This window comes from Prionailurus viverrinus, chromosome B2 (genome assembly GCF_022837055.1).
Source record: "Prionailurus viverrinus isolate Anna chromosome B2, UM_Priviv_1.0, whole genome shotgun sequence".
Classification (NCBI taxonomy): Eukaryota; Metazoa; Chordata; class Mammalia; order Carnivora; family Felidae; genus Prionailurus; species Prionailurus viverrinus.
In genome coordinates, this window is record NC_062565.1 from 25374048 (window position 1) to 25662405 (window position 288358).

The 288358-nt window shown below is 40.9% G+C and overlaps 5 protein-coding genes and 5 long non-coding RNA genes across 16 annotated transcripts in view; 5 read left to right on the forward strand and 5 right to left on the reverse strand.

Annotated features, from left to right (window-relative positions):
- Positions 1 to 1012: 1012 nt before the first annotated feature.
- On the forward strand, positions 1013 to 48062 carry SERPINB6 (serpin family B member 6). Of its 5 annotated transcripts, none has more exons than XM_047860077.1 (7): positions 1013 to 1242; positions 35257 to 35431; positions 38508 to 38654; positions 41988 to 42105; positions 43136 to 43278; positions 47182 to 47337; positions 47521 to 48062. In XM_047860077.1, the coding sequence occupies exons 1-7, from the start codon at positions 1196 to 1198 to the stop codon at positions 47923 to 47925; spliced, it is 1191 nt and encodes a 396-aa protein (XP_047716033.1). In that variant the 5' UTR covers positions 1013 to 1195; the 3' UTR covers positions 47926 to 48062. The 5 variants fall into 5 exon arrangements, with proteins under 5 accessions (XP_047716033.1, XP_047716036.1, XP_047716037.1 ...); XM_047860080.1 differs by lacking the exon at positions 1013 to 1242 and adding an exon at positions 13881 to 14012; XM_047860081.1 differs by lacking the exon at positions 1013 to 1242 and adding an exon at positions 14005 to 14091.
- A 2853-nt stretch (positions 48063 to 50915) lies between these two features.
- Positions 50916 to 92483, forward strand: LOC125165994 (uncharacterized). The gene is made up of 3 exons (XR_007152302.1): positions 50916 to 51036; positions 90271 to 90377; positions 91218 to 92483. It is a non-coding gene; the product is annotated as an uncharacterized LOC125165994 (long non-coding RNA).
- A 5074-nt stretch (positions 92484 to 97557) lies between these two features.
- SERPINB9 (serpin family B member 9) lies at positions 97558 to 110526 on the forward strand. Its single transcript, XM_047859569.1, is given in 8 exon segments — positions 97558 to 97776; positions 101071 to 101248; positions 103466 to 103603; positions 103949 to 104066; positions 105591 to 105733; positions 107884 to 108039; positions 109408 to 109537; positions 109540 to 110526. Coding segments are annotated over 7 exon segments (1125 nt in total). The 5' UTR covers positions 97558 to 97776; positions 101071 to 101080; the 3' UTR covers positions 109812 to 110526.
- Positions 105302 to 121953, reverse strand: LOC125165996 (uncharacterized). Its single transcript, XR_007152303.1, has 3 exons — positions 121942 to 121953; positions 118370 to 118373; positions 105302 to 105434 (listed from the first exon to the last, which is right to left on the reverse strand). It is a non-coding gene; the product is annotated as an uncharacterized LOC125165996 (long non-coding RNA).
- LOC125165993 (uncharacterized) lies at positions 110663 to 112877 on the reverse strand. The gene is made up of 3 exons (XR_007152301.1): positions 112571 to 112877; positions 112088 to 112247; positions 110663 to 110761 (listed from the first exon to the last, which is right to left on the reverse strand). It is a non-coding gene; the product is annotated as an uncharacterized LOC125165993 (long non-coding RNA).
- Positions 121954 to 141655: 19702 nt separating the features above from the next.
- Positions 141656 to 147769, reverse strand: LOC125166651 (uncharacterized). The gene is made up of 3 exons (XR_007152483.1): positions 147710 to 147769; positions 144693 to 144840; positions 141656 to 142477 (listed from the first exon to the last, which is right to left on the reverse strand). It is a non-coding gene; the product is annotated as an uncharacterized LOC125166651 (long non-coding RNA).
- Positions 147770 to 147790: 21 nt separating this feature from the next.
- SERPINB1 (serpin family B member 1) lies at positions 147791 to 156534 on the forward strand. Of its 2 annotated transcripts, none has more exons than XM_047860598.1 (7): positions 147791 to 147878; positions 149064 to 149239; positions 151018 to 151155; positions 152158 to 152275; positions 153316 to 153458; positions 153543 to 153710; positions 155451 to 156534. In XM_047860598.1, the coding sequence occupies exons 2-7, from the start codon at positions 149072 to 149074 to the stop codon at positions 155853 to 155855; spliced, it is 1140 nt and encodes a 379-aa protein (XP_047716554.1). In that variant the 5' UTR covers positions 147791 to 147878; positions 149064 to 149071; the 3' UTR covers positions 155856 to 156534. The 2 variants fall into 2 exon arrangements, with proteins under 2 accessions (XP_047716554.1, XP_047716555.1); XM_047860599.1 differs by lacking the exon at positions 147791 to 147878 and adding an exon at positions 148115 to 148136.
- Positions 156535 to 196133: 39599 nt separating this feature from the next.
- Positions 196134 to 221265, reverse strand: WRNIP1 (WRN helicase interacting protein 1). Of its 2 annotated transcripts, XM_047859233.1 has the most exons (7): positions 220094 to 221261; positions 217718 to 217909; positions 216237 to 216478; positions 202883 to 203112; positions 198225 to 198380; positions 197450 to 197529; positions 196134 to 196868 (listed from the first exon to the last, which is right to left on the reverse strand). In XM_047859233.1, exons 1-7 carry the CDS (start codon positions 220907 to 220909, stop codon positions 196593 to 196595), a joined length of 1992 nt encoding a protein of 663 aa, XP_047715189.1. In that variant the 5' UTR covers positions 220910 to 221261; the 3' UTR covers positions 196134 to 196592. The 2 variants fall into 2 exon arrangements, with proteins under 2 accessions (XP_047715189.1, XP_047715190.1); XM_047859234.1 differs by lacking the exon at positions 197450 to 197529 and having other exon boundaries at positions 196667 to 196868; positions 220094 to 221265.
- On the forward strand, positions 220908 to 224841 carry LOC125166407 (uncharacterized). Its single transcript, XM_047860342.1, is given in 3 exon segments — positions 220908 to 221274; positions 222675 to 222796; positions 222798 to 224841. Coding segments are annotated over 3 exon segments (843 nt in total). The 3' UTR covers positions 223152 to 224841.
- Positions 224842 to 270871: 46030 nt separating this feature from the next.
- The window catches only part of LOC125166115 (uncharacterized), a 22117-nt gene continuing 4630 nt past the window's right edge, over positions 270872 to 288358 (reverse strand). Inside the window, exon 3 of the long non-coding RNA XR_007152351.1 lies at positions 270872 to 271135. This is a non-coding gene — a long non-coding RNA (uncharacterized LOC125166115). The remainder of the gene's footprint in view (positions 271136 to 288358) is intronic.

Sequence of the window (288358 nt, forward strand, 5' to 3'; positions counted from 1 at the left end):
AGTCCCAGTCGCCCTGAGACTTGGGAGAGGACCTGATGGTCTATGGGCTGTTAACTTAGAAAAGAAGTCAAACTAAAACAGAACAAGGTCTTTATTTAGGGTCTCAGAATTGCAGTTTGGGGAGAACCGATTCTGGAGTAATCAGAAAAGTGTCCTGCTCCTGTGGGAAAGCAAGGGGTTTTTATGAGAAAGAAAGAAGGGGTCATTTTATGATTTAGAGAAAAAGAAGACAAACCTCCCAATTCGGTGCTAATTTTGATTATTATCTAATCGATTATTTTATTGGTGCTATCAAAAGAACTATACCTGGTATGCGTTAGTTAACTTTTATGTCTTCATAAAGTTCATGTTAACAGTTTTATGGCCCGAATGCCAGTTATTCTGTTGGATTTTATGAGCAACTGCTTGTAAAACAATCACCGCTTCTGGTACAGTTCAAGAATTCATTAGTTAGAAAGGAAATAGAGCTTCAAGGGCGCCTGGGTGGCGCAGTCGGTTAAGCGTCCGACTTCAGCCAGGTCACGATCTCGCGGTCCGTGAGTTCGAGCCCCACGTCGGGCTCTGGGCTGATGGCTCAGAGCCTGGAGCCTGTTTCCGACTCTGTGTCTCCCTCTCTCTCTGCCCCTCCCCCGTTCATGCTCTGTCTCTCTCTGTCCCAAAAATAAATAGACGTTGAAAAAAAAAAATTTAAAAAAAAAAAAAAAAAAAAAAAAAAAAAAAAAAGAAATAGAGCTTCAAAACGGAGTCGTTCCTGTCCAGGAACGAAATTTTATGCAATCACACAGGACGTGACCTTGGCAGAGGTCTGAAAGGCATCAAGGTCGACCCGCGAGTCCTCTGGCGTAATGTGTGGAAGTCTTCCCCTTAGGCTGGACGGCGGACACAGTCAATGTCAGCACCCCATGCCGCCCTTGGTCAGGGCAGGTGCCAGCTCAGCTCACTCTGAACGCCAGTCTCCTCCTCTTCTCCGGGTACTCCAGCTTCCCCGGCCTGACCACACTCCCCTCCCCCCTGGCCGAGGCACCTCTGGCGTGGTTGCAGCCGCGGAGAACTCGAGGAGAACTGGCTGCCTCTCCTGGAAATTACCTTCTAATAGAAACCAAGAACGAGCGAATACAACTAATTACAGACGGTGGCTAGTACCGTGTAGGAAATACACAGGGAGCTGTGGTAGAAACTAACAGGCCTCCTCAGGATGTATGACGTGTCACTTGACCCTCCTCTACTTGGCCTGGGCCCCAGGTGAGTCACCCCATGTGATCCTCCTTCCAGGCCCTGCTGCAGCGGCGCCCAAGTGCCTCCCCCTGGTCCCAGGTCCTCCCCTCCAACCCTTGGCCCTAGCCGGGTTCCGCCTGGGATCCCGCGGCCCCTCCAAGGCGCGGTGAGCGGGACCTCTGGGAGCTCGGCTTGCAACTGGGCGCAGGGCGGCGGAGACCCCGCGATGTGCTCTCCCGGGCGCGAACCCGGGAGGGTCGGCCGGAAGGGCTCGGCCGGTGCAGGGGGTGCCAGGGGCGTGGCGAGGAGGAAGGGGCGCGTCGGGAGTGGGGGGCAGGCAAGTGATCCCGGCGTCTCAGCCTCGCAGCCTCGCTCGCTCTGCTCTCGGGCGAGAGAGCCGGGGGGGGGGGGGGGTTAGGAAGCGGGCCGGGGTCGCCAAGGGGGCTGGGCGGTTGCCTGACAGCTTTCGGAACTCCGTGCTCCGTTATCGCCCAGTCAGCTCAGCTCCCAGGCCGACTCGAGCCCTTCCCAGCCTGCCTCTCCTCTTTTTCCGGGAGCATCGTGATCTGCCCTCGATGACTCAACCCCGAGTTCCGCCCGCTAACTCACCCTTGTCGCCTTCTCGTTTACCCATAACCGAGGCGTCCCAACCCCCTCCCGCCTGGCCTTCCCTGCAGCCTTTCCTGCAGACGCTGCAGGTTCTGATCCCTCCAGCCAAGGCTGGGAAAGAACGGATGGGGCCCCTCCCAAGCCACCAAGTGTTACCAACCTACCCCCTCCTTTCAGCCCCCACATCCCCACAGGCTGAGCATTTCAGCATTTGACTCACCTTCTTCACGACCCATCCCTCTGGGATCACAAGTTCACACTTCTGCAGACTTTAGGGTCTGCATCAGACCCTATACTTATTCTGTTCTTTTTTTTTTTTTTTTTTTTTTTTTAATTTACATCCAAGTTAGTTAGCATATAGTGCAACAATGATTTCAGGGGTAGATTCCTTAATACCCCTTACCCATTTAGCCCATGCCCCCTCCCACAACCCCTCCAGTAACCGTCTGTTTGTTCTCCATATTTAGGAGTCTCTTATGTTCTGTCCCCCTCCCTGTTTTTATATTATTTTTGCTTCCCTTCCCTTGTGTTCATCTGTACACCTACTCAGTTCTAACGACGACATTGCCACTCAACCACAGACCGTTAGCCTCCTTTAAAACTCTCTCTTTTGTTTGTTTGTAATTCTCTTTGTTTCTCTTTGTTCTCTTTGTTCTCTTTGTTCTCTTTGTTTCTCTTTGTTTGTTTTTAATTCTCTTTGTTTGTTTGTAATTCTCTTTCCAGATTCATTTCATGCCTCTGGCTTCTCTTTGTCTTTTTTTGGCTCTTCTTTTCCTCTGTTCATCCTTATGTATTGGTATTCCTGAGGGTTGGATGCTGTCCCCGGCAAATCTCTCCAGCCCGTAACTTCACTGACATCCATTTGCTGATGACCCCTACATTGACCTCTGGCGCCTAGACCTCTCACCTGAGCCTTCCATGGAAACTCAACCTACCCTAACCAAAGCAAAATTCATTCCCTTCTCCAAAGTAATTTGCCTTCCTGTTTCCAAACTTCCAATCTTGTTCACTGATGTTGCCATTCACTAGCTCTTCCTAGTGTAATCTGAAAATTGGCGAAGATTCCTCCTTCATCCACTCATCCAACAATTTCCAGGTCCTGTCCTACCTTCTTCCTGAACAGCTTTTCTTTCTGTTAAAAAGAAAACCATAGGCCCAAAATGGTGTTACTTAGGCCAGGCCAGTTTACTGAAACACAGCTTAATACAGTTGCAGTTTCAAACTCCCCCAGAAATGTTGTCTTAACAGGTCAATCTGGAATTTTCTGATGGGTGTCAGTGAGTCTGTCACATGGCCCTCTCCATGACCCGCCCCTCCACTTCTGGGTAAATCTGATAAAACTCCCTGTGCTTCCCCCTAAGGGAGAGTGGCCTTGTCCAGATTGATCCCTTTCTTTTGCTTGTAATCTTCTGGCCCTACCCTCCTTGCCATAAAAACAACTCCTTTTTGAGAGTTTTCATTTTGTACAATTCCTCAGAGAGCCCCTCTGTTTGCTAGATGGGATGCTGCCTGATTCAGGAATCATTTAACACAGCCAATTAGATCTTCAGGTTTACTCACTTGAATTTTGTTTTTTAATACTTCCATCCCCTCTACCCCTCCTGCCACTGCCCTGATTGGGGTCTTTCATTTCAAGTATTGCAGCTCTGATACTTCTGTTTTTTCCCATCCCACTTGTCTGCATTCCTGCAGAGCAGTCTTCCCAGTACATTAACTGCTTATGTGACCCACAGTCCAGAATTCTTCAGAGAGTCTCTGCAGCCTATAAAATAGAATAAAAATTTACTGGTATGACATATAAAGCCCTTTATAGATGTCTAAACTGCCTCATATTTTATGATATTGCAATATTTGTTGTTTCCTCCAACAGGCATACTTTTGCAAAGTTCTCTGACTCCTGGTTTGGAATACTGTTCCTCTGATTAGCTCAGCATCATTCTTCAGATCTCTGCTCAAGTGTTATGGAGTGTGTGATGCCTTTTTTGATTTCCCCAGCCAGACTCCTTGTTGCTGCTTCTACTTTTTCTTACCCCTTATACTAAGGGCCATTAGAGCACATATCACTATTTCATTTGTTTGCATATCTGTATAAGGAAAAGCCACAGTTCAGTATTTCTCTTGAATAGAGAAAAACTCACTCCTTTCCTTCTCCTGTGTTTCTCTCCCGCGTGTCTCCTTTACTTCTCATGCAAAACACTTTACTTCTGACCCTTCTTGTCACCAAATGTATGTGGGGGACTTCTCACATCAAGCAGGTCTTCGCAGCACCAGCTAAAGTCCTATAATTCCACTAAATTCTAGCACATTCTACCTACAGATCATGTCAGGTCCCACAAGTTATGGGCTCAGTCCCACAAGGCTGCTCCCCACCCACCTTCAACTTCAGATGCCAGTTGCAAGTAATAGGATTCCCAGGTTACCCACAATTTCTGTCCAATTTGGCTATTAATGGGAGATTCCTATGCCCCCCCACCCCGGTTTTATTAATTTGTTAGAGTGACTCACAGAACTCAAGGAAACACATTTATCAGTTTATTAAAATATAAATAAAGGATGTAGATGAATAGATACATAGGGCGAGGTCTGGGAGGGTCCTGAGTGCAGGAGCTTCTGTCCTTTGGAGTTGGAGGTTCACCACCCTCCCAGGGTGGATGTGTTCGCCAATGGAGTAGCTCCCCGAATCCCATCTTCCTGGGATTTTGTGGAGGCTTCATAATATAGGCATAATCAGTCATTAATTCTACTTTCAGCCTTCTTCCATCTCAAGAGAATGGGGGAGGGGAAGGGCTGAAAATTCCAAGTTTCTAATCACAGCTTGGTCTTTCCAATACCAGCTCTCATCCAGGAGCCATCCAGGACCCCACGGAGAAAAAAAGACACTATTATTAACCAAGGAAATACAAGGGTTTCGGAAGTCCTATGCCAGTAGCTCAAGTCAACGACCAAATATTACAACAAAGGAAGTTCCTAGTGTTCTTATCACTTAGGAAATTACAAAGGTTTCAGGAGCCTTGCGTCAGGAGCCGGGGCAGAGACCAATATATATTTTTTCTATTATCTCTTAATATCTATTTGGTATCTTGAGGTCAGGGACCTGTCTTCTATCATTATATTGCCAGGCCCTAGTGTAGCTCCTGGCCTGTAGTAGGTGCTCAATAAAAGTTCGTGGCGTGAATGAAATAATTGGTCATACCACCAGTTAGGAGGTCACGTACCATTTCATGAATGCCAGGAGTTCATATAATAAAGTTATTAAGGCTGATGAACAAACATCAAGTTATCCAAGAATAACATTGCAAATGATCTGAAAGACTTTGCTCATCATATTGCTTAAATAACTCACAAGATAAGAGCTCCCTGTCTTTGTGAGGATCTTATATTGCCTTTGGAATCCATGATGGCCTGGGGAGAAAGTGTATATGCTGCATAGTAGTGGCCAGGTGATAGAGCCCCGCCCTCAGCCCTTGCTGTTTTCGGGGCTTAATGAATAGTTCCCTCCCTCATGAGGGACTGAGGCTCTCTACCTTAAGGTGGATGGACACCCAGAAAGTAGTTGAACTGCTTGCCTTTGTTTAAAAAGAATGAAAATGTTCTCACCAGCTTTCACTAAGTAGGAGTATTGAAAACGCACGTCGTGTGTCCCTGTTTGCTTTCACTCTACGATACCCAAGCCTGCATTTTGAAATTAAACCTCATGCCCTTTGTGCAAAATCTGGTGCATCATCAAGGGTTTTGCACTCCTTGAGCACTAAGCTTGGCCAAGAAGGCACCCTTCTGGGTTTTCAAGGTCACCACTCAGTGTTGTGAGTCCTAGCTTCAGCCCCTTGCCTCCCTTAGCACCTTCTGAGAGACAGAATGGTAGGGTCTGGAGGGACTTTTTACATTTCAGCACAAGCCATGGACGGACTGAAATTAGCCTCCTGATGGTTGAGCCCTTCTCTCAACAGTGTTTGTTTGTTTGCTTGCTTTTTTAAGTTTTAGGAGTTTCGTTACCACAGGGCCCTGGTCAGGACTGATCTGGTCAAGCACACTAAGTCTCTCTAACTTTGCATTTGGGGAAACAGTTTCCTTGGGCTTCTCATGTAAATTCATCCAGCTCGCTTCAGCAGTGCCCTGGACCTCAGGGTGACACGGCCCAGAGTTGGCGGCACCCTATCCCAGGAAGATGGGTTTCCATTCACGTTTCTTTTTATTTGCATTCTGAAATGGACCACCCACGTGATTCCAGATCAACTAAGACAAGCTTCTCTTGATGAGGGAAAAGAAAGAGAAAAAAAGCGAGAGAGGAACCTTTAGTGATTTAGCTATTTCTTAAAATCATATGATCATGAATATGAAAAAAATCTCCAGAGTAATAAGATTCTCTTAATTGAACTCAGATTTTAAATAAGAGAGCATGGTTTCAAAAGAAATAAGTGAATAAAAAAATGCATGAAGTAAAATAACAAACATAGATTCTGGAAAACACCTTCTGTGTTCACACGGAACCAGCTCTAAGCCTCTTCCTATGGACACCTGGCTTTCAGGTACTAGGTTAACCTGCTGGGCCAGAAAGTGCAAATTTCACCTGAGCCCCTGGATTACAGATGGCCTAAAATAACAAAGAATAACCATTAAGATAGACAGAAGCAGCATTGCTTTGCTTCACCATCATATTCTTGACAAAGATTAGATTTTCCTTTAAATCAGACAATTTCCTAGTATTTTCCTGGCTGCTTCTGACTGTGACTATGCAGAAAGCAAATGGCATGCTCAACTCTGTTCAGGCCTTAAAACACAGTCCTTCTAGCTGACCTCCAGTTCTACCTAGCCTTCTTATTCATCACAGTGAAGATTCTTCAAAGAGTTTCTTAGACACCTCCACATGTCTCTTTTCATCCTAAATCCCACTCACTTTGATGGTTGTCTTAACTGTCACCAAGGTAAGTGTTGATGTGGGAATGTCAAATGGACTCTCCCTGCTTTAACTCTCCACTTCCTCTAACTCGAGCTGCTCTCCATTGTCCAGCTTCTGCTCTTCTCCATCTGCTTTTGTGCTTTTTTCCCTAGCAACCTTTTAGAATGTTGGTTGCTATTGCCTGGGCTTCTGTCATCAGACGGATGCCTTCCTGATCAGGAAGCTCCACTGGGCTGAGTGCATCCCTCTTCTGGCTTCTAGCTCCTGTATCCCATAGCTTTGTCTTTTGTTTCTACTTGTGTCCTGGACATCTTCACCTAAATGTGTTACAAGCACTATAAAGTGCTTTTGACTCAAACTAATTCTTTATTTGACTCCGAACCTATCCTCTTCTCATATTCTCTGAGTTAATTATATCATCTTGTGTCTAATTATTTGAGTTAGAATACTGAAACATTGCTGGAACTCCATTCTTTTCCTTGTCCCTTCCCCCTAAATCCACTTGCACATTAGATCCTATGGTTTCTGCTTCCTGATTAGCTCCCTGCTTCACTGTTGCCACTACTTAGGCTTAGGCCCAAATGGCCTAAAGCCAACTCCTAACTAACCAACCCCTGGGCACTTTCTTCTGCATCCAAACCATCCTAAAGGCTGATGCTAAAGTCAGAAAAAAAGGGAAGGAGGAAGGGAGGGAGGAAGAGAGAGGAAGGGAAAGTAGGGAAAGGAGCGAATGAATGAATCAGGTTAATCCTCTAGTTAAAATCTTACAATGCTTCCCCATTGCCTGACCAATAAATCCCAAACTCCTTAGATTGGCGTAAGAACTCTTTCCAGGCCAGCCCTAACTTGCCCATTTAACTCTACTTATTCTGTTAGAGAGACATCACATTCACATAACTTTTATTACATATATTACCATAATTGTTCTATTTTATTATTAGTTAATATCTTACTGTGCCTCATTTATAAATTATGCCTTATCATAGGCATGTATGTACAGCAAAAGACATAATATGCATAGGGTTTGGTACTAGACAGATTCAGGCATCCACTGGGGATCTTGGAACAGATCTCCCCGCGATTGAATATTGCAAACACAATCTCTCTTTTGCATCCATCTGAACTGCTAAAAAAAAAAAAAAAAAGGAAGGGCCATGTTTTATTCAGTTTTATTTTTCCATTTCTTTGAGACCTGATCCTGTCCACTGAAAGAAAACCAACCTCAAAGTAGGTTAGTGAATGCTTTATTCATTGTCTTCCTGAGGACTATAGTTTGGGAGGTGGTCTTTCTGATTGCTCTGAAGAGCTGCTCCAAAGCTTGTTACAAGAGGAAAGGGGGACCTGCTTTCAATCAGTACTCCAAATACTTGCACATTACAAGGTATAATTTGCTATGGTTGTAAAAAGTAAGGTTTACTGATTTACATGTAGACCTGAGAAAGACCCTTAGGTCATCTAAATACATTATATTTGTTATATCTGATTTGACAATGTTGCTTGCCTGCCTCTGCTTGACTGGTTTTCCAGTTCTTTCCAGTTGTGATTTCTCATTGAGGTCAGTTAGTGGAGGCTGTAACCTCCTGTGACCAGTTACCTATTGCAGTTTTAGTGCACAGTCCCACACTCAGTAGAATAAATGTTTAATAAAAGAAGTTTGGGGCTTTCCAGCTCTTCTATCTAGTGTGGCTCTGAGGGTGTGAATTTGCCGGGGAAGATTTACAAAACCCAAGGATCTGAATGTGAAAATGGTTTGTGGTTAAAAAAAAAAAGTCACCTTTCTCATTTTTTTTTTTAAATTTTTTTTTCAACGTTTATTTATTTTTGGGACAGAGAGAGACAGAGCATGAATGGGGGAGGGGCAGAGAGAGAGGGAGACACAGAATTGGAAACAGGCTCCAGGCTCTGAGCCATCATCCCAGAGCCCGACGCGGGGCTCGAACTCCCGGACCGCGAGATCGTGACCTGGCTGAAGTCGGACGCTTAACCGACTGCACCACCCAGGCGCCCCATCATTTTTAAAAATGGTAAGATAAAAAGTGTAAAGTAGAGTAGGAGAGCCCTGCCAGGTTGCATCTCTCGGTGCCTTACCCTCATAAATGAGTTATTTTAATTGTGAGAGTAAAAGAGGAAAATCCATGCTGGATTTCCCCAAGAATTCCAGTAAGGGCAAAGAAAAGTCAGTGTTAGGTCTATATTGAATGACCATGGATTTACCTCGCATTTTAGGGAAGGAAAGCCAGTGTGATAAGGAATCTTCTCTAGCACGTGGTCCCTATGAGTCTGGAAGGAAATCTGGGGGTGATCACCCAGAAACATGTCCCAGTGTTGGCGCCCAAACCTCCACTAAGGTATTTGAAAAAAGAAGGCAGGTAGGCCCTTCCTTCCTCCCTCCCTCCCTTTCTTTTTCTTTTCTTTTTCTTTCTTTCTTTCTCTTTCTTTCTTTCTTTCTTTCTTTCTTTCTTTCTTTCTTTCTTTCTCTTTTCTTTTTCTTTCCTTCCTTCCTTTCCTTCCTCTTTCTTTCTTTCTCATTCCCTTCCTTCCTTCCTTCCTTCCTTCCTTCCTTCCTTCCTTCCCCTTTCTAAGACAGGTTCTTTGCCCCAGTCCCAGGTACCTGGAAAGCACTGGTAGGAGGCCCAGGTCTTTGCAGTGAGTGCAGGAACAGGGAGAATGGTGGGAGCACTGCTGGCCAGCCCTCACAAGCTGGATTGTGCAAGGTTCAGAGTCTTGGATACTCCCCAAACTTTCCTTAAAGAGAAAACCCAGAAAAGCCTTTCAGCTTTTTAGATATTGTGCCAGATTTTCTGGGGTAGAAAAAATCAAGACCTCAGTTTTCCAAATGGCTTCCTCCTGGGAGTGTCACCACCTCCCAGAGGGAGGGAGTATGCACCCTTTGTCCACCCACTACCTGCAGACTCATTGGATCTCTGCTTCTCACATTTTGCCCACTTTGAGCAGGGTCTTATCTTTTTTAAGTTTTTATTTTGATTCCAGTTAATTAACATACAGTGCTATATTAGTATCAGGTGTACAATATATTCAACAATTGTATACATCATTCAGTGCTCATCACAAGTGCACTCCTTAATTCCTATCACCTATTTCACCCATCCCCCAGCCAACCTCCTCCCCCCGCCCCCCCCTCCCCCGTAACCATTAGACTGTTCCCTATAGTTAAGAGTCTGTTTCTTGGTTTGTCTCTTCTTTTTCCTTTGTTTTGTTTCTTAAATTCCACAAATGAGTGAAATCATATGGTATTTGTCTTTCTGACTTATTTTGCTTAGTATTATACTGTAGCTTCATCCATGTCATTGCAAATGGCAAGATTTCATTCTTTTTTATGGTCAAATAATATTCCACTGTATATATATACCACATCTTCTTCATCCATTCATCAATCAATGGACACTTGGGCTGCTTCCATGTCTTGGCTATTATAAATAATGCTGCTGTAAACATAGGGGTGCATATATCCCTTTGAATTAGTGTTTTTGTATTCTTTGGAAAAGTACCCAGCAGTGTAATTACCAGATCATAGGGTAGTTCTATTCCTAACTTTTTGAGGAACCTGCTCAAACATACTGTTTTCCAGAGTGGCTGCACCAGTTTTCATACCCACCAACAGTGTACGAGAGTTCCTTTTTCTCCACATCCTCGTCGACACCTGTTGTTTCTTGTGTTGTTGATTTTAGCCATTTTGACAGGTGTGAGGTTGTCTCGTTGTAGTTTTGATTTCAGTGTCTTATTTTAAGTCTATTTATTTGGGGGGGGGGAGGGGCAGAAAGAGAGGGACAGAGAATCCCAAGCAGGCTTGCACTCTCGGGGCTCAATCTCATGTATCGTGAGATCATGACCTGAGCTGAAATCAAGAGTCAGATGTTTAACCGACAGAGCCACCCAGGCACTGGGTGTCTTACCTACCTGGTCTGTCTTTCAGAAGTGACTCACGAACCCAACCTGTTTGTCCAGTGAATCTCTGGGAGAGGTGGCTACAATTTCTTTGAAAGAACATTAGATATGAAGAACCATTAAGTACTGTAATATTGCTAACAGGATTGCCATGTCATTTGAATAACTTTTATGTTGTTCACAGGAAACATTACAATGCTTACTATCTGTTAACGAAAACCAAATAGATGTTAGATAGTTGCCTGGGAACTTATTTTATGGCCTTTAATGGAAGGGCAGAGGTTCTAGTTCTGGGCTAGTCTCAGAATTTTGCATTGCAGATGTGTGGTAAATATCCCTTTAATTAAATTGAGTTTGCTAAGCAATTGACCTCATCCGGGATAGTTCCATCCATTAGGGTTCTTTTTTTTTTTTTTTTTTTTAATCACTTAAGTCTTCAGGTGTCTATTTAGACATTTGGCTCATTTAGTTAAATCAATGCGAATCCATCTCTACTGCTTAGATCAAGGTAGAAATGCTCTTCCAGTTTTATGGAAATTAGTTCCAGTTAGCCTACACAACATTGAGAATATACATAAAGAACAATAGAATTACATAACATAAATGTCACGGTGAAATGTTCCCAGTTAAAAGGGGAGCATCCTTTCTTCTCTTTTTGTGTTAGGGTTGAAACATCAGCAGAACAGAATGAATTTATTCAGGGTGATGTTTTAGTCACTGTTCGGGTCACGGGTGAGTTACTGTGCTGTACGCTAATGTCAAAACGAACTTGTGTTCAATGAGGTGAATACAGGTTGCCAAATGCTTTTTGAATGGGTTTTTGTCAATCTATTATTTCCAACATTTAAAAGGGGAATTATTTTCAAAAAGAAAACACAACCAAACAATATTTACCTGTGACAGTCCCAGATTCCTAAGTAAAATGAGCTGTGTTAGTATCATAATCAAGATTCTTGGTCAATCTTTATTTCCAATTTACTGATTGTAAATTCAGACTGCTTTATAAACACCTAAAAGGTTCTGTTTACTTTTATTTTACCTGGAGTACCAAAGTCCCAGTCCCCATCCAGGGAAGTCCTGGGAGATGAAAGGCCATACTGTTGCTGAGAGTCAGAGCTATATGGTTTCAGGCAGGGTTAACAACAGAGAGCAATTAAACTGGGATTGGAATGAAAAAGACATTCTCTGGAGCCAGATCTATTTGTTGACATCATTGCTGTATCTGAACTGAGTTTTCTAAACATTAGACACCAATGAATCACTGAGTACTACTGAGCAACTAGCCTTTGGCAAATGGTCTGGGATATTCTTGCCTTCCGCTCTACTGCTCTCTCTTCCTCCAGCCATCAGCTGGGACTGAATTGAAACTATACAAATACTGGAAGAAAACATTGGTGAACTGTATAATCTGGAGAACGAGTTTCTAACTATGAGTCAAAAATCTAGATGCAATAAAGGAAAAATAATTAAATTTGACTACATTAAAAACAAAAAATATGCCAAAATCACCAAAGCAATGTCAGAAAACAGATGAGAAGCTGGGAGAAAATATTTGCAACTTATACTACAAAGGACTAATGCTACTATATAAAGAGCATGTAAGAACTAAGAAGAAAAAGACCAAACAATTTTAAAAAATGAACAAAAGTCATGAACGGTTCATGGCGGGGTGGGGGGGGGGACAAAACAACAAAGAGGCAATGCTTTTAAACATATGAAAAGATGTTCAACCTCACTCATAATACAGGATATGGTAATTAAAACTATAGGAGATAAAACATCTCTCCCCTATCAGATTGGTAAAAATCCAAAGCTGTCCATGTATTACTGTTAGTAAGGCTGTGAAGAAGCACTCAGATATAGCTGGGGAGAGGACAAAATGATACAAGCCCTATAGAGAGAAATTTGACAATAGCTAACAAAAATATATGTGTATTTGTCCTTTGACCTAACAATCCCATTTCTAGGAATCTAGGAATCTGGATTGGTGGATATTTCTCCATCAATACAAAAGAGTATTTACACTAATATCTTGCTACTGAAAGCATGGTCTACGGAACAGCAGCCTCAGCTACCTGGGTGCTTGTTAGAAATGCTGAGTCTCAGGACCTACTGAATCAGAATCTGCATTTTAACAATACCCCAGATCATTTACATGTGCATTCAAGCTTGAGAAGCACTGCACTAGGTTATTCGTGGCATTATTTGTAATGACCCAAATGGAAACAACCCAAATGGCCACCAGTGACACACGAAATACGATCAGCCATGAAAAGGAATAAGGATGCTGTGTAGCAAATACAGAGATTTCCAAAATTTATTGTCAAGTGAAAAAAGCAAGTTGCAGAACTATCGACAGATAACAAATGGATAGGTAATAGAATGACACTCTTTTGATAAGCGTGCACACGCATACACACATACATGTTGGCAAAAAGGTCAGCTGGAAAGACAAGCCTGAAGCTAAACAAAACTGGGTTGATATCTCTGGGCATTACTTTATGTTTCACTACTCCAAAAATAAAATTTAAACCGTCACAACTGGGAGAGGGATGCTACAGGCATGCAGTGGGTAGAGGGGCCAGGGATGCTGTTAAACATTCTGTAGTGCCACAGCACAACAAAGAATTATCCAGCTCAGGTGTTAACAGTGTCCATGTTGAGAAACCCTGGCCTAGGGTAAGGATGGAGGAAACGCAAAAACAATTTGAGGTTTCCAAAATTAAACTCATTGTTAACACGTGGCTAGCGTTTTCCCCTTCTCCTCTCACCTTTCCGTTCTCCATGACTGCTCCAAGGTGGCAAACATGGACTTTGTACACATTTGTATAATTTGTTAGTACCCTGGAGTTTAATTCACATGGGCCAGAAGACTACTGCATTATGAACACACAAGATGATCGCGTAGGCTTTATTAAAAATTTCTGTCCCGCACTGTGCAACTTATGCCTACCTACCAAGAACTGGCACTTTTCTGGTCACTGACAACATTAATTCACGGTCTCTTTACCAAGTCACAGTAAAGCGCTGGTGTGTCCGCGTACTGTCGCTCTCTGACTGAAAACTCCAGAGGTTTTCGTTTGATTCACCTACCTGGTGGCCCAGTAGGCGAGGTCAACGCAACTAGACTAGAAAAGTACGCGCGGCCCATAGGCCGGCCCCAGGGTGGCGGTCAAAATGCAGTGGAGTACTTGGCGCACACCTGGTCACCTCCCTTCACCGCCCTCCTGCGAGCCCCAGGCTGCTGAAGGACAGCCGCCCCGGGATCTGGGGATGGGCGGTGCGCTGGCTCGCTTCCCCTGACTCCGCCCGCCCACCGGCCCCGAAGGTATTTGAGGCCCGGAGGTTCTCCCTTCTCTCCAGACCGCCGCGCTAACCCTCCGAGGTACCGTGTGGTGTGGGACCTGCCCCGGCCCGCGGGGACCTGTCCTCCACTCCAAGGCCAGGAAAGCGCCGGAGGCAGGGTGGGGCCGCGAGGGGCGCGTGGAGGGGCTGAGCTTGGTAGCTCAGGGACCAGGGTTTGCGGGGGACGGGGGCGTGGCCATGCGGGGCCCGGGGGCACGTAGGGAGGGCGTGGCCTCGCGGGGGTCGGGGACGCGCGTGGGGAGGGCGTGGCCTCCCGGGGTCGGGGCGCGCGTGGGTAGGGGCGTCGTCACGCGGGGCCGTGACCCTCGAAATCTTGACGGGGAGGGGGTGGGGTATGAGCGTTTGGGCTCGGGTTCCCTTGAGAAGCCCAGTGGTCTGGCGGACAGTGACACCATCTGGTGAGTAGTGTCTGGCCGCCCAGACCCGGACGCGCAGCCCCGCGTCCGCAGTGGAGGCAGCGGGAGCCGGCATGGGGGCTGCGCTGAGCGTCCAGAGCTGCTGCGCGGGGCCCCGCAGCCACAGGTGACCCCGCGAGGCCTCCGGCCACAGGTGACCTCGCCTGTTCTGTCCGCGAGGCGCCGGGCGTTGGGAACCCAGGGTAGGGGGCTTGGAGGCCTGAGAGAAGGCCAGGGGTCGGTGCCAAAGGCGGCCGAATTTGGGCTCCCCAGCGCCTATTCACTGAAACTGCTCCTTGGTGATCTTCCTGCCCACCCGGTGTGGCCTGCTGGCCTGTGTGGTCAGGTGCTTCGCAAATTCCGCAGCACCTTCCAGGTTACTCAGGCCTGCGAAGATAATCGTGAGCATCATTCCAGATATTGTTACCTCTGTTTTTTGTTTTTTTTTATTAAACTTACTGCAGACAAAATATTACAAGATGTGGTGTCTTCAGGGCTAAGAGGACAATGGGGAAAATTTTAATCATACTTAGGGTTTGTGTGCTAGATGAAATTGACACATGAATTACTTTCTTCCCCCTCTTCCCCACATAAAGCTCAAGTTTAGAAAAGAGAAGTATGGAAAATTAATGTTCATATGCTGCCAGGAATACCTAGATGCCAGGGTGGAACTGGGTCAGTGTTGGTACTTTTGCTGCCTGGGCCTGTACAACTGTACCTGGGGACAGGAATATGACCCGAGGCTACCTGCTTCCTCCTGGGTGTGGTTTAGGACTGGTGTGGTGAGATAGGATGAAATGAGAAAAATAACCTTGGATTCAACATTGTATTGCTGCATTGTATTTCTGGGGCTAAGAAATGTGCACTCTGACATGAATGAAACTGTTATCAGTATTACAGGGTGTGTTCCAGTATTGCATGATTACTTTTGAGTGATTGTATCCTTCGGTTTATACCATCACAGAGAAAGGGTGCAATTTTAGTCATACTTGGCCACATAAACTAAATATTTAAAATTATACAAGGCCAATTCCAATTCAAGGCATTTTATTACATTTTAGCATCTTATAGTTAGCTCCAACTGTAAGAGTAGAGTGAAATTAGAATGAATGGAGTCATCATTATTTTCTGTTCATACTAAGAGCACCCTCTATCACACCAAGTGTGTGTTGTAAGACCTGGGGAGGGGGTGGGGGAGGAACCACACACCTTATGTTTCCAAGCTTGCTGACCTGAGATCAGGCCTAGACAGAAGAAAGGAAATAGTGTATAATCCTACCCATTTGTTGAATACCCACTGTGTGCCAGACATTACTTTATTTAATCCTCACAGTAAACCTGCAAATAGAAGGAATCATCCAGGGACACCTGGGTGGCTCAGGTGGTTAAGCTTCTGACTTCGGCTCAGGTCACCATCTCATGGTTGGTGAGTTTGAGCTCTGAATGGGAATCTGTGCTGACAGCTCAGAGCCTGGAGCCTGCTTCAGATTGTGTCTGTCTCTCTCTGCCCCGCCCCCCCCCCCCCCTTGTGCTCTGTCTCTCTCAAAAATAAATAAACATGAAAAAAACCTAAAAAAATAGAAAGAACCATCCCCTGTTTACATACTAGAGAACTGTTGTTCAGAGAAGTAAATACACATATGCTTACACACAGTATACACACAAGTACACCAGAAAACAAAGGTAGGGATGAAGCGGAAGCCCACGTCTCCATTAAGCCAATCTTTAAATGGTTGGATTTTGTAGGAAATTAAGGCATCTTTAATCCAAGAAGCACAAATAGTGACACCTTAAAAAGTTAACAATCAGTTGAATCAAATCAATTGTGAACAATAATTGCTCAAAGATACTGATAGTGCTATGGGGAAAATAATAGTGCTAGGATAGATTTGATTTGTTAGTCTTGTTTTATACACACACTCATATGTGAAATAGAAAACCTGACTACCCAATTTTTATGTTTGTGATTAAGTATTGTTTTTATTTTTAAAAGGTACACTGTTATTAAAACCATAAATAACTTTGGAATATATAATGCATTTTGCACGTGTATGTGTGCATCTGTGTGTTGTGTATGAAGGACACTTTTGGCTGTCTTACTGAAACCAAAATAGTAGGGACTTGGAAAGCCAGTGATAGGTGTTGAGTTTCCAATGTGATCTGTGAGATATGCATCCTTATTACTGGCGTGTTCATTGAATGGATAAGAGAAATCTTGCACTTCCTTAAAAAAAAAAAAAAAAGAAATCCCACACTATAAAAATCTCACTAGATTGTTTATAATTTTCTTTGATATTTGAAATATTGTAGTGAGTGGTAAACTATTTAAATTTGAGTTTATTTTTGTTTCTCTTCTAGAACTAAGATCACTTTGATCTTTTATGATTATTAAGAATTTTTATGTTATTACAAAGTGATAATGAAAGTTGTTCTATGATTATGTACTAGTGGCCTATAATTAGTGGGATATTTTCAAATTCACATTTTATGGGGCACCTGGGTGGCTCAGTTGGTTAAGCGGCCGACTTCAGCTCAGGTCAGGTCATGATCTCGCGGTCCGTGAGTTCGAGCCCCGCGTCGGGCTCTGTGCTGACAGCTCAGAGCCTGGAGCCTGTTTCAGATTCTGTGTCTCCCTCTCTCTGACCCTCCCTTGTTCATGCTCTGTCTCTCTCTGTCTCAAAAATAAATAAAACGTTAAAAAAAATTTAAAAAAAAACCAAATTCACATTTTAGGACAAGATGGATTTTAATAAATAGCATTCAATGCTTGGGCATTTATTTCACCAGTAAAAGAGGAATTGGGTAATAGCCAAAGAAATGGCTTTTAAACATTATTGTTTAACTCTGCTCACAAAAGTAGTTGGTAAATTTGCGATCATATGTGTTCAGTTCCTTTCTCTCATAAAACTCTACTAAAAATGACATCAAGGAGCCCTTGAAAGCATTAAAAACAAAGGACAAAGAAAAGGAGAGGGGACAAACAGTGGCCAAGTGATGTCAGAATTTGGGAGGAAAGTGATGGAGGAGGAGTTCCATGACAGTGGTCAAGGTTGGAGGCTCCAGTACCTGCAAAGGCAGGAATGAAGTGCAGGGCTGCAAAATGGGGCCCTGTTAGAAAGCGTGTTGCCAGATCCATTAGACCCCATGGTATCCCTGCACCTGGCAACTAGGTAGCCACCTGCCAGAAGATCGGGTTTCAGCCATATGGGATCTGATGCTCAAACTCAGGGACCCCAAGCACTGGGTTGAATTGAGGAGATTACTGATCTGATAGAAATTCCCCAGCCCTACCCTGCTTGCTTCCAGAACACCACCAGCAGCTAGATCAGAAGGTTCCTCCCATTTGCTGTACAACAACAAAAAAATGCAGGGATCAGGTGATCACACTGCATGAAAGCCTCCAGCTGACTTCCTCTCCATGTAAACAGAATTTGCAACATTGTTTGTGTTTTCCTCTTAAATGTGACTGCTCCCCAAAGATTGTCCCCCATTTGTGGGAAGCCTGTGTATGAAATAGACTTAGATAAAGCAAACACCAACCACAGTAACAGCAACAACAAAAGCCTCAGAGAGAGACTGTGAGTGTAGGGAGCAGAAGACAGCTCAATAAACTGTAATGTTGTTCTCCAAGGAATTGGAATGGAGGGCTGTAAAGAAGGAACAGCAGACAATAAGGAGAAATCCTTCGAAATCAAAAATATAATGGCTCAAGTTAGAAAAAAATCAGTAGAAAACTTGGAAGATAAAGTCATGGACATCCTTCCGGAAATGGAACAAAAATGGCACTGTGATGGAAAATGCAAGAGAAGAAGAGAAGAAAGAGCAGAGCTTTCCACCTCTGAAGCAAGCAGCCTTGCCCATCTCACAGCACCCTACAAATACTGTTTTCAGTGTGTGCCGTGATGAAGGCGCTTAGTATCTGGTAGATCAGTCCACGAGTTCTAGTATCTGACTAATAGAGGATACAGAAAAAGAGAACAGAGTCAGTCTGAGGGAACTAACTCCTGACTTAATTTTTTTCCCAGAGAGGAAGGAAAATTTGAATTGCTAGATTGGAAGGGTCCCCCAAGTGCACAGCAAAATAAGTAAATGGGGCCCCTCTTAAGGACACACTGTGACATCTCAGAACATCAGGGATAAGGATAAGAATTTGTGAGCTTTTTAAGAATGAGGATGTGGGGAAGGGGGAATGGAACTGGGGTCAGAACGTCATCAGACTTCCCAACAGCAGAGCTGAAGGCTGGAAAGCAATAAAGCAATGTGTCAGAAATTTGGATGTAAAATAATGTGTAGTGCATTCCAGACCCTGAGAAACTGTCCGTCATATGGAATGGTAAAGACTTCTGGGCATGCAAGATCCCAAAATGTATGCATTCTGTTTTAGAAAACTATTGGACGATTTCCTTCATCAAAATGAGGTAAACAATGAAGCAGGAAGACATTGGGGTCTGACACAAAGGGTATTTTTAACAAAGAGATACCTCAGAGAAGATAGCAGTGTGGCAGGCTGAAGAGCAGTCCAAAATGTGGCTGATCAACACGTGTTGTTGTATCAACACGTAGGTATAGTGAAAGAGAAAAGTGATGCACTTGCAGCCCAGATGAACACCTCTAAGTGCAATTATGTTTTATTTTATTTTTAATTTTTTGTATTTAAAAAAATTTTTTTAATGTTTATTTATGTTTTGAGAGAGAGAGAGAGAGAGAGAGAGAGAGAGAGAGAGAGAGACAGAGTGTGAGCGGGGGAGGGGCAGAGAGCCAGAGGGAGACACAGAATCTGAAGCAGGCTCCAGGCTCTGAGCTGTCAGCACAGAACCTGATGCGGGGCTCGAACCCACAAGCTGTGAGATCATGACCTGAGCCAAAGTCAGATGCTTAACTGACTGAGCCACCCAGGTGCCCCTAAGTGCAATTATGTTTTAGAAAAATTAGGTGTATAAAAACTTTATGTGGCAGTCTCATTTACAGCATAGCATCTTAAGGACTTGCAAGGAAACCTCTATCCAGCTTTGTCCACGGGTGTGGCCCAAACAATAACACCAAAACTCACACTCCTTGAAGATTCAGATTTCGTATTTACAATTCTCCATTAAAAGAAACCAGGAGAAGGGCTGATACCTCATGTCTTTGGACTGGAAATAAAATAGATAGGTAAGTAGATAGATAGATAGATAGATAGATAGATAACCAGGGTTGTTGCCCTAGAGCAGGGATGTTTGAGATCAACATGTCAAGATAAAATAATCAATTTCAAGAGACCCCCCCACTAGCACAGTTAATGACAGTTTGAGCACCAACAAGAAAACCAAGATCAGCTAATTTAAATGCATTGTCAAAATACCTGAGTCCATTAATAAGTTCAGATGAGGCAGACAAAATGAGTTTTAAAAAGGCACAGAAGAATTTGAATAATGTTTTTCAGGAAATGCTGTGTGATGATCCATATGTGATTGTTATGTAAAAAGTTCTGTTATTCCAGGTTCCTAGGCTAACAAGCACAGTAGTTCTACAACCATAAAGGCCTAAAAATTCGACTAAAGTACTTATAGACAGAGTCTACAATGCAGGTAGAGAAAAATGCATAGCACTTCATTTTAAAGAAAGACATTGGGTTACCAGGAACTGAAATTTGGTGTTTGGATGAGGCCTTGTAAAATCCCAGCAAAGGGAGAAGTGAAGCTCAAAACTCCCCCACTTACTGGAATGTGCTGGTTACTCACTAGAGTGAGTGCTGGGTTCCAAGGAGCAGCTGGGATGGCATGGTGACCAAGAATCAGGCTCCCTGTGTTTGTGTGTGTGGGGAGGAGATGGTCCCGAAGCATTAATATCACCTTAGGAAATATATAAGAAGATATAACAAAGTTAAAATATGTTAAACCCGTGGTGTTAATACTTGAGCACAGGGGTAGAAAATGAGTTTGTAACTAATGTTTTGTGTCTTAAAAAAAAAATTTTTTTTTGTTTATTTTTGAGAGAGAGACAGAGCATGAGCTGGGGAGGGGCGGAGAGCAGGGAGGCATAGAATCTGAAGCAGGCTCCAGGCTCTGAGCTGTTAGCACAGAGCCGGATGCCGGGCTCGAGATCACGAGCTGCGAGATCATGACCTGAGCGGAAGTCTGATGCTTAACCAACTGAGCCACCCAGGTGCCCATTTTGTGTATTTTTATTTTTATTTATTTTTTTAATTTTATTTTTTATTTTTTAAAATTTACATCCAAATTAGTTAGCATATGGTGCAATAATGCTTTCAGGAGTAGATTCCTTAGTGCCCCTTACCCATTTAGCCCATCCCTCCTCCCACAACCCCTCCAGCAACCCTCAGTTTGTTCTCCATATTTATGAGTCTCTTCTGTTTTGTCCCCCTCCCTGTTTTTGTATTATTTTTGTTTCCCTTCCCTTATGTTCATCTGTTTTGTCTCTTAAAGTCCTCATATGAGTGAAGTAATATGATTTTTGTCTTTTCTCTGACTAATTTCACTTAGCATAATATCCTCCAGTTCCATCCCCATAGTTGCAAATGGCAAGACTTCATTCTTTTTGATTGCCGAATAATACTCCATTGTATATATATACCACATCTTCTTTATCCATTCATCCATTGATGGACATTTGGGCTCTTTCCATACTTTGGCTATTGTTTATAGTGCTGCTATAAACATGGGGGTGCACATGTCCCTTCGAAACAGCACACCTATATCCTGTGGATAAATGCCTAGTAGTGCAATTGCTGGGTGGTAGGGTAGTTCTGTTTTTAGTTTTTTGAGGAACCTCCATACTGTTTTCCAGAGTGACTGTACCAGCTTGCATTCCCATGTTTTGTATATTTTTAAACGTGTTTGAAAGTCTTAGGTTATCCTAGCTTATTGGATTTGTAAGTCTTGATTTATAAGGTTTATAGAAGTCTAAATGTTTACTAAGGTTTAAACATTTTTAAGTTTGCTTTAAATATTTATTTTTTTCATTTTTTTAATGTTTATTCCTGGGGCGCCTGGGTGGCGCAGTCGGTTAAGCGTCCGACTTCAGCCAGGTCACGATCTCGCGGTCCGGGAGTTCGAGCCCCGCGTCGGGCTCTGGGCTGATGGCTCAGAGCCTGGAGCTTGTTTCCGATTCTGTGTCTCCCTCTCTCTCTGCCCCTCCCCCGTTCATGCTCTGTCTCTCTCTGTCCCAAAAATAAAATAAAAAACATTGAAAAAAAAATTAAAAAAAAAATGTTTATTCTTGTGAGAGAGAGAGAGGGAGAGAGAGTTAGTCTGACAGGGGGCTGGAACTCATGAGCCGTGAGATCATGACCTTAGCAGAAGTTAGATGCTTAACCCCACCCAGGGACCATTAAGTTTGCTTTGAAAGATGTCAAAAGCATTAAAAAATCTGATATATTAAAATAAATAACCGATGCTTAAATATTTAAGCACAATAATTTCTTTGCAGCGTAAGCCGTATACTGCCAAACAATTGACAATTAATGAAAGTATTTTAGTAGGGAATGTTGTTCCCTGTCTATGAAAATTCCTTTTGGGCAGGAAGGCCCCTGTGCTCACCAGCAGGGCGATAGACTGGGAGAGGAGAAGGGGACCAGTGGATGACTCTGTGTATCTGAGCATATGAAACAGTTAGTGGAAAGGTCTAGTGACATGTAGAACATTTGGGGGAAGTTGCCATAGCTACATAGAAAACTAAAGAAATGTGGGGGGAAAGGCAATATTAACCTAAGGAAAAGCAGTGTTAAGTGATAGGAATTATGCCCCTAGGATACTACTTGGTTTAGCACTGATCACTACTAGCTCTAATAAAGCAAGCCATGGGTGGGGAAGGACAAGGGCAGCAGTGTAAGAGAACCTGTAGTTATTTGTGATATCTCTTTGAGCACTGTCTGACATTTAAACTAAGTGTGTGAATATTAATTTCACAAAAATAAAAATGAACCAAATCCTGGCCCCTAAAAATAATAGAGGCATGTTGTAGAAAATGTGAAAATGCAGAAAAATATAAAAAACATAAAAATGACCTGTAGCTGAGAAACATTGGGTGCACAATATTTCCTTCCATTCTGTCTTTAAAGTATGCTTACATGTACTTTTCTTCCTAGTTAACATGGAGAACATTTAAAAGTTGTATTTATAGTGTTGTTATATCCTCTTTTTCAGCTTAATTTTGTATAGCCTGGAACATTAGTATGATTTTTAAAAATTTAATACCTCCTTTACTATCCATCATGAATGTGACAGAATTTGTGGTTCTCTGTTGTTGGGCATTTAAAACTTTTCTATAGCATATGAAGTAGTTAGTAGTTGCTTTTGTCCGTAATATTTTTTTATATTAAATTTATTGTCAAATTGGTTTCCATACAACACCCAGTGCTCATTCCAACAGGTGCCCTCCTCAATGCCCATCACCCACTTTCCCCTCTTCCCCACCCCCATCAATCCTCAGTTTGTTCTCAGTATTTAAGAGTCTCTTATGGTTTGCCTCGCTCCCTCTCTGTAACTGTTTTTATTCCTCTCTTCCCCTCCCCCATGGTCTTCTGTTAAGTTTCTCAGGATCCACATATGAGTGAAAACATATGGTATCTGTCTTTCTCTGCCTTATTTCACTTAGCATAATACTCTCCAGTTCCATCCAATGTCCATAATATTTTTTACGGTTTTATTGAGAAATCATTGACGTATATCACTGTGTAAGTTTAAGATATACAGCATGATGGTTTGATATACATATTTTGTGGAATTATTACCACAATGGGTTCAGCTAACATTCATCTTCTCATACAGATGTGATAAAAAAAAAAGAGTAAAGGGAAAAAAATTCTCCTTGTGGTGGTAACTCTTAAGACTTACCCCTTTAACTGTCTTTTAACTACCTTCTGACATAGCTAATGGCAATATTAGTTTACAAGCATCATGTTGTACATTACATCCGTGATACTTACGTATCCTGTATTTGGAAGTTTCTACCTTTTGACCACCTTCCTCCAGTTTCCTCTCCCTTCAACTCCCACCTCTGGTAACAAGTCTAAACTCTTTCTTATGAGTTTGTTTTGTGTTATTCCACATATCAGTGACATCATACAGTATTTGTCTTTCGTCTGTCTGAGTTATTTCACATAGCATAATGCCTTCAAGGTCCATCCATGTTGTTGCAAATGGTAGGATTTCCTTGTTTTTTTTTAATGGCTGAATATTATTCCATTGCATAACTGTACTGTATATATATATATATATCTATATATATATATATATCTCACAACTTCTTTATCTGCTGATCCACAGATGGACACTTAGGTTGTTTCCACGTCTTGGTTATTTCAAATAATGCTGCAGTGGACATGGGAGTTCAGATTATCTTTTCCAGTTAGTATTTTTGTTTCCTTTGAATGTAGTCCCAGAAGTGGATTTGTTGGATCATATGGTAGATCTATTTTTAATTTTCTGAGGGTCCTCCATACTGTTTTCCATAGTAGCTATACCAATCTCAATAGCAGTGCACAAGAGTCTCGTTTTTCTCCACATGCATACTAGAATTTGTCATCTTTTGTCTTTTTTGATGATGGCCATTCTAACAGGCATGAGGTGATATCTTATTGTGATTTTAAATTGTATTGCCCTGATGATTAGTGATGTTGAGCATCTTTTCATGTACTTGTTAATCCTTCCTATATCTTCTTTGGGGAAATGTCTATTTTCAGGTCTGTTGGCCATTTTTTAATTGCTTTTTTTTTTTTTGCTGTTGAGTTGAATAAGTTCTTTATATGTTTGGCTATTAACCCCTTATCAGATAATACAATTTGCAAATATTTTTTCCCACTTCCTAGGTTCTCTTTTCACATTGTTGATGGTTTCTTCTGCTGTGCAGAAGCTTTTAGTTTGGGGGCGCCTGGGTGGTGCAGTCGGTTAAGCGTCCCACTTCAGCCAGGTCACGATCTCGCGGCCCGTGAGTTCGAGCCCCGCGTCAGGCTCTGGGCTGATGGCTCAGAGCCTGGAGCCTGTTTCCGATTCTGTGTCTCCCTCTCTCTGCCCCTCCCCCGTTCATGCTCTGTCTCTCTCTGTCCCAAAAATAAATAAATGTTGAAAAAAAAAATTAAAAAAAAAAAAGAAGCTTTTAGTTTGATGTATTCTCACTTGTTTATTTTTGATTATGTTGCCTGTGTTTTAGGTGTTATATCCAAAAACTCATTACCAAGACTCATGTCAAGGAGCTTTGTTTCTATGTTTTATTCTATGAGTTTCATGGTTTCTGGTCCTACATTTAAGTTTTTTTATCCATTTTGCATTAATTTTTGTGAGTGGTATAAGATATGAGTCCAATTTCCTTTTTTTTTTTTTTAAATATGTGACTATCCAATTATCCCAGCACTATTTATTGAAAAGACTGTCTTTCCTCCACTGAGTATTCTTGGCTCCCTTGTCAACTCTTAGGTGACTGTATATGCTTGGGTTTATTTCTGGGCTCTTGATTCTGTTCCATTGGTCTATTGCCAGTTTTTTTTGCCAGTACCATACTATTTTGCTGACTATAGCTTTATAGTATAGCTTGAAAGCAGGAAGTGTGATACCTCCTGCTTTGTTCTTCCTAAGGATCTCTTTGTCTATTCAGGATCTTCTGTGGTTCCATATAAATTTAGGAGTGTTTTTTATACCTCTATAAAAAATACTCTCAGGATCTTGATAGGGATTGCCTTGAATCTACAGATGGCATTTGGTAGCATTGACATTTTAACAATATTAATTCTTCCAATCCGTGAACATGGGATAGCTTTCCATTAATTTGTGTCTTTGTCAATTTTTTTCATCAACATCTTAATGATTTTCAGCCCAGATATCTTTCATCTCCTTAGTTAAATTTATTCCTAAGTATTTTATTACTTCTAATGCTATTATAAATGATACCTATTTGTTTTTTTCCAACAATTTTGTTGTTAGTGTATAGAAATGCTATTGATTTGTGCATGTTAATTTTGTGTTCTGCAACTTTATAGAATTCATTGATTAGATGTAACAGTTTTTGGTTGAGTCTATAACATTTTCTATATGTAGAATCATGCCTGCAAATAGAGACAGTTTTACTTTTTCCTTTTAAATTCTGATAACATTTTATTTCTTTTTCTTGCCTGATTGCTCTAGTTAGGACTTCCAGTACTATACTAAATAGGAGAGGTGAGAGTGGGCAGCCTTGTCTTGTTACTGATTTTAGGGAAGAGCTTTCATCCTTCCACTGTTTAGTATGATGTTAGCTGTGGGCTTGTCATACATGACCTTTGTTATGTTGTGATATGTTACTTCTATGCCTAATTTGTTAAGAGCTTTTATCATAAAAGATGATCTTATGGTTCTTTTCTTTCATTCTGTCAATGTGTTGTATCACATTGATTGATTTGTGTATGTTTAACCATCCTTGCATCCCAGGGATAAACCCAAGGGATCATGGTGAATTATCATTTTATTTATTCATTTATTTATTCATTTATTTATTTATTTATTTATTTATTTATTATTTTAAAAAATTTATTTATTTTTAATTTACATCCAAGTTAGCATATAGTACAACAATGATTTCAGGAGTAGATTCCTTAATGCCCCTTACTCATTTAGCCCATTCCCCCATCACAACTCCTCCAGCAACCTTCTGTTCTCTGTATTTAAGAGTTTCTTGTGTTTTGTCCCCCTCCCTGTTTTTATATTATTTTTGCTTCCCTTTCCTTATGTTTATCTGTTTTGTATCTTAAATTTCTCATATGAGAGAAGTCATATGACATTTGTCTTTCTCTGACTAATTTCACTTAGCATAATACCCTCTATTTCCATTCACATAGTTGCAAATGGCAAGATTTAGTTCTTTTTGATTGCCAAGTAATTCTCCATTGTGTGTGTGTGTGTGTGTGTGTGTGTGTGTGTGTGTGTGTGTGTGTATATTATATACATATATAATATATACACACTGCATCTTCTTTATCCATTCATCTGTCAATAGACATTTGGGCTCTTTCCTTACTTTGGCTATTGTCGATAGCACTGCTGTAAATATTGGAGTGCATGTGCCCCTTTGAAACAGCACACCTGTATCCCTTGGATAAATACCTAGTAATGAAATTTCTGGGCCGTAGGGTAGTTCTATTTTTTAATTTCTTGAGGAACCTCCATACTGTTTTCCAGAGTGGCTGCACCAGTTTGCATTCCCACCATCAATGCCAAAGAGATCCTCTTTCTCCGCATCCTTGCCAACACCTGTTGTTGCCTGAGTTGTTAATTTAGCCACTCTGACAGGTGTGAGGTGGTATGTCATTGTGGTTTTGATTTGTATTTCCCTGATGATGAGTGATGTTGAGCATTTTCTCATGTGTCGGTTGGCCATCTGGATGTCTTCTTTGGAGAAGTGTCTATTCATGTCTTTTGCCCATTTCTTCATTGGATTATTTGTTTTTTGGGTGTTGAGTTTGGTAAGTTCTTTATAGATTTTGGATTCTAACCCTTTATCTGATATGTCATTTGCAGATATCTTCTCCCCTTCCATTGGTTGCTGTTTAGTTTTACTGATTGTTTCCTTCGCTGTTCAGAAGCTTTTTATCTTGATGAGGTCCCAATAGTTCATTTTTGTTTTTGTTTCCCTTGCCTCTGGATATGTTTTGAGTAAGAAGTTGCTGCGGCCGAGGTCAAAGAGATTTTTGCCTGCTTTCTCCTCTAGGATTTTGATGGCTTCCTGCCTTATATTTAGGTCTTTTATCCATTTTGAATTTATTTTTGTGTATGGTGTAAGAAAGTGGTCCAGGTTCATTTTTCTGCATGTCGCTGTCCAGTTTTCCCAGCACCATTTGCTGAAGAGACTGTCTTTATTCCATTGGATATTCTTTCCTGCTTTGTCAAAGATTAGTTGGCCATTCATTTGTGGGTCCGTTTCTGGGTTTTCTATTCTGTTTCATTGATCTGAGTGTCAGTTTTTGTGCCAGTGCCATACTGACTTGATGACTACAGTTTTGTAATATAGCTTGAAGTCTGGGATTTTGATGCGTTCAGGTTTGGTTTTCTTTTTCAAGATTGCTTTGGCTATTCTGGGTCCTTTCTGGTTCCATAAAAATTGTAGGATTGTTTGTTCTAGCTCTGTGAAGAATGCTGGTGTTATTTTGATAGGGATTGCTGAATGATCATTTTAATATGCTGCTGAAATCAGTTTGCTAGTATTTTATTAATTTTTGCCTCTACATTTGTCAAAGATGTTGGCCTATAGTTGTCTTCCCTAATAGTAGGGAAAGCCTTTTCTGGTTTTGGTATCAGGATAATGCTGGCCTTATTAAATGAATTTAGGAGTGTTCTCTTCTCTTTGAGTTTGAGAAGGATTGGTATTAATTCTTTAAATGTTTGGTAAAATTCACCAGTGAAGCCTTATGGTTCTGGCCTTTTCTTTGTTGAGAGATTTTTGATTACTAATTCAATCTCCTTTCTAGTAATTGGTCTATTCAGGTTTTTCTATTTCTTCCTGATTCAGGTTTTGTAAGTTTTATGTTTCTAAGAATTTTTCCATTTCTGCTAGGTTGTCCAGTTTATTGGTATATAGTTATTCATAGTAACCTCTTATGATCCTTTGAATTTCCTTTTTAAATTAAAAAAAAATTTTTTTTAATTTATTTTTGAGAGAGAGAGAGATAGCATGAGCAGGGGAGGGACACAGAGAGAGGGAGGCACAGAATCCAAAGACAGGCTCTGAGCTTCGCTCAGAGCCTGACGCATTTAGCGTTTAGCCCTTTAGCATTTCTTGTAAGTCAGATCCGGTGTTAATGAAATGTCTCAGCTTTTATTTGTGTGAGAAAGTCTTTATAACTTCTTTGTTTCTGAAGGAGAGCTTCATTGGCCATAGAATTGTTGACAGGTTTTGTTTCTTTGTTTTTCAATACTTTAAATGTCATCCCATTTTCTCCTGGCCTGAAAAGTTTCTGTTGAGAAATCTGTTCATAGTCTTACAAGGGTTCCCTTAAGGATGTAACTTCTCTATTTTCTCTTGCTGCTCTTAAAAATTCTTTCTTTGTTGACTATTCAATTATGGTTGTTGGTGTAGCCCTTATTCAGGTTCAAGCTATTTGGGGTCCTTTGGGTCTCATGGATGTAGACATCCATTTCTCTCCCCAAGTTTGGGAAGTTTTCAGCCATTATTGCTTTAAATAAACTCCCTGTCGCTTTATTTCTCTTCTCCCTCTGGAATTCTCATAATGCAAATATTGTTTCTTTTTGTTGTGTCCTATAGTTCCTATGGACTTGCTTCACAGAAAATTTTTGTTTCTCCTAACTTTCAATGTCTAGTCCTCCAGATCACTGATTGTTTTGTCTGCATGAACAAGTCTACCCACTTACTTACTTACTTACTTACTTACTTATTTATTATTCGAGAGAGAGTGCACAAGTTTTGGGAGAGGGGCTGAGGGGGAGAGAGAGAGAATCTCAAGCAGGCTCCACACTCAGCATGGAGCCCAATGCAGGGCTCAGTCCCATGACCCCAGGATTGTGATCTGAGCTGAAATCCAAGAGTCAGACACTGACTGAGCCACCCAGGTGCCCCAGGTCAAGTCTACCTTTGAAACTCCTGAATTCTTCAGTTCAGTTGTTGTACTTTCAACTCTAGGATTTCAGTTTTCTGGGGTTTTATGGTGGTTGTTATTTCCTTTCAGACTTCTCATTTTGTTCATGCATTGTTTCCCTAATTTTGTTTAGTTGTGTGTCACCATTTTCTTTTTGTTCACTAAGCTTCCTTAAGAGGATTATTCTGATTTCTTTTTATGACAGTTTATAGATCTCTATTTATTTTAGGTCAGTTACTGGAGCTTTATTAGTTTCCTTTCATGGTCTCATATTTACCTGATTAATCATGATCTTGATTCCTTATGTTGGTATTTGTGCACTTGATGAATGGGGTTCCTCATCTAGACTTTATAGATTTGTTTTGGGAGAGACAGCTCTCCATCAGTAAGCCCAGCTGAGTTTCTGGCTACATCTGCTGCTAATGTTTTGGGGCATGTAGGGCTTATTATTATGGTCTCTTTTGGGGTGAGGCAACTGTTTGAGCTCTGAAGATGGAAATGGTGGGGTACCACTGGCTGAGAACAGTTGGATAGGACTACTGGCTTGGTTCCCTACCTAAGTGAGGCTATAGGATAGGCTCAGCAGTTGCTTGCATTTTCTGGTCTGGCTTTGTAGATGGTCAGGACTGGGTACTACATTCAGTAGTAGTTGGGGCTGTGAATTAATAACTTCCTGCCTTGGCAGGACAGCCAGCCAGAACCCAGGGACTATACAACTCATTGTTTGGGGGCTGAATCAGGCCAGAGCATGCACTGAGTTCCCTGCTCAGGGGAGGCCACTGGTTTCACTCTGCAGATGGTAGAAGGCACAGGCAGTGCTCTCTGTTCAAGTGCCTCTGTGTGTAGGGATGTTTTTCATGTGCTCTGGTTAGGTTCCCTGGTTGGACAGGCTGAAGGCTATATTCAACAAGTGGGGCTATGAATAAAAATCCCTGTTCCAAGGCAGTGGGAGAAGCAGGTCTAGAGTTAGTAAAACTCTTTGTTGTCTTTTTTTTTTTTTTTAAGAGATAGAAAAGGAACAAAGGAGAGAGGGAGAAGGAGGGAGAGAGGGAGAAGGAGAGAGAGAGAATCTTAAGCAGGCTCCACACCCAGTGTGGAGCCTGACACAAGGCAGGGCAGGATCTCATGACTCTGAGATCATGACCCGAGATGAAATCAGGAGTCAGACACTTAATCAGCTGAGCCACCCAGGGGCCCAAAACTCTTTGTTGTCTTAACTCAAGCTGATCCACACCCTAATTTCCCTGCTAAACAGGGCCACTGGCTTTACTCTGTAGATTCTCAGCTCTATCTGCCCTTGTCTTGGCTCAGCACCCCTGGGCTACACAGCTCCCAGGAGTTGTCTCCAGCCCTTTTATTCAGGTGGGGCCAGAAGATACTCTCCACAGGCAGGTGGGGCTGTGATTCAGCTACCTTGCCTGGGTGGGAGAGGGAAGGCTGCTCCAAGTTATCTTCAGTTTCCCAAACAGGCTGTCTGGTTGGGAGAGCCCTGGAGTTACCCTCAATCCTCTGTGAATTAATCCCACTGCCTCCGTACCTGGTACTGGCTTTGCTCTGGGGGCAGTCAGCTCTGCCTGCCCACTTCTCAGCTTGAGCACCACTGGGCAGCACAGCTTCCAGGAGTTGTCACCAGGCCTTCTGGTCAGATGGGGCTGGAACGCACTCTCAGCAGCTGCGAGTGGAGCTATGACTCAGCATCTTGCCCAGGCATGGGCAGACTGGGCTCTAGGGCTGGCAGAACTCCTCGTTTGATGATCTGAATCAGGCAGATCTCCACTCTGGTGTGTTCCCTGGTCAGAGTGCATCCCTGACTTAGTTCTACAGATGAGCAAAGCCTCCGGGTGGGATTACTATGTGGACACTGCAGGCATGAACTTGGTCTGCAAAGATCCATGTGCTGATTGTCGCAAGCCCCTCCCCTCTTCTCCATCATGGATTCCCAGTGGTTGAGCCATGCAGATTCCATTGCAGTCTCTGTAGAGTGAGAGACGCTGAGGCGACCTCTCCATGTGCTGCCGCCCTGTCCTTTATTTTTATTTTTTTAATTGCAAATTATGCTCTGGAAATATTGGCATAGCAATTTATAGGATCATTTACACAGTATAGGAAGGAATACCTATCTTAGTCATTGTTGGAAATTAATGGTTTTTTAACTTTCAAAAATTGTGTTTTAAAAAGGTATCTTGAATTTGCTCTCCACCTCTCCTTTTTTTTTTTTTTTTTTGGAAGTGTATATGCCTTAGTGATTGAACTCCAGTGCCATGCAGACCTGGTTTCTAGCCTTCACTCTACCATTTGTATAGCCTTGTGATAAAAGAGCAATGGCTCCATTTCTTTGCTTATCAAATGCTGATATTCTCAACCAGCTTTACAAGGTTATAAGAGTCATTTAGGAAAAGTACTAATATAGGTCCCAGTGTGTAGTATATAGTCAAAAATGGGTATTTATTTTTTCTGAAGTTAAAACTTTTTAATGTAATCACTAGTTATTGTTCCTGTTTGAGGCACAAGGGAACTGTTTCTAACATTTTATCATCGATGATGGCTGATACTCCTTGTCACATTAAGGAAGTATAGGAAGTACCATTTTCTTTTTGTTTTAAGGACATTTATTATGAGTGGGCAATTCAGTTATTTCATGATTAACTTATTTTCTGCTATAAGATTATCCTGCATATCTGGAATAAGCCTATAACCATCATTGATTTCATGTTTCTTTCTTATTTAACAATTTTCATAGGACGTGGATATAACTTTTTTAAATGTTTTATTTATTTTTGAGAGAGAGAGAGCACAAGCGAGCATGAGCAGGGGAAGGGCAGAGAGAGAGGGAGACACAGAATCTGAAGCAGGCTCCAGGCTCCGAGCTGTCAGCACAGAGCCCGATGTGGGGCTTGAACCCACGAATGGTGAGATCATGACCTGAGCTGAAGTCTGCCGCAACCAACTGAGCCACCCAGGCACCCTGAGTGTGAACATAATTTCACTTTTAACAGCTATCCGTCGTTGTCAGCTGAGAAATGGAATGCTGTTAGGCTTCACCTTGGGCTTTGAAGAGTAAACTCCTCTCTGGTTCTTCTTTCTGCATTCATGTTAACAATAGACATCGAAGACGGCAGGGCACACAGATTACCTGGCCTCCTCTTCCTCATGCAGGGAGCAGGAACCGAGTAACACATTCAGAGTCCCAGAGCCGGAACTGAAAAAAAAACCTCATCTCCCTCCTGACTTGTGCCTTTTCCTCTGAATGTCCTGGCTTGGTTTTTCCAGGGTCAGTGTTTAAAGCCAGAAGACTGAAGCTGCTTTATGTTGAGGAACTACTGCTCTTTGAGCTTTCTCAATTCGCTGAGGGGCTGGGTAGCCAGCATCAGTGGGGGCTGAGCCATCTTGGGGGCCAAGCCAGAGGTGTCCCTGTCCCCAGCTAAGAGGAAGATTTGTGTGGTGGGGGACCCACAGACACCTGCCTGAGTCTTGACATTGGATTGTGTCAGGAATGCTTGGGACTGTGCCTCTTGCCCTGTGGTACGTCCTCGTACCCAATTCTTCATTCTTAAACCTGTTTTCACAGTTGTTTCTCTTAAAATTGAGAAGCAGGCAGCACTTGCTGATGTAAAATCCAAGTAAACAATATAATTTTTGCATCAGTTCCATCGAATAGCTACTTTTGTTTCTATTGATGTTCCCAAGGGTCTGCAAAATCTTGAAGTTATTTCTGTATCAACAAAGAATCCATTATTTCAGAAGAATTTTAATAAGGTGTATGTTCTATGTACTTCTCTTAGAAATTAGTAATTTCAGGGGCGCCTGGGTGGCGCAGTCGGTTAAGCCTCCGACTTCAGCCAGGTCACGATCTCGCGGTCCGGGAGTTCGAGCCCCGCGTCAGGCTCTGGGCTGATGGCTCAGAGCCTGGAGCCTGTTTCCGATTCTGTGTCTCCCTCTCTCTCTGCCCTTCCCCCATTCATGCTCTGTCTCTCTCTGTTCCAAAAATAAATAAACGTTGAAAAAAAAAAAGAAATTAGTAATTTCAGATATGTATGGAAAGTCTGAGCAAACCAGGAGTGCTCAGCACCCCAGCTATTCTCTATAGTGAATAAATAGAGTTTGCAAACAAAATGTTTAAAACAAGGATAGTAAATAAAATTTATCAGGTATGTAAGTTGCAATATTAGTTTCCTGTGGCTTTTGTAGCAGATTCCCTCAAGCTCAGCGTATTTGTTCTCTCATGCTTCCGGAGGCCTCAAGGCTGACAGGCTTCACTGAACAACACCGGGGTTTTGACAGGGTTGTGCTCTCCCCAGAGGCTGTAGCGGGGAGTCTGTCACCACCCCTTTTCCAGCTTCTAGAGATGCAGTTTTTGCATTCCTTGTTTGTCCCCACTTCCTCCAGTTTTCAAGCCAGCATGGTAGCATTTTGCTTCAGTCCCCACATTGCTTTCTTCATTGCTCAAATTCCTCTCTGCCTGCCTCTCATAAGGATACGTGTGATTACATTTAGGGACCAGTTGAATAATTCACGATGATCTCCCCACGTCAAGATCTTTCATTTAGGGGTGCCTGGGTGGTTCAGTCAGTTAAGTGTCAGGCTCTTGATTTTGGCTCAGGTCATGTTCTCATGGTTCCTGAGACTGAGCCCTGCATCAGGCTCTGTGCTGACAGTGAGGAGCCTGCTTGGGATTCTCTCTCTCCCTCTCTCTCTCTGTCTGCCCCTCCTGTCTGCTGCTTGTTCTTTGTCTCTCTCTCTCTCTCTCAAAATAAACATGAAAAAAAAATCCTTTCTATAATCACATCTACAAAGTCTCTTTTGCTGTGTAAGGGAACCTTCTCATGTTCCAAGGGTTAGTATGGGCATATCTTTGCTGCCCATATGCAGCCAACCACTGTAGTCATAATCATAAAGCCATCCTCGGGGAAGAATGGTTAACTCCTCATTCTCTTCACGGGGTCTTTCTGTTAGATACCTCCTTCCCTTTCCCTTCTACACCATGAAGATGTCCCCTCTTGCCTCTCCCTTTCCTTGTTCTGTAGATTCCCCCCCATAGCTCAAATGAGTCATTTCCTCAATCTGGGGAAACGTAGTTTGTAAACTTCTGTAAGTGATATCAGAGCAGGCAGGTGCTGCTTTCCCTAGAATCTGCTCCCCACCAGCCTGTTCTGCTGCATCTACAGCTAACTGACTGCTCGGACCCCTTGCTGCCTCTTGCCTTCTCTCCTGACCCCTCTGTGCTGTACTTCAGGCTCTTCCTGAAGTGGGGATATCTAGAGGAGCAGTGGAAAGACAGTTTGCTGGCCCTGAGTTCAGCCTTAGCTATTCAGTTCCTTAGCCTGGAAACATCACTTCACTTCTGTGAACTTCAGATCCCCCATGGCAAAGGGGGAGTCAATAATAGGTCTTTCTAAAGACCTACTGTGCTTTAACCTGCTTGAAGACTCTCACATCCACCCTATCCCTGACTGCCCAGAACCATTCCTCCTCTGGACCCTGCCTAGGCCACCAGGGATGTGGCCACATGCCCTACATGCCCAATATGTGCTGTCTGACCCCTGACCTCTGAAGCCTGTAACCAGAGGCGGCCATGGGCAGGCACCTGCTATCCAGTGCCCTTGTCCAGAACAAAGGGCAAGAAGGCCTGGGCCTGTGGCAGTAACAGATCTGGGGAACGTGGCCCTGGGTTTGGGCTTTGACACAAGCACAGGTTTCATAGAAGGAGAATTGAAGGTCAAAAGTCCTTGTTTTTAAGGCATTTGTATGACTTCGTATGTGGTTTGATTTATCTCTTATCTTCAGGCCACAGGCTACCCTAAAATTGGGTTCCTCTTTCCCACATGATAAAAGCATTCAACCATATTTTTTTGTGTGTGTAACCTTGTGGTTGGATTTATCATTTGAATGGTTTTTAAATTATAAAACAACATATATAAGCCCCACATCATGCCAAACAATACAGAAATAGAAGCAAAAGCCAATTAAGTCCTTTCTTGGTCCCACCCCCAGGAAGTAACTCAGATAAGCTGTCAAGTGTGCAACCTTCCACGCTTTCTCTGTGCTCACAGATAAGTGCACGTAGCAGTCCCCTGCTCCCCCCCCCCCAAAACAGGATTGTATTATTAATATCATTGTTTGTTTGGTTTTTTTTTTTCATGTAATATTAGAAACATGCAAAATAATTTTGAGGGCCCCCAAAAGAAATAGAGTTTTGTGTAGGTACCCATTTGCCCACTGAACCAAAACGGTAACTATTAATAACAGAGTGAAATACAGTCAGCATGTAAGCCTGTACTTATGTGATACTGATTTTAAATCTGTTGTTTCAGGCTCACCATCATGGATACTCTTTCAGAAGCAAACGGCACCTTTGCCTTAAGTCTGCTGAAAAAGCTGGGTGAAGACAACTCGAAAAATGTGTTTTTCTCACCCATGAGCATCTCTTCTGCCCTGTCCATGGTCTTCATGGGCGCCAAGGGAAACACTGCAGCCCAGATGGCCCAGGTATGTACCTGAAGCTACTTCTGGGCAACCGTAAATGCCATTAATTTGTCAGTTGGGCTGGTCCTCCACTTTCACATCCAGGATTTGCTCTTGACAGATCCCTCTGCTGGTGTTGCAGGATGGGGACAGAGAGTTAGCCCTGTGCAAGTGGGCACCCCGGAATGGGCGTCTCAGATCTGTTGGGGAGGAAGTGGTGTGCTCCATTTAGAAGAATGAGTGATCTCACTACCCCTGATGATAGTTTATACATGAGTTTGAGTTTTTGAGTAGGGGTAAAGTCACAAGGTTCAAGTTGAGTTCTGTGATATATTTTGGATATTGTCACTTGCTTTTCAATTATGAGAAATTAAAAAAAAAATTTTAATGTTTATTTATTTTTGAGAGAGAGAGAGAGAGACAAAGTGTGAGTGGGGGAGGGGCAGAGAGAGAGGGAGACACAGAATCCAAAGCAGGCTCCAGGCTCTGAGCTTCCAGCACAGAGCCTGATGCAGGACTAGAACCTACAAACTGTGAGATCATGACCTGAGCTGAAGTCAGACACTTAACCGACTAAGCCACCCAGGCACCCCAATTATTAGAAATTTTTATTTTAATTTTCTCATTTAAGTGTAAAACCTTCTTAGAGTGGCACTTGTCAGCCAAAAATGTTTTCAGTAGTATTTCAGTTGTTTCTTATTGAGTAACAGCACCGTAAAACTTAGTGGCTTAAGTTGATAATTACTGTTATAGGATTCTGAATGTGTTGGGTGATGCCTCCGCTCCACTCGGTCCCAGCTGGGTCACTGGTGTGGGGTCTTGGGCCTCTTCCATGTGGCTTCCTCCATGTGCTGTCTCCTCCCTTCGGCTTCTACGTGGTGTCTCCTTGACAGGGTAGCCTGGGCATCCTTACAGGACAGTACCCAGCTTCCAAGAGGAACAGCTTAAATGTACAAATGCTTATCAAGCCTCTGGTACGTCATGTTTGCTAACATGCTGTTGGCTGACACCAGTCAGGTGGCCAAGTCCAAAGTCAGCCAAAGAGGGGCTGTATAACGATGTGAATACTGAAGGCGTTAACTCATTGGGTTACTGATGACTGCCGTGGTCTGCCCTTTGGCCCCTAGTGATTCCCAGTCCTCCACAGGTAAGGTACACTTACCCCCTTCCCAAGACCCCAGAGGGTCCAGTCTTGGGCTTGAAGTCCAGGAGGAACAGGGCTATGAGGTTGTTTAGTATGGTTCCTGGGTGCAGAGTTTTGTGACATTCTCTTCAAAAATGGCGGGGGGATGTCTGAGTCTGCTAGTGGTGCTATAACAAGGTACCACAGATCGAGGGGCCTAAAGAACAGAAGTGTATTTCCTCGCCATTTGGAGCCTGGAAGTGTGAGATCGAGATGTCGGCAGAGTTTTTCCTCTAAACAGTTGTGGGGTTTCTATGTGTCAATTTATAATTGACATAGTGATATAAATGATAATATGCACAAACCTGTTTGAGGCAGGACTCTGTGTTGGCCTGGGATGAGAGTACTGGCTGACAATGTCCTTAAGATGCTCAGAAGCCCCTTTGTCTAGCTGAGTGGGTCTGTGAGGCACTTAGTCTGCCTTCATCTTTCTCAGGTTTTAATAAAGTAGAACTTGATCCTGCCTTGAAGCCCATACCTTGGACTTGATCTTTGTTCTGAGGCCATTTCTCACATTTAGAATCATTTGCCAGCTGGAGAGGCTGGGAATAAGAAACCTTTTAATTTTCTACCCACCAAGTCTTAGGTTGGAAAAATTTCCTTTAAATTCTGCTTGAAAATGAAATAATTCCTAGGGGAGCCTAGGTGGCTCAGTTGGTTAAGCCTCTGACTTCAGCTCAGGTCATGATCTTGCATTTTGGGAGTTTGAGCCCCGTGTCGGGCTCTGTGCTAACAGGTCAGAGCCTGGAGTCTGCTTCGGATTCTGTGTCTCCTTTTCTCTCTGCCCCTCCCCTGCACACTCTCTGTCTCTCTCTCCCTCTCAAAAATAAAATAAACATTAAAAAAATAAAAAAAAAAAGAAAATGAAACAATTCCTTCTTTACCTCTTCTTTCCCTTCCTGTACTCTATCCTAGGCAGCTACAAGCCCCCTTCCTTCTGGACATCTACCTAGCCAGATACCTGGTTTGTTGGGGAAATGCCCAACCTTCCTTGCCACTGCAGGTTACAGTCTCTTCTGCTGGGACATGCCAGGAGCCCCTTTTCTCCAGCCACTGCTAGTGATTTCTTCAGTGGCTTTCTAGCCTCTGCTTACCATCTCCTCACTCTCCTTCCTCCTGGCCTTTGCCAGCTGCCTGGGCCCAAAGCTGCTGCCATGTTTTGGATGTTGTCAGGGCAGAAGTCCATGTCTGGATTGCTGCATGAACTTCTATGGCTACAAAACAAATTGTCCCAGACTTAGTGGTTGGAAATAGCAAAGGCTGATTATTTCTCAGATTCTGTGGTCTGACCCACATGGTGTCAGCTGGGATCACGCATGATCTAGGAAGGCCTCTATCATGTGTCTGGGGCCTCCATTCTCCTATAGGTAGTTCCCCCATGTGGTGTCAGCTCTCCAGGACTTTCCATGTGGCCTCTAGCGGGATACCCCGGGCTTCCTCACATCATGGTGGCTGGGGTATGAGAGATTAAATATGGAGCTGCCAGACCTTGTAAGGCCCCGGCCTGGAATAGTGTCCCTTCTGCATTCTGGTGGCCAGACCCCATCACAGCACCAGCCAGACCCAAGGATGGATGGGAGAGGCCAGACCTTTCAGTATGAGGAGTGGCCTGTGTTTGCAGAGATGGGAGGCCTGTTGGCAGCCTTATTTGCAGCCCTATAGAGCACATAGAACACGGTGTGTGAAGGGGCACTGCCACTCATGCCAGTGCGGCCAGTGCCCTGACTCCTTGCAGAAAGTTCTGGAGGATGGCAAACTGGGTGGCTTTCGGGCTGCTTTTTGTCTTCAACTGGATGCATCTTCTTTTAAGCTCTAGTTAGGATCTGTACAGTTCTTAGGCAGAGTTTGGTGTTGTATCCATTTCCTGCAGTCAAGGCACACTTAAGTTAGGTATTTGTATTCTGTTTTTCATTTCAGACACTTTCTTTAAGTAAGAGCAGCGGAGGAGGTGATGTCCACCAGGGGTTCCAGTCGCTTCTTACTGAAATCAACAGGACTGATGCACGGTACTTGCTTAGAACTGCCAACAGGCTCTTTGGAGAGAAGTCTTATGATTTCCTCTCAGTAAGTCATACTTGCTGTTTTTGACTAAGAAAGTAAAGATACCGGGGTAGTGGGGAGGAGGGGTCACGCAGTATAGCAGAAAGCCTGTGGGTTATGAATTCATACAGGTGCACATGAACTCAGGTCTCCACTTACTAACTTCATGCATTCCCTTGAACCCTGTTCAGTTTTAATCTTCTGTAAAATGAGCCTTATAACAAATAATGTCCAGATTTTTGTGAGGCTTCGATGAGACAATTACAAAAGAACTAACATGGAACAAACACAATTCAAAGTGAATTGGCTGAAACAAAGAAGTGATCAAAATGAGTATTTCTAATCATTGTTTTCTACATATCAATAATTTTTTATGCATTATGATACTTGTTCAACTTTTTACACATGTAAATATTTCTATTGTTTTTTCCAGTGCAGAATTTTTGTAAAGTTACTTGTCTAATTATACTGGTTCTGTTTATTTATAGTGTTTTAATGCTTTTTATCATTTTTCAAAAACTACTCAAGTAATATGTGAGTATGTGAGTATATGTTTGTGCATGATGACTATATTCTTGTTACATAAAAATGCAAATAAAGCACTCAAAGCAAGAGTCCTCACACCCACTTCCACACCTCATCATTCCCCTCCCCGGTGTAAGCTTTCATAGATCTGGTGTGTATCCCCCGTACATATACAAATCTGTTGTGTGGGTTTTTTCTCTACGTCATGTCATTATACCAAAGTATTATTTTGTACTTGTTTCTTTTCACCCAACACTGTGTCTTAAATTCTTTGCATATATGAGGATCTACCTCACTCTGTTTAACTGTTATCTGCTATTCTTAAGTATGGATGTACTGAAACATACTTAATACGCCATTCCCCCACTGATGGGCATTCAGACAGTGAATGTTAGTGTACGTGACTCCTGTGCCCTATGTACGTGTGTTACTCTAAGATGGATTTGTAGCAGGGAGGAAGGGAGTGAAGCTTTGAAGCCATAGCAAATATGAAATTGTCCAGAGTACTGTAGCCATTTACATTCTCTCTAGGGGTACCAGCGGAGTGCTCATTTCAACTCTTCATCATCAACACTGCATGTTGTTAACCTCTTAAATTTTTATTATTAAGAGATTGATCATCTTTCCTTATGTTTATTGGAAATTTGTATCTTTTCTGAGAATTTTCTTTACATACTTTTTATTGGGCTGTCTTTTTCTTACTGATTTATTCTTTTTCTATGTTTGGGATATCAATCTTATTCTATTACATGATTTTTTTTCAGTTTTTAAACTTGCTTCAGACTCACTGTTTTAAAATATTCGGAGTAAAGTAAATGTAGTCAAGCACGAGGTCAAATAATGCTAAGATTTGTTCACTATGGTGTGAATTTTTTTACAGCCTGATTTACTTATTTTTATCAGTGTTAGCTACTTCCTAGGCTGTTGCCTCATCTTTTTATAAGCCTTTGGTATAAAGAAGAAACAAAACTTCCAATAAACACAAAGAATTGGCTGATTTTCTTTAATTTACTTTCTTTTCTGATGGATATTTTTAAGAAATCATTGATGTTTCAAATCTTATTTTGATATTGAAATATAAGATAGAGGGTTTAGGAGTGTTCCTCAATAATTTCTTATCAATTTAGTGTTCCAAGAATCCAATACCAATCACAACTAATAATTAGATATTCCCTCAGTTTGACTAGTCATTGCTTATAAAGTAGTAATTTAAATAGCAAACAATTATTTTCAAGTGTGTTTAAAAGTTATAGAAATTGAAACAAACATATGAACACAGGGGAAAGGAAGGAAAAATAAGATACAAACATAGAGGGAGACAAACCATAACAGACTCTTAAATACAGAGAACAAACTGAGGGTTGCTGGAGGGGTGTGGGAGGGCGATGGGCTAAATGGGTGATGGGCATTAAGGAGAGCACTTGTTGGGAGGGGCACTGGATGTTATATATAAGTGATGAATCTCTCAATTCTATTCCTGAAATCATGATTACGCCATATGTTAACTAACTTGGATTTAAATAAATAAAAAGTTGTAGAAATCACCCAAGGATCAATACACGAGTGCCCAGTTTGCCTCCAGACTATTTTCTTAGATTGAGAGACTGAAAACATTTTCAAAGGCATTGAGCAACAGCAGAGCAGCAAAGTGAGGGGAGAACAAAGTATCTGAGGACTAAGTAAAACGATATACCTAGATCACCTAGTGCAGTGTCTGCGACATGCTGAGATTTCGTAAAACAGCATTGATGATAAGAATTCATCTGGTCCTCGGATGGATGCCGAATCCTCATTTACAGGGAAAGGCAAGGAAGCTTAGAGAAACAAAGTGACTTTTTAAAGGCCACGCACCTAATAAGTTGCAGGACTTGTGTTTGTAGCTACATTACTGTGCCACGTGACCTCTCTGACACTACATCAAAGGAGCAATGTGAAATCCTGTAATAGAAAAACAGTCCTGAAAAGGGAAAGTAAATATTTAGCTGTAAACTGGTCAAAAGAAGGATTGGGAAACCATTCCATAGCATGCTTTCCACACATTAGTTATTTCACTCCATTTACTCTCTATCAGATTTTCTGCTTTTATATGGCATAAAGTATGTGTTCACTAATGTCATCATCATTTAATAGACTTTGTTAACATGATACAGTTTATACTTTTTTTTGAGAGCTGCTCATTCTCTAAAACTGAGCCATACAAAATGGTAGCCACTAGACACATGTAGCTATTTAAATTTCAGTGTAAATAATTAAAATTACAGTTCAGTATTCAGTTCCTCAGTGGCACTGCCAATATTCCAAGCATTCAATAGCAGCACGTGGCACTGTTTTGGGCAGTGCAGATTTGGAACATTGCCATCATCACAGAACGTTGTAGTGGGAGGGGTGGTGTAGAATCATACACTTTCCACCATTGTATGGAACAGCAGGCCCTTGTTTCCAGTCCATCGTTCTGAAATGCACAGGCAGCTGTGGCTCTTGCTGTGGGCAGGACTCACAGAGCAAACGCAGTGGCTTGTCAGGAACGACACTCTGTAGTAGCTGCGTCTCCGTGTCTTTGTACTTACCTCACTGATGTGCAGTTAATCCCTCAAAGAATCTGGTAGTTATTGATATTTGATGTTCAGACAACTGTTTTACTTGGTTTAGAAGCTAAGTTTAAACATAGCTGAAAAACGAGAAATTGGATTTTCAGTTAATTCCTCGTATTTATTTGTACGTTACGTATGTAAATCAAAATTACCTACATTCTGATTTGGTGCAGTGAAGAAGTAAGCTGTAAGTGTTGATTATTTCTGCAGCCATGTGATGATGTTGCTCTGTTTCTCCTAGTCTTTCAAAGACTCCTGCCGTAAATTCTACCAGGCAGAGATGGAAGAGCTCGACTTTATCAACGCTACAGAAGAGTCCAGGGAACACATCAACACCTGGGTAGCCGAAAAGACGGAAGGTGAAAATACACCGTTGCTCTATCTTAATAGTAGCTTAGTTGGTCTCACTGTCCTCTTTCACAAGACCATCAAAATGTAAAGAGGAATGATGCTTTTCTCTAAATAGCTGTAAATTTTTAAAATCTGCTTCTGAAATACTGTCAGTGTATGCTTATTTTCTCTAGCTCTTCCCTGTTTTTGTCAATGTGTTTGTGATGTCTCTCAGTACTCGGTACAGCTGTTCCAGAATGATCCACTTTGTTGCCATTGTTGTTGTTAATGTTAATGTACAGTAAAGAAAAAGCCAGATACAGGTCTCATCCTGTATAGTTACCGTGCGTTATTGCAGGATCCTTGGTTAGGCCCTTATTCACCTGCAGCTCTTAAACTCTTCTGTGCACTCCTAGCCTCTCACCTTTCTGACTGTCCATTAAATCTCTTTCTTCAAGGGACCAAGCATTCCCTTCTGTCCAACTTGTGAATTCAGCCTGCACATACTTCTTTGTTCATCTTATGTTTTCTTCAAGGCATGGTATTTTTCTTACCAGGGCTTTTTAAGTTTTTGTTGCTACTGTTGTTATAAGGACCAGAATCCCCTTATGTGGTTATATTTGGGGGACTGTGAACTCCTTTATCTGTGTACCTCACAAGGGGATTGCCCAATCTAAATATTATCCCTGATGAATGCATCAGGAAACTCTTTTTTTTTTCAAATTTAAATTCGAGTTAGTTAACATACAGCATAATATTAGTTTCAGGTGTACAGTATACTGATTCGACACTTCTGTGCATTCCTCAGTGCTCATCGAGATAAGTGTTCTTTTAATCCCCTTTACCTGTTTCAACTTGTCCCCTGCCCACATCCCACTGGTAACCATCAGTTTGTTCTCTATAGTTAAGAGTATGTTGTTTTGGTTTGTCTCTCCCTCTCTTTTTTCCCCTTTGTTCCTTTCTTTTGTTTCTTGGATTCCACATATCAGTGAGATCACATGGTATTTGTCTTTCTCTGACCATCGGGAAATTCATTGATTCTTTAATTCTTCTTTTCAGGTAAAATTACACAGTTGTTATCTCCAGGTTCAGTTGACCCAGTGACGAACCTGATTCTCGTGAATGCCATCTATTTCAAAGGAAACTGGGATAGTCAGTTTAACAAAAGCCAGACCACAGAAAGACCGTTTAAAGTCAGCAAGGTAAATATTTCACATTAACAAAGGAGATTCTTGGAAACAGTCCCTGTGTTCACCCTGGTTTTTAAAACATTCAAGAAAGCTCATCTCAAGTAGCTTGTGGCCTGTATGGCCTTCAGCAGTCCAGCATAAGAGCTCCCCATCACGCCTTCCCTTTCTCCTTTGCTGTGTCATCAAAAGTAGCTCTGAACTCAGAGGCTTCCGGTCTGGCTCCCCATGTCACCTGCCATACTGTTGCCAGGTGTTCTGTTTACAGTCACAAATCTGATGTCAGTTGTCAGTCTTAAGGTCTTTTTGGCTTTCTAGAACTTTTGAGATAAAGTTTGGACCAAAATATGGTATATAAGGTTCTTTGCAGACCTGGATCCTACCCATTTATCTCCATTTCTCTGTCTTCATTGCCATGAGTACCTATATATTCCTTCCTTTCCAGGAGCATCTGGAAACCTTCCCTAACAGTCCTCCTTCCCCGTGGGGATTTCTGTCCCACTCCTCTCAGTGGCCACAGTGCCCCCTGTGGGTCCTCAGGGTAGCACTGCAGAGGTTGGATACCCAGCACCACCTGAGGAGGGCAGATAGATGGCTGTCTCACAAGTGCCGGGCATGTGGTTGGTACTCAATAAATACTGAACAGATGTCCCATCTGCAGTCTTGTTTGGATGATAAGGATAACAAACACTAATTTTTGTTTAAAAACAAGCAAACAAAAGGACATGTATATAGGATAGACATCATGTTGAGCTATCCCCACATTTGAAGAGGTTATTTGTGGTGGCCTTATATCTTTTCTGTCACCTAATCTAGTATATTCTTTCTTTTTAAATTATCTTTAACTGTAGAGATTTTTGCACATACACCTTAAGTAGACAGAATAGATCAATTACAGCCTGTTCTGGATCACTGACCATGAGTTAGATCTTCTAAGCAGACATGAGCCTGAACTTTCAGTTTCTCAAGAAATGTATTTTCCTTTGAGCTTTATTCTTTAAAGAAAAAAACTTTTTTTTTACATTTATTTTTGAGAGACAAAGAGAGCACAATCAGGGGAGGGGCAGAGAGAGAAGGAAACACAGAATCCGAAGCAGGCTCCAAGCTCTGAGCGAGCTCTTAGCACAGAGCCTGATTTGGGGCTTGAACCCATGAACCATGAGATCATGACCTGAGCCAAAGTTGGATGCTCAACCGACTGAGCCATGCAGGTGCTCCTATTCTTTTTTTTTTTTTTTTAATTTTTTAATGTTTATTTTTGAAGGAGGGAGGCAGAATACGAGTGGGGGAGGGACAGAGAGAGAAGGAGACACAGAATCCCAAGCAGGCTCCAGGTTCCAGGCACCAAGCTGTCAGCACAGAGCCCGACACAGGGCTCGAACCCATGAGCTGTGACATCAGGATCTGAGCTGAAGTCAGATGCTTAACTGACTGAGTCACCCAGCTGCCCCCCTTTGAGCTTTATTCTGAAATGAGTTGCCCTGTTTTCACCTGGGGAAATTATTTCTTTCCTTGAAATTAATCTTTAATAAGATGTATATTAGGACTTGATTCATGGAAAGTTCATGTCCCCTAGCAGAGACCTGCAGGTGGGCAGGGAGTAGGGCTGCCGGGGTACCGGGGTGGCAGGCGCTCCCAGGGAACCAACTGTCTCTCTTCCTGCTCTGCTATGCTTAGCACGTGGCCCTTTTTCAGGGTCACCGTCATGGTATCTGTCATCCAGGCAGGAGGTAGGGAAAGGACAAAAGGCAGAGCAAAGCCTCCTTCAGGGTTCTGACATTCAGAAAGTGAATCCTGTCTTCTGTATCTCATGGGCCAGAGTTAGGTCTTCTGTCAGGTGTGGCTTCTGCCATAGCTGGGGGGAGGTGAAGACTTCTGTCTTGCTTCCTCATCTCCCCAGTGGAGAAAGACAGAAGGAGGATAGTAGGTGTTGAGTGCACAGGCCTTTGGGGGGTGGAGGTCGTTGTGCCTGAAAGTGAACAGATTTTAGTTCATCTGGATTTTTAAAATGCCTTTATTTCTAAATAAGATTAAATTTATATACACAGTTGTGTATTTAATGAATCATTCCCTTTCTGAGATTGGATCCTTTTATATTCTAAGACTAGGGGCTTTGAGCCCTGGATGGGTAGAAGGAGAAATTGCCTCAGGCAAGGCTTGGCAAACCGCATGCACCCTGAGGTCAAAGCCAGCCCACCACTTTTTTTTTTTTTTTAAATAAAGTTTTAATGGAACACAGGCACATCTATTTGTTTAGGTATTTCATGCTACAACTGTAGAGTTGAGCAGTTGGGACAGAAACTGTATGGTCCATAAAGCTGAAAATATTTACTACCTGGCCTGTTATAGAACAAGAGTGCTGATAACTGGCCGAGGACTGAATGAGGAACGAGGAACGAGGGGGCAGGTGTGGCTGAGGCCAGTTCAGGCGAGCCTTTGAGAGGCACCAATGGAAGGCGGTAACAGAAGTTTCTTCCATCTAATACAGAATAATGTGCTGCCCCAGAGAACTGGGGACTGCAGCTTGGGGCCAGACAGATTCACAGCAGCTGTAGGTCTTACACTGCACATGAATCAGGAGCGGAGGAGGGCTGTTGGCTGAGATGTGGTTGCTGTCCTTGGGTCTTTCTTACTGCCTGGCTGGGGATGCACTGGTGGCAAATGCATTTTTCTCCTAGTAAGATGTGTTCATTTTGCCTGGTCCTTTCAGTTTTCCTGTCCTTTAGTTGTTTATCCATTTATTCAGCAGATGTTGGTTTGAGACCAGGCTTTGTGCAAGGTACTATCACAGTGTGTACAAAACCAGCGACTCATCCCTCCCACGAAGATTAGGTCTTTCTGGGGGTGAGACAGCGTAAATAAGAAAAGAAGAGTGTATGAGATAGTGGTAGTGATCCAGAGACAGACACAGAGGAGGGACACAGGTTGTGGATGGGGGTACAGTTTCAGGTGGGCTCTCCAGGTTTTGGGGTCGAACTTGTTGGGATTAACCATGGAACCATCAAGGGGCAAAGGGAGATGGGAGCACAGGGCATGTGGGACAAGCTCTTGTCAGAATTACAGGTCTTTTTAAGGACTTGAGCTTTTTTACTCCCTGGGAGTAGAGGGGGAGCTGCAGAAAGGTGTGATCTCATTTATGTTAATATTTTAAAAGCAGAGCCAATGTGATTTGCTAATGAGTCCATTGTGTGGTGAAAGACAGGAGTCAGGGGTACTCCTTAGTTTTTGACAATGGGATAAGTGGCATTGCCATCACTTGAGATGAAGAAAATTGTAGGTATAGCAGACCTGGAAGGGAATATGAAGAGCCCAGTGTGACATATGACATTGGAGGTTTCTTTAATGTACAAATGCAGGTCCCAAGTAAGCAGTAAGATGTTTGGGAGTGTAATATATGTGGAGTACATGGGAGAAGTCCCAGCTAGAAATCTAAGTTGGGGGATTCTGTTTAAAGTCACAGGATTGGGGCGCCTGGGTGGCTCAGTCGGTTAAGCGGCCGACTTCGGCTCAGGTCACGATCTCACGGTCCGTGAGTTCGAGCCCCGCGTCGGGCTCTGGGCTGACGGCTCAGAGCCTGGAGCCTGCTTCCGATTCTGTGTCTCCCTCTCTCTCTGCCCCTCCCCCATTCATGCTCTGTCTCTCTCTGTCTCAAAAATAAATAAAAAACATTAAAAAAAATTATAAAGTCACAGGATTGAGGTCACCAGGAGACAAGCAGTGTAAGGACTGAGCCCTGAGTACCCCAGGGTTTGGAGGCTGAGGCAATGAATATGGGCTGGCAAAAGAGGGGGCTGAGGTGGTATTCTGGAAACCAAGGAAGTAAGTGTTTGTAGAACCCAGGCTGGCCAGTTCTGTCGATTTGTCCAATGTGTCCACTGGGTCTTATTTCAACCTAACATTTATCTGTTTCCATTTTAGAATGAGGAGAAACCTGTGCAAATGATGTTTAAAAAATCCACCTTTAAAATAACCTATATTGGAGAAATATTCACCCAAATTCTGGTGCTTCCCTATGTGGGTAAAGAGCTGAATATGATCATCATGCTTCCAGATGAAAACATCGATTTGAAAACGGTAACAAATGCTGAGCAATAATCACGCTATGATCGCAAGAGGATCGTGTGAACAGTTTCTAAAGCTATTGTCACTTCCTGTTACTGTTGTCTCGCCCCGCAAAGTCCAGAGCATTCACATCCCAGCAGATAGCTCTGTTGGGCAGCACGGGTCTGGATCTAAAAATCTTCTACTCTCTTCTAGGTGGAGAAAGAAATCACTTATGAGAAATTCACAGAATGGACGAGGCCAGACATGCTGGATGAAGAAGAGGTGGAAGTGTTCCTCCCTAGATTCAAACTGGAGGAGAATTACAACATGGAGAACGTCCTTTGCACGCTGGGCATGACCGATGCCTTCGATCAGGCCAAGGCAGACTTTTCTGGAATGTCGTCCAGGAAAGACCTGTATCTGTCCAGGGTGGTGCACAAGTCCTTTGTGGAGGTCAACGAGGAAGGCACGGAGGCCGCGGCCGCCACTGCGGCCATCATGATGTTGCGATGTGCAAGAATCATGCCCAGGTTCTGTGCCGACCACCCCTTCCTTTTCTTCATCCAGCACAGCAAAACCAACAGTATCCTGTTCTGTGGCCGATTCTCCTCCCCATAAGGAGATGGTTGGCACTGTTCGTGGTCCTTCTCCTCTCTCCTGCTGACCCACTTTTCCTCTGACACTTTACAATGTGCCTATAATGCAAAGTGACCTTTGGTGACAATCCAAAAATAAAAGGCCCCGTTTTGAAATCCCATGTTCTGGACTCGTGTATGTTCGTGTGTTCACATGTCTGATGTTCTCTAGGATCCAAAACTGCCATTCAGGAAGGTCGGTGCTCATGTCGGCCAGGCCAGCACTAGCTGCTTAGCAAATCCCCCTGCTCTGAGAGGTCCCATCCATGCTCGTAGCCGCGAGGCCCTCAGGTCTTCACTTGGGCAGAGTGTGGCTCTTTTCCAGGCACAAGAGGGTACCTAGTGCCTCTCTCTTCTGTATTCGGTGGCACTGTTAGTAACACACCCTGTGAGGAGCTGCAGGCCTTGGAAACCCCCTGTGGTGAGCTCTATCCCAAAACTTGTTGCAAGCAAGTGTCCCAGAAGTCTGCAGAGAAGCAGGGAGAGCAGTTAACTTAGGAGAGAAAGCAGTCCCATTGGCCACCTGTGTTTCTGCTTTTTTTCTGTGATTGTAGCTTGCAATCCTAGAGATCTGTGGTCACACACCTGTTCAGATGGCCAACAGCCAGTTTCCCTGAACTTTTTTTTTTAATTTTTAAATTGTTTTTATTATTTATTTTGAGGGAGAGTTACAGAGTGTGAGAGGGGGAGGGGTAGTGAGAGAAGGAGATGCAGAATCCAAAGCAGGCTCCAGGTTCCCAGCCCTCAGCACAGAGCCCAATGCGGGGCTGGAACCCATGAACCATGAGATCATGACCTGAGCCGAAGTCAGACACTCAACCATGTGAGCCACCCAGGCACCTCTCCCTGAACATTTTAAATTGCCACCAGGGGCCGGAGATGATTAGGCAGGTTCTGTTCACAGTGGTGCAGTCTAAGTCCACATCCTGAGTTGTAAATACCAGACAATTTTGTTTTACTGCAAGTATTAGAGACAAGGTGGCTAAGGTTTCTGTGGCCACTTGTGTTCCTTGCTAGAAACATGATCACCGTGCTCAGTGACACTGGAACCTATCGACAGGTGAGGTTCAGGTTCAAGTGGGAGGGCTGTGCTGTGTTTCGGAGACACCCTCCAGGACCTATCCTGATGCAATCAGAACTTCACTGATGCGATTCGTATTTCCCTTCTGTTGCTGGTCCGCTTTCTCCATTGTACCCAAGCCAACAGCTTAGCTGTGGGGAGAGGCTGGTGATAAGGGAAACAAAGGCAAGAGAAATGTAGCTTAAAATTAAATCTCCTTGCAGCTTGCAGCCGGCTGGTAAACACCTGAAACATACAGAGTGTGACCTTCCTAAAGAAATTCATGCTGGCTTAGTGCCTTAATGTTTATGTTTTATTAAAGTGAAAAGCAACCTTATCTTAGCAGCTAGCCCCTCAAGGTCCTAAAAGCCTTGCTTCAAAATTCCTTAAAAACTTATCTCTATCCCCTCCCCCTACAAACTTAGAAGTATATAATCAATCACTCCTCACAATCCCAGGGCAGCTCTTTCTGCCCACTGGTCCTCCCTATATGCTATAATAAAAATCACCTTTTTGCACCAAAAACGTCTCAAGAATTTTTAACCATTTGCTCACAAACCACGCTTCATAATTTCATCAGCTGGGTCTGAACGAAACAATGTTATGAGTGGTTTGAGAAGACAAAAGAGGGGCTATGTGGGGTTGCTGGTTGGGTCACTGTCATACCCCTATCCCCACCCCCCCACCTGCCGTGCCCCAGCACTGTGTGTGTTTGCTGCTCTCTGGAGAACTGTCAGGCTGTGTCAGTAGTAAGTTACAAACGTGAACATTGGCCGTCAGACCACTAGACCTATAGACCTATAATACAGTAAGACCTTAACCATGTGAAAAGTCACAACACACACAGAATAAACAACATGCATGCTGCTCTAAGAGCTCCCACAGAATTGTCTCTAAAACTGTAGCTATCAAATTGCCTTTGAATGGTCACTCAATATCTAATTTTAGTAAGAGGCACAGTCACCTGAATAATGTTTCCACATCTTTTATGAAACTGCACCAGAAGACATTTCCATTATGTTCTGCAGTATCCTGTAAGGATCTACAACATAAAATCCTCCCAGAATTTAATTCTAGGAAGAAGTTGGTCCCACCCATTCACAAAGGTTTACCAAGCACCTGATTTGCATTCGGTGTTTTACATAGATTATTTTATTTGATCCTCAGCAATGAATAAACCCAGGAGGAATCTGAGGCCCAGCAAGTTAAGTAACGTGAACAATTTCTTGCAACCAGCAAAGGGACAGAACTCCAAACTTCTCCTTCTGGTGGGCTGAGTGGAGACCGAAGCTCCCGCCAGGACAATCAGCAAAGCTGCGCCAGAGAGACGGAAATGTTCCAGCCTCCAACGGGAAGTCTCGCCTCTTGGCTTCTGTTTTACCATCTGGAAAAGCGGGGCTGGGACAATTCTAGCCCCGAAAACACATGAAACTGGATCCTGAACAAGGGCCCTGAGTGTGAAACTAGAGTCGGGCTCCAGGCAACCCGCTAGGGCCCACACCCCTCCAGGACGGCTGGAGGGAAGGTGCTGCGAGGCCCCGCCTCCTTCGATTCAGCCTCAGTTCTCAGAGGAGGGGCCTCAGGGCCGTGGCCTCGCTGAGCTTGTAAGCGTCGGAAGCTTGGAGGCCCTGCGCACCGGGTAGTGGCGGCCAGCGGCCCCCTCTGCGCGTTGACCGCAGGGAGGCGGCGGCCGGGCCGCACAGCCTGGGTGGAAATGGATGGACTGCGGATCTCGCGCACCAGCTGATCCTGATCGTACATGCCCGCTGGTGGGCAGCACGGAGCCGGGCGTTCCTGGCAGGTGGAGGCAGGGACCAGGGCACGGGGGATGAAGAATCCCAGGAGGGGCGGCCATTGGAGCAGGGATTGGGTGCACCTAGGAATGTCTCCCGAGTCGTGGGGTCGCGCGCTGCTGAGCTCCCTTCCATGCTGGGATTTCACTGCCGTTTCTTAAGATCTGTTCCATAGTGGGCATGACCCAGAATCTGGCTGTTAGGATCATCTTGAGCAGATCCAAAATCCCGTTGGCTTCAGGTGAGTAGAACTGCAAGAAATTTACACGCTAACATGTTTAAAATAGGTTCCAGGATTGTAGATCTATATCTATATCTATATCATCTCTATCTATCATCTATCTATAGATATAGATATACATCCAAAAAATAATAAGCAAAATATGTGTTTATATACATATATATGTATATATATACATATATATTTAAATTTTTTCTACAACGAATGTGTGTTCTTACATAATCAGGAAAAATTATTTAAAAACTGTGTACAGGAAAGAAATGCTTTGTTACATTTAAATATTGTGGAATTGAGTTTGTAGGGTGTGCGGGGTCTCTTCTTTCCTTTTAAAAAGAATATAGTCACCATGCTGTGCATTCTATGCCCAAGATTTATTTCATATACCTGGAAGTTTATGCCTGGAAGTCTGACCATCTTTACCCATTTCACTCACCTTTGCCCCAGCCCTCACCTCTGGCAACCACCAATCTGTTCTCTGTGTCTATGAATTTGGGGGTTTTACCCCTTGTTTTAGATTCTCTATGTAAGTGAGATCATATAGTATTTGTCTTTCTCTTATTTCATTAGCATAATGCCCTAAAGGTCCATCCATGTTGTCACAAATGGCAGGATTTCCTTCTTTTTTTATGGCTGAATAATATTCATGTGTGTGTGTGTGTGTGTGTGTGTGTGTGTGTGTGTGTGTGTTTACCACATTTTCTTTATCCATTTATCCATCATTGGGCACTTAGGTTGTTTCCATGTCTTGGCTATTTTATATAATGCCACAGTGGACATGGGGGGTGCAGATATCTCTTTGAGATAGTGATTCATTTCCTTTGGGTATGTATCCAGAAGTGTAATTGCTGAAGCATATGGTTTCACCAATTTACAATTCCACTAACAGTGCAGAGGGGTTCCCTTTTCTGTACATACTTGCCAACACTTGGGATTTCTCATCTTTTTGATATAATCTTTCTAATAGTTATGAGTTGATTATCTCATGTGGTTCTGATTTGCATTTCCCTGATGATGAGTGATGCTGAGCATCTTTTCAGTTGTCTGTTGGCCATCTGGATGTCTTCTTTGGCAAAATGTCTATTCAGTTACTCTCCCCAGTTTTGAATTGGGTTGTTTGTTTTGCTGTTGAGATATATATACCTATATCTATCTACCTATCTACCTATCTATCTATCTATATAAAACATATCTATATGTAGATAGAGGTAGATAGATATATAGATATGAGTTCTTCTTAGATGTATGATTTGCAAATATTTTCTCCCATTTTATAGGTTACCTTGTCGTACCTTTTCATACCATTCCATAGGAGACCATTTTTGGTGATGGTTTCCTTTACCATCATGGTATGGAAACTTTTTAGTTTGAAGTAGTACCACTTGTTTCTGCTTTTGTTGTCTTTGCTTTTGATGTCATATACAAAAAAACCATTGCCAAGACCAATGTCAAGGAGCTCACCCCCCCCCCCATGTTTTCGTTTAGGAGTTTTATGGTTTCAGATCTTACGTTTAAATCTTTAACTTATTTTGAGTTAATTTTTGTGTATAGTGTAAGATAGCGGTCCAGAATCATTCATTGCATGTGGCTGTATTTTCCCAACACTATTGAAGAGACTGTTCTTTCCCTGTTGTGTAGTCTGGGATTCTTTGTTGTGAATTAATTGACCATACATATGTGGGTTTGTTTCTGTTAATATCCATGTTAATCTTCTGTTAATCTATCTTTAATCTGTGTCTGGTTTTGTTTTCAGACCCAATACCATACAGTTTGATTACTATAGCTTTGTAATATAGTTTGAAATTAGGACGTGTGATGCCTCCAGCTCCGTTCTTTCTCAAAATAGCTTCGACTCTTTGGGGTCTTCTGTGGTTCCACACACATCATAGGATTGTTTGTTCTATTTCTCCAAAACATTTCCCCAGGATTTTGATAGGGGTTACATTGAATCTGTATATTGCTTTGAGTAGCATGGCTATTTTAACAGTATTAATTCTTCCAATCCATGAGCACAGAATGTCATTTTATTTATGTGTCTTCAATTTATTTCATCAATGGCTTATAGATTTCAGTGTACAGGTCTTTCACCTCCTTGGCTAAATTTATACCTAAGTATTTTATTCTTTTTGGTGCAATTGTAATAGGATTGTTTTCTTAATTTCTCTTTCTGATCATTTGTTATTAGTGTATAGAAACAGAACTGATTTTTGTATATTGATTTTACATCCTGCAACTTTGCTGAATCTGTTTGCCATTTGTAACAGTTCTTTGTGTGTGTGTGTGTAGAATCCTCAGGGTTATATATGTATGTGTGTGTGTATGTGTGTATATATATATATATGTATATATATATATATATATATATGATATCATATCATCTGTAAATAGAGACAATTTTACCTGCCTAGTTGCTTTGGCTGGAACTTCCAGTACTATGTTGAATACAAGTGCTGACAGTTGACATCTGATGTTAGAGAAAAATCTTTCAGTTTGTCACCAATGAGTATGATTTTAGCTGTGGGCTTGTCATATATGGCCTTTATTATGTTGAGATGTGTTCCCATCACACCTGCTTTGTTGAGGAACACTTGTCATGAATGGATTTTGAATTTTGTCAAATGCTTTTTCTGCATCTATTGGGTTGAGTATATGATTTTTATCCTTCGTTTTGTTAATGTGATGTATCACATTGATTGATTTCTGGATGTTGCATTCCTGGAATAAACCCCGCATGATTGTGGTGTATGATCCTTTTAATGTACTGTTGAATTCATTCTGCTAATATTTTGTTGGGGATGTTCTTTCCTTTGAAGTCGTCATAAATACCTGCAAGGATGTTCTCTCACATTTCTCCTATCTTATTCTCTTTCCTCCTCAAGTTCTTATATCAGTTCATTCTTTCAAACTACTCAGTGTTAAAGTATCAGTGCAGGCACAGTTGTGGTTGGAATAGTCCTGTCTGAATTTGGCCAGTTGGCCTACAGTGGCCATGCAGATGGGGCCAGAGCCAGGAGAGATGCCTGCCCTTGGATGCATTTCAGTATCTTTATTTCAATAAAATACTTCGACTTCATATTAATCTTTCTGAAGCTTTCATACATGGTCTGAGGAAAGGAGAATGGAATCATCAGTTAAGGCCCAACTATTTTGTGAATGTACTGAGGCCATGTTTTTATTCACTCCCTTGCTGCGACAGTTTGGATCTTGGTAGACAGGGCAAGCCTTGCAGTTAGATGGAACCTGCGAAACTATATGTAGCAATCAAGACACAAATCAGTCTTAGCCAAAATATGCTGAGAATGAAACAAAACAAAATAGAACAAAATGAAAAAATGACTCATTGCACATGGCTAGCACAGCCTTGATAATATAAGGATAGTATGGAAAAGTTGAATTTATCCCAGGAATCCAGTCAATGCAACATGATAAAATTAACATCATCTGTGTCTCATTCTTAGAACAAAGGAGAAAAATTTTAATAGCAGATGCAGAAATAGCTATCTAACCTTACAGGAGAAGACAGTGGAAGACAGTGGCTAATTGATACAATAATAGACCCGTTTATTGATAGTTGTTTTTTGATAAGCTAGAGCAAATGCAGAGCCCTTTACATACACCAACTTAATTTCCATTGCTCTCTTTTGAGATAAATGCCACTTATATATTGCTGTTATTATTTTAATATGTAGATAAAACTTTAGATAAGTTTTCTTCTCAAGGTTAGAAAAGTGTTCCAAATCTCATTAAAAACCCTTTCTTTTTACAGTCATTTAGATACTTTCTTAGAATGCCAAGGGCAATTATATTACAGTTTTCTTGAAATTCACAGGCATACATGTAACTCTCCTAAAAAGTAGTGGGCTGCAAAGGGAAATGAATGCTGAAAGTAGGTGTCAGAACTTCTCTGTGAGCTTGTAGCTAACTTAAAAATATTCTTTTTTAGAAGTAACATTTCCTTTTCCTCTCCTATTCTTTTTTTTTTTAATTTTTTTTTCAACATTTTTTATTTATTTTTGGGACAGAGAGAGACAGAGCATGAACGGGGGAGGGGCAGAGAGAGAGGGAGACACAGAATCGGAAACAGGCTCCAGGCTCTGAGCCATCAGCCCAGAGCCTGACGCGGAGCTCGAACTCACGGACAGCGAGATCGTGACCTGGCTGATGTCAGACGCTTAACCGACTGCGCCACCCAGGCGCCCCATCCTCCCCTATTCTTAGAAGAAATAGATCAACACACAGCTGAAATCAAATTAGAGAACCATTCACATATTTTTCTGAAAACCTAGAATTATTCTTTTAGTATCTAAAGCCTATGTAACATATATACACATCTGTATAACGTGAAATATCAAAGTGTGAAATCATGGGCGCCTGGGTGGCTTAGTCAGTTGAGCATGCGACTCTTGGTTTCTGCTCAGGTCATGATCTTAGGGTTCATGAGTTCAAGTCCCACATCGGGTGAGCCCCACTTCTCTCTCTCTCTCTCTCTCTCTCTCCCCCTCCACCCCCTCTTGCCTCTTGCTCACTTGTGCATCTCTCCCTCTCTCTAAAAAAAAAAAAAAAAAGAAAGAATGAATGAAAGAAGGAAAGAAAGGAAAGAATCAGGCTCTGTGCTGACAGACAGATTTTGTGTCTCCCTCTCTCTCTGCTTTGGATTTGTGTGCCCCTCTCTCTCTCTGCCCTCCCCTGCTCATGTTCTGTTTCTCTCTCTCTCTCTGTCAAAAATAAAATAAACATTAAAAAATAGAAATATATTTTTTTCAAAAGATTATAAATTAAGTAGCATAAATTAAAAAACATAAAGCAAAATTTTAAAAATATACTGATTATCTAAATGTTTAAAAAATAGAGTATTCTTGCTACCTATATTTTGCTTCTTAGTCGAATCTGCTGAAATGTCACTGGTATATTTCTCAAACATTTATTTTTCAATATGATCTTATTAGAAATTTTTGACAATTTTTCATCCATTGTATTATTAGCAAATTTGAAATTACTGTCATCGTCAATCGACTCTGGTCTGTTGACGGCCTCTTGGCTTCATAGGCACGTGGCCTTTACAGCCACTCTGAGCCCTTGTCAGAAGGGCCACACTTGGTTTAATGCTTTCTTACTATCATCTTGAATCTCCAAGTTTTGATCAGAGCGTCCTTCATTTTCATTTTGCACTGGATCCTGCAAATTATGTAACCAGAACTGCTGTAGATTACAGCATTTTTTTTTTTTAACTGAGAAAACACTCTTTTTTCAGGTGCTGAGGGACCTAGGTAAGTTTAGAGCAAATTGTGAAAAATAAGGATCTTCGCAGTTCTATTTTTTTCATATTAAAATTGATAAAGCAAATTTTAAACCTTTAATAAGTTTGTGGGCCCTGCTCCTGGGCTCCCAGGGAAGCTCTACTTGAACTTTTACCAAGGTCAGAATGACTTCACCAAACCAGAACATGAGCTCTCTTTCTGCCCCAGCACACATTGTACATCTGCTTCCTTAGCAAAGAACCTAGAAGAAACATTTCAAACTAAAGGTAAGAGCAAAAGTCTCCCTAAATTCCCATCTATACCTGGAAGCCTGAACCTTGCACATGCTAAAAGCATAAGAGAAAGTTTGTTATTTTCTGTAACGTCTTCTGTTATGATGATTTGTAACTCTTGATCCAACAAAAAACATACATAACTCTGTATTGCACATGGCCTCCCTGCAGCACTCTCTTCGTGAAGATCGAGTATCCCCAATAGTCGTCCTCCCTTGAGCTGAAATAAAGCTCTCATCCTTTTCTTTTTTTAGAAATTCTAAAAGATTTGTTCATTTTGCATTGACAATATGTGTAAATGTGTAAATATTTCAGTGGGAATATTTCCATATGTACGGTCGTTTTGCCTGCACACAACATGTATTTCTTTTCCGAATATTTTTATAGGACAAAACTTATCAAATGATTTGTCTATATAATTCTTTTCAAGTTTTTAACAAATTTATATGCTACAAACTTTTGGACCCAGTTTCATTGGATTCTTATATAGAGTATACATTTATCCAATTAAAAATAGAAACTCTATCTAGAGATTCTTCCTTCCCCCCCCTGCAGCCAGGATATTCCAAAATTCAGTTATAGACTTTCAGAATTCAGTCCTGTATACAGTTGAGCTCAGGTTATTTTGTCACTTTCTGCATGTTCTTGTAGGTACAACTTTGAATTTTGTGTTTGACGATTTCCAAATCATCAAAATTTTATTTTAAAGACTCCACTCTGAATACTTTGATTAAACATTTCTAATTGATTTTGAACAAAATGCACGTGACCTTTAGGAGACTCACTTCAAAGGTTAATATCATCATGGGACATTTAGGCTAATTTAAGACGATTCTTCCATAAAACACATGTAACTATATTCCATCTGCTGATAGACGCCAAAGAGGAAAAGCATGTACTAGATGCCAAAGAGGAAAAGCATGTACTTCAACGTTGACGTTGACGTGTGTATTGTCTTCATCAGCAGCTTCATCACAAATAGTTTGTGGTTGTGATGATATAAAAAATATTTTTAAGTTTGCACAACTACATACTATGTTTCTTGGAAGAATATTGCAACTTGTTATCGCAATAACAGTCTGATCGGTGTGTATATTATAACCAGCTCCAAGTCATTTCTTCTCCACAGGTTTTTAATTTAGTAAGAATATTGTTTTTGCACAGGGTATGTTCCATCAAAATTTGATTCATATTGCCATTACAAAAATCTTCACTGATACACATTTTAACTAAGTTAATAACAGCATTTATTCACAGAGTATTACATATTTCACCTCTGGGAGACACAACTCCCAAAAGCTTAACTTTGATTCTATCGATGAATGAAATGAAAAACTAAAACTGCTTTTTTATTTGAAGCCTTGATGAAACTGGCTTTCAAAATATGTAATTTGTCTTCTGGTACTGGAGCTAACACTTTCACATATTGGTTTACCTTTTGAAAATGGCAGAAACTAATTTAGAATAATAGTCATTTGATCAAATGAAAAGTCTGCTTAACAAAGTCACATGTACAATCACCCCCCCCCCCCCAGAGCTCCACTTATTAGATCGTCATCTGTGGGTAGAATTTTCTTAAATTAACTACTGCCTTTTGAAGGAAATGCTGGTATTTTCTTTGAGTGAGAGAGAGAGAGAGTGCACGCGCAAGAGAGAACATGCGCACAGGTGGGGGAGGGGGAGAGAGAAAGGAACAGAGAATCCCGAGCAGGCGTGTGGAGCCTGATGTGGGGCTTCAACTTATGAACTGTAAGATGATGACCTGAGCTAAAACCAAGAGTTGGATGCTTAACCAGCTGAGCCACCCAGCGCTGGTATTTTCTTTTGGATAGTATCTTGGTCTTCACATGGTTGGAGATCTCGCTGTGCTGCCCACTATGGTGGGTGGTAAACACCAATCTGTGCACATTACACACTCTGTTTCTTGAGATAAGAAAACACAGTACTTAATTTTTGAGCCCACCACTTGCTGAAATGATTTATTGCAAAATAAAGAAGTATGGGGTGCCTGGGTGGCTCAGTCGGTTAAGTGTCCGACTTCGTTTCAGGTGTGATCTCACCATTTATGGGTTCGAGCCCTGTGTTGGGCTCTGTGCTGACATCTTAGCGCCTGGAGCTGATTTCAGATTCTGTGCCTCCCTCTCTCTCTGCCCCTCCCCCACTTGCACTCTGTGTCACTCTCTCTCAAAAATAAATAAATATTTTAAAAAATTAAAAAAAAAAAAAGAAGTACAACCACACAAAAAATGTCTGTAGGTTTTCACTCAATAATGAATGATAAAGTCACTGTTGCCAGAGAGCTTAGACTTTTTTTTCTATAATCTCTATAACCAGATTTTCTATAATACATCATAACTGGATTGGTCAGCCTCTATTTCCCTGTACATATTTTACATATGTCTACACTATAATTTTCCATGTTTCCAACTGACTTGCCATATGGTGGCCTCTCATATGCCTTGTATGAACCATGGCACAACCAAGTGGCAGATGAGGAAAGAAGTACCAAATACTTCTCCCACCGACGCTGGAGACCAGAAGGACTTACCTGTACCTAGCTGCTATGACCAAGCATACCACCTTGCCAACAGATATGCTGTGGTTTTATCAGTACGGTAGTTCCTTATATAGGCATACCTCGGAGATCTTGAGGTTTGGGTTCCAGACCACCACACTAAAGCAAATATTGCAATAAAGCAAGTCAAATGAATTTTTAATTTCCCAGTGCATATAAAAGATATGTTTATACTATAGTCTATTAAGTGTGTAGTAATAGCATTATATCTAAAAAACGTACATAATTTAAAAATACTTTGTTGCTAAAAATGCTAACCATCATCTGAGCTTTTAGTGAGTAATCTTTTTTTTTAATTTTTTAAGTTTATTTATTTATGAGAGATAGAGACAACATGAGTGGGGGAGGGGCAGAGAGAGAGGGAGACAACCCGAAAGAGGCTCCAGGCTCTGAGCCGTCAACACAGAGCCAGATGCGGGGCTTGAACTCAGAAACCATGAGATCATGACCCGAGCCAAAATCGGATGCTTAACTGACTGAGCCACCGAGGTGCCCCTAGTGAGTAATCTTTTTGCTGATGGAGGGTCTCGCCTCCTTGTTCATGACAGTTGATGGATCAGGGTGGTGGTTGCTGAAGGTTGGGGTGCTGTGGCTATAACTTAACAATGAAGTTTGCTGCATTGATTGACTCTTCTTGTCCTGAGCAATTTCTTTGTAGCATACAATGCTCTTTGATAGCATTTTACTCATAGAAGAACTTTCAGAATTGGAGACCATCTTCTCAAATTCTGCCGCTGCTTTATCACCTAAGTTATGTAATATTCTAAATCTTGTGCTGTCACGTCAACAATCTTCACAGCATCATCACCAGGAGAAGCTTCCATCTCAGGAAACTACTTTCTTTGCTTCTCTGTAAGAAGCAGCTTCTCATCCGTTCAAGTTTGATCATGAGATGGCAGCAGTTCAGTCACATCCTCAGGCTCCACTTCTAGTTCTCTCGCAGTTTCTGCCCCCCTGCAGTTACGTCCTCCACTGAAGTCCTGAACCCCTCAAAGTCATCCATGAGGGTGGGAATCAACTTCTTCCAAACTCCTGCTCATGTTGATATTTTGACCTTTTCCCATAAATCGGGAATGTTTTGAATGCCGTTTGGTGAATCCATTCCAGAAGTTTTTCAGTTGACTTTGCCCAGATTCATCAGAGCAGTCATGCTCTATGGCACCTCTAGCCTTACAAAATGTGTTTCTTAGATAATAAGACTTGAAAGTTGAAACGACACCTTGATCCATAGGCTTCAGAATAGACGTTGTATTAGCCAGTGTGAAAACAATATTCATCTTGTACATTTCTGTTGGAGCTCTTGGTTGACCAGGTGCATTGTCAACGAGCAGGAATATTTTGAATCCTTTCTTTTGAGCAGTGGGTCTCAACAGTGGCCTTTAAATATTCAGTAAACCACATTATCAACAGATATGCTGTCATCCAGGCTTTGTTGTTCTAGAGCACAGGCAGAGTAGACTTAACATAATTTTTAAGGGCCCTAGGATTTCTGGATGGCAAATGAATATTGGCTTCAACTTCAAGTCACAAACTGCAAAGCCCGTAACAAGAATGTTAGCTGACCTTTGAAGCTTTGAGGGCTGGCATTAACTTTTCTTCTCTAGCTATGCAAGTTTTAGATGGCACCTTCTTCCAACAGAAGTCTGTTTTGTTTACATTGAAAATACGTTGTGCAGCTGCCTTCCTTAATGACCTTAGCTAGATCTTCTGGATAGTTTGCAGCACTTGCTGCTTTGCCTTGCACTTTGATGTTATGGAGATGGCTTCTTGCCGAAAACCTCATGAACCAGCCCCTTCTAGCTTCAGACTTTTCTTCTGCAGCTTCCTCACCTCTCTCAACCTTCATAGAACTGAAGAGAGTCAGGGCCTTGCTCTGGATTAGGCTTTGGCTTTAGGGAAGGTTGTGGATGGTTTCATCTTCTATCCAGACCACTGAAACTTTCCCCATATCAGCAGTAGGGGAGTTTCACTTTTTTTTATCATTCATGTGCTCCCTGCTTTGGCACTTTTAATTTCCTTCAAGAGTTTTCCCTTTGTGTGTACAGCTTGGCTGTTTGCCACAAAAGGCCTGTCGTGGTTTTTGACATGCTTTGCTCATTCTTGTAATCATTTCTAGATTTGATTTAAAGTCAGACATGTGTAACTCTTCCTTTCCGTTGAACAGTGATTAATTTCAATATTTTCAATATTGTTGTGTCTCAAGGAGTAGGAAGTCCCGAGAAGGGAGAGACATGGAGGAATGGCCAGTCAGTGAAGCAGTCAGAGCACAACAATATTTATCAGTTAAGCTCTCCATCTTATATGGGCATGGCTGGTGGCACCCCCAAGAATTACAATATAACATCAAAGATCATTGGTCCTAGGGGCGCCTGTGTGGCTCAGTCGGTTAAGTGTCCAACTTTGGCTCAGGTCATGATCTCACAGTTCAGGAGTTCGAGTCCCATGTCGGGCTCTGTGCTGACAGCTTGGAGCCTGGAGCCTGCTTTGGATTCTGTGTCTCCCTTTCTCTCTGCCCCTCCCCCGCTCACACTCTGTCTCTGTCCCTCTCAAAACTAAATAAACATCAAAAAAAGTTTTAAAAAAAGATCACTGGGCATAGGTCATCATTACCAATGTAATGACAAAGTTTGAAATATTGCAAGGGTTACCAAAATGTGAGACACAGACACGAAGTAAGCAAATTCTGTTGGAAAAATGGTATCAATAGACTTGCTTGATGCAGGGTTGCCACAGGCCTTCAATCTGTTTAAAACAAAAACAGTATCTGCAAAGCTCAATAAAGCACAGTGTGATAAAATGAAGCACAGTAAAATGAGGTCTGCCTGAATGATGTGCTTGAGAAAAGGGAGGGCCTGGAAAGGGTCAAGAAAAAAGAAATTCACTAGTTGCCTTTTAGATTTAACCTCAGGTTGGGGCGCCTGGGTGGCGCAGTCGGTTAAGCATCCGACTTCAGCCAGGTCACGATCTCGCGGTCCGTGGGTTCGAGCCCCGCATCGGGCTCTGGGCTGATGGCTCGGAGCCTGGAGCCTGTTTCCGATTCTGTGTCTCCCTCTCTCTCTGCCCCTCCCCCGTTCATGCTCTGTCTCTCTCTGTCCCAAAAATAAAAACGTTGGAAAAAAAAATTTTAGATTTAACCTCAGGTTATAGTGAGTAGTGCGAACTCTATGAATTGCTGCGTCAGTTACCAATTTACTGTCTCTCTGCTCTATCTCCACTGTTCACTGAATCAGTATTACTTCACCAGCAGGTACAATGTTGGATTCGTCAGTAGGGAGCGCTGGAGAGACAGTTTGAGGAGACAGCAGTGGAAAGGCCCTGATTTCCCTCCCAGATGCTGGTCCTCCTATGGTTATTCAGTGCAGGGGCCAGCAACCCAAAGTGACCGTTTCTACCTGCATTCCCATGCTTTCCCTGTGCAGTGGCCTTTCTGCAGTCACAAAGCCCACAACCCCATTCTGCAGTCACTAAACCTGCAACCCAGGCAACTGTATCCTGTCCTGGCATTTTGCTTCTACAGACCAGCTTCTCCCACCAGCAACAGCCAACAGTGTCTCTGGGCCAGCTCTGACCCATGCCCTCTGGCCGGTGGCTGGCTTTGTGTTCCTGTGGCAGTCACCCCCTCTTCAAAGAGCTCTGGACCTCAGTAGGTTTCTCCCAGGTCGTTGGTCCTTTCGTTGTGTTCCATTGTCCACTCTTCTCAGCCCCGAGGTAGCAGCTGGCCCTTTGCACTGCCTGCTTCTGCTCTCCTGGATCCCATTTCACTCCTTTGCTTAATGAGCAATTCTGTATACTGATTCCCCTGTTCAAATAATGGAGGTAGCTCTGTCTCCTAAGTGGGCCTTGACTGATATTGCACATGAGCGTCACACACTGTCAGCCAAGACCATGGCAGAATCTTTACATACTAAACAAAGGTCTACCAAGCCTCTCCTGGTTTAGTTTAATGTAACTATTAGCAGAAATCCATTAAAAATGAAAAAGCTAGGACAGATGCTGAACAGATGGTCTGAAGTCAGGACAATAGGTATTAATGGGACTGTCCCAGGCAAACCAAGGTGTATGAATTATACTATACCACATTCCTAGAGGATATGAGGGTTATGTTTCTATTTAACTTACTACCTGCAGTGCTAGTCAAAGCCCCCCCGAAAAGGAATGAACATATTTAGGAGACAAACAGACTGCTCTAATTATTTGTCACACAACTCCTTATCATTTAATAAAGTCGACCTTTTTTTTTTTTCCAGACAAAATGAGCTCAGGATCTTTCTAACAATGGTAGTAGTAGGTCTCTTGGTAATGACAGTACTCAAAATTTGGTTTGATTCATCCTTATGCAATCAAGACTAACTGCTTGGTACACAGGAGTCATTCTGAGTCTTTAACTTTGTGTGTGTGTGCGTGTGTGTGTGTGTGTGCGTGCGTGCACGTGTGTGCATATCATCTCCTGGGCCCTCAATTCCACTTTTACTGTGTGCATCATTGCTGTGCTAGAGCATATCCTGTGGGAGCTTTCTGCAAAATTGTCTCATGGGAGGTATGTTTTTGGAGACCTCTTTGTATAATTGTTTTTTGTTTTTTTTTTTTTTTGAAGGAGAGAGAGACAGATCATGAGCGGGGGAGGAGCAGAGAGAGAGGGAGACACAGAATTTGAAGCAGAGACCTCTTTGTATAAAAAGGTCTTGATTTTACCATTATTTTGGCTACTATTTTGAATGGGAATATAATTTTGGTTTGGAAACTTTTTTTCCTCAAATTCTTAAAGATGTTGCGCTCTAGAATTCTCTCTTCTAATGTTGCTGTTAAGAAGTCTAAAGACATTCTGATATTCGGTCCTGTGCACCTGTGTATGGGAGTTTGTTTTCCTCTTGAGATGTACAATCTTTGCTTTATCTGTTGTTCTGTATTCTTATGATGATGTGTAGGGATGAATGTGTGCAAGGGGACTTGGTAAACCCTTTAAGTCTAGAAGGCAGGTCCTTAATTTCTGGGAAAACATTTTAAAAAATGTTCTCACATTTTTAACACTTTCTTCTTCTCTGGCTTCACTTTCTGGATAATACAGTCGACCTTTGAACAGCATGGGTTTGAACAGCATGGGTCCATTTATATGCAGATCTTTTTCAGTAACTGCTGTACAGAACTATAAATATACTTTCCTTATGATTTTCTTCATACCATTTTCTTTTCTCTAGCTTAGTTTACTGTAAGAATACAGTATATAATACAAAATAACATACACAATTTGTGTTAATTGACTATGTCATCAATAAGTCTTTTAGTCAACGTAGGCTATTAGTAGTTAAGTTTTGGGGGAGTCAAAAGTTATACACAGATTTTTGGCTGTGTGGTTGGGGGGGGTGCCCCTAATCCCGTGCTGTTCAGAGCTTGACTGGACTTCCAAATAACACCTTAAAATTAAGGGAGGGAATTACAGTGCCCTAACCAGGCACTACTGGCAGTTAGCAGTTGCTATTATGTCACAAACGCTTGTTTCTTTCACAAGTTGATTGAAATACAAAACCTGGCAAACTAATTAATGTGATGCTTTTGAAATTGAGGTACCGGGTTGTTTCTGCACATTCCTAGGTCCATATGTATCCACAACATTTCTTTCTAATAGCATGCTTTCATTTTGGTAGTCCTCTAAACATTTGAATATGAGCATGCTTTCGATTATCTGCATGATCATTTGAGAGTGGAGTATTCTGGATTTAGGATCATGCTGATACGAAGCAGTACAAGTCGCATTGTGGCAAGGTAGTGAAATAGGACAGAAATAGATCTTACATAGTGATTCATGAACTCTGTGGACTGGCCAAATAGCCAGTTTTAGGTCAGTTTGAATGGAGAGCAGTGGTGGGGACACTGGGGAGAAGAGACTTCGGCAAGTCAAACCCATGCATTGGTGTAGATGGGTACACTGAACTCAACAGAAAGGGCAAAACACAGTATCGTTTTCAAGTTGAAATGGAAGTTTTGTTCCAGCAAAGCAGTGTCACAGGTAATGAGAAGATGACTGCATAGAACCCTTCAGTCTGTTCTCAGGAAGTGAAAACTCCGTGCCCTAAGCGTTCACACAACCACACCCTAATCCTTAGTGACACTCGTTCACCATAATTAAACTCCTCCTCCCTCACTGATGGGTGGGGCACTCTTTTTTGTTATTATTTTAGAGAGAGCCTGAGAGCAAGCTGAGGAGAGGGGCAGTGGAGAGAGAGAGAATCTCAAGCAGGCTCCACACTCAGCATGGAGCATGATCCTGTGATGCTGGGATGGTGACCTGAGCTGAATCGAGAGTTGGACACTCAACTGACTGAGCCACCCAGGCACCCCGGCACTCTTTAATATTGTCTTGTGACAATATTGTTACTATAGGGTATGGTAGAAAGAGCTTGCTAAGGAAAAGAGGCCTATGGACCACAGCCTTATTTCTTGCATGAACTGTCTGTGGGACCCACAGTGAGCCACACAAATGACATCTCTTTCCCTCTCCTCCGCTGGAAAACATGAGGAGTAGAGTCAGCAGTCTATGTGCTTTCTAGCTCTGACAGTTCATGATGCTATCTCTGTTCTTCTGGGATGAATTAACAGAGGCAAATGCATTGTTTTCACTCCACATCTTCTCGAAACCATGAAAACCTGTTGGGAATGTTGCCGGGAGAGTGGGAGGGGAGTCAGGGGAAGTGCAGGTGGTTGTTGCTGAAGTCTATGGCTGATCACTGAATGTGGACATTCCAACTCCCAGTAAAGGCTAAGAAGGCCTCCTCACAATTAGTTCCCAGCAAACTTTTCAATGTGAAATAGTACCACATCTAACGATACGGACTACAGGATCTCAACCTGTAGGAACTCTGGCTGTGCCTGGACTCCCCAGCCCTCCCAGACAAGCAGAAGTCTGAGATGGAGGGCCTGGAGTTCAGCCAGAAAGTGAGCTTGGGGTATATCTTTCCTGGGGTCTCCAAAGTTCTGAGCCAAGGCAATCAGAAAAACCACATCAAGGAGTTGGGGCTTGGGAACCACACATAATACAAGTGTTAGTTGAAGAGGTGTGAAAAATGAGGTATGGGTTAAGAAGGGCAGAATGTGAAACTGAGAATAGTGTCTCTGAATCATGACTGGAAACTTCCCATCAGGCACCTTTGGCCACACTGATGGGGAAGGCCTCTGTATCCCCTGCCTCAACCCCGTGACACACTTCCTCATCTCTCACCTTCACTGTGCTTGCCTAACATCATGCCTCACTGCTCGTGGTGGTGGCCTCCCACAATATACTCTTCATAATGCAGCCAGAGGAATTATTCTAAAGTGTAGCCAGAAATGGCTACACGTCTCCCCACTTAAGATCCTTTGGTGATTCCCCATAACCCACGAGACAAAGAGGAAAGTCAGTGTGATGATTAAGTTTATGTGTCACCTATAGGTGTGCCATAGTACCGAAATATTTGGTCAATACCAGTCTGAGTATTGCTGTGAAGGTATTTTTAAATATGAAATTAACATTTAAATCAGCAGACTTTGAGTAAGGTAGATTACTCACAGTAATATGGGTGGGCCTTATCCAGTCAGTTTCCCTTGAGAGAAAATGACTGAGGTTACCTGAGGAAGAGGGAATTCTGCCTTCCAGCTTGAGCTGCAGCATCAACTCTTCCCTGCCCTAGAGATTTTGAACTGTCAGCCTCCATAATTGCATGGGGAAAGATCGAGAGAACTCTCCCTCAATGGTCCATGGTCCTCAACCTTTGCCCCACTCTAGAATCCATCCCACTGCCTGGATTTCCACTCAAGTGATCCTCCCTTAATTGATTTGGGGTTCAGAATGGCCATAGGAGTTTTTTGAAATAGGAGAGGCAAATGCTACTTGGAGGTATCTGGGAAAGCTTCCTGGAGGAGGCACTGTTTGAACTGAATTGTGACAGAGCAACTAGGGTGCCAGGCACCCTGTGTGTACATGTAGAGGAATATGCATGTAGGATATGGAGGCATGACAAAAAGTTTACCACAGCTGGAAAGGAAAGAAGACAGAGTCAAGATCTTAAGAGACTTATGCTCTTTGATTGACAATTTGGACTTGATCTTTGAGATAAGAGGGTTTTATGAAGGATGATCAGATTTGGAATGATTATTTGGGATCCAGTGTGGAGGGCAGGTTGGCATGGATCAGGTGAAGGAGAGAAAGGAGGAGAGCCTCATCCAAGCAGTGGAGGTGACAAGGAGAGGGTGGATGGGAGGGATGCTAGGATGATAGAAGTGACAGGGCCTTTGATCATTTAGCTGTGGGGTGAGGCAGAGGGCTCCCTCCAGGTTTCTGAGAGATGTCTAGTAGTACAGAGACTGGAAAAGCCTGCATACAGCTCAAGATATAGGCTAGAGATTTGGACATAATCAGTAAGAGTCAAAACTTGAACCTGTACATATAGCTGAAGTCATCCAAGAAGAGCATATTACAGAATGAAAGGAAGAGAGCTTAGAATGGAATAATGGAACATTTCAGGTTGAAGTAAAGGAATCTGGAGAGAAAGGAAAGGGACTAGGAGAGTCCTCTGGAGATCCCAGCAAGGCAGCAACAGCAAAAGAGCAGAACATTGCCAACATAAAATGAAATAAGAGCCAGGGTATGTTTTTTTTTTTTTTTTTTGGTTGTGACAATTAGAAGGTCATTGGTGACCTATGGGGGCAGTTTTGGGGAATTTTGGGGTTAAAGTCAAACTTCAGTGGGTGAGGAATAAATCAGAAGATCAGAAAAAGGCAACAGTTAATGTAAACTTTAAAAAATTTTTATTTATTTATTATTGTTTAAAAACATAATTTATTGTTAGGTTAGCTAACATACGGTGTATACAGTGTGCTCTTGGTTTTGGGGGTAGATTCCCATGATTCATACAACACCCAGTGCTCATGCAACAGGTGCCCATCACCTTTTTTCCCCTCTCCCACCCTCTGCATCAACCCTCAGTTTGTTCTCGTTATTTAAGAGTCGATTACGGTTTACCTCCCTCTCTGTTTGAAACTATTTTTCCCCCTCCCTTTCCCTATGGTCTTCTGTTAAGTTTCTCAAGTTCCACATATGAGTGAAAACATATAATATGTTTTCTTTCTCTGACTGACTTGTTTCACTTAGCATAATACCCTCCAGTTCCATCCACTTGTTGCAAATGGCAGGATTTCATTCTTTCTCATTGACAAATAGTATTGCATTGTATATATTAACCACATCTTCTTTATCCATTTATCAGTTGATGGACATTTGGGCTCTTTATATAATTTGGCTATTGTTGAAAGTGCTGCTGTAAACATTGGGGTACATGTGTCTTTATGAATCAGCACTCCTGTATCCTTTGGGTAAATTTCTAGTAGTGCTATTGCTGGGTCATTTTTTGAGGAACCTCCAGCTAATCTTTGACAAAGCAGGAAAGAGTATTCAATGGAAAAAAGACAATCTCTTTAGCAAATGGTGCTGGGAGAACTGGACAGCAGCATGCAGAAGAATGAAACTGGACCACTTTCTTAAACCATACACAAAAAATAACTCAAAATGGATGAAAGACCTAATGTGAGACAGGAAACCATCAAAACCCTAGAGAAGAAAACAGGCAACAACCTCTTTGACCTCAGCCACAGCAATTTCTTCCTTGACACGCCTCCGAAGGCAAGGGAAATAAAAGCAAAAATGAACTATTGGGACCTCATTAAAATAAAAAGCTTCTGCACTGCAAAGGAAACAATCAACAAAACTAAGAACTTGCGGAATGGGAGAAGCTATTTGCAAATGACATCAGATAAATGTTAGTATCCAAAATCTATAAAGATCTTACCAAACTCTACACCTGAAAAACAAATAATCCAGTGAAGAAATGGGCAGAAGACATGAATAGATACTTTTCCAAAGAAGACATCCAGACGGCCAAAGACACATGAAAAGATGCTCAACATCACTCATCATCAGGGAAATACAAATTAAAACCACATTGAGATACCACCTCACACCGGTCAGAATGGGTAAGATGAACAACTCAGGAAACAACAGATGTTGGTGAGAATGTGGGGAAATGGGGACCTCCTTGCACTGTTGGTGGGAATGCAAACTGGTACAGCTGCAATGTATACTTTTTAAAGAAACTTAACTGTCAGTGGAAGAATGAGAAATAGAATGGTAGCTACAGGCATGAGAAATAAGAGAAGTGTGGTTAATTGGTTTTTAACATAGGAGGGACTGGGCATATTTATGAGATGTGAATAACATGACTCCAAAGGACTACAAGAGATTAAAGATAGAGGAGAGAAGGCAATTAATGGAACCATGACCTGGGGAACGAGGAGGGGGTCTGCTTTCCTTGAAACAGAAGGGGTAGAGACATGGTAGGTCAGATAAGGAGAGTTGGCCACTCCTCCAAGAGCTGGAATAAAGAGGCACCTGTCACCAGGACAGGTGCTGGGACCTCATTCAGTCAGAAGCCCCTGGCTAAAACCCTCCCCCGGAGTGCCAGGTGAGCAGGGGGAGAGGTGGGGGAGGGAGAACCCACACAGGCAACCCGAGGAAGAGATAGGAGGGTGACAACAGGACATAGGGAAAGAGGAGAGTGGGACAGGTGCGGAGGCCAGGGCTCCTCATGCGTGCCCACTGTGTTGTGGGGTGTGCTGGGGGGTCATCACGCACGCCCTGCTGCCTTGTGGGGATGGGGGCATCACGTGGGGCCCCCAAGGCCAGGCGCTAGAGTTGCAGTTTCTTAGCCTTGGAACAGAAGTCCTGTGGGCCGGTGGTTCAGAAGTGGGAGCAGGGGTGTCTTTGCTCAGACTCGTGGGTGGTGGGGGGCCAGTGGTGACATTGCTTTGGATTTGGTGGCCTGGAGTTGCCATGGCCTCCCTGGGGTCAGTCCCTGCCACCCATCTGCCTGGTCCCTCTGCTAGTGACTTACTGGCAACCTCATGTTCTGCTTTTTCTCTGATTAAACAGAAGTAAACAATTTGAGCTTATCGCCTTCATCCACCACTTCCCCTCAACTTGGAAAAAATGCTTCTTCACTTGGCTGCCCTTTGTGGTGCCTCGCAGGAGCTCCCTTAACCCACTTCCTCACCCCAGATACTCCTCGGCCCCCACCGCTGGTCCCACCCACTCCAGAAACACCTGCCCCCCAGCCACCTCCCCTGCCTCATGCCCTCCCTGCCTCCTAATACAAACCTCCCAGATCAACCATTTCCCACAGAGGCGTCACAGGTACCTCCTCTTCCTTCTTCTTAGTACCTTCAAATATTGGAAAGTACCCAGAACTAGTTGAATTTCTTTCCTTGTGTCTTCACTATACATTCTTAGTAATTTCATCCATTCGCATGGAACTGCCTGGAATAGGGATGCTTATGGCTCCTTATGTCTCATTCTAGAATTAACTGCTAATTCTGAGGCTCCTGCCTGTTTTCACGACATCCTTGGTGTCCTTGGTGACACATTCATTTGGGAGGTCCCACTAACCTCAGAAGGAACATATCGTCTTCCCTGTTCTGAGGCGGCTTCCTTGTGAAACTGGCCCTGTGGCTCTTGGCTGACCCTAAGTATAAATTTAGCTACAAACTAGAATAGTCCTTGACTTCTCCTCCTCCTCCCTAAGCCTATGTGGCCAGTCACCTGGCCTGGCACTTTTCTCTCCTACTTCTCCACCAAAATTCTTTCCTCTGCATTCCAGCCATTGCTAGTCTGTTGTAGTGGCCTACCCACAGGCTCCCCAGGGGCTTTCACCAGTGGATGATGGGCCACATTATTTTGCTAAAATTCCAAACTACTCCTGTCCAACATTTGTTTAAAACTATGCATGACTTTCTAAACCATAGATCAAGTTTAGACTCCACAACCTGCTACGAGGGGCCTCCCCCTGGGTCTCCAACCACATCTCTGACAGGGCACCCTGCAGACCCACTCACGTAGGCCCTGCGTGGACTTGGTCTTCCCGCTGTTGTTACAGAGCTCATGGCTAACTGGCCAGCAGTGCATTCATGTATCTCCTCTCCCCTGGGGCCCGAAATCCAGGTGAGGACTTCGAGCACCTAGTTTGCATTTTTCATCCCCCAAAACACGTAAGGAAAGGTCTGCATATTTGCACTTTAAATAAACTCACGACAGTTTGTAGAGAAGCGGGGAATTCACAGGCATACAAGGGTCTCAGGAAGCTCCTACATACTGGAGAGAAGAAGCCTTGCTTTTGAGATGTGGCATTCTTTCTGTGAGACCTGAGGACAGTAATTTCATTGTCACAGGTCTTATTTGTTCATCTGTAAAAGGAAAACTAGTTTGATGCTAATTCATTTTAATGGCTGGAAGTCAAACCTTTCCACAGTTCAGTATTTATGACACTGTAGCACTGTGGCCCTGGCATTCATAGGTATTATTTGTGTTAGTCATATTGAAATGAATTCCTATTTAGACTTTTTGGGGGAGGTCCACATTGTTTGAAGTTCCAGCCCTCTCAAAAACTTTACTGTGAGAGTGGACTGGACCACCAAGAAGAAGTGGGAGAAGGAGTTATTCTGTTACCTCCCTCCCACCCTACTGACACTGGTGTGAGCTGAGACACACCCCAGAGGCACACTGTGTGTGAATGTGTGTGCATGCCTGTGTATCATAGCTATGGAATAGATAATGATGGGAGATATCATGCCACTGACCAGTGCCTGGATGCTGAAAAGGATTGGAAATGAGGAATGGAGATGAAAGAAGAGAAAAGACAGGAGAAACTAGAAGTAGGCAAAAACAAGGCATTAAAAGTAGTTAACATCTAAAAGTGAGGTTGATGGGATATTTGAGTTCATTTTCACCAATTCGGACAGGACAGTGAAACACACACACAGACACACGCTCACCAGCCTAGGTTTATGCCTGCCTCATCTAGATAGCAAAACTCTCAAGCTCAAATAAGGTCAAATTCAAATTTTATTTGTGTCTCTGCTCTTTGCTTCACCTAGTTCTCTCCTTCTTTGGTCCTCTCTAGTTGGTGGACCCCAGTGCTCTGAAGTTTGAATAGCTCTTTCTGGCTCTCAGCTCTTTCTTTATTTCCTGAAATGTCTTTAGGTGTGAGGTGAGGTCGTGTGGACTGGAAGAGGCCTGGAAGAGGCTGGCCTCTGCTCCGCCGAGGGCTTGCCCATGGCCAACACACCAGCCTTCTAGAAACTACAGCCTTCAAGTATAATCAGTGCAGCTGAAGGATCCCGAAGGGCTTTGTGATTTGAGGACAGTTGAGGAACTTTAACATTTAACATGATCTATGTCACTATTATGCTTTCTTGGTTGACATTTTCACACATCCTTTGAGACTTAAAACAACTTATGTTGGTTTTGGCTGTTCTTTATTTAGAGAATGGCCTTTGCACATTTTTTTTTTAATGTTAGACACTCCCTCTTAAACTATTTTTGGAGGAAGCTTACCACAAAACATCCAACTGTAGAGATGCTCATATTGAAACAGAGTTCCCTTAGTCTCATCCACCCGGCTCTGCTTTCCTCCCACTGTGCCCTAATAAACTCAAAGGACTGTTCTTAAGGCTTAATGGAGCACAGTTTCAAAACTGCATCACTTTGTAGCCCCCCCTGGGAAACAGGAAGATGAAAGATCAGATGATGACCCATCTGTGAAAATGAGTCTGTAACAGTATGGTGGTTCCCCAAAAATTAATCATAGAGGTACCATATGATCCAGCAATTTCACTTCTGGGTATTTACCCAGGAGAATTAATAGCAGGAAGCAGATATTTATATATCATTGTTCATAGCAGCACTATTCATAATAGCCAAAAGGTGGACACAACCCAAGTGTTCATAGATGGTTGAATGGATAAACCAAAGGTGCTGTATACATACAAGGGGATATTATTCAGTCTCTAAAAAAGAAGGAAATTCTGGCACATGCTGAAATATGGATGAACCTTGAGGACATTATGCTCAGTGAAATAAGCCAGTCACAAAAGGACAAATATATGATTCTCCTTTTGTGAGTTATCTAGAATAGTCAAATTCAGAGACAGAAAGTAGAATGGTGGCTGTCAGGGGCAAGGGTGGGAATGGGGAGTTAATGGGTTTTCAGTTTCAGTTTTGCAAAATGAAAAGAGCTCTATGGACGGATGGTAGCACAACAGTGTGAATGTACTTAATGTGACAGTGCCTTAAACTGAACATTTAAAAATGGTTACGGCAGTAAGTTTTGTTATGTGTATTTTACCATAATTAAAAAAGAATTAAAAACCTCAAATCTGTGCATGATGAACCTTATATCTGGATAGAGTTTTCAGTAACCTTGTTTTGCTTAGTTTTGAATTTCTTAAACTAGGCACTATCTTTCATATATGTATGTTTATTTTTGAGCGACAGAGAGAAAGAGAGAGAGAGGGTGTGCATGAGAAGAGGAGGGACACAGAGAGAGCAAGACACAGAATCTAAAGCAGGCTCCGGGCTCTGAGCTGTCAGCGCAGAGCCTGATGCGGGGCTTGAACCCACGAACAGTGAGATCATGACCTGAGCTGAAGTTGGATGCTTAACCGACGGAGCCACCCAGGCGCCCCTGGACACTATCTTTCTTTTTTTTTTTTTAATTTTTTTTTTCAATGTTTATTTATTTTTGGGACAGAGAGAGACAGAGCATGAATGGGGGAGGGGCAGAGAGAGAGGGAGACACAGAAGCGGAAACAGGCTCCAGGCTCCGAGCCATCAGCCCAGAGCCCGACGCGGGGCTCGAACTCACGGACCGCGAGATCGTGACCTGGCTGAAGTCGGACGCTTAACCGACTGCGCCACCCAGGCGCCCCGACACTATCTTTCTTATGTGGCTTTAAAATTTTTTGAGCTAAGAACCAACAGTCCTAATATTTATATGGAACCAAAAAAGACCCCAAGTAGCCAAAGAAATGTTGAAAAAGAAAACCAAAGCTGGAGGCATCAGAATTCCAGACTTTAAGCTGTATTACAAGGCTGTAATCATCAAGACCATATGGTATTGGCACAAAAACAGACACATAAATCAATGGAATAAAATAGAGAACCCAGAAATGGACCCACAAATATATGGCCAACTAATCTTTGACAAAGCAGGAAAGAGTATTCAGTGGAAAAAAGTCTCTTTGGCAAATGGTGCCGGGAGAACTGGACAGCAGAAGAATGAAACTGGGCTATTTTCTTACACCATACACAAAAATAAATTTAAAACATAAAGACCTAAATTTGAGGCAGGAAACCATCAAAATCCTACAGGAGAAAATAGGCAGCAACCTCTTTGACCTCAGCCACAGCAGCTTCTAATTGGCATATCTCCAGAAGCAAGGGAAATAAAAGCAAAAATGAACTATTGGGACCTCATCAAGATAAAAAAGCTTCTGTACAGTAAAGGAAACAATCAACAAAACTAAAAGGCAACCAACAGAATGGGAGAAGGTATTTGCAAATGACATATCAGATAAAGGCTTAAGATCCAAAATCTATAAAGAACTTACCAAACTCATATTCAAAAAACAAATACTCCAGTGAGAAATGGGCAGAAAACCTAAATAGACACTTTTCCAAAGAAGACATCCAGATGGCTAACAGACATGAAAAGATGCTCAACATCACTCATCCCCAGGGAAATACAAATCAAAACCATAATGAGATACCACCTCACACCTGTCAAATGGCTAAAATTAACAACAGATGTTGGTGAGGATGTGGAGAAAGGAGAACCCTCTTGCACTGTTGGTGGGAATTCAAACTGGTACAGCCACTCTGGAAAACAGTGTGGAGGTTTCTCAAAAAATTAAAAATAGAACTACCCTATGACCCAGCAATAGCACTAGTAGGAATTTATCCAAAGGATACAGGAGTTCTGTTTCAAAGGGGGCAGATGCACCCTGTTGTTTACAGCAGTGGTATCAACAATAGCCAAGTATGGGAAGAGCCCAAATTTCCATTGACTGATGAATGGATAAAGAAGTTGTGGTATTTATATACCTTGGCAATGAAAAAGAATGAAATCTTGCCATTTGCAACAATGTGGATGGAAATAGAGGGTATTATGCTAAGCAAAATAAGTCAGAGAAAGACAGATATGATTTCACTCATATGTGGAATTTGAGAAACACAACAGATGAACATAGGGGAAGGGAAGGAAAAATAAGATAAAAACAGAGAAGGAGGAAAACCATAAGAGACTCTTAAATACAGAGAACAAACTGAGGGTTGCTGGAGGGGTGGTGGAGGGGGAAGGGGTAATAAATGGGTGATGGGCATTGAGGAGGGTACTTTTTGGGATGAGCACTGGGTGATATACAGTATGTTAACTGACTTGAATTTAAAAAAAACATAAATAAATAAAATTCCAACTCTGCCTTCAAAATGAAATAAAATGAAATAAAATGAAACAAAGCTTTTCAGGTAAAAATATACATGCCTGTAAAAAACAAATAAAATAATAGAGAAAAGCAGATTGCAGAGCTGTGGTACTGTAGATGATTTGTCCCTTTATTCCCCAAAATGTTTTCAATTATAATGGCAAAGCAACTCAGGGAGGCATGGATGAACTTCAATATTATATTGAATAGTAGTCCAGTCAAAAATCAATACTTCTTGTTAAATAAGGTTTGTTGAGACCTTATAATAATTTGCTAAACTTCTTTTAACGAATAGTAAACTGTAATAACTTTTTTTTAAGTTTATTTATTTTGAAAGGGAGAAAGAGAGAATGGGGGAGGGGCAGAGAGAGAGAGAGAGAGAGAGAGAGGGAGGCAGAGCATCTTAAGTGGGCTCTGTGCTGACAGCAGAGATCCCAGTGGGGGACTCACTTGTGAACTGTGAGATCATGACCTGAACTGAAGTTGGACACTTTTAACCGACTGAGCCACCCAGGCCCTTCTCTTGGAGGGCATCTTTTAATACTTTCCATGTGCATGATGGATGAATCCTGCTACTCCTTCTGTGGGAGTGTGTGTCATACAGATGCCATGAGACGTAGCAGCTGGGCCCACATGAACGTCTCAGTAACAAAAGCAGACAAAAGCATCGGTATATTAGAGCAAAATTGCATCTTTGATAAGTAAAATAAAACTATAATTCTTTCACAAAAAGGCAAAGGATTTCAATTTTATTTTAAACTTTTGTGAAAAACCTATTTAAAATTGGAGAATGCAGTTATCTAAATGAACTCGTAAGTGGGTATTGTTAGTATGTGGTTATGTGTAGTGGAAGAATGCCACACAAAGTTGAACTTCCATCTTCTGGAGTTATTTAGAAGGGATATAGAATCTGCTCCAAAGAGGGTTATGTGTGACCTTCTGTACAAATGAGGTAATGGGTCATGCTTTAGGGGAAAGTTCTTAGCCTCTTTGTGTTTTAGGTTTCTTTGATGATCTCATGAATGTGTCCCAGAGCATTTCCATTTGCATAACCCTTTACACATAATATCAGGAGTATTTGAACACCACCCCTGCAGCGCAACTGTGGAGCCCGGTTGTAGTTTCCCTGAGGTTCTGTTCTCCAGTTTACTGAAGGACGGAGGCTTTGGGTTGGGAGTAGGAGACATGGGAAAAACCTATGTTCTCATTCTGACTTGACATTTAAATTCCAATCTGGTCTGTAAAATTTGTAGTGAAACATTTTCATTTTTATTTCTACTTTTTCTCTTATTCCCTGAGGCCATGTTAGATTCAATCCCAAAAGACTTTTTTTCTTTTTTTTCTGCGTCCTGTTATCATGCCTTTTGGATATGAATAATTCCGCTCCACTGGTTTTCAGTGGGAGGAAACTGTGTCCCCTTGGGAGATATGTGGCAATACCTGGAGACACTTTGGATTGTCATAATTGAGAAAGTGCTACTGGCATCTAGTGGGTAGAGGTCATGGATATTGCTGCACATCCTAAAACACACAGAGAGCCCCCACAATGAAGGACCAATCATATGACCCCAAATGTCAGTAATGCTGTAGTTGAGAAAGCCTGTGCTAGACAATTAAATTCCTTTTCAAAAAGGAACCCACTTGATCTTTGGTACAGAGATTTGTTTGGAGGTCACTCTTTGGGGAATTAGAATGCAGTGTTCAAAGCAGTTGGTGGTGTTTTCTGTTAACAGACACTTTTGTTTAAACAAAGATGGACATATTCACCAAGGTTTCCACTCACTTCTCAATGAAGCTAATGAACATGGCACACAGTGTTTTCTCAGAACTACCGACAGCCTTTGGAGAAAAAGTGTGTAAAGGAAAATAACAGAGAAACTACAGAAGAGCAGAGAATGATGAACAGATATTCCTTGACTTGCAGTGGAGTTATGTTCCAATAAACCCATCATAAAGTGAAAATATCCCAAATTGAAAGTGCATTTAATATACCTAACCTACCAAGTGTTATATCTTAGTCTAGCCTACCTTAAAGGTGCTCCAAATACGCTGTGCTTAGTCCACAATTGTGCAAATCATCTAACACAAAGCCTATTTTAGTGTTAATGATCTCATGAAATTTATTAAATACTGTACTAGAAGTGAAAACCAGAATGGTTGTGTGGGCACAGAGTGGTTGTAAGCATACTGGTTGTTGACCCTGGTGACCGTGTGGCTGCCTGGGAGCTGTGGCTGCTGCCCAGTGTCATGAGAGAGGATAGTCCCGCATATTGCTAGCCTGGAAGGAGTTCAAAATTCCCAATATGGTTTCTACTGAATGCGTGTCACTTCTGCGCCAACGTAAAATAAAATCATAAGCCAACACGTCGTAAGTTGGGGGCTGTCTGTATAACTCCACTGCCTTAAAATTGTGCTTAGAAATACAGTTTTATAATTTTGAATTTTAATACTATTTCTGAATTATGTCTTTCTTTTTTATTGTTTTCTGACACATCTCTCTCTGGTGTCGCTCTCAGTATGTCCATCCTCCTGCACCCATACCTGCTTCTCCCCCTTGCCTCCTGATCCCCCACCCTGCTGTAGAAGTCAGAAGCTCAGCCATCCAGAGTCCTCCCTGGTCTTAACCTCTGGTGGGTGAACTGGTTCCCCTGCAAGATCTCTTTAATTTGCCCCCTCTCCTGAGTCACACTGCTGCTGCCTGAGTTCAGAGTCTCACTGTATCTTCTACACTATTATTTTAATTGCTACTTGACTGGTCCTCCAAGCACAGCCTGGTCCTTTCCTCTGTCTCACAAATCTGCACTACTGGCAAAAATAGTCTTTCTAAATAAAAATCTTATTGTGAAACTGAGACCTTTGAATCGGGCTGGCTTCTATAAAATTTCTTAGTCCATAAAAACCCTTCTCTAATGCAGTAAGTGAAGCAAAAAAACCAAAAAAATAAAACTACCATATAATATACAGGGTGATGTGATTATGAGATTAATGAATTGATGGAATGATCCTGGCCACCTGACTGGTTGGCAGTACCCAGAGTTGTTCTGTAAGTCACAAATACATCCTTGCCCTGGTGGTGCCATGCCATGGAGGTTGCCTGCTCTGGGCTTAAGTCTCCTTGGCGATAATCCTGTGTCCTTTGGCTGGCTGGGTCTTCCAGGATTAGCTGTGGTGATTCCAGGAAATGTCTGGTTAATGTTCATTTTTGAACATCAGCCTGATCTTTCAATATTGGAGAATATTAGGGGCACAGGGAATTACCTGCCACTTTTCATGGTTGCTTGGCTTCTCTTTCACCGTACTTCCTCTTTCTTCTATAAAAGCTGAAATATTTGAAAACACGTGATGAGCAGGAAGATGGGAGCCAATTGCCAAGCTCTTTATATCTGAAAACAAATAATTATGGGGAGTTCTCTGTAGATTTTATAGGTCTTTCCTCATTTGGCCTCAGAATTAATTTTCAATTATCATTCCCTGTGATTGCATTCTCCCTAACCCCTACCCTGAAAACACACACACACACACACACACACACACACACACACACACACATCCAGACCTATTCCAGTCCATTCCCAGAAGACCTTTCTTACTCTCTGTTCTCTTAAGTTACCATGACGATCCAGATTTAAAATGCTTTTTCCCTTTTTGTCCAGTTGGAGACCTATATTTTTAAATGATCACACCCCACTATGAAGCCTTTGAGTCATTCCACAAATATATTTCAGACACTGTGGTGGTTGATGCTGTTGACAGAAAATGAGTGTAGGAAAGTGAGGCCATCATAAGGCCTACAGTCTGGTGTGGAGGACAGAAGTTAATGGGGTCCATATGGAGTATAAGTGTGGGACAGGGAAATTCTTGGCATTGGGGGATCATAGCTGCCACCATCTATTTTCTCATAACACCCTGAATGTACCTCTCTGTACTTTCGGCCTCTGTCACCAGGCTCTGAGTCACCTCAAGTCAGATACTGTGTCTTGAACTTGATGCCAAGCACCTAGCACAGTGACAGATAGTAGATGGTTATACTTTTTTGTTAATTGAGTTAATGAATCTTGAAATGCAGCATAACCTATGCAAGTATTTATGGTAGAAACATGGTAAGAGGGGAAAAAAGTGTTTTCAAAGTTGTGGAAACTTTTACAGAATAGAGCCCCACTCAGTATTTGTGCTCTTTGTAAGGAATCCTCTCAGAGCTCCCTGAGGCAGATCTAGAGAGGCTGTCCTGTGCTAAGGATACAGAAGAGTCACAGAAAAGACAAGTAGCTAGGTCACACAGTGATGGTGTGAGATGCTAGCTTGGGGGGTCTCTGAGTCAGGAAGGAAAGAGGGACTATGCCTGGCTGGGGCATAGTATTTTCGGGTTTAGCCCTGTGACTCGGTTATCAGAGGGCTGTTTATGTGTGCTTGCTGGATCCCCAGGCCAGCAACACAATTCTGTTATTTGTCTTGGGTCTGTAAGGTCATGAAATAGTGATTTTCAAAAAATACTTAAACCTCCTCCCTTCTGGACAGCTCTGGGAAATCCCTGAAAAGTGCTTCCTTTTTGGGACCCTGTTTATCTTTTATCTGGGAGGACTCTTAAAGGTCAACCAGATATGGAAATATTTTTCAGATACTGCAACTTTCTTAAAGTAATAAGATGGGAAAGATTTTGATGGACAAAAATAATTAACTTATTTCAAAACATCTCAATTCTTAATCTTTTGCTGAATGGATTTCATGTCCCCTGTGTATCTTTTACTGGGGGGAAGAGAGAAAAAAAACCTAAAATCATTTTCATATTCAAAGTTCTGTTTTTTCATCCTTAGTCAAATCCATCTTCTGTCCTTGGCAGTGTGGTTTGGATTGGAGGTAAGTTTCCTCTCAGCCCTGGAGCACGGAGACAGACAGCATGTGTGTATCATGCTATCATGCTCTACATTTACTCACTTTCTTGCAATGTAGGTGACAATGATGCCTATTTGCCTTTTTTTCTCCACCTATATATGTACCATCTTTATTTAATTCAGTATGGATAAATGATTGGTACTTTCTAATTTTTATCAGTGTGTGAATCCCTGTGATGGATATCTTTATTTTTATTTTATTTTGTGTATTTATTTATTTATTTATTTATGAATTTACATCCAAGTTGTTAGCATATAGTGCAATAATGATTTCAAGAGTAGATTCCAGTAGTTCATTCCCTATGTATAACACCCAGTGCTCAACCCAACAAGTGGCTTCCTTAATGCCCCTTACCCATTTAGTGCATACCCCACCCACAATTCCTCCAGCATCCCTCAGTTTGTTCTTTGTATTTAAGAATCTCTTATGTTTTGTCCCCCTCCTTGTTTTTATATTACTTTTGCTTCTCTGCCCTTAAGTTCATCTGTTTTGTATCTTAAATATGAGTGAAGTCATATGATATTTGTCTTTCTCTAACTAATTTCGCTTACCATAATACCCTCTAGTTCCATCCACATAGTTGCAAGTGGCAAGATTTCATTCTTTTTGATTGCCGAGTAATACTCCATTGTGTGTGTGTGTGCGTGTGTGTGTGTGTGTGTGTGTGTGTGTATACATACATATCTCATATATATCTCATATATACGTACATACATATCTTATATCTTCTTTATCCATTCATCTGTCAATGGACATTTGGGCTCTTTCCTTACTTTGGCCATTGTCTATAGTAGTGCTATAAACATTGGGGTGCATGTGCCCCTTTGAAACAGCATACCTATATCCCTTGGATAAATACCTAGTAGTGCAATTGCTGGGTCATAGGGTAGTTCTATTTTTAATTTTTTGAGGAACCTTCGCACTGTTTTCCAGAGTGGCTCCACTAGTTTGCATTTCCACCAGCAGTGCAAGAGATCCTCTTTCTCTGCATCCTCATCAACATCTGTTGTTGCTTGAGTTGTTAATTTTAGCCATTCTGATCAGTGTGAAGTGGTATCTCATTGTGGTTTTGATTTGTATTTCCCTTATGATGAGTCATGTTGAGCATTTTTCATGTGTCTGTTAGTCATCTGGATGTCTTTTTTTTAATGCTTATTTATTTTTGAGAGAGAGAGAGATGGATAGAGCACGAGCAGGGGAGGGGCAGAGAGATAGGGAGACACAGAATCTGAAGCAACCTCCAGGCTCTGAACTGTCAGCACAGAACCTGATGTGGGGCTCGAACCCACAAGCAGTGAGATCATGATCTGAGCCAAAGTCAGACGCTTAACCAACTGAGCCACTCAGGTGTCCCACCTGTATGTCTTCTTTGGAAAAGTGTCTATTCCTGTCTTTTGCCCATTTCTTCACTGCATTATTTGTTTTTTGGGTGTTGAGTTTGATAAGTGCTTTATAGATTTTGGATACTAACCCTTTATCTGATATGTCATTTGCAAATATCTTCTCCCTTTCCATTGGTTGCCTTTTAGTTTTGCTGATTGTTTCCTTTGCTGTGCAGAAGCTTTTTATTTTGATGAGGTCCCAATAGTTAATTTTTGCTTTTGTTTCCCTTGCCTCTAGAGATGTTTTGATTAAGAAGTTGCTGTGGCCCAGGTCAAAGAGGTTTTTGCCTGCTTTCTCCTCAAGGATTTTGATGGCTTCCTGTCTTATGTTTAGGTCTTTCATCCATTTTGCATTTATTTTTGTGTATAGTGTAAGAAGTGGTACAGTTTCATTTTTCTGTATGTTGCTGTCCAGTTTTTTCACCACCATTTGCTGAAGAGACTGTCTTTATTCCATTGGATATTCTTTCCTGCTTTGTCAAACATTAGTTGACCATACATTTGTGGTCCATTTCTGGGTTCTCTATTCTGTTCCATTGATCTGAGGGTCTATTTTTGTGCCAGTACCAGACTGTCTTGATGATTACAGTTTTGTAATACATCTTGAAGTCTGGCATTGTGATGCCTCCAGCTTTGGTTTTCTTTTTCAGGATTGCTTTGGCTATTCGGGGTCTTTTCTGGTTCCATACAAATTTTAGGGTTATTTGTTATAGCTCTGTGAAAAATGCTGGTGTTATTTTGATAGGGATTGCATTGAATATGTAGATTGCTTTGGGTAGTATTGACATTTTAACAATGTTTGTCCTTTCAATCCATGAGCATGGAATATTGTTCAATTTTTTGTGTCTTCTTCAATTTCTTTCATAAGCTTTCTATAGTTTTCAGTGTATAGAGTTTTCACGTCTTTGGTTAGGTTTATTCCTAGATATTTTATGGTTTTTGGTGCAATTGTAAATGGGATCAATTCCTTTATTTCTCTTTCTGTTGCTTTATTATTGGTGTATAGAAATGAAAATGATTTCTGTGGGTTGATTTTATACCCTGTGACTTTGCTGAATTCATTGATCGGTTTTATCAGTTTTTTGGTGGAATCATTTGGGTTTTCTGTAGAGTGTCATGTCATCTGTGTAGAGTGAAAGTTTGACTTCCTCCTTGCTAATTTAGATGCCTTTTATTATTTGTGTTGCCTGATTGCTGAGGCTAGGGCTTCCAATACTATGTTGAATAACAGTTGCAAGAGTGGACATCCTTGTTGTGTTCCTGACCATAGGGGGAAAGCTCTGGTTTTCCCCATTGAGGATGATAATAGCAGTGGGTCTTTCATATATGGCTTTTATGATCTTGAGTTATGATCCTTTTATCCCTACTTTTTTGAGGGTTTTTATCAAGAAAGGATGCTATATTTTGTCAAATGCTTTCTCTACATCTGTTGAGAGGATCATGTGGTTGTTGTCCTTTCTTTTATTGGTGTGATTTATACCAATGATTGTGGATATTGAACCAGCTCTGCATCCCAGGTATAAATCCCACTTGGTCATGGTGAATAATTGTTTTAATGTACTGTTGGAACTGGTTGGCTAGTATCTTGTTGAGGATTTTTGCATCCATGTTCATCAGGGAAATTGGTCTGTAGTTATCCTTTTTAGTGGGGTCTTTGGTTTTTGGAATCAAGGCAATGCTGACTTCATAGAATGAGTTTGGAAGTTTTCCTTCCATTTATGTTTTTTGGAACAGCTTCAAAAGAATAGGTATTAACTCTCCTTTAAATGTTAGGTAGAATTCCCCTGGAAAGCCATCTGGCCCTGGGCTCTTGTTTTATTGGGAGATTTTTGATTACTAATTCTATTTACTTACTGGTTATGAGTCTGTTCAAATTTTCTATTTCTTCTTGTTTTAGTTTTGGTAGTTTATATGTTTCTAGGAATTTGTCCATTTCTTCCAGATTGCCCAATTTATTGGTGTATAATTGCTCATAATATTCTCTTATTGTTGTTTGTATTTCTGCAGTGTTAGTTGTGATCACTTCTATTTCAGTCTTGATTTTATTTATTTGGGTCCTTTCCTTTTTCTTTTTGATCAGACTGGCTAGGAGTTTTTCATTTTTGTTAATTCTTTCCAAGAACCAGCTCCTGGTTTCATTGATCTGTCATACTGTTGTTTGGTTTCTATAGTAATTAATTCTGCTCTAGTCTTTATTATTTCCTGTCTTCTGCTGTTTTGGGGTTTTATTTACTGTTCTTTTTCCAGTTCTTTAAGGTGTAAAGTTAGGTTGTGTATCTGAGATCTTTCTTCCTTCTTTAGGAAGGCCTGGATTGCTACAGACTTTCCTCTTATGACCACCTCTGCTGGGTCTCCGAGATTTTGGACTGTGGTATTATCATTTTCATTGGCTTCCATGTACTTTTTAATTTCCTCTCTAACTTTCTGGTTAGCTCATTCATTCTTTAGTAGGATGTTCTTTGGTCTCCAAGTATTTGTTGTCTTTCCAAATTTTTTCTTGTGGTTCATTTTGAGTTTCATAGCGTTTTGATCTGAAAATATGTATGGCATGATCTCCATCTTGTGTACTTGTTGAGGGCTAATTTGTGTACCATTATGTGATCTCTTCTGGAGAATGTTCCATGTGCAGTGGAGAAGAATGTGTATTCTGCTGCTTTAGGATGAAATGTTCTGAATATATCTGTTAAGTCAATCTGGTCCAGTGTGTCATTCAAAGCCATTGTTTCCTTGCTGATTTTCTTTTTAGATGATCTGTCCATCGTTGTAAGTGGGGTGTTGAAGTCCCCTACTATTATCGTATTGCTATCAATGAGTTTCTGTATGTTTGTGATTGATTTATACATCTGGGTGCCTCCATCTTTGGAGCATAAATGTTTGCAATTGTTATATCTTCTTGGTGGATAGACCACTTAATTATGATATAATGCCCTTTTCTTCATCTCTTGGTACAGTCTTTATTTTAAAATCTAGATTGTCTGATATAAGTATGGCTACTCAGGCTTTCTTTTGGTGACCATTAGCATGATAGATGGTTCTCCATCCACTTACTTTCAATCTGAAGGTGTCTTTTGGTCTAAAATGTGTCTCTTGTAAACAGCATATAGGTGGATCTTGATTTCTTTTCCATTTTTTGACTGGAACATTGAGTCCATTGACGTTTAGAGTGAATACTGAAAGATATGAATTTATTGCCATTATGTTGCTTGTAGAGTTGGAGCTTCTGGTGGTGTTCTCTGGTCCTTTCTAATCTTTGTTGCTTTTGGTATGTATGTATGTATGTATGTATTTATATTTTCATCTTTTCTCCCCTCAGAGAGTGGCCCTTAAAATTTCTTACAGTGCTGGTTTAGTGGTCACAAACTCCTTTAATTTTTGTTTGTCTGGGAAACTTTTTATCTCTCCTTCTATTTTGAATGACAGTCTTGCTGGATAAAGAATTCTTGGCTGCATGTTTTTCCAATTCAGCACATTAAATATGCCTTGCCACTCCTTTCTGGCCTGCCAAGTTTCTGTGGATAGATCTGCTATGAACCTGATCTGTCTTCTCTTATAGGTTAAGGACTTTTTTTTCCCTTGATGCTTTCATAATTCTTTCCTTGTCTAAGTATTTTGTGAATTTGACTATGATATGCCTTGTTGATAGTCAATTTTTGTTGAATCTAATGGTAGTTCTCTGTGTTTCATGGATTTTGATGTCTGTGTCTTTCCCCAGGCTAGGAAAGGTTTCCATTGTGATTTGCTCACATAAACCTTCTACCCCTTTTTCTCTGTCTTCATCGTCTGGGACTCCTTTGATTTGGATGTTATTCCTTTTTAATGCGTCAGAACTCATTGTAGTTCTCTAATTCTTATATTGTGCTCATTTGCCTTAGTTTCCCTCTTTGTCTCTGCTTCATTATTCTCCATAAGTTTGTCCTCTATATCGCTGATTCGCTGCTCTGCTTCATCCATCCTTGATGCCATGGCATCAATTTGAGATTACATCTCAGTTATAGCATTTTTAATTTTGTCCTCACTAGATTTTACTTTTCTTATCTCTGCAGAGGGGAATTCTATGCTTTTTTCAACCCCAGCTTAGTATTATTATTATTATTATTGTGATTCTAAATTCTGGTTCAGACATATTGCTTGTATCTGTGTTAAGTCACTGGCTGTCATTTCTTCCTGTTCTTTCTTTTGAGGTGAATTCCTTTGTTTTGTCATTTTCAAGGAAGAAAAAGAATTAATGAAATAAAAAATAAATGAAAATAAATAAATAAAATTTAAAAATTAACAACAACACAAAAAAATCAAATAAAGGATCCTAGATCTTAGGTGTGTTTTGGTCTGGTTGTTGAAAAAAGAAAGCTTGATAGAATAGAGAAAAAAGGGGAAAAAAGGGGAAAAAAAGAAAAGGAAAACGTTTGAAAATTAAAAAAAATGAATACAGTAAAATAGAACAAAATGAAATGAAAGTAAAATAGAATTTTAAAAAAATTTCCAAAAACGTAAAAAAATATATTAGGAAAAAAATTTAAAATCTTTTTTATAAAAACGGAAAATAAAAACATTTTTTTCTCTTTCTGTATTCAAGAATAAGAAAAAAAAAGAAAAAAATTGAATAGATGGACCAGTGAACAGAATGAAATATGATTGAAATTACATCCAGTTTCCCCTAGAAGTCAAACTATGATGCACTTTATAGTCCATAAACTAGACAGGTGGAGAGACTTGTGGTGTTCCTCTAGAGCATGGTTCGTGCTCCATTCTCCACGAGATGGTGCTGCTTAGTTTACTGGAGTGGAATGTGTGGCGTGTGTAGGCGTGTATGCACATGCGTGGGAGGGGTGAAAATGGCGTTACCCAGCTAGACAGTTTCTAGTATCAGAACTCTGTGCTCCCCCCACAGGTAATCAACCACCCCTTTTTGTTTCTGCTTCTGTCCATTACCAGACCATTAGCCTGTCAGGTGGCACTTCCCTCCTATTATCTCAGATGGAGCTGTGTTTCTAAACCCTTCACTTCTGAGGACCCTGTTGCTTTGACTTGCTCTGATCCTTTGGGGGAGGGTCTTGCTGATCAATGGCTGGGTACCAGCCAGTCCCCAGAAATGTTTGCACAACCGTGCTGCTGCACATGCCCAGAGACTGTGGCCAGGTGCCATCTAGCCCCAGAAAAAGTTCACGGGATCATGTAGGAGCAGCATTGCAAAGATTATGGTAAATCACAACACATATCTGGTGCCCAGCTTCACCCTTAATGGCCTTCTTCCAACACCAGCAAACGTGGCTGTTCTCTGGGGTTTGCTGGGACCTTTTCCTGTGGGGAGGCCGCACAGCCTCTACCAAATGCCCTCTCAGCAGAGGAACCGCCTCTTCCCGTGTGGCCTGAGGCCCCCTTAGACTTGGCTGTCTGCTCCTGGGGATTCACCCTTCCCACCAGAGCCCCTCCAGGTATCTGCAGAGTTTCAGATTCTGCGCTCTGCTGTTTATAGAGACTTAATGGAATTTAAACCCTCTCCTTTCTCCTTTCTCCCTTCTCCCTTTCTTATTAAGTCTCTTATGGCTGTTTCCACTCTTTATCTTTCTCTCCAGCTGCTTTCTGCGGGGGGGGGGGGGGGCGGGGAGTGCTTTTTCTGTACTCTCCACCTGTCTTCATCCTCTCACTGCAAGCAACTACCCTCACAGCTTCTCTCTCTCCCAGTTCTCCTCTCCGCACCCTATACCTGCTGAGTTCTGTGGTTCCAGTTGTGCAGATTGTTGTGTTAATCCTCAGATCAGTTTTTTAGGTGTGCAAGATGGTTTGGTGTTGATCTAGCTGCATTTCAAGGATGAGAGAGGCAAAAAAAACTTCCATGCTGCTCCGCCATCTTGGCCCTGAGTCCCAGTGATGCATATTTGTTGTCTTAAGATTGAGGACTCTACAATTCTGAGCTCAGGAAAAAAGTGTTACCGTTTTTAAGACTGTTAAGGATAACATTAAACCCTTTCCTACACTCCCTTTTGAATGTGATGATGGATGGGATCAATAGCTTGGATTTGGCCTCCATCAACTTAATATACATATTACTAAAATATATAAAAGTATAAAATATATTTGAAGACATTTTTAAGCTTTATAGTTATATAGTTATATTTATATGATATAACTTCAGGATGGAAGGATAACTCCCTTTGGCCAACAATACCTTTTCTCACCAGAACCTTTTCCCCAAAGGCTGGAATATTAGTTGATGATCCTCTTAACTTGGAGAAATACTTTTTTTTAAGTTTATTTTATTTGTTTTGAGAGAGAGCAAGTGAGTTCATGAGCAGGAAAGGGACAGAGAGACAGGGAGAGAGAGAATCCCAAGCAAGCTCCATGCACTGTCAGCACGGAACCCCATGGGGGGGCTGGATTTCAAGAGTCATGAGATCATGACCTGAGCTGAAATCAAAGGTCCCATGCTTAACCAACTGAGCCCTTGGAGAAAAAAAATGTTAAGTTTATTTATGCACCTTGACAGAGAAAGAGAGAGAGAGAGAGAGAGAGAGAGAGAGAGAGAGAGAATCTCAAGCAGATGCATTGTCAGCAAGGAACATGATACAGGCCTCGAACTCACGAGCCATGAGATCATGACCTGAGCTGAAGCTGGACGCTTATACAACTGAGCCAGCCAGGTACCCTGAGAAATACTTTTAAATTGGAAGATCCATGGGGGTATTTCTTTATGCAGGTTCTCAAAAGAGAAAAAAAACACAATTCCTTCCAAAACTAATATAGAAAGTTTATGTCTCTCTATATTTGCCACTCTATTCTCTCTATTTGATCTGTGGGAACAATAGCACTTTGTACTCAACACTAAGATGTACTGATGAATATTTTACATTTATCAGCATAAAAACACAGAGGTAAAAACTCTCTTATCTATCCCTGAGGGGTTCTTCCAGTTAGATGTGTTATTTTGGGGGGTAAACTATGCTCATTTTTCAGTAATCTAATTTTGATTTCCTGTTTTTGTTAGGAAAAAGAAACAGTATATATGATATTTAAGCCAGATAAATTAAAAACAGGGTATATAGGGGCTTCTGGGTGACTCAGTTGGTTAAGCATCCAACTTTAGCTCAGGTCATGATCTCACAATTTGTGGGTTTGAGCCCTGTGTTGGGCTCTGTTTTGACAGCTCAGAGGCTGGAGTCTGCTTAAGATTCTGTGTCTTCCTGTCTCTCTTCCCCTCCCCTGCTTGCACTTTGTCTCCCTCCCCTGCCTCTCAGAAATCAACATTAAAAAAAAAACTTTAAAACAGGGTTTATAGACAGATCCAAACACCAGACCTGGGGCTGCCCTATGCATAGGAAGACACAATATCATTCTGCCTCCTGACGGCAATACCCATCTGGCCATGGTAAGCCCTAAGCAGTGAGTCTGAGTGTGGATTCCAGCCTGAGCTCGTTTCTCTAATTCCATCCACAAGCCAGCATTCGGGGACTTTCCAACTTTGGGTTATTACAAATAGTGCTCGATGAATACCACTGCATGTCTTTTTGTGAACATGTATATGCATTTCTACTGGGTATTGAATTGCTGGTAAGGACATGTTTTGATGAAGCTAAGAAGAGAGTGTGCCAAAAATATAAGGACATTATTCTTTATTCTGAAGAGAGGGGCTTGTTGAAGACTCAGTAATCATTGAACAAGAGTATTAGAAAAGAGGGTAGGGATTGATCTAGGCAGTGTTTCTCAAATACTAATGTATCTAAAAATTGTTATAGGTTGAGTTGTGTTCTCTGAAGTTCATATGTTGAAGTCCTTACCCTCCTGTACTCAGAATGTGACTGTTATTTGGAGATGGGGTCTTTAAAGAAGTGGTTAAGTGAAAAGGAGGTCTTTAGGGTGGGCCTTAACCCCACACGGTTGATGTCCTTATAAGAAGAGGAGATTTGGACATAACACAGAGGAAGAACCATGTGAAGACCCAGAGAGAAGATGGCCATCTACAGGCCAAGGAGAGAGGCCTCAGAAGAAACCAACTTTGTTGACACCTTGATCTTAGATTTCTAACCTCCAGAATTGCAAGAAAATACAATTTCTGTTGTTCAAGCCACTCAATCTGTGCTACCTTGTTATGGCTATCCTCGCAATCTTGTTTAAATGCAGACTCTGTTCAGTAGGTGTGGGTGTGGACTCAAGGTTTTTATTTCTAACAAGATTGCACATAATACAGATGCTGCTGGCCCATGGACCACACTGTGGTAGCAAGGATCTAAACCACAAGTGAGGAACTTCTCTTAGGAGGAGAGACCTTTCTCTCTAACAGGAAAGGAAGAGAGTTCAGGACGGAAAAATAAACTTGTATGTGGGAGGTAGAGGATCAGTGGCAAACTGGCTCAGCGGATCCAAAAAGGATGTGTATGTGTTGGGGTGGGGGAGGGAGAGGCCCTGAATAATGATGTTTGCTGGTTCCTGTGGTATAAATGCTCTCTCCGTGGCTGACTTTAATTACCAAGATTTTAACAACTGGCTTGCAAAGTTCCTGGAAGTTTGACAATGGCCTCTTGCCACAGGTAGGGCCAGCTCCAGCTCATGGCTGTCCTGGATGCTGCGAGGGGCCTGCCTGATTTCCCTGCCTTCTCTCATGGGACCAGAATGTGCTTCTCTTGTGGGGACACAGGTGAGATCTGTCATGGCTACTTGAAGAAAATTAGAGACTGGAACTAGAGCTGATGTCCCATGAGTTGTCATTGAAGAGGAGCGCTCACTGGAGCTCTGGGTAAGGGGAGGAGCAGATACAAGTCGAAGCCCCTGTATCTCCTTTCCTCCTTCCCTGTGGACACTCAGAATGAGTGACAGCTCCTAGGGGCCAGGCTGACTCCAGGGCAGGCAGCTAGCTTGCAAGTGAGGGCAAATGGGAGAGGCCGGAAGTTATGCTTCTGTAATTCCCATTTCCGCTCTCAGCTCTCAGGAAGAGCCCACCCTTCCTGCACAGATAATCTTTGATTTTCTCCTCTTCCATAGTTAGAGAGAGCTGAGCTACGATCTTTGTCTCTCCTTTGTCAGACTGCCCTCTGATTCACAGTAATGTGAGTAAATGTAACAATTGATTATAAGAATTTTGAAATTAGGTATTTCAGATTAAATATTTTAAATGAGTTTAGGGAAAAACAGTTCTTTTTGAAAAACTCTGCTGGCCTTAGTTGTTTTGTAGCTGTTTTACTCTTGTGTCCCTAGGACAGGGAAAACATGAGAATTTGGGAAGAGTTTTGGTGTGTTTATAAGAAGAAAAAATCTGTGCATTGTCTTGGACCAGAACTTCCCACGTAGTTGCACTGGGGGTGTGGGTGCTGGGAGACAGGTGGGGGATAATACATGTGTGCGTGGGCACATTATGTTGTCTGGATTCTAGGATTTAACTCTGTTTTTCCAGGTGGAAAAAACACTAACATCTGAGAAGTTCAGATACTGGACAAATCCAAAAAAGCTGGCTAAAGAAAGTTCAATTTCTCCTCCACAGATTAAAGCTGGAGGAGACTTACAGCTTGGAGTCTTTTTTTTGAAGTTTAGGACTGGTGTGTTTAAGGAAGCCAAGGCCAACTTTCCTGGAATGCTAATAAGAAGTGTGTGTCCAAGATCATGCACAGAAACCTTGCAAGGGGACTAGTGAAGAAGGCACAGAGGCAGTGTCTGTGCTCAGGACTGCCTGGGCCACAGAACAGAACCCAGACTTCACGGACGGTCCTTTTCTTCTCTTCCTCCGGCACCACAAAACTGGTAGCATTTTGTTCTGTAGTGGGTTCTCTTCTCCATAAAAAGGCACAGTTGCTGGCCATGTCCTCCCTTCCCCTTCTGCCTACCTTGCCTTGATTTAAATCTTGAGTGACCAAATCAGTGTAGCAATTTGCATGGCAAAATAAAATGTGTGCACTTGGGTGGTTTGTGAATGTTTGTTGGGAGCATTCCACAGCTGCTTGAATAACTGAGGCTTTGGATGTGTGATGTTTGGGGCTGATGCTTGTTTTGCAATACTTGAGGTGTCCTTGAGTGGTTCTGCCCTCCCTCTATAATCTGGGATGGCTCCCCTCTCAGACTGTGCTTACTATTTGTGGGTGTTTTTGGAGCATCTCAGGAATCCATGGACCAGTCCTCTGCTCTTCTGTCCTGGGATCACATCAGAGCTCTGCTGCTCACTCCTGCCAACCTCCTCAGGAAATGCCAGTGCCCAGGCCCTGTGGCTCACAAAGCCAGAGATCTTGACATGTTAACCCTGCAGCCACCCAGGGTCTGTCTCTTCAACAATTGAGGCAGTATCCCTCAGTGTCTTCTTCAGTGCCACACACAGCCCTGCATGTTCCATATCTCAGAGAGTCCCTTGTAGAAATAACTCAGGTACACGTCCAGGCCTTAGCAATGAGCTTTGGGACTGGGCTACGAGGTGGTACTCTGAAGCAGAAGCCTGCAGCCCTCTCCATCTCTGTCCCTGGAAGCACACACCAAACTCTGCCTAGTTCTCCTGAAGCCCCCAAGGAAACCCTCACATACTCACCAGCTCCTGGGAACAATGGCCCGTGTTTATCACACATGCTCCGATGTGGCTCAGGCGTATCTCTTGCTAAAGAAAAGATCTCCCTACGTTAATGTATATTTTGATTACAAAAGAATATGTGTCGTGGCAGAAATTTGGACTATAGAAAATATGAATAAAATTTAAGTTGTCCACAGATCTGTGGCCACGCACTGAAGAAGTTCTCAGACAGACGTGAGTGGACATGCAGGGCTGACTCTGGGAGACAGCAGCAGCCACAGCAGCCTGCACACAGCCTTTATTTCCTATCTCATTAGATAGAAGTATCAAAGAAGATCACAGCATGGAAAGAGGGCACAGAGGATCTTTAGACATTAACCAGACATGCACCTGGTGGCTACGTGAAGGCAGGCAGGGAGCACATCTAGTTTCAAGGAGTGTCAGGGAGTTATAGCAGGTTTTGTATCTTAACTGTCCCCTGGGGGATCATGAGGCTCTGTATCTCATAATGCTATTGCCTTCAACAGCCTTTAGACCAGAACCTTGCTGACAGTTCAGCTATCCCCATTCACCCTCCAGGACATATAATACATTCTCTAGAAATAACTCCACACAAATCCACACCCAGCAATAACTACTGTTGATGGTGAGATGTGTATATTTTTATATATCCCCTTCCTTGGGGAAGGTCATTGAAAAGGCATGACTGCCAGTTGACCTGTGAGCTGGACCCAGGCCCTCAGAGGCTCCACACACTCTCTCCCCTGTCCTGGGTATGTGGGTTTCACTTAACCTTTCCCACTTGCAGAGACTGCTCCAAGGACACGGTTTTGAGACTGATGTGGCGTGGAAAATACCTGCATGGTGTATGTGACTGAACTCAGTTAAGGTTTCTTTAGAAACTTTTTAAGATTTGGTGGGTGGGTGCTGGGATCCATTCATCTTGCTGCCACCCAATACAAGCCAAGCTTAATAAAACTGCCACCTGTCTACCAACCTGGAGTGGCCTGCCTCTTTCTTCAGTCTCTCCCTGCCCTCCGAGCATGGAGCTGGTTTCATATTCTTCCAAGGAAGTTCCTAGGAGGGTTTCCAACCAACAATATGTATGGAAATAAAAACTTATAAACACAAGTTAAACTTTCACACAAGTTAATCATAGACTTCTATAGCACCTACTTACTATGAACCTTAATTGACTTGTATGATTTTCCATATTTCTTGTGATCTATTTACTTGTAGACAATTTGGGTAATTTAAATTATTTATATTACATGCTGCACTGTTATATTATGTACTGTACTATTGCTCATTCCTTAATGTTTTAAAGGAAGCCTTCCTAAACATAATACTGTTGAGATAAAAGTTGGGCATATTTTAAGGCTTCTTCTAAATTGGTCTCCAAAAAATAACTGATTTACACTCCCACCTACACCATCACTGACTGCTGCCTGGCTTATTTTTTAAGACTTGGATTGAATCATGGTTGCTCCTGCTTCTACTTTGGATTCACGGCTCATTGGTCTGTTACCTGAGCCATTTACATTACAGCTCTTATTAAAATCTACCAAGCTAGACTATGTTCCTGGTTAGACCACATCCATTTCAGGGACCGTGCTTTCTAAACTGGATTTGGGGAAAAAATTAATCCACAGGACTGGAAAACAGGCACTACAAATTTTAATTTTTTTTGTCCTCTAAAAAATTACTTTAAAATTTTATTAAGGTATAATGAATATAATGGACTTCGCATAGTTGACATGTACAATTGGATAAGTTGTGATATTGTAGGCACTGGTCAAACCATCACCATGATCAAGATAATTAGCATATCCATCACACCCTAAAGGCTCTTCTTATACCTTTCAGTCCTTCTCTCCCATCCCTCCTTGCCCCATCTTACCCACATACCCTCAGTCTCAGGCACCCACTACTCTGCTTTCTGCCACTATAGGTTAATTTGCATTTTATAGAGCATTACGTAAATGGAATCATACAGCATGTACTTTCTGGGTATGGCTCCTTTCACTCAGTACAATTATTTTGAGATTCATCCATACAGTGTGCATCAATAGTTCATTTTTTAATTACTAAGTTATATCCCATTGTATGGATACATTACAGTTTGCTTCCATTCATCTGCTGCTGGATATTTGGGTTGTTGCAAAGATTTTAACTATTACAAATAAAATTGCAATGATCGTTCATTTGCAAAGTCTTTGTATGAACGTATGTGTTCATTTCCCTGTGTGAATACATAGTGTGAATAGCTGAGTCATATGGCAGGTTTAAATTTTTAAGAAAATGCAAAATTGTTTTCCAAGATAGTTGTATCCAGTAGATCAAATGAGAATTCCAGATGCTCTGTATCCTCACCCACACTTGGTATGATCAGTGTTGGTAATTTTAACCATTCTAATTGGTGTATAATGTTATCTCATTGAGGTTTTAGTTTGCATTCTCTAATTCTCTAATGTTCAGAATTTTTTCATGTGTCTATTTGCAATCCATATATGTTCTCTGGTGAGATACCTTTTTAAATCTCTCACCCATATTTTATTATTTTGTTGGGGAGAGGTTTGTTTATTGAATTTTGAGCATTATTACAAATACCAAGTTCTCTATCAGACACACGACTTGCAAATACTTTCACAAATCTTGTGACTTGAGTTTTCATTTTAATAACAGCATCTTTCAAAGAGGAGTTCTTAAGTTTAACGAAGTCCAATTTATTAAACTTTTTTGTTTATGTATTGTGCTTTATCTAAGAACTCTTTGCCTAAGTCAGAGTCAGAGAGAATGTCTCTTAAGTTTATACTATAACATTTTATGTTTTGGCCTATGATCCATTTTGAGCTCATTTTGCATATGTTGAAAAGAGCATTCCTCCTCCACTGAACTGCATTTGCACCTTTTTCAAAAATCAACTGATCATATATACACGGCTCTATTTCTGGACTATATTTGATTTTGTTGATCTAATGTGTATCTTGGTGCCAATACCACAATACTTGATTATTGTAGCTTAATAGTAAGTTTTGAGGTAATGTAAGTCCTCCAATTTTATTCTTTTTAAAACATTTTTTAATGTTTATTTATTTTTGAGAGAGAGAGAGAGAGAGAGAGAGAGAGAGCGCATGTGTGCATGAGCAGGGGAGGGGCAGAGAGAGAGGGAGACAGAGGATCCCAAGTGGGCTCTGTGCTGACACCAGAGAGCCCAATATGGGTCTTGAACTCAGAAACCGTGAGATCATGACCTGACCTGAGCCGAAGTCAGTTGCTTAACAGACTGAGACACCCAGGCACCCCTCCAATTTTATTCCCATTTTTCAAAATTGTTTTGGCTATGTTGGGTACTTTGCTTTTTCCTATAAATTTGAGAATTAGATTCTGCTGACCTTTGGGCTGTTGTTTTCATGTGTGTTATGAACCCCACAATACATTGTTATTATTTTAAAGACACTTAAAATACTATTTAGGGGAGCCTGGGTGGCTCAGTCAGTTAAGTGTCTGACTTCGGCTCATGTCATGATCTCACGGTTCATGGGTTTGAGCCCCACGTCGGGCTGTGTGCTGACAGCTCGGAGCCTGGAGCCTGCTTCTGATTCTGTGTCTCCCTCTCTCTCTGCCCCTCCCCTGCTCATGCTCTGTCTCTCTCTGTCTCTCAAAAAATAAATAAATGTAAAAAAAATAGTATTTAAAATATTATCTTTTAAAGACATTTAAGAAATAAGAAAGATAGCCTTATGTATTTATCTGATACTTATTAACAGTGCTCTTCTTCCTTTGGGTACATCCTTGTTCCTTTATTATTTTTATTCTGCCTGCCTGAAGGAATTACTTTCACACATCTTGACATGCAAGGTTGGCTGGTGGTGAAAACTTTCAGGTTTCGTATGTGTGAAAAAGTCTTTATGTCACCTTCATTTTCAAAAGGTATTTTTGAAACATACAGAGTTTTAGATTGATGGTTTCTCTTTTTTCTCCCAGTATTTTAAAAATGTTTCTGCACTGTATTCTTGCTTGCATTTTTTCCCCAAGAAAACTCGGATATCATTTTCATCTCTGTTTTTCTGTATCTTTTTTCTTGGATCGCTTTTAAGATTTTCTTTTTGTCTTTTAAGCAGTTTGATCATGCAGTATGATGATGAAGTGAATAAAAACCTACAGTGTTAAAACTCAACAATAAAAAGACAAATAATCTAATTTGAAAATGAGCAAAGATTTGAATGGATTTTTCCCTGAAGGAGATTTACAAAGAGCCAGTAACCACATGGGGAGGTAAAAGATGCTCAACATCATTAGTCATCAAGGAAATACAACTCTAAAACATCATGCAATGCCATTTTCACACCCTCTAAAGTTAAAAAAAAAAAAAAGAGACCATAGATTTTGAGAAACTGAAACCCATGTACACAGATGGTAATAAAATTTTGTAGCTGCTTTGAAAAATAGTTTGGCAGTTTTTCATAAAGTTAAATACAGAGTTACTATATGACCTAACAATTCCACTCCAGGTATAGACCCAACAGAAATGAAAACATACATCTAAACAAAATCTTATATGTGAATGTTCATAGTAGCATTATTCATAACAAACAAAAGAGAGAAAAAACCCAAATGTCTACCAATTGATGAATGAATAAATAAAATGGACACACAAACACACACACACAATATTATGTCATCAGTCATTAAAAGAAATGAAATATAGATCACTGTTACCTTGAACCAGCAAAGATCAACCTGAGAACACTGTGCTAAGTGAAAGAAGGCAGTCACAAAAGACTATATTATATATGATTCTATCTATAATATCCCACAATAGACAAATCTAGGCAAAATGGATTAGTGGTTGCCAGGGGCTGTGGGAAGAGGGAATGGAGAAAATCATGAATGGGCATGGTGTTTCTTTTTGAGGTGATACAATGTTCTGGAGTTAGATAGTGGTTACAGTTGTACAACTTTGTGAACAGACTAAGAACCACTGAATTGTATGCTTTTAAAGAGTGAATATTATGGTCTGTTAACAGGTCTCAATAATGCTGTTAGTTTTTGAAAAGGGAGGCACCCAGGGTGTGAAATTTAAGGAGGCACTCACTGTCAGGGTCACATTAAGCACAGGGGTTAACCCCTAAGAGTGTGTGCCTCTTTACATTTAGTTACCTGGCTTGCCTCTCTCCCTAATTCAGACCCTCAGGAGAATGCACTAATTCAAGGTTTGAATTTGAAATAGGAAGAGAAATCTGCTTCAGAAAGTCATTTAATCTGTTCTCTTCCTCTGGACATCATCACATCGACAAGAAAGGCTTCTAGTTGCTGGGGTCCCTGGTCACTGGCCACGAGGGACGGGAAGAGTGTGGGTATCTGATGACCTTTCGAACAACCGAATCAACCATCCGCAAGCTCGCCCTGCGTCAGCACCCCCATGTGCTGAGGCAGTCCGGCTCAGTCTGTCTGTTCCCATCACTTTGGAGATAAATGGTAGCGATTGCATACACAGCAGCACCAGAGCCCAAACACCAGCAGGGGAAAAGGGCTCAGGTCCTAGAAGGTAGGCCGCCTGGCTTCTGTGTCTGGGTTCAGAACAGCTAATTAGTGTGGGATCTTGAGCAGATACTTTATTCTAGCTGACTCTTTCATCTGTGTAGGATGAGCGGTGTGGAATAAGACCCACAGGCCTGTCCCTCCACCTTTGCTTCTGGAAGTAGACAAGCCCAGGCTAAGTTCTGTCGCCTCTCGCTCGCGTCCCCGGCGTGTTCTCCACTTGTGAGCCAGCGCGGCGGTACCAGCCTGACTCACCAATCCGTTTGAAAGTGCTTTTCCTTTCACAATCGGTTTGGGAGGCAGTCAGCCCTTCCAGTGACCCCCGCAGGGCCTCACACGCGAGACGGGGCCGCGGAGGGTGGGGGTGGGGGTGGGGGCGGGGGCGGGGGCGGGGGGCGGCCGCAAAGCCGGCCTGGGACCAGACCCTGGCCGCGCCCAGCCGGCGGTTACAAGGGGGCGCAGCTCACGCACCGCCCCCAGCGGAGGGCAGGAAGCGTGGAGGTCGCCGGGGCGAGCATAAAATTTTGCGGCCGCTCCCTCCCGACGCGAGCTGGACCCGGGGAGCGGCTCTTCCCGGAGAGGTCGGCATAGGCCCGGACGACAGCCACGGGAGGAGCGCCGCGGTGCCGAAGGTGGCAAGTGGGGGCGCCCCGGGGCAGGGCGGGGACGGCGGAGGACGTGAGCCCCCAGCGCTAGCGCTCAGACACTGGACGCGAGGGCCATCTCTGTAGAAGCGAACCGCATCAGGTGGTGCCTCGCCCTGTTCACAGAAACAGAGCCTCTTTGGATCGCAGCCGCACAGTGGTGCAGCTGCGGCCGGTCCCAGAGCCCAGGCCACCTGATTCCCTCCTCCACTGTCTCGTCTCTGCGCTTCCCAGGTCTCTTCCTCTCCAGCCGCCTCCCTCCACCCCCCCACCCCGCCGCCCTACTTCTTCACCCCATCTCTGTCCTAGGGATCCGCGTACTGACCTCTCCGTACCTCTCCTCTTTCCTGCTGAAATCACCATTCTGCAGCTGTAAATCCGAGCACTACTTACCCATCCTAATTCTTCCAGTCATTCCACACAAACTTCTGGAGCCCTTCCTTTTCCCTGAGCGCTCTTCCAGGCCCGCAGGACCCGCGGTGCCTGCCACTCCGCCCCTGCCGCGGGAGCTTGCAGCCTAGTGGGACCACAAGCAATGAGAGACGGAATTGCAGAGAAGAGTGAGCCAGCCGCCAGGGTGGGTGGAGCTCGTGAAGGGAAACCTTCTGAGACCGGGGTGTTTGGGTGGAGAGGGAAGCTGAGTGCCATTAGCCAGTGCAGGGGTCGGGGTGGTGGATAAACGGTGTTTTCCTTGGCCCAGGGGTGCCTTGGAGGGAGTGAAAGGCGGTCAGGATGGCTAGAGGCTGATGCTGGAGCAAGGCGAGGGGGTCAGGTGGAGGATAAGCCCTTTAAATGAAGTGAGCTTTGAGCTTATCCTAAGGGCCAGGGGAATTTTTTTTTTTTAAGTTTATTTCTTTATTTTGAGAGAGAGAAAGAGCGAGCAGGGGAGGAAGGCATATAGAGAGACAGAATCCCAAGCAGGCTCCTGCTGTCAGCGCAGAGCTGGAGTGGGGCTGGATCTCACCGTGAGATCATGACCTGAGCTGAAGCCAATCCACTGAGCCACCCAGGCACCCTGAGCCATGGGAAATTTAAGAGGAGGGCTGTCCAAATGGAGTGAACTGGGTGGGGGGGGGGGGTGTCGTTCTGTTCCGAGGAGGCAGCAGGGAGAGGGAGCAGGTGGTCTAGACTAGGTGCAGGCTCACAAGTATACGGGTTCCAGAGCCATTTGGGCAGCAGAAGGCAGGACTTGGTGATGGGTGTGAGGGGATGAGGAGCCGCAGGAAGGAGTCAGGGGGATGGCAGTTGGGTGAGTGAGGGTCTTATTTCCACCCTTACCTAATTGCCTGGTGGGCTGGGGGATGGTGGTGGCCATGTGTTCAGGTTCAGCTGTGTGGTCAGCAAACCTGCCCACTAACATTTACACTTCTGACCTCCGTGGCTTCATAGATCCTGGCCTCCCTGTTCTTGGTAGTTTTGCTCTTTCTTGTACCCTTCTCCGTTCCTCCTCGCCTCTCTATTCTGGTGTTCCGCAGGGGCTGGTCTTCGTCCTCTGGTGCACAGTCTCCATTAGTGGCTTTTGCTCTATTGAGTAAAACTCCCAAATCTTGGGAGTAAAACTCTCAAATCTTGCTAAGTTAGCAAACTATTATAAAACAAAACAAAAGCAAAGTTTTCTCAGCCTCTTTTCCAGTGTTTGAAGGTCACGTGATGTCTAGAGGCTAGGGATCATTGGGCACTCTGAGTTGGGTTATGGGCTATCGGGAGTTAATTGGCCATCTAGGGGGTAGGGCTGCTCAGCTGGAGAGCACACTGGCTCTCCCTAGCTGGTTGATGACCAGTCACTGTAGATGAAAGGTCCTTGCCTCACAGTCAATTTAAACCCACCTGCAGCCTATCTGTCATCTCTTACCAGAATCTCAAACATTTCTCAAGTATCAGCTGACAGATAGGGAGACTGTGGCCTTTTGCATAGCTGAAACTCTCAAAAGTGCTCTTCATAAATGTATGAAAGAAGAAACAGTATTGGGGCACCTGGGTGACTCAGTCATGTGAGCCTCCAGCTTTGGCTCAGGTCATGATCTCAGGGTTTTTAAGTTCAAGCCCCTGCATCCAGCTGGTTGCTGACAGCACACGGAGCCTGCTTCAGATCCTCTGTCTTTGTCTCTCTCTGCCCCTCCCCTGCTAATGCACTCTCTCTCTCTCAAAAATGAATAAACATTTAAAAAAAAAAAAAACAAGCAGAAGAAGGAGAAACAGTATTATGGAGACCAGGCTAGAGAACAGGCTAGAGAAACTAGAATTTTTTTCAGTGGGAGTTTACCCCTCCTCCCCCTCCCCTGCTTCCCTGACACCATCCTCCTTCTCCCTGATGTCCTTCTCGTCAGGTGGGAAGAGCTGGTCCTTATGGGAAAGGATTGGACTTCACTGCTCCTGGGAGACTGAGTGCTGTGTGTTTGTGCCAGTGAATTAGTGCTGTTAATTCCTGAGGCTCTCAAGCTGGTTTGATCTCTACCAGTACCATACTTCTCTATTTACCTTAAAATGGGGACTCACTTTTCAGATGGGGAGCAACAAGAAATCGGTTTTCCTCTAACTTAAAATGTTTATGAGCTTTATTATTTTAAAACAAGTACAATTCCAAGATTGCCAGATATTTGATCAATAGCCTTCAGACGTGTATTAAGGCAGCCTTTCTCTTTATTCTCTGGTTCCAGAACCTGTATCATGGATGCCCTTTCTGAAGCAAATGGCACCTTTGCCTTTCACCTTTTAAAGATGCTGTGTCAGGACAGCCCTTCATGCAACGTGTTTTATTCTCCTGTGAGCATCTCTTCTGCCCTGGCCATGGTCTTCCTGGGGGCAAAAGGAAACACTGCTGCCCAGATGGCCCAGGTAAACCTACCTGTCACTCAGGAGAAGGGACTGCCCTTTCAGTTGTTATGTTCCATCACCCAGCTTCATACCTCATACTCCAGAATTGCCACGAAGCAGGATGGGGAGGGGTCCTCGTGCATACACACGTACATGCTTATATCAGGCAGGTGGGGCTGCCTGGGGAACAAGACGCAAAGGGCAGGGCTGGGAGTCTCTTTTGCTGAGACTTTTTTTGGGAAAAGTCCTCTAATAATTTGGTTAAGACTATCAAAATCTTGTCCTAGCATCTTATCTTTTTTTAGAAAATGATACTGAAATTATTTGAAATCTAAGCAGTTAAGATCTCTCATTTTTGAAGTAAAGACTTCATAACTGTAATTATTCTTTGGTAACAAAGGGTAGGTTAATATCTCTTTCAAGTCATTAATACACCAACATGCCTTCCTGGTAAGGGGATGGACAAAAATAGGCAAATGTGGATGAAAAGGCATGTCTTTATTACATATACAGACTGTGTGTGGACTAGTTTAACAAACATTCAGCAAACATCTGAAAATGATTAAGAATCAATCCCTGTCCTGAAGGGGTTTTATAGAGCAGGCAGAGGACATGTGCCTAAGATAAAACCTACAAGCTTATCTCATGCTCCCTGTGCACACCTTCACTACAGGAGGGTTGGTGTGGCTCTTTGTTTCAATACCACTTTCTTTTCTCTTGACAACCCTTTCTGGGGTAATTGCTTATCTGAATCATTTTTCAGCTTGTGACCTGAGAAGTGAAGGTTAATGTGTAGAGAGGGGCTTCTTTGGGCTTACCGAACTTTTCTGTGTTTTAAGCTAGCTGATGAATCCTTCTGGGAGGTTTTTTTTGTTTTTTTTGTTTTTTTTTTGTTCTTTTGGTTTTTTTTTGAGAGCCTCAAGATTGTTCAGTTACATTGTATTCAGAGACATCAAAAGTTCCTTATCCTTCTGTGCTCAACTAGACAGTAATGGCACTCAATATGCTGAATATGCATTGCTACTTATAGCATTAAGGGAAGTTCTTTTAAAGAACTAGTGTTTGGATTCTGTATAAACTGACAAAGATTGCCTTGCCCACTGATTGTATTTATGCCCATTTCTTCTTGAACTTCTCATGCTTTTAACTGTGTTGTTGTTTTTTTTTAATCTTAGAAGCAAATTTTCCTCTATTAGGCATATTTCATACTTATGTTTTTCTTGGGATGCAAGATTTTATAATAGCCCCTTTTCTGAATCCTTCTTCTCCTTGTCATTCTTCCTATTACTTATTTTTTTAATGTTTTTATTTATTTTTGAGACAGAGAGAGAGCATGAGCAGGGGAAGGGCAGAGAGAGAGAGAGAGAGGGAGGCACAGAATCCAAAGCAGGCTCCAGGCTCTGAGCTGTCAGCACAGAGCCCGACGCAGGGCTTGAACTCACGGACTTGAGATCATGACCTGAGTTGAAGTTGGATGCTTAACTGGCTGAGCCATCCAGGTGCCCCCCTATTACTTATTTTTAAACAAGACAGATCTATTTAGGCAGAAAAGCCAACTCTTACTCCTCTGTTTTCTGTCCTCTCTCTCTCTCTCTCTCTTTTTCTCTCTGTATCTTCTCCCCACCTCCACATAGTATTGCTCTAGTATGTATTAAATCTGCAATTTAATTTTTTTTTAACGTTTATTTATTTTTGGGACAGAGAGAGACAGAGCATGAACGGGGGAGGGGCAGAGAGAGAGGGAGACAGAATCGGAAACAGGCTCCAGGCTCTGAGCCATCAGCCCAGAGCCTGACGCGGGGCTCGAACTCACAGACCGCGAGATCGTGACCTGGCTGAAGTCGGACGCTTAACCGCCTGCGCCACCCAGGCGCCCCTAAATCTGCAATTTAAATGAAAACAGTGTTCTTTTAAAGGAAAATTTTGTAGAGTATTTGAGAAAGAATTTTCTCTATAAAACTCTATAAAGAGTTTTTGAGATCAAAGAACAATCTTGATTTTTGTTTTAAAGTTTATTTATTTTGAGAGAGAGAGAAAGTGTGAGTTGGGGAGAGCAGAGGGAGAGGGGAAAAGAGAGAGAGAATCCCAAGAAAGCTCCATGCTGTGAGTGTAGCACCCAATGTGGGGCTTGAACTCATGAACTGTGGGGTCATGACCTGAACCGAAGTCAGACATTTAACCGACTGAGCCACCCAGGCACCCCATTTTGATAATTTTTTAAATTATTTTTCTCAACAGGTGCTTTCTTTAAACACAGAGAAAGATATTCATCAGAGTTTCCAGTTACTTCTTACTGAAGTGAACAAACCTGGCACCCAGTACTTGCTCAGAACAGCCAACAGGCTCTTTGGAGAAAAGACGTGTGAATTCCTCTCAGTGAGTTGAGTCAGCAGAACAATAAAAGTTGTATTTAAAATATAGAGTCTGAAAGAAAGATCCTGGAGAACCAAAATTAATGGTGGACACTTTTAAAACTCATAATTCTACGACTGTGCCTTGAATTATTTAAAATTTGACTACTTGTAAAATTCATTTTTCCATTTCTGGTTGGTTATGGCTTAGGACTTATTTATAAACTCTGATAGTTTAGTACCTATTAGGCTAAGATATCACTTTTAAGAGATGTATACTTATTTTAATAAAAAGTATATAATATTCAAATTTTTGGAAACTAAACTTTATTTAGGAATATAGCCACATTGAACACTTTTCTCTCCAAAGACCTTTAAGGAATCCTGTCTTCAGTTCTACCATGCTGAACTCGAGCAGCTTTCCTTTGCCAAAGCTGCAGAGCAGTCCAGGAAACACATCAACACTTGGGTCTCAAAAAAGACTGAAGGTCAGAATTACATGTTACTGTTTTGTTTTTTTTTTGCCTTCTCCCCCTTCTCCGTTTCCTGCTCCCTCCACCTTCCCCTACTTCCCCTCCTTTTCCTCCCTTTCCTCTTCCTCCCCTTGCTTTTCCTGCTGTTCTGATTTTACTAGTGTTTTGGATGGTCAGAGTCATGCTGACAGGCTGGGCCTCATGGCATATTTGGACCTTAATGGACTCACAGTGGTTCTGATCAGAAGCTCAGGTTTTCAACAACGGAGACTTAATTTTTTCTATTCTCCGGGAACCAGAATGACTGATACAAATGTCAAAAGAAATTCATAGACCATATTTCCAGTTTAGTAACTTACACTGAAGTGTACTTTCATGTGGCCTGTGATGTTCACATGTTGGGTGGGTTCATCACCTTCATAGGAAGGAGACTACTGGTCAGATCTCCCCTGAGTCATACACTTGGGCTTCCTCTTTCTAAATTCTATGTGGACCTACCACCAGCTTTATCCTACACATTAAGCTTACTTATTCTGCTTCTTTCATGTTTTCCACTTCCACTCCCTTAATTAGATTTGGTAAGCTTAGATTTGATAGGTCAACTGCAGACTGTCTCTCAGGGCTGATCAATCCTGCAGACCGAAATCATCCTTTGTTTGGCATTGAGCCTTATTCTTTTGTTTTATGGAGTGCCACGTTCTGATCTTGGCCGCCATGATCAATGATGTATGATGTTTGAACCATTCAGGACCCTCTGTACCATTTCTACTTAGTACCACTAGGAGCAGTCCTATTTCTGTCAATAAATCAGACAATCGAGAACAGACATTGTCTTTCTTTAAAGAGTTAGCAGTTATTGCCACCATTTCTTGGAATATTTGCCACTTATGCTATCTGGAGGCAGCAAATTAACAGGGATGCTCTTAGTTCATCAGAAAGGCAGTTTGATATCCAGGGGAAGAAGGGAGTATCTTTCACTTGCCCACCTTACCTTTTCCAGGAATGTCTGCTGTTTTGTTTAGAGGATCAAAATAGTAAAATCTCTTCTAGTTGCTTCCAGGAGCTCCTCAGTGCACCCAGACTGCCCATTATCAGCTCTTTTCCCATTGAGCCGTTCATTCTGGCTGCCTCTGACATGTGGATGTAGTTGTGGAATGTTAGCACTGGTTACAACTTTGCTGCACTAAACCAAACAATCCCATTTCACCTCTTGAGATAACCCAGGTCCCTCCAGACCAGCCCTCCAGACCTGCTTGCCTCGTTGTCTGACCGTGTGTAGTGTTTTTCTTTGAGTGATTTAGAAATCATTTGCCGTCTTCAACTTTCTGGAAAGGCCTTAGTGACCTGACCATGAACACCACTTGTATGTGTTGTGTTTGATTTCTGTACATAACAATCCAAACTGAGCAAATTTGAAAAATGAAAAGAATGTTTGGTTCTTGACTAGTAACCAAGGATCTGCCAATAAACCTTATCATGATTTATTCATCCCATGTTCTATAAAAATCACCTGAATGTGTTCTCTACCTTTCCTGGAAGGTAAAATTCAAGACCTGTTGCCGGATAGCTCGATTGATGCACAGACCAGGCTGGTTCTTGTCAATGCCATCTACTTCAAAGGAAGGTGGAATGAACAGTTCAACAAAATGTACACAAGTGAAATGCCTTTTAAAATAAACCAGGTGAGAGAAGCTTTCAGAAATCCTGCTAGTGTTTCAAGAAGAAATTGAATGGAAAAAACTAAGTTTGTAAAAGCATAAATGATTGGTTAAAAATAATTTTGAAGGGCACCTAGGTGGCTAAGTTGGTTAAGCATCTGACTCCAGCTCAGGTCATGATCTCACGATTCATGGTTTCAAGCCTTGCGATAGGCTCTGGGCTGATAGTTCAGCGCCTGGAGCCTGCTTCAGATTCTGTGCCTCCCTCTCTCTCTTCCCCTCCTCCACTCTGCTCTGTTTTTCTTTCTCTCAAAAAAAGAACAAACATAAATTAAAAAAATTTGAAACAACATATTTATAAATGGAATTTTAAACTCAGTAGAAAAGAACAGAGGAATAAAAATTATTTGCTGTCTATAATTTTTTTGCATTTTATTACTGCTCCTTCTGCCTCTGATAATCTCTCCTATCTTCATTGCTGCCACCTAGTTCTGGAAACTCTCATAGAAGACTTTCTTCTATTCCCAAGTTGCTAAACAGAAAGCAAAAAACAAGTGTTAAGGAAAGAAAGTGTGATATGTGTGTGTGTTGGGGGAGTGGGTAGAGGGAGTGAATATATTTTTTTTTTTTTAAAGAGAGAAAGTGCTTAATGATTTATTTATTTATTTTTTCAATATATGAAATTTATTGTCAAATTGGTTTCCATACAACACCCAGTGCTCATCCCAAAAGGTGCCCTCCTCAATACCCATCACCCACCCTCCCCTCCCTCCCACCCCCCATCAACCCTGGGAGTGAATATTTCTTTAATCAGATATTTAAAACTTAAAATGAGTATTGACTTGAATTAATATTAATCATTATTAATTTAGTATTTATAAGTTTCTAATATTAAAACTGACAAAAATCTTAGTCTTGATATTGAGGTGTAACTTCAGCCAGGTATTAAAATAGCTTGCCAAATCCCCAGCAAACCACCCACCCCCCCCGCAAAAATACCATTTTAATGTAATCTGGAAACACACTGTATAGGTGTTTTGGGGGGCTTAAGGTGTACTTTACATAATCAGCCCTTGAGGTACAAAGGTGGGAGGGGCAGAACTTTTCTAGCATTGATTTTAGAAACTTTTCTAATTTGTATAATAGCTGATCTGTATCAATTTGAAAAATAAGTATAAAAAAAAGAAAAATAAGTATAATACTCTAACTTCTGCATGCATATACCTCTTCTGTATTCTATTTGAGAGAGAGAGTGGGGGAGGGGCAGAGGGCGAGAGAAAACCTTAAGCAGTTCCATCCACGCTCAGTGCCAAGCCTGACATGGGGCTCGATCCTGTGACCATGAGATCCTGACCTGAGCCAAAATCAAGAACCCGACACTTAACTGACTGAGCCACCTAGGTGCCCCACCGCTTCTACATTTTTAAAAAGTTATTTCCTTGGATTAGAGTATCAGAATCAGAACAACTGGATTTAAATACATGAAGAGATATTAGTTCTTTCTACTTGCGGGCAAGATTGCTTTCTGAGAGGGTGTGTCCATACACTACCTGTCACATTCCTGTGAAACTCTTAAATTTCTTCCCACCTTATCACAAAACCTTTCTCTAGTTAAAATGAAATAATTTTCTGTTTAATTTTATGTATCATTTCCTTAGATATATTTTATTTTTGTATACATATATTTTTAAAGTTTATTTATTTTGAGAGAGAAAGAGTGCACACAGTGCGAGCAGGGTTGGGGCAGAAAAAGAGGGAGAGAGAGAATCCCAAGTAGGCTCCATACTGTCAGTGCAGAGCCAGGCACAGGTCTCGAATTCACAAACCGTGAGATCATGACCTGAGCTGAAATCAAGAGTCGGACGCTTAACTGACTGAGCCACCCAGACACCCCTCCTTAGATATAGTTTAAATGAGGACAATCTGATTTCCTGCTCCGGAAAATGCAGAATATCACATTTATTTTGCTGAGTAGAACATCTTTCTTAGGATACCTGTTTACAAGAGATGCCTTGTAATGGTGACAGGAAAGAGTCAGAATTAGCATATGAATATTGTTCCCATCACGGGTGCTGAAAACACTCCTGGAGTCAACTCTACCTCTTTTGGAAACTTTTATCGCCTCTTTCAATAATCTGTTTTTAATTCCATGCTCCTCTGTTTATTCCCATCAGAAGGAGCAGAGGCCAGTGCAGATGATGTTTCAGGAAGCTACATTTAAGCTTGCCTATATTGAAGAGGTGCAGGCCCAGGTCCTGGAGGTGCCCTATGTGGGTGAGGAGCTGAGCATGCTCATTCTGCTCCCGGATGACAACGTGGATCTAAGTTCGGTGAGATGAATCCAGTGACAACCTTCACATCCTTCCTGATAGGATAGAACTCAAGCACCATTTCCAACATTTGTGTTACCTTTTAAGTTGATGATATGGGCAACCAGGCAGCAGAGCACAGTATTCAGGTACTCGGGCTTTGGAACCAAACTGTTATTCAGGACCTACTTCTCCCGTTATTACCTATGTGACCTTGCCAAATTACTCTGTTTTCTAAGATGGGGATGGTGATAATATCTCCTGATAGAGTTAGTATTAGGATAAAATGGGCATAGTTCAGGGAACAAGCTTAGCACATTGTCTGGTGCATCATCAGCCCTGAATAAATGTGATTCATTATTATTATCATAGTCATTGTTGTTAGCATTATATTTTAAATACTAAGAACCTGAAACTCAGGAGGGCAGAGCCAGAAACAGCTGGAAATGCCACTCCCCACTCACTCTGCTTCCTTTCAGCATGGATCCCTACCTACTATGAGAGTCAGCCACAGCCCAGGAGCTCCTAGGGACAGGCACTAAGTGGCACATGGTGCTCCCATGACCTAAGGGGCCTGTGTGAGCAGAGCTGCAGCCATTGGCTGTGTCTCTGTCCATCCCCGCCCCCCCCCCCGCCCCCCCCCCCCCCCCCCCCCCCCCCCCCCGCCACCGTGTCTCTTCTTCAGAATGTGTGCAGGATTGCAGGATTGCGCCTCTGGCAAATTGTTCTTCTGGGTGGACTCCACCAGGAGCTTTTTCCCATTTTTCTTTTTTTTTTAAGGTGTTTTTTTTTTTTTAATTTTGTTTATTTTGAGAAAGAGTGAGTGTGTGCACGCGCACACGAGCTGGGAAGGGGCAGAGAGAGGGAGAGAGAGAGAATCCCAAGCAGGCTCCATTCTGTCAGCACATGGAGCCCAAGGCAGGGCTCAATCTCACAAACCATGAGATCTTGACCTGAGCTGAAACCAAGAGTTGGATGCTTAACCAACTGAGCCATCCAGGGGCCCCTCCCAATCATTTTTCTTACCAGCAATGCCTCATCTTCAAAAAATAAGCACAGTTTATAAAAAAATAAAAAAGAAAATCACAGTCAGCTGGGCATTGATGATTGTCAGGATAAAAGATGTCTCCTAGACGTTGTTGGGCAACAAGAGGAACAGCCACTGTCTTTGTGCCTCTGGGCTGTTTGAAGTCTTCCCTGCTTGGCAAGGAAGCCACCCATGTATTTAATAGCACAAGTATGAGATCTCACAGATTTCCTGGCAGATAACGGTGCCTGCTGGTCTTGCGTGACAATCAATACCCATCTATGCGAGGAGGAAGAGTATGTGGGTGTGTATGTAAATATGTACTAAAGTATGAATTTCAAAATCGAATTCTGGTCTTTCAGGTGGAAAAACATCTCACTTATGAGAAATTTAGAGCCTGGACCAAGCCAGACTGTATGAAGAGTACCGAAGTGGAAGTTTTCCTTCCGAGATTTAAACTGGAAGAGGATTATGACATGGAATCTGTGCTTCAGCGTTTGGAATGGTTGATGCCTTCCAGGGGGACAAGGCTGACTTTTCAGCAATGTCAGCTGAGAGAGATCTGTGTCTGTCCAAGTTTGTGCACAAGAGTGTCGTGGAGGTGAATGAGGAAGGCACAGAGGCCGCGGCTGCCTCAGCCGTAGTGGTCGTGGAGTGTTGCATGGTATCTGGACCAAGGTTCTGTGCTGACCATCCCTTCCTTTTCTTCATTAGGCACAATGCAGCCAACAGCATTCTGTTCTGCGGCAGGTTTTCTGCTCCCTAAGGGTGAGCGTTTCCTGTGTCCTCCTGTCTTACACCACAGCCCTGTGAACATGGGTCTTTAAAGCCAAGTGCCTAGGTGATGAGGGCAGATTCCTCATCCATCTGAATCTCATGCTTGTCCACACTCAGCTCTCTCCATACTGACCACTCATTTGCCCTACTTAGTCGAGATCATGGGACAATAGAACTTAATGATTCCCTGTTGTATTTAAAATGTAGTCCAAATCCCATAGGATGGCATACAAAATTTTCCTAGATGGCTCCAGACTTCTTCCCCACTCATTCCACATGTAACTCATTTTAGTTACACCATGTTCTGCCTTGTACCTCAAAACTTGTTGCATACTTGTCTTAGCCTATTTCAGTAGTAGTACATGCTTCTAGCTAAGACAACTGTTTTATAGTTTTCCTGGTACATGTGCTTCTTAGAGTTTCTTTAATGCACATTTTTATTTTATCTTTGACATTCATGCATCACCAAGTATGTGGAAAACAGGGCATCAGGCATTGGAGACAAAGGGGCAGAGTCATGGTCTTTTGACATCTGGTCTTTAATACTCATGCTGGAATGATGTAGCTTTTATGACAGCCAGATTGGACTAGGTAACATCCTTAAATGTATCATGTGACCCCCTTGTAGGGATCAGACATTCTTCCTGTTAATTATATTTCTCCACCTCCAACTCTAACAGTAAAAATTTCATTCAACTCTTAAAGCTCATTTCCAGTGTCATCTCCAAGAAATTTTTCCTTTTCTGCATTAGCAGAGGTGCGTCTCCGAACTCTCAATTGCACACAGAGGAAGGGCATTGCTCTTATGGAAGTTGTTTGATGTATTAGTCATCTCTGTTCTCCAGCTAGGTCTTAAACTCCTCCGGGGTTGGGAATGTATTTTACATGTGTGTGTGCCACATACAATGCAGTTAGAAGTAATTTGATCACACATGAACTCTGTAATTTTTAAAAAAGTGATTAGATGTCAGTGATATCATTTTTGTTTTTTTACTGAAGTTTATTTTGAGAGAGAGAGAGAGAGAGAGAGAGAGAGAGAGAGAGGGGAAGGGGCAGAGAGAGAGGGAGAGAGTGAGAATCTCAAGCAGGCTCCGCACTGTCAGAACATAGCCTGATGTGGGGCTTGAACTCACAAATCATTGAGATCATGACCTGAGCTAAAATCAAGAGTTGGTTGCTTAATCTACTGAGCCACCCAGGTGCCCCATTATTGTTTTTTTTTCAAAGAAATTTTTTTATTAAAGTGAAATTCACATATCATAAAATTAACCATTTTAAAGTGAACAATGCAGTGCAACATGTGCAATCATCACTTTTATCTAGTTCCAAAAAATTGTCATCGCCCTAAAGGAAAACCTTGTGCCCACTCAGCAGTTCCTCCCCATTCTCTTCTCCCTAGAGTTCAGAGACGGTCACTTAAGATTTCAAGGACCCTTATCAGCCTCACTGGCCAGGGCACTGTGATGAGCTGTGATGAATTATAAGAGGAGGTACAGGCAAGCTGCAGAAAGGGGGAAATTTCTTTCATGTGGAATGTGTGACTGATGTCTCTCCCCCAGGGAAATCACCCAGATCTCTAGACCTCTCCCAGAAAAGAGGGATTAGCGAGAAGCTTTTAAAAGGGTATTTGGGAGAAAATTTTCCTAAGACAGCTGTGGTAGTGCTAGTACCCACTCCCCCAACCCCTGTGCAGGGGGGAAGCAGGGGGAGACAGAGTCTGTTAAGTGAGCTTGGCTCATACAGAGACATCAAGAGAGCAAGACACAGAGAGGGACAGAGATGGACAGAGATAGATATAGAGACTCTATAAGTGAGCTGACTCGTGTCCCCTGGATATACCAGGCATTTGGATACTGCTCAGGAGAAATGTCCAGGAAATGCAAATATTGATCCCAACAAACCAAAATGGGCCAAACTAGAGTTTCCTGGCCACTCTGGGCTCAGCTTCTGGCCTGTAAAAAGAACAGTTTGTGACCTGAGGGTGCAGAAGGTTCACAGAGCTGGGCCACTTAACAGTGAAGGGCAAAAGCACTTGGAAATATTGCCAAGCTTCTAAAAGGGAGTGCTGACTGCTGGGACCAACAGCCTTTCTTCTTTGTTATCGGGGGTTTGGACTGCTTCTCTGACTTCCCAGGACCTAAGGTTGTTTGCACAATGTAGACAGGACAAGGTGAAGTTTCCAGTCCCAGACCCATGATGTTAACCCTGAAAGCTGACTCCTAATACTTCCCTCCCCACTCTCTGCTGTGGGAGCTGGGTACTCACCTTCCAGGGTTGTTAAATAAGTAAGTTCAGTTGGACAAGACTTCCAGCTTCAACATTCCACAAGCCTATATTTCTGGATCTCTTTTTGACAACCAGGCAAAGATGGCATCAGCACAGCCTAAGCCACCTACTCCAAAGAAAGGCAGGCTCCATTGAAAAACTGAGGTAGAGAAAAGAAGATCTAGTAATCCCTTCCTCGTTTTGGGGAAGGGGGAAATAGCATCTGTTAAATCCTATGTGCCAGAGACTGCGAGGCACTGCACGATACATTATTTTACTTGATCCTCCTATTAACCTGGGAAGATTGATAAGGAAACTGAGGTTCAGAGAAGTTAGGCAACTCGTTCAAATTCATTCAGCTAGTAGGAGACTGGCAGAGGAAATGAAGCCAGAGCTTTCAGACCCCAAAGCCAGAGGCCAGAGGGGGAGAGCCTCTGTGAAACACACGCCCTCTACTCCAAGATGCACAGGCTCACTGCTCACCCCGCCTTGCCCAGACGCCATCCCAGCAGCTTAGCTGTTCCACAGTGGAAACGTTATGCTGCCAGTGTTTTGTCCCTGTTTTCTTTGAACGTCAAAGGAGTCTCTATTGCCGGAAGTTTCAAGCGAGGCGGGCTGGAGGGCGAGAGTAGCTGGGATCCCAAACCAGATCTCTCCAAGGAAGGATGGCTCATTGGTGCCCCAGGCCCCGTGCCACCATTCTGGGAGCCCCTGGATGGATAGCATGAAGCGGTATACGGTCTAGCAAAATCCCTGGAGTGAGGCCAAGTTGGTCCGGACCTCGGGTGCTGTGATGGGGGAGAGGGGACAACAGCTTTGTGACGTGGACGAGCATTCTGGGGTGTCCAGCGCGACCCCGCCCCCAGCTCCTAGCCCCCACCCGCCGAGTCGGGGCAGTCTCTGTCTCGGCCCCGCCCTCGCCCCGCCCCCTCAACGTACCGGCAGCCCCCCCCCCCCCCCCCCCCCCCCCCCCCCCCCCGCCCTTGGGACTGGACTGAAGAGGAGGGGAAGGAGCTGCTGGAAGCTTTAGGAGAAAGGCAAAGTTGGGCGTCTGATTTCACTTTTCAGCCGCCAGCTGGCTCCTGTCTCCCTGAGAACCTGGGGCCCGAGGGGAGTCATTTTGGCTTTGGGAAGGGACAAAGAAGGAACACCAGAATCTAAGCATCTGGTGTGTGCTTGGATAGAAAACAGCGGGCTGCGTTGTTTAGTAACTGCAGGTGCACTAGCAGGGACAAGCCCTCACTGTCCACTTTCTTGAGAAGGCCAGGGCTCTTGATTCCTATTCAGGGAGAACTTCAGAGTAGAAGTTGGGAGGGTCAGCAGGGCAGGCTCTGAGAGCCAGGACGTTATGTCCTTATATGAGCACTGATTTTAGATAGTGAGGAATTAGTCACTGATTTGGGGAGAGAAGCCTGATGAGACTATTTAACAAATATGCACCAGTGTGGTCTCATTGGTTGTGTTTGGCCAGCATTTATTTGGACTGGCCACTGCCCAGAATACTCTCACCACTGCCTGGCACCTGCCGTCTGTAAGGTCAGCTCTATGACCCCCTCCCCCCACTTCCTAGGAAGCACCCTCTCCTTGGTCAGTGGGGCTTCCCAGAGGTAAGCTGAAGATGGCAACCCAGTCCAGATTTGGGTTCCAAGGAGAGAGCTCTGTGCTCCTCTCAATCCAGAGCCTGAGGAAGCAGAGCTCACAGGCAGGCATTCAAGTCCATCTTGGTTCTCTTGGCAAGGTCTGGGAGGGACTCAAGTCCTGCAGGGACAAGAATTGGGACAGGGTTCTGGACTTACCCAGGGCAAGGAGAGGAGGGGCCTTGGCATAGCAGGAGGACCCAGTGGGGTCCACAAGAAGACCCTGGTCTAGGAGTGCTCTGGGTGGGGGCCAAACATAAATCTGCCCCCGAGTAGCCTGAAATTCCAAACTCAAGATCCTCTGAGACTGTTTTGATCAGTCTTACATAGTAGCAGAGCCCAACGGCAGCATAGTGGTTAGGTGCCTGAGTTTTGTATCCATCTTTTAAAGAAACTACGGGAAGAAAACCCCTCACACCATGTGTTTTTTTCCTTCCCTGAATGTCTCCTCTGCTTTGGCCATGATCTTCCTGGGGGCAAAAGGAAATACCACTGCCCAAATTGCAGACGGAGGAGGAATTGTGTGTTGTCATTAGAATCATTTACCAAAAGTGTCTGGGTTTCCTCCGTTCTAGCACATGGCAGGATTGTTTTCTTCTGGCTCCCTTGTGGGGCCAAATGGCCAGTTCTTGCCTCTGGGTTATGTGTAGAAGGGACACACACAGGAATATTAACCAACAGTTTGAGGTCCTCTAGAATATATATAGTTAATGTTATCTAGGCCTGGATATTTTCCTTTTTTTCAGAGTACTCCTTTGTAGTGTTTGACTTTTTATCATAAATGTAGTTTTAACAATAAACATAATTAAATCAGTAAAAAGATAATAATGATGTGCACATTGAAGTTTGTACATAAAATTAGTTCTCCTTGGCTTCCTGGATAAGGAGTGAGGATGGATGGGACAGGTTAAAGACAGGTCTACTATTAAAACAAACAAAAAAACAAACAAAAAACCCACAAAAAACAAACAAAAAAACAAAACACAAAAACATCCCATGCCTAGCTTCCGCTGGGAATTTTCATTTAATTCTTTTAGGTTGGTACCTCATGGTATTTAAAAAAACCTCTATGTACTACCAGGGTTGAAACACATAGATCTAGTCCAGTGGTTCCCTGGAGTGTGGTCTCTGTATAAGCAACATCGCAATCACCTGGGAATTTGTTAGAAATGCAAATTCTTATGCATCCCCACCCCAGACCTCATCAATTCTGAGGATAAGACCCTCCAGGTGGTTCTGATGCATACTAAAGTTTGAGAATCGTTGATCTAGCCCAACTCCTCATGCCACAGGTATGGATGAACCTGAAGCTCAGAGGTTAATAGGCAAGTTGACGTCACTTCTGGTTCTAAGGCAAGATGGAGTAACAAGTATTGGATCTGCCCCTCCTACTGTAGTTAACCATAAAACTGGACAATATATATGAACTAGCTGCTTTCAGGTATTGGGTAGATGGTACAAGGCTGTGATCTTTGAAAGAAGGGCAACATTTAATATGAGATCTATATTCTGCCTGAGTGCACTTTCCAAACTGTAGCACAGGAAGAGGAGCCCAAACTCCTTTGGGCGGGACAAAGATCAGAGTCCATGGTTGCTGGTGCAAGTTGCATTTGCAGAACATGGTGCCACGGAAGGGGAAGAAACACAAAGTCTCTCCTAAAGCATACACAGGAGTTTCCTTGAGTCTATGAATACTAAGCTGCAAGCACAAGATTCTGTGAGATTTGGCAGAGCCAGACTGGGTTATGAGGGATGAACCAAGATTCCAGATTGCATGGTGCTGCAATGCAATCAGATTGCATTGTTAGATTTCTGACCTTACAGAGTTAAGAACCCCCTGCGAAACAACTTGGGTATCTAGTTCAGAGTCCAGGAAGCCCAGGCCTTAGTACTGTGGCTAACGTAGCCCAAGAACAAGGGTTAATGTAGACCCTTCCTTAGAAACCTAACCTCTGAAACATCAAGCTGAGCCACCAAATAAGAACAAAACTCAATTGGGGTGTCTGGTGGCTCAGTCGGTAAAGCGTTTGACTTTGGCTCAGGTTATGATTTCGTGGTTTGTGAGTTCAAGCCCCATGCTGGGCTCTGTGCTAACAGCTCAGAGCCTGGAGCCTGCTTTGGATTCTGTGTCTCCCTCTCTCTCTGCTCCTCCTCCACTCACTCTCTGTCTCAAAAATAAACATTAAAAAATTTTTTTTAAATATTAAAAAAATGAAAAAGAACAAAACTCAACTGTATTTGAAAGAAGGCAACGTAATAAAAAATGTCTAGAATGAGTAAAAAATTACTAATTATATGAAAGTGTAAGTAAATATGACTTATAACCACGAGGGGGGAGGGAAGCAGTCAACAGAACAGACACAAAAATGATACAAATGTTGAAATTAACAGTCAAAGAGTATAACTGTTATAAATATGTTAAAAAATTTGAGGAATACATGGCATAATGAATGAACAGATGTGAAAACCCAATAGAGAAACAGAAACTAAATACACACACACACACACACAAAGAACATTTTAGAATTGAAAAACCTGAAATAAAAAACTTGGTAGATGGTCTTAACAGTGGATTAGACATTTCCACAAAAAATATCAATGAATACATTACGACTTTTACCCCTACTTCAGTATGCATTTATTTTTTAAAAAGATATTCTCCTACATAATTATAATACCACATTCACACTTAACCAAATGAACAGTTATTTCCTCACATCCAATCCCTATTCAACTTTCTCTATGGTCTTGAAAATATCTTTTATAGCTCTTTTCTTCTCATGAGAATTTATTATTCCAGAAGACTTATAAAAACAAGCTTTATGGCAATAGTCATCAGAAAATAATTTATCTTTTAGTTATCTCTGCATTTCCCATTTAATGAGCAGCAGTGTGTCTCATAGCTCAGTAATGTGCTCGTGGCAGCCAAAATATCTGAGGTATTTGAGGCAGCTTCCTTTGATTCAGCTCAGTTTAAGGAAAATAAGAATGTTGTTGACTTTGGCCCAGAAGATGAGGATACAAAAAAACAAAACAAAACAAAACAAGACAAAAAACATAACAACAACAACCCAAACTTCACCTTGGCTGTGGTATTTGACTGACATTACAAGTGGAAAGTCCTCCATTTGTCAGCTCAAGCCTGCCTTCCAGCAGGCAGCTCTGAGAAGCTCCATTACTCTTAGCATCCTGTGGTGGGGGTTCTGAATAATTCATGATAGCCACTCTTTCGGTTTCATAGAGGAAAACTTTAATCATAAGGGAAAAGGAAATAAGGAATCAAACAACTAGAGTAAACATAAAGAGGGAAAGAAGTGTAGAGAATAAAGAAGGCTTAATTTATCAAATCGGGTACTCACAACATCCAACCTTCTGGCTGAGGAAGCCCCACAGTGAACAGTCCTGACTGAGGGTCCTGGACAGAGTGTCCTCCCCTCAGGTGAGACTTCCAACTAACTATTCCGCTCCCTCACATCAATGGAGATCAAAACGCTGTGAATCATTGCTCATTGTTGCGTGCTCAGTGTTGCCCGAGCACCAGTTCTTGGGAGAAAGAGATGGTTTAAAAATTAAATGCAACTTAGGTTGTGGCAGAGCAAGGACAACTCATTTTCTGAGACATTAGGCTCCTCTCCTGGGGGAGGAGAGGGCCTCATTTGTCTGCAAAACTCCAGAGCAAGCCATCCACATTGAATGTGCCAGCCGTGCCCTCCCCAGACCTGGGAACCCTGTGGCCCTGGCCCTCTGGCTGAGACCTGAGGCATTGCTGAAATGTGTGAGGGACTGTAAGAAACATGAAGACAGTTCAGACATGGTCCTGTTCTGCAAGGAGTTAACCATGGATGAAAGAAAAACAAGTTTATGTTTAATACAAGGGAGAATGTGATAATGGAATATGTGCATGGAATAATTTTACAATTTAGAAAACACTTTTAATCCATTTGGGTGTTTGGTTTTTATAACAGCTCTAGGCTGCAGGCAAAGCCGGAACTATTATCTTCATTTTACAAATGAGGAACTTAGGACAAAAAGGTTTAGAAATTTGTCTAAGATGGCATAGACAGTGAGTGGTAGCACTGGGAGTAAAATGTAGGTGTGGGGCACCTGGGTGGCTCAGTGTTAAGCTCCCGACTCTTGATTTCAGCTCAGGTCATGATCCCAGGGTCATGGGATTGAGTCCCATGTCGGGCTCCACTTGCGGTGTAGAGCCTGCTTGGGATTCTCTCTCTCTCTCTCTCTCTCTCTCTCTATCTCCCCCCACCCCCCCTACTGCATGGTCTCTTTCTCAAAATAAATAAATAAACATTTAAAAATAAATAAATAAAATGTAGGTGTAATCAAAGAGACAAACAAGAGAGGAGGATGGACCTTGTTAAAAAGAAAACCACAAGCCCCAAATGGCATTACTCAGGCTGAGTCCCCAAACTGGGGCTTAATCATATATTTTTCAATGTTTGTTTATTTTTGAGAGAGACAGAGAGAGCATGAGTGGGGGACGGACAGAGAGAGGGGGGAACAGAGGATCTAAGGTGGGCTCTGTGCTGATGGTAATGAGCCCAATGTGGGGCTTGAACTCACAAAACCATGAGATCATCACATGAGCTGAAGTCAGGTGCTTAACTGAGCCACCAAGGTGTCCCAGTACCTGACTTAACTGCAGTTTCATTTCTCCCCAGAAATACTGTCTTAACTGGCCAGTCAGAAAATTTTCCATCACAGGGGCCTTCTCCATCCCCAAAGGAAGATGAGGTCATATGCATGATAAGACTCCTTAGTTTTCCTTTAAGGAAAAGGGCCCTTGCCCAGAACAATCTTTACCTTTGGCCAGCAACTTTCTTGCCCCACCCTCTTTCTTGAAAAACCTTCCATTTTGTAGAACCTTCCATTTTGTAGGAAGGTAGAAGGAGGGAAGGCAGGTAAAATTCTTAAGGCCTGTTCTCTATCCTGGCCTTTTTGACTATAAACAGCTGAGCCCCACTAAGGTGAAGTTTTCCTGTCCGTTTCCCCCCTCCACAGTAGGGATTTCCCCTCCTACTTCAGGAATTTAATTCCAGACTATTTTCAGGTCACCCCTCATGCAGATAAGAAACTAGTTGATAGCCACTTGTTTTGATTTGCTGTTCCAAGTCTCAACTCCCCTTTTCTCAGGAAGGCACACCCTGGCTGGACTGGGACCCCACCGTGTGTTCCCATAACCCCTGGCCCTCCTCAATTCTCAAATGGCTCTGTTCTACCCACAGTTTTAAATTCCCACCCACTTGCTCTGTGAGGGTTCAGAGACCATCTTATCCAACACCAAAGTGGAGCTTAACACAAAAGGTTTTTATCAATACTTAGTGAATTAACACTTCCCCTCTTACCTAAAATGATGCCTAGGCACTTACAGTTTCCATTTTCTATATTTATGTAAGGAAAGGTGCTTTCCTATCCATGAGCACCTGGGCCACAAAATTTCCTGCCACTAAATGTGGTGGAAGGGACAGCCCTTAGTGATTGGGGCATGGGGAGCGTGGTTTGAGTGGCCCCACAGCCACATCAGGCACTTTGACTTGTCCCCCATCCAGCCTTGCCCTTCACAGAGGACCCAGGTGAGAACAGTTAGAAGCAAAGACACAAAGTGCGGTCAGCTTGCCCACCCATCTATGTGTTAAATAACATTTTTTAGGAAAAGCAAGAAAGGTGTGCTTTAGCTGATACTGCTGAGGCCACATCTTGGGAACTCTTTTATTAATCTTTTTTTTTTTATTGTGGTAAAACACACCCAACGTAAAATTTACCATCTCAACCATTTTAAGTGTACAGTTCAGGGTCGAATATATCCATGCTGTTGTGCATCCATCATCACCGTCCACACACAGAACTTTATCATCTTCCCCAACTGAAGCTCTGCCCCCATTAATCACAGTCCCCCCCCCCCACTCCCCCAGGCCCAGCACCCACCCTTCCACTTTGATGACTCTGGGGACTTCATGTAAGTGGGATCATACAGTATTTTTCCTTTTGTGACTCTCTCTGTTCACTTAGCACAATGTCCTCAGGGTTTATCCACATTGTAGTCTGTGTCAGAACTTCCTTCCTGGTTAAGGCTCTATAATATTCTATGGTATAAACACACACCACATTTTGTCCACTCATCCTCTGAAGGACACGTGGGTTGCTTCCAGTCTTTGGCTGTTGTGAATAATACTGCTGTGAACGCGGGTGTGCAAGTATCTCTTCAAGTCTCTGCTTTCAATTCTTTGGGTGTATACGTGGAAGTGGAATCCCTGGGTCATGCGGTAATTCTATATTTAATTTTTTGAGGAACCTCCGTATTCTTTCCCACAGTGGCTGCACCAGTTTACGTTCCCACCCATAGAGCACAGGATTCCAGTTTCTCCACATCCTCACTCAGGAACCCTGTTTGAAAAAAAGGTATTTGGGCTTCTTTGCTCAGTTTTCCAGGGATCAGGGATCATTCCAGGCTGGTTCAGGCTGTCTGTTAGCAGACCCACTCCCCACACCATCTCCCATTCTCTGCTTCCACCAAGGCGGTTCCTCTCTGCTCCCTCTCCAAACTTACCCCAGAGCCTTTACCTCCTGTGCCCTGGCCAAAACATCGAGACAGCACAACCAGTGCCCTTTTCAATGACATCCTGGGACCTGCTGTCTGTCCCTGGCCTGTCTTCCTCTGGCCCCAGTGTCTGTCAGAGTTCCTTGAGGTATCTCTGTACCCCAAGGGGATTTCTTGTCACAGACTGTTCAAGAACACAACAGCTGGCCTCCTTATGAAGACTCTTTCAGGTAAGTCAAGTGAAAATAAGGCTTCTTACCCCTACCTTCCATGGAAGTGCCTTATGGGTTTAACTCATAAAAGCTAGTTGTTCTTTTTCTGAAAATCTAATAGTACACAGTTAACTCCCTCCTTGTGTACATTATTTGACTATTTTATCATAGCACAAACTTCCTGGATCAAGTTTCATTTTCATTTGAATGAAAGAAAATATACTAAGAACAAAACATCCTAGCACTTCAAAATTACTCAAATGTCAGATGCAAAACTGCATAAAGGTCCAAAGGAATATATGCACCCTTATGTTTATTGTAGCATTATTTACAATAGTCTGACTATGGAAGCAACCCGTGTCCATCCATAGATGAATAGACAAAAAAGATGCAGTATGTAAGCATATACAATGATGCATTACTCATCCATAAAAACAATGAAATCTTTTGAAGCTACAGAATATAATGCTGAGTGAAATAAACCAGAGAAAGACTGATACCATATGATTTTATTCACATATGGAATTTAGGAAATAAAACGAATGAACAAAGGGGGAAAAAAGACAAACCAAAAAACAGACTCTTTTTAAAAAAAATTTTTAATGTTTATTTATTTTTGAGAGAAAGGGAGACAGCAAGCAGGGGAAGGGAAGAAAGAGAGGGAGACACAGAATTTGAAGCAGGCTACAGGCTCTGAGCTGTTAGCACAGAGCCCAACGTGGGGCTCAAACTCATGAACTGCTAGATCATGACCTGAGCTGAAGTTGGATGCTTAACCCACTGAGCCACCCAGGTGCCCCCAAAAAACAGACTAAAAAAATTTTTTTTTTGAGAGAGAGAGTGTGAGTGGGGCAGAGAGGGAGACACAGAATCCAAAGCAGGGTCCAGGCTCTGAGCTGTCAGCACAGAGCCTGACATGCGGCTCAAACTCATGAACCACAAGATCATGACCTGAGCCGAAGTCAGATGCTTAACCGACTGAGCCGCCCAGATACCCCATCAGACTCTTAACTCTAGAGAACAGATGGTTACCAGAGGGGAAGGGTGGGAGGATGGGTAAAATAGGTGAAGAGGATTAAGAGTACACTTATCATGATGAACCCTGAGTAATACATGGAATTGTTGAATCACTATGTTGTACACCTGAAACTACTATAACACTGTATGTTAACTACCCTGGAATTAAAAAAAAAAAACCACAAAACAACCAAAAAACCAAAAAACTCCAGACATGCACAAAGATGTAGGCTAAACTCTTTGCAATGGGATGAGAAATTCTTGACTGTCAGTTCTACAGCAATTCATGAATAGATTCAGAGTAGCCAATAAAATATAAAAATGCAAGCAAGTACAAGCAAAATACAGTAATTTGAAATCAACTTGACCATCATCTTAAACCAGCTGTCGGGGATGGGAAATTCAAATATTCTTGAATTTTAACTCCATTTTGACCTGTCGCTTATAAGTAAACACCTCCCTACAGGGCCCAGGTGATGGGTGGGAGCTAACATCAGGGTACTTGGGGACCTGGTTCAGTTTCCAGGCCTTGGGATGCCAGGAGCAGAGCCTGGGATGGGGGGCCACTTACCTCAAAGCCGAACTGTTAAAATTATTTTCTAATGTCATTATATGTAGAGTCACAGAGATACACTGAAAAGATAGATGGAGAATACTTTAATCATAAAATTTAAGCTCATGTCCCATAAAATAAACCATATAACTATGTTTTTTTAAATGTTTTTGTTTATTTTTGAGACAGAGACAGAGCATGAGCGGGGGCAGGGGGCAGAGAGAGAGAGGGAGACACAGAATCCAAAGCAGGCTCCAGGCTTTGAGCTGACAGCACAGAGCCTGATGTGGGGCTCGAAATCACAGACTGTGAGATCATAACCTGAGCGGAAGTTGGACGCTTAACTGACTGAGCCAGGTGCTCCATAAAAATGTTTTATAAATCCTATAATTAACTTGGGGATAGCACAACAATTTTACATTGCATTTTTAAAAGCATCCATTTGTTAAATATAAAATTTAAAAATATACCATAATGCTTGGTATTTCTTAATTAAAAAAATTCTTTTTATTAAACCAGGAGACTCAAAAAGTGATATTGGCCTGGGCATTGTCTAAACCTCTATGAGGCCTTACCTCATGGACAGAAGAATATATGATGCCATGGTCCTGAGTAATTACACGGGACGGGGGTGGGTGGCAGTGCAAACCTACCAAATGGACCCTTGGGCTGTCTCCTCTTATTTTCCAGGTGGAAAATGAGCTTACACATGAAAAGCTCAGCAAGTGGACAAAGTCAAGAGCAATGGACAACAAAGAAAACTGTGGTATAGGATTTGTTCTTGGCGGTTAGGGAATTAATGCTTTTGACAATAGCATGCCTGACTTTTCTGGCATGTTGTCCAAGACAGAACAGTCTGGGTCCAAGTCTGTGCACAGGTCTTTTGTGGAAGTCAATCAGGAAGGCACAGAAGTGGCTTATGTGGTCAAGGTGGCAAAATGCACAAACCCCAAAGTCTGAATACAGATCACCTGTTCCTTTTTCTCTGTCTAGCATCACAGAACAAAGAGGATTCTCTTCTGTGGAAGTTTCTCCTCTCCATAAGCCAAGTCCCTCTGGCTGCTGTTCTGTTATCCTTTTCTTTCCCTTTACAATATACCTGTGTTGACCTCAGCCCCACAGGAGGGAGAACACCTTAATAAAGAAACTTATTTGAAATTCTGAGCTCACAGTTGGTTAAGGTTAAGTGTCTGACTTCAGCTCAGGTCATGATCTCACAATTCATGGGTTCAATTCCTGCATCAGGCTCTGTGCTGACAGCTCAGAGCCTGGAGGCTGCTTCGGATTCTGTGTCTCCCTCTCTCTCTCTCCCCTCCCCAGATCACGCTTTGTCTCTCTCTTTCTCTCAAAACAAATAAACATTAAAAAAACTGAAATTCTGAGCTCAGAACTTAACGATATGTGCACTTACACTTTATGCTGTGATTTTCAACAACTTTAGGATGTTCTGAGGGTACACTGGAAATTAGAGCATTATTAGAGCAGAATGTTAATTTGGGTTCAGAAAGAAAATGCCTATTCTCAGGTTGGAGGAGCAAATGGCTATTCACAGTTTTCTCTACAAAGGTAGATCTCCAATGCCTAACTGTTGGCATTCAACCTTGACTCTTCCAAGGCCTTCCAAAGCTTCAAACTACCTACTGTTTCACCTCAGTAGTGACACTTTATGTCCTCTGCTTTCAGGATAAAGATCACAGATAAAGATACCTCTGTTGTTTGACCTCCCCCACACCTCCCTGTTTTTTTTTTTTTTAATTTTTTTTTCAACGTTTTTTATTTATTTTTGGGACAGAGAGAGACAGAGCATGAACGGGGGAGGGGCAGAGAGAGAGGGAGACACAGAATCGGAAACAGGCTCCAAGCTCCGAGCCATCAGCCCAGAGCCTGACGCGGGGCTCAAACTCACGGACTGCGAGATCGTGACCTGGCTGAAGTCGGACGCTTAACCGACTGCGCCACCCAGGCGCCCCAACACACCTCCCTGTTTTTTAAGTGGGGCTTGAACTCACAACACTGAGATAAAGACCTGAGCTGAGATCAAGAGTTGGACACTTAACTGACTGAGCCACCCAGGTGTCCCTGTTGTTTGACCCTTTTAAACAGCTTGAAAATGCACTTGAAACATCTCTCCTTCTGATATATGGAAAGATAAAAGGGCTGATCTACTTGTTTTTGAGAAGGTTCTTACCTAAGGGAACTGTAAAACCTAACAGAACTTCCTGACCCATTGGTTCACTTGGCTGGACTCTGATTCTTCTCTCAGGAGTAATTATAATTTGTCCCGTGGTTATGTCCTTATTTACCAGCCTGGCCTGCAATGTGGTCATACTGCGGTAAATTCTCAAGAGGGAAGCCACTGGCCAAGATTTCTGTTTGGCATTGGTTATCTGTTCTGGTTCTCTGTAAGGCACAGGATCTTCAAACACAGTTTTACACAGAATAAGAAACAACAGAATTTTAGACTGTTTGCACATCTACATAAGCACAATAGACTGTAAGTTATAAGAAGAAACTACAAAAGGTGATTTTACCCATGAAGGGAAGAAGTTTGATTTCTGTAGTGTAAGTTCTGTAGTGTAAGTTCAGATTGATCCTTATAACTGAACAGGAAATTGTGTGAATTTTTTGGAAATGTCAAAAAATTTGAACATTGACATCCACACAAACTTTCCAGTTTCAACATTAGCTGTATATATTCTCACTGCCGAGGTTACTAAGCAGCCTCAGATATTAGGTAGATTGAAGATAAAGAAATGAAACTATGGGAAAACCAAGGGGGTTTCACTTGAGGAATTGTGCCTAGACATTTCTTGCCTGGTTTCAGTATCAAGGAATCTGAGGGACTCTCTGCATGCTTCTCTCGATTAAAAGTAATATTACTAATAAACAATTAAGTACATAGATGGTGGATGGTGGGAACAGGTTTCTCATTGTTGGAGTGGGAGAGATACAGTGGAGAAACCTGATAAACACTACCTTGGTCAGGTGACCAGGGTCAACATCAACAGGGATAAGTCATGTTGATGACATGTGTCCTTGATATGATTTGATAAGAATAGCACTTTACATATTTACTTCTGTGATCTTCCTCCCCAAAGCCCATAACTCCTATCTAACCATATGAAGAATGTCAGACAGATCCCAATTGAGGAGGCATTCTACAAAATACCTGATCAGCACTCTTCCAAACTGGTAAGATCATCAAAACAAAGAAAGTCTGCAAATCTGTCAAAGCCAAGATGAGCCTGAGGACTAAATGTGAGGACTAAATATAATGTTGTGTCCTGTCTGGGATCCTGGAATAGGAAAAGAGAATTAGGTAAAAACTAAGAAAATATGAATCAATTATTGACTTTAATGATGAATTAGTATTGATTCATTAGTTGTGAGAAATGTACCACATTAATGTAAGATGTGAATAAGAGAAACTGTACTATCTTTACAACTTTTCAGATCTTTACAATGCTACAGAAATCAAACTGCTCCCTTCCCTGGGTAAAATCACCTCTGTAGTTTCTTTCTATAGTAGTTTTTGTAAATCTAAAACTATTCTAAAAAAAAGTTTTGTTTTGTTTTTTTAAAAGAGAGACTTAGGAGACATGTCAACTAAAAATAGTGATAGTAGTCCTAGCTAGTGTAATAAGGCAAGAAAAAATAAAAGGCATATATATTAGAAGTGAAAAATAGAACTGTTTTTTTCACAGATGATATGATTGTCTGTGTAATAACTATAAAGGAATCTAAGAAAGAAAGCCCTCCCTGAACTAATAAATGAATTCAGTCACTTTGAAGTCAGTTATAATCACTCCAAAGAAAATTAAATAGTTAGGTTGAAGTGTAGTAACACATGTGTAAGATTTGTATGTTGAAAATTACAAAATGCTGATGAAAGAAATCAAAAGTCTAAATAAATAGATAGACATACCATGTTCATTAATTGGAAGACTCAACTTAGTAAAGAGTCAATTCTCCTCTATGATCTATAGGTTTTGGAGACTTCCTATTAGAATCCCAGCAAGGTTTTTTTGTAGACATAAAAAGCTTATTTTAAAATTTGTATGGAAAGGCAAAGGACATGGAATAGCTAAAACAGCTTTTTAAAAAGAAGATTAACATGGGAGGAATTATTTTACCCAGTGTTAAGGCTTATTATCTAGCTACAGTAATCAAGATAGTGTGGTATCAGTGGAGGGTTAAATACATGAATCAATGGCACAGAATAAAGAACCCAGAAGTAGATGCATGCAAATGCACTCAGCTGGTTTCTGACAAATGTGCAAAAGCAATTTAATGGAGGAAGGATAACTTTTTTGATAAATGATGCTGGAACGCTGGGCATCCATAGGCAAAAAATAAAAATAAAAAGGAACTTAGACTTAACTCTCACATCTAATACAAAAATAAACTCAAAATGGATTATAGACTTACATGTAAAATGTAAAACTATAAAACTTTTAGAAAAAAGAGGAAAAATCTCCAAGACCTAGGGTTAGATGAAGAGTTCTTAGACTTGACACTAAAAGCATAATCCATAAAAGGAAAAATTGATAAATTGGACCTCACCAAAGTTAAAATTTTCTTCTCTGCCAAAGACTGTGAAGAGAATGAAAAGACAAGCTACAAACTGGGAGAAAATATTTGCAAACTATATGTCTGACAAATGACTTGTATTTAGAATGTATAAAGAGTCTCAAAATTTCACAACAAGACAAAAAAATCCAACTAGAAAATGGACAAAAGTCGGGGCGCCTGGGTGGCTTGGTCGGTTAAGCATCCAACTACAGCTCAGGTCATGATCTCATGGTTCATGAGTTTGACCCAGTGTCAGGCTCTGTGCTGACAGCTCAGAGCCTGGAGCCTGCTTCAGATTCTGTGTCTCCCTCTCTCTCTGCCCCTTTCCTACTGGCACTCTCTCTCTCAAAAATAAATAAATATTAAAAAAATTTTTTTAAATAAGAAAATGGGCAAAAGTCATGATCAGCATTAGAATAGAGAGGATTTACAGATGGCAGATAAACACATGAAAAGATGTTTAGTATCATTAGCCATTAGGGAAATGCAAACTAAAACCACAATGTGATATCACTCCACACCTATCAGAATGACTAAAATAACAAATAGTTGTAACACCAAATGCTGGCAAGGATTTGGAGAAACTGGATCACTGAGACATCATTGCTGGTAGGGATGCAAACTTCAAAAATTAAACCCATACTTAGTATATGACCCAACAACTGTAGCTTGGACATTTATTCCAAAGAAAAGAAAACTTTTGTTTGTAGATAAACCTGAACACAAATGTTTATAGTGACTGTATTCTAATTGCCCCAAACTAGAAATCACCTAAAATCTCAATAGATGAATTGTTTAAAAAGCCATGTACCCTGGAACACTTCTTAGCAATAAAAAGGAATGAATTATTGATACAGGCAACAACTTGGATGGATCTCAAGAAAAGTATGCTGAGTGAAAAAAAAATGCCAATCTCTAAGTGTTATATACTGTTTAATTCTATTTATATAATTTCCTTGAAATTATGAAATTATAGATACGGAGAATATATTGGTGGTTGCCAAGGGTTGGGAGAAGGGGACAGGGTGTTCTGGGTAGCTATAAAAGGACAGCAAGAGAGAGCTTTGTGGTAAAGGAATTGTTGACACAATTCCTTTATGTATGTATGGTAATTAAATAAATAAAATTGCACAAAACCATACATTATTGAGGAAATATAATTAAAAACAAAATCTCCTGCCAATCTAGAAAACATCGTTACAAAGGTAGATGAGAAAGAAAACAATTTATTACTGAACCAGAATGTGATATGCATCCCAGGTAATCCACTAAAAGACTGCAAAGATAGAAAGATAGCTTAGGCTTTTATATGTAAAAGTCATAACCTGGCAGGTACAATCCATTACACACAGGTTCTTGGATAAACAATAACTCAGTAGTCCTCAAATAAAAAGACCTAAAAGTACCATTTATTACACATAGTTCATTCTAAATTCACCTGGTAGGTGGGGTGGACATCTGTAATGGCTAAAAGGGAAAAAGAACTAGAGGTAGGTTTGCAACGTGGAAGGAGATGCCCACTGAAGGTAGGCTGCTGCTCTCCCATAGGAACTAGAAGACAGAAATGCTGTCTTCTTTGATGATTGCATTTCAAAGATATGGTTCCTAAGTCCTTGAGAGAAAGTCCTGGGTTATAGAGCTGGTGAGAAATTCATTCAGATTTTAAATAGGTTTACAAATGTCTCAAAGGAATAGTGAAAGAATGTATAATGACAATTTTTCTAAAAAAGTGCTCTGAAAGAGAAGGGGGTGAGGGAAGAGTCTCTTTTCTTTTTTGTATCATGCAAAATTAATCCTTTGATTTTATTTGCATCTACCCTCACAACAATAATAACAACAAATGCATAGGCACGTGCATGAGCACATGTGTATAAAATGTGTGAAATATGAATAAATCCTGAGGATTGTACCAATGTCAATTTCCTGGCTTTGCTATTGTACTCAGTTATGCAAGATGGTACCACTGTACCAGGAAGAAGACTGGTGAAGGGTGTACAGGATATTTCTGTACATTTTTTATAACTTCCTATAAATCTGTAATCATTTCAAATAAAAGGCTTTTCAAAAACATGGTATGAAACTGGTGCTGGGGAAACTGATGGCTACATGCAAAAGAATGAAATTGAACCACTGGATTATACCATACACAAAGATAAGTTCAAAATGGATTAAGGACCTAAATGTGAGACCTGACACTATAAAAATCCAATAAGAGAGCACAGGCACTAATTCCTCTGACACTGGACACAGCAACTTCTATCTAGATATGTCTCTTGAGGCAAGGGAAACAAAAGCAAAAATAAACTATTGGGATGTCATCAAAATAAAAAGCTTTTGCACAATGAAAGAAACAAAAAAACTAAAAGACAACTTGGGGCACCTGAGTGGCTCAGTAGATTAATGTTAGTATTAACAGTAGTATTAATGTTGTTAAAAGGTATGTATTACCCAAAGAAATCTACAGATTCAATGCAGTCCCCATCAAAATTCCAATGGTATTTTTTACAAAAATAGAATAAACAATCCAAAAATTTTTATGGAATCACAAAAGATCTTGAATAGCCGAAGCAATCTTGAGAAACAACAAAGCTGGAGGCATCACACTTCTTGATTCCAAACTCTATTACAAAGCCATAACAGTCAAGGACTGGCACAAAAATAGACATATAGATCAATGAAACAGAATAGAGAACCCAGAAGTAAACCCACACATATATGCTCAGTTAATTTATGACCAAGTAGCCAAGGATATACAATAGGGAAAGGACAGTCTGCAGTAAATAGTACTATGAAAACTGGACAGCCATATGCAAAAGAATGAAAGTGAACAACTATCTTATACCATACATAAAAGTTAACTCAAAGTAGGTTAAAGACTTGAATGGGAGACCCCAAACCATGAAACTCCTAGAAGAAAACAGGTGATAAATTCCTTGACATTGGTCATAGCAATGATTTTTTGGATTCAACACCAAAAGCAAAGGTAACAAAAGCAAAAATAGGTCTACATCAAATTGAAAACCTTCTGCACAGCAGAGGAAATCATCAACAAAATTTTAAAAAATTACTTACCGAATGGGAGAAGACATTTGCAAATATGTCTGATAAGGGGTTAATATCCAAAATGTATAAAGAACTCAAATGGCTCTATAAAAAAAAATCTAGTTTAAAATGGGCAGAGGATTTGAATAGACATTTCTCCAAAGAAGACATACAGATGGACAGACAACAGGTACATGAAACTCAACATCACTCATCATCAGGGGTATGCAAATCCAAACCATGAGATATCACCTCACACCTGTTAGAATGAAAAGACATGAAATAACAGGTGTTGGCAAGGATGTCGAGAAAAGGGAATCCTGTGCACTGTTGGTGGGAATGTAAATTGAATAACCATGGTGGTTCCTCCAAAAATTAAAAATAGCATACAATCCAGTAATTCCACTTCTGGGTATTTATGTGAAGAAAATGAACATACCACCTTGAAAAGATACACGTGCCCCCATGTTCACTGCAGCATTATTTACAATAGCCAATATGTGGAAGCAGCCTGAGTGTCCATCAATGGGTGCACTGGTAAAGAAATGTGGTGTATATATATGATGAATTATTATTCAACCACAAAAAGAATGAAATCTTGCTATTTGGAATAACATGGATGGACCTAGAGGGCACTCTATGTTAAGTGAAGTAAGTCAGAGAAAGACAAATACCGCATCTCACTTATATGTGAAGTCTAAAAACAACAACAACAACACAAAAAATACACAAACAAACAAAAAACAAGCAAACAAAAAACAACCAGGAAAACCCCAAGTCATAGATACAGAGAACAGACTGGTGATTGCCAGAGGCAGGGGTGAAGGTATATGGGTATAAATAGTGAAGGAAGTCAAAAGGTACAAACTTCCAGTCATAAAATAAATAAGCCATGGGATGTAACATACAACATTGTGACTATAGTTAATAATACTGTATTGTATTTTTGAAAGTTGCTAAGAGAGCAGGTCTTAAAAGTTCTCATCATGGGCGCCTGGCTGGCTCAGTCAGTGCAGCATGTGATTCTTGGATCTCAGGGTTGTGGGTTTGAGCCCCATGTTGGGTGTAGAGATTGCTTAAAAATAAAATCTTAAGAAAAATCATCACACAAAAAGCTTTAGTAACTGTACAAATATTGAATCACGATGTTGCACACTTGGAAATAATATGATATTATATGTCAATTATACCAGAAAGAAAGAAAGAAAGAAAGAGAGAAAGGGAGGAAGGAAGGAAGGAAGGAAGGAAGGAAGAAGGAGGGGGAGAGAGAGGGAAGGAAGGAAGGGAAGAAACAGAAAGAAAGAGAGAGAGAAAGAAAGAGAGGAAGGAAGGAGGAAAGAAATGAGGCTTGTTGCTAGTCAGCAGCTAAATGGAGGGAGATATCCATGTGCCTTGTTAAGAAGTTTCCATCTTGGGGCGCCTGGGTGGCGCAGTCGGTTAAGCGTCCGACTTCAGCCAGGTCACGATCTCGCGGTCCGTGAGTTTGAGACCCGCGTCGGGCTCTGGGCTGATGGCTCAGAGCCTGGAGCCTGTTTCCGATTCTGTGTCTCCCTCTCTCTCTGCCCTTCCCCCGTTCATGCTCTGTCTCTGTCCCAAAAATAAATAAACGTTGAAAAAAAAAAAATTAAAAAAAAAAAAGAAGTTTCTGTCTTATTGTAAGAGAGACACTAAAGTGTTGTTAAGTGTGTGTGTGTGTGTGGGGGGGGGAGAATCAAATAGAAAAAATATTGTTTTACAGAGTATCTTTGAAATATTTTGATCAGATATTAAAAAATGTCAAAATTGACATCCAGGAGAATAAGTTGGATATGGCTTTATTTCAGGAGTGAGAAAATGGCTTGAGATAGAGAAATGGTCACCAGAATCATGAAAAAAGGATGGATTGGAGAGTTTTTATGAAGAAAAAATCAATATGACACAATAACGTATGAAATGTTTTGAATAAGGGCAATGCAGTAATTAAGTCTTTGACAAATATTCCAAGGTTACTGACATCTGCAGAGATAGAAAACTCGTGAATTTTGTACATGATTTGTCTACATATATGCGGTGCCCTAAAATAAAAAAAAAAATGTCAGGAGTGTAGATGTAGATTTTTTAGAGCACAGCAATGGATCACCTAGGGAGGATATATAAAATGAGAAGATACAAATCTAGGACAGAACCAGGAAGGACAACATGTAAATATATTAACTATTGAAGACCTCTGATATCATTGGTTTAAACTACCCTACATTTAATCCATCTCAACACAAAACTACCACAGATATGATGAAATCTATCACCAGTAATTGATACATACACAAGATAAAAGAAAGTATTATGTCAACAAAGAGTTCCCCGAATTAAATGTGAAATGTAGATTTTAAGCCAAAATCAATAAAATCAATGCCATTCTAAGATATATTACAATTAATATTCATGTATCTGTGCTCATGATATCTACTCACTTAACATAATGTCATTCACACACATCTTTAGGGAAGATTACTCTTATGTTAAATGTGGTATGCTGCAATTTGTTTTGTTCTGTATAAATAAAATGTTTAGAAATAAACTATGAGGTTATATATTTTAAATACTTACTTTTTGCACCTTAATAATAATATGTACAAACAAAAAGCTATGCCAAGCCCACTGAAATATGCTCAGATGCTATAGGACATATAGCAATTCCACCATAATTAACCCAAACCTCTGTGTTAAAGTGTATGTGACCAGGGCACTCAGTTGGCTTAATTTGTTAAGTGTCTGACTTGATCACAGGGTCATGAGCTTAAGCCCCATGTTGGGCTCCAAAAAAAAAAAAAAAAAAGTGAATGTGACAGCACAAAAGCCTCAGGACAGAACTTCTGCCTGATCTGTGGGAGACAAAAGGGATAGTTTTATTCTGGAAAATGTGCTTATGCTCCAATATGTACAAGTTGATAGGTAATTCTAAATTCTTTGTAACCTGACTTCATTTGTAAAATAATTTCAAAGTCAATAGCATCACACATGCAGAGAACATTATCACAAACATATTTTTTAGGTGAATTACAGTCTTATTAATCTTTTGTTTGTAACTTATTTGAGGATATTTTACATCCATATATTTTCTTGTGGTTATCACTTACTTTGTATCCTTGGACTTTTTATTGAAATATAAATTACATGCAGAAAATAATACAATTCATAGAGTCCAATGAATTTTCACTCATTAAACTAACTCATATAAAAAATACTCAGACCAAGTAATAGGACATTAACTATACACACCAGAGAACTTCCCTTCCAATCATTGTTACTCTTCCCTCCAGGGTTATGCTGATTTTGAACATTGTTAGTTAGCTTAGCCTGTTTTTCAACTTTATTTAAATGTAATCCTACTGTTTTCACAAATTTGTGTGTGGCTTTTCCCCTAAATATGTTAGGCAAGAAATTCCTCTATAATTTTTAGTTCAGTTATAGTTTATTCTCATTGCAACATATAATGCCATTGTATGTCTATACCACATGGATTTGTCCATTCTACTGTTGATAGATATTTACATCATTTCCATTGGGGTCCATTATGAAACAGTGATGTTACAAGCATTCATTTAGTGAAGGTATGACAGGCTTTTTATTGGAGACAACACCCTTAAACATCCTATAATTACAAGGAATTTACAGTATCCCCTTTGTGGCACACAAGGATTTTTCTTACATTATCTTCAGGTAGATTAAGAACTTGAGAATCAAGAATAGTGACCAACGCAACAGGACACAGGGAAAGTACAGCAAGAAAGGAATAGGGTCATTACATATTCAAAAAAAAAAAAACCAAGGATTACAGATGTTAAGGATTCTTGGTACTTTGAGAAGACATAGAGGGATTGAAAATGGCAAGTGATACTTCAGCTGATGGGGGGGACAGAAGTCTAAGATGGCCCCCAACATTTCCAGACCTGATGAAATCCCTCCCCTTGAATGATGGTGGGACCAGCAACCATGAGGGCTGGGACACCCATGATTATGCTATTTTAAATGGCAAAGGAAAAGGGATATTTGAGACACATTAGTAAGAGCCCTAATAACTTTATGTTGAATTAGTCCAGCTGGAAGAGTCTTTTCAACAGAACTAATCAAATCAGCTCAGCCCTGGAAAACAGTGTCTAGGAGTCAGAGAGACACTTCTGCTCTTGGGAATTAAAACAAAAAACCCCCACTCGCACAAAAGATCAGTAGCAGCAGAGGTTTAAGAGAAAATGCAAGAGGGGGTCAGGGGAACAGGGAGGGGCTGTAGCAGAAGGTGGGGGAGGGGAGAGGATGGGACTGAGGGAGAGAGTTAAGAAAGTGGGAAAGGAGCTACAGGGAGGGGGGTAGGGCTGTACCCCTTACTTTTATTTTTCATTTTCTTTAAGTTTATTTTTATTTATTTTTGAGGGAGAGAGAGGGAGGGGTAAGGAGAGAGGAAAAGAGAGAGGACGGGAGAAAATATCCCACGCAGGCTCCATGTTGTCAGTGCTGACAGCACAGAGCCTAACGCAGGGCTGGATCTCAGGAACCATGAGATCATGACCTGAACTAAATCAAGAGTGAGTCGGAAGCTTAACTGACTGAGCCACGAGCCACCCAGGTGCCCCTACCCCTGACTTTTAAACCCCACCTTAGCCACACCCACAGAAGTGTTTTGGGTTTTTTTTCCCTCCCCCACCTGGTCAGGAGCCAGCCTCTTATCTCCTCTTCTCTCTTCTGTATTCTCCAGCTGCCCTTCCAGCTCTGAATTCCCTGCTGCTCTGACGGCAAGACAATTCAGCCCTTCTCACATATGACGTCCACACAAGGCATGCTCACCTCAACAGCAACAAAATCCTTTCCTGATAGGATCTGCCTCTTCTGAAAGCACCCCTCTGTGTTTCTTGACATTGCCCTTTGGGGATTTCACCCACTCCCACCTCCCATCCCAAGCAACTCAACGAGGTGTCTTACCTACCTCCCAGGTTATTTAACTGTCAATGACGCAGAGTGCACTCTCAGCTAAGGTAGGTTCCTGGGAATGGTGTCGTCAAGGAGGTTTTGCTTGGAGATTAAACATACCAGCTTCATTACAAAGGATGGGCACCAGATTGTGTGAGAACAATCTCTTCCGTGATGGCAGAGCTGTGAAACTATGACCTACTGCAGAGAAAGCTTGTATGTGATGTTATTATGCTTTGTTGTTAACCAACAGGGCAACTTTGGGCAAGAGTCTCTGAGCTTCTGTGTGTACCAGGTGTCTCAAAATGAGCTGAACTGCATGCTGGGTATGGACATCTGTAATTCTACCATGGATCTGCAAGTCTATACTTTCCTGGGTTCTCAGCCCCTTCCCCAACAGATCCAGTCTGACCCAGAAGGTCAATGCCTGTAAGAGCTGAGTTTTCTGTGGGTTTAGGCGTGATACAACAAAACATATTTGGCCTATGTCCTGCTCCTGGCAAAGAGCTTCAAAAACCTGTGGATTTCCTGAGTGTTAAGGAATGTCTTTGGTGATTCATAGTGTCTTTCAAACTTGCTTGAAGTTATGAAGCACTTCACTAATGAAGTGACTCATAATGGGCCTTTAGGGAGGGGAGAAGGACTAGAGATTGAGTTCAAACCATGTGACCAATGATTTAGTCAGTCATACCTTGATAAAAACCCTAAACAATGAAATTTGGAGAGTCTGGTGAACACACTGAGGTTCTGGGAGGGTAGTGTGCCCAGAGAGGGCATGGAAACTCCATGCTTCACCACCACCCCCAGACCCCATCCTACTGCTCTTCCATTTAGCTGGTCCTGGGTTGTAATAGTAAGCTAAGTGCTTTCCTGGATTCTGTGAGTCGTTTTAGCCCATGATTGAACCTGAAGACATGGCTGTGGGAACTCCTGAATATATAGATGGTTGGTCAGAAATATAGGTGGCCACTTGGAACTTGTGACTGGTGGGGGCAGTCTTGTGGGACTGAGGCATCTGCACTAAGTCCAGGTAGTTAGTGTCAGAAGGGGCTGAGTGGCAGGACACCAGCTGGTGTTGCAGAATTGCTGCATTGGAAAGTAAAGCTGGCGGAAGCTCCCTCTGTGTAGATGACTGTGGGGTGCAAACATCTTTAAAATGTCATCTTTCTGAGCCATGGTTGGCAATATGGAACTATGCTAAGAAGGGAGTGCTGAGGAAAATGAAAGAAGTTACATACTTTGTGCTACTTTTCCTGTGAAGGGAATGTCAGAAGAGGTGGGGGAAGGGTGCCAAGGGTGTCACCTGGCGGGAGCTCTGGTGTTGAGCTCAGGGGGAAGCCACCCCTCCAAGGCAGCTCTTACACAGCACCCCATGCGGTCACGACTGGGCCCCTGTCTGCTCTGAGAAGCAGACGCTTCCATCTCTACTTTGCTCCTTACCTCTACTTCTGTCAGAACCCAGAGTGGTGAGTAGTCCGTGGGTTCTTGACAAAAAAATGCAGCCCGAATTGCTGATTTCTCAGACACTTAGACTCAGAACAAAAATCAGAACTCTGATGTTAACTCACCAAACTCTGTTCAAAGTAGAAATTTCCTCTTCACTATCCCTGAGTAGATGACCACATTGGCTGCAGTGACAAAATGTGCATCACTTTTCCATGAGGGCTTTACATTTGTGGAGGAGAAAGTCCCTGATGTTGCACTGACAGTTACTTTTCTGTAACACCCAATCCACTAGTTTCCAGAGCTGAGAACGAGCCTATCTTCCCTGAGATCGTGCTTGCTGGAACAGCACTCACACTGTGGAAGGCTGGCTGGGTGTCCCCATCCCCACACTCCCACCTGGCAGAGCTGGAGTGAGCACTTCCAGTCTTCCTCACCCAGGATCCCAGAGGCTCATTGGTCTGACTGGTGAATGTCTGTCATTAATTGTACTAATGTCATTATGGGTGAAATTAGAGGTTGTGGTTCCTGGGACAGGCTCTCATCTGTGTTAAGCTTCCTGTCACCATACCCTAAACACACCTGCGCAGCCTTAGATGTCCTAACTTAAAAAAAATTTTTTTTTAAGCTTATTTATTTTGAGAGAGAGAGAGAGAGAGAAAGAGAGAGAGAGAGCGAGCAGGGTAGAGGCAGAGAGAGAGGGAGAGATAGAGAATCCCAAGCAGGCTCCACACCAGCAGCACCTAGCCCTACGTGGGGCTCAAACTCACGAACCATGAGACCATGACCTGAGCCAAGAGTCAGACGTCTAACCAACTGAGCCACCCAGGTTCCCCCTTAGATGTCCTAATTCTTAACTGTAATATCCAGTTATTGTGTGCATACAGGTGGCCCTGCTGTGGCCACCTTCTGTGCCTTATCTGAATCTATTCTAACATTTAGAGACATTTCAATAAATCCACGCAAAAACCCTAGGAGGTTGCAATTATGATTCTTCTTTTACAGATAATGTAGCTGGGGCCCCTGAAGGTATGAGATGTTTGCCTCAAGGACTCAGCCAGGAAGAGGCAGCACTGGTCCTCTTACCACCAGGCTTCTTTCAAAGATGTCATATTGAACTGCCTATATTACCCTCTAGTTTCCTTCTTGCCCATTTTCTCTTTGAATTGAACAAATCCAATTCCTTCCAAAATTCTTTTTTTTGTCTTTTTTTTTTAATTTTATTTTTTAATTTACATCCAAATTAGTTAGCATTTAGTGCAACAATGATTTCAGGAGTAGATTCCTTAATGCCCCTTACCCATTTAGCCCATCCCCCCTCCCACAACCCCACCAGTAACCCTCTGTTTGTTCTCCATATTTAAGAGTCTCTTACGTTTTGTCCCCCTCCCTGTTTTTATATTATTTTTGTTTCCCTTCCCTTATGTTCATCTGTTCTGTATCTTAAAGTCCTCATATGAGTAAAGTCATATGATATTTGTCTTTCTCTGACTAATTTTGCTTAGCATAATATCCTCTAGTTCCATCCACGTAGTTGCAAATGGCAAGATTTCATTCTTTTTGATTGCCAAGTAATACTCCATTGTATATATATCCCACCTCTTCTTTATCCATTCATCCATTGATGGACATTTGGGTTCTTTCCATACTTTGGCTATTGTTGATAGTGTTGCTATAAACATTGGAGTGCATGTGCCCCTTCGAAACAGCACACCTGTATCCCTTGGATAAATACCTAGTAGTGCAATTGCTGGGTCGTAGGGTAGTTCTATTTTTAATTTTTTGAGGAACCTCCATACTGTTTTCCAGAGTGGCTGCACCAGTTTGCATTGCCACCATCAATGCAAAAGAGATCTTCTTTCTCCACATCATTGCCAACATCTGTTGTTGCCTGAGTTGTTAATTTTAGCCATTCTGACAGGTGTGAGGTGGTATCTCATGTGGTTTTGATTTGTATTTTCCTGATGATGAGTGATGTTGAGCACTTTTTCATGTGTCAGTTGGCCATCTGGATGTCTTCTTTGGAGAAGTGTCTATTCATGTCTTTTGCCCATTTCTTCACTGGATTATTGTTTTTTGGGTGTTGAGTTTGATAAGTTCTTTATAGATTTTGGATACTAACCCTTTATCTGATATGTCGTTTACAAATATCTTCTCCCATTCTGTCGGTTGCCTTTTAGTTTTGCTGATTGTTTCTTTCTCTGTGCAGGAACTTTTTATTTTGATGAGGTCCCAATAGTTCATTTTTGTTTTTGTTTCCCTTGCCATCAGAGATGTATTGAGTAAGAAGTTGCTGCGGCCAAGATCAAAGAGGTTTTTGCCTGCTTTCTCCTTGAGGATTTTGAGGGCTTCCTGTCTTACATTTAGGTCTTTCATCCATTTTGAGTTTATTTTTGTGTATGGTGTAAGAAAATGGTCCATGTTCATTCTTCTGCATGTCACTGTCCAGTTTTCCCAGCACCACTTGCTGAAAAGACTATCTTTATTCCATTGGATATTCTTTCCTGCTTTGTCAAAGATTAGTTGGCCATACATTTGTGGGTCCATTTCTGGGTTCTCTATTCTGTTCCATTGATCTGTGTGTCTGTTCTTGTGCCACAATTCCTTCCAAAATTCTTAGCGGAGTGTTACCCTCATCTTCCTCTGGATATCTGTGGCATGCACATCTAAAGCCATTCTCTAAATAGATCAGGTCAGAGCATGGGACAGTGGGACTCTCTGTCACTGAATGAGGACTATGCGTCTACTGGGACCTTCACTGCTGAACACTGAGTTTGCAGTCAGTTACAATTTCAGATTTTTTTTTTTTCATGTAAACTGCTACTACAACAGGCCTCCTATCTCTGGTATTTGTGAAAAATTGATTTCTTAAAATCTAAATGTAAAACATCTATATTTTCTTTGTTATACTTTTTCATATTGGTTTGGGATGACATTTCAGTCATGGGAGTTCCTTTGAATAAACATTAGATTTGTGCTTTTTGTCAATGTATTCTTTGGCTCCTTTATGACTACTGAAGTTGTTTATGAGGGAGTAAGACAGGACCATACCAAAGGCAGAGCCCTGCAGCACACCTCCAGAGACCTCAGTCCTCAAGTGAGCCAGCTTTTAGGTCATTTCCATAAACATCTAACACTCCTTTGCTGTACATGACAATCACAGGCTTTGGTAAATGCCTCTTTCTCAGTACTAAGTTCCCAGGGCCAATTTCTTTACACCATCTTCTGCCATGTATATCGTTTCCTCTCTGTGCTCCAGTTGATTGTCCTGGGACTTATACCCCTCTTGTTTGGGCTCCATTTCCATTTAAATTAGAGTTAGCCTAACTTTTGCTTTGAAAAGGCTTTTTTCCACTCACCTTTCATCAAGAAACTTTACTGAATATCATGTCATCTGTCCACACAGCTTGATTTATTCTGGACTATAAACTTCAGTCATCTATCCAGGCTTTTTTCTACCATATTCGTTAAACATCTACTATATGTTTTGTGTTTTTCTGTATACTGGGGATAGGGCAGTGAAAAACAGGGTCAAAGCCCTGTTTCCACGTGACAATTTGTGAAAAAGACACAATGCATTCATAAACATGATGACTTGTGATGGCAACAGGGGCTGGAAAGCAAACAGAAAGTAACTTGGAACAAGGGCAGAGGCCTAGGGGCCAGGTTAGGTCCCAGCAAAGAGGTGGCACTGAGCAAAGACCAGACTTACAAGAAGTCAGCCATTCCAGGAAGAGGTAGTAGCAGCAACAAAGATCTGGAAGAAAGTGGGACATCTTTCAATATCTTTGAGATATTGAAAACAGATCCAGGAAATGGGGGGGGGGGGTGGTGAGGTCAAAAAAACACTGATTGACAGGTATATTTGTTTTTCAAAATTAATTAATTAATTAATTAATTAATTAATTTAGAGAGAGCAGGCGCAAGCAGGGGGAAGGGCAGAGGGACAGAGAGATGATCTTTTTTAAAAAAAAATTTTTGGGGGGGGGGGGGCACCTGGGTGGCTGAGTTGGTTAAGTGTCCAACTTTTGCTCAGGTCATGATCTCATGGTTTGAGAGTTCGAGCCCCATGTTGGGCTCTGTGCTGATGGTTTGGAGACTGGAGCCTGCTTCAGATTCTGAGTCTCCCTCTCTCTCTGTTCCTTCCCCGCTTGCACTCTGTCTGTCTCTCAAAAATAAAGATAAAAAAAATTTAAAAAAAAAATAAAAATTTTTTTGAACATTTATTCATACCTTTGAGAGACAGAACATTAGTGGGGGAAAGGCAGAGAGAAAGGGAGACAGAGAATCCAAAGCAGGCTCTAGGCTCTGAGCTGTCAGCACAGAGCCTGGCACAGTGCTCGAAACCCATGAACTGAGAGATCATGACCTGAGTCGAAGTTGGGCGCTTAACCGACTGAGCCACCCAGCCACCCCAGAGAAAGAGAATCTTAAGCAGGCTCCACACTCAGTGCAGAGCTTGACACAGGGGTTGATCCCAGGACCCCAGGATCATGACCTGAGCAGAAATCAAGAATTGGATGTTCAACCAACTAAGCCACCCAGGCGCCCTGACAGGTATACTTCTAAGAGAAAATTAATTTTATGAATATTTCTGCTATCCTGGTAAGGGGAACTGAACTTACATGAGGAAGAAGAACTACTGGAGTGTTCCTGGCATTAAACATCTTAGCAGATGACTGGTTTTTTAAATAATGATGACATTTGGCCCTCTAGTGGATAAAGTTATGTTACACAGCTGACATTTTAACACTAGGTTTGTGCCATTATTTGTCAGAAAATAAAAGGACTAGAAGAAATTTTCATAGGTTATTTTATCTGTGTCTCTAATCTCAATCGTTAAGCTGCCCAAGAGATGAAAAATGTAGCTAATGCAGAATTTCTCAGGAGCATCTAGACACCTGCAGCCACAGCCCAGGGGCCAAAATTATTCATTGTCATGAAATTGCTGTGTCTCACCTAAAGCTGTCACACCATTTATAGGAAAACATTATTTGCAGAGTGCTTTGAGTCATTTTGCTTGTTTTAACAAGTTAAAAATAAGTTATTGAAATAAGTTTAATAATTCCTTAGGTAGATAGTAATTGTCACATTTCTCTTTTAAAATAAATACAGCTCTTGGTATGCAAAAATTAACTTTTTAAGTTTAAAATGTTTCCATGCTCATGGAATACTGTAAATTTTGTTGATGTCTTTAAAGGTTGATTATCTAAAACAAAATATCCAGAGAGCACAATAACATGGAAATAATTTACTTGTAAGAACCACATTTAACATATTCACAAAACACTGTTGTGAGACTTATAACTCCATCAAGCTTCATGTTGATTAAAGGTATAACAGTTTGCTTTAATTACAGTTTCTTTTTATTTTTTGTAATGTTTATTTTTGAGAGACAGAGAGAGCACACACTTGGGGAAGGGGCAAATGGAGAAGACAGAGAGAGAGAGAGAGAGAGAGAGAGAGAGGGAGAGGGAGAGGGAGAGGGAGAGGGAGAGGGAGAGGGAGAGAGAGAGAACCCCAAGCAGGCTCCTCACTGTGATATCATGACCTGAGTGGAAATCAAGAGTCGGATGCTTAACCAACTGAGTCACCCAGTCACCCCACAGTTTTTTAAATTGAATAGCCGAACAAGCTAATTCAAAATTAGCTTTTTGAAAAGAGGGAGGGGGGAAAATCAAGATTTTTGTGGGAGTGCTGGATGATCAACGATCAGCTTGTTTGAAGGTCAAGTGTAAGAGTAACTCCCTTCTACTTTCAGGATGTGGGGCAGGAGGAATAATTCAAGTGCAGGTGAAGGGTCATGAGGAAAACCCCATGGAGGACTGATGCTCCTTACTGTTGTAGGTCAAGCTGGGGCAGGAAGACTCAGGGGGAAGTAATGCTGGCAGCACCCAAGATGAGAGGCATGAAGATGTCTTCTTGTTAGGAAGAGCCCCCTTTCGCCCACCAGCATTGAGACCTCAGATTGGGAGAAAGAAGCGTGCACACAGCATTGGAGAGATCTGTGTGAACACTTGGGGAAGCTCTCCTTTCAAACCCAAACCGAGGAAGGAGTCCCTTGCATTCTACATGGAGAGGGCACTTGTAGTCTGATGGACTTTGATTGACTTTCAATGACAGTGTCCTTCTTATAATGCCTTCTATCAGTCCATCTTGTTTTGAGCATCTGATTTTCACTTTTTTCAGTTCCTTTTCTAGGAAGTCTACTTTGCTTTGGAGCATAGATTTGGGAGCACTGAGCTTTTCATACAGTGACTTGGCATTTCAGATGACTTTACTCAAGTCTGGTGGTCTTTAAAGGTGAGTCTTCACACTCTTTCATAAGAATGCCAAATTTGTGGATTCGTTTATACTTATTCCAATGAATGCAGCACGTGTTTCCCCTCTCAAGCCCGGCTTTTATATGACCGGAAACTTCTGCACAAAATGAAAAAGACTGTAAAAATTTCAGCTACTACTGCATGGTACTACCAACTTGGGCAGACAGCTCAGAGCACAGGGACTGGCCTCGTCTTCAGGCAACCCCACCACAGCCTGGCAAAGCCCCTACAGGACTAGCCTCAATGTCTCCTCCAGCCCGCTGGGGACTGACTCCTTACAGTCGTTGCTGGGGCTGTGTCTATCAGAGAGTGCTCCAGCACGGGACCACTTGTCACATAGCACAAGGGACAAATCTCATGGGAGAAGAGTTGGCATGAAAACTAGCTCACCTGCCCCTGTCCCTGCCCAGGACTCCTTTATCTTTTGCTCATACGTTCTACTCCTTTCTCAATATAACTCTGTAATTATAAATACAGCGACTTGTCAGGCATTTGGAGGTACATTAGTCTGTTAGATCACTTGACATTATTTTGTCTATAGTAAAATATAATGCACAGATCATAAGGATAATTGAAAAGTTAATTATAAGGCATGTACCCAAGTAACCCAGGTCAAAAAATCAAATACTCTTCCCTCCAAGTGGCCCTTCCAGATAACAGCCCCCACTTCCCCTAATAGGTAACAACTCTTCTGACTTTTGAAATCATTTTCCTTGCTTTTCTCTAAAGCAGTACAATTTGCTTTAAGCTTGATTTTGAGATTTATATAAGTGAAATAATGTTGAAATGTAATCTTTTGAAACATTTTTTAATGTTTATATATTTGTAAGGCAGAGAGAGAGACAGAGCTCAAGCAGGGAAGAGGCAGAGAGAGAGAGGGAGACACAGAATCTGAAGCAGGCTCCAGGCTCTGAGCTGTCAGCACAGAGCCTGGCTTGGGGCTCAAACTCACAAACCATAAGATTGTGACCTGAATTGAAGTTGGATGATTAACTGACTGAGTCACTCAGGTGCCCCTTGAAATGTAGTCTTTTTGAATTGATCTTCTTTTGCTCAACTTATGTTTTGGAATTTTATCCCTGTTGTGAACCCAGTAATAATTTCACATCCCACTGGATGGACATATCAGTTCTTGTATCTATTCTTGTACTATTGATCTTTGTAGCTCACCAGTAAAGCTACCTTGAACACTCCTGTACATGTCTTTGATGTAAATGTGAACAAATTTCCCTAGGAGAAGGAAGAATTGCCAGGTCAACATTCTTAAATAACATTGAACTATTTTCCAAAGTACTTTTATCAGTTCATAATCCCCCAAGGAGTGAGAGGATTCCAGTGGCTCTATATACTTGCCCATACTTGGAATTGTTAGAATTAAAAATTTTTGTCAATATAAGGTATTTCACTAAAATTTGTATTTAACACCTTTTTATGCATTATAAACTATTTGGATTTTTCTCTTTGAAAGGGTTTATTCAAATTATTTGCCTTTTTAAAAGTTTTTATTGTGATCTGTATAAGTTATACACATGCACACACAAACACACAGACAACAGTCTTTGCTTGATTTAAAAATATTTTTTTAAATGTTTTATTTATTTTTGAGACAGAGAGAGAAAGAGAATGAGTGAGGGAGGATGAGAGAGAGAGGGAGACACAGAATCTGAAGCAGGCTCCAGGCTCTGAGCTGTCAGCACAGAGCCCAATGCAGGGCTCGAACTCACAAACTGTGAGATCATGACCTGAGCTGAAGTTGGACGCTTAACCAACTGAGCCACCCAGACACCCCTTTGCTTGATTTTTTGATGGTGCTTTAAGTGGTATTTTTCTTTTAGTTTCATTTCCTGTCTGTTGCTAGTCAATAGAAATACTGATATTTTAGTCATTGTCTTGCTAAATATGCTTGGTAAATCTAAGTATAGAGCTGAATAAAATGATTAGTGCACTTATCAGAATGGCCATATATAAAACACTGCCCCTAAAGGATTTAGGATATCTTTTCTTATAATCCACAGGAATATTTACAAAAATTGGCCATATCCTGGACTATGAAGCAAGTCTCAAAACACTTCTGAAGATTAAAATAATACAGGGATCATGTTCTCTAATCACACTACAATTAACCTAGGAGTCAATAACATAGACAATTAGTTCTCAAACATCTACTGGTGCTGCTTTGAGATTTTCTCATGGGTTTTATGAACGTGGCTGTGGATCTTTGAAAAATTTATATTGCATCTCGTTTATTGTGCACCTTGAACCAGTGGTTGATGTGTTCCCACATGACAGCATAGACGGGAAGGGCTTTTTACCTGGATTTGGAGAGTTGTGTGGTTGCTGGACGTGGGAGAACAGGAAGGGCATGCGGCTTACAGCTCATCCCTTGGGCACAAGCCACTGATCACAGTTAGGGGGTGGACACGCTGGATGACATGCCAGCCAGCTTCAAGCTGATTGATCCTGTGGTAGGGGAGAAAGGGGAGACAGGAAATAAGATAATCACTAACATCCAACATTTTTCATTGCTACTTTTTAATAATTTTTATTCAAGTATAACATACATGCAGAAAAGCACAAAAATTATGTGTACAACTCAATGTATTATCACAAAATGAATACATCTGTGTAACCACTACCCATGTCAAGAAATGACACATTATCAGCACCCCAGAACCCTCCCCACCTTGTGCTGCTCCCACTCACCACCCTTGTGTTAAACATGAAACTGGGATTTGTTTTTGTCAGTTATGGTAAGACCACTGGTATGGAAATGATAATCATGAAGGAAATTTATACTCACAGATTCCTAGAAATAAAAGGCAAACCAGGCTACACCACACCAGACCATGTAGGACCTGGGCCAGGAGGCAGAAGGCGAGAGGGCAGAGCACGGCCCAGAGCCTTTATTGGGGTTCTCACGGGAAGGAATGGGCAAGGCAAGGTAGGTACTCTAAGTAAACTTAAGGATTGGGTAATTTAAATCATTTTGCTGGGCTCTGGGCTATTTAGGTGGTTTCTAGCTATCTGGTACCTGGCCCTGCGGTGATTTAGGGTAGGGGGAGCCCTGGCTTGGGGTGTGGGAGTTTGATAAAAAAGATAGATGAGAGTATGGTCACCCAACTGGTTGGTTTGTATGCCAAAGTTTCACTCTCAGGGTAATCATTCACAATCTCTAGAAATTAGCTAGCCTTGCTGGGGGCAGTCTTTCCAGGATCAGGGCCTCAAATGCCAGAGCACCAAGAATACAGAAAATAAGAAAAATATAGTCAATATAATACTCCTTCCTCCCCAGAGAGAGCATCTTTCCTGACTTCAAACACCATGAGTTCGTTCTGCCTGTTTTTGAATTTTTCATAACTGGAACCATATAGCTTATACTCCTTTGTTCAACAGTGTATGGGGGAGATTCAGTCATGTTGTTGTGTATTGCTATAGTGTATTCATTTCCACATGTAGTGTATACATGTAGTGTATTATTCTGTCGTGTTAATTCATCTAGTTTTCTGGGGCACCTGGGTGGCTCAGTTGGTTGCAAGTCAACTTTGGCTCAGGTCATGATCTCAAGGGTTCATGAGTTTGAGTCCCGCATCGAGCCCCACATCAGGCTCTGTGCTGACAAGCAGAGCTTGCTTGGGATTCTCTCTTTCTCTCTCTCTTTCTCTCTCTCTCTCTCTCTTTCTGCCCCTTCCCCACTCGTGCTTTCTCTCAAAAAGAAATAAATAACTTAAAAAAATTACCTCCTCTTCTGTTGACGGGCATTTAGGTGGTTTCCAGTTTGGGTCTAACATAAATAATGTTGCTATAAACATTCTTGTACATATTTCCGGGTGCACGTGCTCACAGCACATTTTCACTGGGTATTCCTGGGGGTGAAATTGCTGGATCATAGTTAGGGTAAACATGTTTGAGGTTTAGTAGAAATGGCAAATATTGTCCAAACTGGCTATACCATCAGAGTGTATGAGAGTATCTCTGCATGAACTTTGGTAGTGGCCATACAGTTTAAAGCCACAGGTAGAACACTCCAGTGTTATTCAACAGAATACTTACTTTGTCTTGACCTTAGATAGTAAATGTATTGATTTAGGAATGGTTTCCTTTTATATTTGACCCAGATTACTAACTCCAGGTAAGTACAAATGCAAAATACCAGGAGAAAAAAAAATTCAGAACACTTTTTTTTGTTTGTTTATGTGTCTCTGATTGTCATTTAACACATTTTCAGTGAAGTTTTGCACTCTTGACTATCTCATATTGACCTCTGAGCAGAAGCTAATAAGTGGTTCTTTAAATCTGTATGAAATGATGGACAGGTTACCAGATATGATCAAATCATTTCAACTTAATTGTGACTGGTTTCAATAAACGTTGGTTTCTTTATTCTAATAAACTATAAAGCACTCTACAATCTTAGTTATTAAATTCTCGCTGCTTTTTTATTAATAGGGAGAGTATTTTTATTACTCATTACTGTAATACAGTGATTTCTTTGTTCCTTTTCATTATAAATAAGTTCTCACAGTTGAAAAAAAATCTACAAATCCACTCACACTATATTATCCATACTAAATAAAACAATAGGATTTTTCCTCTGCCCCCTTTTCATGTTGAGATTTGTCAAAAAAAAAAAAAACCACAAAAAACAAACAAAAAACAAACAAAAAAAAAAAACAGGGGAGAAGTTCCATGATGCAGAATTATTTCATACCCTCAATACTATAAATTTTGGTGAAACTACATACCCAGATCTTTAAAGGGAGAAACAAAAGCCCCACAGAAATAGTTATCGCCTTTACTATTCAACCATAGCCATCCATTCTGTTTTAACAGTCCAGGAAGAAAAATTGATGAGTCTACACTTTAGCATAGTGGCTAAGAAATACTTCATTCAAACAGATGTGAGTTGTCATTATGTGTGATATGTGAGCTGACTCAGTTGGTGTAGTCATCACCTGTGAGGAAGTATTGGGGCTGAGTTTTCACTTTGGTACTAGAAAGACAGTGACATCAAGGATGCTGTTTGGAGCTGTTTCTGTTTTCTCTTATCCCGGAGGCCCCCCTTTTCCCTTAGGCAAGAGGTCCCAAATTTGTTCTCCACACCAAAAAATAAATACAAACAAATAACCTCAGAGTTTGGAGTATATCATACATAGATGGGACTCAAAAATTTGCCCTCTAAGAGGTGACACATTATAATCATCTCAGTCATTCATATTTTAGTAAGAAATGGCCCATCAGATCCTTGCCAGGGATCTGAGATTGCCTAGAACTCAGAGAGATGCTGATTCCCTGGGGAGGACACTGCTCCTGGCGCGGAGCCCACACTCACCTCAGCCTCTATGGAAGCACACAGACTCTTAGGACGTCATCTGGGATAAGAGCCAACGCCCTGCCCACCCCGGCGGCACTCCCCTTCCGCAACTATAAAGGCCTTTGGCCGCGGCGCTTCTTCCTACACCTCGCGCGCCACTTCCCGGAGCCCGTCCAGTGCGGAGCCGGTAAGACCAGGACCAGGGGCACGCGCAATGGGGAGGTGGGCCGGGCGGGACAGGCCAGCCCGGGGCTCCGAAGGGCCCGGAACTCTGGATGGCTGGTGATCTCCGCAGGCTCCGCCCGTCCGCGCCGACCGCTGCCGGCGCGGCATTCCTGCGCCCCGGACGCCACCGCCCCCAGCCGTGCGCCCCGCCCCCGGGCTCCCCCGATCACCCTCCACGGCGGCTGGGCTTCCAGGCCAGGCGGGCCAGCTGGAGACTGAGGTCGGGCTTGTCGGCAAAACCGTAACCTGAGATCAGAATGTTTTCCTTCCTGTTCTTTTTCCCTGATCTGTTTGTGACAGTTTCCAGGCGGCCCGGGCTGGTGCTTGTTTCTGGCTTCTCCTTTCTGCGGATGGAGGAGGGGAAAGGAGACCAGTGCGATCCTAGAGATTCTTTATCAACAACAAAAATGTAGTTAATGACTTACACGCTAAGCAGCCGGCACAGCTAGTAGTCTTCCCTGCCTACATGCGGGGACATTGAGGCTCTGATAGAAGTCACGATGGTTAAGTGGGTGGCTGGTCCCAGAGGTCAGGTGCACCTACTTGTGCGCTGCCTCGCAGGAGTAGCCTGTCACCTTGTCCCTGTCGGGCTGCCTTGCCTAACCAGGACCCGCGTTGGGGTTTTCAACTCCCACATCCTACGCTAGCTATGAGACTTGGGATTCTTAACCTCTGGAAACGTTAGACTGAATCTCAATAATGAGGACAATTATATCTCCTTTAGTGGAATTTGCTATAGTGCATAGGTAGGTAGTTATGATTTTCTAATTAGAAACATTCTTATTTCAGGTAAATATGGGCGGTGGATTCATTGCCCAAAGGAATGAGAGGCTTGAACCAAAGGAGTATGGAAATGTGTGTGCTCCTAAACTTAGGAAAGGCCCGGAGTGGGCCCCTCCTCAGGCTCACCAGTCTGCAAGCTCAGAGCCTTCTAGGGTAGCCTGGGTCCCGATCCTGTGTCCCTGCTGAGTCCCTGGCTAGTCATCCCTACTCCTGCATTTGTGCACATGCTCTCCTGAAAATAGAGATAGAGAAAGTGCAAGTTTCATGGCGGTTGGCACAAGCTGAGGAGGACATGGGGAAATGCGGTTGCCTAATTTGCTGGTGTGGGCAGTGGGCAACTTGGGGCCTTTGTTTTGTGTTGCAGTCTTCACCATGGAGCAGCTGAGCACAGCAAACACCCAGTTCGCGGTGGACATGTTCCACGCTATGAATGAGGACAGTCCTACTGGGAATATATTCTTCTCTCCCTTCAGCATTTCATCAGCATTGGCCATGATCTTGCTGGGGACTCAAGGTGCTACTGCAGTACAGGTGTCCAAGGTCAGCAGAAACACCCAAAGACAACCTGCTTTTCCTTCCATCTCCCTGCTGATGGCTAGTCTCTACTGAAAAGTGCCTTTGAGTTCTTACAGTGTGTTTTTAAAACTGTACTTCTGTGTTCCACAACTATACATTGTGAGGTCAGAATATCAGAAGAATCCCCAAGAACAATCCATTTGTATGCAGGCTTTCATTCACAATCGGGTCCTTACAGAGCACCTGCTATGTGCCAGCCACCAGTTTTTGTTTGGCTGACGGAACAGCAGTGAAGAAAGCCAACAAAGCCCCTGCAGTGTGCCCCTTGTAGTCCAATGGGCTTTCCTGTAAGCCATTGCATCTCTTCCTGAACTAGGATTTACCAGTTTCTTCCTCGCATGTGATGCCCTGCTCCTCATAAGTAATGTCTATTATGTAACATTACTTTCCAGCATAATTACACATGGGAAACACACATAGTGAAGTTGGCAGTGGTCAGCTTTTAAGGGGACAAGGCAACTGTGTGATTCTGTATTCCCTCTGCCTAGCTCTGTGCCTGGCACCAAGTGTGGCTCACTGGGCTATGACGTGGCTGCGTGAGCGGGAGGGCCCTGCAGGGAGAGACAAGTGAAGCATAGCAGCTGTTAAGGGCAGGTCACTAGCACAGCAGGAGAAGCAGCTGCAGTGCCTCGCCCTCCTCCTGTCCTTAGTGGGTGGGGAGGGCACTTCTGTACTAGATAGTCTTTAATTCTGAGAGGGGAACTCTGGCTTTGTTTGGAATCTAGGGAAAAGGAATGCTGAAAGTGGTCTAACATACCAGTCACAAAGTGCACAGCACCTGCAGCTAGGGACAGTCCAGCCCTGGATTCAAGCTGACGGACCTGTTCCAGCTACAAAGCTTCTACTGCTGTACTTTATGGAGAACCAGTCATCTTTATCAGTGCAGATATGACAGCATTTAAAGATTTTCAAAAATCCACTTTTTTTTTTTTGACCCCCCTGGTACTAATTGTTAGTTGCTCTCGCAGGGTAATATCAGCTTCATTTTGAGGCTTTCCAGGGATTTTATGACTTCAGTAAATAATAGTTTTAAGCGCCACCCCCCCATTTCAATTGAAGCAGATTGAGCATAGCAACTATGCAAACATTCCATGTCTTGGTGATTGAATGGACTTTGTACACTGTATAGGTTTGTTCTTTGTGTCTTAAGAGCAAGGAGCCAGCCCAGGCCTCATAAAACCATAAAGGGACTTTTGATTTGTAACTGATACATGAGGGATTAAACTTTTGCCAAATGTTAAGTTTAAAGAAGTTATTTTTAAATAAGTGAGTTACTGATGCTAATGGTATAAGAAAAAAAAAATCCCTCTATCTGTAATATCTTTGTGTTCCTGCATAGGTAATGATTCTTATTTTTACTGTTTATTTCTGAGACATTTCAGTGAAATTATATTAGATTCAGAATAAGACATAAACATACCATTTAGAATTTTCTTTGGATAAAAAAGCAGACTTGTATAAATATTTAGGTTATTAACCCCTCATATTGCAGAGCTATAATTTTAACAAAAAGTGATGTAAAAGCAGTTTCTAGTGTTGTAATTATTGTGTCTCACAAAGCTATACATTTTGGATTCTCTATTATTTGTTCTCCAATGAGAAATTAATACAATATTGGGCTGGGGATCATGAATAATCAGTAATAAAAACCCATTAATTTAATATGATGGAAGCAAATGCCAAGGAATCACTTTATAATTTCAAACCAAATGGTTATAGAAAGAATGTTTTCTTTATTTTAGGCTCTTCATTTTGATACAGTTGAGGAGATTCATTCAAGATTTCAGAGTCTGAATGCCGATATCAACAAACGCGGAGCCTCCTATATTCTGAAACTTGCTAATAGGTTGTATGGAGACAAGAACTATAATTTCCTCCCTGTGAGTACTTTGCACTTCATGTTCAAATGCTTACTAGACAGGGGCACCTGGGTGGCTCAGTTGGTTGAGTGTCCAACTCTTGATTTCAGCTCAGGTCATGATCCCAGGGTTGTGGGATCCAGCCCCCTGTCCAGCTCTGTGCTGAGCTTGGAACCTGCTTAAGATTCTCCCCTGCCCCCACCTCTATCTCTGTCCTTCTCCCCCACTCTCCCCTGCTCATGCATGCTCTCTCTCATTTCTTTTTAATGTTTAGAGAGAGAGAGAGAGAGAGAGGGAGAGAGAGACAGCTCGAGCAGGGGAGGGGCAGAGAAAGGGAGACACAGAGTCCAAAGCAGGCTCCAGGCGCTGAGCTGTCAGCACAGAGCCCATTGTGGGGGTGGAACTCACAAGCCGTGAGATCAGGACCTAAGTTGAAGTTGGACGCTTAACTGACTGAGCCACCTAGGTGCCCCCCCTCTCTAAAATTAAAAAACAAAAACAAAAAAAACAATAAAACACTCACTAGACAATGCAGATTTTTTTCTAGCATAACCAAGTTCATAGAAATCAGTTTTAATTGTTATAAAAATCCAGAAAAATGGTACAGAATGAAAATACATGACAGTCAGAATTCTTATTAATCCATGTGGTTTCATTTTATAGTCTTCACAGTGAAAAGATTTACCCTGGCTGTTTTACTAAACCATGAATTCCACAATTCATTTCCAAGTGCAATCAGTATGTTCTTATTTATGAAAATGTTAGCCAAGGTTGGAAAAGAATTGGTAAATTTTATACAATACCGAAACTACTGAACAGCAGTACTACAGTAGTTAAAAACTATGGTACTTAAAAATAGTTAAGATGGTAAACTTAATGTTATGTGTTTTTTTACCATAATGAAAAAATATAAAGTTAGAATTTTTTTGTTACAATGAAATTTATACCTTTTGGGACCATTTCTGCTTTGAACTATTTTAGGAAACAAACATTTCCTGTTTTTGTTTTTGTTTTTTTAAACAGGAATTCTTAGCTTCAACTCAGAAAATGTATGGTGCTGAATTGGCCAGTGTAGATTTTCAGCAAGCCTCTGAAGAAGCAAGGAAAGTGATTAATGAGTGGGTCAAAGGGCAGACAGAAGGTGAGAGACCAGGCAGAACCTAATCATTCTCCTCCTGCCAGCTTCCCCACCTGCATCTGATTCCCCCTTCTTTTTTCCTGTTCCCTCATCCTGACTCTGGGAATCTAGGAGTTCATCCTGGGAATGAGCTCTGCACTGCCCAGTTGGACAGCGTTTGGGTGTAGAAATTCTTCCAAGAGGAAACTTCAACATGATTTAACTGCAATAGCTAAATACATTTCCCCCCATATGTTCCCAAAGCTACATTTTAAAATTAAAACTCACATTGTAGAATAAAAGGAATAAAAAAATTTGAGGAAAATCCAGCCTGGCCCCAATTAGTTAATATACATATGGAAAGAAATATCCTAATACTTGTGAATGAATATTTACAAGCTGCTGTGGTCATAAATAATTTTTGTGAACTTCTTGTCTAAGAAATCAGGGATGGTAGCTGGGACTGTCTGGTACAACTCTCTCTAGTCTAGTCATGGAAGGAGTCAGGGCACCGAACACTTGTCTTCCATATGAAGAACTGTTCATGGCCACGCTGTGGTCAAGGTGGATCCTGTGTTTCAGTGGAGTAGCTGTCCTACCTTTTGGATATTTATTAAAATCTTTTGTTTTGTTTTTTGTGTGTGTGTGTGTGTGTGTGTGTGTGTGTGTGTGAGAGAGAGAGAGAGAGAGAGAGAGAGAGAGAGAGAGAGAGAGAGTAGGCTTCTGCTTAGAGGATTTGAAAAAGTGATTTACTAGTGACTCAAAATATTTTCATCAAGGATTTTTTTTTTTCCTGAAAAAGACTGGCCATTCACAAAATCAGCCTCATTGTTTACCACAAACTCCAGAAAATGAGAATTTTCTTGTTTTGGCCCTTTACCCTTTTATTTGGCATATTTAAAGTGCAAACGTGCTAGTAGGGTTTTCCTAACTTAATACCATGTTAAAGGAAAGTTAAGTACAGAATATGCTTTTGAATTGCATTTCGGGGAGAATCAAATGTCAGTTCCAATTTGGAATTCGGATATGTGGATCTTTTTTAAAAGTTAACTTTATCATTTTAGGGAAAATCCTGGAACTATTGGCTCCAGGTGTGGTTGGCAGCATGACTAAGCTTGTGCTAGTGAATGCCATCTATTTCAAAGGGAACTGGGAGGAGGAGTTCATTAAGGAAGCCACTGACAATAAGCCCTTCCGCTTGAATAAGGTAAGATGATATAACTGGCTCAAATTCCTCTTTGCTCTAAGGATATGCAGATAAAAAGTGAGTGATTTTTTTTCAACTGTCCAGAAAGAGACAAAAATGGTGAAAATGATGTATCAAAAGAAGAGATTCCCATATGGCTACATCGAGGACCTTAAGTGCCGCGTGCTAGACCTGCCTTACCGAGGCAAGGAACTCAGCATGATTATCCTGCTGCCAGATGACATTGAGGATGAGTCCACAGGTCTCAAGAAGGTAACCATTCCCAGCTTCATGCTTCACGTGTCCTGATGTATCGATTCTGCCTTGTGTGGTCGTGGGTGCTCACGCTGGCAGTAGGTGCTTGTTATGTGTTTACTGATGTGACTTTTCTTTCCAATGCTCTGTCATTCCTTTGTAAAGTAGCTTATGGACGTTACTACTCAAGCCCTAAGTTTCAATTTTCAGCTACTGTCAGTGAACAGGTGTGGTGGAGAACATCTAAAGATTTATATTAAATGTAACATGGGCCAGTGGCAGCTCATGGCAACTCTCCTAAAAGAACTTTAGGGGAAAGGGCAATGTAATGAAAGTTGTTTTTTGAAACAAATTTTTGAAAATTAAAAACCCCAGGGGTGCCTGGGGCGGCTTAGTTGGGTAAGTATCTGACTTCGGCTCAGGTCATGATCTCGCAGTTCCTGAGTTTGAGCCCTGCGATGGGCTGGCTCTATGCTGACAGCTCAGAGCCTGGAGTCAGCTTAGGATTCTATGACTCTCTCTCTCTTTCTTCCCCTCCCCTGCTCATGCTTTGTCTCTGTCTCTCAAAAAATAAATAAATGTTAAAAATTTTTTTTTAATTTGAAAACCCCAAAACATTATACTACATAGTTTCATCATGTGCTATAAAACCCTATTACACTGCTCATTCTTGCTGCAATTCATATAGATTGTGAATTAAATTTCCAATAGCTACACAGAAGAAAAAAACTCATGTGACATGTTGGCTTGAGTACTAAGCCTGTGTTCTAATATGAGCTTTGTATGTGATTCCTATTCTGTGTCATTTAAAGGCTATGCCATCTTATGTCAGGACTCAGAATAGGCAAAACTGTTAAGAGTATGGTTTTCTTTAGCGTCTCTAGGCTGCTGTGTGGTTTTTCTCTACCCTGTCCCTGATCAAACTTGCTTTCAGGAAGAGATGTAATATTAGCCATTTCCAAGTACAGAGTATGTATTAGAATCAACATGTTCTTTTTTTCAGTTGTATCTCCATATTCGTCTCTTTCTCTGATTATATAAAAAAGAGTCTCTAGCCTCATGAAAGAAATAATCAGCATCATTAGAACAAGTGGGTAATGGTTCTGTTCTAGCCCAATAGTAGTAATTATAACAGTAATGAAAATAGCTGTCTTTTATACTATGTGCCAAGCACTTTATGTATATTAACTAATTTAATACTCACACAATGCTGTAGGTAGGTACTATTGTTACTCCTTTTTAAATGAGGAACTAGGTCTTTTTCTATTTTTACTTAGGAACGAAATCTATTAGAGATTACTTCAACTCTGTGAGGTTCACAGATAACCTCTGTGATCAATGGGATTCAGAATAAGTAGAAGAAAGCTTTAAAATCTTCCCTTATACCACTTGACTGATTAGGGTAACATAGCCATCATGGCCTATAACAGTAAGCTGGTGTGGTAGGAGCTTAGTAATTCCTGGGTGGATGGATGGGTGGGAAGGTGAGTGTATGGGTAGGTAGATAGACGGATACTTGATGGACCCAATGTCCATAGTTCCTGTACTTGGGCGCTTGATGGCCTGGAACACGGCTTTATTATATTATCACTAACCACTGGAAGAAATGAAATCTTTCAAATGGAATCTGTTTCAGCACAAGACATGGAGGAGACTGATGAGCAACTGATAAAATGGGTCCATTCATTTTAATAATGCTTTATTAGTTTACTTATCTAAAACTGTTTTCACCTCTTCTTTTTACTGTTCTCATTCCAGATTGAGGAACAATTGACTTTGGAAAAACTGCGTGTGTGGACCAAAGCTGAGAATCTGGATCGCATTGAAGTCAAAGTCTACTTGCCCAGGTTCAAGCTGGAAGAGAGCTACGACCTTAACTCCCACCTATCCCGCCTGGGTGTAAAGGATCTTTTTAGTAGCAGCAAGGCTGATCTGTCCGGCATGTCAGGAGCTAGAGATCTTTTCATATCAAAAATTGTCCATAAGTCCTTCGTGGAAGTCAATGAGGAGGGCACAGAGGCGGCAGCTGCCACAGCAGGCATTGCCAACTTTACCATGCTGATGCCCGAGGAGGAATTTGTTGCTGACCATCCATTCATTTTCTTTATTAAGCATAATCCCTCTGCTAACATCCTGTTCTTGGGCAGATTGTCTTCCCCTTAGAAACTGGAAATACAAGGTCATGCTTAGAGCTTTATTACCTGCACTTTCAATGGTGACAATTTTCATATATCTTTACCAATAAAACTACCATCTGAAAAAAGATCTTTAATTTCCTTTGTAAGTTCAGCTCTGTTGGCTGTTTACATACACCCATGAAATGTGTAGATTCTTGACAACATAGTAGTCTATGAACTTGCTATGCTCTCCTGATGGCCAAAGGAAACATGATAATACTATAATTTAGTTCACAGACAGAATTTTGGAAGCCGAAATAGACATTGATTGTAGAAGGGAGGCTAAAAACGGATATTCAATTGAAATATAGGAGGGCACCTCAATTAAGAGTCTGGGTTGTAAAGACAAACTTGCCTTGGCCAATATTTCTAATCCCTTGTCCTATAAGGTTAGTATTTTTTAATTGTTCTTATTCTTTCAAACTATTAAAGAGTCACTGGTGATAGCCTGTCTTCCCTTTTATTGTTGCCCTTTCTCCTCCCTAATATGGTGTTTGTGTGGGATCACATGGAGTCAAGGAGTGGGTGTCTTCTCATAAAAGATTCCAAGAAATGACAAAAAAGAATAATGTAGTGGCAGAGACTGTTAAGCAAAGAGGGGGTACAAAGATCTCACTTGTTAACCATCTTCTTGCATGTTTTCTGATAAAAGTTCTTGGTTTCCATCATGTGATACATGTTTTTATGGCAATGGGGTGGCTTTATGCAATGCTGTGGTGTGGAGTTTGGAGAGGGTCTGATCAATATACATGTACTCCTTGGGATAAGGCTTGAAATGATACATTTTCTTGCTCCCGCGAAACCAGTGGGCTGGTTAATAAACTTTCCTAAGATTCTGCAAGCCAGACTGATCTCAGTTCGCTTGTTCACTCTTATCTTAGACAAGCCAAGAATAAAACAGAATTCTTGGCCTGACAGTACTGATGTCCGTGATGGCAAGAAGTGAGAACACAGGATAAAAACAACATCTTAGCAAATCTGTTGTCAGCAAGCTTTCCCTCCTTCATTTCTTCTTACAGAAGAAAATAAGGTAAAAACTCCAAAGTCTGTGCACTGTCTGGGAAGAGAATAAATGTACAGTTACAGCTACAGTCTATTTTAATGAGTTTAGGGTGCATGATGTACAGTCTGAAGTGACTGCTGGAAGAATAGTAAAAGGGTTTATAACTTTCAAAATAAACCAAAGAGAAAAAGGGAATAACAAAAAATGATCAATCCAAAAAAGATGAAAGAAAGAAGAGAGAAAGGCATGCAAAGCACGCATGACAGATACCAAGATAGTATATTAAACTCCCAAGTATTTAAGTAATGACTTAAAATGCAAAATTGGCTAAAAATGTTCCAGTTACAAGACAAAGGTGGTCAGGCTAGACTGGAAAAATACCATATGGTGTTTACAGAAAATATGTTTATAACATAAAAATAGAGTTTGGGGCACCTGGATGGCTCAGTCGTTTAAGCATCTGACTCTTGATTTTGTCTCAGGTCATGATGTCACAGTCATGGTATCAAGCCCTGTGCTGGGCATGGAGCCTGCTTAAGATTCTCTCTCTCTCTCTCTCTCTCTCTCTCTCTCTCTCTCTCTTTCTCTCTTTCTCTCCCCACCCCCATCATGTTCTCTCTCTCAAAAAAATTGAGTTTGAAATAAAATGAATGGAAAAGATATATACGGTACAAATACCATAGAAGTAGATATAGCTATAAATATTTTTGGTGAAATATGGCAAGTGGTTCTCATATTTACCTGACAATGTAAGAGGCCAAGAATATCCAACACATTCTTGAAAACCAGGAGAGAGGATATACTTAATTGAATCAAGACTTATTCTAATCACTATCAATTCCCTCTTTTATTCTCAAAATTTAATCAATTTGGATACTAAGTCATATTGTCATTATATTTATGAAAAATGTAGCACCTCAAAGTTGGGAGTGAAGGGAGAAAATTTTCAAAAAATTGTTCCGGAATAGTAGGAAAAAATGGAAAACAATTCAAATTGATTCAAAAATTAACACCAGCGGGACTTCACTATGAAAGCAAAATAATAAAGCTTTTAATTTTTAAAAATGTCTTACTTATTTTTGAGAGAGAGAGAGTGCAAGCAGGTGATAGGAAGAGAGAGAGGGAGACACAGAATCCAAAGCAGGCTCCAGGCTCTGAGCTAACAGCACAGAGCCCGATGTGGGGCTTAAACCCACAAACTGTGAGATCATGACTTGAGCTGAAGTCGGACGCTCAACTGACTGAGCCACCCAGGCACCCCAACAATAAAGTTTTTAGAAGGTAATATACAAATATATTTTCATGAACTTGTGATTTCTTTGTAGGACACACACACTTTTTTGTTAAATTTATTTCCAGGCATTTGGACATTTTTTTTTTATGATAAATTGAGCCAAGTGAAAATTAAGAACTTTAGTTCTGTAACACACACCATTAAGAGAAAGAGAAGCTAAGCCTCGGGATAGTCAATATAGGCCAGTGCCCTAGGAGGGTAACATCTGAGTATTGGTCTGAGAGAATGTCCCCAAAGGCAGGGTTTCCAAGTCTGAAGGCTTTCCCTTCTTATCTCCCAGGCTAGAACTAAAAAAAATATATATGATTAGGGCAGCCAGACTCTGTGAAGGTACAGCTTTGGAGAACTGGCTCCCAAATATCTTCAGAGTTTTTTTTTTTTTTTTTTTTTAATTTTTGTTGTTTATTTTTCAGAGAGAGAGTGTGTGAGCAGGGGAGGGACACAGAGAGAGGGAGGCACAGAATCCAAAGCAGGGTCCAGGCTCCAAGCTGTCAACACAGAAGCCAACGTGTGGCTGGAACTCAAGAGCTATGAGATCATGACCTGAGGCGAATTCAGATGCTTAACCTACTGAGCCACTCAGGTGCCCCTCTTCAGAGCTTTTATGTATCAGAAACCCTGTCTGAGATTATCCAAAGAAAGTGGCAGCCTATCCCAAAGAGAAAAAGAAGGGGAATCTGTTGGGCATTACAAAATCAAGAGGGGTTTTAACATCATCAAAAGTCAAATCGCTTATGTTATTTCTGCATTGGTCTGTTTCTTTAAAAAGAATACTGCCATGTTCTTGCCATGCTAAATACTTGCTCACTCAGAAATAAATCATAAGATTGTAACCTAGAATTCTCTGACCATAACTATTCTTCCAGTTTAGATCAAGGAGAGACTCACTCAAAGTTCATGAGGAATGACACCGGGACACCCTGGTGCTTCATACATGACATTTGTACTAACACCAACCTCGTGAGGAGGATGTTACTGTCTTTATTCTACAGAAAAGAAGAGGAATAGTTATCATGGCTCAAAGCTCTGCAGTGCAGAGATCACCCTGATTCATCATGAGCTGAAAAGTCCCTGAGCGTCACCACTGAGTCCCATCCAGAAGAATGACAAATGCATTGTAAGTGAGTCTTAGAGACTCTGCCCTTCAATATTAATGTTACACTTCCACTCTCAGCTGCCAATCTCAGCCACTGAAAATGAAATCTTCAATAATTTTACAATCTCACATAAACTTGCCCTGGAAAAGGCAGAATATAACCCAGAATTGCTTGGAAATAGGAGGTAAAGAGCATTTCAGTAGGTCCTGAAGAGTTGCCATTTTTCCTGAAGAGTTGTGCAAATTCAGCTCCCTGTTCCCCTCCAATGTCACCTCCAAGAGCTGAGATCGCTGCAGAAAATGATACATCAGTTTGGGGATAAGAAATACACTGGAGGAAGAATTTGAGAGGACTAAAGAAGGATCTGTTACATTTCAACCTTGGAGAGGTGGATGGTCAGAAACACGCACAGATGATAAAGTATAAAAGCATTCCTTCATCCAAATGCTCAGGCTTCTAATTACATATAGAGAATTCGACACCAGATGCTCAGTGGCTGCTGTGACAGGGGCCCCATCCATAGAGTGTGAGTAGAGTGGTGTGGAATTAATGAATCAGTTCAAAATTATACAGCCGAAGAATGATTTGTAGTGCGAAAGCACACGTGTGCCCCGGAACAAAGGTGATTTTCTCGTACACTGGAGGGACAATTAAAAAAAAAAAGCAATGCCTAGCAAGAACGAGAGGATGTTACTGAAAGAGGTTTTCAAAGAGTTCTTGCACCAGTTCTTCCTTCATTTTGTAACTATGTTGTAACAAATCTTGATAATAAGACATTTTGCTTCCTGCAGATAAGTAAGGTTTCCCTGTAAATTAACAATTTAAATTGTTAGCATTGTAAAATATTTTAAAACGTCAGTTTCAAAGACTGAACATGCACTGCATAGATTCTATGCAAAATTTGGTACATTAGCTGAAATATTTAGGAAATTGATAAGATTTTTCACCTGGTTTTCTGGTTAATCCAGAAACCTTTTCCTTTCCTTTCCTTTCCTTTCCTTTCCTTTCCTTTCCTTTCCTTTCCTTTCCTTTTTTCTTTTCCTTTTAAGAGGTGGGAGGGACAGAGAGAGAGAGAGAGAGAGAGAGAGAGAGAGAGAGAATCTTAAGCTCCACACTCAGTGCAGAGCCTGACACAGGGCTCAATCCCATGACCCTGGGATCATGACTTGAGCCCAAATCAAGAGTTGGAGGCTCAATCGACTAGGCCACCCAGGTACCCCATCCCAGATGTTTTCTATCAAGGCAAAATAAGAGATATTTAAAATTTTCAATTGCTTTCACATGGCATAATATATTATGGTAAGGACTTATGTGTTTTTAAAACTCATTAATTTCTTGCTGTAAGTCATGTCCTACATTACTTGCTGAACTGCTTTGAAAAAAATTAATGTTTTTTGATCATTGTGGTTTTTTTAAAGTAAAAATATATTAATTCTAGAAAAATTGTTAGTCTAGAACAGGTAAGGTTCTTCATATTCAAGGCTCACAATCTTCCACTGAACCATGACAATAGCATGAAATATCTCTTAAGAGTGTTCAAATCAATTCTCTTTATTCAATTTCAAATTCACTTATTTTTCTAATTAAGTTTCTTTCTCCCTATATTATGTGCTAAGCTCTGGACTCGGCTCTAAGATTGCAACAATGGACAGTGATCCCTGCCCTAAGGTAGTTTATGTCTAGTTCATAAAATCGTTCTCCAGTAACTAATTTGGTTAACTGATCCATTGGATAGCAATGGTACCAAACTGGTTGCTGGCACCTTAATCCTGTGCTTTTGTTCATATCTTCCCCTTTATTGTAACGCAAGGGGTTGTCTTCAGTATCGAGTGCCAACATTCTGGGAAGCTTTTTCTTCTACATTATTTAGTAAACTGGCAATTAGCTGGCCTGTGCTTATCTTGTTATCAGTGTGTGTATTCTGGTATCTACTCCCCCTTCTGGATATACTCACCCCTGGGTGTACTGTTGAGTTGGGAGTCTCCAAGGCACAGCTAATCCAGAAGCAGGATTAGGTGTTTCCCTTGCAAAGGGAAGAATATGAACAAAGGCATAAGGGTAAGAAAGCAAAATAAGGATGGTGTGATTGGAGATTAATCAATAAAAGGAAGAGCAAGGAGGTTGTGGCTAGAGAGTGGAGGACCTGGGTCATGCAAAGCACTGAAGGCAAGGGGACCTGGGGATTTTTGTCTTTCGTTTTATTAAAAAATGTTTTTTTTTTTTTTTGAGAGAGAGAGACAGAGACAGAGACAGAGCACAAATGGGGGAAGGACAGAGAAAGAGGGAGACACAGAATCTGAAGCAGGCTCCAGGCTCTGAGCTGTCAGCACAGAGCCTGATGCAGGGCTTGAACTCACCAAGCGAACCGTGAGATCATGACCTGAACTGAAGTTGGGTGCTTAATCGACTGAGTTACCCAGGTGCCCCCCGGGGATTTTTATCTTAAGGACACTTACTCCATTCTCCCTACTATGTCACATACCCTGTTTTAGGCACTGAAGTGCAGACCCTAGTGTGGGGCTTGAACCCACAAAGCTGTGAGATCATGACCTGAGCTGAAACCAAGAGTTGGATGCTTAACCAACTGAGCCACCCAGGCATCCTTGTCATTGAGGTATTTTAAAGCAGATAGGCCACGAAAAACATTTTCTCTGTCTGGCATGTTGAGGACACATTGGGAGGTAGCCAGGAGTGGGAGTCTGAGAGTTACTTAGGGTCTCTTCCAGTAGTGAGGGATGAGAGTGGCTTCAACCAGGGGCCAGTGAGGATGGATATCAAGAGATGGATTTGAGGAAACAAATCGGAAGCAGCACTTAGCCAGAGGTAAATTGTGGAGGGTGAAAGAAAATGAATTATTAAAGTTTTCTCCCAGCTTTCTAGCAACTGGGTGAACGAACAGAGGTGGGAAGACAGAGGAAGAGGAGGTCTGGTGAGAAAGCTGGGAGACTAGTCATGGATGTCCAATCCACATTTGCCATAGATGAGGCTGCCTGGTGTGAAGTGAATGGAGAGGAGAGGGTCCAGGGGGGAAAATCCAGAGATACTGACATTCAGGTCCAGCCAGCAAGTGAAGACTAACAAAGGATGCCTTAAGAGAAGGAGCTTATGAGATTGGAAAGAACAGGAGAGGGAGTGGTCAGCAGGCCCACAGGATGGGAGAGTTTCAAGGAGGGGGAAGTGGGCAAACGGCATCAAATTCAGGGTAGGTCAGGTGAGGTAAGGACTCAACTGCCCTTTTGATTAGCAACATGGAAGTCACCGGGGACCTTAGCATGGGATGGCCTTACACAGTGGTGACAATGGAAGTCAAATGGAAGTGGGTCAAGGACTAAGCAGCACAATTTTGGCTGCAAGACTGTGGCTACAACATAGATTTTTTTCTTATTAATCAATCTTACTGAAGCATAATTTATATACAATTACCCATTAAAGCATAAGATTCAAGGAATTTTGACAAGTGTATATACACATGAAACCACCATCCCTATGAATAGATAGAACTCTCTGTCACCCCAGGCATCCACTGATTTTTTTTTATGTCACTATAGATTACTTTTGTCTGTTCTAGAATTTAATATAAATGGAATCATACAGGAGGTGTTTTGTGTGTTTGACTTTCCACCTGGCATGCTTTTGGGATTTAGCCATGTTGTTACATGTATCACTTCATTCCCTTTTAATGCCAACCAGTATTTCATTGTATAGATATACCACAATTTATTTGCCACCCATTTTTTCTTAATGGACATAACTAAGTTGCATCTATGCCCTGAAAGCAAGAACAATTCAGCATCAGATAACCCAGTAATACATGTCATAATGACTCAACTATTTATCACAAGAAGAAAAACAATATAATGAAAAATGAAATGAAAATAAGAATAAACAATATGAGAAAACCTACAGGAATCCCAAGAAGAAAAAATATATTATTTTGTAATTAGCAAAAAAGCATTTAGTAACATTTAACATCCTAACTTGATAAGAAATTTATACCAGAAACCTACAACATCATGCTTAGTGGTAAAATATTATAAGGAGTTCCATTAAATTCAAGACCAAAGCAAGGATACCTATCATTACCAATGTTATCACCCATTTTCCTAAATATTCCAGATGGTGCAATGGGTCAAGAAGGAGAACTAAAATATGAATATTAGAAAAAGAGAAAAAATATCTAGAAAACTAGAGACTCAATTAGCAAACCATTATAACTTATTAGTTATAATGAGGTTGACAGAGTAGCAAGATTCTGGGTAAATTTACAAAAATTAATACATTTCTTTTTAACCACAATAGCACGTTAGAAATTGTAATAAAAATCTTATTTACCATATCAACAAAATTACAAAATATCTAGAAATTCACAGAGGTGCAAGAGTAGAAAGGAAACTTGAGTGAAAGATGGGAAAATGATGACTTATAGCAACTATATTATGAGACAGGATCAATATGGGAAATGCACTAATATCCCCCAATTAATCCGTAATTCTTAGGTAATTCCAATCAAAACCCCAATTTGGTGAACTAATTTTAAGTGTTATCTGGAGGAGTAAATGAGTAAAACAAGAAAAATATTTTTGAAAAGAGGGAAAAGCAAGAAAAAAACCAGACCTACAGTAATGAAAACAGTGAGGCTCTGGCTCAGAAATAGACAAATAAACCAACAGAATGAAACAGTGTCTAATAATAAATCTGTGAGAATATGTGGGAGTTTGTTCTATGATTAACAGAAAACAGAGAATCAAGAGAAAGGATGAACTAAATGGGTGTTGGGGCAATTGGCTGACCTTTGGGAAAAAATACATCTCTACTTCATACGCTGAATGAATTTAAGATAGATTTAAGGGCTAAAATTAAGAAATAAAGCTATAAAATAAGAAGACAAAGTTATAGAAGTGCTGGAATAAAACATGAGAGAACATATTTAAAATCCTTGAGTGAGAAAAGACTTCTTAAGACAAAAGATCCAGAAGCCATAAAATAGGAATTTACAAATTTGATTTCATAATTTTTTTTCTTCCTGTAGAAAATATTTGCAACATATGTAACAAAGGCATAATATCTCTAAGATGTGTACCATGATAGGTAGCTACTGTGTCCGGGCATCAGGGACAGAGGCTGGGTGGATGACCTGTCAGGTACCATTGGCCCTGTTGTCTTATGATTCTATAGGGACTAGAAAGCTCCCTGACCAGGACTCAAATGGAAAGTCCTCTGTCCTCATGACCATTCAGCAGGTGAAAAATGAGCACCAAGTATGTGCCTTTTATTAGATATATAAGATAAAAAGATAAGTAAGACAAAATGCTTCTTTTGGAAGGTGACTGTCTATTTCAGAGGACAAGTACCAGAACCCAATTACCACAATAAAGCATGAGAGGTGCAGGAGAGAGAGGGAGGGGCATGGCATTTTCAAAGAAAGAAGTGACTCATTTTGCCCCAGGGCAGTGGTGAGAGGGTGAGGGGAGGCCAGTTAATCCTGGAACTGGGTGACTTATGCATACATTACCATTCAGTTCTCTTTTTGATAACATTTTTTTTGTATGTGTAATCATTGCAACCATCAAATTTCCTACCTAGGGATCACCTTTATTTGACTTTATAAAACTTATAAAACTCTTTGAAAAGTCTATATTTTGATAAATGACATTTGCTAAGAACTAACTAGTATTTTATATAGTACCCTCAATACCCCTTCCAGGTAACCTGTCCTCTGCTTTCTTAGAGGAGTTTTATCTATATATTGTCTGAACTTTATTAATGTTATAGTTTGCATGTACGTATGTGTGGATAAATCTATTTTGAATGACCAACTTATCTTGGGAAGAAAAAAACATCCCTTAGGACCAAAGCCCCGCGTTTGGCTTTATGTGTCTATGTGATAAAGAATTCTCAACCTATTTGGGTTTTCTTTCTCTAGTCTGCTCTTTTCTCCTAGATGTTAAGAAAGCCTTCTAAGCATGAGCAATCTTGTCACCAGTGAAGTAGGAAATCTTCCTCTTTCGGAGCAGTTCAACCAGTTCTGTTGCAACAATGAATAAAAGTCTTGGGAAACATCTTTGCTGGTTATTGTTTAGAAGAAATAAAAGTAAATCAAAATCAGTACTGACATGGAAAATCCAGCAAGAAAAAGCCAGATGATTGCTCAACGTGTATTGCTAAGAATCACCAACCCACGAATCAAATGGCTCATGTGAAAAACTAAAAACCCCAAAGAAAAGAAAAGGTGTTTGCCTTCCCACCACCACCTCTCTCAGCCCTGCACCCTGCCCATTGGCAATCGTTTTGAGCACAGCCCTTCTGAGTTCCAATCCATCACCCTGGGAAAATTTGCTTTGCAATGGTCAACGATGATATTGACATAAATGCAACTCTAAAAGGAAGATAATATCTTATCTTACATAATGCTTATGTGACAGGAACTTTTCTAAGCTTACTATAGCTTGTTTAATCCTCTCAACAATCTGATGAGTTTAGGTATAACCAATACCTTGTCTAACAGATGGCCAAACTGAGACACAGAGATACTAGGCAAGTTGTCAAGGGTCACAAAGAGCCGAGGTTCAACCTAGACAGACTAGCTCCAGAGTCTGTGCCGTTAGCACAGTATTGCATTCAGTAGAATATAGGGATGGGCATGTGTTCAAGAAGCCCTCTGGCTGACAATGATTAACTCCTTGTCTTGAAGATCATTGTTCAGGTTGATGTATTAATACTCCTGTGAAATGGTGTGCTAATGTGCAACACCAGTGCCAGTGACCAGGAAAGAGTATAGCAGAGTCCTCTGTCATGGAGTCCTTTAATGGAGGAGAATGACAGGATAAGCTCAGCTACAGAGGACTCCAAACATAAAGAGCAGGTTCTATTTGGAATGGTAGACTCAAAAAGCAAAAGGAGATGGGCATCAGTGTATTAGTCTTAGAAGCCGCATTCCTCATCTGGGAAAAATGAAGAGTGTGGGCCCAATGTCTTATAAGTTTCCTTTAAACCCTAACATCCTGCAGTCCTCATGCATGGTCATGCATGGTCTTTTTAATCAGTGGGGCTCAGTGGCCACATGTTGGTGATCAAACCAGCAAAGACTTTGCCAGGCTTGCAAAACAAGATATTGGGCACAATTTGGGTGCATTCTGTGACCTCGGTTAAATGTGCTAAGTAAAAACATTATATGCAGCTGTGAATACAACCATAGGAAAAAGCCACAAAAAGCTCCACTAGCAAGTACACTATACTCCTCAAATGGGCAGAACCCCAGGGCCTTGTATTTACAGCACGCTTCATACTATGGAATGGAACGGGATAGCTTGATGCTTTGGTTCTTTGGAAAAGGATTTGTCTTCACCCACTTACGACACAGACATTTTCTAGCTCAGAGATTTATGAGCTATTACCGAAGATTGCTCATGGGTTATTATTGAAGAATGCTCTATCTCTTTGACAACCAAGCATGTTGCCTGGCAACAATTTCCTTGTTGATTTCTTATCCTCTTATCATTGTTTCCTTTTTTCCCCCCTCTTATCATTGTTTCTATAACTTCAGCAAATCTATCCCTATTTTGTTCCCTCCAACACAGAATAAAGTCTCTTTATGTTCCCGAATTACCAGACAGCAAAAACAGAGTGATAGATCCATCAGGGTTTATTATAAGAGGCTGGATGTTTCATTGCTATCATTGCATCTCAACTTTGGTTTACATTTTAAGCTTTATGGGACAAATTCCTGTTGAATTTTAAAAATACAAACTGTGAGGCCTGTGGCAGACCATACAGTTACATTGGGAGAAAGCAAAGGTGAAAAACTTCAGATTCAGGTTCATATGCTGTACGAATTTGGTCAGAACTGGATTTTCCTAGAGAGCAGGAAAAGTGTGATACTTCGAACACAAAGCAACAAGGCATGTTTCCTTTTTTTAGTGGTAAGAATGGTGGAAGAGCTGTAATTCAAACTTGGAAAACACTAAGCACTTGCTGTACCTGAAACAGGCTGGTGTAAGCCAAGTAGAAATGCAATAGTCTACAGCTGTTCCTCGAGGCTTCCAGCTGCTCTGCCTCCAGAGATTTTGCTTATCCTCTGATTTATGCCTGAAATTCCACGACTAAGCTACATCCTGCTGCCTTGAAAATTTAAGCCCTCTTTAAAATAAAAATGCTTGGGGCGCCTGGGTGGCGCAGTCGGTTAGGCGTCCGACTTCAGCCAGGTCACAATCTCGCGGTCCGTGAGTTCGAGCCCCGCGTCAGGCTCTGAGCTGATGGCTCGGAGCCTGGAGCCTGTTTCCGATTCTGTGTCTCCCTCTCTCTTTCCCCCTCCCCTGTTCATGCTCTGTCTCTCTCTGTCCCAAAAATAAATAAATAAATAAATAAAATAAAAATGCTTACTACAGGAATAATAGTCTTTAGCTACCATTCACATCTTAGTGAAGATCAGTCATTTACATCTTTGTTGGACTGAGGAACTGAAAACAAGATAGGAGTTGGAGAGAGATCATGGGAAAACTGGGCTCTGAGTAAAATGAAAAGGTAATAGGCCTGGATCACAGTCAAAAAACATTGGCCTGTGGTTGGTCCTGACTAGTGTGCCCTTGTCCAGCGACATACATAAACACCTGTATGTACAGATACCAGACAAGTATACTGGCTTATTTGGATTCTTCCTTCTACTCAGCAGCATTCCTATCCTGAATAGCCACAGAGTTGTAAAGAATTATAGATTTCCCCTCAAAACCCATTTCTGTTTGTGCACATAACAGAGTATCAAAATACATTGAGCAATAGCAAACTATTACAGAGGTTGTAACATATATTGTTCCATAAATGATAGAACAAGTACACAGAGAATCAGTAGAGATATAGAAGACTTGAATAGCACTATGAACCAGATTGACCTAGTTGACATTTATAGAACACTCAATTCAGCAACAGCAGAATATACATTCTTTTTAAGACACAGGAAACATTGATCAAGACAGGCTATATTTGGGACCATGAAACAAGGCTCAGTATGTTTAAGATGATATAAATTTTACAAAGTTTTTTTTCCTGACCACAATAGAATTAAATTAGAAATCAATAACAAAAAGATATGTGGAAAAATATCTAAATATTTAGAAACTAAACAATGCACTTGAAAATAATCCATGGGTTAGAGCAGGAATTAAAAGAGAAATCAAAAAGTATGTTGAACTGAGTTTCATTTTGAAAATGAAAAAACGATTTTTAAAATTTACAATATGCCACTAACGTGGTGCTTAGAGGGAAATTAATAACATCAAATGCCTATATTAGAAAAGAAAGATATCAAATTGATGACCTAAGCTTTTATCCTAAGAAACAAGGAAAGGAAAAACAAAATAAGCCCAAAGTAAGTAGAAGAAAAGAAATCTAAGACCTGAAATCAATCAAATAGAAAATCGAAACAAAAATAGAGAAAATCAATACAGCCAAAAACTAATTCTCTGAGAATATAAATAAAATTGGCAAACCTTTAGCCAGGCTGATCAGAAAAAAAGAGAAAAGATGCAAATTATAAATAACAATAATAAGCAGAAGACATCACAAACTCTACAAGCAATAAATAAATATGAAAAATATTATATTAAAAGGTTCAAAAAATTTGAGGAGATAAAGAATTCATTTTAAAACTATCAAAGCTCACCAAAAACTGACAACTTGACTACACTTTGCTGATGAAAGGAATTTGTAGTTAAATACCTTCTCACTAAGAAATCTCTAGCCCCAGATGGCTTTCATTGTTGAATTCCATCAAACATTTATAGAATAAATAATACTAATTCTATACAAACTCTCTCAGAAAATTAAAAAGAATAAAACATTTCCCACTAATTATATGGGACTAGAATTACCCTGATACCAAAACTAGAAAAAAACATTGCAAGAAAAGAAAACTAGATAAAAAGATCCCTCATGGAATAGATGCAAAATTATTCATCAAATTTTAGCAAACCAAATCTAGCAATATATTAAAAAGATAATACATCATAGGGCACCTGGGTGGCTCAGTTGGTTGTATGTCTGACTCTTGGTTTTGACTCAGATCATGGTGTCATGGTTCATGACTTCAAACTCTGCATCTGGTTCTGTACTGGCAGCGTGGAGCTTGTATGGGATTCTCTCTCTCACTTTCTCTCTCTGACTCTCCCTTGTTGCATGCACGCTCTCTCAAAATAAATAAATGACCATTAAAAAAAAAGATAATACATCATAATCAAATAGTGTTTGTCCCAAAAATGTAAGGTTGGTTTAACATTCAAAAATTGATCAATGCACAATAAAAAAAGTCAATGTAATTCACCATATTATCAGATTAAAAACAAAATGTTATGTTCATGATCATCTCCATATGATCATCTCAATATATACAGAAAAAGCATTAAATAATGAAGCATTTATTCTTAATAACCTGCAACTCTCAGAAACCTAGACATAGAAGAAAATTTCAATCTGATAAAAACAAAACTGTACATCTAATATACTTAATGGTGAAAAACTGAATTCTTTCACTCTAACATTGGGAATAAGACAAAGATGCCTAATTTTAATCACTTCTATTCAACATTTTACTGAAGGTTTTATCCTATTCAATAAAACAAGAAAAAGAAATAAAGTCATCCAAATTGGGCATAAAGGATTAAAATTGTCTTTATAGACAATATAACCATCTATATAGAAAATCCAAAGGAGTATGCAAAAGCTACTTGGAACTAATACTTAGCAAAGTTTTAGGGTACAGGGCAATATGGAAAAATCAATGCTATATCTTTTTTTTTTTCTTTTAGAGAGAGAGAGTGTGAGTGGTGGAGAGGGGCAGAGGGAGAGAGAAAGAACCTTAAGCAGGCTCCATGCTAAGTGTAGACTCCCTGGGATCATGACCTGAGTGAAAATCAAGAGTAGGATGCTCAACTGACTGAGCCACCCAGACACCCCAATTGTATTTCTATATACTCACACTAAACAATCAGAAGTTGAAAATATTTTTAGATACCACTTATAATAACCAATATAAATTACTTATGGGTAAATTGGACAAAATATGTGTAAGCCATGAAAACTATAAAACATGGTTCAAAGAAATTAAAGAAAACCAAAATAAATGGGGAGACCTACCACACTTATAGATTGGAAGATTCAATGTTGTTAACATGTCAATCTCCCCATATTGATCTATTGATTCAACACAACCCAGCAGGTTACTTTGTAGAAATTGAAAGGCTAGCAAAAATTTATGTTGAGATTCAAAGGACCTAAAATAGCCAAAACAACTTTGAAAAGGAAGTACAAAGTTGGAGAATTTAAACTACCTTATTTTAAGGCATGTTATAAGTTCCAGAGAGTGTGGTATTAAGGTCAAGGAGGAAAAAAAAAAAAAAAAATATATATATATATATATATATATATATGATACATCAATATATCATGCATTCATGTATGTATGTATATATCTAATACAACTAAATAAATATCTTATGATATATGCTATATCATATCTCTATATCCTAGGAACATATGAGATAGACACACATACATATATGATCAATTGATTTTCAATGGATGTGCCAAGACAGGCCATGGGAAAAGTACAATCTCTTCAACAAATTGTGCTGGAACAATTTGAGAGCCATATTCAAAAATATTAATTTCAACACTTATTTCTTATATATACTCTTTCAGCCTTATTAAGATGTAATTGAACATAACATTGTGTAAGTTTAAAGTATACAGTGTGTTGATCTGATACACTTAGGATCTATTGAGATGATCATATTGTAAAATGATTACCATAGGAGGGTTAGTTACCATCTCCATCACATCACATAATTTACATTTCTTTTTTGAGGTGAAAACATTTAAGCTCTACTGTCTTAGCGATTTTCAAGTATCTCATACGATATTTTAACTCTATTCACCATGCTGTTAATTTGATCCCCAGAAATTATTTATAACTAGAAGTGTGTACCCTTTAACCAACATCTTCCATCCTGCCCCCCTCTCCCAGGCCCTGGTAACAACCACGCTACTCCCTGTTTCTATGAGTTGAGCTTTTTTAGATTCTACATACAAGTGATATACAGTATTTGTCTGTTTGACTTATTTCACTTAGCCTAATGCCTTCAAGTTCAAACCATGTTGTCTCAAATGGCAGGATGTCCTTCTTTCTCATGGCTGAGTAATATCCCATTGTATGTGTGTGTATACACGCGTGTGCGTGCGCACACACACACACACATCACATTTTCTTTATCCACTCATCTTTTGACTGACACTTAGGTTGTTTCCTTATATTAGCTTTTATGAATAATCTAAAAAAACATTGGAGTGCAGATATCTCTTTGAGATCCTGCTTTCACTTCCTTTGGATATATAACCAGAAGTGGGATTGCTGGATTGTAAGGCAGTTCTATTTTTAACTTTTTAAAGGAAACTCCATTCTGTTTTTCATAGTGGCACCAGTTTACATTCCCACTAACTATGCACAAGGGTTCCTTTTTCTCCACCTCCTTGCCAACACTTGTTATCTTTTGTCTTTTTGATGACAGCCACTCTAACAGGTGTGAGGTGATTATCTCATTGTGGTTTTGATTTGCGTTTCTCTGATGATTAAGAGATGTGGAGTATCTTTTCATGTATCTATTGGCCATTTATATGTCTTCTTTGTAAAAATGTCTATTTAGTTCCTCTGCCCATTTTTAAATCAGATTGTTTTTTGCTATTGAATTTTTTTTTAATTTTTGGAATTTTTTTTGTTAGAATGATCTTAAATGGGGTCATCATCTATTTTTTTATTTTTTAAAAAATATAATTTGTTGTCAAGTTGGCTAACATACAGTGTGTAAAGTGTGCTCTTGGTTTTGAGGGTAGATTCCTGTAGTTCATCGCTTACAATACAACACCCAGTGCTCATCCCAATAAGTGCTGTCCTCAATGCCCATCACCCATATTCCCCTCTTCCCCCACCCATCAACCCTCAGATTGTTCTCTGTGTTTAAGAGTCTCTTATGGTTTGCCTCCCTCCCTCTCTGTTTGTAACTCTTTTTCCACCTTCCCTTCCCCCATGGTCTTCTGTTAAGTCTCTCAAGATCCACATATGACTGAAAACATACGATATCTGTCTTTCTCTGACTGACTTATTTCATGCAGCATAATACTTTCCAGTTCCATCCATGTTGCCGCAAATGGCATGATTATATTCTTTCTAATTGCCAAGTAGTATTCCATTTATATATAAACTGCATCTTCTTTATCCATTCATCAGTTGATGGACATTTAGGCTCTTTCCATAATTTGGCTATTGTTGAAAGTGCTGCTATAAACATTGGGGTACATGTGCTCCTATGAATCAGCACTCCTGTATCCTTTGATAACTTCCTAGTAGTGATATTGCTGGGTCATAGGGTAGATCTATTTTTAATTTTTTGAGGAACCGCCACACTGCTTTCCAGAGTGGCTGCACCAATTTGTATTCCCATCAACAGTGCAAGAGGGTTCCCATTTCGCCACATCCTTGCCAGCATCTCTTGTTTCCCGAGTTGTTAATTTTAGCCATTCTGACCAGTGTGGGGTGATATCTCAGTGTGGTTTTGATTTGTATTTCCCTGATGATGAGTGATGTTGACCATCTTTTCATGTGTCTGTTAGCCTTCTGGATGTCTTCTTTGGAAAAGTGTGTATTGATGTCTTCTGTCCATTTCTTCACTGGATTATTTGTTTTTCAGGTGTTGAGTTTGTTAAGTTCTTTATAGATTTTGGATACTAACCCTTTATCTAATATGTTATTTGCAAATATCTTTTCACGTTCGTGGTTGCCTTTTAGTTTTGTTGATTGTTTCTTTTGCAGTACAGAAGCTTTTTATCTTGATGAGGTCCCAATAGTTCATTTTTGCTTTTAATTCCCTTGCTTTTGGAAATGTGTCGAGCAAGAAATTTCTGTGGCTGAGGTCAAAGAGGTTGTTGACTGCTTTCTCCTCTAGGATTTTGATGGTTTCCTGTCTCACATTTAGGTCTTTTATCCATTTTGAATTTATTTATGTATATGATGTAAAAAAGTGGTCTATTTTCATTCTTCTGCATGTTGCTGTCCCACTATCCCAGCACCATTTGCTAAAGAGACTGTCTTTTTCCATTGGATACTCTTTCCTGCGTTGTCAAAGATTAGTTGGCCATACATTTATGGGTCCAATTCTGGGTTCTTTATTATATTCCATTGGTCTATGTGTCTGTTTTTGTGCCAACCATGCTGTCTTGATGATTACAGCTTTGTAGTAGAGGCTAAAGTCTTGGATTGTGATGCCTCCAGCTTTGGCTTTCTTTTTCAATATTACTTTGGCTATTCAGGGTCTTTTGTGGTTCCATACAAATTTTAGGATTGTTTGTTCTAGCTTTGAAAAGAATGCTGGTGCAATTTTGATTGGGATTGCACTGAATGCGTAGATTGCTTTGGATAATATTGACATTTTAACAATATTTGTTCTTCCAATCCATGAGCATGGAATGTTTTTCCATTTCTTTGTGCCTTCTTCAATTTCCTTCATAAGTTTTCTATATTTTTTTAACATATAGATCTTTTATATCTTTGGTTAGGTTTATTGCTAGGTATTTTATGGTTCTCAGTGCAATTGTAAATGGGATAAGTTTCTTGATTTCTCTTTCTGTTGCTTCATTATTGGTGTATAGAAATGCAACCAATTTATGTACATTGATTCTGTACCCTGTGACCTTGCTGAATTCATGTATCAGTTCTAGCAGCCTTTTGGTGGAGTCTTTCAAGTTTCCATGTAGAGTGTCATGTTGTCTGCAAACAGTGAAAGTTTGACTTCTCCTTTGCCAATTTGGATGTATTTTATTTCATTTTGTTGTCTGATTGCTGAGGCTAGGACTTCCAACCCTATGTTAAACAACAGTGGTGAGAATGGACATCCCTGTCGTGTTCCTGATCTCTGGGGGAAAGGTCTCAGTTTTTCCCCATTGAGAATGATATTAGCTGTGGTCTTTTCATATTTGGCTTATGATGTTTAGGTATACTTCTTCTATCCTGACTTTCTTGAGGGTTTTTATTAAGAAAGGATGCTGTATTTTGTCAAATGCTTTTTCTGCATCTTTTGACAGGATCATATGGTTCTTATCTTTTCTTTTATTAATGTGATGTATCACATTGATTTGCGAATATTGAACCAGCCCTGCAGCTCAGGAAAGAATCCCATTTGATCATGGTGAATAATTCTTTTTAGTATCTTGTTGAGAATTTTTGCATCCATGATCAAGGGATCAATATCAGGGATATTTATCTGTAATTCTCCTTTTTTGTGAGATCTCTGTCTGAATCAAGGTAATGCTGGCTTCATAGAATGAGTCCAGAAGCTTTCCTTCCATTTCTATCTTTTGGAACACCTTGAGAATGATAGGTATTAACTCTGTTTTAAATGTGTGGTAGAATTTTTCCCATAGTTAATTTCAAGTTTCATAGCATTGTGATCTGAAAGTGTGCATGGAATGATCTCAATTCTTTTATATTTATCGAGGGCTGTTTTGTGACCCAGTATGTCTATCTTGGAGAATGTTCCATGTGCATTCAAAAAGAATGTGTATTCTGCTGCCTTAGGATGAAAAGATCTGAATATATCTGTCAAGTCCATCTGGTCCAGTGTATCATATTCAGGGCCATTGTTTCTTTATTGATTTTCTGTCTGGATGATCTGTCCATTGTTGTAAGTGGAGTGTTAAAGCCCCCTGCAATTACCACATTCTTACCAATAAGATTGCTTATGTTTGTGATTGTTTTATATAGTTGAGTTCCTCTGAATTTGGTGCATAAACATTTATAATTATTAGCCCTTCTTGATAGACCCCATAATTATGATATAATGCTCTTCTTCATCTCTTGTTACAACCTTTAGTTTAAAATCTAGTTTGTCTTATATAAGTATGGATACTCCAGCTTTCTTTTGACTCCTAGTGGCATGATAGATGGTTCTCCATCCCCTACTTTCGATCTGAAGGTGTCCTCTAAATGGGTTTCTTGTAGGGGCGCCTGGGTGGCGCAGTCGGTTAAGCGTCCGACTTCAGCCAGGTCACGATCTCGCGGTCTGTGAGTTCGAGCCCCGCGTCGGGCTCTGGGCTGATGGCTCGGAGCCTGGAGCTTGCTTCCGATTCTGTGTCTCCCTCTCTCTCTGCCCCTCCCCCGTTCATGCTCTGTCTCTCTCTGTCCCAAAAATAAATAAACGTTGAAAAAAAAAAATAAAAAAAAAATAAATGGGTTTCTTGTAGACAGCAATTTGATGGGTCTTGTTTTTCTTTTTTCTTTTTATCCATTCTGATACCCTATGTCTTTTGATTGGAGCATTTAGTCCATTTACATTCAGTGTTATTATTGAAAGATATGGATTTAGTGTCATTGTGTTCTTTGTAGGGATCATACTTACAGTGATGTCTTTGGTCCTTTGTGGTCTTTCCAACATTCCACTCATAGAGTCTCCCTTAGGATCTCTTGCAGATCTGGTTTAATGGTGATGAACTCCTTCAGTTTCTGTTTGTCTGGAGAAACCTTTATCTCTCCTTCTATTCTGAATGACAGCCGTGCTGGATAAAGGATTCCTGGCTGCATATTTTTCCTATTCCGCACATTGAAAATTTCCTGACACTCCTTTCTGGCCTGCCAAGTTTCAGTCGATAGGTCTGCTACTATCCTTATGTATCTACCCTTGTATGCTTTTTTTTTTTTCAAAGTTTATTTATTTTTGGGACAGAGAGAGACAGAGCATGAATGGGGGAGGGGGCAGAGAGAGGGAGACACAGAATTGGAAACAGGCTCCAGGCTCTGAGCCATCAGCCCAGAGCCTGACGCGGGGCTCGAACTCACGGATCGCGAGATCGTGACCTGGCTGAAGTCAGACGCTTAACCGACTGCGCCACCCAGGCGCCCCTACCCTTGTATGTTAAGGCCCGTTTATTCCTAGCTGCTTTCAGAATTCTCTCTTTATCTTTGTATTTTGCCAGTTTCATTGTGCTATGTCATGCAGAAGATCGATTCCTGTTACATCTGAAGGGAGCTCTCTGTGTCTCCTGGATTTCAATGTCTGTTTCCTTCCCCAGGTTGGAGAAGTTCTCAGCTATGATTTGTTCAAGTACCTTTCTGTACCTTTCTCTCTTCTTCTGGAACTCCTATGGTATGGATATTATTTACATTTCATTGAATCACTTAGTTCTCTAATTCTCCCCTTGTGGTCCAGATTTTTTTATTTCTCTTTTTCTCTGCTTCATAATTTCATCTTCTGTTTCACCTATTCTCTCTTCTGCCTCTTCAATCCTGGCTGTCATTGCCTCTAGTTTATTTTTCACCTTATTTACGAAATTTTTAAATTCATCATGACTATCTTTTAGTTCCTTGATCTCTGCAGCAATTGATTCTCTGCTGTCTTCTATGCTTTTTTCAAACCTAGTGATTAATATTATGTTTATTATCGTAAATTCTTGTTCAGTTATATTGTTTACATCTGTTTTGAGCTATTCTTTAGCTATAATTTCTTCCTGGAAATCCTTTTGAGGAGAATTCTTCTGTTTCATTATTTTGGCTAGTTTTCTGTCCCTTATGTGTTTTAAAGTTTGTTATGTGTCCTGTACCTGTGAGCACTATTAAAGAGGGTCATACACTGTCCAGGGCCTGGCCCTTTAGGAGTTTTTTTTTGGGGTTGTGTTACTTGTTCTCTGTTATTGTGACCCTGGTTGCTTTATCTCCTTACCTGTAGTGATGTTTTGGATCCTCACCAGGTGTGCTTTGATTTGTTCACTGAAGTAGTCCTAGGAAAGCAAGCAAGCAAACAAACAAACAAACAAGAAAACAGAAAAAAAATGCCAGCTACAGCAAAACAATGAGGTGGTGGCATTGTTGATGGAAGAGGCCTTATCCCATACAAGGTGATATATGACAAGGGCAAGGTAAAAAGAAAAGAAAAGAAAATTGACCAGGCCGAGAAACTCCATGGCTTAATCCAGAGACGGGAGTGGGGGGGGGGGGGGGTGGGGGTTGGGGGGGTGGGGAATAAAGAAGGAGATATAGAACATGTATCAAGAGAATAGATTAAATATGTCTGCTTAAACAAACCAACAGCCAGAGTAACCAGAATAGAGGAAGGAAGAGATAAGAAGGAAAGAAGGAAGGAAGAATATATCCATAAGAATTGTCCAGTAATTAAACCAGGCAATGCAACAACGCTGGTCTTGAGGACGGGCCCTCAGGTTCAGCAGCATCAATCCCGCTCCAGTAGATAATGCAGTTACCAGGCACAGAGGGTGTGGCTTGGTGTGGGCGGGTCCCACCTCCACTGTGGGCCCCACTGTCTGTTCCATGAATCCCCACCTTGTTGGTGATGGGGAGAAAAATGGCGACACCCCAGTCTCTCCTCTCTGGACTTGGTGTCCCAAACCACTCTGTTCAGGCCGTCCTCACAGTGCAGCAGGTGTGAACAAGGTGGTTTGTCCCACTCTGCTGACTCCGAGCCTCCCTGGTGCTTGGCTGGCACTTAAACCCCAATATCTTAACAGGTGCATTCTGTGCGCCCGAGTGCCCAGGGAAGTGCCACTCTGTGCCACAGATATATGGCCTCTGGCTAGCAGGCATAGGCAATCTTTGTCCTTTGAATGGCTATATACCTTCTTCCCACAGCACTCCAGGGAGGGGATTGCTTTCTCCCACTGCAGACTGTGCCTCTGAAGTAGTTATCGAGCCTGGGGCTGGCTCCCCTACTCGCCAGGTGAGCGATCCTGGCAGCCGGCTCCAGTCTGGAGAAAGCCCCACAGTTAGAGATCGGATCTTTGTCCATCCCAGTCCGTGGTTTTTCTTTCCTCCAGATACAGTCCTATGCTTTCCAAGCCTCTCTTTCTCTTCCGTTTGTCTCTCCACAGAAGGGGATCCCTCCCTTCCATGCCTACATGGACCATTTTATCTCTCCCAGTTTGCAGTCATGCACCTATGGCTTGCCAGGTTGTCCCTGTGGGTCCCTGGAGATGTCTTTGTCACTCTGCAGCCCGGACTCTTGGAATTCAAAGTCCTTTGGCCTCAACACTACTGTGTTTGAGGGATGAGGGAACTTCAGGTCCCCCTACTTCTCCGGCACGTTGGATCTCCTCTATATTTTTGGGTATTAACTGCTTATCAGATATATATGATTTTTCAAACATTTTCTCCCATTCTCTAGATTGTCTTTTCATTTATTGTTTCTTCTGCTGGGCAGAAGCTTTCTACTTGAGTGTAGTCCCACTTTTATTTTTCCTTTTGTTACTTGTGCTTTTGATACTATACTCAGGAAATTTCTGCAAAATCCAACGTCAAGGAGGTTTCCTCCTATGTTTTCTTCTAGGGGTTTTATGGTTTCAGGTTTTATGTTTAAGTGTTTAATCCATTTTGAGTTAATTTTTGTGAGTGGTGTTAAGATAATGGTCCAATTCTATTCTTCTGCATGTGGTTATCCAGTTTTCTCAACATCCTTTATTGAAGAGATGATCTTTTCCCTATTGAGTATTCTTATCAAATTTAGTTGACTGTATATGTGACAGTTTGTTTCTGGGCCCTTGATTCTGCTTGGTCTATGTTTCTATTTTTATGCCAATACCACACTGTTTTGATTATTACAGCTTTGTAGTATATTTTGAACTCAGGAAGTGTGATGTCTCCAGCTTTGTTCTTATTTGCCAGGATTGCTTTTGCTATTCAGAGTCTTTTGTGGTTCCATACAAATTTTTGTTTTTTCAATTTTTGTGAAATATGATGTTGAAATTTTGAATTTTGATTGATCTATCTATGGCGTTGGTTAATGTGACCATTTGCCAATATAAATTCTTCTTACCCATGAACATGGATATCTTTCCATTTGGTTTTGTCTTCTTCAGTTTTTTTGCATCAAAGTCCTATAGTTTTCAGTGTATAGATCTTTCACCTACTTGGTTAAATTTATTCCTAAGTATTTTATTGTTCTTGATGCTATTGTGAATGGGATTGTTTTCTATATTTCTTATTACATTTATTTCTTTATTTTCTTTATTTCTTATGTTTATTTCTTTATTTCTTATTACATTAATTTATTATGTTTCATTGAATCACTTTATTTTCTTTATTTCTTTTTCAATATTTTGTTGTTAGTGTACAGAAACATAACTGGTTTCTGTATGTTGATTTTTTTATCCTGTAACTTTACTGAATTCATTGATTAGTTCTAATAGTTTTTGTGTAAGATCATATCACTTGAAAACAAAGTCATTTTGTTTGCAATTTTACTTTTTCCTTTCTGATATGGATGACTTTTCTTTTCTTGTCTGATTGCTCTGTCTAGGACTTCCAGTAATATGTTGAATAGGAATACTGAGAGTGGGCACCCTTGTCTTGTTACTGATCTTAGAGGAAGATATTTCCACCTTTCACCATTGAGTGTGATGTTAGCTGTGGGCTTGTCATATGTGGTCTTTATTATGCTGAAGTATGTTTCTTCTATACCCAATTTATTGAGTGTCCTTATCTTGAAAGGATGTTGTAGTTTGTCAAATGCTTTTCTGCATCTATTGAGATAATTATATGACTTTTACCTTTAATTCTATTAATGTGGTGTATCATATTCATTGATTTGCATATATTGATCCCTCTTTTCATCCCAGAGATAAAACCCTCTTGATCATAGTGTAAAATCCTTTAAATATGCTATTAAATATTTTGTTGGGAATATTCACATCTATGTTCACCAGAGATATTGGTCTGTAGTTTTTTTTTTATAGTGTTCTTATTGGGCTTTGGTATTTTTTTTTTAAATTTTTTTTTTCAACGTTTATTTATTTTTGGGACAGAGAGAGACAGAGCATGAACGGGGGAGGGGCAGAGAGAGAGGGAGACACAGAATCGGAAACAGGCTCCAGGCTCTGAGCCATCAGCCCAGAGCCTGACGCGGGGCTCGAACTCACGGATCGCGAGATCGTGACCTGGCTGAAGTCGGACGCTTAACCGACTGCGCCACCCAGGCGCCCCTGGGCTTTGGTATTAAGGTAATACTTGCTTCATAAAATCAGTTTGGGAGTGTTTCCCTCCTCTTCAATTTTTTGGAAGAGTTTGAGATGGATAGACATTAATTTTTTAAATATTTGGTAGAATTCACCAGTGAAAACATCTGGTCTCATCTGTGGGTGATTGTCTAAGATAGTGTTTTCCAGGGGCTCCTGGACCATGGCCAAGAGGGGCTGGAGCTGTTTCATGGGCCACTTCAGGGTCCACAATAGAGACCAAGGTCTTGCTGCCTGTTACTTAACTAACAGGTGGGTGGGACTGTTCCTGGGTCCCTTGAGTGTGGCCCTGGATTCCAAAGCCACTTTTATTTGTGTATAAATGCTGACTTTTTTGTTGTTGAGAGTGGGACAAAATGAGGGTTGGCCTATGCTGCCATGATGCTGATGTCATTCTTCTCATATATACTTTTAATATGCAAAAATTAACTACAAAAATGCAGATCCAAATGTAAGAACTTAAAATAACATAACATTTAGAATAAAACATAAAAGAAAATCTTAGTGACATTGGGTTTGGTAAAGGTACCTTAAAAAAAAAACGTAAAAAGATCAAACTATAAAAAAAAAACACGGTATATTGGATCTAATCAAAACAAAACAGGAAACTTTGCCTTTTAAAAGCAAACCATAGATCAGGAGAAAATATTTGTAAGACACATGCTTGACACAAGGCATTATATAGAATATATAAAGAATACTTACAGGGCACCTAGGTGGCTCAGTCAGCTGAGCGTCTAACTCTGGTTTCAGTCCAGGTCATGATGTCACAGTTTTTGATAGCAAGCCCAATGTTGGGCTCTGCACTGACAGGGCAGAGCCTGTTTGGACTCTCTCTCTCCCTCTCTCTCTGCCCCTCCCTCATGCTCTCTTTCTCTCTTAAAAATAACTAAATAAACATTTAAAAAAAGAATACTTAAGATATAATAACAAGACAAAAAACTGAATTTTTAAAAATAAGCAAAAGATTTATATAGTTACTGTGCCAAGAAGATCTGTGGATGGTAAATAAGCACCTGAAAAGATGCTCAACATCATTGGTCATTAGTGAAATGCAAATTAAAGCCACAGTGAGATGCTTGCTCAGTAGAAGGGTTATGTAAACTACAACACCATTTTGGTTTTTTTTTGTTTTTTTTTTTAATTTTTTTTTCAACGTTTATTTATTTTTGGGACAGAGAGACAGAGCATGAACGGGGGAGGGGCAGAGAGAGAGGGAGACACAGAATCGGAAACAGTCTCCAGGCTCTGAGCCATCAGCCCAGAGCCCGACGCGGGCTCAAACTCACGGACCGCGAGATCGTGGCCTGGCTGAAGTCGGACGCTTAACCGACTGCGCCACCCAGGCGCCCCTACAACACCATTTTGGAAAACAATTTCTTTAATGGCTAAATGCGCACCTAACATAAGACCCAGTCACTCCACTTCTAGGTATTTACCAGAAAAGAGAGCTCATGTCCCCACAAAGACTTATATGCAAAAGTTCATAACAGTTTTGTTTGTAATAACTGAAAACAGCCCAAATGTAAATCAATAGGTGAAGGAATAAACAAGTTGTGGCGTATGGTGGAATATTACTCAGCAAAAAAATACCAAATTATTGATATACTCAAAACATGGATTAGTCTCAAAATGATTACATTGAATTAAAGTAGCCAGACCAAAATAAAAGTACATACTGCATGATTCCACTTATATAGCATTCTAGTAATTGTAAATTGACCTAAGGTGACAGAAAGCAGATCAGTGGTTGTGTGGGGACACAAGGATGAGACTGAGGGTAGGGAGAGAGAGATTGCAAAAGAGAATGAGGAAATTTGGGGGGCTAATGAATACATTCACTATCTGGATGGTGATAGGGATTTCCGGGTTTAATATGTATGTCAAACTCAGCAAATTATATGCTTTAAACATGTGCAGTTTATTGTATGTCAATATAGCTCAATAAAGCTGCTTAAAATCCCTCTCCCACAGCCATTCCTTCTTTTCCATCCCCACTGACACCATCTATGTTCAGGCCCTTTTAATATGTTGTCTGCTCTACAGTACACCTTTACACCTTTAGAGTTTTCCCTGCTTAATAGTTCCCAATCAACCCATTCTTTGATGCCAAAAGATTAAAAAGAATCCAGCTAAGAACACACCAATCCCTGCTCCAAAATCTTCAAGAAGTCCCAAGATCCACCAACCAAAGGAACAATAATAACTCTAAGTGCCAAAGACTTTACATACATTATTTAATGTCTACTATAATCTTTTAAGCATTATTACCTTCATTCCCACTTTCAGACAAGTTGAAGGACATGACCTAGTTCAAACAGCAGCACAGGACAAAAACTGTGTATGTATGTATGCATTTGTGTGTGTGTATATATTCTATACCAGGGTTCTCAACTGAGGCAATTTTGCCCCCGAATCCCAGGGATGTGTGGTAATATCTGGACACATTCTTGGTTGTGGTGACTGGGGGGAGGTGCTTCTGGCATCTAGTAGGTGGAGGCCAGGGAGGCTGCTAAACATCCCATAATGCCCAGGACACTCCCCACAATGAAGAGTTATCTGATCCCAAATGTCAATAGCAGTGCGGTTGAGAAATTCTTTTCTACACTAAAGCAGAACTGGGTGTGCCCTTTCCTCTTTGTGGGATGCTGATTTCTACCCTCTGTAACTGTCAAAATACTACTTAACCTTCAAGACCCCTGTCACCTCCACCTCTTCCACCTGAATCTCTTCCTGGTGTGGCAGTATTCTTGCTTGCATCCTTGGCCTTCTGTTGCTCTTTGTGTGACCTCCTTTAACACTTACCAGATACTTCTTTAAATGATCACTGGTGCCCGTCTTAAAGCTGCTAATAGACTGTAAACTCCTTGAGAGCAAAGACCCACATCTTATTTATTTTTTATACCTTCTTCATATCATAGTAATTTAAAAGAGGAAACAGACCATGGAAAGTACTATTGTATCAAAGATGCTGTACCAGTCTTGTTCGAGTGTAAAGAAGAGAAAGATGAATTCTGATTGAGAGGCTTTCAGGAGATGGCATCAAACCAAACCTTCCTGTTACTAGCAAATTTACTATCTGACACAAAGTACCAACTCTTTTACAATGATATTTGAAAGTAATTTAGTTGTGTGTATATTTATTCTGCCATCTTACCTTGGAAGTTCTCTTGCTGATTTTTATATTCCCAACATGGAATCTTCATCAAAGGAGCAAGAAAGGAAATGAATGAGTGAATGAATGAATGAATGCATGAATACAATTGGGTAACCATGTCTAATGACCAGATAGGGATTTAAATTGAGGGGCACCTGGGTGGCTCAGTAGGTTGAGTGTCTGACACTTGATTTCAACTCAGGTTGTGATCCCAGGGTCATGGGATCAAGTCCAGCATTGGGCTCCACATTGAGCATGAGCATAGAGCCTGCTTGGAATTCTCTCTCTCTCTCTCTCTCTCTCTCTCTCTCTCTCTTTCTCTTTCTCTCTCTCTTTCTCTCTCTCTCCCCACCTCTGTCCCTCCCCCCAGCTCACATGAACATGCTCTGTCTCTCTCTCAAAAAATAAAATAAAATAAATTGAGATGCTGTGCTGTCATGTCAGGTGGAGATGATTCTGAAATGGCATGCTGATCTCCTACTTCTTGCTTTTACATTCATTTTAAAGGAAACCTTTCTAGACCATTCTCCAGCACACCTGGAATATCCCCAGCCACTGAATGAACTACATTAGGTCATGGGCATTTGTTTAAGTGCACAGAGCCAGTAGGGGAGTTAACTTTGCTTGTTAATCATATACTCACTGAGAGGAGTCAGGTCTCAAGTAAAACCCTCTCAAGTAAAAGGTCTCTAGTAAAAGCCTACTCTTATTAGTTTTTTAATGTGCTATATTTTCTTTGCAGGTACGACTGTTATCAAGATGATTAATTATGGAATGGTGTTCACTAGGTCTACTAATGGAAAAGTTATGACTGAACAAATGATCTGTCAAAGTAACTGTGATTTTGATCTTTTCTTTTACTACCATAGTCAAATGTCTGTCACATGGGCAGTGGGTGATACTGTAGGGCCTGGATTAAATGACTCAGAAGTTCCTTTACAGTCCTATGATGCTATTTGAGGCAGCATTGATTATCTATAAGGAATTTATTCTTAAGGCTAAATCAAAGACCACGAGCCAGCTCTGTTTGTTTTAACAACACAAGGGAAAGGATCCTCAGAAGTAAATCACAGAAGGAATGTCCAGCACACCTGGCTTCACAAGTTGGAGGGAAAATCATATCTGGACAGTCCCAGCACACGGAAACAATATTGCCCACTTTTGAAAATACCCAGAATCAGAAAACAAATCTTTACTTTCGGAAAAGGTTATTACATAGGGGTCTTTCAAGATTGATAACAGAACACCTTCTATATGCTAAGCATTTTATAGTCATTATTTCCACTTCTCTCTGGCCCTGTAAGTAGGTGTCATTAGCTCAATTACACCAGTGAAGAGACCGAGGTCCAGAGTGTAGCTCTAATGAGCCATGAGTTGATCCACATTTGACTCCAAACCCCATGCTCTCCTCACCACTCCTCTGCACCTCTTGGCGAGCAACTGTGGTATCAGGGAATGTGCTAGGGACAGATGGATAGGCCTGGAGAGAAGAGGGACAGGTGTAAGAGGGAGAGAGGAGCAACAGATGACCCTGGCTGCTTTTGAACTCAAAAAATTATAGGGGAGAAAGATGCTTCTACTAGACTTTTGTAGTTCTCGGAGACAAAGACCTTCTCTTTTGTCCCCATTTCAAAACAAAATTGGAGCTTTTTAAATACCAAGTTACCAGTAAAACTGGGTGTGAGGTTTTGAGAGCCGCCCTCGACCTGTCGGTTATCCACTGCATTCTGACAGTGCCTGAGTCACAGCTGAGTAATGGCCTCCACTTCTTGCTACATCCTCTCCATCCCAGCTCTTGAGCTCATGCTGTTCATTAGTCAACAGGTTACAGAAGCCCAATATGATGAACTGGATTAAAAACAAAGGGGGAGATTACTGGAAACTTAAAGCTACCACAGAAATGGCAGGGGTGTGCCTGCCCTCAGAGCATCTTCACTGAGGCCTCCAATGCTCCCAGGCTTCTCTCTGCTTATGTCTTTCCCTGGGTCAGCCTTATTTCCTCATATGAGCTTTCTTCATAAAGCAGGAAACCCATTTTCGCATCCAAGTATCATGACCAAGGAAGATCTGGGGCTTGCCTCTCTGATCTGGGAAGAACTGGGGCCAAGGGATCAGGGCCTGAAGATCAGGTGCCCAACAAAGCCGAGTGCATGGAACTTGGCTCCCTGGGCTGGGGCCGGGGCTTGCTGGGCATACAGAGGGCACAATTTCCGTTCAAATTACCTGCTCAGAGCAGAGGAGCATAATGTCCTTGAAGAGAGGAATGGTTGGTCTGTGTTCACAAAATTCTAGGTGTCCACCATCACTGCCCAAGAAAATCTCTGTAAGTGCATTCTGGGCCACTGCCAGGGAGGGGGACACATGGAAATTCAGCCAGTAGCTATCCATATTGTGACACGTTATACTCAAGGATTAAAATCTAACAGAGGATTTTACATGAATTTTATGTTGAAAATAATATTTACTTATACACTGTCTCATAAATGTATCTTTAAATCTTAATAAATATTTTACTTAAAAGTATTTTGATGCTGAAGGAAGTTGACTGTGGCCTTTAAACAAATTCGGATGCAGAGGAGGGAAGCATTTAAGGAAAGTGGAACTCACAAGCTTGCAGTCACAGTGGAATCTGATTTTAAAGTGGAAAATGGCTCCCTCTCCGTCTGCTCCCAGAATTGCCTAAAGCAACTTGGGGAAGGACTAGAAGACAACATCCTACCTTTGATGAATCCAGGTGATGACTGAAACATGTGCCTTGCCTTCAGGTTGATGGCTTCTTTGTATAAATCTCAGTGAATCCACCCCTGCTCCCTCCAGTGGGTGTATTGTCCCCTGGAGACCTCCCATGCACACTGGGGACTGAGGGCAGAGGGGTTGCTCCTGGGAACCCTGCTCTGCCCCGGCCTGTGGGCTGCTTGGGGTGGGGTGGGCAGAGTGCAGAGGATGGAAGGGAAGAACCGAGGACACATTCCATTTTGGACCTAGCATAAGCTTGCAGGGACATGTTTTGGCTCATTCCTGTCACTGGGGGCCATTCCCTCTCTCCCACCCTAATCAGCATGGAGAGTCTCAGAGGCTTCTGTCACCTAGAGTCTGAACTCATGGATGAGGGGGCCAGGGTGAATTCTGCAGAGCTGCAGGAATGGGTTTAACTTTGGGCTTCTAGGCCTTAGAGCCTCAGAGTCCAACTTGGCTCACTTCCTTTCATCTCCTTTATTTTCTTCTGAGGGTCTGCTTTGTCAACTTGCAAATACCACTAATGGCTCAGACTCCACCCTGTGTGCTGGGTCCTACAGACACAACCAGCTCCATGTCAGTGCTGTGGGGCCCAGCATGGGGGCTGTCCCGCATAGTTCCTCCCATTCCCAGGGCCCCCTAGTATCTTTCCCCCAAATCCAGAAGGAATGGGTTATTATAGTAAGTAATAGCGTGGGCTGTGGACATACCAACATCTGAGTAAGAGTTTTCACTACTGAGGGACATCCAGCCTTGGTGTGACCTGGACATTTCTTTCTAGGAGGAGATTTGGAATTGAGGAAAAGAAGAGAGGAGATGGGCACCAGGTTTCTAGCTGGTGATTGGAGTTGGGTGATTGGGTGGGTGATGGAGCCGTCTGTTCTCTCCTCCTCCCTGTACTTTAGGACCTCCAGAGCTTCCCTGCAAACTTCCTGGGACTGTGGGAAGATGAGCAAGATCTCTGCATTCTAGGTAGATGGAAAGGGAAGTCCCAGTGAGACTCCTGAGAAGATCGAGAAGAATCTGGAGAACCTGATTGGCTATTTGATATTATGTGACTGTTACGGAGCCACAATCCCTTTCCCTAGTATTATGGGACCACTATGTCCTAGAAGAACTTAGAACATTGTTTCTTAAAATTTAGCAGGCACAGAAATCACTTGAGACTTTGTTAAAACAGACTCCTGGACCCTAGCCCTTAGCCTCACACCCTGCGTTCCTCACAGGCTTCAAGGCTACTGCTGGGCGGGCAGCCCCACTTTGAGTAATGTTGACCGAGAAGACAGAGCTGGCTGTGCTGCAGAATCTCACAAGATTTATTGTCCACACTGGAGTCAAATGACACTCCCAGTTCAAGCATGACTTGGGAAAACATTTGCAAAGACTTCCTAAACCTCAGTGTTGTAACATCTTCTCTGGTGTCTTCCCCGTTCTGTCCTCTGTGCCGCTGTGACACCCATATGACAATAGAAACTAGAAAAGAAGTTCCTGATGTGAACTGGCCTGAGGTCTCCTCTCCTTTGATCCTTCTTGATTTCCACACCATCACCAAGTTCCTATTCTGAGAATGGTAAGGTGGAGGCAAATAGGCAATGAAAGTTTCGGCTAACACCACCAAGGAGGGCAAAGAGCAGAAATTCATTCCAGTCTGTGGCTGCTCAGGGCCGTTAGTGGAGGAAGTGGTTAAGACCGCAGGGTGATGCAGAGACAGGGAGACAGGAGTGGAGGCCGTATTTATTAGTGTTCTGGAGTGTCTTCCATCCCTGTGTGACCATCAAGCAGGCTGATGAGAAAAATCTGACTTCCATGGTGTTAGAACTCTGATACTTGCTAATATTTCTTAACACCCTCACCTATAAAGGGCCAAAAAAAATTTAACAGTACCTTATTTTTAGATTATGCTGACAGTTGATAAAGTACCTGCTACCTGTGTTACCTTACTTGACTTTCGTAAGAAACTTCCAAAGTGAAAGTGAGCCCGGCAGCCACTGTTATCCTCGCTGTAAAGCTGAGAGGACTGAGGCCCAAGGAATTTATGTGACTTTCCAGAGATTGGATAATGGCTTTGTCTCAAAATCTTATTTTCCCAACACTGAAGAATGTTAGAAGGATCTACAATGTGCACTTTAATTGAATGACTCATCATTGAAAGGGGGACTTTCCTTTAAGAGGTTTTATGATGTGAATTACAAGCATGCATCTTCAAACTGCATGAGTTTTTAGGGATGATTATAATCTACCCTCCTTTAAGAGATAAGGAGGCGGAGGTTTAGAGGAGACTAATTAGTATTCTGTGATCCCAGAAGTTGTCTGAAGCTGTTTTATGACTTACCACCTTAATCATGTTAATTATATAGTTTTTATTGTACTCCATTAAAACAGCATGGAAAGGTAAAGAAACACTGACATTACAATCAAGTTATTTCTTAAATATATATATCACAAAAAGGAGGTGGATCCTGTGATTGATTGATTGTTTATTTATTTATTTATTTTAGTGCAGAAGTAGAAAATTCATGGCCTTATTCTAAACCACACTATTATTCTCAGTCATTCTACATGAGTCCAGCAAGCCAGACAGGGAAAACCAGCTCAGGATGTGACTGGCCCATTGACCTGAGTCAGGGAAGTCTCACACTTGCACCAACTGAGATAAGGAAGATATCTACTCTTGAATATCACTATCTTCTCTAGCAACTAATGTCAACTAAACACATGCTTGCTGAAAACCTAGTAAGAGACAGGACTTGTGAAGTTAATATGATTATTGCTATCACTGCCTTCGGATTATTGGTATCATCCGTATCCCAAAAGACACAATTGTATTCAAAGCTGGCTGCTCCGTGTGATGTAAGCAGAGGAAGGAATCAATTAATTCCAACTGGTTGGTTTAGGGAAGACTTCACATTTTTGTTGGATTTTGAGGCAAGATTTCAAAAAAATTGATAATGGAAGAAATACTTTCTGCTTCAGAAAATATGTGTGTGTCATAAGGCTGACAGTTATGTAACTCCCACTCATGGTAAAGAAATACCAGACCTATAATTTTGCAGATTGCCCAAGGAGATCGCTGTGTGGACTCTGGCTTCCTCAAAGCTGGTTTTAACCGGGGCACAGCTCCTCCTGAGGAACAAGGAACCTTCCTTGTGTGTGCACTTGTGATTCAAGCTTCCCATATCCGTGGTCAGGTCTGACTTTCTCCATGCTCTCGGCCCACTGAGAGAGACCCTCTGTGATCATGATACCTGTTTCTTCTCATTGTAATAGTGAGCAGGTGGCCAGTCAGACAGAGAATTCACTGGCTGCAAGATAAGGTCCATATATCTCATTCCTCAGTAAGGAGCCAAGTCAGGGAAAAGCTGTGTGTTCAGTAGAAGCTAAAAGTTCATCAGGATAGTCAAGACACACAGAAATCATCTTGCCCCCAAAACTATCTTCCCTCAGGGCCCACCAGCCCATGCAGTGCCTCCATGAGAATGGGAAACAGAGGCCCTTTCCTCTGGGTTTCAGCTGGCCTGCCCCTGGGCCCACCTGGCTGGTACATGCTTGGCAGTTCTGTGTCCCCACTCACTTACCAATTTCAAGTGCGGATGGCTTAAACCAGTTGCACTTGGGTAAAACTAGCAGCAACTATTTGAAGGGGCTGAGGGAAAAGTGGGGAGAGAAGGGAGACAGGCCCACTTGGCATGAAGACTATGGACAGGCCTCCTCATGGCTTCATAAGTCCCTGACTATAGCAATAAAGAAAAGATAAATGAGTATATGGGTTAGCATTTTTACCCTTGGTCTGAAAAGAGTCTGTTTGCCACTGAGAAACCTCTTTCTAGAGCACTGATGTCGGGTAGCATAGCATAGTGCAGTGATTCTCAAAGTGTGATCCGCATGGACCAGCAGTAACAGCATCACCTGGGAACTTACTAGAAACACAAATTCTTAGGGCCCATCACAGACTGACAGAAATTCTGGGGTTTATACAAGAACTTCAGGTGCTTCTGAGGCACATGAGAGTTGAGAATCCCTGGGAAAATGGCCGAGCAGGCCAGACCACATGGGTTTCAAGCCTGGTTCTGTCATCCTGGGACAGTCACTTAAACCTCCCTAAGACCCAAAGCCCTCTTCTATATTTAAAATAGACGTAATAACAATACTAGCTCAGATAGCTATTTTGGAAATTGAGATCAGAAATGTAAAACACTTTGAATAGTGCCCAACAGTACACATGTTTGCAACTATTGACACTAGCCAAAATTAAGTGTCAAGTGTCCCTGGGAAGACTGCAACCCTCTGCCTCCCCCGGCTGGCCTCCCCGGTTCAGTGTGGCCACTCAGGGAAGGAAATGAAAGAGGATGTGGTCAGGCACTAGCCTCTCATATTGCACAGTCCAGAGGAACAGAGCAATATCCAGCCAACACGCTGCAGCCCTGGAAAACCACAGGTGCTCACAGAGCTGCGAGCAAAAGCACCGTTGGCCTGATGGGTCTGAGAAGGCTTTCCTAAGAAAGTGATGTTTCAGCTGAGGTCAGAATGAGTGACAGTCATACCTAACTCTTGATGAACACTTACTATGTGCCCGGCATTACTTTCAACAATATGTATTTTAAATCAGGTAATCCCCGTTCTGATTAGACACTATTTTGATCCCTATCCTACAGATGAAGAAAGTGAAAAAGGTGATAACCTTGACCAAGGTCACATAGTACAGATGTGGCACGGATAGAATTTGAACCCAAGCAGACAGATCCCTGGGCCCATGCTCTTCACTCTACATTAATTGGTGGAGGAGCTGAAAGACCCAGGGGCTGGGGTGCTAGAGGGCAGGAGTGTGGGGTGAAGTGAGGCTGGGGAGGTGGTAGGAGTCAGATCGTGGGCTTGTTTTTTTACCAAGAGCAGAGAAACACCATGTAAGGATTTTAAGCAGCAGGTAGAAAGGGCTGATGGTAGGAGATCAGACAGGTCTCCTTCCTCCCCGGCTGTACTGTGCAGACTGGAGGGTGGGGGGAAGGAGTTTGCCAAGGTCAGGAAAGAAAAGAGGGCAGTAAGTCCAGACAGCAGGCAAAGGAGAAGGAAGTGGTTCAAGACCCATAGAATATTTCTTCTCTGTTTCTCTGATGGTTACCAAATCCAGTTCTTCAGTGCCCACAGTGTCATACCTTGTGTGGATGGCCCAGCTGGTATCGTGCAACACACAAAATGTGTGCCCCCCTGGTGGCTCTGTATGCAGCCATTAAATGTCATATTGCTAACAGACTAATTTCAGGATGTGAAAAATGTGGTGAGGTGAGAAAAAGCAAGCTATAAAGCAGATGACATATGCTTCCAATTTTCACACACACACACACACACACACACACATACACACACGCTCGTGTGCGCACACCCATTGGAAAAATACCCGAAGGACATATACTAAAATGTTAACAGTAGACATCATTGAGAAGAAATATCAAAGTTGATTTTTATTATTTTTCTGTGTGTGCATGTTTGTTTGCTGTACCCTCTCCTGTAAGTTTTTTGGCAATGATCACATGCTTTTGTAATCAAGTAAATTCTTTTAAAAACTGTTTATTCTTGTATGAGGCTAATCTCAAATAGTGAACCCAGTCTTGGCTGAGTGTGGCCACCTGTGTCAGGTGGGCACTCTGATGAGATACTTAAGCATTGCCTCATCGGTCACGGCTGAAGCCTGACTCCTGGTGGACAGAAGTATCAAAGACAGACTTCTGTTTGAAGACATCTATGGAAATAGCTTGTTGAAGTTTACTTATTCACTCATTTTATTATTCAACAAGTATGTACTGATCACATTTTAAACATGAAGCACGATGGGAATATAAAAACAAGTTTAAGTAATGTTTACAAGTTATGTTTATAATAAAATTATGTTAAGGAATATGACTTGCCTTTCCTTTAGTTGGAGTTTTATGTTGCGATAGTATGGCAGTTTCTTCACGCTGGTCCTGCTCCTCAGAGACTATGGTCTATTCCCCGGCTGTTACTGAGAATGGGATATTTTTCTTGGTATATTTTCTGTCTATAATTAGTAGTCCCGAACCTATTAATTTTCATGTATTAACATCCAACCATTTTCTTGGACTATTAGTTTTTCAGACTATTCTCTCTGGTTCTCAAGGTATACAGTAATGCAGAATTTTCTTCTAAAATACAGTACTTGTACCTCTACCTCAGAGACCTGTCTATTCTAGGTATTCACCACTTGTTCCTTTAAATCCACTTTCCACCCTTCTTATGCTCCTTTTCAATCAGGGAAGCTTTGGGTAGGTTCTGTCAATGGGAGGCAACAGCAAGAGATCAGAGGGCAGGAGACAGGTCAGGCTATTCATTTCCTTTCCCGAAATTTTGCTCCCCTATTTCATTTTTTAAAAAAATTCTTAAAAAAATGTTTTATTTTTGAAAGAGACAGAGCATGAGCAGGGAAGGGGCAGAGAGAGGGAGACACAGAATCCAAAGGAGGCTCCAGGCTCTGAGCCGTCAGCACAGAGCCGGATGCGGGGCTTGAAACCATGAACCATGAGATCATGACCTGAGCCAAAGTCGGACATTTCACCGAGCCACCCAGGCGCCCCTTAAATTTTTTTTTAATGTTTATTTATTTTTGAGAGAGAGAGAGAGAGAGAGAGAGAGAGAGAGAGAGTGTGTGTGTGTGTGTGTGTGTGTGAGCAGGGGAGGGACAGAGAAAGAGGGAGACACAAAATCTGAAGCAGGTTCCAGGCTCCGAGCTGTCAGCACAGAGCTTGATGCTGGGCTCAAATCTGCAAACTGTGAGATCATGGCCTGAGGTTAAGTTGGATGCTTAACTGACTGAACTACCCAGGTGACCCTTTGCTCCCTTGTATCTGCCAAGAGGTACAGTAGCTCCTGAGCTCTTCCACTTCTATTTACAGTCACAATCCTCGTCAGAAGGCAGTCTCAGGGTTTCCTCTCAGCTCCCTCCCCTTGCCTCCTCAGGTCTTGAGTTGGAATTGTTTCCTGTGGCTGGGAGCTGTAAATATTTTCATTAATTTTAAATTAAATATCCTAAATATCCATAAAGATGATGGACTGAACCCACACCTAATTTTTTTCTCTCAAGCACCCTCACCCCACAAAGAACCATGGAAAGGAATCTTTAAAAGCCATCAACCCTTGATATGGAGAGAACAAGTGATAATGGCGCCATAACATTAGAGGTTGGGAAGATGGCAAGCAAGTGGTAACTGACTTGGCAGATCTCAGTAGGGAAAGCCAAAAACCCACCTGATCTATGTGGCAGGTGTCTCAAAGGCTTGGGCAGTGGTGGGTATGCTCTCCTATTCCAGGCGACTGGAGAGTTCTGAACTAGACCCGGATTGAGTTGGAGCCCTGGCTACTGTTTCATATTCAGAGATCAAGGGGACATAGGCACACAGATTGCTGTGCAAGGACTGCCTACACGGCACTGAGAACACGGGGAGCCAGACCTTTACCTACTCAGCAGGAAAAAAGAAGAGTTTCTCGGGGGCCCTAAACAGTCCAAGAAGAGCTTAAGTACACAGACTTTCAGAATTTCCATGGCTCAGCAGGGATCAGAGTCCACTCCCACCACAGGCTCAGAGCTTCCAGTCTGAAATATCAAGACCAAAACAAACAGAAAAAAAAAAAAAAAATGGAAGGAGAGAATACATAGGGAGAAAATTAAAAACAAATTTAATATCCTTTAGAGAGAAAGCAGTCATCAAACAAATGAGTCAGCAAGTAAACACAGGGTACTCCAAACAAAAAGGGAACATTAAAAGTGAGCTCTTGGAAATTTAAAACATGATGATGGTAAAAATGAAGGGATGAAAATAGAGGAATTTCCCAGAAGGTAGAGCAAAAAGACAAAAGGATGGGGAATGAGGGAAGACAGAGACAGGGACCAGTTCAAGAGGGTGAAGTTCCCGACACACCAGAGAAAATGGAGGTGAGAAAAATGCAGACTCTCCCTTCACATATATTCCTTATCAAACCACTTACCATGTTCACCACCAGCAATCATCCACCATCATCTCCATTAGATTACTGCAAATTCTGATTTCCACTCTCCTCGCTTTGCCCTGCCTTTCCTCATCAATGCAGCAGAGGTGATCCTTACAAAATTTAAGTCCCATTGTAATACTCCTTTGCTAGAAACCTTGAGTAAAAGCCAGTCTTTCCCATGACCAAAAAGGTTCCACCTGTCCAAACCCACATCGTCTTTCTTTTCTCAACTTATCAACTACTTCCTTTCCTCTCCTCTAATCAGACTGACCTTCTTACTGGCACTGAGCCTCCTAGACATCTTTCTTCCTCAGGGCCTTTGAACAGCAAGTACAAAGAACAGCAAGTACAAAAAATACATGAATGGCATAATCACTTCCTCTCCTTATTTTTTATTTTGAGAGAGACAGAGACAGAGAGAGAGAGAGAGAGAGAGAGAGAGAGAGAGTGGGGGGACAGGCAGAGAGAGGGAGACAGAATTCAAAGCAGGCTCCAGGCTCTGGAGCTGTCAGCACAGAGCCCGACGCGGGGCTCAAACTCCTGAACCCATGAGATCACGACCTGAGCTAAAGTCAGACACTTACCTGAGCCACCCAGATGCTCCTCACTTCCTCTCATTTTTGACTCAAACATTTCCTTCTTGATGAGGTCTACCTTGGCTACTCCAAATAAAACCATGAGCACCTATCCCCACCTATTCCCTATTTTCTCCATAGTCCTTATCATTAAGTGACATTTTACAATGCCATTTTTCATACTTTTTGATGAACATGAAATTTTGACTTTCTTCACTAATGTGTTCCCAAAGAGTGCTTAGCATGGGGCACTCAATATTTATTAAATAAACTTTCCCAGAACTGAACTCAAAATGAGTTTCCAGATTGAAAGTGTCCACCAAACACCCAGTAAAACCACTGCAAACTTTCCAAGCACTAGGAATAAAGAGAAAAGATTCTGTCCACTTGCTGAGGACATAAATCAGAATTTCAAATTTCTCGATAGTAACATGGTAAAGAGCAAGACCATGCACAATTCCCAGCCTAAAATTTATTCCCCAACTGTTAGACAAGTCTGAAGGTGGAATAAGAGCATTTTCAGACTCTTAAGATCTAAGGATAATTTGCCTCCTATGCATCCTTGCTCCATAAAGCGACTAAAGCATGTGGATCACCTAAGCAGAAAAAGCATAGAATCCTGCAAACCAGAACATGTGAGGCATGCACAAAGATGTTCAGGGTCACAAGAGAGAGAGATTCTGGGATGACAACTGTGCACTAAAGCACAACCAGTCCAGTCTGAGGGATTTCACACAATGCAATCTCACGATCTCTGTAGCCTGGTAAAACTCCCAAAGGATGTGTTGTGCAGAAATGATGGAACAAACCAAGAAGGTAGGGAATACCATGGAGAAAACAGGAATTCTCATTTAGGAGAAAGGCAGAGGAAGTCCGAGGACATGAGCTGTGCAGCATTCCAGAGAGCAGTAGCATTGCCCTGGAGGGATCACACCAAGGGGGTAAACAGAACTGACAAACTGATTGATGGGCTCATCCTTGTGGATGGCTATGAAGTAGTTCGGAAAGAATTAGCAGTAGGTACAAAAGCAACTAAGCTGTGTGTGTGTGTGGTAAATTTAAGTTTAGGAAACACAAAAGTAAAACAGGAATGTATCATTTATAAACATGGAGCTGCAAGAAGAAACTGGAGGCATGAACAGACTACTGGATTCTTTTATAAGCCATTTAAAATTCTATGTATTCCTTTAAAAATTAAAATTGATTTTCAAAAAGATACACTGATTTCTCACTAAGCTTTCCAAACTTCTCACCTCTGGGAATTTTTCTTTCACAGTATTTACCTACCAAAATGTGATGGTAACCGATGTTGGTAGCTAGGATCCCAGGTGGCAAAGACATGAAAGAATTGAAGAGTACTTTGAAATAGTTTTATTGGCTCATAAGACCTTTGCATATAAAAAAAATACCCAAAACACTATGCAGTATTAAATCACAATTACATTTTTTTTTACCAATTCAAACTACCCTGAATATACATCTTTTAAAGGAAAAAAATCCTACAGAACTGAATTCTGAAATGACATTATGACTTAAATACTATGACAAAATAGATAATTCCTTATAACATTAATTCATTGCACAAAGCTGCCAGATATTTTCATAAGCATAACCATTGCACAGAGTGCAAATGAACACAATTTCAATGTTACACATTTAGTTGAAGTACATGTGCCTCCACCTAAGAACTCTGACATTTCTGGCACAAAATGTTGGTCTCTCTGAACTTCCACCAGGCAACCAACTTCACAATCCAGTTACTCTTTCTCTCCCTAAAAAACAGACACATCCTTCTGCCATCAAAGCCTACAAGAGTCAGCATCGCCTCTGCTTAAAGAAATCGACTCCTCTCAATTCTTCTGGCAGGTACTCTTGATCCACAGGCTCACTGTACATGGGGTTGTACTTGTAGCCCTTGCCGTAGCCCAAATCCTTCATCAGCCTGGTGGGCGCGTTCCTCAGGTGCAGTGGGACGGGGGGCAGAGGCCCCTGGTGGTTTCGCAGGCAGGCTTTGACGTTGTTGTAGGCGCTGTACACCTCAATGGACTTTGGGGCTCTGGCAAAATAGACTACACACTGGGCCAGAAGCACCTACGGCAAGAAGGAAACATTTATTATGAAGGTGCCAGAAAGTTTGTCTTGTGGAATATTTTATGACATCTCTAGTTAACTCTGAAAAGATTCCCACCATGCTTTTATTACCCCCTTTTTTGCCTACAGCCCAGAAAACCAACTGTGATGGGAAGAAATTCCTACAGGAGGCGCGAGGTGAACTAGACCAATGATATCCTTTTTTTTTGTTAAACAGAACTTTCTACTAAATGATTTTTTTGTTGTTAAAATCCCAACGTAGAAAACAGATAAATATGAAGCTGCTCTGTTTGTGGGTGAACTTACAGAAACTTCCTGTTCAGCTGTTTCAACACTTCTGCCCCCAGGAAACCCTGAGCACTTCCTCCAAAACCAGGACTACTAAAAAGTTTCTGCTGTTGACACCTAAGGTCTCCTCTCTCTCTAGTGTCTAAGCTTCCAAAATGAGAGTTAAAAAGCCAAGCAGCTTCCTCAGTGGGCTCACACATTAAAGGGGACGGTAGAATGGATGTTCAAATCCACAAAGGGACACAGCACAAGAGAAAGGAACTGATTTACAAAGAACTGGCTGATGACTTTACCTCACATTCGGGCATGCCTATAAAATGACAGCCTTGGTAGGCAGCAACTGCTTGTGTTAACGCAGATGGGTCTGCCAGACCTGTCACACACACAGAAAGACAGAGGAAAGTTTAAGTCACAGTGCACACTCCCACCCAGGCCAGTCAGCGAGCTGCTGCGACTAGAGACCACCACTGCCTGTGGACTTTGTTGACCAAAAAATCCCATTTAGCAAAATGGACAGACTTTTCTCTGATCTCATTAGCTTATTCAAGGAATATTTACTGAGTGGTAAAGTGTTTCCTCATGGATAAAAACTACATCTAGTAGGAAAAGGAAGTATATACAACAAACATGAGGAACAAAGGCCATGCAGACACAGTCACAAGGACAGACACATGAAAACCAAAACATCTACTAACATCAAAGAAAAGTAAAGCTTTTCTAATCTTTTTCTTTAGTGTCTAGAACCTTCCATTTGTTTCAGGAGGTGTCCACTGAAAACCTGAACACGTGACTGCAAAGCATTTAAAATATTTTATTTCAATACTCATGTTAGGAAAATCACTACTGAAGAGGAAACTGATGACTTTAGGAACATAGATACTCAAAAGTACACACTCAATGCCAAGAAATAAACCAGTGAGTCCACACTTGTCTTCTTATCTTCTCCTTACCTGTCCACATCATACCAAGAAATTCTTAGGCCAAAAAGCAGCAGCATTCCTGCCCCCAACAACATGCAACCCCATCCTTTGTGAACACCAGGGTCCGGGTCCTTCCCAGAACACTCACCTATGTCCTCACTGGCAAACCTCACAAGCCTCCTTGCCACATACAGCGGATCCTCTCCTCCTTCAAGCATGCGTGCGAGCCAGTAGAGGGAGGCACTCTGGTCTGAGCCCCTCATTGACTTATGAAGTGCAGAGATGCAGTTGTAATGCTCTTCTCCTAGACACCACAAAAAGTACTTGCTCAACTGTGGGCCAGAAGTGGGAACACACAATGCTCACAGGAGGGTCATCTGAGCCATAGGTTTGCTTCACTGGGTTGATTTTTTTTTTTTTATTTTTTTAACGTTTATTTATTTTTGAGACAGAGAGAGCGCATGAATGGGGGAGGGGCAGAGAGAGAGGGAGACACAGAATCTGAAGCAGGTTCCAGGCTCTGAGCTGTCAGCACAGAGCCCGACGCGGGGCTCGAACTCACGGACCGCAAGATCATGACCTGAGCCGAAGTCGGACGCTTAACCGACCAAGCCACCCAGGCACCCCTTCACTGGGTTGATTTTAAGGAAGCCTGGATAAGGAAGGACCCAGGAAAGCCTGGGGAGAGTGAGATCTGACAGCCATCCTCAAGCTGCTTGGCGGGAGGGTGCAATGCCATGGGCATGGAGCAGACCCATGCAGTTCCCGTACGGCCGGTGGGGCTGTCTGGTAACCTGGTCCACTCAGAGAAGTAGGCTGCCGCAGAACCTGTGCTGTCCATGCGGCGAGGGAGCACAGACCAGGCGAGGAGAGGTGGTTCTCCGGGGCCCCACTGGACTGCCACAGCCAAGCGAGGAAAGAGAGGGATTCTGATGTTCCAGTTCTACCATGTGCCCCCCTGTCATTTTGAGGAAAACTGACCCTGGGTCTGGTTGTAGCCATTAGGATGGAGAGTCAAGTGGCAAGGACAGCTGTTACAGCCCTTTTGTCCCTCAGTGTCCTTTTCAGCTGCCTTTCTGGTATCTGAAGGCTGTGGTCATTTAAATCTGGTTTGGGACACCCATGTGGTAGGATCCCAGAAGGGCAGACACATGGAATGGCAGCTCTCACCGGGAAAGCACTGTAGTCCCTTGCCCTCATCACTTGGTCTCCTCCCACTTTTCACCCAGCATTCACATGTAAACAAATCAGTGAAATGTGGTTTTAAAAAACATATTTAAGAAGAGAAAATTTTATCTAAATATTTGTATTTGCACACATTAAGCGATTTTCTGACCATCATCTCTTCCTTATGTTCGAGGAGAGGGCAGCCTCTTCCTGAGAGAGAGCAGGGGGGTTATTCTTATTAGTATTAGCCCTTCCAAGCAAGCACCAATGTGGACAGTGAGATCATGACCTGCTCTGCATAGCATTTGACCCCCGGGAACAAGTCCCAGCATCTGACCATGCTGGTAAGACAATACTTGGCCTTTATGGCTTTCATGGGACAAGATGCTGGCCTGTCAAGGAGGAAAGACCCAAGAGGCTAACTGCAGGGACCTGAGCACCTCCTGTTCAGGAAGAAGGCAGATCAATGGTTTCAGCTCAGCCACCAGATTTCTGTGGACAAGCAGAGTTGTCCTCTAGCTCACGGCTTCCTCAGCTAAGTCACAATGTCACGGAGACTGGCTGTGAGAATGTTCTGGGTGAACTCCACAAGGTTCTGGCACACCCCTCATTCATAGACCTGACCGTTTCATGGATATATGGGAGATGAAAGAAGCCACTTCTGCTTCACTTTCTGTCAAATGTAAATGAGAAGACGGCAATGAATCTCCCTGACACAAACATTACTCACTTTCTCATGCCTTTACTGCAGGTCAACGCTGAAAGGTAAATACAGTTAAGAGCATGAGCTCTAAAGTCAGGCAGCCTGGGTTTGAGTGCCATACTTACTAGCCATGACCACGGGCAAGTTACTGATCCTCTCCATACCTCAGGCTTCTCAGTTGTAATGTGGGGATTAGAAGATTACGTGGTTCATAGGATTGAGTCTTAATGTATGCCTGGTATGCAGTAAGCACTCCAGAAACATGTAAGCATTAGATACCGCTCTAGGCTAGCTTTCATTTTTGCTTTTATCATATACCACTTTTTAACCTAAAATTTCAAGTTATTTATGTAGAATCCTGACCTTAATGCAAGGCAGAGAATTTGTTCTCATTTGGAAGTTTCTTTACTCTGATGCAGAAATATCTGAGCTAGTTACTGGATCCTACATGTGAGTAGCTATACACTAGATGACATTAAAAGAAATAATTAAAATCGTGGGGGTGGGGATTTTTGTCTCACCAGAGTTATAAAAAGGCCCAAGAGTATAAGCTAGCAGGTTTCCAGGGCAATGCTTCGATCATCCCTATTTATGGAACACAGCTTGGAAGAGAACAATTCTCTAGGATATGAACTGTATGAGCGTCTACAGATCCATGGTTGTGATGTTACGCTACAGTGGAGTATGCTGGAGGTGGGGGGAGGGGAGGGATGGTCACATTAAGGATTGACTTGTAGAATGTGTGGTTTCTCAAGGCCCGACCCCAGGCAGCCTCCTACTGTCCCCAGTCCTTCCTGGGGCAGCACAAGAGCCACAGAGAAAGTGGTCCCCATTGTGCATGGCTCCCCTGAATGGAATATGAGCCCTAAGAAGTAGAAACCCTATGACATGTCTGACATCCACTGTGTGTGTATGGGTGTGAGTGTACTCACGTGAGTGTGTGTTACTGTGTGAGTGTACTCTAGTGGGAAACTGGTGACCTCAGGGTGGGGCTGGAGTGGGGAAGGACACAGTCCTAGGAACCAGTCTGGCACCTGGAGTTAAGAATGAGTTTTACCGCTTGTTTTGTGAACTAAGGCAAGCTTTGTTATCTGTAAAATGGGGAATATAATAACTACCTCCTATGGTAACTGTGAGAATTAAAAAAAAAAGACAATGTGTACAAGATACTTAAATATTCAATGCTAGTTAATGTTATGTTTAATGGTAGCTTTTTGGTTTTTATTTTTTTATTTTATTTATTTATTTTTTTTAATTTTTTTTTTCAACGTTTATTTATTTTTGGGACAGAGAGAGACAGAGCATGAGCGGGGGAGGGGCAGAGAGAGAGGGAGACACAGAATCGGAAACAGGCTCCAGGCTCTGAGCCATCAGCCCAGAGCCTGACGCGGGGCTCGAACTCACGGACCGCGAGATCATGACCTGGCTGAAGTCGGACGCTTAACCGACTGCGCCACCCAGGCGCCCCAGTAGCTTTTTGGTTTTTAAATGACAGTCTGATAAAATGTGAAAAAATAGTTCCAATCCATCCAGTCAAAATGAAGAATCTCCTTTAGGACATGTACAAGCAGGGAGAGAACTCCTGTTGTTGGAACACCAACAATGGAGAGTCCAGTACGTGGGAATATTTTTGCCTCTTAAAATTTAAACTTTTGTTCGTGTCCCCAATTCTTGTATTTGGTCAAAAGTAAAGCAAAGTTCCAAGACTAGAATGCTTTACCTTTCAGGTTTTCTAAGCATTCATATGACATTCAGGAGCACAGATAGCTGGCGACCTGGGATCTCTGAGCTCTGCTAGGAGAGGTCCTGCCAAGAGGCACGTTCACATCAGAAAGTAGACAGGGTTATTTGTTAAATGCCTCTAAGGAGTCCTTACTAATATGTCCACAGTGCTTATTAGCACCCCCCATCCCCACCCCAATCACTTGAGGCACACTAAGGCTGAAGAGCTTCTGTCATTTCCCCAAAGTCACACGGTTTTCTGTTCAACTCAACAGGAGGCAGTGCCTGGAACCAAAAGTCATTTAAGCTCTTCCACCTCCCTTCTCTAACCAGTAAGAAGTATTCTCCATCATCAAAAAGCATTTGGAAATATTTTAGACAAGGTACTACTGCCTACATGATATCTAGAATGTTCAATTCTCAGCTTCTTTTTCTGGCATAGCTTTTAAAGGTATGGAAATTATTCCAGTTATTACAATATGATTCTATCCAGAATCACACAAATACACAAGCCCCAGAGTCCAGCCTAATCTACTGTATGCTATCTTCACCATCCATTTCTTTTACCAAAAGATATGACTGTGCTGTGCTTATGACATTTAATACTTTTTTCAAATCTGGTAACTGTAAATGCAGTGCTATAAAAACAGAAAAGTGTACACAGCAAAATTAGTATTTTAAAAAAGCTATTAAACTAAAAGCATCACATCAAGATCCATTTAACTTCATTTTTAGTTGAGACTCTAGAAATTAACCATTTTAATTCTCATTAAACTAATAGAAATAAGTCACTTATTGCAAAAGTCCTCTTGTTATTTACTGCCACTATAAATGATCACAAAAATTACTATCAACTGTGAATGTAGGGGCTTTCAAAAATACTTGGTATTCTAAAAGGCACTATACCAGAGAGTAATGGAAAAATACCAACCTACCTTATAAGGAAAGTTTGAAGCCTGCAATTTCAAACATGAAAGCTCTCAATTCTTATCAGGACAGCTTCTGTTCTGTGCCTCTCACAAGAAAGGTCAGGAAGCTAGGTCTTTGAAATCAGGCTCTGAGTTGGAGGTTTAATTCAATTACCAATATGGAGATCCAACTGAGAATCAAGTTCATGTTTTGAACTCAGCTGAAAGTCAGAAGCCTGGGATGTGAGTATATGGACACAACGTATTTCATTAAAGTTTCCCTCTTTTCACATTTCGGTTACTTACCTGCTCGGTCATATAAAATATGAGATTGCTGGAGGCCTTCCTTCACATCATTTTCAGTGATCAGAACTCTACTAGGAGAATAGGTTTGCCCACTCTTCTTACAAAACATCTTCCTAGAGCTTAACCTGGCCAGCACTGCCAGCTGCAGTCCGTTCAATCCAGCTCGGGCGTCCCCATCACTAAGATAAGCCAGAGTGTCTACTGCTTTATCCTCTATGAACACGGATGGCCTGCAACACAAGCATGGTTAGTTACTACCACTTTCATGTTCTGCACTTATTCTGTAGTACTTCTTACAGAACTGCTGTGTCTTAGCAAGGTCACTAAAAAGCTACTTTAGTTAGGTTCAAGGCTTCTGCCCTCTCTCCCTAACTCATGTTGTCAACAATGTTAAGCATTACCTAGACGGAGAACTGACCTTGAGTCACGATTATTTTACTGTGTAAGCACACACATATAAGCCATGTATGACAGAGACATGGAAAGATATGTGGTCTCTCTGGTTCTATCCTACAGAAAAGTGAAAAACACAGGAACACCAGGACTTCACTATAGTGTACAGAAAACATACTTCAAACACAGTCCCCAACCTGACGAGACAGGTGTGCTCAGATCACTTTCCAAACAGGGCAGGGCCAGCATCAAATCATGCAGTTCAATTCCCTCATTTTACAAACACATCAGGTTCCCAGCTACTTTGGACACAGGCACTAGAAGCAGGCCTCTGGGATTCTGGCCTGGGGCGTGCTTCCAAGAGTTAGGTATTAATTACATAAAGCCTACACAGAGTAGCAGAGAGGTCACTAGCCTGGGTATCTAACAGAAGACTCTGACAGAACTTGGCTGTAAGACCTTAGGTCAGGCACCTACCATCACATTTCTAAATGTGGACCTGCATACAGGTCTAATTAGGATTTACTGTCAAGTCTAATTCAGTAAACTTTTCTATTTCTAGTTAGACAAAATATCTCACATATTTAGTTACCTAGAAGGGTCCTAATTCTTGGATAGCTGTTAGCTGCACATTTGCAAAACAAAAAATAATTTTTCAAAGTTACAGCTCCCCCATGTCACTGCCAACTTTCAGCTGAAAATGTCTCTAGTAATTAATAAGCTGATTAGGACTGTCCAAATCAGCTACTTGGAAAACCGTGCACAGGCACCTACTGGGCTGGGTCAAGGAGGGATGGTGGGGAGGGGGGTTCAGTCCATGAAAGGGGACCCAGCTTGTCTATGAAGGCCCATGCATAATTCCTTATCATACACCCATCACCTACTACTTCACTTTGGTGAATAGCTTGAATAACACCAAGTTGCATTTCATTCACTAAAAGATGTTTCTAACATCTTAAAGACTGCCTCATCTCACCCCATCTTTATCAAAGCCAAGACTTCCACTTTCTCATCTCTCACCACACATAAGGCACCTGTTTTGTCTTAGCTTGATAATGAAATGACTCTCTAATCAGACTCCTGACAGCTAGCTGCCTGGGCCCCAGAGTCATGGTTACAGTTTAGAAATCCAACCTCCTCCTTTCCTCACCAGACAGATACTCAAAACATACACAAGGCCCACTGGCACTTTGTAAAGCCAAGGAAGCATTTCTCAAACATACACTGTTTAGCAGATTCTAGATGGTCTGGAAGAAAACGACAGACAACACATACTAAAGAAAATGTGTTAGGAGGGACTAACAGAGTGAGTGTGGTAGAGGGAAGGGCACTCCTGGGGCCTGGTTACAGCACATTGTCTTTGTGTGTGTGCACACATGTGTGTGTATTGGGGGGAGGGGGTAGAGGTGGGGGGAGGGGGTAGAGGCAACAAAATTGCCTGAACATCTAATTTCAGCCTCAGAACTAACAAAAGCAAAGCCTTCTACCTCTTTGGAAAGCTTCCTAGCAACAAAGAGCCCACAAGATCATTTACAGGAAGGAAAAAGAGTAAAGCAGGAGCTCTAATCAATCCTAACTGACTGAGCCATCAGTCCAATGGAGTTGGGCCATTTGTTGATCACATTTGTCATCTATCTCCACTAAATGTTGAGGCCTCAAGGACAGGAATTATGTTTTATTCTTTTCTTACATCCCTAGTGCTTGATGGAGAACAGACATTCAATATCTGCACAATGAATGGACTCATTTCAATTTCTTCCCACAATCTCACAGTGAAATGTTTATTTTTTAAAAATTGTAACATATGAAAAAACATTAAAACAACAACAAAACCCTTTTCTGCGCCACCTAGAGATAATAGCTACTAGGTATTATGCTGAATTTCCTTTATGATCCATCTACCCATGCAACCATCAACTTTGTATCTAAATTTTAAAACAAAACTGAGATCATACTATAGTTTGCATCTTTAACAATTATATAATATTTTGAAAAACAAGCTATTCAGAACTCTGAATATTATTTTTTTTTTTACAAAATGTATAGTACATAAAACTTGAAAAAGAGACAGAGAAAGGAATGAAAGTTACCTACTGCCTACCTACCTACCTTAATATTAGTATTTTGGCACATATCCTCTTGCTATGAATTTGTCCACTACATATATTTAGTGGCATGAAGTGCTTTGGGGACAGAAAAAAGATGGGTGTCCTTATATACCCCAGCATTGACTATCCTGCCCCATTTCCATTGGTCCTCATACAGTCAGCAAGCAGGCCTTAATAATTATGAAAGAAGCCAACTAGCAAACTGCTCCATAGATATATAAACAGCATAATGTAAATGGGCCTTTAAATGGGTATTTTATGTGGTTAGAAAATAGGATCCTTCCTTTAATTTTTAAACTCTTATTTAAAGTCTGAGTTATTCTATTGGTATCCTTTTAAATCACGTTTGGCATCACAGGGAGTGAGAGAGCTACTACAGTAAAACCAGAGCTGAGAGCTTTCACCCAGGCTCCCACTGCTCCATTCTTTCTCCCCCTTGGTATGTTCCACATTCCAAATTTCACCCCTGTCCAAAATGATGAGTATTTTTAAACACAAATGAATCTGTCAGCAACTCTGTTCAAGTAATAAAAGGCGACTGCTGAAGGCACTCACAATGGTCACACAAGCAAATTACCTAATGGAAATTTGCCATTAAGAACACTGTACAGATGTTCAAAAAGTTCTATCTATCCTCCAATATATCTTGAACCCCAATTTACACTACCTTGGTTCTGAAGAGTAATAAAATGTGTTAAAATATCTTGTGATCTTAGAAGAGGGACCACATGAGGGTGCTCATGCCAAGAACAATGAAATAAGGAATATTTATACTGAGATTTGCAAAACTCCTTAGCAGATAGTAACTATTGTACAAATTATCTTGAAAGAATGCTCCTAGTCCAAAGATGTTATTTTAAAATTTAAGCATAAACCTATAAAATGTTTTCCATTTGGAAGTAACTTTCCAAGTTAGAACGGAATTAAATAAGGCAAAATCTACTTTGGGGATAGAGTGTCTGAACTTTCACAGTATCCTCCTAAGAAATAGATAATAAATTATATTGTAAAACACTGTTCCATAATTTAAAAAATGGTTAAAATAAGTGCATTGGAAAAGATATTTCCAGTTTACAGATGTAGAAATAAAAGATTTAGCCTCATTTCTCTAAATGAAGAAAAATACTTTGGTCTTAGCAGGAATGGGAAGCAAGCTGCAAAGACAACTTCCTCCTTTCCTTTTTTCTCCAAGGGCCTGAATCTTTCTGTACACTGTTTCCCTGGTGGTTGATACTGAGATTTGGAGAATTCTTTTTAGATGGTGGGATGTTTAAGTTGGAGGAGGAGTGAAATAAGTGAAAATGTACCTGTTATTTCATGGCAGAACAAAAAAAAATATGTATGGTTCAGTTAAACTCTCTCCCTAAGTTATAAAACAATACTCTGTGAATCTTTCACTAAAGAAAAGGGAACATTCCATGGTCAGGGTAACAATTGCCTAACAGTGGTCCTCAACCAGGGATGTCCATCAGATTACAGAGAACTATCCTAAAATACAGATGTATGTATCTAACCACAGATTTCGTGATTCTAAAATCTCCAGGGACAGACCCCCCCCCCCCCCATCCCTGGGGCACAGGAACAGCTGATCCTTCAACAATGTGGGGGTTAGGGGGCAATGACCCCCAACACAAAAAACATTTGCATAAAACTTTGGAGTCTCCCAAAACATAACTACCTATAGTTTACTGTTGACAGAAGCCTTACCAATAACAAAAAGTCAATTAACACATATTTTATGTCATCCTTATTACATACTGTATTCTTACAATAAAGCTAGAGAAAGGTTATTTAGAAAATCCATTTACAGTACTCTACTGTAAGAAATCTGTGTATAAATGGACCCACGTAGTTCCAACTCATGTTGTTCAGGGGTCAATTATATTTTCAAAATGTATTCCTGATAAATGTGGTGTATAGATCTGGTTAAAAGGCACTACTGCTGGGGTGCCTGGGTGGCTCAGTCCGGTAAACATCCGACTTTGGTTCAGGTCATAATGTCATGGCTCGTGAGTTTAAGCCCCACGTCAGGGTCTGTGCTGATAGCTCAGCCTGTGCTCTCTTCCTCTCAAAAATAAACAAACAAGAAAAAATTTTTTAAAAAAAGGGCACTACTGCTAAGTTTTAGATGAGAATCTTTTTTTCCTAATCCTTTACAAATTAAAAGTGTTGTTCTCATACAAAGGAACACAGAAAAAGATTAGAATGTTAATACTCACCAGTAGCATTAAAAAAATTGTTCTTAATGTTTATTCTTGAGAGTGAGAGAGCATGAGCAGAGGAGGGGCAGAAAGAGAGAGAGAGAGAGAGAGAGAGAGAGAGAGAGAATCTGAAGCAGGTTCCAGGCTCTGAGCTGTCAGCACAGAGACTGATTCGGGGCTCGAACTCACAAACCAAGAGATCATACCTGAGCCGAAGTCAAATGCTTACCTGACTGAGTCACCCAGGTGCCCCTCACCAGTAGCATTTTAACCTGGTACTAAGTGAAAGTAACTCGCTTCACTTGCTCCTAGATCCCTTCTAAACTGAGTACAGGCACATTTCCCTTACAGTGCTTCTGACTGCACTTCACAGACTCTACACTTTTTTTTTTTTAAACAAATTGGAAGGTCTGTGGCCAGCCTACATGGAGTAAATCTATTGGTGTCATTTTCCAACAGCAATTGCTCACTTCATGTCTCTAGGTCAGATTTTGATAATCCTTGCAATATTAAAACTTTTTCATTATTATTTGTTATCTATATGATTAGTGATCTCTGATGTTACTACTCTATAATTGTTTTGGGGTGCCACAAACCACACCCACATAAGACAGAGAATTTATTGGCTGATAAATATTTGAGTTCTGACTGCTCCACCTACCAGCCATTCCTGTATCTCTCGTCCTCAGGATGCCCTATTCCCTGAGACACAACAATACTGAAATCAGGCCAATTAATAACCCTATAGTAGCCTCTCGGTGTTCAGCTGAAAGGAAGAGTTGCATGTCTCTCACTTTAAAAACCAGAAATGATTGAGCTTAGTGAGGAAGACATGTTGAAAGCCAAGACAGGCCAAAAGCTAGGCCTCTTACCCTAAAGAGTTAGCCAAATTATCAACTCAAAGGAGAAGTTCTTGAAGGAAATTAATAGAGCCAGACCCTCTCTTCAGTTCTGTGACAGCTAAGAGAGGTAAGGAAGTTGCAGGAGAAAAGTCTGAAGCTAGTGGAGGTTGATTCGTGAGGTTTAAGGTAAGAAGCCATCTTCATAAGTTCAGGGTGAAGTAACAAGTGCTGATGTAAAAACTGTAGCAAGTTATCCAAAAGACCTAATGAAGGTGGCTGCACTAAATAACAGATTTTCAATGTAGACAAAACAGTCTTCTATTAGAAGATGCCATCTAGGGACTTTCATAGCTAGAGAGGAGAAGCCAAAGCCTGCCTTCAAAGCCTAAAAGGACAGTATGACTCTCCTGGTAGGGGCTAATGCTGCTGCTGACTTGAAGTTGAAGCCAATGTTCATTTATTATTCTGAAAATCCTAGGCCCTTAAGAATTATACTAAATCTAGTCTGCTTGTGCTTTATACACAGAACAACAAAGCCTAGATGACAGCACATCTACTGACAACATGGCTTACTGAATATTTTAAGCTCACTGTGGAGACATACTGCTCAGAAAAAATGGGTTCCTTTCAAAATATTCTTGCTCGTTGACACTGTACCTAGTCATCCTAAAGCTCTAATGGAGATGTACAAGGAGAAGAATGTTGTTTTCATGCCCACTAACACGACACCCACTCTGTGACTAATGGATCAAGGAGTCATTTCAACTTTTTAAGTCTTATTATTTAGAAAATATTTTGTAAGGCTAGAACTGCCATAGTGATTCGTCCAATGGATCAGGCAGAGTCAACTGAAAACTTTCGGGAAAGGATTCACCATTCCACATGTCCTTAAGAACATTTGTGATTCATGGGAAGAGGTCAAAATATCAACATGAGCAGGAGTTTGGAAAAAGCTGATTCCAGTTCTCACAGATGACTTTGAGGGGTTCAGGACTACAGAGGGGGAAGGAAACAGCCAGAGAACTAGAACTAGAAGTAGAACCTGAAGATGTGACTGAATTGCTGCCATCTGATGACAAAACTTGAATGGTTGAGAAACTGCTTCCTATAGATGAGCAAAGAAAATAGTTTCCTGAGATGGCACCTATTCCTGCTGATGATGCTGCGAAGACTGTTGAAATGACAAAGATTTAGAATATTAGATAATTTTGTTGGTAAAGCAGTGACAAGTTTGAGAGGATGGACTCCAATTTCAGAAGTTCTACTGTGGGTAAAATGCTATCAAACACATCACAAGCTACAGAGAAACTGTTTGTGAAAAGGAAGAGTCAATTGATGCAAATGAAACAAACTTCATTGTTGTTTTATTTTACTAAATTGCCACAGTAACCCCACCTTAAGCAACCACCACCCTGATCAGTTATCAGCCATCAACATCAAGGAAAACCTTCTACCAGCAAAAAGATTAAGACTTGCTGAAAGTTCAAATGATGGACAACATTCTTCAGCAGTAAAGTTATTTTTAAATTAAGGTAGGTATGTTGTTTTTTTAGACATAATGCTGTTACACATTTAACTCACTCTAGAGTAGTATAAACATAACTTTTGTATTCAATGGAGAGCCAAAAATTCATCTCACTAGCTTAACTGCAGTGCTCTGGAACCAAACTCAAATTATGTCTTGAAGGATGACTGTAGTTAGAAACATGCCTTCAGAAGCTGGCTCCATTGCATTCAAGCAATGTGCCTCAGTTTCCTCACCTAATAAAAGGAGATAACAATACCTACATCAAAGAGAATTAAATAAGACATAAAATCTTAGGGCAGTGCCTAACATCATGAACATTCAATAAACATTAGCCATTTTTCTTGTAAGAATCATTTTAACTAGCCTAGTCAGTAGCATTCTTTCTAGAATTGCAAATCTTCAAGGCAGAGTCAACTCTGCTGCTTCCAGGATAACAAGACTAAAAATAAGACAAAACAAAACTACTTTCTCCAAAAAGAGAGAACCTAAACTTCACAGACATAAATCCCCTTTGTGTTTAATCCCATGGAGGCACACATTTTTCCTTATTACATTATACCTTACACCTGCTAGGGAATAGTGAGGTGAATAGTGGCCTCCAAAGATGTGCCTAAATCCTAATCCCTGAACCTGTGAATTTAACTATATTAAGGATTTCAAGATGAGATCATCCTGGATTTAGTATGGGCCCTAAATCGCAAATGTCCTCACAGGAGACAATAAAAGAGAAGGCAGAGGGACAAAGACTGCCATGTGAAGATGGAGGCAGATACTGGATTGATCCTGCCACAAGCCAAGGAATGCCAGGAACCACCAGAAGCTAGAAGGAAAGACTATCCTAGAGCCTTCAGAGGGAATGTGGCCTGCCAACAGCTGGATTTCAGAGTCTTTATAACTGTGAGAGAATAAAACAATAAAAATATTGTTGTAGGCCACCCAGTTTGTGGTACAGGTTTTCCCCCCACCCAAAAGGTTTCACCCTTGAAACCTTTCACAAGGCAAAATGGCATTGAAGAGGCAATTACCATTAATTTATAATGAAAATTTTTTAGTGTTCTCAAACCCAAAAAGTGACCTCTCGTAGGCTTTTCTGGTATCTTAGGACACATCTTACCAACAGATGTACAAAACGGACTGAGATAAAGCACATGCTCACAGACATAATCCAAAACTATAGTGGCAAGATGCCGAGATGCTGAGTGTAGCTGCCGGGGAAGGGGCCTGGTGGCGCGACTCTCCCTGCTAGGTGGGCATTGTCTCTATGACTCACTGTAAAACAAGTGTTGAATGCTGTTTTTGCTTTTTGCCTTTTTTTGGGGGAAGAGTGAAAATCCTCTTCAAATTTCTTCCATTAATGACAATAGGTATTAATGTAGGTCTTTTGTGAATGTGAAGTGGTGTAATGTGAACTTTCAAAAGGCAGGGGATATCCAAAATTTGTGATGGCAGGAACAGGAAACAGATACAAGGTCTGTTAACTGATTGATGTTTCTGGTTGCCATTATTTTTGTTGTAATTTTTATAATGTATGCTAATGTACCTTTCTTTCTTTGTATCAAATTATTTTTAAGGAGAGTTATTAAAATCCACTCTAACTAAACCTGTAACTCCTGATTGGTACTTCCTATTCTAGTGTTCCACTACCTTTCTTTCCATTCAGTGTTAGAAAAGGTTATTTTTGAAAGGCAGGTAATAATATTAATAATAATATTAATTAATAAAAACAAACCAAATGATCCTACAGCTGTTTTGTCTTGGTCCTCCTCTTTGTGATCAGAGAAAAGCCCCAGTCTGAGTTAAGCCACAGCACCCTCACGTCAGAAGGACAGAGCCATGTTAACTCTTCCAACCAACTGTTGGAACTCTGCCTAGTTAGTGACAAGGCAATCATGGCTCCTCACTTCTCTCTCTTCATATCCAGAAATGAATGCATGTTATCTGGCCCACAAACAACGGATTCTTTAGGGGGTTTTTGGATATGCATGTGTCCTATTATGTGGAATCTATAATCCTTCAAAGCTGCAAGTTCTTGGAGTGACTAAACACTAGTTCACTTCCTCATTTCCAGCATTACAAGCTCAATGGATAATAGACCATGGATTTTTTTTTTCTCCTGGTCTCCAAAATTAACCCAGTGCACAGATAACATGCTTCACTGTTTGTACCATGTGACCAAAATGCTTAGCAAAATACATGAACACTACTGATTACCCATACAAACCAAAAGAGTCATGGTACAGATAATTCAACATAACTTACCAACTTATCTCTATCTTTCTCTTCACAATCAACTCACAATTGAATAGAGTACTATTTTGCAGATGTTTCACTAAAGCTGTGAGGTGGTAAACATGGGAGAGTATAGGGAAGATGCCTTTCTTCCAACTTGTTGTCTGGAATGCAGGTATGATGGCTAGAGCTCCTTGGGGCATGAGGTTGAAGTCATGTGCTATAGGTGGTAGAGCAGAAAGATAAGGGCCCAGGTCCCTGAGGATGCCACGAGGCTGACTAGCAACTGCATTTTTTACACTTGTCTATCTTCAGACTCTTAGATGAAAAGGAAAGTTCTATATCTTGGTTATGCCAGTTAATTTGATTCTTTTCCCTGTTATATGCAACCCAACCTAATCCTAAGTGGTTCCATAATGTTGAGTACTCCCTCCTTGCTGAAGCATCCTTATGGTTTTTCTATCTTTCTGGACTTTGTCTCCTCTCTTACAAAATAAATGCTGGTAAGTCCTCAACTCACTGCCCTTATTTCCTGGCCCACTTTAGCTCTCCTATTCAAACACATGGGATATACGATCCCTGAAATGCCGGTGGCTCCCAAATCTCTGGGCTCAAACATCTCTACTGCTCTCCTGACTTCTTTATCTAACTGCCTAGAAAACCTTTCCATATGAATCATCCAGAGGCCCCACAAACTGAACAAGTCCTAAACTGAACTCCACATCTCCTTGTATCTTTCTTTTCAAGCATACAACTACTTGCCCAGGCACTGGGTATCAAAGTCATCTTGGACACTCCTTTTTCCTCCCTCCTCACACCCAAGCCTACAGACCCGATTTTGCAATTTTTCAGAGCAGATCCTGGCTTTGTTGTTCAAGTTACCTGCATTTGTCATTTGTCTTCGGCATCACTACAATAGCTTCCTAACTGGTTTTCCTGCTGCCTGGTGAGGGGTGGGGAAGATGGGACTTGACTCCATTCATCCCATCCTCTCCAATGCTATACTCCTCTTCCTAAAATACAGAGCTGAGCATGTCACTTACTCTCTTGCTCAAAAACTTTCTTTAGTTTCCCATAGCTCTCCACATCACTCACCTTACTTTTAGAGCACAAGTCTTTCATAATCTGGCTCTGCCTCCCTCTCTGGCTTCACTGACCATCACTTCCTCACATCCACTCTTCTACTCAGCCATAATGAATGGATCATACTATTTATTACCACCTTGCCTTTCACATGCTGTATCCCCTTGCCAAAATGAGCTTTCCATTTCATCTAGTTAAGTTCTGCTTACCCTCCAAACTTTAACTCAGCATCTCCCTCATCCAGCAGGTGAAATATTTGATTTCACATATTCTAGATGCGTCTTCTCTATCCCCCACTGCTCCTTGGTCATATTGCAATCATATGTCCCTGGGAAGCCAATTTACTCTTCTATTTCCTTATCACACACTAAGCTTTTTAAAGGCACAGGAATGTGCTTTTCAATACTCAGCCAAGGCCTAGCATATGCAGGGCCTTCAATTTACGTTAAATAAATAAACACAGAGGGAAAAGCTTAAAAAGAACCCTTTATCTCACTCTAATGGGAATATGTCATGTACAAATGTATATACTACATAAGAATTCACAATTCCTCAAGAAAAATCAAGAATGGTGGTAAGCATCAGCTTGATTCATTTTCAGACCAGTACCTGCTCAGCTCATCTCATCTACAACCTGAAACAGTCTAGACTTCTCTGTAAACTAGGACACCAAAATATAAGACTACAAATGCACTCATGGCTTCCCAGAGAAAGTAATTACTTGGGGTTAAAAGTCTTTCCTATCCTTCCAGCTGGATTAGTGTAACCAAATTTAACTTACACCCACAAGAATGTATATATATTTGAAACCAGTCAATAGACGTGAAAGTTTAATTTTACCTAAAATTGAAAGAAAATAAAATCCACTTTTAATTCTCCACAGCCATTGGGGTGGTCAGGTGCTTCTGTTAGGAAGTCATTTACAAGAGTTCTCTCTGTGGCCTATGCCATTTCCCAACTTAACTTTCCTGTCAGAATTGCTAACAAGTAGACCAATTATTCAAGTTTAATAAACTTTGATTTCACTGTTTGCTTAGACAATAATATTAAAGAAAAAGGTTCTTGATACCTGAGCAATGGAGCAATCAACCCTTATGCTACACACTCCAAAATCAAAATTAAACTAAACTACTTCTCTCATATTGAAAGTCAGAATTTACTCATTGACAAAGCATTTATTAAACACATATACACTAGACACTGTGCTGGGAATCTGAATAAGAAGGACAAATTCTTATCTTCTTAGCCCTCCCCAGGAAGGGGAGGGATGGGAATAACAAAATAAACAAGTGAATGAAAATAAGTAATAATTAGCATCAATTTCAAATGAGGGATAGTGGAAAAAGTAAACAACCTATTAGACATGGTAGGTTTTCTCTGACTGAAATTCAATTTTAGCAGATTAAGGATCACTGGCTCACTTTTGTATCAGGCTCCCAGTTTCAATAAGAGAAATCTTAATTCTTTCACTTGATCCTCTCAAATTTTAATGTGCATGCAAATGACTCAGAGATCCTGTTAAGATGCAAAAATCCTTTTTAAAATGAGCTCCATGGTTCTTCCACTGTCCTTCTCATTTCACCTAATTATGGCATGGCAGTGATTGGAGAAAAAAGCCTGAGGGTATCTGAACAACAATTCTATGAAATCATGACCTGAATGAAATCAATAAAATTACCCTAAATTAATAAAAATGCAGGATATAAAGTTGTAGATATATTACAATAATCAGTACACAGAAAAAAAATACACAGAAATATGTTGGGATATTTCCCCCCCTTTCTTATCATGTTTATCACTTGGTTATATGTATTTTTATAGTAAAAATGTTGTTTAAAGGAAAGCTATACTAGATGTGAGTACATTAACTGATACTAGCAGGTTCCATATGTCTTGTTAGCCATAATTTTGATGGCTATGCCATCACAATTCCACCCTAAAATGATGTGACTTTTTGTGCCTGGGGGCCTTGGCCATGTTTCAAGGCTTTCATGAGGCACAGCATAATTCCTCCTCCAAGAGACAGAGGCAAATGGGAGAGGCCAAACACACAGGGAGAGACTTTTGAAACCTAAGCCCTGAATCTAAAACTATGTCTTGTACTTTAATCCTCACAGAAGAGTGGCTCCAGAACTTGGCCTCAGGGCAGGCACCAGCAGCTGTGGGGTCCAGAGCATGAAGAGGCAGGCATTAGTCTCTCACCAGACCAGATTATGTTCCACTGTGTTATTTCAGTTGACACATGAATAAATGACATCTGAAGAATATATTTGAGTATAAAGAAAACCTCTGACCCAAGTAATCTAATTGATTATACACCATATATACTCTATGTATTAATGAACTCATGTGGCACTCATGATACAGGAATAGATTGCCAAAAGGAAGAGAGAGCTTTTAATGTATTATTTTCAGTTAAAATTTCTTTACTTTCATAGAATTGAGTTTGACTTTTAAAGTGTGCAAAAATAATTCTAAAAAAATTTTTAAAATGTTTGATAACACATTAATTTTTACTTAGTATTTCTAAAAGAGAAGTGCAAGAAAAAAGAAATTGGAATCTGAATACAAATCTCGAAAGATCTGTAGGTCTATTTCATGAAAGAAAATAATTAATAAGCCTTCTCATAGTCTTCCAGGCCTTTTTAAAAAAAGTGTTAGAAAAGAACAAAATCCTTAAGCACAAAAGCAAATACCCAAAAACTAAAACAACAGGCAAAATGATGTTAAAGCTTGAAAAATTAGATGCACCCTGTATAGGGCTATAAAATCCATCTTAAAAGAAGTGCTTGCAAAGATACACTTGTTGGTATAATTGACCACTTCCCTCTACTTCTGTTTTCATTACTAGATCAACATTTCTTCTTTGTCCCCACCCTCTCCTTACTGCCATCCAGCCGTTTCTGGCCCTCTGCCAGGGGATTCTCTGGGAGGTGTATGCCCCCAAGATACTGCCCACAGTCAACTTACTCTGAACTGCTATTGCTGCTGTGGCTCAGAGAGTCAGTAGGACGACTGGAGTCTAGGACGTGGATTCCCAGGGAGTTGATTGCTCGCATTAGAATAGTCACCATTGCCTCTACGGGAAGCTTCTCAAGAACAATAACCCGACAGCGACTTAGGAGAGCAGCATTGACCTGGAAGGAAGGGTTTTCCGTGGTTGCCCCAATCAGAGTGATCGTCCCACATTCCACGTGAGGAAGGAAAGTGTCCTAATCATGGGAGGAAAACAGAAGAAATTGATTCCAGTCAACAACCTGCAGAATCCTATGTAAGTTGGTTATTCTTTCCTTCTAATTTTGAATTCTGGAACAGCTTTATATTCATTGGCTATGGATGCACTGTTGGGAGAATGCAACTCAGGCTTTTTAAGCTGAAAACACATCTTTTAGAATATGAATGTCTAAGCCTGACCATTTGCTGGTACACTAATAGCCCAAAGTAGAATTCTAATGTAGTTTCGACGTAAATGATTTTTTTTACTTAGAAAAGTATCTTCTATCCTGCCAGATAGCTTAAATATAGCAGCTATTTATTTGTAGAAGTCTAATAAAACACAAAAACATTAGGATTTCTAAAACTTTCTTCCTTTGTGAGTACTCAATCATAATAGTTATTCTTCCTAACAAAGCTGGTAAATACATACTGGTGACTATATAAACACTGGATGTTGCCTTACAGGGAAGAAATACTAAGATGAGTCAATGGTCTAATGAAACCTAGAGCAATAACATCCTGTCAGAACTCTGAAGGGTCCACTTAAAAAGAGATTCAGATCAGGAACAAAAGCTTAGTAGGGTTTTGTAAAATATTTCTTTCTCTGATTAAAAAGCTGCAATAAATCAAAGAAAGAAGTATACTTGAAAAAAAAGTTAATGCTTATTTAGAAAGAATGCAAAAATGGCTTGGCTTTGTTTATAAAAATAAATTGTCCTTGTACTTTTATTTCAGAAAGCCATTTAAATAATAGTAATGATTAGATCTTGTAACATTTACCCTGCTGAGAACCTGAGGTCACAGAAAACACTCTTTAATTTTGAAAATGAAAAAGTAACACTGTGTAGGAGAGAAGTTTAAAAATGTTGAAATAATGATCTTACAATCAAGGTAAACTGCTTACTATGACTCCTAATATTTAGATTCAAAATCTGTAAAAACGATAAACTTGATCCCAATCTGCTTTTCTGATATGTATAGCTCAGGGCCATACTAATACTTTCATTTATCATATAGAGAAAGCATTTTCTTGTCACCAAAAAAACCACAAAAAACCCAATAAGACGAAGTGGGGAAACAGGTTCAAAGGAGATGGACTGATAGTCTAAACCTCTCTATAGACGGAAAATTAACAATAACAACAGTCCTTATCATTTGCGTTTTTTACGCTTTTCAAAGTGACCTCACATAGTTTATGTTCATAATGACCAAAACGTAGAAAGAAGTTAATATACCTGCTGAGATTTATTGAACCGATGAATCTCATCAATAAAAAGGATGGTTTTCCTTTTGAAAAAGCTCTTTTCATTTTGAGCTTGTTTTATGACATCTCGCACATCATTTGTCTTGGCATTTGTTGCAGACAATGTCACAAATCTTATGCTATGTTTCTTGCTGTTGTTGGCTATGATGTGAGCCAGAGTGGTCTAGAAAATATGACACACAGAGTTTGGAAAGCTGATCAGACACCCATGGGTACTAACACAAGCAGCATCAGCACTATTTACCAAGCAACTTGAACTCTTAAGAATGCTCAGCAGCAAAGATACAATCCAAAATACCATACCACAATTTTAAAAATTAAAAAAAATGTTAAAAATAAAACAGGAAAGTAGCTAAAACTTAGGCTAATCCTGACCTTTTCTCCTTTACACCTAACCCTGTTTGATTCCGTTTTTGGGGACTCTAAGATCTTTGGAATCCCCATAAAGGGTGGCTGTCTTGATTTAGCAGAGCCTGAGTGACAGCTGTGACCTCTTCCAGCCAAGAAAGCATTATTGCTGAAGGACTAGGTGTAGAAATGTGAGTCAGAACCACAGAATCAATCAATTCTACAACTGGAAACTTATCAGTGAAGCCTAGAAAAGGAATGAGCCTTTGCACTGTAAGACCAATGACAATTCCCTAGCATTTAAGAGCACTGCAAGTTGCCACCTCTGAATGTCTACTTTGGAAGTAGATGCAACAATAGCACTCGGATCATGTTAGCAGTCATGAGAAAATGATGGCGAGATCAGTGACTGTCACTTAACCAGGTGCCCCATAAATGTGCTTATGTGCATACGCTGTTATTAACATCATTATTATTGTTAGCAGTAAAGTATAATAGTAAGAATAGGAATAAAGAAAAACTATGTTTAAAGAGAAGAACAAATTTGGTCCTGAATGAATGGAAAGGTGGCACTTTATTTTCTAAAATTTGTATGGTACCATTAGATACTGTGGCTGCTTCTTCATCAAACCCCAGCCTATAGGCTCCCATACCACATAAGCCTAGGCTTGTGCCTGATCACCAATCACTACACTGAGCGGCCCATTACATCTCTTGCCTGGCATCTTCTATTAGTTCACCCTACTCATTTTCCTAGGGAGTTTTTCTTGCCATCTGGTTCACCAACAGCTGATTAGCCATGCTCATGATCTTATGCAGAGTTCATGAACAACTACTAATAATACTCCTGCTCAGTCTCCTAAATGGGGTAACTACTAAATCTACCACCATGGTAAAATATTATCTGGGATAGACCTGATTTATTCCTGGCCAAAGGGAAAGTATCAGTGTGAAGAAAACACAAAATGAGCAAGATGCATTCTAGGAACTGGAGCAAAGGAAGGTGTGATTAAGATGCAGATGAAGCTGGAAAGAAAAACTGGGAAAAAAATCATTAAAGCCCTTGTATACTAACTACGGAGTCTGAGTCACAAAGCTATGAGAGCCTCTTTACACTCTGATCCTGAATTTTGCCTTTCACTCACTGGTGCTCATCCTCCTCTCTCTTTCTGTGGATAGAAAAAAGTATTTAAACACCTCTTAGCCTTCTCTACCTTGCTTAACTCTGCCACTGTTTCTTAAGTATTCTTCTAATGACATGTCTTACAGACCCCAGTATCCTAACTGCCTTCCTCTGGACATGTGCTAGTTCCTAACAAGATGGACATCAAAATGCATTGATGTTTCTTCTCTAAAGTAGAAGGCATTATGAGGAGAGTTATGGAAATGCTAGGTCAAAACAATTTGCAAAAGGAAAAGAGTTTTCTATTAGTCTTGTTAAATAAATAGATTCTCAAAGATAAAAAAAAAAATCAGTTAAAATAAACCAACAGCTACAGGGAGGGGAAGGAAACACAACTGAAACAAACAAAAACAAATTTTGATTCCCCCCCCCCCACCCCAAAGCTGAACCCATATACCTACAAATAGAATATACAAATGTTCTGCAATTTATAACATGTCGTTTCCTTGAGAACTGGGTCATTAATGGGAGGGTGGGGGCGCACGCTGGAACACAAAGATCAAATCTAAGAGTCCAAATATTTTTGTAAACCTATGAATTCAGACATCTTCATTTTGAAAAGGACCAGAAAACGTGTCTTACAAATCTGGCGGGGTGTGTCTTTTCCACACCCATCACTGATTCCACCTGTGGGCCAGGCACTGCCCGGGCTCAGATGGTACCTGAGGCCCTGCACTCAGGCCTCAATCTCAATATCCAGGGTGGACAGGCGGATTCTTCGGGGACGGCCTCTGCCAGGGCTCTCTGACCCGTTAGATGCATGCCCGACCCCGTAGAGATCAATACTCGGAACCCTTCAGTCAAGGCGGCACTCACCTTGCCGCAGCCCGGCGGTCCCCACAGGATAAGAGAGGGGATTTCGTTTGTCTCCAGGAGGGACCGGAGCAGGGTCTCCTGCCCCACGGCTCTGCTCTGCCCGATGTAGTCCTGCAGCGTGTCGGGACGCATCTTGTCGGCCAGCGGCTTGCCCTCCAGCATCTGCCGAATCTCCTCGGCCGCCAGCGACCGGGCGTGCGGGCGGCCCCCACCGCTGGCCCCGAAGGCAGCGGCGTCGGAGGCGTCGGCATCCCAGTGGCCCGGGTCGTCCTCGCCGTCCGCATCGGCGTCCCCGTCGCCATCGCCCACCGCCTCTTCCTCCTCCTGCGCCTCCGCCTCGTCCCAGCTCCGCGGAGATGCGCTGCCCGCCGCGGCGGCCGCTGCCGCCGGCCTCTTTCCCGAGCCCTTCCTCCCGGGACTGCTGGAGCGGGCCACCGGGAAGTCGGGGATGAGGCGGGCGCCGCTGGGCGTGGGCGGCGCGTCATAGCTCTCCCGGCTCTCGGTCTCGCCTCCGTCGTCGCCCTCCTCGCCCTCGCCCTCGCTGCTCTCGGCCGCCGTCGGGGTGGCCGGCTGCTTCAGAGCCGAGCTCTCGGAGAGCCGCCGCCTCTTGGCGCTGGGCGGCGAGAGCCCCTTGGCCCGCTCCCCGGCGCGGTGTGGCCCGGCCGTGGGCTCCGCGTGCCCGGCGGGGTTGAGCAGCAGACAGCGGTCCAGGTGCGAGTTGATGTGCGCGGCGGGCATCATCTGCTGGCACACGGGACACTGCACCTGGTGCAGCTGCGACAGGAAGGGGTCGTCTTCCGGCCCGCTCACCTCCATGGTGGCCGCCGCCCTCGCCGGCTCCCGGCGCGGTCGCAGCAGCCCCTGCTCACGCCGAGGGCTTGAGATGCCCGCCGCTAGGCCCCGCGCAGCGCGACCCTCGCTCGGGGAGGTAGCAGAACGCGCGCGGGCCGAGGGAGGGCGCCGCTCATGCCTCACGTCCGGAGCTTCCCGCGTCGGCCCGCCCTCGGCCGGCCGCCGGCGGTGTCTCGCGCGGCGCGTCGGGAAGAGTAGTCCGCAGCCGTTTACCTCAGCAGCCGCTGGAAACGTCTCGCGCGGCGCGTCGGGAAGTGTAGTCCGCGGCAGTTCAACCAAGCCGCCGCTGGCATCGTATTGCCGCAGCCTTTCGGGAAGTGTAGTACACAGTACCCCGCCCTGACCGCTGAGCGTCCACTTCCGGCCGGCCGCGAGAGCCACCTTTGTGAGGGGCCGTGAGGGTGGCTGGTTGCGCGTGCGCAGAAGTGCGCGGTGGCGATAACGGCGTCCCTCCGCGCCCTTCGAGGCCGGTGACACCGGAAAGGAGTCGGTGAAAACGCGCCGAGATTGCTCTTGGGAAAGCGGCTTTTCACACCCAGCGGGCGTGTGGGGCCGGCCGGGCGGGGAGAGGAGGCCCCTCAGGTTGTTGGTAATTAAAGGGAAATTGGGAAATACCAAACCGCTCCAGTAGAAAACTGGACAAAGGACCGGAACAAAAGAAAACAATGCAACAACTACACGTATGAAAAAAAAAATGTTTACCTCAGAGAAATGCAAATAAGGAGAACATCCTCCACCTCACCTTCTTTTAGATTTTTGGCCTTTTTACCCACGAGCTTTTTACCTGAAGCACATACTTAGATGCTTGTCTCCTGTCTTCTATATTTAATAGTTAAAAATTAGACTTAGTTCTAAATGAGGTGAGTTAGTCAAGTTAGGCATATTTACCCCCATAGCAGTAAAATGTTATTTTATTGCCAGTTAAAGTTATATTATAGGCAGTGATAGAAAATGCCCACCATAAATGGAAAAAAAATGAGATTAAAACATCCAAGTGTGGTATTGTGTATCTTCGAATGATAGGGTTACCATTTTTTGTGATTTTCTACTTTCTGTAAAGCTCTCCTTCAAAAATGTATCAGAAGCATGCATTTTTCTTTTTTTTTTTTTTATAATTTGGAAGAGAATAAGTTGAGGGGGAATGAATGAAAAAATAATGAATTGTAGGAAAGGATGCACTTTTCTAAAAGTTGACAAGTATGGGATTTTTATTTAATCTGCACAAGAACATCTCCATGAAACTTGTCCCAAAGCAAACACCTAAGGATTTTATAAGTCTTTTATATAAGATGATTTTACAAAAAGAGGAATGACTCACAAAGAACCAGAATTAGATAAAAGGTGGTAATCAAAAGAGAGAGTAAAGGAAGCATTGTTTCAGTTGATTCTGGCTGTAAAGTGTATAGTGGCCCAACTTCCTGGTAATTGTGCAAAGGTGTGAGATCTGATTTTTCATGGTTTTTCAAACTAGATTAGTCCCAAAGGAAAAATAAGATTAATAGAAAAGGTATGCTAAAATGAGTTAAGAATCTTTATTTTTTGGTGATCATAATCTGAAATTTACCTATCCCCAAAGCAACCATCACAGGAACATCACAGAAGCCAAGTACTTAGAAAAGAAGGTTCTGGAGGAGAGAAAATGTCTTTTCCCTCTATCCATCTTACGTTTATTGGCCCCTGTAAATTAAATTTACAAGAGGCAGATTAAAAAGAGAAAAATAGCGTCTAGGCACACGCTGCTGCTCTGATGTGTCTGCTCTCCCAGATGAGTGGCAGGACCTGGGAGTTGCAGTGACTGAGGCTGAGATAAATCCAAAGGCCTACTCCCTCACAGACACCCACCTCACCAAGAAAACTACTGGACCTTGTTCAGCAGTCATGTAACTACAAACAGCTTTGGAAAGGAGCTAATGAAGCCACCAGAACCCTCAGCAGAGGCAACTCTGAGTTCATCGTAATGGCTGCAGATGCTGAGCCGCTGGAGATGATCCTGCACCTTCCACTGCTTTTTGAGGATAAGAACGTGCCCTACATGTTTGTGCGCTCCAAGCGGGCCCCGGGGTGGGCCTGTGGGCTCTCCAGGACTATCATCACCTCTTCTGTTACCATCAAAGAAGGCTCACAGCTGAAGCAGCAAATCCAGTCCGTTCAGCTGTCCATTGAAAGACTCAGTCTAAAACGGTGGCCTCTGCTCCTTCCACACTGAGTTCTTCCCTTGGGGACATGTGTCATAGTGTCTGTGTTAGCATGTAGTATCTCCAGCTACCTTCTCTTGTTGCATTATAGTACTAAATATGGTTTTTGCTTTTTTGTATTATTTTTGTTTTATAGGTTGTTATGCATGTATTAACCCCAGCCCAATCTCCCATTCTACTCTGTGTGCCATCTTATCCTTCCTTTGAAAAATGAACTAATGCCGAGCACAGGCAGAAACATAGTGGTGACACCATTCAAAGGCAGGGAAGAGCCAGGATAGAGATCTGGTTCCAGTTTTCAGGCACTAACTTCCTTTTGTGTGTAGGACATGATGGATGTAAACACCATTCACTTCTATCCTCTGTGCCTGGTGTGCAAAATCATTCCATACACGTTTGCTCTCTATGGGGATTATGTATCATTTGGGGACAAAGCATGTATCCTGTGAGATTGTTAGGTGTATGTCCAAGTGTCATTTGCTAATCTGCCCCATTTGCTTTGGTAATGTGTTTCCTCCACCTCTCCTTCCAACTCCTAAACATGCCCCTGAGGGTGCCAGGGCAGCAGCCTACCAAAGATGTGCTGCAGAATTCCAGAGGCTGCACCTGGGCCAGTTAGACATGGGGAAGTTGACCTAGGTCTTGAAGGATTCCAAAGTGGCAAGAGTAAAGAGAGTCAACTGATGCTGGAATGCAGTCTGGGCAAGTCATGGAGACCTGAGTGGAAGCTACAGCAGATATGTTCGGATTCAAGAAGCATCCTCTCTGGTGAATGGAGATGTCTTCAGTGGATAGTTGGTATCAGTTCTGAGAGCCTTCACCCCTCCCTGCCACAATATGGGTCAGATGTATGTATTCTTTATCACATCAGAAGGACAGTGCTAGTGCGCCATTCTTGTGAGCATCCTAATAAAGAAATACATTCATATTCCAGTTTTAAAAAGAAAGAGAAAAACAAATGTATTAACATGTACAGCACTCATACACATGAAGTACTTAGTGATGAACTTGGGCTTATATAGCATCTTAAAAGAATAATAAATTTGTAGAGGAGTGACAAGACAAAGGAAAAGGACTGTTTCAAGAGTGGCAAATTGTGGGGAGGTCAATATATGGGAAACTAATTGCAGATAAGGACCAGTAAGTAAAGTTTGTTATGTAGATCCTCTCATGCCATCTGTGGGCTGATAAGGGTCTAGAGTTATCTATGGTAACTAATATACTGTGTGTCCTTTCTGGTAAAGAGGGAAGCGGGGAGCATCTTTACAAATTTTTGTTCTGCTTTTAGGCAAATAGCAGGGAGAGTAGAGAGTCTTCTTGTATCTGCTGCTTCTTAGTTGCCTTCACCTCAAAATACACTTAGTTGACCCTCGAACAATTGCAGTGTTAGGGGCAGTGGAGCCCCCCCACTCCCACTCCAGTCGAAAATCCATGCATAACATTTGACTCCTCCAGAACTTAACTACTAATAGCCTACTGTTGATGGGAAGCCTTATCAGTAACATAAACAGTGGATTAGCACACATTTTATATGTTGTATATATTATATACTGTATTCTTGCAATAAAGTAAGCTAGAGAAAAAATGTTATTGAGAAAATCATAAGAGAAAATCCATTTACAGTATAGTACAGTATTGTGATTTCAACACTTCCATACAACACCCTGTGCTTGTCATAAGTACCCTTGTTAATCCCCATCACCTATTTAACCCATCCTCCACCCACCTCCCCTCTGATAACTATCAGTTGTTCTCTAGAGTTAAGGGTCTGTTTCTTGGTTTGCTTCTCTCCCCCCCCCCTTTGTTTATTTGTTTTGTTTCTTAAATTTCACATACCAGTCGTATGTAAATGAACTCACCCCGTCCAGGCCCTTGTTGTTCAAGGGTCAACTGTAATCCTTCTGCCAAAGTGGTATATTTTTGTGTGGCAAATCCTGCTACCCTTCAGGTTGTAGGGCTGCTTTCAAAACAGATTGTGAGAAAAGTATTACTAAAGATGGAAATGTAATATGGTATCTTAATTTTAAACAATTATAGAAAGATAGGCATATATGGTCACCCCTAACACAGGCAAATTATTTTTAAATAATGACAATAAACTAGACAACTGTGAAGTTTCTTGACTCTCTTTCCTTTTGGTAACTGTAAGGCTTAAAATGTTTCTTTTTGTTTTTGTTTTTAGAAATAATACATATTATAGAAATATCTACTCATAGATCAGCTTTATTAATATTTTAGCAGCTTCTACCAGTCTTTTGAAATGCATTTCAAGATTACACTGTATATTTACATTACATATGATTACATATGGTCTGTCTTTATTGTTACCTAGTGTGTATATATGAGTAAATCTAAAGTATTTATTGTAATGGGAAAATATGTAATATGGAGTAAAAATTAGAAGCTACAAAACTCTATAGTATAATTTTATTTTCTTTTAACATATATACTTTGCTCATATATATTATATATTGACATATGTATATAAGAAATAATAAGAAAGAGGGAAAAATATAAAGAAAAGACAAAATTCTCCATATGTGTTTGTATATTTTACTTCCATGAATAAAACTGAGCTATTTGGATGTACTGTGAGGTGAAAATGGCACTTGACTTGGACTTCAGGAATGTGGGTTTGAGCTGGCCACAGTGTGACCTTGGGCAAGGTACTCAACTTCTCAGACTGAGTTTCCAAATCTAAAAGAGGAACAACAATGCCTACCTCCATGAGGCACTACATGACCTGCAGTTGAGAATTAGATGACTTAAATATAAAGTGTGTAGTGTAGTACCTGACACACAATGCCTCTATTCTTTCTTTTCCTGAACCCTAGCTCATTCTGTCTGAAGTTCAAAGTTTTCTCCACTAGATGGTGATGGTAGAAAAATAAAATGAATCTACCATACCAACTTTTCTAACCAAATTTAAACTTTCTTTTAAAATCAGCATAGATACAGATAAATTTGAACTGTATTATAAGGTTGCAGGAAATGAGAACATTGTAAAGCAATAAAAGCCAGGCTTAAATTTTCTCTTTTAATAACCCACTGCTTAACTTTATTGTTTTCAACTGGCCTTGTCAGTCTACTTTGAGCAGTGTAACCATCTTCCCTGTCCCCCTTCTCCAGAGTCAGTATGGGAATGATGTATTCCCATCAAATAAGCCCTCTATTCAGCAGCCACAAGTATTATTGAACTTCCTCATCTTGCCTCCTCATATTCATACCCAAGGTACATTGGACATTCCGAATCCCGTTAATCCCACCGTGAAACATCCCTGACACCTTTACTCACCATCCTAGAAGTGAGCCTTATGGTTATCTGTTCTTCCTGCTTTGTGATTCCTCTCCCTTAACCCAACCTCATGCTCTTTTCTTTTCTTGACATTCCCCCATATCCTCTGGAATGTATGCCGCATCTTTTATTAAATTTATTCTGATAAATTGTATACATTTTCCTGATATTGTAATAAGGCCTTTGGATTGTTCTATTTTCTGACTGGTCTTATTGGTATAAAAGAAATGCATTGAGTTTTATTAATTCATTTCATATTTGGCCTTTTTTGAATCCCTTTTATTAGTTTTAAGTGATTTTTCTATGGATATAATATAAAAATGATATATCTGAACTTTGTCCCTAGTTCCTGATACAGAGCTTCAAAAATGCTTGGAATCTCCTGAATGACAGGGGAGTCTTTATTGTGCCAATGAAGTTGCCTCTGATGGGTTCCTACATAGCTTCAGGAATGTGGCTGGTCACCAGAAAGGCCAAACACATAATTAGACCTTCAGACTGACCTGCGAAGGAGGACATTGGAGATTTTCAATCATGTGTCTAGGGATTCAGTCAATAATGCCTACATAATGAAACTCCAGTAAAAACTTTGGACACAAAGGCCCAGTTGAATTTCTTGGTTGGTGAACATACTGATGGGCAGGGAGTGTGATGAGCCCTGTCCCTGTAGGAGAGGGCATGGAAGCTCTGCATCTGGTGCCCTCCAGACGTTGCATTATGTATATCCTTTACCAACAAACTGTAATCATGTAGAGTGCTTTTGCTGAGTTCTGTGATTTGTTCTAGTGATTTACCAAAACTGAGGGGATCATGGGAACCCTCAGATTTGTATTCAATTGGTCAGGAGTGCAGCTCCTCAGATTGATGGTGGTGTCTGAAGTGAGGGCAGTCTTGTGGAGAACTTTCCCTTAGCCTATGGTGTCTGATACTAACCTGGTTAATGGTTGTCAGAATTGAATTGAATTACAGAACACCTGGCGTGCCTGGGTGGCTCAGTTTGTTAAGCATCCGATGTCTCAGGTCATGATCTTGCAGTCTGTGGGTTCGAACCCCGCATCAGGCTCTGTGCTGACAGTTCAGAGCCTGGAGCCTGCATCTGATTCTCTCCCTCTCTGTCTGCCCCTCCCCAACTCATGCTCTGTCTCTCTCAAAAGTAAATAAACATTTAAAATAAAATAAAATAAAGTAAAAAGAATTACAGGACACCCAGTTGGTGTCAGAGAATTGATGTCAGAACAATACTCTTGTCTCTTTTCAATACGTTTATCTATTATTTTGTTTTCTTTTTGAATTGCATTAGCCAGTACTAGCTATTATTAAATTAATGGAGAAAGCAGTTCTCTTAATCTTCTAAAGTGAAATTTGAAGTAACATAGGCAAAATTCTAATTTAATACCTGATTAAAAAAAACTTCCAATAAAATAGAGAAATATGCCTCCTTAAAAAGATTTTTTTTTGCCACAAACTAGCAGCCATTGTTATGTTTAATGGTAAAAACACTAAAGATATTCATCATGTTTTCACACATATGTATCTTCCTCACCCTAGGGTTTCCTTCTAGCCTTTTGCTATATCTGGGTTACTATTTACTCTTCAGTTTAAATAAGTCCTGTTAACCTGCCCTGACCCTCCAGATTGCTTTGATGCTCTTTGCCATATGCTTTGGTGCCCTTTGACACCTTGTCTATCTATTATAATGGATACCTCATAGCATTATAATTGCCCATTTACATGTCTCTTTGCATCCTGTTTGTGCTTCCATTATAAGATAGAGTTTTTCACCTTGCACACTCAGGGCCAGGCCCCATGCCTGACATGTAGTAGACACTAGGAATGTACTTGAATGGAATCCATGAATAAAACCAATCAGGCAGGCTTAAAGTACAGACTTAACTCTTTTCTCCTAAGGTTCACATTTGGAGCATTCTGGTTCTTTTGTAAAAAGACTAGGGGCCTGACTAGGGGTGCCTGGGTGGCTCAGTTGGTTAAGTGTTCAACTCTTGATTTTGGCTTAAGTCATGATCTCGTAGTTCATGGGATCAAGCCCTGCATCGAATTCTGTGCTGACAGTGCAGAGCCTGCTTAGGATTCTCTTTCTCTGCCCCTCCTCTGCTTGTGCTCTTTCTCTCGAAATAAATAAACATTAAAAAAAAATCACCTGGGTAGGTTTTTAGGTATGGAAAGTCTTGGTGAAGACTTTCTGCTGATATGGAGGTATTTAGACAAACTTCCATAAAGAAAAAAGATACTTCTTTTTCTCAGGTTGAAAATAAGATGATCACCTAGAAAAGTGGAGAATTGCCACTGGGAAGTAAGACTAACTTGCTTTTGGGAGACATGGGTTGTTTTTTTTTTTTAAATTTTTTTAACCTTTATTGATTTTTGAGACAGAGAGAGAGCATGAATGGGGGTGGTTCAGAGAGAGAGGGAGACACAGAATCTGAAACAGGCTCCAGGCTCTGAGTGGTCAGCACAGAGCCCGATGTGGGGCTCGAACTCACGGACTGTGAGATCATGACCTGAGCCGAAGTTGGACACTCAACCGACTGAGCAACCCAGGCACCCCAGGAGACATGGATTGTTAATGGAAGACAGAAGAGAACGTGGAGGATATACCATGACATCTGTTTCTTTCTTGCCAATCAAACTGCATTTGAAACCTTATGGTGAGAAGGGTGAAGACCAGAAGATGAGCAAACTGTTTCTGAGAAACTGAATGTTCTGGGCATAAATGGTGCTTCTTTGGGAGCTAGAAGACCCAGCATCACTGAGTTGGAGAGGAGGCCATATTCCCCAGCTCTGCTCTGGCCCCTGTGGATGGGCAGCTTAAGGAACACCTTAAGGAGAACTGTGGACAGCACTCACAGCACAGACTTTGATGTTTGCACCATGGATACCATGAGCAGTGCCAGCAGTCAGACTTCTTTAAGGAGGCTCCTGAGCTTTGATTGGCCTACACTATGCGAGGATAGTAGAGCCCTGCAGGCACAACATGATGACTGCAGCAGACAGAACAGATTGTAGCACATTTAAGGAACTCTTTGAGGAATTTTCAGAAATAAGTAAGGGATACATTGGGAGCTGCTTAGGGAGTGACTGGTTGGTAGAGTGAGGTATTGCAAAGAAGAATCTCAGAGACCTTTAAAAAAAGGCATTAAAGATTAATGTGAAGGTCACAAATGATCCTGTCAAAATGTGATTAAACAAAAGAGAAAAAATGAACTTTGGCTTCTAGCTTACAACACAGGCAAAAATTAATTCAAGGTGGATCACAGGCCTTGATGTAAAAGCTAAAACTTTAATAAGAAAGAATAAAAGAATAGAATAAAGAATAAAACTTCAACAAGAAAACATAGAAGAATACCTTCATGACTTTGGGGCAAAGATTTTTTGGGAGAACACAAATAACACTAGTTATTTAAAAATATATGTATATATAAATTGGACTTCATCAAAATTTTAAAACATCTGCTTGTCAAAAGATACCTTTAGGAAAGTAAAAACACAAGCCACAGACTGAGAGAAAATATTTCAATTCATAAATATCTGAACTGGACTTATATACAGAATATATGAAGAATTATTACAATTCAATACTAAGACAAAACACCCCAGTTTTTAAATGGGGAAAAGGTATAAAAGAATACTTCACAAAAATACATACGTGAATAGTCAAAAAAACACATGATACATGCACAGGGACATGCAAAATAAAATGGCAGTGAAATACCACTACATTCCTGATAGAATGACTGAAAATAAAAAAAAGACTGACAATACTAAGCGTTAGAAGACAAGGAACAATTGGTACTCTCATGTATTGCTTATAAGAGTATGAAATGGTACAAACATTTTGGAAAATCATTTGGCAATTTTCTTAAAAAGTGAAACATACCCTTGCCCCATGACCCATTGATGCCATTCCTAAGAAATTTACCCAAGAGAAATGAAAAAATGTCTACAACATGTCCACAAAATGACTTGTGTGCAAATGGTTATAGCAGATTTATTCATAATAGCCCTAAACTGGAAATACCCCAAATGCCCATCAAGAGATGAATGGAAAAACAAAATTTGGTTTACTCACACAATGCAATTCTACTCAGTAAAAAAATAAACTGCCAATATATACAAGAAGATAAATAAGTCTCAGAAACATATGCTGAATAAAAGAGAAGCCAGACACAAAAGAGTATATATTGTATGATTCCAATTATGTGAAATTCTAAGCCAGACAAAACGAATCTTTAGTGATAGAAATTATATCAGTGGCTATCTGGGGCAGAGAGGTGGGGATTACTAATGGTGACAGAATATTAGGGATTTGGGGGGATATCAATAGCAACATGGTGTATATTGATTGAGGAGATGATTACACAGGTGTATATATTTATAAAAACATCAAACTGTCCTGTTTTGTTTTTTTTGTTTTGAGAGAGAGCGCGCAGGGGAGAGTGGGGAGAGAATTTTAAGCGGGTTCCTGATGCAGGGCTCAATCCCATGACCCTGGGATCATGACCTGACCCAAAATCAAGAATTGGACACAACGGACTGAGCCACCCAGGCGCCCCATAAAACTGTACCCTTAAAATGAGTGCAGTCTATTTATGTAAATTTTATCTCAACAATGTTGATTTTTAAAAATATGGTGAAATCCTATTTCATGACCATGAGAATGACTAAAATTCAAATGACTGACAATACCAAATGTTAGTGAGAGCAACTGGAACTCTCACTCGTTAGTAGTACGTTGCTGGTAGAAGCATAAATGGTACAAGCACTTTGAAAAACTTCTTGGTTTCTTATAAAATTAAACATACACTCATCCTGTGACCTAGCATTTGTACTCCTAGGTATTTACTGAAAACAGATGAAAACCTGTCCACAAGAAAACTTGTAGAAGAACGTTTATAGAATCTTTATTCTTCACAGCAAAAACTCGAAACCAAACTAAAACAAAAAACACCTAGAAACAATGTAAATCAGTAGGTGAAGGGATAAACAAACTGTGGTCAATTCCCACAGTGCAATACTACCTTGTAATAGAACAGAATGAACTACTGATATATGCAACAACATACAAGACTTTCACAAGTATCGTGTTGAGTGAAAAAAGCCAGACACAAAAGAGCATAGACTGTGATTTCATGGTGAGGATGACAGTAGGCATGCTTGGGGTCTGCCCAAGCTGAGGGGTCTACTAGACCTTCCTCCATTAAGCTGGCACCCTCCAAAGTGCAATACCCTGATGCTGACAGTAAATGAGAAGTAAATCCAGCTCCCCATAACTACTCCGGTGAGACCTTGGAGAAGGTTGCCTCGGCACTGAGCAAGAGCACAGAGACAATAATGTTAAAAGTGCCTATCTTTGAGTAATGTGCCAGCAGGCTCAGTTTTGTGAGAAATTTGCAGCCTGGTCATGCATTCCTGGGTTGAGCCTCAAGCCGAAAATTTGTTAAGTCCTGAATTTCTGAGAAGTGCTCCCAGGGCTTGGCAAAGGGACAGAGAGACCTTCTTTAGAGAAAGAAACACATTTTGGATAACCCATGAGTCAAAGAAGAAATCAGAATGGAAATAAGAATATATTTTGAGCTCAAGGATACAAAGATATTACATTTCAAAGCCTGAGAAATGTGCCTAAAACAATATTCAGAGATAAATTTGTAGCCTTAAATGCATATATTAAAAGGGAAAGAAGGCTGAAAATCCCATGAGGACTTTTTTTAAAAGAAAAATTGCAGCCTAATCCTACTCAAGAACTATAGGTGGAAAAATCTTAAAAATAAAATATTAACAAATCTCATTCAGTAATATATGAAAAGGATAATAACGAATAACCAAGTTGATTTATTCCAAAAACTGAAAGTTGATTTACACTAGAAGATCAATAATATAAATAGCCACATTGATGGATTAAAGGAGAAAATCATGCAATCATCTCAAAAGACTCACAAAAATAAAAGCACTTAATAAAACTTAACATCCATTCATTTAAAAACTCTTAGAAAACTAAAAGGGAATTTTCTTAATATGATAATGAGAATCCACAAAAATTCTACAGCGAATATTAATCTTAACTGTGAAATGGAGAAACCTTTCCTTTTGAAATCAGGAACAGAAGCAGGATGTCTGCTATCATCATTTCTACTCAGTGTTACATCTATGTTCATGGTTATGCACACCATCAACGTTATGTGGTTATTGAGTGATATTGACCTTCTCTCTTTTTCCAAAAAATCCTCACACCCTTTATTTCTTTCTCTGACTTTATAAGCCTTCTAGGGAGAAGAGATCTGTAATACACATTACTGTCAAGCACAGTTTTTATATTATTAAAAGATTATTTAAAATATTTAAATTTAATTAATAGTAATAATAAAATACATTAAAAATACATGGTAATAAAAATATAGTAAACTTAATAAAAAGTGAGCAAAGAAATATGCACTTAATAAAGGACAAAAACCAAATTATATACATACATGAAAGTGTTCTCAGGCCTTCAGTAGACAGAAGTGCAATATAAACAAAAAATAATGTATTATTGTACATCCACTAGATCAGTAAGAGTTATTGTTAAAGATGGGGCACCTGGGTGGCTCAGTCGGTTGTGTCCGATTTCGGCTCAGGTCATGATCTTACGGTTCCTGAGTTCGAGCCCCATGTCAGGCTCTGTGCTGACAGTTCAGAGCCTGGAGCCTGCTTCGGATTCTGTGTCTCCCTCTCTCTCTCTGCTCCTCCCTAGCTCACTTTCTGTCTCGGTTCATCTCTCTCTCTGTCTCAAAAATAAATATATTTAAAACAATTAAAAAAAGAGTTATTGTTAAAGATATGGAGCAACAGAAACATTCTTATAGTGTTGGCAGGAGTTTATGCTGGTGTATACATTGAAAATATACATATACATCATGTATACATAATAATATTCATACAAGTCCCACACCGAAAATATCCAAAATGTTCATCATTAGTAGGGTACATGTATAAATTTTATAGTATTTATACCCTGATATATTGCACAATGAAAAATGACAAAGACAGCTATCCTCAATAATATGACGAATCACAGAAAGCTTTAACTGACGAAAAGATACAAAGAGTATGAATACATTTACATACAAATCCCAAACTGGCAAAACAAAACGATGTATTTAGTGTGCATATGTAAGTGGCAAAACTACAAAGAAAATCAAAGAAATAATTATAAAAAACTCAAATTAGTGGTTAATTCAAGAAAGAGGACAAAGGAATGGGATTTGGGGATACTGGTAATATTCTAGTTTTGGTGGTGGTTTATAATTATTTCTTAGCTGTATGTATAGTTGTATGTACTTTCTAAATGTGTGTATTCCAATGAATGAAAAATATATTTCAAGTTTGTAGCCATAGGCTGAAAAGTCCCTGGCATACAGTAACAGTAAGTGATCTTATACTGTGGTTAAGAAAATTGAGATACTTGGGAGTATTTTTCTTCCTTAGACTTTAAACTTCAAGTTTTTCAATTGATATCTTTTATTTTTAAATGAGATTTGGTAATATTAATAACAATGATATTACCAATGATAACGATAAAGGCTGATATTTTATCAAGTCTCTCTGATGCATCAGCTATTTTTATCTCATTTCTTATATCTAAGTGGCCCTGTAAGGTAAATGTTATTTTCATTTAACAGATGAAAAAAACCTGCCTTCAGGAAAACAGAGCAATTTTTCTGAGTTCACACAGCAAGTAAATCTCAAATGCAAGCCTAAGCTGTTTTCAAAGCACAAGCTTTACCCACTAGGATGTCTCTTTATTATGGCATTTATTATTTTAATAGATTTTTTTTCAGATTAAAAAGAAAATACATGTTTTTAGAAAAACTTGCAATTCTTGAAAAGTGTAAACCTAATTCTCATCCCTACTCTAGAGATAACCATTGTTAATATTTGGGTGTAGCAACCTTACCCATATTTCCAAACTGTGTCTATCTGTATTAGCATTCATCTATATATTTATAGAGTATCTTTTTTTAGTCAAGACTGGAATCTCATTCATATACTATTCTATAATCTGCCCCCTCCTCCCTTCGCATTCATCTTTTCTCATATTGTTAAACATTCTTATACATGTGACTTAATGAAAGCATAATATTCTTTCTCATGGAAGTACCATATCTACTTAACCAACTTGTACTTCTCTTTTAGGGTTTGAAATATAATACATAATGTCATCATTGTGGATGATTTCAAAGATTTTTTTTGTTTACAACTCTATTTCTTTGGGGCAAAATTCTTAGGAATGCAATTGTGAGTCAGAGGATATGGCCAAATTACCTTCCATAAGAATTATAGCAATTTCCATTCCAATCAGAAGTATATGAGGGTATTCATCCTTCTATGCCCACCCAGAAGATGTTTCTGTATAATGCCATTTTACCATTTTGCCAGCTGCTATGGTCCTTTTGCACACACACACACACACACACATACACACACACAGACACACACACACACAAATTCAATGCTTTTGAGCATATAGCATAAAATCTAAGAACCTGTTATGAACCATTACATAATAGCTATCTATTTTCTACCTAAAAATACAAGTTTTATTTTTAACAGGAAATAACACATCCCTAAAAGTATGTGAAGTTTTCAGCCATCTCCCCATCAGCCACTAGTACCCTCTGTACTGAAGTATTTTTCCCTATGGAAAATTCCTTGCCTGAACCTTACCCTCTTGGGAAAAGCAGGCCAACATTTGGTCAGAAGAGCATGACTTAGGCTTTGCACTTCTGTAATTTCATGCCCTGTTACTATCATAAGCTTCTTCTAGCTCCTGAAATTCACTTCTAATTTAGAAGGCAGAAAAGCATTCCCAAGAATGTAAACATAAATATACCCTTCCTCCAATTCCAAAAACTAAGAAAATGATGATTCATGCTGTAGAATGGAGTTTTTAAAAATTGGGTGTGAACACTCTTAGACTTGCCCTCATTGTTTAGAATAGATAGTCACACAGTAGCATGAATTTTACCTTGTAGCAAGCATTTTATTGTGTTTTTTTCATTTTCAGGGCTAAATAATGAGAGGGAGATACATATAGGGAATGAGGGAAGGGGAAGAAAGAATCCTATAGTGTTGAGTTGGAATTAGAAATATACAGGTATGAACTCATGATTTTTAAAAAGTTATATTTCCTAGCTCTGTCCCTGAACCAGCTAGAAGCAATGACATCCCAGTATCAAAGAACATTCCCATTGTCTTTCTCTTAATTTCTAAATACCATTCTCTAAAAGGAACCAGGACTCCTTTGAGAAATGGCAGATTATAGAAATAGAGTTGGAAATATACAATGTGAGCTTTGAACAACTTGTTATGCCAGAAAGTAAGCAAATACTCAAAAAATAATGGTGGCATGTCAGAAGTACAAGGACCTCACTCAGATGTGCCCTGAATGGACCAAATCTGGAAAACTTTGAGCATCAAAATGAATAATATAGGGGACATATATTCATTTTTTTTCAACGTTTATTTATTTTTGGGACAGAGAGAGACAGAGCATGAACAGGGGAGGGGCAGAGAGAGAGGGAGACACAGAATCGGAAACAGGCTCCAGCCTCCGAGCCATCAGCCCAGAGCCTGACGCGGGGCTCGAACTCACGGACCGCGAGATCGTGACCTGGCTGAAGTCGGATGCTTAACCGACTGCGCTACCCAGGCGCCCCGGGACATATATTCATTTTTAAAAATCCACAAGTTCATGGTGATACTAATAAGCAAAGGGGACCAGGATAGAGTTGGGGAGCTGTTCTCTTGGTGAATACCAAGTAATAAATGTAGAAGAAACGATGGAATTAGAAAATCACCACTTAATAATTCCTGTGGGAATAATTGATATAGGCAAGAGTAAACACTAAACTCTTAGGATGATCGACTATTGGAGAATAGGATATCCATAAATTTTCAGAGTTACTTATTAATTACAAAAAGAAAAAGGGTAAATTTACATTGGAGAAAACTGGCAGATGCCGCCTTAATCAGACCACCAAATTTAACATAACCGATCATACTACAAGCTGCACCATGTACCGCCTGTTGTGATGTTCTGAGAAAGACACATCACTTGTGTGGTTTTCGTGCTCAATGGTTTGCCCAGTTTCAAACATGAAGAAACAATGAGGCAATTCAAATTGAGAGATATTTTGTGAAGAAAGTGTTCTGGAGTCTCCAAAAATGTCAATGTCATGAAGGGTTAAAAAAACAAAAAAAGACTGCGTGATTGTTTCTTGAATATATAAAAGTAGACTAAAAAGACATGCCAGCTAAATGTGCTGTGTAATTTGTGAATGGATCCCGTTATGTGAGAAAGTGTCTTTATTCATAGGAGACATATGCTAATGTATTTAGGGATAAAGGTTCATGTGGTCTGTAACTTACTCTCAGAAAAGAGACACAGCAAATATAGTACATTAAGTGTAACATTTAGTGAATCTCTGTGAAGGGTATATGGAGATTCATTGTTCTAGTCATGTAAATTCTCTGTAGAGAATTTTAAGTTTTAATAAATAAGTCAGAGAAAGGGAAAAATATTTAACAAAAATTATATGAAAGTCATGTCAGCCTTGGATATTTATTTATGAATAGTATTTTCACAATGTACTTTGTTCCTATTGAATTTCACACGTATTATTTTATCCACAGTATATTTACTCAGTGACGTGCATTTACATTTTATATGAAAGTAAAAAAAGGATATAACTAGATGAACAAATTGTGAAACCATTACAGAAGTAATGAACTAAAACATTACTTAATATTTTGGAGGAGATTAATTTTTAAATGGCTCCATTTATATTTTTATCTAGTTGTTTTAAACCCTCTTATTTTTTAGTGCACAGAATTTAGCTACTTATTCACTGTCACTTGGAAATATTAAGGGCCTAATATCAAACTGGGTTGTAAATACATCGTGATGTTCTCTAACATCATTAGCCTTTCAAGTATTCTGAGATAAAATGAGATAGAATTTAGTTTTAAATTGCCATTGATTTTTCTATTAATTACAAAACCATGCATTATGTGGTGTTCATCCCAGAAGAGTAAGAGTCTTGACTTTTCCCCACTCACCATTCCCCTTTCCCTTTCTTTGGCTCCAGATAACCCAACAAGTTTGGGTATAATTGGATTCCAGTCACCTGGAAAAGCTTGGTTACCATAAATGTTCAGCAGTGCTTTGTTCTTTTTTCTTTGAACAAGTTTACTTTTTATTTATCGTATTACTAGGCTTTCTTTTTTCTAAATTAATTTATTGAAGTATAACTTGCATATAACATTCACCAACTCTAAGTATACAATCAGCCATGTTTTAGGAAGCTTCATGAGTTGGACAATTACCACCACAGAACAGTGTTGTTTTTTTTTTTAACATTTTTATCGCCCCAATAAGATTTTGCTTACAGTTAATCCCTGTTCCTGCTTTCAGACCCAGGCAACTACTAATCTACTTTTTGTGTTTAGATTTGTCTTCTCTGGACATTTCAAACAAATGAAACTATATAGTATGTGGCCTTCATTTCTGGCTTTTTTTTGCTTAGTACAATATTTTTGTTTATCCATATTGTAGCAGGGATTGGTACTTCATTCCTTTTTGTTATTGAGTAGTATTCCATTTGAATGGATGTATCACATCATCTCTTTCTATTCATTGGACCAATTTGATGGATATTTGGGTAGCTGCCGATTTTTGGCTGTTGTGAATACTGCTGCTATGAACATTCATGAGCAAAGCCTTGAGTGTGCCTGTTTTCATTTCTCTTGGGTAGATACCCAGAAAAAGAATTGTAAGGTCACATGGGAGATAATTTTTAAAGAAACTGCTAAACTGTTTTCCAAAACACCTGTACCACTTTACTTTCCCACCAACATGTATGATGAGGGTACTGGGCACTCCAAATCCTTGCTAACATTTACTCTTGTCTGTCTTTTTAATTATAGCTCTTCTAGTGGGTGTAAAATGTTTTCATTGTGATTTTAATTTGCATCTCCTTAATGGCTGACTTTGAGCATTTTTTTGTGTGCTTTGTAACCATTCATTTATATATATTCTTTGATGAGATGTCTTTCCAATCAGTTGTCCATTTTAAACAATTGGATTGTTATTATATTGTTGATTTGTAAGAGTTTGTTGTATATTCAGGATGCAAGTCCTTTATCAAATGTGTGACTTCACAGTATTTTCTCTAGGTCTGTAATTTGTCTTTTCATTTTCCGATGCTGCCTTTTGAAGAGCAAATTTTGAATTTCAATGAAGTGCAACTTATCCATTTTTGCTTTTATGGGTCATTCTCAATGGTGGTTTTTGAAAGGAAGAAAATTCAATAGTTATGTGGATAACAGGGAAGTCTCTTGTTTGCATTTTGGTATTTGTGAAGATTGCTCCACTTTTATGGATACATGTTCAAGAGGCTTTGTTGTTCTGGAAATATTAATAATGCTGTGTACAAATAGAAGTGATAAGCATTATCTAGCCTTGTTTGAATGCCAACCAGAACATAGTCATTGTGTGACTTTGTGTGGCTTTGTGTGGCTTTTCTGATAGTATAGTTTCTTGCTAGTTAATGAAAATGTCCCTTGAAAAGAATTGCAGTTCCCATGACTCTGTGGAATATGGTTTTTCTGAGGTTGTTTTTTTTTTTAAGGGTTTATATCTTCAAAATATCAGGGCTATCCAGGAAACGTATCACTGAATCTGCTGATAGCCTTACTGTGAACTTTCTCAAGCATAGGAGTATCTTTAAGAGATTCCAATTATTTTATGGGTATGGACTTAGGGTGCTAAGACTAGGCAGATAGATCATAATGGACATGCATATATTTCCTGGTTTTTTGTCTTGTTTTGTTATGTTTTGGTGGTCAAGTATTATACCAGGTTGCTTGTCCTCTGTGCTATCAGAAGCTGGAGACAGTATGACATAGCATAAGTGGACTACTGTCATCTAATTTTAGAAGGCAAGTAGCATGGATTATTTTAATTGGTTTTTCTTTTTTATAACAAATAGACACAAGTAAAAAGCTTCCCTCTAGTAATTAATCAACAAATATTCATTCAATACATATTGTGCATGGAACTATTTACATGTGATGACTTCCAAATTTTTATCTCCAATCTGGACTTCTTCCCTGAAGTCTAGATTTCTATTTCACAACTTATTCAACTTGAATGTCCAATGGACGTATCAAAAACTGAGCTTCTGATTCCTCCCCCCTGCCCACCCAAGAAAAGTTGCTCCTTCTCACATCCTCTTCCATCTCAGTTAATGTCAACTCCCTCCTTCAAATACTCAGCAAAAAATTTGGAAAGTCACCCTTGTCTATATCCTTTTTCTTTCACACCCCATACCCAACTCATCACAAATTCTAGTGGTTCTAAATGGAATCTGAAATCCTGGATGAGATTCTTGCACAGAAAAGGGACATTAGGGAAAAAAAACCCTCATAGACTCTTAGTGAAGTGTGGAGTTTAATATCAGCATTAGTTCATTAATTGTGACCAGTGTAGGTGTTAAAAATAGGGGAAATTGGGTACAGGGCATTAGGAAACTTTCTGTACTATATTTTCACTTTTCACCTTTTCTGTAGATCTAAAACTACTCTAAAATAAAACAACTTATTAAGAAAAAAAAGCAAAGGTGAAGATTTTGTTGTTTTCTGGTTCATTGGAGCCTGTGGCTGGTTTGCTGGAACAGAGGGGATGGAAAATCTGATCCTGTTGTTTGGATGGTCTAGGTGAAAATTACAGTCAAATCAGCAGAAGGCCACATGTGTTGTTTTCTTTGGCAGGAGATTTGTCATTTTATCAGTTTATCACTTTTTCACAATTTATTCTGGGAAAAATTGATAACCTCAAATCTGTTGTCTTTTTATAACCACCTTATTAAATAATCTATCTTTAAAAAATGTCTAATTTTGCTTAGTTACTCCTCCTAAAGGATAGTTCTCCAATCCTAGAAAAACACCTAAGTTTTACTTTATAAAGATTTTGCTATAATTTTTATATGCTACTCAAAATGGAAACATATATTTTTATATTATGGAACACATGGATCTGAATTAAGAATAATAACTTTTTTTCTTTTGGAAAAGTAAGAGAGCACTAGAGGCTGGTGTTGGGGTGAGGAGTGGAGGGATCAGCTAAGCCTCCAAAGAGGTGAAAAGTTTCCAGGTCTTGATGAATTGTGTGATTGTCTGTATTACTAGTTTTGTTTTTTTAAGCAGTCAAGGTTTCAAAAGATCTCTCATATTCTAGTTGTGTATGTTCAAAGTGTCACATGGGCAAACAAAGGTGGCTGTGGGATTCTCACACCCAGAATCTTCTTGGCTGGGAATGAGCACTTAAATCATCATGAGTCTAAAAGGGGCAGAAGAACAGGGCCAAAGGCAAATGCAGCTTGGTAATTCTGAGAGTATTACCACACTGATGAGAAGAAAAGGTGAAGGTGATATTTCATCCACTGTTCCCAGTACATCCTCTCCTTACCTGACCTCTGAAATGGAGCCATTGGCCTTGAAAAGCCTAGTGTCTAAAATTAATGTTCTTCCCCATCTGACTAAGAAGGCAACAGCTGAGCAACATGAGATCAAGGACCATATTAGTTTAAACAGGGGCTCAAAGTGGCATTTGAGAGAGAGGATACTTCCTTTCAGAGTGGACGCTTGTCTTTTCAGAAGACTTATACTGACTGAGAATAAAGACCTTTACCAGAGAACTTTGTAGTCTTTCTGAACTCTGAGAAACTTCCCGTTATCTGCCGGAAATCATACTCTGCACTTGAAGTGGTCCAAACCCTAGGATGTCCTCCTATAAATGGTAATTACTCTATTTTAAAACATTGTTATAACCTCTCACACTTACTTCTATTTCTACGTTGCCTTAAATAACAAGTTGTATGTTATTTAGCATTTAATATTTCCAAACTCCATGTATTTAGCATTTAATATTTCTTTGCAAAATTATTATATCTTGGACCTGTTTTCTTTTTAATATGTTAATTTTATGTGGCTTCCTGATCCAATGTGGGTACCATCTGCAATTATATATTATATTTAAGTCATAGTTTGCCTTAGAAATAACTATGTATCTTTCTCCTTATTTTAATGACTTTTGTTTCAGGGCAATTTGAAGGAATGCTACTATTGATCTAGGTAGTACTGAACTCTGGTTGATACTATTCACATTTTAATGTTTGAAGTAAGGTGTTTGTGTAGTGAAGTAGAATTTTGTAGAGCATCTATTTTTAATAATTTGGAACTCAAGGTATGTATGAGTTTTACTATATGAGTTGAGAAAATAAAAAATGAAGTCTTGTGGAGATAAGTGCAGATGATGTTAATTGGAGCAAGAGCTGGAAGCAATTTTCAGAACATCTCCAGCAGGGGGCCTCAGCAGACAGCAGTGGGGTACCAGCGGTAAATTCAAATCAATCTTTCTCCCCAAGTCCCCCACTATCAAGTGTGTGGACACATACCTAAGTGTAGATCTGTAGTATCAGAGCAGTACTAGGTGAACTACTTAATTTGTAATGAAAGTATTTCAAGGAAAGCACAAGGATTTGAACTTCTTGATAACTAGCAGTTAATGACAATGCAAAGAAAGCTATCTGGATATCTATCTATGTTATCTGCGTGAGAGGGCTGCAAGGAAATTTATTTTTTTTTAATTATTTATTTATTTATTTATTTAGGGTCAGGGGGAGGAGCGGAGAGAGAGGGAGAGAGAAAGAGAATCCCAACAGGCTCCTTGCTGTCACCATGCCAGGAGGGGGCTCCATCTCATGAACTGTGAGATCATGACCTGAGCCGAAATCAAGAGTTGGACTTCAACGCTTAACCAACTGAGCCAACCAGGTGCCCCAGGAAATTTCTTTTTTAAAATAAACACCAAACATTTCTGGTGTAGGCAGAGAACAGCTCTGGAAATGGCTCATTTGGTGGAGATCACTCCCCAGAGGGGGACAAAATTCCCAGGGAACACGAGAGAATCCTCCCACAGGAAGAAGCCCTTCCCTCTCAGGGGGTGGGCTGCAATACCAATTAACCTCAGTGAAACTTTATATTCTATATTTAACCTGGTCACTTGATATAAATCTTATTTTATGCAATGAGGGAAATATTTAGTCACCCAGTGAAAATGAAGTTTGCTTCTTACTGTTTGCTTCTATAGGAAAAGGTGGGGGAAAATCCTTTTTTTCTTTCTAAGTCCTAGCATTTGAAATTTGATATTAACATTAGCATTTCTCTTCCTAATTTTTGATCTCCTCTCCAGTTTAAATAGAAGGGACTTCAAAATTCTCATTGGTCATTTTCCCCAAAAGTCAAATATGTGAATAACTGATGAGAACTTTTGTTTCTTTTCTTTCTTTCTTTCTTTCTTTCTTTCTTTCTTTCTTTCTTTCTTTCTACAGTCAAGAGGAAGGCACTCTCAAAGCTCATGATTGCGTCTTAATTTACAAATCAGAGACAGAGGGAGATGAAAACCACACTCCAGACAGTAACTTAATCGGTCTCACCACCAAGATGTTAAAAGTGAAGAGGCTGGAAGAAATCAACACATGTTATAACAGTAACAAACTGGAGAAAATGGCCTTTTTCCACTGCATGGAACAGGTTGAGAAAGTGAAATGTTTTCTGGAAGAAAGTTCTAGTGAACAGGATTCAAGATCTGGAAAGAATGAGGTAATTACGTGCTAATTTCGTCTTGTAAAAAGTATCAGTGCTACTTTATCTATTCTTACATGAATCAGTAACAAATTTTATTTTTGTTACTTGTGTGAAGAATTAACGAACATTTATGGGTAAGAAATTTTCATTTTGTTTCACTGAAGATAACGTGTTGTAGATTATATGACTGAGTTTGGTAAATAGTTGAGAGGCCTTTGAATATGCATCTCTACTAGCTGGATACTCCTCGTTGTGGTTAGTGGCTTTGATATTTTGAAATTGAACTTATGGAAACACATCTTTCTTGAAAAGGATCATTTAAAAGGATTGCCTTGGGCATGCAATTCAGAGAAGCCTTATGAGGGGCACAATCACTCTGCAGAAGAAGTTTCTAATTTCCTTAAGACCATGAGCTCCTCACAGTATAGGTGACATAGCTGTTGACAGTGACAGTCAGAGATGGGGACAAGCAAGCCTTCCCTGAAGGTTATGCCTGTGTCTTCATTTGTGCACAATGAGGCTCTGAACCTGATTCGGGCTGCTTGATCTTTGGTGATCAAGAAGAGGCTGCCTCATCAGAGTAATGGGATGATGTCTGTTGAGGAAGTTACGTGTGATAATGTATATAAAGCATGTAGCACAGTATCTGTCACCATGGTAAGCATTCTAGAAATGCATTCCAGCAACAATCTGCTCTCTACCTTGACTCAGTAATTGCCACTCATGGGTCCATGGAAGTGCAGCTCCTGGCCCAGCATTGGCCTCTCAGCATGTTGTCTGTGTCTTATTCTAGTACACGCAATTGTTCTGAACGTCTGTCACTTTTCTCTAGACACCACTCTTCAAGGTCGAGACCTTGAATCACTCATACTTGGACTCTTAGTTACTGTCCTGGTAACTAGCACAGAATAGGTCCCCAAAATGTCTGTAGAATGAACAGATCTATAGAGGTGAATTCTGCATTCTGATTGAAGGCTAGGAATGATTATTTTTAAAAACGAGAGCAGGTGATTCTTATTAGGCAGGATTGGGAAACATCCTTCTTTGTTCAGCTACTGTTCTGAAAAGCACTGTTCGGGTAGGAAGGACATTTCTAACTGTGCCATGGACAATGAATAGGGCTGTTAGGTATACAGGGCAGACAAGTCTTTTCATTGTCAGTGAATATGGAATGATAGAATGTGCCAGAGAGAAGAAATGAGTTGGGTTGAAGCTTAGGTTTTCTGAGACCTCCACTTTCCCTATGAGTTAATATCTTGTTCAGTATACACCAAAAAGAAATTTCCGCAGACAAAATTGAAGCCGCATATGAAGAACTTCCTCCTTAGGGCTGTTAAAACACAAATAATTAAACAGAAGCATTCTTTTTTATGTTCATTAATTTTGGTAGGACAGAGAAGACAAAACAATCTTCTTGGATAACTTTGAAATAACCAACTACCGGTAATAGTTTATAAGAAGTTGATTATTTTTTCTAGTACTGTTTTTCTCTGGGTTCTGTGCTATAATTTTTACAGGTAGGAAATATCTTTAAAGAGTGATATGGTGCTAAGCTGGAACAGAAACATTGTTAGGAAGAATTGTTTTCATGATAAACTGCTCCAGAATATTAGATATAACATGATTTGAAAATTAAATATTTTAGGATATTTTTGAGGACAAGACTGAGAATGTTGCTTTTCAGAAACCCTAAAAGAACATCTTTCGCACCTATTCTGATATCATGTGATGTGGGCCTCCTGGCTTCGCTTCTGCAGTGGATGCTGTTCAGAAGGTGGAAAGGAATGACTGGTTGCTCCCTATGTCCCATTCAGTTTCTTCTTTGTAAATGGCTGAGAGCCCAGAGATGTCAGCAATAAATTTGCCTGCCTCTCTCTCTTGCCTTGTGGAGAAGGGATGGGACACGAATGGGAGACACAGAGCTCTTCTTTCTGTGGCTGCCAAGGCTGCAGTGTTGGAGGGCTCTGGCTTGCCCAGTCAGTGGGTGCCAGGGTCAGGAGCAGGTTTTGGCAGTGGGTGGGTGGAGAAGGGCATTCGAGCAGCTCAGATGTCTGCAGGTATGTAGACAGAGCTAGATTGACATGTCTCCATCTTCTGCTGCAGCCTCAGTAAATCTTCGCAATAGCAGTCTTTTCTCTGCAGGGACTATATAAAAAATGCCTGTCGTAATTTTCCATAAGTGGAGAAGACCTATTTTCTTTTATCTTTTCTCTTTTTGAGAAGCTTAGCATTGCTGATCATAGTAGAAAACTTCACTGTGGTGCATTAAAAAGAATTCACTCTGAATTTCAGATACTCTAGTGAAGTGGGAGCTTTGTTTTAAAGGCTTGAGATGCAATTTCTTTCTAGAAGAGTCTTTACTCCTTAGTCTAGGTTGGTTAAGCTCAGGTTCATTCTCTTTTCTTGCACTTAACCAGGTTTTTCTATTTCAATTTTTTTTCCTCCACTAGACTAATTTTGACTATCTTCTTTCTTTTCCTCTATTTTTTGTTGAAGTTGTTAAGTACCACATCTTCTACTTTTCTACTATGTTTTGTTCACTTTATTTTTCTACTTCCCTTCTTATTCTGTTTTCTAATGAATTTTTTCGTTGTATTATGTTCTAGAGGGTGTTCAAAATCACTTAGATAATGTAGAATTTTAAAAACTTTTATTTATTTAAAAATTTTTTAATGTTTATTTATTTTTGAGAGAGACAGAGACAGAAAGTGAGTGGGTTAGGGGCAGAGAGAGAGGGAGATACAGAATCTGAAGCAGGCTCCAGGCTCTGAGCTGTCAGCACAGAACCCGATGTGGGGCTCGAACTCACCAGCTGTGAGATCATGACCTGAGCTGAAGTTGGACGCTCAACTGACTGAGCCACCCAGACGCCCCTGGATTTTAAAAACTTTTAGCAGATATGCCATAATAAGTCTGTTCTAAGCCTATATAATACGGCATTGAAATTAAGTAAAACAAAAAAATGAGTGAGAGCTTACTAGCTATTGTGTATATAACATGAACTCACGAATGATAAATGACTCCCATAACTCTAATTAGTATTATTAGTAATTTGATTATTTGTAATCAAATTTGATTACATATAATTTGATTATATGTAATCAAATTCAAGTTTTCTTCTTTTGTGAGTTCTCTGTTACCCATATAAATAGCCCCTGCTATATTTTCCTAAGATATAATTTACTGTTCAGTGTGTGTGTGTGTGTGTGTGTGTGTGCGCGCGCACACACACACACACACACACACAGAGACTTTATTTGTTTAATAAAAGACAAAAGGGCCCACCAAGCAGAGTTCCACTCTTCCATTTGGTTCTGTCTTTCTCCCTTTGCCTGCCCCTATTTATTGTACACATACCTACTTTTTATGCCTGAGATCATCTATGCTCACATCTTTGTCCTTTGGTTTGCCCCTACCCTCCTGAATAACCCTGGTTCCAATCCTCCATCTGAAAGGCTTTGTCCCAACCAGGAGAGGAAGGCAAAGATGTGGGGGTAGAAAATAAGGATAACCCTAGCAGAGGCAGAATGTTTAAATGCCTGGTGCAAATGCTCCAAAGAACAAACAAAATAAAATGTTTATTGACAGGATATGAAGAGGATAGAGTGGGTGGGAGCAAAGTGTGGATCTCCCTATTTTGATTGCAGTTGGTGTGCTAAATAGCAGGTGGCATTTCCTGACTAACCACTGTGAAATTGTATCAGTAGTGTTCATAATGAATTACTTAGATATCAAAATAACATAGCTGAGGGTGGAGGTTTTGTGATTTTTAAGGTTGCATTTCCCCACCCCCATCTCTTTGCTCCTTGCCCGTAAGGGCAGGAGAAAGCTCCTTGGCAGTAGCCCAGCCATCAAGGCAGATGCCAGTTTCTGTGGTGCTAATCGTCCTTGAACTGGGGACAAGAGAATCGAGTTGGTGTCAACTGTCACCAGTGGGTCTCTCTCTGCCCCTGCACCTGTTTCAGATCTGTCACACAGGTCATCATATTTTTCCTTTTAAAGAGGCAGATTATCTGTTGATCACGTAACTGGAAACACGTATCGCAGGACCCTGCAAGAACCTTCTGCAATTCGGCAACGCCTACTCCTCAGAACAGAGCATGTAATAAGCATGTGCTTGGAAACGTGCTTATGCTAGATCAGGGGAGGGAAGGAACATATAAGCCAAGTGACTTCTATAGCTGCTCCCAGAGAATGGACTTAGCACTTAGAAGAAAAGACATCTGGATTGTAGGTAGTGTGTGCCTTATCTCATCTTCCCTACTCTGGCATGTGTTCCGGTCCATGATGACACGGGGAGGTCACAGACAGTCTCCTGCTCTTGAGGACACACAGGTAGTAACATCACTTTTAACTATGACAGATTCATTTTGCTGTTCTATTTACTGTTCTATTTCCAACCAGGGAGTGGTGCTTGCCAGAGGAGACGGAATGCATGTCCCGTCTTAATCCTTGCCTGAGACTACTACTGCCTTAGGAGGGGTTGGGATAATAATAGTGGCATGTGGCACATTTCAACATTCCAAACACTTGCCCCAACTTTCGGGGAACCTCAAAGCAGCCATTCCTGGTGCATATTAAAGTTGATGATCTATTTTTGTTTTGAGAGCTGAATAATGTCAACATCTCTTCATTACCCTACTATTATATGACTTAATAACGAAAATAAAATAACACAAAAGCAAAACTTCCATCCCCCTCATCATGTCTATGGCAAAACCAGCATCTGAAGAGTGACCACCTCCCCTGGGAGAGCTAGCTAGCACAGTCTATATGCTCTTTCTTTTGAACTGTTGCCCGATAATGCCTTTCACGTGATGCCGCAGCTATTCCAGGAATGGAATTCAGCCAGGAGAATAGTACAATTCTGAAAGAAGAGAAATAATTCAGATTCTAAGGATTTTAGCACTTCCCAAGAGAGGGTATCTGTATCTGGGGAAACAGCTTTTTCCACGGATGTAATTCTTCTGTCAATTAGCATAAGATACGTTATTTTCAATTCAGTGTAAAACAGTTTGGAAGATAATGTAGAAGCCAGCCTGAATCATAGGAAGGGGACTTGCAGTGGCGTCTCTCAGCTTTGTTTCATTACCATCTACTCCTTTTGCAGAGATTTCAGACTTTTCTCCCCCTGGTGGAACCCTTCCCATGAAATCTGAACCACACAGGTACACTGTTACCTGTTTACATATTATAGGTCAACCTGTTTTATACATAAAAAGAAGGTTTTTTTTCACCCTACCTAAACAACCAATTTTTACTCCCTCATTACGAACGCATGATTTATAGTTAAAAAAAACTGTCTCCAGGGGAGTTGGGCAATATATCCGTATACCTGTATGCAAATGCCTTCTTTATATTTATTTATTCAATAAGAAACCACCAACTCAGTACCCTGTGGGGTTGGAGGATGCAGAGCACCAGGTGTCAGGCTTTCATAATGGCCCTGAGCCTTTTTCCGTGGGACCCTGACACAGTAAGTATTTCGGGGACCATTAAGTTCACTTTCAGAGGAATTGCCAAACCTTGGAATAGTTTATTATCTGATATATCTTAGTTGAGGACAAGGTAAAAGAGATGGGAGAAAGATGGATAGACAGGAATAGACTTTTTTTTTTAGAGTAAGACATCATAAAACATTATAAGTCTCTTTAGTTCTGACCTAATAGCACTGTTAGGTTTGCGTTTTCAGACTTGGTCACTGTTGTCCAAACATTACTCATTTTTGGCTGCTTAACAGATTCCTATGGGAAATACCATGAGGGCTTTCATCTTCAATATGGAAAAGAATGAGTTATTCACCCAAGCTCTGAGAAAGTAGCCCTTGTAGTATTTCCCAATGACAAGGTCAATAAGATATATGGGCTAATTGGGAGTGTTATGGGTATGTATTTCAAAGTTTTTGTAACTTTTGAACTGTAAAGAAAATGTCTTTTAAGTCAGATTTTATAATATATCCTCTTACTTTTTTTCTGCATTGCTAATGGTTATTTAGAAATGTGGACAACCTATTGTCTTAGAAATTTCTACAAACACAGAAGTTCTAGAAACTGCCTTTTATAGGGGCATCAGAGAATCCTATTTGTGATGTTAATGTACTCTGTCTCCATTCAGAACATGAAACAGTTGAAAGTTTTTTTTCCAACACATTAGGTACAGATACTTGCCCATGTAAAATTCTGGGTGTCCTGGACCAAACACACAGATGATTCATATTGTTTGTGTCATTTCAGGTTCTCAGAATAATTAAAATTATGATAGTTTTATGTTATTTGGTGTAACATGAGAAAAAAATCTTATTTTCTCTAAAAGTTATAGCAATATATTAAAAAATATAAATATTGCAAATCAAGTCTGTGTTCCTAAGTAAGAAAATGCGTAACATATTGATAGAGAAATTCGTAAATATAATTGATCAGAATATGTCCTTATCCATTTATCTAAAACACTATAGCTGTAAAAGCATATTTATCTATTAGTGTTTCCAGGACTTCAGTTTTTCACATACACCTTCATGGGTTTTGCCATATCTGCATACTACTTTAACCCCTATCAATTAATATGTTCACAATATCAAATCATTTAAAATGTTTAGCAAAAATTTTAGAGTGAAATTATGGTTTAGATATTCAGATATACAATAATGCACACAGATAAACTTTAAAAAATGGTTTGTTAGTTTACAACCTTAAATCACCCCAAATCCCTAGCAATGACATGATCCCAAGTCAGTCTCTGGACACCTGGACTCAAGAAGCTATTTCCACATCTTTGCCCTGTACCACTTTGTACTTTCTACTCTGTTTCTCATTTTCTGCCCAGCATGCAGTAACAATAACAAAGACCAGGGAAACTGGTAATGAGTGGAAAGCATGGAGAGAAGAGAAATCCAAAGTCTTTCCTCTAGATAGTGGATAACACAGAGAATTGGTAATAGGTAAAGTTTATGTAGCATTTTTTCTGTGCTTGGACCCATGTTCTCCACATTGTCAGTCTTGAGATCCCATCAGAAAGCAGAGCTAAGACAAGAGCATGTAGATAGATGGTTTATTTTTGGAATTGACTTCAGCAACTAAGTGTAGGGGCCTGGAGAGTGTGAAATAGATAAGGAAAGAAGACCTAAAAAGTTCACATTGACAAGCTGACCACTGACGGGCTGGATGACCTCAGAGCTGCCCACTGGTAAGACTGGGGCGTGGGGAGCATTGATGCACTGGGCCATCCCCACTGGTCAAGAGCTGTCACATGGGGTGACTAAAATCCTAGCACTTTCAGTTGCACGCACGTAGGTGATTGTTGGTTCTCAAGGGACATCCCACACAATGCTTCAACCTCACTTACAACTTTGACTTCAGGAAAAGTGTCTGATTTGCTGGTCCATTGATTGCGTGGATGTGATTCGTGCTCATTTGGATACCAGCACAATCCTGGCTCTGCCTACTTGAGGGTTCTAATGAGTGCAGGTTATTGTGGTATTTCCATAATGAATGGGACACTAAAGACCTGAGCTCTAGTATGGAGTCAGTGTCTCAAAGATTAGGGACCTAGAAACATAGTTCTTAAGGGATCTTGGCAGTCAGCTCATCCAAATCCTTCTTTGAAAGGGGGACTCAAAGTCTAAGAGAGGTAAAATGGACTTGCCCAAGATTCAGTACGTGGAGGGCCAATTCTTTCTTAAAACCAGAATTACCTTCCAACTGTGTTTTCTATGCTTCTCTTTACACATTTTGTTTTATTTGAGCCAGCTTTTTTTCAGAGAGGGTGGGCAGCACTTTGCATGGTTGCTGCTAAGGTTCCCTCTTGGCCATTTCCAACGTGGACACAGCACAGCAGCTACCCGGGTCAGCCAGCCCAGAGCAAGGCAGCGTGTCGAGTCCTGCAGGCCTGCCTCGAAGGATGGCTGGCCATCAGCCAGGCCTGCTGGCATCTTGTCTTGGCGCCACCTCTTTCTAGGCAGGAGCATCCTGCTTCTTAATTTTCCAGTGCCTCAGGCTCTCCCTCTATGAACAATTCTCCCAAAGCTTCAGCTCAGGAGCCAGGAATCTGAGCAGCAAGGAGCCCAATTAGAAGACTCAGGTTGTGGGGCACCTGGGTGGCTCAGTCAAGCATTGGACTTTGGCTCAGGTCATGATTTCAGGGTTCGTGGGTTTGAGCCCCATGTCGGGCTTTGTGCTGACAGCTCAGAGCCTGGAGCCTGCTTTGGATTCTGTGTCTCCCTCTCTCTGCCCCGCTCCCACTCATGCTCTGTCTGTCAAAAAGGAATAAATGTGAAAATAATAATAATAATAATAAAGAAGATTCAGGTTGTGACAGAGCAGGTTTAATGTTCCTATCAGTGGCCAGGTGTCAGGAAATTCTAAAACAAGGCAGTGAGCAAGCTAGAATGAGTGGTGTGTGAGCCCAACCTCTGATTTGTCTACTAGACCTCTAGCTTCTAGAATTGGGCATTCTAAGTGTAAGCAGTGAACAGGGTTGTAAACTTTTCCTGTTGTTCCACTTTATATAAGGTTTAGGGCTTATCTGAACCTAATTGGGGTGAGGGGTGAGTACCAAGATGAATTATAGAGACAAGATGTTAATTTCTAAGTGTTTTTTTCTTGTGTCCTTAAGAAATGACTCTACTTTGGGGCACCTGGGTGGCTCAGTCAGTTAAGCATCCGACTTCGGCTCAGGTCATGATCTCATGGTTTGTGAGTTCAAGCCCCACATCGGGCTTTGTGCTGAATGCTTGTTCAGAGCCTGGAGCCTACTTCAGATTCTGTGTCTCCTCTCTCTGCCCCTCCTCTGCTCGTGCTCTGTCTCACTCTGTCTCTCAAAAATAAATGAATGTAAAAAAAAAAAAAAAGAAATGACTCTACCTTCTGTGCAATATACAAGTGTTATAATAGTATTTCCCACATCCAGCCATTCAATTCTAAGTTGGGTTTTGCTCTGCTGTTTTTGGAGTGCCAGCCTGCAGGTATACCACTGGAATTTTTAACTGCAGAGTTCTTATATGTGGGCCATAATAAGCAACTTCTGGCAAGAATTTCTGTCTTCTCAATTCCAGAGCATCTGTCATTCTTGGGGCCCACTTCCGGGTTGGATATCTTTGTCTCTAGCATATATTTGGTCTACAGGATGGTTCCAGATTCTGAAAGGGATTTTGAGCTCCCTTAGACACAAGAAGAGAGGAGAAAATAAGAGCTGAATATTTTATTTGGAGTTTCTGAGTCTCCTAGACTCTGCGAGAGGCCTTTGCATGTCCCTGAATCACTCAAGTCCCTTCAGTTATCTGGAGAGGGCTTTAGAAAGTGTCTCAGGTGTGGCTTCAGAAAGTGCTCATCCCCCCATTCCAGCCTCTCCTCTAAGGAAGGTCCTAGAAGCCACGGTGCCCAAGGAAGAGAAGCAAGGGGATGGAACAGGCAAGGGGAACACATGATGAGTCTACACTGTTTGGCACTGTCTTTCACTGGAACATCATCCACTAGGCCAGAAGTTCTCAAGGTGAAATTCCTGGGCCTCCCTAGGGTCCCTAAGACTCTTTCAGAGGTCTGCAAGTTCAAAACTATTTTCATAATAACTTGAATATTTGTGCCTTTTTCACTGCATTGACATTTGCACTGATGATGAAAAGGCTGTAGTGGGTAAAACTGCTAGCACCTCAGCACAAAATAAGGCAGTGGCACCAAAGTGTCCCAGTAATCATAGCATTTTTCACCACCAGACACTTGAATTTTTTGTTTTATTTTGTAAAGAGCCAGTCTTCCTTAAAAATGTACTTGATTAAACAGGAACGTAAATGTATTTAATCAGCCTGTATCAAAGTCATTTAGATCTTCGTGCGTATATACTGTTTTACTTTACTCAATAAAGAATTGCTGAGGGGCGCCTGGGTGGCTCAGTTGGTTAAGCGTCCGACTTCAGCTCAGGTCACGATCTCGCGGTCCACGAGTTCGAGCCCCGCGTCGGGCTCTGGGCTGATGGCTCAGAGCCTGGAGCCTGCTTCCGATTCTGTCTCTCTCTCTCTCTCTCTCTGCCCCTTCCCCGTTCATGCTCTGTCTCTCTCTGTCTCAAAAATAAATAAACGTTAAAAAAAATTAAAAAAAAAAGAATCGCTGAGTTTCTACTGCATGAAGACACCCTGTTGATTCTGTGGGGACTGTCCCCAAATCGTTGCAGGATATGGTTCTGGTTTGGAGGGAAGATACCTGAAACTCAAAGACACACATAGTTTCACTTACTGATGGTTGATGGTATCAAAAAGAGGCAGAAACTGATGAAACAAGATCATTCATAAGATATGCATTTAGTTTGCAAAGGGCTCTTTTCTGTTCAGTCTGAACTCCACATATTAGAGATATTAGGATCTTCCTTAGACCACTTGGAAATCTCTAGCTATTTGGAAATTTAAACATGAATGGTGACCTGTGTTAGGTCTTACTTTCTTCCCAACCTTCTAGAATAGGTATGTTGAATTAATATGATAACATAGGTAAGTTTCTCCATTCTTTTTTAAAATATTTTAAAATGTCTATTTATTTTTGAGAGAGTGCGAGTGGGGGAGAGGCAGAGATAGAGGGAGGCACAGAATCCAAGGCAGGATCCAGGCTCTGAGCTGTCAGCACAGAGCCCGATGTGGGGCTTGAACTCATGCACTGCAAAATCATGACCTGAGTTGAAACCGGATGCTTAACAGACCAAGCCACCCAGGCGCCCCTAGTTTCTCCATTCTTAAATTTTTTTTTTCAACGTTTATTTATTTTTGGGACAGAGAGAGACAGAGCATGAACGGGGGAGGGTCAGAGAGAGAGGGATACACAGAATCGGAAACAGGCTCCAGGCTCTGAGCCATCAGCCCAGAGCCTGACGCGGGGCTCGAACTCACGGACCGTGAGATCGTGACCTGGCTGAAGTCGGACGCTTAACCGACTGCGCCACCCAGGCGCCCCCCTAGTTTCTCCATTCTTAAGGCTGTGTTTGCATTTGCCAATTTAGGATTTATACTTTAACTTGGGTCTATTTATTTACTTACTTATTTTATTTAACAAGTATGAAAGTGGCCCTTACATGTGTGCCAGACCCTGTTCTAAGCTGTTTACAAATAAATAAGGAACTCATTTAAGGCTTATAGGCACTACCCTGTTTGGCTGTATGGATAATAATAATGAGTGCTACCATTTATGTTATGTTTATTGAGTCCCAGGCACTGTGTTAAGCACTTGTCATAGAGCATCTCAGTTAAATCTCAATGGTCCAATGGATTTAGTATAATTGTTACCTCTGTTTTAGAGAAAAGTAGATTGAGGCTTAATGACGTCAGGTACTTGCCCAAAGTTATGCAACTATATACCATGATATCCCGTGGATGGGTTAGCTTTCCCAATAATATGAAAAGGAAAATTATATTTGTAGAAAATTTGACTGGAATTAATTTTTAAAAAATTAAACATGAAGTATTTGAAAACAAATGGTCTCTGATGAATTTTCTAAGGGCAGTTTGTATTATCCTCACATTATCTGAAATATAGTTCACATTTGATGACTGTTTTGCTTGTTTGTTCTATTTATGCAAACACAGTCAGACTTAATGGATAAAAAACGATCCACTTTCTTTTGCATGAGTCAGGCTTTTTTTCTGGAACTGTGATGTAACAGTGGCCTCCAGTGGAGAGAAGTTGCAAAAGTCACTGTGGCAGTGCAGTGACGTTAACAGCACTTGAGGCTAATCCTTCTGATCCTATGATCAGAGGAAACTGTCTTGTGGCTGCAGTCAGCCATTGTCAGGCGTTGGTTCATGAACACAGTGGAAGCTGGGAGAGAGAATACATTGGAAGTATTATTCTCTCAAACATATAGTAAGGTTGGAAAATCATAAACTAAATTAGCTTACTTTATTGTAAGAATATAGTACATAATATACAAAATATGTGTTAATTGGCTGTTTATATTATTGGTAAGGCTTCTGGTCAACTGTAGTCTATTGGTAGTTAATTTTTTGTAGAGTTAAAAGTTATATGTGGATTTTCAGTTGTCAGGGCATCAGCAGCCCCAACCCCACATTGTTCTAGGGTCAACTGTATTTGACATACAGAAGGATTTAGTAACATGGGCTTACTAGGACATGAGAGAAGACAGAGCCCATTTATTTGATTGGACACATTACTCAGTATGCCACAGGAGATAGGCAATGTGTGACTCCGTCAAGCCTGACACAGATACAATTTACAAAGATTTACAAACTCTCAAATTACAACAAGTACTATCACCCCTAGGACAAAAGGGGCAGGAGAGACTCTACTGGTGTGCTGTCCAGCACCCTTGTCTCTTGATACTTCAAATGGTGAGTGACTATAACTGTCTTACCTAGCTGTCCGATACCACAGGACAAGCTGCATTCTCCACCTGTCCAGTCTTCAACCCTGAGACCATCCCTGGTCCCAAGCTCAGAAGGCCACACAGTTTACGAACAGAGCTGTATATTACAGTGAAGTTATTGGGGGGATAAAGGGGATAAAGGGAAGAATGGAAAGTCACCAGGAACAATATCTAACTCTTAATCTTGTGCACCAGAAGGTAATGACTTCTAATTGAAGCCTATCAATCTATTTCCAATCCTTCTATTTTAATACTGTGTTTGCATGATCATATCATCTTCTGTGGGCTTATTAGTATTATTCCCCAACACATAATGTTGGAAATTCTCGGATGCACCTACAGTATTCAAGGCTCTGAGCAGTCCCTTGTTAAAACAACAAAACCATTTTAACCAGGCACATGGGACACATTCAATAAATGTTAGGTCATATCTGAAACATTAGCATTCTAATTTACCCTAAGAGCTTTCAAAATTGATCTGACCACTGAACTCTTCTGTTTCCTGACTCACGTTCATGTTTTAGGGTGCCCTAAGATGTACCTTGGGGAATACTGGTTTAGAGACGATTCATTATTGACTCTGGTATCAAATAGGCCCCGATTCAAATCCCTGTGGGACCCCTTACCAGCTGTGTGACCTTAGTTATTTAACCTGAATCTCTGTCCTTGGTTCATCAAAATGGGTCGGAATGCCAACCTTGCAGAATAATTGGGAGGATTAAATTAGCTAATCTGTTAGCAAATGGTTTGGTGCCTGGCACAGAGATGTGGCCTCCATATTTAATATCTGTTCCCACTTCTTTATTTTCACCACACCTTGCCTCATTCTTTCTCTTCTATGCCTTTGAAATCCTTCGTGTCCTTCAAGGTTAGATTCAAATCCTCCCACAGTTGATTCTTATCTGACATCTTGCTTCCTCCCCACCCCCACCAAGTATGCACTGACTACATCACAACCTGTGCCATTTGTGTGGATATTTTTGATGTCTTTTCTGGCAATAATTATTTCATAGGTTGGGCCTCTGCTTGTAAAAAAGCTGGGGCTCCTTGCCTGTGGGGATCATTCCTTAGATTTCTTTGTATCCTTCATAGCAACTGTGCGATGCACGTCCATTTTCATTTGTGCTCTAGTTATTACCAACACATTTTAGGAACAATTTCATATTTTAAGCCTTAGAAGTGAAGATAATTATTAATATCCTTATTTCAAATATTTAAACAAAGTAATGAGTAGAGTCAACCTCCAAATTGCAGAATATTTGGAATAATATTGGTGTTGGACATTTTCTCAAAAAGATCTAAGAGGATGTGTTTGAATGGAATTTTAATCATTTCTAGACTGGCAGAACCAATTTTGAGAGGTCAGCATGATCTGATGTACTGCAGCATTCTTCATTACCCACAGATCAGAATGTCTGAGATAAGAGAATACCAGGAGTTCTGGTGCTTGCTGCCTCCTTCTGGAGAAGAAGGCTATCTGCCACCTCTTTCTCTCAAGTTGAAAGTGTCTATCAACTTGTACTCTGAAATTGCTCTAATAAAATTGGGTGAAAATTGTGTATAATTATATCCAAGGGACATTTCATAGATTCTGAAGCCCATTTTGGAATTAATTATCCAAAAAAGTTAATTTGAATATAGTTTTTAAAATAAATTAAAAATATTTTTTAACGCTTATTTATTTTTGAGAGGCAGAGAGAGAGACAGAGCAAGAATAGAGGAGGGGAAGTGAGAGAGGGAGACACAGAAACCAAAGCAGGCTCCATGCTCTGAACTGTCAGCACAGAGCCGGACTCAGGGCTCAAACCCACGAACTGTGAGATTATGACCTGACTTAACTGACTGAGCCACCTAGGCGCCCGTGAATATAGTTTTTATTTTTATTGTTTTCATTTATTTTATATATTCTAACCTTTGACAGTTGTGCTATTTTATGTATGATGAAGATAGTCATTCACCACAAACCAGAATCTTACTACCTAAAACGTGATCCATGACTCATCAGCATCTCCAGGGAACTTGTTAGGATGCAGACTGTTAGGTCCAACTTGCACCTACTGAATAGGAATCTCCATTTTACTAAGGTCTCTGGATGCACATGCACATACACATCAAAGTTTGAGAAGCACTAGAATATTAGTTACCTCCTGCAATTGAAAAATGAAGGGTTAATTAAAGTTTACTGTAAAAAAATTGCTGAAATAAACATTTACTATTGCACTTATGAGTATATGTTTACCTAGGTAGCAGATATGTATGTTACATATGCATACATGCATATCTATTCAGGACACATGTGTATATGTGTGTATTCTCCAAGGGGTCTCTCCGGCTGTTTCTTGGGAACCAGGCAATATCCTTTCCTGAACATCTTAAGAGCATATTTTCCTTGATAAAATAAATATGTCTAATAATAGTTCTTTCCATTTGATTTCCCAGGCAGACAAAACACAAAACTTGCACTCTGTCCAGTGAGATTAGCTGGGTGAGAGAGCATGTGAAGTGCCAGGCATGGTCTGCCTTCCCTGTGAAGGTCACATTGGTCCTCTCAGAGACGGGTGTGGACATCAAGTTCCTTGTCCATTTGAGAGGTTGTAGCCCTCTGATGAGACTCTGCGTCATGGAAATTCCTTAGTCTGCTCTTGTCGGCAAAGCAGCAGGCAGTATAATTGAAAGCCACATATGTGCTGAGTAAAGGACTAATCCGTGAGAATCTATCTGATAACTGAGTTACTTCTGCAGGTGCTTTCTAGCACGTAACCATGAGCACGTGTGGTGTGGAGTGACTGGATCCATCCCCTTCTGCTGTTGCCAGTTTTAGGATAGCTTACGGTTCAGAAGCTCTCAGGGTCAAGTGAAAAGGTCATTGGTATCTGGAGTTTGTCGGTCCATCTGGGCTTTGCCATTCATGTTAGATAAGTGACCTTGACTCTGATCACGTTATGTAACTCTCTGATATTTGTTTGTCTGGGATGACAACCACTGTTTGAAGGCAGCATTTCTCTAACTCTTTTGAAGATGGGAATCACCTAGGATTCTTGGTGAATGGACAGATGCCTAGCCCCCCTAAAACTATTGGGCCAGAATCTCCATGAGTGGAGCTTGGGAATCTGTGTTTCTAATAACCCTCCAGGGGATTCTTGTAAGAAGTGTGGTTAGCACTGTTCTAGGGAAGCCATTTGATTAATATCCAGCTCACTTCCCTTCTTCAATTCCTAAATTCGTTTATATCAGGAAATGCCAAGTGGCAACAAAGAAGGTGATGTTGTGTCATTGCTGCGGGTTGGTTAGACCATAAAAAGATACTAAACTTTGAAATATCTAGAGATGCCTGGGTGGCTCAGTGGGTTGAGCATCTGACTCTTGATTTTGGCTTTGGTCATGATCCCAGGGTTGTGGGATTGAGCCCTGCATTGGGCTCCATGCTGAGTGTGGAGCCTGCTTAAGATTCTCTCTCTCTCTTCTTCTTCTTCTTCTTCTTCTTCTGCCCTTCCCCCCAACTCATGCTCACTCTATCTAAAGATGAAATAAAAAAAAGAAATATCTAGCTTGAGTACTCATCATCCCTACCTCTTAAGTTAGTGTTGTGACCACTTGAGTTTCCATTTCTATAGAATAAGCTGGAAATTATACATACAGTTGATTTTTGCTCTGAATCAATGTTACATAAATGTCAGCTGATATTATTGAGTTTCTTGACCACTCTGTTGCTTGTTAAGTCTCTCAGGTATCTTGGTCTCTGGGGATTATGAATTCATGGAAAATATATATATAATTTACATATGTATTACCATTCCACCATAACTCTTATGTCTTTATATTAGTCACATCAAGACTAAGATAAAAAATATTTTGTAGGATTAAAAATTTGGTTCTCTCATATCCAGTGAGAGAAGAGAGAAGTCTGGCTTCTTCACAGTTTGGTAGAAGATGCAATAGGTAGTTAAGGTAGCAAAAGAGGATTCATTCAGGATAAAATGAACAGATTAAAAATAATGTGAAAAGAAGAAAGATATAATAAAAGGTTTAAAGAAGAATTGAGAATCGTTTTGCATGATGTGCAAGCTGGTAGAGGGACCTGTCCCTGTCTAAATAATTATAATAAAGCAAGCCTTCTTTGAATGTACTTGAGACACTGAATGAAATTCAACCCCAGGGTTATTAGCCCTAAACATATCCACAAATAGATCAAGAGAGCAGTTGGGGACAGAGGGTCAAGGAAGGTTGCATGTGAAAGAATGTTTGGGAGGAACAGCCAAGGTCAGGTGGAGTGAAGCTCAAACCTTCTTCAGTGTGAGGTCACTCTCAGCAGAAATAAAGCACCAGTGCAGTCCCTTTGGCCATTCCTGCAAAACCCTCTAGATTTTCAGTTTTAAGGCATTAGCAGTAAAGGTTCCACCCACCTCCCAGAATGTTGATTCCACCTCTTCCCAAGGCTCCAGCAGCTTCAGGGTTCACTCCACATGGCCTGGCACACAACACCATTCCTAGGGTCACTGTGGAGCTGTCCAATAAACTCTGTCAAGACCAGAGTCCAGCTCAGACGGATTCTGGCTGTGTGTGGGCCCACGTGGGAACTACTGTCACCAGAAATGTAAGGAAATGTACCGTTCTGCTCAGGCCAACTGGAAAAGATTTATGAAATGCTTCCCAAGTGCCCAGATACCTGCTAGGATCTATAGAGGAGGCCAAAGAAATGGGATTTACAGTACCCATCATGATTAGCTGTTGGACCTCTATCAATTCCTGTAGCTTGCTGAGTAGGTATTTGAAATATGGGGTTAATAATATTGCTCTCATGCTGGCTGCTATGCAGAATATGTAGGGACTGTGTATGAAACACTTAGCACTATGCCTGATATGTGAGTACTCACTAAGTGGTAGCTAATGTTAATGTTGTTGTTACTGTTACTGTAGAAGCTGATCATTTAGTTGGGGTTGAAATGTCTGATTACATGAATTAGGAAGAAAACAAGATTGGGAAATTCATGCATGGTGCTTGGGGACTGTAATTCTCCAAGTGGAGCCAGCAGGCTGGTCCAGGCTGACCTCTTGCTGGATGAACCTGCAGGGGGCTGTTGTTTAGGGCTTTCTCTCCCCTCACTTGGGTTTATGCAGAGATGGAGTCACCCACAGGCCATGGGTCAGATTCCCTGTTGACAAGCTCACTACCACGTAGAAGGGACCATGTCATGGCCATGTATTGTTATGATTACCCTCCCCTTCCTGTCACTTTCTCTACTTTACCAATCCCCCTTAAAACTCAAACTCAGGAGCTGAATCTCCAAGTCCTTTTGGAATGAAAACAGATAAAATAGGCCTATGAAACTGGAATCACAGAGCTTGGAGTTTATTCATTTTGCCAGTCTTCACTGGGCACCCCAATGGGTGGGTGTTGGGCGGGTGATGGAGAGTGTAGCTATATGGTGAGTAAAAGAAAGTCTCCCCTCCACTCCCACAATCTCACAGGGAAGTCAGGCCATTAAAAAGAGTGATGAGGGTGGAGAGAAGCACAGATGGGGGATTTTACCTAATCTGTAGGTAATTCATGAAGGTCTCTTTGAGTGTGTGGTGCTTTTCAGTTTGCACCTGTAGGATGAGCAAGCATACATAGAGCAGGGCAGCACACAGGAGGTGGTCAATAAAGGTGAATTAAAGAAGGAGGCATAGCAGAAAGAGTTGGAGGGGAAAGGCTGAGTGCCCTTCCAGACCTGCCTAACCAAGATCTTAGAGTAGAACCTCTTAGCTGGCTTGAGTGGAGATACCAGAGGGTAGCCTGTTTCCATCCTTTTGACAAGTCTGATTTCCTGCTAATATCCCTCCCATTATTTTGTCACCCCTAAAAGTTAATTCTGGCAGTTCCAGGGCTCATTCCTGGGACTTCTTAGAAATGAAATTATACTTGGTGCCATTTCCCTTCCTTCTGAAATTACTATTGCTATATTTTTAGTATGTTTTAGAGGAGTAAAAAGCATTACTTACCTCTAGTTTTCCATATAACCACTTCTGATGACTACCCCTTTTAAATGCTTTTTTTTTCCAGGCTATCCAGTCTGAATTAACTTTTCTTTAAGAAAAGGTCTTTCGTGGTTTATAAATTTTAATGTAAGATGCTAACTGCCAGGATATTTTTGGACCACAACCAGGGATTTAACCAGCCTCCCTTAACAGATGAAACGAGGCAAGCCTGCACTGCACCTGGACACAGTGGCTCTTTCATCATTCACTTTCAAAGTCATGACACCTCCTGGTTTTAACCTCAGGACGTCAAGAATTTTCTTTTAAAACCTGTTTCCTGGAAATAGGTCTTTGCTGTGCTAATGGATAATTTTTCACTTCATATTTTTTTAAGGTGCATAAATTCTATTTTTTTCCTCTTGCAAATAAAAAAAAACAGGGTATGGAGGGGCATGGTAAGAGTCTCCTCTGTCTTAAATAGTACAGGCCATCCCTGTCCTGGATTTTTAAATATTTCATTAGCAACAGGGGATTCTTACACTGCCCTATTCATTCCCTGCTCCTTCTCAGACACTGGACTGATTATTTTGATTAAAAGTGCTGAGTAAGAGAATGTGGACTGAAAATTCGGCTCTTAAGCAAACGCCAGAGCCTTTAACCACATAAGGACTTGCTCCTGTGGCTATTTGGAGTCCTTTATTCAATGTTGCAACTAAGCAAAACTGGGTTTTTGAGACTTGCCTCCCATCCATGTTTTCTCCTTCTTTCTTCCCCTATGCTGGGCAATTCTCCTCAAACAGGCAGTCACTCCAAGCTGGAAAAGTACCTGTGTGCAAAATTTTAACAAGTGTTCCCTCTAGGGCAGTAGATTTGCAGGAACATTCTTCTATGTGCCCCTTGAGCTGACATCTTGGTCATGTGACCTCACTTATGAGAGAAGAAAAAGGCATCTCTTCCTTAGGCTCAGCCAAGGGAACACACTGGCTTTCAGTCCATTTGCCTCCTTGAAGGGCAACTTTGTTCGGTGTGTGAACCACTCACTGAACGTGGATGTCTTGCTGGAATGTAGAACCTGTTCTTAGTCTGCTGTCCATTCATTCTTGTTGAACTGCTAAAAGTTCATTCTTGAGAATCTAAATCATGCATTTGCAAAAGCTTAGTGGGTTTCCTGGTAAGGCAGTGCTTTAGGGAGAAGAAAAGTTAGCATTTGCCAAATGCATCTCCATCTGGATGGAGGTAAAAAGTTGTCTTGGGCCCAGTGGTCCTGCTGGGAGAATTGCTTGAGTAACCCCTTCTGGGTTATGTAAATAATAAAAAAAAATCACAGAAACCACTGCCTCTAGGATAGGTTTCAACAAGTTCCTTTGTAGTCGGTCAAAAACTTCTCTCCCAATGGTCTTGGTGGGTAAATGCTGAAAAATGCCCCTGAGGAGGAGCCTCCTAGAAAGAAACAAAATGAGACCTTTGCTTTTCTCCCCAAAGTTATTAAAACACATCTGATGACCTGAAATCTCCAGTCTGGAAATTATCCAAGGAGGCCGAAAGAGAACCTCTCCTTGAGGGGGTCTGGCCCACTGCTGTAGGCAGAGGCTGGGGTAGGGTTGCCAAATAAAGTTCAGGCCCCCAGTGAAATTTGAATTTCAGATAAACAATGCATCATTTTTAGTATAAGTATGTTCATGCGATATTTGAGACATACTTATACCCCAAAGTTACTCATTGCTTATCTGAAATTCACATTTCTCTGGGCTTCCTGTACTTTTATTTGCACAGTCATGGGGTGTGGCCCGTAAGTAAGGCTACACATGATGTGCTTTGTGACTGTGGCTGTGAACGGAAGGCCCTGGAGCCTGGAGAGCCCAGGTGTGAGGGCAGTTGGTGGACTGGACCACAGGAGGGTGTGGGGGCACCGAGGACCCATTGCTCGAAGGCACCAATGGGGGACCAGCAATGACTTGATTGTCATGCTGGGCACTGTACTAGCCCAATGGGGAGGCAGCTACAGAAGGCAGAGGGGCAGTAACCTGCAACTATGTGCACTGCGAATGTTCTCCATTTCTCTCTCATTGGAACTGAGTGTGTATGGGTGGAGGAACCCAGAGAGTCTACTGATTGGAAGGTGGGGGCTCGACTAATTGAAGATCAAGAAAATACAGGTGTGAGAGGGGAAAGGTACAAACCCCCCTCTGTACAGAAAAGAGTAAGATTTCATTGCACCACCTGTGTCTTACCTACGAAAAACAACCTTGAAACAAATAGGGAGAAACAAAGCATGTTGCAGCAGGATTTGCCCCCCACTGTCTGATGCCACTTGCTAGGACTTTGTGTTTTGAACTGTGGCACTTGGGTAACTTTTAAAAATAGAGGTATCAGCTCTGCTAATTACTACCCAAGTTGCCTTGGAGTCATGACTTAACTTTTCTGTGCCTCAGTTTACTTGTGTGTGGAATGGAAGAAAAATGAACATTTAAAAGGTTGAGGTGGCTTGAACAAGGGCAGTGTCAGGCCATTGTTGAGTCCTCAGTAAATGCTGGATAATAATAATAGCAACAACAACAACAAGGAAAAAAAAGGAGAAGAAGGTATGAAGCAACCAGGTTACTTTTTTTTTTTTTTAAATTTCTGAGCTCTATCCCAGACACATGAAATCAAAATTTCTGATCCTTATGTCTAGTGATTCTTAGGTATTCTAAACTTTTAGAAACACTGACTTTTGTTTTCTATGAAAAAATGCCTGTCCTTGGGGGGCTTCCCACCTACTTATAGTGTAGGTTGTGTCCCTGAGACTCTGAAGGAGAAGAGGAACTTTCTAGTGCCTCCTTGCCACCAGCTCTAGGGCAGCCTCTTTCCCTGACATGTTCCCCACTCTTCTCAGTTTCCATTTTTACCCCAAAAGGGCTTCCCGGTGTCTTGCTCCTTCTTTGTGTCTAGACTCTTGGAGTAGTAGAATACAAAGTTTTTGTGTTTGAGGCAGAACACTGGATCTACTGTATTTTGTTTTAAAGAGTAGCAGCAATTGCCTTTGATTTAGTTAATGGGGCCAGTTCTTTAAGATTAATAAAGATTGCCAAATTCTTCATGTCCTTGGGGTTCCACCCATCTGCCTGCATCTATGCTCTCTGAAACCACACAGTGGACTTTACTAGAGCCACATTTCAGGTAACAGAATCTGACACATATTTATAATTCCCAAGTATCATATACCACAAAATTGGTCTTTCCTGCTGTAAGGTAATAATCCAGTTTTAAGATATTTACATAGAATTTTGTTTTCGCTTGAGTTATCATTTGGTTAATTATATAGTAAAGAAAAGCCAGGGGTGTGAGGTCTACTTTGGTCTTGGTTTCCTTTGAGCTACTCACTCCTACTTTTCAATGTGCTTTCTCATCTGTTGTAATATCCTTACAATTCTGCATAGGGCTTTTGTGTCCTCTAAGTTGGAGCAAGTATTTTCTCAGTGGCTAGGAGAGTGCACTGAGGATGGGATTTACTTAAGCAGACACCTAACACTGAGATCTGGTTTCACGAAAACCACTCACCTACAGTCTTGAAACACTTGCAACTATTTCCTGGCAAATGGCTATGGCTTTGTGTGCCCAGAGCTCCTTCCTTCCTCTCACCTCCTACATCTTCTCTGCTTTTTATTACAGCTGTCTGTAACTTGAAACATTGTACTTTTCTGCAATTCTATAGTTGTAGAGCCTAAGTACCATTTTTGGACTTTTAAAAGATACGTTTCCTAAATACACTGGAGATGCTGATTTTTTTCCTAGTCTTGTTAGAAATGCTTTAGTGCCCCTTAACTCTTTGAAACATTTGGTAGTATGTGCAACCAATAAGGATAAGAAGTCAGCCAAAAGAAGGCAGCCCAGCACCCACGGCCATTGTTTGCTACTTGGTAAACTCTATGTCAGTGTCTTGAAGATGAGACCAGAAATGTTGACCATGGTATGTAAGAGTAGACCTTCCAAACACTGAGGTCATTCCATCCTGCAACATGATCATGAAATCATGAACCTGTAGCTGTACAAACATTTGTCAGTGATATTATAAAAAGGGTTTGAATGAGACACAGTCACAAAGTATAAAACTCTTTGATTTTTTAAAATATTGAATCCTGAGATATGTTGAATTCTGATTTATATTCCCCCAGTACACATGAGATTATTTTTAAAAGTACTTTGCATATCAAGATTTAATTCAAAAGATGTTAAGTCCAATATCTCACTTAGCTACACAGTATATTTAAAATTTTATATATAGTTTTAGTAAGCTTGAGTTGTGTCATGAACTTTAACTTGAAAAATTATGTTTCTTAATAGAATATGAGGATTCTCCATGAGGATATTTCCCTGTTAGTCTTTATCATCATCAAGATATTAACGAATTTTTCATTTCTCTGGTGCTGTGCTACATACAGTACTTAGAAAGTTAGGCAGACCAGATTGTTCTATATGTGTTCACTCCATGAAATGGATTCCTTCCAGATCTCCAGAAAATAATGAACTGTGGAGTGGGTTAAAATGTCTTGTATTACTTAGCAACTGACCATAAAGGTCTAAAGGATGGATTTCTGTCGTGTGAGTTTACTTGGCAAAAGAAAAAAAAACTTTATTCTTTCCTCCATAATTTCCCTAATGGCTCTCAGTGATCCTTCACACTTTTGTTCCTCAGCACAGGGTGACTAAGGATCTATAAATGTCTTTCTGCTTGGTTTCTTCTCAGCTGGTTCAAAGTCAGAGCACCCCTTCACAGCTCCTATAAATCCAAACCTTCTGGGATTTCTGTTGTTTTTCCTTAACATAATCCTAACAGAAAACAACCCCCCACTGGACCCTTAGGAGCAGGAACATCAGGATCCGGGGGTTTGGTCCCTTCTGTGTCTAGCTCACCAGCTTCTCACCACAGGTGTTAGGTGAGAAGGAGAAGCATCATTCTTGGCTACAGGGAGACTAAAATAGGATAAAGTCGTCTTTAAAATGAGCAGAGAGCCAGTGTAAAGAATATCAGGAATGTCAAAATTAACTTTGTGTAGAAAGACCCAGAAATAGCCAGGTTCCCCTGAATGCTAACAACTTAACGAAAGGTGTCTGTCTAGCCAGATATGTCTGGAGCCAGAGTCACCCATAGCCCAACCACTTCTATTTGAGCTCTTCTTGAGGATGCAAAAATTCCACACTTTATGAGGTGTTTTGACTAAGCCATGAATGAAGAACTATGGAAAATTGATTCTAAATAAAAAAAATGCAAACTGTAGAGTGCCAGTGAGAAAGAAAACCTCAAGATAGCCCAGGATGAGGGCAGCCATCCAGTTTTATTGAGATCTTTGCATCTTTTGTACTTCCAAATATTTGAATGCTGAATTGCTTGAGCAAATTCACTTCAAGCTTTAATATATGCTCTTTTTGATGCTCCACAGAGATGAGAAAGCTTACATTTAAAACTTTACTTTGTCATCTTAAGAATTATCAGATATCACATAACTTTTATTTTTTTGATTAGAGAAGTAAAAATAGGAGTTGGTATATCATTGAAAAAAATGTGAATTATTAAATGTAAAAGTGAATTATTAAGGTTATATAACAGGGTGTCAAGTTGTCATGCTAAAACTGGGGTGGCTCACTCAGAGTTAAAATGTTTTATATATAAGATACATAGAATATTTTTACATAAAATCTTCATATTTTTCATATATTTTAAAATATTTATTATACATTCCCATAAGTCATAAAGTTATATAATGTTTTTGGTGAGAAACAGCAGTCCTTACCATTATTGTCCCCATTTCCTCCTCATCAGAGGTAAGCATTTTCATTTGTTTTAGTTGATTCTTTTGTTACTTACTTTCATATGTCTAAATAACATGTATATGTTATTTTTTCATTTCATAGTTAGACTTCTTTCATTGAATGCTGTAGAAAGACAAGGATTAAGTCTCTTTCGTCTCCCACTTCCAACACACACACACAACACACACACACACACACACACACCTTTTCTCCCAATATAATTATAATTTTTGGTTAAATAAAATTTCAGTGTTTCAATTATTGTGATTTTGAAAATTCTATTCATGACAGAGAAATGTAGAGCTTCATTGTGTATTTTCATTTCTTGCTCAGCCTTTTCTTTTTCCTGGAGTTATTGGTTGCCTTGATTTAAAAATTTGCTTATTTAAAAAAATGTATTATGTATCAAAACCAAACTTAACTTTCTAAACCTTTTCTAAAAATCTTCATATATATTAGTTATCCTATCAATTTTATCTTCTTAAAGGAATTTCCCCCAGAGACTTCTGATCAATCTGAACTTTAATCCATTCTACACTGGTTGCCCTCTAAACCTGAAGAACAGTTGATATCTTAGGATTTCTACTCCCCATCAGTGTAGAGAGATCCTGTCTCTTATATTGGGTATCATCTGGTAGTTATGCTTTGTTTTTCTTTCTTGTTTTATGACTTTGTTTAGATAGAACACATCTTCTAGTAGTTTCCTGAGAAGTGATGGAGGGATGTAAGATTTTTGAGATCTTACATGTCTGAAAATGCCTTATTTTACATAAGCACTTGGATAATAGTTTATCTGGCATATAATTCTAGATTAGAAATAATTTCTTTTCAGGATTTGGAAGGCATTGTAGTTTGTCTTCTAGCTTTCATATTTCTATGGAAATGTCCAAGTAAGTTCAGAATTCTGATATTTTGTATGAGGCATATATTTTTCTCTCTAGCATCTGTGAGACTCTCTATTTGTCCCTGATATTCAGAAATTTCATAATGATAGACCTTGTACATGTTATTCATCCACTGTGCAGGATATTTGCTGGACTCTTACATCTTTCAATCTTGGAAACTTTCTTGGACAATTTCATGTTTCTTTGTTCTTGTTCTGGAGATCCTATTATTTGAATGTTGGATCTCCTAGTCTAGGCTTCTAAATTTCTTATCTTTTCCTTTCATTTTTATTTTATATATCTGGCTGCTCTGCTTTCAACATTACTTCCTTATTGTGGAAACTTTTTAAAAATTTTCTTGTCTCCTGTATGGTATTAATTTCCAAGAATTCTTTTTAATTCTGAGTGTTTCTTTTTTATGAATCCTGTTCTTGTTACATAGATTTTATACATTCTGTTATTTCTCTGAGGATATTGGTGAGTTTTTTAGGAAATTTTTTTCTCTGCATAATCTCTGTTTCCTCTAATTGCTTTGTTTCATTAGTTTTAAATCTCTGTTTTTCATGTTAGGGCAGGGATCCCAAAACTTGTCTGCATATTAGAATCACCTAGGAAATCTGAAAAACCTCCAAAATCTAGGCCACATGCCAGACCAATTACACCATAATCTTTGGGAATAGGACTTAGAGATCAATATATGTGAAGCATTCCAGGTGATGTTATGGGATTTTGTGGGACAATTTAAGATACTTCTCAATGTTTTCCTCTTTTGTCTTAAGATTCAGCTCTCCTGCTTATGCCTCCAGCTTCCAACATTCTATCAGTGTTATCTTTCTTTTTTTTTTTTACTGTGTGTTTGTGTATTTGTCATTTCACAAATCCCTTTACTGTTATTTTAATGGAGTTTAAGGAAGGAGCAGAGTGTGGAGTTTAGGAAAGAGTATGTTGAAAAGGTGAGTTTTGAACTGGAAAGGTCCTATTGATATATTTTCAGGTATATTAGCAGTGATTTCACTTCTTATTCTAATAAGGGGTTACTAGTTCAAAAATAACCCAAATTTTCATTAAATATGACAGCACTGTCATATAGTCAGTTACACAGTAAAACCTCATGTAGTCAAACTTTGCTAACCAATAATTGGTGATAATGGACTTGGTTAAAGTTTACTTTTGTTCTACTTGGCAGAGAGAGGATTTGATTTAAAAAATTAGTGTAAACAAGATTGTAGATTAGCAACCTAGGTAAGAGAGAAAATATTCAAAGATATTATTAGAACTTACATGTGGAAAGACAAACTAGTTCTTCTGATTACAAATGCTGCTTGTTGATGTGAATCTGATATGCATGTACTTGAACCATACTTTATTAGCTATTAATTTGTATTACTGAATTAAAAGAACTGGATTAAATTTGCACTTCTTTTTAAACAAATTTCATACTTTTTTTTAATAGACTTCCCACGTACCTGAACCTGGAATTGTTAAGAACTTACTCTAATGAAAATAACAGAAAGACAAACTGTGAAATATAACATGTCATTTATAATTAATAAATCACTAAACACAGGCAAGAAATTTAAGGGCTATAAAATGACATGCATTTTCACAGTCAATTAATGCTTAATTATTTGGCACATTCAATTCTGTAGCTAGGTGGGAAAAATTACTATATTTAATTGCTTTCAAATTCACAATTTTACCTGTGAAATGGTGGTCTTCTTTTCATACTCTCAGGGACTATTATAAAAGATGGGGAAATTGTGCCTCAGTCTTCCAGTTCACAGAGTATTCTTTTATTTCTTTTTAATACTACCCATTGGTCTTTTCTTTCCTCCCTCTATTCTTTCTTTTCTTCCTTCCTTCCACCCTCTCTCCTTTCCCCCTTTCCTCCTTTCTTTGCTTCCTCCCTCCCTCCCTTCTTTCATTCTTCAATGATGAACATTCAATGTGTTGATTTTTATGAACAAAATTGACTAGAGTGTTTTCTCCCTTGTGGATGGGTGTGACTCTAGGACATAACCCAAGATTTAGCTGCACTTCCTGCCCTTTGAAGAGTCTTCTTTGTGAGGAGTTCTGGCTTTCCCTAAGAAGCCCCAAGACTTTTGCTCAAAATTAACTTCCCACTTTTGCTCACTCCTTACTAGTAAGATCTGTCTGCAATACCAATCCAAACTGATGCTGGTGGAATGGTGCAAAGAGAATGCCAAGTAGCCTTACAAAGTCACTTCAAGGCCTAATGAGATTAGTGACTTCCAACCTTATTAATGTAAAAGAAAAAAGTTCACAGACTCATAATAGCAACTATACTTCTGTTATTTCCTGTTGAGAAAATACATGACTGAAAGCTATTTTTATTCAGCGATTCTTTCAAGTAAGTCTGAATTTTACCAACCACACCAGTATAAACAAACATTTGAACAATAGTCATGCATTCAGTTCATGCTAATTTTTAGCCACTATATCACTTAGGAATTTCATGTAGTTTTTAGAAACACAGCTCTAGCTATGGTGGATTAAACACATAAAGATTTAGACCTTCATGATAAAGAAGCCCATATGTGTTGGTTTATAGCCAAGATCTCTGAAATTCTCTGGCCTTTCCTTCATGGTCCCAAAGTGGTTGCTGGAGCTCCTGACATGATATCTGCTTTTCTTGAAGCTTGAGGAAAGAAGGACAATGGAATGGCAAAAAAATTTCTTGCAAGATTTTTATTCTTTTATGCTTATATCTCAGTGGCTACCCCAAAGGAGGTTGAAGAATGCAGCACATTATCTAAGAGCACAAGTCTCTGTTAGAAGATGGGAGAGGGATGTTGCCTGGGCAATCTATGACCCAGGCTGTAGACAATGCTGAGAGTGCATCTGGAATCATGGGCAGCAAGGGAGTTCTCAGTGTGTGGGCTAGATGTCCAGGATTTCTTCCATCTCTAACTCTCTTTAATTCTATGACATCTTGGCATGCTGAGCTTAGGGCATTTCTCCGAGGAGGCAGCAGATAGCGAAAAGAGCACTGAATGTAGATTAAGAAGACATGGATACAAATCCTAACTATTGGCCAGGAACTGGGGAAAATTGCTTAACTTCTCAGAAGCTCAGTTTTCCCCTCCAAGAAGGAAATCAGAAATGTTTTCCCAGAGGCTCCTTGTGAGGATTGACTGAGATATTAAGAAACCCCTTAGTGCAGAGTCTTGCACACGTAGGTGCCCAGTCAATGTGACTTTGAGTTGAGGAGTGCAAGGTCATGGTCCAAACTCAGAGTTGGGGACAACTGGGGGAGTGGGATGTGCTGGACCTCTGCCTTGAATACCACTTAGTGGGTGCTGAGGTGGACCTGTCAGGGGTCTGTTTCCCAATACCAAACAGTGTGTCTCAAATGACTCGACCCCAGAAGCAGGTGTAAATTGGATTGCAGAGGTGTGAGGCCCGCTCTATCCTGTATATCTGTGCTCTGGAGGTCTGCATAGGTATCTGCTTTATATTTCACGATTTTCATTTTTTATACTAGTTAATTTACAGATGTTTGATCAGGTGTGAACTTCTACCAAGAAGACTATAAAAAAGCAATTTAACAAGTGAGTCTGAAATGCCATATGAAGGGTCAGACTTTACACATATTACGTACTGGACTTTAAAAACGAACAAAGTTGCCCTTTCTTTTTCATTTCCTTGAGACACTCCTGGAAGGAAAGTTCAGGAGTTCAAATTGCCTATTTTGGGCTGCTGTCCAGGCAGCCACACCTCCCTGCCCTTTCTCACACTGTTCTCTTTCCCCAAAATGTTCTTTCCCTCCCATTCCCCTGGCAAAAACCTATTTATCTTTTAGGGCCTCATTTAAGCAGCATCTTCACCTCAAAACCTTGGTACCCAGGACCCAGGCAGAAGAAGTTCCTCTTTTCACTGTGCTGGTTGGTGTATTGCCTATCTTGCATCTTTCCCATAATAATATTAGGGGTTTATTGAGAGCTTACCATAAGCCCAGCACTGTCCTAAGTGCTTTACATATGCTCATTCATTTAATGCTCATAAAAACTTGATGAAGTAGCAACTATTATTATCCTATTCCAGATGAAAACTGAGGCACAGAAAGATTAAGTAGTTTACCCAAAATCACATAGCTAGAAAATGGCCAAGTCAGAATTTGAACCCAGGTTCTTTTTTTAAAATTTTCTTTTAATGTTTTATTTTATTTTTGAGACAGAGAGAGACAGAGCATGGACGGGGGAGGGGAGAGAGAGAGGGAGACACAGAATCCGAAGCAGGCTCCAGGCTCCAAGCTGTCAGCACAGAGCCGGATGCGGGGCTTGAACTCACAGATGGTGAGATCTTGACTTGAGCCGAAGTCGATTGCTTAACCAACTGAGCCACTCAGGCACCCCTGAGCCCAGGCTCTTAAACAATTATAGCACATACATGATAATTATTTAATAATGTACTTATTATCAGTGTCCCTTACTAGGTTATAAAGAGTTTTCTGTCAGGGGCTCTGTCTTATTCCTCTGAGCATACCCAACATTTTATCTTGAATGAATGAATATATATGTGTACACATGCTAGCTTGGGATAACAAATTCAAACTGTACAGAAAACTCTAAAATGGACAGAGATTACTCTGTGGGCCCAATTCATGTTTCTGTCTATGCAGTTAACACTGTTAGTCATTTCTTGTGCTTTCTTCTAGAAGTTTTTATGCACATTTCAGCACATATGCAAATGCTTTAAAGATTTATCCAAAAAGGATCATGCTTAAACACATCCTTGCTAGTATGTACAAGTCTATTTTCAACTTAAAAAAAAAAAAGAAAAACCAAAGAAGAGGTGATTCATGATATTTTGATTATGATGCCTTGAAAAGGCATCCACAGACTTAGTTTCCATAAAAACTGTTGTCATTTGGGGTACCTGGGTGGCTCAGTGGGTTGAGCATCTGGCTTTGGCCCAGATCAAGATCTCATAGTTCATGAATTTGAGCCCCTCATTGGGCAGTCTGCTGTCAGCACAGAAGCCGCTTCAGATCCTCTCTTCCCCAACGTCCCTTCGCCCCTTCCCCGCCTACTCTCTCAAAAATAAAAAATAAAAAATAAAAAAAAACCTGTTGTCATTTAAAATTATTGACCATAACACCAAATCCAACTGTTAAAATGTTCTAACTATGTGGTAATGACCTCAAATCCTTTGGGAAAGAAGAAAAGAAATATGGAAAAAGATAATTATCTAGCTTAAGCAACCCACTTATCAACAGTGCTTACTTAGAACCCTTTCATTTCTGTTATTCTGCATTTACAAAGAAGCATTTACTAGAGGGGTTTTTGTTTGTTTCTTTGTTTAGAAATGGAGCTGGGGAACTGAGACCTTTGAGCAGAGTGTGAGTCTCTAAAATTCATGGCAGCAGGAGCCAGTCATGGGAGCCTGGGCAGTGGGTGTGCATTACAAACCATGGGCTCCTGGCTAGTAGAGAAAAGTTTCCATAAATCTTGGATTTGCCAAGGAACTTTAGTTTCACACATGCTCTGAGTTCTTCTACTGTGCAAACATCTCCTTCTCTGGCAGGGAAAACACCTTCATTTTCCATACGGTGCAAACATGTACCTCTTGCAGAAATGGAAAGAGAACATGAATTTCTGCAAAGGTGAACCAGAGAAGAACAATGTATTTGTGATCTTGATCCTTAACTATAGACTGGGAGCTTGACGCAGGACTAGCTCAGCAGAAAGCTTTGACAGATGCCCAGTAGGGATATACTCCTTTTCCTTGAGCAGATGAACTCTCCTGGGCTCGGACCTTTAATGGAGCCAGGACACCTTAACATGCCTTTACAGCCTTAATAGCCCTTTTCTCTGTCCACAATTGTCTGGTTAGCCTACTTTTTTTCAGAAAATTCCCAAACAGCAGAACATATATTAGCTTTTATGATTTAAAAAAACAATGGTAAAATATAAAATATACTACCTTAACCATTTTCAAGGGTACAACTTTGTGGCTTTTAAGTACATTTACATTGTTGTGCCACTATCACCACCATCCATCTCCAGAACTTTAAAAAAATTTTTTTTAATGTTTTTATTTATTTTTGAAGGAGAGACAGACAGAGCATGACTGGGGGAGGAGCAGAGAGAGAGACAGACACAGAATCTGAAGCAGGCCCCAGGCTCCGAACTGTCAGCACAGAGCCTGACATGGGGCTTGAACTCATGAACCGTGAGATCATGACCTGAGCTGAAGTCGGACGCTTAACCGACTGAGTCACCCAGGCGCCCCTCCAGAACTTTTTCATCTTGCAAAACTGAAACTTTTGAACCCATGAAACACTAACTCCCCATTTCCCCGTCCTCCAGCTCCCAGTAACCACCCTTCTATTTTCTGTTTCTATGAATCTGACTCTTCTAGGTACCTTGTATATGTGGAACCATACACTATTTGTCCTTTTGTGATGGGCTCATTTCACTGAGCAAGTTTTCAAGGTTCATCCATGTTGTAGCCTCTGTCAGAATTTCCTTCCTTTTTAAGGCTGAACAATATTCCCATTGTCTGTATAGACCATGCTTTGTTTATCTATTCATCTGTAAATGGATCCTTGAATTGCTTCCACCTTTTGGCTATTGTGAATAATGCTGCTGAGAACATGAATATACAAATATCTCTCTGAGTCTTTGCTTTTAATTATTTTGGTATATACCCAGAAATGGAATTGCTGGATCATATGGTAATTCTATGTTTATTTTTTGAGAAACTGCTACACCATTTTCCACAACAGCTGCACCATTTTACATTTCTACCAACAGGGCCCAAAGGTTCCAATTTCTCCACATTCTCACCAACACTGGTTTTTGTTTGTCCATTTTTGTTTTTTTTTTTTTTTTTTTTTTTTTATTTATTTATTTATTTATTTATTTATTTATTTATTTTTTAATTTATTTATTTTTTTTTTTTTTATGAAATTTATTGACAAATTGGTTTCCATACAACACCCAGTGCTCATCCCAAAAGGTGCCCTCCTCAATACCCATCACCCACCCTCTCCTCCCTCCCACCCCCCATCATCCCTCAGTTTGTTCTCAGTTTTTAAGTCTCTTATGCTTTGGCTCTCTCCCATTCTAACCTCTTTTTTTTTTTTTTTCCTTCCCCTCCCCCATGGGTTCCTGTGAAGTTTCTCAGGATCCACATAAGAGTGAAACCATATGGTATCTGTCTTTCTCTGTATGGCTTATTTCACTTAGCATCACACTCTCCAGTTCCATCCACGTTGCTACGAAAGGCCATATTTCATTTTTTCTCATTGCCACGTAATATTCCATTGTGTATATAAACCACAATTTCTTTATCCATTCATCAGTTGATGGACATTTAGGCTCTTTCCATAATTTGGCTATTGTTGAGAGTGCTGCTATGAACATTGGGGTACAAGTGCCCCTATGCATCAGTGCTCCTGTATCCCTTGGATAAATTCCTAGCAGTGCTATTGCTGGGTCATAGGGTAGGTCTATTTTTAATTTTCTGAGGAACCTCCACACTGCTTTCCAGAGCGGCTGCACCAATTTGCATTCCCACCAACAGTGCAAGAGGGTTCCCGTTTCTCCACATCCTCTCCAGCATCTATAGTCTCCTGATTTGCTCATTTTGGCCACTCTGACTGGCGTGAGGTGATACCTGAGTGTGGTTTTGATTTGTATTTCCCTGATAAGGAGCGACGCTGAACATCTTTTCATGTGTCTGTTGGCCATCCGGATGTCTTCTTTAGAGAAGTGTCTATTCATGTTTTCTGCCCATTTCTTCACTGGGTTATTTGTTTTTCGGGTGTGGAGTTTGGTGAGCTCTTTATAGATTTTGGATACTAGCCCTTTGTCCGATATGTCATTTGCGAATATCTTTTCCCATTCCGTTGGTTGCCTTTTAGTTTTGTTGGTTGTTTCCTTGGCTGTGCAGAAGCTTTTTATCTTCATAAGGTCCCAGTAATTCACTTTTGCTTTTAATTCCCTTGCCTTTGGGGATGTGTCCAGTAAGAAATTGCTACGGCTGAGGTCAGAGAGGTCTTTTCCTGCTTTCTCCTCTAAGGTTTTGATGGTTTCCTGTCTCACATTTAGGTCCTTTATCCATTTTGAGTTTATTTTTGTGAATGGTGTGAGAAAGTGGTCTAGTTTCAACCTTCTGCATGTTGCTGTCCAGTTCTCCCAGCACCATTTGTTAAAGAGGCTGTCTTTTTTCCATTGGATGTTCTTTCCTGCTTTGTCAAAGATGAGTTGGCCATACGTTTGTGGGTCTAGTTCTGGGGTTTCTATTCTATTCCATTGGTCTATGTGTCTGTTTTTGTGCCACCATTTTTGTTTTTGATAGTAGCCATCCTGATGAGTGGTATCTCATGGTGGTTTTGGCTTTTATTACTTTTCACTCGAAAAAAAATCATTCTTTATTCTAGGTTCAGGTGGGAGTGGCAGTGACTTATTTTTCTTTTGAAGACACACAAAGTTCTCTATTGAGTTGTAGCTCAGGGCACATTTGCCAGCCTATCCTTGGGCCTAAATATGGAATACGACCTTTAAAAGGTACTGGCTGGGAAACCCTGCACCACCTGGCTGTGCTGGTCCTTGGTGACCTCCCCAGGGAATTCCTGACAGTTAAAGCTTGTCCTGACTCTTGGGGTGGGGAACTCCCCCTCTCTAACATAATGCCAGTGGCAGCTTTGTACGAACTCTTATGTAAAAGGAAGAATGTTCTTCCAAGTGTCAGGGTCATGCATGGACACTCCTTCTATTTCAGCAGTGGTGACAGACTAGATGTAGAGACACACAGAAACTTCCCCTTTGGCAGTAGAGAGAGGATTCAGAGCAAACACAGTTTGTGCAGACACTTGAAAATGCTTGTTTGAGGAAGACTAAATTGAGTTAGTGTTTTTGTTGCTTTTCTTTTTCCAAAAACACTTACACATTTGTCACTGTATCTTAGTCTCACAGTAATCTTTGGATCTAGAAAGTAGAAAGTAAGCCCATTTGGCAGAGAGAAACATGGTCTTTGAGATATTAAATGCCTTCCTCAGGGCACACAGTTGGTGAGCAGAAATGGGACTAGAACCCAGCATCCTGGCTATAGATCAATAATCGATTTTGATGGAGATGACCTCATCTAGGAGTTAAAATTTCATGGATTTGAATAGCTTGCTTTCTTCAGAACTATTTATTACTTGAAGCAAGGTACTCTGTTGAGCAGTGGCAGAGTAGCTTATATCTGGCCCTTTTGCCATAAAGTCTTGGTGTTAAGGGAGTAGAAATCTGACTCCATGAAGACAAGCATACCTCAGTGGGGCCTTCTTCACCTCAGGGTACCACTTAGTACTCCTCGAAACCCTTAGAAATCAGGTTTGGTTAATTCTGCTTAAATTAAGTTTGAAACCATTGCTTATGATTTTCGTGATCATTAAAATCAGCTTCTCAAAATATGAATATCCTAGACTAATGAATATTCTAGGTTTTTGTTGTTGTTCTGCTTAGCTCAAGTCAGAGATCACTTGAAATTTTATATCACTGATGATATGCTTTGACTAACTGGTGGCTTCCTACTGGATTTTAAATGGCCTGAAGTAGACACACAGGTCTGGGCGGAGCTCATCAGGTTATTTGCAAATATGCAAGCCTACGCATAAATGGTCCCTCTTCTGGAATTTGCCAACTTGAGACCAATGAGACCTACGTGTCAGAGAGAGCACATGGATACTTATGAACACAGCAGGTGAACACCATTGATGGACAAAAGGGGACCAGCTGAGACTTAAGACTTCTCTCCACAGAGATCATCCATCAGCTCAGGTGGCCTCTGATGAATATGAGCCCCAGAACATGATGAAGCTGTTGTTACAGTGAGAGTAATATCAGTGCTTGATGGTTTTAGATTACGGTGAGTATTAGATGAGAATATGGTGATGGTTTCTTTAAATAAATCAGTTAACAGCAGTCCCTCTTCTGCTTTAAAAGAAAAGATATGGTGCGCCTGGGTGGCTCAGTTGGTTAAGCATCTGACTTCAGCTCAGGTCATGATCTCGCGGGTTGTGAGTTTGAGCCCTGTATTGGGCCCTCGGCTAACGGCTCGGAGCCTAGAGCCTACCTCGGACTCTGTGTCTCCCTCTTTCTCTGCCCCTCGCCCACTCACTCTGTCTCTCTCTCAAAAATAAACAAACATTTGAAAGAAATTTAAAAAAAAGATGAGAAAAACTTAGTTCATACTGGCCAATTCTGATATGTATTCTGATACATATTCCCATTCATAATATATAATCTTTGTTTTTATTAATTATATTGGTACAGAAGTACCTTTTGTCAAGGATACTGTGATTGGACAGAAGAGCATTAGTGTGAGAAACAAGTATGTTAGTATCTTGCTCTGTGTAACAAAATCCTCAGAGCCTACTTTAAAATTAAATACCTTAAAATTTGCTTATTTTTTTTTAAACCAAAGATACTCAACTTTAAGCATTACTTAAAAACTGTTTTTAATTAGTGGATAATGTTACATGTTGAATGCCTGTCTCAGATGCATTTTTTCACCTCATAGCTTCTCAGAGAATACCACCCTGTTAAAGTTTATTCATACCCAATTATGTTCATTCCATGGGGCTGAGCGCCGCCCCCCCCCCAGAAAATCTCATGCATGACAACCAGAAAATTTTCCTCCTGCATCATACTAACACACAGTTTGAAAATAAAAAGAGACTCTTCCCTCTCATTTTATTTCATCTATTCTGAGACGTATGGAAGAGAAATTAACGAAACATTTGGGAGTAACTGGTAGTTAAGAATATTTGGTATATAGTACCATCTGGGGGTAAAGGTAGGGGTTTGCCAACATATCAAAACACTAATGAAAATCTATAACTTGCATTCATCAAGAACATGTCATGCTAAACTCGTTTTATTCCTTTTTCTCCTGAGTTACTAGCTGGTGTGGGAATGCCATGATATAGATAAATTTCTGCAATTGAGTTTCTTGCCATGTCTTGTGGGAAATTCAGAGGCATGTAAACTGGGTAACAGAAGAGCTGGCTGAAGTTGTGGTTAATTACAAAACAATACTCCATATGTGTGAATGAACATATCGATACCAATGTAGACCTGTGGCTTTCAGCATGTTCTCTGCTGTGGCTCACATGGAGGGTGATGGGTCCTGTCTTAGACCCGTGTACATGCTTGTGTGCAGTTACGCATAGTCCAGCAGACTGGCCACAAGTCCAGCCTATCTGTCCCACTCAAGAACACACACCTGGAGATGAGTTAGTGCAAGATATGAGAATAAATTCACCACTCTGATTTGGAAAATAAAAGGCTTGCAGATTTCCATACCTTGGACATTGTCGGTAACAAATTATTTGTCATGCTGTAAGATACCAGCTGTGATGCTATTACAAAATACTTGGCTCTTTGTCTCTTGATCTCATCCTGTTCAACATTTTAAACACCAATTTTAAAAAATACTAAAAAATGTGCTTCAAATCTTCTAAGGAACTGTATGGCTTGAGAGCTTGTAACAGCACCAAAGCTGAAAGCAGCCTGGAGAAGGAAGGCATCATTTAACACTGGAATTGGCTATCAGTGCCAGAAAACCTATAGATGAGGGAAACTTTAAACCAGTGTTTAGAAGTTCATTTTTAAGAATGTACTTTTGATAACTCTAAAGAATCGTTTTCCTGTAAGTCTTGCTCCAAATGGACTTTTCTTATAAACAGAAATGTCAACACAATTACTATTTAGGTAAATATTTTTAAAAAATTATTTCTTATTTTAATCAAATATAGGTTCAAGTATGGAAGGTTTGATTTCACCTCTGGAATGGTCTTTTGAGGACAGGGACAGTATCTTGTTTATTTCTCTGTTGTCAAATCCTAGCATGTCTGCAACACATACTACTAAAGTGTGGTAAATTAAACCATAGTTAACCAAATCTGAAAGATGAGTCTTGAATGGGGCAACAGAATTCACTTTCCACCAAGACAAACATGGCAAATTAGAGGGATAGCACCCTAGAAAGCTAACCCTAGGACAATTGTTCCCAACTCTTGACTGCTCATTACAGTCACATAGGTTGCCAGAGAAAATACACAAGGTACAAGTTAAAATAGAATTTCAGATAAATAATGATTTTTTTCTAGTATAAGAATATTTTATGGGTCATACTTACACTAAAAAAAGTATTTGTTTTTTATCTGAAATTTAAATTTAACTGGGCACCTATGTTTTCATTTGCTAAATCGGACAACTGTAAGCCTTTAGAAAATACCAAAGTGTGGGCCTCCCTCCAGAGTTTTGGATACAATTAGTCTGGCATGAAAAACCAGTATTGCTATTTTTCAAAGACTCTCCAGGTAATTCTATTATGCAGCTAGGATAGAGGGTCACTGCCCTATAATATGTGTTTCAGTTTTGAACCTTGTTCCCATGACTTACAAGTGTATAATTTACCTCTGTTTCAAGTGGGCTGTGGATCCATAGGCTTGGGGTAAAGTAAGAACTGCTAGGCTCCCTGGACCTCTCTGCTATTCCTTAGGGCAGCTTTTATTTTAGATGTCAAATATACCAGTAGATGAAAAGACTGGTAAGAGTGTTATGATGGCCAAAGTGGGAAAAAATGTCACACAGATATCAGTTTCTGATTATGCATAAATAATAAGTACGGTTAATGGGAGTAGGTCTAAGCTGAAGAAACCGAAGGATCTTTCTTCTAAGAGAACAGGAACCATCAGAAACCTGATAGGTACACGGCTTACCAAGAGATATTAAAGTTTTAAGATATTTTTAAAAGTGCCATATGAGAGTTGCTCATTTAGAAAGAAACCAGATAGTGTTTTCAAGGTTATGTGCTATGCAGGAAAATATACAGAGCTGTAGAAGCCAGAAGGTGAACCCAGGCCTTCCTATAATATAAAGACTGCAGCGCTGAGGGAACCATGTGGGGAGGAAATCAGAACTTGTGGTTATGAGTTGGAGTACAAAGTAACAAGCCAAAAGATTAAGTGGACTGGAACATATAGTCCTGGGCATAAACAAAACAACAACCCCTGTGAGGAGCTGAGAGCTGCCAGAATCCCTAAGTGGGTGAGGAGTAGCCAATTTACCCCTGAGCTCCCTAAGGCTAATGAGACTAATGGCTTAAGTCAAAGCAAGGATACTTTTTGAGATTGGATAATTGCTTCTGTTGTGTTAGCAGAGGAAATGGAAGGGTGAGCCATGATTTTTTTTTCCCCATAGCCAAAATTTATGACAATGAAGCCTACATTATATGGCAAGTTTTTGAAGTTAAATGATAAGTAGAAGTCAACTCTTTCATATTGTCTGAAAAATGATCCATAAAATCATTGAAGGAGAATGTAGCAAAATATAATGCTTAAAGGCAAATTTTTAAAAATGGAGTTTTCATTCAGCAATATCAATTGTAAGCATACACTTCTATTATTTCTAAGCACAAGTATGTTTATATATTCACCGTCAACTTTTTCAGGTTCTAGTTTGGAGCTGGTGTTGTTTGATTAGAACTTGAACTTAGGAAGGGAACTTATTCTAACATTGTTAATTATAAAAATAAAACATTATTTAGATATTAGGGTAGGATTAATTCTATCACAGTTCCTATTTTTAAGTTTTAATAAAGATATTAGATCATCTAGGGGGAAAGGCTATGTATACTCTGCAGACATTAATTTGGTTAAATCACTATTGATGGAAACAATATTTAATAAAAATATGGATGATTATGAACTGTATATGAATGGTATGCTATTTAATTAAAATTATTTCATTATTATATAATAAACTAGTCTTAGTTATTTAACCACTGAAAAAAATACACATTTTAGGATTTTGAATTGAGGATTTTTTGCAGGTGAGTCTCCATTTTATAGAATGTAGATTTTCATAGAGTTGTAATTCTCCTCTGGTTAATTCTCTTTAAAATTCAAAGGAAAAACTGAATCTGACTGACATTTATTGTAACAACTTTTAGTAGAGAAAATTTTGAGGTGATTCTATAAGTAAAATTCATAAAATGTACTTAATGCTATTATAACATCTACCTGGAACTTACTTATTTTTAAATAACACTACTTCTCTGTTAGATAGGAGAAATTGGTGCCAATATGAGTAATTTTGTGGGAGTGAACAGAAAACGAACAACAGCAAAGTAATAGCATGTGAAGAACTTTTCATGTTCAGAGTTGACCGATTTTGCTGGTACATTATATATTTGTGTAAATGTATTCCACCAGTAATGAGGTCAGTTTGAAAACTATATTGCTTGTAACTGAACTAAATCAAAATGAAAATTTTTATAGTGATTGTTAAGTGCCAAATTGAACTGATCTCATTAAATGTGAAATTCAAGTATATTTAGACTATTGCCTAAATTTTAATACATGAACATAATGAGATATGATCAGAATAGTTGGAAAAAGTTACCTCTATTTTTTTTTCTCTTAGCAGTTTCTCATTTCACAGTTTAGATTTATTTTCTGGAATCTGATTAAATAGCTGGGCGCATGAATATGAAGTATGCAGTACCTTTCAATAAATGGGGGAAGAGCACACATGTATTGGTCTGTGTTGTCTCACACAAGTATTTTCATAGTGATAATTACTTAAGGTTGTTACATTTGAGTGTAAGTCAGTGTTCACAAAGAAGAAAAAGTTCATTACACCCTTGGAGAGAGGTGCAGCTGCATGTAGTAAACACAGATGGAGCACACTTTTATATGAGGTTCCTAACTGAAAACAGACTTTAATCCTGTTCTTGGAATACCCACACTTGAACTTTCCAACACTGATTATGCATTTCTGCCGTAGAGACCAGCTGTCACCTCATTATAGGCATTTATTTATTTATTGTTATCTGGGTGTAGTCTAGCCTACAGTCTCCAGGAAGGCAGAAGAGCAAGTCTGCAATTGTTTTTTGCTTCCTATGGAAATATATGGTGTGCATGATAGTGCTCACCTCTCCCCTCACACAGAATTCCAAGAGGGACTCTTCACAAGCCAAGGAAAGTAAAGAATGGCCGCTCCCTATTCTCAGGGGATGTCTAGTCTAAGGCTGAAGAGTTTTCTTAATCCCATCCATCATTATGTCTTATTTGACAGGGATTTTTTTCCTCCAGACAAAAGTAGTCACTTTAAAACTTACTTGACCTAACTATGTACTTCTCATGATAGCAGTCTAATAAGAAAACATAGATTAGTGCTTATGCCAATACCTAACATAATCTATAGTTGCCTACTACTTTTAAACATCATAGAAAACTGGTATGCAACAACAAATGAAATGCTGAGACTATGTGTACATTCAAAAAATTTATTGGTGGTGGTAGATTTTTAATGAGAGAAAATAAAGACTGAGACTGTGTGCCACAATGTCCTTTTACATTTAAAAAAATTTTAATTTTTTTTAAGGTTTATTCATTTTTGAAAGACAGAGCATGAGTGGGGGAAGGGAAGAGAGAGGGAGACACAGAATTCAAAGCAGGCTCCAGGCTCGAACTGTCAGCACAGAACCCATCACAAGGTTTGAACTCATGAACCATGAGATCATGACCTGGGCCGAAGTCGGACGCTTAACTGACTGAGCCACTCAGGGGTTCCCCCCTCCCCTGCCCAATTTTTTTTAATGTTTATTTTGGAGAGAGAGAGAGAGAGAGAGAGAGCGAGAGACAGAGCACCAGTGGGGGAGGGGCAGAGAGGGCAGAAGATGCAGAATCTGAAGCAGGTTCCAGGCTCCCAGCTGCCAGCACAGAGCCTGACACAGGGTTTGAACTCACGAACTGCGAGATCACGAACAGAGCCAAAGTCAGACTCGCTTAGCCAACTGAGCCACCTCTACATTTTTAAGGATGAAGGTGTTGTGGAAAAAATCACCAGTAATATCAACAACTTTTCCTTTTAGCAGAAACATTTTAACGTTATTAAAATCTCCTATAATTAGGTGAAATTGGGTAGAATCTCATTTCTCATCTCTAGTTGAGCTGACTGGGCTACATGCTGTCAATCTTTTAAAAGGGAAAGGTAAAGGATTCAGCCAGCAAAATCTAGTTTATTGGGAAAAGCAGAAGAATTGCAATTCAGGACAAGCAAACTGTGGCAAACCATAGACAAGTCCAGAGAACAAAGGAGAAAAGTGTCTCTTCATAGAGGAAAGGAGGAAGTTAGGAAGGGGTTGTTTTGAACAAAAGTTCATTGGAGAAAGATGAGTTTAAAGTAGTGGCAACTTTTCATTGGTTGCAGGCAATTGAAGTGGTGGCCCTTCATTGGCTGGAGGTGAGGTCAGCTTGCTATTGCTAGTGGAGAGGAAGTCTTCATCTTGCTGGATTTTGCAAGCTGTGACAAGTGCCATGAGCATGAGAACTACCCCCTTACAGGCTTCCTGGCTCCAATTTTGAGTTAGGTTTTCCTTAACACATTTTCATATTTCCCCCTTTCGATAAAGATCTTTCTCTGGATCATCTATTCCTTATTGGAATCGTTTTTGTCCCTTGGTGCCAGGAAGGACCTTTTCCAGATGTCACATCCCATGCTGGAAGGAAAGTACATAGACAGGAAGACACTGAGGCCATATTTTGAAAACAAGCAAGGGTGGGAAGGGAGAGCTTTCTGGCATTTCCCATCCAAGGTCTACATCTTATCAGAGTTGTAAGTGTTGGGGATCATCTGGAAGCACTGAGTCAGCATCACCGTATTGGGTACTTTGTTACTATAAAGGTTCAACAGGCCAACAGGTACAAAGCTTTAACAACGTTTACACAAAATAAGATGAGGAGCAGAATAGTGACCCCAGCTTGTATTATAGTCCTAAACCAGAAGCTCAAGCCAGCTAAAGAGATCAAAGCACCATAGATCATCAGGTGGAATTTTTTGTGGCCAATGTGCTTGTTCCTCTAATATTATGTAATTGAAGGAATTTATCCATGTGCAACAGGCCATGTTTGTTATCACACAAATGCCTCCCTGTTCAGCAAGTAGGTAATCAAGTACTATGCAATTGTTTAAAACTACTTTGACTTATGAGCTAAGTGATCATTGTTGGCCCGTTATTGCCATAGTGGTAGAATACGTAAGTTTTCCCAATTCCAGAAAGAGATTTCTAATTATTTGTTCATTGGCGTGAACATGCACAGAAGGGATAAGTGCCCTTCCAAAGGAGGCAAATACAGAGTCATGTATATGTCCTATGAATTCCCATTTGAGGTGGTGATAAAAGCTTAATGGAAAAGACCAATGGAGGACCATGGGAGGCTTCCAATTTATTGTGGATGGCCACAGGAACAGTTAGAATCAAATCTTCCAGTACATTCACAGGCCCATTTAGAGGCCAATTCACCACATGCAACGATTAAACCAGGTGGTGCACATAAAATTCCTATTGGGGGCTGATTACTAATAGTGCCATTACTTGGAATTACTTGATTGGTTCTTCCAAGTCAAGGGTCAGTGGTGTTTGGGGAATAATTAAGGAGAAACCGTTCTGTTATGTGGACTTTATTCTTGATGGCTGTACAGAGGGAAGTTCTTCTGCTACTGCACACAGACCTGAGGTATTAGGGAGAATGGGAAACTGTATGGGTGGAATAGGTACAGTTAGTTGCATTGGGAGTTATAATGGGGAGAGGTCAAAGCAAGGCATAGGAGAACGTGGTTGTTGAGGTTTGACTCAGTGAGAAACACCTGGAGGGGTGCAGGTATTATTAGAGGTCACATTGGGAATGAAGGAAAAGTTTGCTATGGGGAAGACTAAAGGATCACGTCTGTCATGGCCAGATCAGGGTTTTCCGAACAATCAGAAAAGTTTCCTCCTTCTGCGATGAATTGGGAAATGAAAGCAAGGGAAATGTCTTTCCAGGACAGAGAAAGAGAAAACAAGGTGAGAAAAAGCAGAAAGGAGAACAGGCCTGATCCTGTCATCTTGGGAAAGCTGTCTGCTTAAGTTCCTGGAAATCTTTAATTTGAGGTCACCAATTGGTGTGTAGTTCTAGTCAGGGGCTTTCTTTAGATGAAGAACATTGATCCAAGAGTCAACTCCTTGCAGTTTGGTGGCATGAGGATTGGTTAGTAACACTTGATAAGGGCCTTTCCAGTGTGCTTGAAAAGAGGTTTTTTGAGATGTCTCTTCCTATAAGCAAAATTCCTAGGTTGCAGAGTGTGGTGTTTGATGTCTTTGTCTCCTGGGAGTGCGCTGTGAAAAGATTGCCCTACTAGAGTATGATTATTTTTAAGGGATGTAATTAGAGCTTTGCAACAGTAACATATGTCTCCTTTATTACGTGCAGATCAGAAAAGGGAGAAGCTAGATGCATCAGGAACCCAGTATTTGTCTCAAAGGGTGAGAGTTTATGAGTTAAAGGGAGTGGATCTGAGATTTAGAAGGCCCAATGGCAATACTTTTGGCCAAGGTATTTGGAGGGTTTCCATAAAATTTTTAATTTATTTTGGTTCCTTTGACTAGCCTTGAAGACTGAGGATGGTAAACACAGTGAAAATGCTATAGAACTGGCCAAACGGCACAGACTTGCCATAATATTTGACCAATAGAATGGGTTCTTCAGTTGCTATGGAGCTCAAGAGGCATTCCCCACGTAGGGATGGTTGTATTCTAATAGGATTTTAGCTACTGAAGAAAAATAGTAGCTAGTCTACATGGAAGGGCTTTGGCCAGTGGGAAGACATACAAATCATTACCAAGACATATTTGTATCCATGAGGTAGGGGTAGCTGAATAAAGTCCATTTGCCAAAATTCAAATGACCCATTAGGCAATTTAAAGTGCCTAGGAATAGTGTCGACAGGTTTCCCTGGATTGTATTTTTGGCAGGTGGGGAAAGCAAAGTAGGTACTTTTTGTAGTTTTGTTGGTATTTCCCTACAACTATTAACTTATGAACATCATTTTATCTTTATACCAGTGGTTCAATGCGTGTTGGTCAATAGTGGGAACTTTAGAATTTCTGGTAGGGCCAGGTTTGTACTTGGTCCAAACCAGAAGTTTCTCTTCTTATCATACTAACAACCATTTGATTGCCAATCTTGTTTTACTGTTGGGTGTCTCTAGTCAGTTTCTCCAGATTATCCTCTGGACGTGAGTTCCTTTGCACCATGACAGAGATTTGACTTCTAGACCCTTTGAGGATAGCATTTTTAAATGGAAATGTCAGTGAGATGTTTTCCTTTAGCTTCCAGAAAGTCAAGTTTATAATGCTCCAGGATTTTAATAATAGCCGAAGCAGCAGGTAAGAGTATGACATCCAGTAATTCCTGAATGTAAGGGCTGCTTTTAATTTTATCTTCACTGGAAGTAAAGAAGCCACATTGTTTCCATAACATTCCAAAATTGGGAGCCACTCCAAAGGCATATATACTGTTGGTGTAAATGCTGGCAGTTTTGCCTTTGGCTGGAACATAGATCCATGTGTGTGATTGTAGTTCCTTGTTAGGCTGAAGTAGCCAAAGGCAAGGGTGCTGCTTCAGTTACTTCAGAAGGAGTTGATGTTGCATACCCAACACAGTATTTGCCATTTTCATCTTTTAACTAAGAACCATCAGTGAACAATGAAAAGTCAACCGTTATCCAAAGAAGTTTCCTGTAAGTCATCATATGGGCAAGAAGGTGATCTGTCAGTATTAAGCAGTTATGGGTGGTTTAATTGGTAGAGGAGGTGAGAAGAGTGTCAGGGTTAAGGTTATTACAACAAGCAAAAGTAACATAAGGGGCGGTACACAGTAGAATTTCATAGGAGGTGAGATAGCCTATAGAAAGAAACTGAGTGTGATGAAAGGTAAGGAGAGCTTTCACAGCACAGAAGTGGTTAAAGGGGATGCAAAGACTGTTTTCTCAGTGGCTTTCACAAAAAAAGACAGTAAGTAGCAGGTGAAGCTGGGAGGCATGGGGAGGGCATATGCCCAGGCTTCAGGCATTCCTTTCTTTTTTGTATGCAAAAAGGAAGAAAGGGAGCTGATAATATGGATGTTCAAGAGCAAGGGGCTTTATTAAACTTTCTTTTGACATTGGAAAGTTATGTCATCTGGATCTTCCTAGATGATAGGGTCAGGTGTATAAAGGTTGGGCCATAAGGAGAAGTTTGGGATACAGTTGCAATAATAATCTGTCAATTCAAGAAAACCTCACAGTTGACATTTGGTTTGAGGCTTTGGGAAGTTCAGGATGCCATGAAAATTGTCTGGATCCAAATGAAGTCCTTGTTCTGAGATTAGATGTCCTAAATATTGAAC

Excerpts from the sequence above, each read along its gene's own strand:
- SERPINB6 (XM_047860077.1), top strand. The coding sequence starts at position 1,196 with ATGTATGACGTGTCACTTGACCCTCCTCTACTTGGCCTGGGCCCCAG. Across the intron at positions 35,432-38,507 it reads CTGCAGCCCAGATGGCCCAG|ACACTTTCTTTAAGTAAGAG; the intron begins GTATGTACCTGA and ends TTTTCATTTCAG. Across the intron at positions 42,106-43,135 it reads GGTAGCCGAAAAGACGGAAG|GTAAAATTACACAGTTGTTA; the intron begins GTGAAAATACAC and ends TCTTCTTTTCAG.
- SERPINB1 (XM_047860598.1), top strand. The coding sequence starts at position 149,072 with ATGGAGCAGCTGAGCACAGCAAACACCCAGTTCGCGGTGGACATGTTC. Across the intron at positions 149,240-151,017 it reads CTGCAGTACAGGTGTCCAAG|GCTCTTCATTTTGATACAGT; the intron begins GTCAGCAGAAAC and ends TCTTTATTTTAG. Across the intron at positions 153,711-155,450 it reads AGTCCACAGGTCTCAAGAAG|ATTGAGGAACAATTGACTTT; the intron begins GTAACCATTCCC and ends TTCTCATTCCAG.
- WRNIP1 (XM_047859233.1), bottom strand. The coding sequence starts at position 220,909 with ATGGAGGTGAGCGGGCCGGAAGACGACCCCTTCCTGTCGCAGCTGCAC. Across the intron at positions 197,530-198,224 it reads GTTTGCCAGTGAGGACATAG|GTCTGGCAGACCCATCTGCG; the intron begins GTGAGTGTTCTG and ends TGTGTGTGACAG. Across the intron at positions 196,869-197,449 it reads TAGGCATGCCCGAATGTGAG|GTGCTTCTGGCCCAGTGTGT; the intron begins GTAAAGTCATCA and ends TTCTTGCCGTAG.